At 35.2% G+C, this 241,495-nt stretch overlaps 1 protein-coding gene across 2 annotated transcripts; it reads left to right on the top strand.

Annotated features, from left to right (window-relative positions):
• The first annotated feature begins 64,970 nt into the window (after positions 1-64,970).
• LOC150102789 (synaptotagmin-1-like) lies at positions 64,971-220,367 on the top strand. 2 transcript variants are annotated; one of them, XM_090398690.1, is made up of 7 exons: positions 64,971-65,189; positions 162,939-163,085; positions 168,769-168,992; positions 170,248-170,376; positions 181,800-182,156; positions 188,149-188,263; positions 214,525-220,367. In XM_090398690.1, exons 2-7 carry the CDS (start codon positions 162,950-162,952, stop codon positions 214,872-214,874), a joined length of 1,311 nt encoding a protein of 436 aa, XP_090254816.1. In that variant the 5' UTR covers positions 64,971-65,189; positions 162,939-162,949; the 3' UTR covers positions 214,875-220,367. The 2 variants fall into 2 exon arrangements, with proteins under 2 accessions (XP_090254816.1, XP_090254814.1); XM_090398688.1 differs by lacking the exon at positions 64,971-65,189 and adding an exon at positions 123,325-123,688.
• The last annotated feature ends 21,128 nt before the right edge of the window (positions 220,368-241,495 follow it).

The raw sequence follows: 241,495 nt of genomic DNA, 5'->3' as shown, positions 1-241,495 counted from the left end.
GTAGTACTTTAATACATTTTGTAATAAAGGCAATACAAAACATCATACATCCCCTTCTTGGAGATGTGTTTTGGCATTAAGGGTAAATATTAAGATTAGTGATCGGAGCTTGTTCCACCTTTGCCACGAGTTGCCCAGGTACTGCACTACCTGTGGGATCAGTTAGACTTGCATCAATTGCAGGCGCAAACTTGACTTTTAGTCTGTTTGCTTACTTGGGAAATGGAGTAAAACCAGGTTTAAAATAGCTTGGCATCTCACACACACACACACACACACACACATATATATTTCTCCTTCATAAACGATAACTTTTGGTTATTTTGGAACACATGACTATTTTGTTCAAAAGTATACTACTATAGTTTGTTTACTGATAGCCGAGGCGTAAGCGAAACCACGTGGCATAACCCGTACACAAACAAAACATTCACCATAATAAATATACTAAAATTCTTATGATAAACGGTGGTAAAGGAAAAAGAAAATAAATATAACAACAGTACGATAACAACAAACAAGAATTAAATAAAAATCCTGTTACTACAAACTCACTTCAAGAAATTCAATTAATAAAAAAACATGAAAAAATATCCTGAAGCAACTTCAGAAAAAAATTGCACACACAGACACTACATTGCTTGAAAAGAAGTCAACAGACCTACCCATGGTAAGGTGCATCATGTCATGTACTGAGTCACGTGTTTGTAGCCGGTATAAATTAGAGGAATATGATGATCCCAAGTCAGTGCAACTGTGTCTGGGTGAAAAGGCTGCGAAAAGGACCTGTTGAAGTTTGAAAGAGGCGTTGTGTTAGGATGCCATGTTGCAGGATTATCTGGTCTGCAAATTGTTGACAAATTGGGACATCCCAGGTCACCAGTAAGTGATATCATACTGAGATGAAAGCACAGGGAGTTAACTGCAAGTGCCCCACAATGGATGACTCACCACATTCACCGAACGCAGTCGTAGGGCGCTATGAAGGATAATATATAAAATCCCCATTTTATATATTATCGTCAGTCGATGCATTGAATGCGGAGTTCTGGGCATCGATTGGAACTGGAATCTGCACAAAAACATTTAGAAGCGATGCTCACAACATGGGTTTCCATGGTAGGACTGCAATATGCAAGTTCTACATTACCCGAACCAACATACAGCGTCGTCTTCAATGGTGTAAAGAGCGTCTACAGTGGGACGGGGAAGCTTGGAAAGCTGTGGAACGACGAATCACGCTACACCCTCCGCGAGCAGATGAACGGGTGTGGGTGTGGTGGATGCCTGGTGAACTTCTCTTACCAAAGTGCGTAACCCCAGCTATGAAATTCAGAGGCAGCGGTGTGATCGTATGGTCCTGCTTTTCCTAGTTTGGCCTCGGACTTTTGTGTGTGGTGCCACGAACAGTGAATACTCCGTAAGGAATATTCAATGTTCTGATATGTTGAAATAGCAACATTCTGGACAGTGTTACATTGTAAGCAAAGTAACTTTCCTTACAATACTGTTTACTTACTTTGTGGCGTTTCTACGGAACTGACCATTGTTTCTTTCAGTATGACAATGCATCGTGTCATAAGACTGCCGCTGTAACTGCGTAGTTTGTGGACATGAACTCGGTTGGCTAACACAGATTTCAACCCTGTTGAACATCTGTGGGATGAACTGGAGCGTCGAGTGAGATCAAAGGACGTTCGCCCCACAACAGTCCTGGACCTCTTTATATGCCTGCAGGAAGAATGGTCCAAAATTCCCATTGATCGCTATCGTACGCTTGTGGAAAGTAAGTAAGATTGCTGCAGTCATCGCAGCGAAAGGAAGTTCTCCGTCTTATTAAAGTGGGTGTCATGGCTGTGTATATTTATACACAGCCAGTACAATTTGGGTGAAACAGAGCTGATATATGGTAGAGAAATGTAGCCTTTTATACTATTTGGTGTCTTCACTATGGCGTGGGAGAGGATTTAAAAGTAATTTATTAATTGTTTTCTTGGAATAACCATTCTGTTGGAAAGTAGTACGAAGAAATTGAAACTCTTTGTTAATCTCCTCCACTTCACAAAGAAGGGAGCGAGCACGATTTCCTAGCTTTGAGATGATTCCAAGTTTTTGAGGTAGATAATGGTGGGACTGGGCGTGGAGAATCTGTTCGTATGAGTAGGTTTCCTGTAAATCGACATTTTTACGTTTTCAGAGAAGCGAGTGAGTTTAACATCTAAAAAGGGAAGAGAATCATTAACTTCTAATTCAACAGTCAACATTATGTTCACTGTTGAATATTCAGGTGGTCAAGGAAGTTCTGAAGAGACTAACGGCCGTGGATCCAAATTAAAAAAATGTCACCAATAGAGAATAAAAGGTCATATTTCTCTACCATATATCAGCTCTGTTTCACCCAAATTGTCCAAAATTCTTAAGAAATACAACATGAAGACGTTATTCACTCCCCTTCCTAAACTCCGTTCCTTACTTAGCCGACCCAAACCAAGGATATTTAAAGAATGACAACCTTAAATATCCCGGCGTCGATCTGGTGTTACTGTGAAAAACCATATTTTGGCCAGACTGAGAAGTCCATTGAGTTACGTATTGAAGAACACAAGAGGGACATTACATACGACAGAACACGGGCTAGTGCTCTGTCAAACCACGTTCTGTTTTCTGCTAACACTAATGAAGAAAACCTCATCCATCCAGTTCTATAAGACAGATCAAGTAATATCTTTCGTTTCTACGACGAGCTAGAAAGAAGGATAATAAAATCTAAAGAAATCATCCTTAATCCTATACATCTTAATAACAACACCTCAGTTGTCGTTATTAAGATGTATCACTAAGATGATGTTATTAAGATTATAAGCAGACTGTTATTATGCTGCTATCCAACTTTGGCGTTCACGAGATTCTGAACGCATGCGCACGCCCAACAATGAGGTTATCCAGAGAACAGTTTTAAATGTCCAAACGCCAACGCTTTAATACTGAACTGTGTATGCTAACGCATTGTTGGGCGTGCGCATGCGTTCAGAATCTCGTGAATGCTAAAGTTGGATAGCAGCATAATGACAGTCTGGTTATGATCTGAATAACATCATCTTAGTGATACATCTTAATGACGACAAATTTATTAAATAACAATTAATAAATCAGTTAAATAATTTACCACACTGAACTCATTCGTTCGATCTTCCTCATGTGGGTCTGATATAAAAAAAAATAAGCTCATAAAGTTTAAATTATTTCTAAAGGCGTTCTTAAAGCCTTATTGCATTTCTAAAATCCTTAAAGTGATTCTGAATGTTCATTACTATTACAACGCTTTCCTCTTTCTTATTCTCTCTCTCAGTAAGAACGAATCTTCATAGTTTTATTGTGAAAAGTCTAACAAATTAAATACTTTTCCGATGTTAAAGAAAAGGAATATTTAGAAAACATGAGATTAAAAAAAAAAAGTGCTCTGCCGCTGCCTTTTCGGGTACTTCGCGCTTCTCGCTTCCTACGCATATCTAATGTACAGCATTAAGAAAGCTGCTGAAATCGATTTTAGTTCTTGGAAACAAGAATAACGGAAAACAATTCTGAAAACTTTATATTAAATTCAGGGAATTAGTTGAAACTGTAAAAGGATGGCAAATTTCTAAAATATAAGCGGATATCTGTGAATTAAAGTTTGATCCGTGTTTTCTGTTATTGAAGAATTGATTTAAATCTTTCTTTTATTATATCTGAATTCCCTATTTTCTGTCTTCATACAAATATAATTTTTGTTATTGGTATTAGGAACATAACGGAAAATGGATTATACAGAAAGTGGACCATCAGAAAAGTTAGAGGCATGGTAAATAATTCTAATATTTACTAGAATCGGTATTACTTTCTTTCTTTATATATTTATTTTATATTTTGTATTCATATAAATATTTCAAAAGGAAATGAGGTGCTCGTCGGATTTTTTTGTTTTTTTTTAGATCACTTCACAAGCGAAGTATCTATTAACTTCATTGTGTAAATGTTCCCATCCTTAAACATTAACTCTCATTCGAGAACAGATTTTGATGAAATTTAGTATTGGAGATTGATGAATAGTTCACGAGTCATTTTTAATTTCACTAAAATCTGACTATCACTTTAATTGAAGAGAAGGTACCTTTTTGGTTGATACTGAGCTCGATTAATTTATGTCTGGATATTACTAATTGTCCTTATAATTCTAAATTCTTGTCACAAAAAAGAAACAATGACAACTATATATATATATATATATATACTTTATAGTGGTAAAAAGATGTCTGCATTGGCCTACTAGGAGCTAGGACCTGAATTTTATCCACACAGCAAGGATGTCTAAATATAGCTATTGCTTTATTGGATTGGGGGGGGAGGCGGATTGAATGATCTATACGATTCAAATACAAATACCTTGTTGACTCTATGTACATCGCAGAAATGCTACACTCATCCATTGTCTGTTGCCTTTAATCTGTTAAAGCTGCTATTAATTTTTAATACTATTTTTCGCAGCCTTAACGCAAAAGGTTTAAAAATTACAGAACGCAAATTTCTTGGTTTATTAAAGAAATAGGAAACTTATTATTATTAGCATTAAATGTTGGGTTTTTGAGGTCATCTCAACGAAGAGAGAGAGAGAGTGCATGTTGAGAGTGTTTCAACATTACGGATAGAAGAAACAACCGAGTAGATAAAAACAGTCATATTTCAGAACAGGGATCCGATGCTTGACTTGGACTAATTTTTGCTTTTGTTTTAGCATATTTCAGGAAAGAGTAAGAATTCTTCTCCTTCTTCTTATTATTATTAAGAGGGATCTCCAAAAAGTCAGGGACTAATCAGGGAAGGACTTACTATCCACTGCAGCTATCATATCTATTCTTGAATTCATTCACACTACTTGCACACACAATTTCCAATGTCAGTCCATTTCAATCATACACCACTCTATGAAAGAAAAATCTAGCCCTCATTCCCTTCTTGACAGCGTTCATTATCAATACAACTTCCAAGGATGCCTTCGCGTCCTTTCCCCACCCTCCATATAATGAAAAACTTTGATCTGTTGAAATCCTCTATAACCCTTCCAGAAGTTGGTAAGTCTCAATGATATCAGCCTTCTTTCGCCTGTTTGCTAGTGTCTGCAGTCTGCAAATTCTCAATTTGTCTTTATTATCAGTAGTCCACTCTCCCGACATTATTCTTTACACTCCCCTTTGCTCGCTCTCTCCACTATATTAGAATCACAACAGAAACCAGGAGACCAGACCTGCGCACAATAGTCCAAGTGATGTCTTATCAGGGCCTTGTAAAGAGGCAAAATGATATCCTTATCTTTACATGTGAACGTTCGTTTCAGCATTGCTATTATCTTTTGAGTTGTATTTGCAATCTTTGATAGATAGCCCCTGAACTTCAGCTACGTATCTACTAACACTCCACGATCCCTAGCCTCATCAGTTTCTTCTAGAATGATCCCACCAATATAATACGACATTGGATATCTAATCATCAAAATCACACCTTACATTTATTAACTGAAATGACAACTGTTTTCACATGCCCACAATTCCAGCCTATTCAAATCATTCTGCACATCAGCAGCACTCCTGATCATCAGCAAATAGCTGTATGTCGAATGTCAAATCATTCCCAGTGGCATTAATATTTAGATTGAATAATAATGGACCAAGGACTGATCCTTTTGGCAAACCACTAGTTACTTTAAATTTTGCAGACTCACACCACTCATATACCACTTTTTTGATATGTGTCAATCAGCTATCCTTTTATCCATGTTAATAATTTATAATACGGTCCCGTATTCTCCAAATTATGCAAGTCTTTCATGTTGATGTATCCATTCCTCTTGTCTAATTCAACGGTAACATTATTATAGAATGCGAGCAAGTTGCTCAAACATGGCCTTCTGTTAGTAAATCCATGCTCTTCATTGCAAAGTATAGTTTCTCTGTCAACCCATTTCTGTATAGGCCGGCCTGGTTGGCTGAGTGATCAGCGTACCCGGAGCCTTTATCCTGCTAACTGTTTACAATATGTACAACTGTAACCTGTGTTCTGGCGCAGTATGACCTTTGATGTCTTTGCGCCATAAAAATGAAATCAAAATCAAAAACCATTTCTGCATGTGAGCTCTAAGCAACTTTTCCAAAATCTTCACCACCCCTCCAGACATACTGATAGATCGATAGTTGAATATATTCCTTTTTGTACCACCCTTATGCAATAGGATTACCATACATTCTTTCTGCTCCTGTGGAATTTTCCCTGTTCTGAGAGTCAAATTATATAGGAATAGCCAGTTCACTGAACACACATTTAGCATCCGTGCTGATTTCCCATCAGTCCCTAATGCAGAATTCTTATTCAGTTTGTGCAACTGCTCTAGTACTTCCTCCCTCATATACCTGATTTTCTCCATACAGTGAAGAGGTAGCAGTGAGCTGTATGTTGTGTACACCAAATTGACTTTTAGCTAAATGGCCACTCATTAGTTGAACAATCCCTTATGCCTCAGTCTTTAGCTTACAGAGCCAATTTCTTGTCATACTCAGACTTAGCTATCCGTACAACAGTTGTGATTGGACTGCAGCTTATAATTTTCATAACTGACATCTTCCTTATGCACACAGTATGTTCCTTTCACATCATCATTTTGATATTGCATCAGTTTAGTATTTTGTAAACGCTTCCTATGCATTATCGATATCTATCCCATCCAGCAACTGATACCACTGCACAGAACTCAAAATTCTTCTCAGTTCATCATAATTTCCTGTGTGTAGTTCAGCATGTAACCTTTTCTGAATGAAACAGTCATAAACTTAGTCACTTCCCAAGTGAGTACTATATAATCACTGTCATCATAGGGATTATATAGTACTCTTATTATATCAGAGTACTAATATATAGTACTCTTAAAAGAGTACTATTTATTAGTACTCTTCTAAGTGCTAATACACTCAGTACTTTTCCATAAGACCAGTTGCTTGCTTCACGTGTGCCATTGCAAAATGCCATATCATACAAAACACGCGATCTCGACCTTCATTATTATTATTACCTCACGTCTCCAAGAAGTCCAAAGACTCATCGAGGGAAGGCACGTACTCTACAACTCTCCGTCTCTACCACTCAATCCACCAACTCCAGCGAACCACATCATCTATACCAATGCCATCTACTGACCTCCACCACTACCGCTAGTATTTTCACAGACATTTATGCCATGGTGGGATTCGAACCCGCAGCCTTTTGGCTGGAGAGCGGATACACTAATCACTCGGCCAACCAGGCCGGCTTATGAAGTCTTATTTCGTGGAACGAAAACACCAGAAACAGAAAATGAGCACATAGAGCTTTCTCTCAGTCCGATTTATATCTGACATAAGGTGCAAATCATTACACATCCCACTTGCACGGTATGTGCTGTGTGGAGAGTATTTGAAATGACCATCGTATTCCGTGTTTCTATATTTTTACGGATCTTTAATCTTCTAACGCTTTTTTATTCTAAAAAAAGGACTAAGGCTGTTTAGCCCAAACTAACTTTTGAAAATGGGGAGAAGCTTAGGATACAGGCTGAGGATGGAGTTAGAAACGAACCATCTCCACCCTAGTTCAGTTACAGATAGCTGGCCAAACACTACCAACGATTTTTAAACGGCATCCGAGGAAGACAACTGCCTCCATCTCGTGGTCCCTAACACTATATATTATTATTATCTGAAATACTGTGAGCAGTAGGTCGATATTTTTGAGTGTTTATTTTCTAAGATTTGCAAAATCCGTTAATTTGTGTCTGATCTCAGCCAAAATTTTCTAATCAAATATTTTGACTTTTTGATGTAACGTTATTCTAGAAAATGCGTATGACATCATAAAAAATTAATTACAAAGGTATTTAGCAGAAAGATAGACTTGCATATACATTCTTACAAAAAGAATAATAATGAATAAAAAGCATACCTGCTCATGCATAACTTAAAGCTAAAATAATGAACTGCTACATTCTCGTTAGTTTGCTGCATTTGCAACCAAATGATAGACTTCTTTCTCCAACAGAAATGGCAAACTATACAATACTCTCTCCCCCCTCCTCTTATTTTTGAAACTACTCCGTTGATTTAGGAATAGAAATCACGTAAATAAATCACAACTAAAACTGGATAGGAAAGAATCATTTTTTTAAAAAAATTTCTCAGTTAACTTTACGAAATTAACTTAAGCCGATTACGATAATATTTGATGAGAAACCATCCTTAATACTGAAGTACATTATGGTAAGCCGATTACTAAACGAAAGAACAATAGGCAAATGAAGTTTATGCATAATTGAGTATCTTTGAAGGCATGCAAGATTGTTTTCAGTCCCAAAAAAGAATAAAAATGATTTTTTTTTACTGTTTTAATTTTTATATACAAGAACAAGAAGGTTTGCGCTTTTTTTTTTTAACTTATACGATAAAAGAAATTTTATGCATTGTCAGTAAGTAGACCTCAGCAAGGATTTTTATTTAAATGAATAAGATTAACATGGCTAAGATGATTACATATAAAAGAAATCTCATCGATTAAATATTCTGATTTGCATTTGAAAACTTTTTTTATGATAGAGAAATGAAGAGTGCAACAGATCACTTTTCTCGATTCTACCATTTTAAGAAATAATATTTTTCTGATTACAGCGAACCTTTTTGTAGATTTTCAATAATAAATATCAATAAATACATCGATAAATGTAATTTGCAGTGTTTACATTCCTGTGTTGCAAAAAAAAAGTTTTAAATGGATAATATATAAAATAAATCCACTAAGGTATTTCTTTCGCAAAGGGGCCTGAGCTGCTTTAGCGCTAACTTTTTTGAAGATCGTAGGACAGCTGGTCTCCGCTCTTCTACCATAACTAGGAAATCAATGAATGAAGGCCAAATGCCATCATATGGTGTTAGTTAGTTTCGTATGATGATGATACAACGGCCTCAAGTCCCTTTTACGGGAAGGTACGGCATCATTTCAATCCCCCAAATTTTATCCAGGCTCGGGACCGGAATAGCTGACGAATCAGGCCTATGGCTGAGTCAGTATTCCTGACTGTAATCCTTGTGTGTTCACGGGGCCGGTTTGCCTGCTTGCAGGATGAAAAACCCGAGATAAACTGGTGGGAAAAACCCTGCTGTCCAAGACCGGATAACTTGGCTATAGCTGAGGAAGGTCCACCACATACAATATAGTAAGTTAGAAAGAGTGTCAGCTCCATATTAAATTTTCTGATCTGTGTGGTTAAAAACCCGAGTTCTAGGAAGAAAATATCTTACTTAAATGTCCAAAGAACGCCTAACACACACACACACACACACACACACACACACACACACACACACACACACACACACACACACACACACACACACACACACACACACACACACACACACACACACACACACAATCTTTATTATCACCTTTTATCTGTCCACTACTTGACACAAGCCTTCCCCAGATTTTCTAGAGTGTCTCAATCTGATGTCACCTGTTTCATTTGGCATATCGATATACGTCTTGTTCTTTTGCACCATTCCTTGTTGTCTCTTCTCATTCCATTCATGCCCAATGTCTTTCTTTTATTTCATTTTTCTCCTGATTTCTTATCCAGTGATTTATTTCTCTATCTAGACTCGTAATTCTAATTTTCTTCATACAAATATACCTACAAAATGTAAGAAACTGTAGTACATTTAGAACCGTAGGTGCTCTAAGGGATGGATTATTCGGCAGCTTTGCTCTAGATATGCCAAACAAGATACTTTTTCAAGCTATTTCGGACCTTCATTAAGCTGGAGTAGCCACATCCAACCTCCAGTAAGAGGGTAGTGGTCTCACACCGAGCAATGACTAAAATAGTTCTAAAACTTCTGCGACTTTTGTATTCTTGTCTATAAATTTTATATACGGAATTTTAAAAGATTTTTTAAAAAATCTTTGTTAATACATGGTTGTATGTTAATACATGAACAAATCAGTATACACCAATTAAACACTTAAGAAAAATAAAGAGGTATAATACTCTTGTTTGTATTCATTTGTTAACATATTTTCTAGGAGTCATAGTATGTTTATTGTGCATTATGTTTGTTCCTTTTCATTCTGTGAGTCTTCCTTGCTTGGCGCTGTAAGTAGGTTTTGCCCACTTCATGCAGCAAGCTTTTTGAGTTACATATAGGCATTTGTTTCTTTCTGTGACTCCTTTTTAAATTTTCATTCTCTTCATCTAAGCTGCTGAAACTGCGTTGCGCGGTTTCGTGAGGCACTAGCAGTTAACTGTTGTTTATATTCAACTTAATCCGATGTACCACGGTTACTTCACCTAATACATCAAGTAATTATTTTTTTGCGAAGTGCAAGTTATTCAGATGCCCGTCATATATATATCATCGTAATTTTAAACTCAAATGAGATGTTTTCTTTTATATTCGATTGCGTAGAAAATAATTTTAGAGATAATTAGTCCTTTTTATTTTGTCTTCATCATTCTCGTATAGTTATATTTTCTGCTGCGTTGAAACTTATGCTTTTAATGCTTGATACGGTCACTAAAGTGAACTTATTAGAAGCATAAATTGCACTTTAAGTTTGTCACGGTGATATGTGTATGAAAATAGTTTAAAAAATAATTATCATTGACATCACTTGATATGTATGTCAGTATCATTCAGTGCATTTCTGTCTTGAGAACTCATAGAGTCTTCATTGAATATAAAATAAAAATGCTTTATATGAAAAATTAAAAGTTGATTTAGCAGGACTGCTATTACGAGTATAGGTTTACAAAACCTATCGTGGGTAGGAGACATAAAAAATGTAGATCTAGAACTGATAATAATAATAATAATAATAATAATAATAATAATAATGATAATAATAATAATAGAAAACAGCATTTTACGACCGCATCTAGTCTTCATTAAATATTCCTACGCCTTTGAATAAGGCCTGAATTGGATATACTGTCAGTCCAAGATTGTTTTTTTAATGTCTTCCACCCACATAGGTTGTCACCTTATATTAAATCAATGCCATGGATGAGACAAGCAATTTTATTATTTTTTTGTATCTTTCATTATTTGTTTCATATATTGAATACTGAAATAATAAAAACAAGGAATCTCAATATTGATATATGCAACACGCAGACTTTCATAGACAAAACTAGTGCTTCACACTAGGTTTGTCCAATTCAGGCTTTATTTAAAGGCGTAGGAATATTTTACTACGACTAGTACCATCTAAATAAAAAAAAGTGCATATTACACAACACCCGACATGTTTGTTCAAAAATGCCATTGTAATGTGCTTGATCTTAAACTTCCATAAATGCATCTATAAATACAAAATCTTCCGAGAGTTGGTATGATACTAAAAAAAAAAAAAAAAGAAAGAAATAAAGCTTTCTACTCAACACCAAGTCTTTAATTTCCCCGATTTTCAGTTTCTTATTTAGTTCATTTCTATGCATTATTAGCTCTGACAGCGAACATCTGATTCAAGTTGAAAAAATGTCTTTTGTGTATTAAATAAGCGAAAATATTACTATAGCATATATTGTACATGTTAAGCAGTTGTAGTAAGACCATTGCAAAAGTAATTTGTCCATACAATTCGCTGCAAATCAGCATATAAATCAGAAAGGAATGAAACACAAAAATGAATCGAATACACAATTAAAAGCATCACATGTCAGAAAGACAGACAGAGAGAGAGAGAGAGAGAGAGAGAGAGAGATTAGCAGGAGTTAAGAGAAAGAAAATCTTTCAGTGTTCTTTTTCAAAAACTGGAGGTTATAGTCCTTGGAGATCACTTTTCATGAGCAAGACTGTGATAGAGAATAGTGGAACATGGCACGAAAAGGAGTGGGAGAATCAGGTTTAGGGCTCAACTGTTGACTGCAAATAGATGTTGGGCATAGGTTGCATATGTTATTGTAAGCTTACCAGAAATAGGATTACAATGGATTTCAGTTTTATGGAACAATGCCTTAGCAAATACCTGTGGAAAGAGTAAAAAGAAGAAATAGACCGTCTTTGAAGGCTACTCGTGGGATAGTTATTGGAATGAGTTTATAAGTGAGAGAGAGAGAGAGAGAGAGAGAGAGAGAGAGAGAGAGAGAGAGAGAGAGAGAGAGAGAGATCATTGATTAGCCGAACAGCACAATAATTTTTAGGGAGATTTTTGGCAACCTTGAAGTATCACTCTCACTTTGCACGATTCCAAACATGAGAGCAGGTTAGGCGAATTTGGAACTTGAACAGTTAGTAATTGGGCATATGAAAAGTATAGTCTTGTGCGCAGAAAAAAAGAGAACAACTGTTTTGAAGGGTATGAATAAAATGTGTTCCGAACTCTGTAGGAGTAAGCGTAAGCCCAAGAGGAGAGATCTTTGTAAGAAAAAGTGAATTTATATACCTTTTTGCTTGAAGAAACACAGAACTGTGTTTTGGCAACTTGAAGATGGCAAGGGTATCCTCACTTCATCTGAGAATAGCATGAAAGTTAATGTTTAAGGTACCAGTTGAAGATCTTGATGCTTGGGACGCTCAAAGACTGTAAAGTTTTCAAATGAGCAGAGAAACGAAGGCGTAATATTATCAGAAAGGCTATGAAAAGCGTTTAAGGTCATTGAGAGATAGTAATTTATAAGAGAATGAGGGAGAAAACAGAGCCATGAAGTACTACTGCTTTGGTAGAGAAATCCGAAGAGAGAAAGCTGAGAACTATTACATAACTTTATTATTGACTATTAAATGCCTTGAAATATCAAATACAGTAACACGGATTTCTCTAAATCTTTTCTTGGTACGTATCCAGAGCTGGGTAATGTAAGTAAGGAAATCCACGTTAAATAGCAGACGCATCTCCAAGTGGTGTAGTTTGTAGTGCATGATCGTAACTTTTTAGTAAAGACAAAGGACTTACAATCGATAGACTAATGACGGCAAACTTTTATTTATTTATTATTTTTATTATTTATTTATTTATTTGTTATTATTTTTTTTAAAAGGCTGAATATGGGCTTGCTTCCATGGAATGGGGGAGGGGGTTAAATGTCCGCTGAGTATGAAAAAATGTAGAAATAATAATAAGGAAGTATTCGTTCTAAAATAAATCTTTTAAGTATAGATGGAGTGAAGCCAAGAACAGAAGAAGACGTTTTGATATTACAACATTCTTCTGATGCTTTCTGGAAAAAAAAAAAGAAAATGTAAAAAAGAAACAAGAGATATGTACTGTATTGCTTCTGTTATAGTTGGAGATGCTCTGCCTTAATCATCTGTGCAGGAGTTGGAGGAGAAAACTGATGCCAGTAATTCAGACTTGCTTTAGGCGTTTTTACAGTGCCATCTGGATGAGAGAGAGAGTGAATGAGATAGGGGCAAGAAGCATAAGGCGGAATGCACTTATGGCCTGCTGTAATCATAAGTTCCATTTTTGCAAGAAAAAAGAAAACTTTCTTTTTGCGAAAGATGAAAGAAAAGCTTTCTTGGCTCTTTCAACGTCGGACTTAGACTTGTTGATGGTTGTTTCTGCAATCGTTGCAATTGCATTTGTAATCGACTTCTACCTTGAAAGGATGTAAACCTAGAGTGCATTAGTATAGTAGGTGGGCTAAGAAGTTTTTTTTTTGTATATTTTATTTATTATTTTTATCTAGTCCGGAAATCCTGCTATAGAGACGACCGATGGAACTATTTAAACCACATCAGGCCTTCAATCCATATGGAGGTGGGATTCGAACCCGTAGTCAGTCGATTTGAGAGTGGATACGTTAACCACCACGTCAACTAAGCAGCCATTTTTTTTGTCCCATGCTATTTACGATATGCTGATTTTTTTAGGGGTAGGGATTGGGGAATTTGTTTTGTTAATAATTTAGAATAGCACATTTTAGTTTATATTGATGCAAGAGAACTTGGCCATTGGTCAGTTACAAATTATCCCACTTTTAAGAATGATAATATGTAGACTGTTCAGTTCTTCTAATAACAAAAAATATCTGGAATTGCGTTCTGTTTTAATTTAACGTGCAAACATACTTATATAAAATTTATTATATAAATTTTATTTATATAATAAAACATTCACAATTTTTATACACAAATCGTGAATGTTTTTCCCGTCAGGTATTTCACACTATCAGTACATATACGTTATTGGCAAGACCAGTCATTTTGTTTTTCTTGAAAATAGACTAAATGAGGTTAAAAATGTTCTCAACAGTTCTATGGTCTGGTGAAGCAGGATAGAATAACATGTTTTGTTTCTTCTCGTGAACAGCAGAAAAACGGCGATATTAGATATGTCGTCGGAATTTGCTACGAGATATTATGTTATTAGGAAATGTCAGAGTTAATGATTTCTTTGCCTTTTTAATTATGCGTACAATGATCAATAATTTGTAAGCTTTTTGCAATTTCTTAATTAGTGATCACTTCAAGGTTTTAAGCTATCCGAATTGGCAACTGAGGTTCAGGATGTTTTTTTCTTTCTTTCTTTCTTTTTTTGTTTGGTTTAAATATAATCATGTCTACTTACGAAGCTCACAGTCGGTTTATATTTCACTTTTTACGTACAGTCGTAAATGATTGTTATTTAGCAATACCTTCGCAAATAACACCCACAGCATTTAAATAATGAACACCTACGGAGTTTATGAATAGCTTTTACCTTCAGTACATGGCAAACCAAACGATGCTGTCATCATTATACTTCTTTCTCCTTGGTATTTGTTACTTTAAGTCCTTCGTCTTGTAATGAATTTGTAATATAATCCCATGTTTAAGAATGTACAAGAATACATTCTGTATTTTGTCATCAGTCTTCCAGTTTAAACCATGTCAAAGAGAAAAATTATTTATACTTAAAAGAAAAATTCTGAGCAAACAAGCATATCCAGTACTCTACTAACAATGCACTGATGAACGTTAATGAGTAAGGCACTGCTGCCTATCCATTTATAAAAGCAAATCCAATTTTTAATACTTCAGGCACATTTGAAATCTTGAGGAAGAAAAAGGGAAATAAGAAAAAGAAAGTGCAGGACTAAAAAAGCCAAAAATGTATCTAATTTTTCCTGCAAGGAATCTGAAATAAGTCTTTCAAACTACTGGTTATTAACCAAGTATATAACCAAGTAAATAACATGAACATTAATAGCTTAAAGTATTAAACATTAAGGGCTTATATAGTACTGATGAAAAGAAAAAGAACCGTATATATTTATCTCTTTTTATGTAACCTTCATCGACAAAAAGAAGCCAAGAATTTTCTTCAACACAGAGGAAAATGGAAATTGTTCGAAAGCGGTCTTGTTCAATCCCATTTTTCTACTTAAAATACGTAAACTAAATTGGCACTGAACAAAAAATCTACCCAACTATCGGGTAGTGATGACTCAGCACACATTTTGCTAAGATAATTTAATTTTGATTTAAGATAGTCTTTAAGTAATAAAGAATTAATCGGTATTTAATATTTATTTATTATCAAAAATTACTAATATTTTAATCTCAGTTAATATCCCTTTTATCTTCAGAGAAAGGGTTTGGTCATAAAAGACGTAAAAGAATACGTCTTTTATATTATGTTGAAATAAGCATTGAAACAACTCCCCGTTTTTAAACAAAACACCGACTGATATGTGTATTCTTATCATTAACAATATAAAGATTGAGAGATGGAAAAATAAAGTCATAGTACCAAAGATAAAGCAAGTCATAAACAGTAAAAAATGTTGTTGTTGTTGTTTTGCTTTGTTTATCTTAGCGAGTTTTTTCTTCCGCTAGCACACGTTATTTATTGCTAATAATCTATCCATGATTAGAGAATTTTACAGTTTCTCAGAAATTACAGTATTTTTGCTAATAATCTATCCATGATTAGAGAATTTTACAGTTTCTCAGAAATTACAGTATTTTTGCTAATAATCTTACAGAAATTACAGGGCATCTTTTTACTAGTAAGCTCTCCGATATTACAGGATTACAGGATATCCTTTTTATACCAATACCCTTCACACGATTTGATGTTTTCTTGATAATCTCATACAGATTACATGATTTGTACCAGCAGTAGAGAAGGAAACGCTGCGGCATTGGGACCAGTTGCCAAGGGCACCAGAGACAGGATATTTTTCTAATTATTGAAACTGTCGCACTGAAAAAGGCACGTAGCGAATTTGCCAAGGACACCAAAACTTAGCTACGATACTGTTTGCCAATATATCTCAGAGATTGCAACTTTTCGCTATTGCTACTAATTTAAATCAGAATGTCCTTTCTGACAATAATCTCTCAGCGATTGAATAATTTCCCCAAGAATTCGTAGTTCAACTTTAGTGCAGAATGCCAGGATTTTTTTATCCTCTAAAACACCGTCATATAATTATACAAATTAAGTGGACATTGAATCCAATATTATTTCAAAGCCGAAAAAATATATAGAAACTACAAAAGTTTCATGCCGAATATAGAAACTATAAAGTTTCGGCTGATACAAGCGTAAGAAACCTTTCAGGACAGGAGCAACTCGTGGTAAAGGTGGAGTAAGTGCTGATCACTTTCCTTAGTATTCTCCATAATGCAAAGCACATCTCTTTGCCGGTAGTGACTATTTCCCATAATGCATAGCATCATACATCCGCAGTTTGCATCAAGCATCATACTGCTTTACATTGTGGGAAATACTAAGGAAAGTGATCGGAGCTTACTCCACCTTTTCCACGAGTTGCCCCTGTCCTGAAAGATTGCTTACTCTTGTATCCGCCGAAACTTTATAGTTTCTGTATTCGGCACGAAACTCTTGTAGTTTCTATATATTCGGATTTGAAATAATGTTGGATTCAATATCCACTTAATTTGTATAATTTTGCGTCGCCGAAGCGAAGCCTTTGGGCTCTTTATTTCAGTAACCGACATATAATTTAAAAGTAGCTTAGCTACAGTATTTGCTGATAGTTTAGACGCCTCTACACCGATATTTTTGTTTCTGTCGTTCAGCTGAAAGTTTTTATTTATTTATTTTTCCTTTTTATACGCCGAGCATAAATAGAAAAAAAAAGGTTCTTATTCTCTCCCGGGAGATAGGAAGAACTTCTCTATTATCTACTATACGAATCGTAGACATAGCGAGATGATCAGATACACCGAAACGAGTCAAGTATCAAAAGTATTGAAAGATACTGTAGGCGCCGACACGATATTTTCCTTTATAGTCGTAAAGAACAATAAATTGATTCAAGAATTCTCGCTTAAAGGAAACATTATAACACCAGTAATGGGCCTCTCGAGAGTAGTTAGAAATCGAGAGATTTACTATAAAGTATTTATAGAGAAGAAAAAAGACGCAATTCACGTCTAAACTTTCTCGATTTGAGGGAGGAAGAAGATTGGTAAAATCATAAAATTTATTTTTATCGAAGACCCTAACTGGTATTCTGGTGAAGCAACTTTCACTGTGGATATGAAGACACCTTCCGCTACGTCAACGTTCAAAGTTCGAGAGTAATGGTGAACTATCCAGAGGTTCAAAGGCGGTGCCTCCGTTTTGGCTCTAATGCATCTTGGTGTATGACCGTCTTGTCCTAAAATAAATGCTTTAACTACATCGAAGTAGGCTACAACTCCAGTTAGTGTTCCAAACCATGTCCTAAATGCAAAAGTTCGGAACATCGAGGCACTATGAGTCTTTACGCAGAATTAGATTGAATCGAGTTGTTTCAGAATTGCGGCTAAACCATGGCTATGAAATCCCTGTATTACACCTGTTAATTGCTTTCTTCTGGTCAGTCTGCGTGTTTTGGGGGTTGGTTCCGGGTGAAAAAAAAATCTTTGGCTCTCTTAGGAACCCGGATAAATGACGTTCAATTGAAAATCCCTTTTGAGCGTTCTTTGTGTCTTATACGACATTTTGAACTTGAGTTTTCTGACCAAAGGGCAAATTTCCAATAGAGTCAATAATGGAAACAACTGAGTGTTTGCATGATGCAAATTCCAATTTTTACTAAAGAGCACTTCCTGGATCTCAAAACCGAATCAAACAAAGACGGAGCTCCTTTGAACAAAAAGTTCTAAGCAAAATTGCGAAGGAGCTCATGACAAAATGAACCTGAAATGTACTTGAAAACTTCAGAACAGTAGGACGCTTTTCCTATTTGGCCGCAGACAAATGAACCTTAGTAGAAAAATAGCCCAAATGAAGACAGTTCAACAATCGAGAAAATGAAAGAAGAAAAAAAAATGGTTCGAAGAATGAAAATCTAAGATGTGATTGAAAAGCAAAAACCAACACCATATAGAAACAAAATTATTCAAAAGGAAAAATGACCGTTCAAAAATATTGAAGACAAACAAACAAACAAACAAACAAACATTAAAAAAGAAGAGTAAAAGACGAGTTGAAGGAAAAATCTGACTCGAAATGTAGACAGAGAGATTATAATTGTTGAACATAAACTTTTTAAATTCAGCTGAATTCATGGACTTCGAGGAACCACACCACAGTATCAAGGAAAAAAGCAATCCAACAAAGACAAAAAAAAAAAAAAAGACTAAGACAGTCAAAAAATTGAACATAAACTTTTTAAATTCAGCTGAATTCATGGACTTCGAGGAACCACACCACAGTATCAAGGAAAAAAGCAATCCAACAAAGACAAAAAAAAAAAAAAAAAGACTAAGACAGTCAAAAAATAATAATAATTAGTTTTACTGAATATATGTGATAATTTTTGCATATCTTTTCCACATCCAAGGACTTAAATGCCAGAATTAATCATGCGTTTATAAGCTTCGACATTCGAATTTGTCAAAGCTTATAAAGCGTTGACATTCCTTCTTATCCCCAGTACATTCCGTAAAGCTGTATGTTGCCATATGATTTCATCCTGAAACCAAATAGGTTTCCCACTCTACAAAAGACTTTCTTCAAATAGGAATGAGATATATCATAATAAGCAAGTGTAAGATATTCAACATCGAGCAGTGGAGTTTAATCTGTTTCTACTTCGCGATCTTCTCCGTTTAATGAGCGCTGAAGATCAGTCAACGGATAGGAGCAATTTATTATTGAACCGATTTTTTTCAGAGCTTTCTTAGGAAGAGATGTCTTTTCGTTATTTCTACTGAGTCCCAATAACATCATTGCACTGTTGCAAGCAATGTTATGTATTGTAGAATCCATATGTTTGTTTTATTAGGTTATCTAAATCCAAGAAACATTTGCTTCTTTGATCCTGCCAAGTCTTCTTCAGTTTAAATAAAACAATCGATATTTTGCCAATCATCGCTCTGACTGCTGAAATATGATGAGCCAGCAATAAATGTGCAGCTCCAAATTTCTTTGTACGGTTGTTTGCTTCTATTTTTAAGGGTTAATATTCAGAATTATTTGTTTTGCTAAAGTTTTTTTTATGATCGTTCCTATATGACACTCTGCAATTTTTCTTCCTTTGAGAGAAATGATCACTTGAAAGATTAGGTTCGAATTTGATACTCAGTGAAACATTGCGAGAAAGCAGTTTTAATTGAAAAAAGAAAACCCTTTATTTTTATGGTCTTCAGACAAATGGTTTTGAATATTATATAAACGATAAATAACAAGACTACCCATCGTTCTTTTCGAGCTGTTTTCAAACTGTCACATCATTTACAGACATCACTATTCACGACGGTGTCTTATACTGATGGTGTGACTGGTTGGTCTTTCTACAGATGTTTTGTAATTGTGGTCGCAGATGTTCGTCTTCCCAGGAATCTGGTATTATGCAATAGTCAGAATAGGAAAGACCAACCAAGTCTCAGTACGCTATGAACGCTTTGCATTAGTCTGTTGTGGCTAAATAATGTAGAAGCTGTGGGGAACGTTGCAGGTAATTCTTAGTAACAACTTTGTATTTCAGAAATTATGCAACACAGATTGAATTATGTTCACTTTAGAAGCAATAATTAGCTGCTTGTGTCGTAGGGAGCAATCTAAAGCGTGTATGGAAATGATCTGAAGATAATCATAAAAGGTATGTAATGCTACAACATCCTTGTCTATATATAGCGTCATTCATTGTCACACAGCAAATTAACCTAGATCCATTTTTGGAATATGTATTAATCATATACATCCTCTGTCCAAAAAGAAACCGAACTTTAAGAAAATAGAAGAAACTAGTGGCGCCACGTGTTGTGTCTTTTTGTTGTCGAAAGCGGCAACTTTCGTTAGTGTTGTGTCAACAGTTTATGACATTTGTTTCATTTGAAGTCGAGTTATAGTGCAACGAGTGATAGTGTGTTTTGACGAACGGTCGGTAGTCACGATATTCATGCAGTACGCGACGAATTCTCGCTATCAATCGCTTCAAAACTTCGAGATAAAACTCACCATTAACCGTTTGGCCAGGCGGAACGAATTCTTTGTGGATAGTGCCCTTGGAATCGAATCGTAGAAACGAATCAGTCAAAAGGCTTTCCTTTTGACTTCTCCAAGTGAATTTTTTTCGGATGCCCCTCATCCGAAAAAAATTTCGGACTCTGCACTTTGGCGCTTTGTTTCGGGCTCATACTCAAAACACCACGTTTCGTCACCAGTAACAATCGTTTCAAGGAAGTTTGAGTCCTTACGAGCGGTTTTATTGAGATCCTTGCAGTGTTCAATTCGATACATTTTTAGGTCGTCGGTCAACTTGGGAACAAATCGCGAATTCAATTTACGAAGGCAAACTCTCGGTCAAAATGTTGTGTACAGTTGATTTTGGAATTCCCAATTCATCTTCAATCAATCTCACGGACGATTTCGGGTTTTCTTTGAAGAAACCACGCACTTTTTAGATGTTAACTTCACTCAGTCCAGTTTTTGGAAGGCCCAGCTTTTCGTCGTCTTCAAGCTTCTCACGACCATTTTGAAATCGCTTAAAACACTCGTATACCTGAGTACGGGATAAGCATTCATCACCGTATGCTTTTTGAAGCATTTGATGTGTTTCGGTAAAACGTTTACCAAGTTTAACACAAAAGTCAACGCAGCTCTCTGTTGAAACTCATTTTCCGACTGTTCGTGAAAACACAGTCACTCTTGGCACTATAACTCAGATTTTAATGAAACAAATGCCAAAACAAATGACAGAACACTAATGAAGTTGCTGCTTTCGTCGACAAAAAGATACAACAAGTGACACCACTAGTTTCTTCTATTTTGGAAAAGTTTGGTTTCTTTTTGGACAGAGGGTGTATGTATGAAATACAGTAGATGATCTGTCTGCAGTGCATATGCCAAAAATTGGTTTTTAAATCATTAATTGCTATACTGTTGACAGTTTATATATTGCTAATATAACATTATTTTATATGTCTAGAATGGGTTTTGCCTAATTTCGTCACTAAATATTGTCAGATTTAATCAAAATCGAAATTTCTCAACAAATTTCGATAGAGTTATTACTAAATACAGAATGTTATCAAATTCCTTACTGCCAGGGATGTTAGTACTATGACTAGGGACGAGCCGAATGAACTTAAAGAGTATTCGCATTTTGCAAAACAGCATCCCTAAACAGAAATTGAAACCACCCTGAGAAATTGAAAAAATTGCCTGACGGGTAATCTAAGCTTAAGTAATTTTATTTCAGTATATAAAAAGTTTTCTTAAAACTGAGTTTTTTTATGAAGTGTTCTTCACTACTACTACTACTACTGCGGTTTTTCATTAGGTTGTTACATTGTCAGTAAGCTGATCAATAAATTATAGGAAGTCCAGCACCGGAAGTAATGTCACATCGCATCTATAACCTCTCCTTTTATAAACTAATTGTCGTTTTATAATCCAGAAATTGCTTCTCTGCTGTACAAGTTTCAACACTGCTATCATCATCATCATCATCAATTTCTTGCTGTGTACCCTCAATGGGTGTTCAGGATACCCTGACAGCACTACATGATTAAGGTTAAATTATTATTAATCGCATATCAACAATTTTCTTCCAAATTAGTCTATTACTTGTCAGTCCTCCAAAATTGTCCCAACATTTCCGGCTCTTATATACTGTACATATAACGGGTCTTCTATATAGATCTAATACGCCTTACATATACAGGGTGTTCGGGATAAATTTGACAGTTTCGTAAGGAAAAAGAAAATCTTCTTTGTATCTATTAAATTTAATGAATTGACAAAAAAACATTACAGGCAGAGTTAATTACAATACTATCAACAAGATTTACTTAAAATAACCACCATTAGCATCGATCACAGCTTCAATTCTGCTTCGGAACCTCGAACAAGCTGATGCTACAGTCTCCCTGGGAAGGGCCGCAAAAACTGTTTTAATTTTATCCATTAACTGGGCTTTTGTATTACTGGAAGTGCGATTGGTGTCTTTTTCAACTGCGCCCCATACAAAATAATCCATGGGGTTAAGGTCTGGGGAGTTTGGAGGCCAAACATTTGGACTGGTGAAGTCGTAGAAATTTTCAGACAACCATTTTTGACTTTTCCCAGAGGTGTGGCAAGGGGCCGAATCCTGCTGCCATACATACGGCCTACCATTGGCTACCCTTGTTATCCAGGGCTTGACTACAGTTAGCAACTCCACGAACAAAGCCCGAATTCCAATGCCAGGGTTCTTCAACACCTGTTCCTGCAGATTTGCGAGGAATTCTGCTGTACGAACGCAATCAGATCGTCTGCTAGGGATCTTTCTTCTTGCTACATCCTCGTAGTCACCATTGCAAGTCTCTAGTTCATGCCTGATTGTTTTTACTGTATTCAGGGAGCATTGGGCAGCAGTCGTAATATCCTTATTTTGATGGCGGGCACGAATCATCATGATACAAGTTATTCTCTTCCATGATTCAGGTGGGTTCCAGCTATCCATCCTTTCTGACATCTTGTATGTGAATGAAGAAGGGTCCAAACTTTTAAATGAAGAGAAGTGTGTGTTAATACATGTAACTTACGGAAAAATATAATTAATTATAAATATGTCAAATTTATCCCGAACACCCTGTACATTTAATATTACACTACTATAGACATCTGAAGTCCATACTATCATAGATTATTGTCACACACATTTGGGGGATGGGGCACCTAAATCTAAACGGTGACTCATATTTCATAGAATCACTTTAATTGCTTTCTTACAGAAGTGATGTTTTCGCTTTTTGCCTCGTCTGGAGGTATTTTAATGGTACTGTTCAGATGAGCTGGATGCAACTATTCCTCCACTTAAGCCTGTAAAACACGTAAACAACTTCTGGTCAGCATCTGTTGACTCTATCTTCAAACATACCAAAAACCAACTTCTCGTATTCCGCTTTCATACCATCATTCCATGTGTGTGTGTGCGCGCACGCTGTGGAATAGTCTTCTCCATACAGTTTTCGTTAAGGACGACTACGTCCAATTATATATATATATATATATATATATATAAATTTTATTTTATTTTTCTCTCATATAAAAATTAGTCAGAGAGAAAATAAAAAGAGGGAAAGTAAGTAACAGGTGAAGCATGTTAAGAAAGAACTTAAAAAAAGACATTGGTGGCTATCCGCGTAGGAAGAAAGTATACAGAATATGAGCCGTTCCAGATTTTTAAGGAGAATAAGAACGGTATTTTCTCAATACGAAAACAAGTAAAGGACAGAATTCGTTCGCATTGCTTTGTTCAAAATGTTATTGTAAAGTCTAATAATCTTTGTTCGTTTTGGATGTAGTTCTTCATCTGAAAGAGTAATTTATGTGCGCCTTGCACTATAATGTTCAGTAAAAGTATAATCAAGCTGTTTTAGCGATGTTCATAAAATAGTAAGACCTTCCCATAAAAAAAGTAATGTATTTCCTTCCTTCTTATTCAAATGCACTGTAGCATCTGTATACGGTTAAATGAACACCCATCTTTTCTAATGAGACCCATAGAATAATGCACAGTCGAATGTGGCGACATGCTATCCAGCAGATGTCGAACAATAACATATTCAAAATATATAACTGGATCTACAACAGAACATTGTAAAAGAAGGAAGGCAAAACGAAGTAGTACTTTCCTTATTTCTCATGCATCCTGATGCATTTCTATGCAGTTAGAGAAAAAGCAGGATATTTAAAAGTGCGTTTGATATACTGCAACTTATAATCCAAAATGTATGGACATTTAAGTGCTTTTTGAATGGAAACTATTTTTGATAAGATTGTGAGGAAACTGGTTGTAACTGCTTCATTATATTGTCGCCTAATGTATAGTCGTTACAATGATGACATTTCATCAGACATGAGTACTTTACCTGCACAGCTAAGTGGTAATACGGTCGTTATTGCTTTTATACTTTATATATTCAAGTCAAGTTCTCCATAAAGATTTTTTTTCTGAAAATAAAATAACAAAAACGAGAGCAATGTCAGTGCTAGATGTCTGCTTGAAAAGATGATATTATTAAAAAAAAAAGGAAGATGACCTTTATCCACAATTAAATAGATTTCGAACCTCGTTATAACAATGAGATATTGCTATGATATCTTATAACAATATCTGTTTCAAATAATAGTAAAAGCGTTAATTCCTTCACTTTCTAAAAGCCTAACTTTTAATCAGCAGCCACCTATATGGATTCCGACATTCTCATTCAAGAGTGGACTCCCTTGCCAACGTTACCCATGCGAGATCGCTCTAGATATCTTACGGTCTACTGTCCACTCTTTGCAATTGAATTTCCGGTTTATTCTCGTGTTGGTGGATTTGTCGCTTCTTCATATTTCTCAAACCAATGCCCTAGTACTTGAGGGCTCTATTTTTTCCCACACTCTTTCATTTATTCATAAATGACCTGCTATCTCAAACTTCGGTTACATGAAAATTTATCGAAAAGGCAATTCAGCGAATGAACAATTGATCGAAAAAACAATTCACCGAAAATTTTAAATTTTCGATAATGTTATGATAAAAGTGATCCATTTAGAACAAAAACTTAACCGTGCAGACTACTTCTTGTACCGGCAACTTCTACTAATTCCGCTAAGTCAGAGAGTTTTTGTAATACAGTACATAATTTGGACACGTGATTTCTTTGTCACCCCGAATATAGCTGAACTGAAAACGGGTCGATATTTTCTTGTAAAAGTTTCAAATAGCGAATCTGAGTAAAATTCATCCCATAATAATTGCTGTATTGAAGTCGCATATTACTACTAGCAACAGTAATAATAATGGAGCCTGCGTAGTTCAGTCGGTATAAATGAAGCCGTTTAGTTAAAAAGACCTGGATAGTTGGAATTCCTTTTACGACGCGCATAATTTTCATCAGATCAGTCCTGTTCAGCTAAAGGTAAGTTCGCAGGCATAATACGGAGATGGCTTTTCCTCCCGGAAACAGGCAAATCAGTCCCATGAACAGACATGAAACAGTTATCGGACAAGAAAGACTATAATAAACCATATTGTTCTATAATCATTCCCTATTAAAGTAGCATCGCTTTCTAACTCTACACGGTTCAGTATTTTTCTAAATGGATCAATTTTCTCATAACATTTTCGAAAATTTAAAATTTTCGGTGAATTGCCTTTTCGACGAATTGTCGTTTACGAATAGTTCATTCATTGTATTGCCTTTTCGATGAATTGTCTTTCGATGAACTCTCCGGATACCCAAACTTCAAATCCTCTTTCATTAAACAAATCTTGCGCTGCCATATATTGCAAGCTACAAGATCTTTCATAATGAATGCCTTAAACACTGATCTCCTCGCTGTATTTCAAGGGGGAAGGTGGATAACTTGACAATTTCAGTGCTACCAAACACAGTCCTATCTTATTTCATGCAAGAAAGACTATACTCCATTTACTTCGATACTTATTTACTTAGACTATACTTTGATAATACCTAGATCTTCAGGAGAGAGAGAGAGAGAGATTGAGATTGAGATTAGATATCCCTTCTTGGACTGACTTGGTCAGTCACTACCTCACAGATCTGCCATTTCCATAACCTATCTCTTCTACATGTATCTTCATGGACGTTGTCTCTGTTGAATTGGTGGACATCATTCCATCGCTTTCTCTCAACACACGAACTGGTCAAAATCCGTTTACCTTCCAGATCCAAACGGATCAAATCAATTTCACTTTCTACTGTTTCCTATCTTCTCTACTCAGTTTCAGCTAAGGATTACTACCTTCAGTAGTTTAAAAAGCATATCAATCCCCCCCCCCCTCTTGTCCACTTTACTTTCGGCACTGACATGCTACATGTTGTCAAATATGTGGTCTGATTAACTGGTTTCCAAGAAGTCCCGCCAACACTAATCAAAAAGCAATGAACTTAAAATTAATTTCACCTGTCGCATGAGAATTTTCAACAACACAGGTGCTTGTTTTGAGTATTATGGACTGAGTGTTAAAAACATTTGTTTGCCTTGCATTTTCCATAGATTTCTAGATGTTAATTTTTATTCACCTTTATGGTGGACTACTCATGAAAGGTTTCTAACCCTATAGCATATTTTTTTCACAGTGGCTGAACTAAGGATTGAACAGTCCCTAAATCCCAGTCTAAAGACAAAAAATTGTAGTGTTTCGAGTGCTTCATCCTTCAATAATTTCTGTATTACAAACTGAGAGATAGAATTTATTTGCCACCTAATGATATTCAAAAACATCCATACTAGTGATATTTAAATCATCCAGATGGCTACAGAACGAAGATATCTTTTCCTCTTTTTGGGAAATTAATCTTGGAAAAGTTCACAACCCAACAACAAACCAAAATCGTGCAATTTTATTTTGAAAATCAGCATTCGATTGTTCTAACGCAAAGAGTGAATAATTTAGCGAAGATCTGCAATTAATTGGCCATCACGTTCTCCAGATATGACGGCTCTCCACTTCTATGGAGTTTATCTGAAGGAAAAAGTGTATGGAAACAATCCCCAGACAATCCAACACATTCGTGCAGAAATTAGGGTGCTGCAGTCAAAAACATTAACAACTGTCATGGAATATGACGTAGAAAGGGCCCGAAAATGAAGAATATTTACATGATGTGTTTTTCATAACTAATAAAAATATCTCCAGGTTTTATAGGTATATTTATCTGCGATAACAATTGACGATTGACATTTATTCTTTAGAGGTGAAGCAAGATGCTTTTCATATTCCCCGCTATCTGTTGTGGTTACAGTGAGGGTAAAATTTACGAGCAGTTTGCTCGCCCTGAATGGGCATGGAGATTATGCATCGTTATAGGAGGCTAATATAGTTTTTGGTCTTCTATATTTGAATATGTCCGTTGGCTCGTATGCTGCAGCTTGTTGAACCAAATCGTTGGGATGTGTGGACGTCTTTAGAAAAAACTTGGAAGCTAAGGATTGTAGATAAGAGAGAATATAGGGAATATTTGTGTCTCTGTGGAGCTGGCTTTTTCTAGCATACCACGGGGCGTTCAAAACCATTCTCAAGCACTTGTTCTGCACTCGCTGTATTTTGATAATGTTAGTATTAGAGGTGTGGCTCTAGGCCGGAGAGGCATAGGTGATTATAGGACGAATCATCATCTGGTATAGTTGCAATTTGATTCTGTTGCTGAGTTTGCTATTTCTATTAATTAGCGGGTAGATCTGAGCTATGGCTTTAGATGTTTTTGCGCATGCAGACTTGATATGTTGGTTGAAAGACAGTTTTTTGTCGAGAATCACACCCAGGTAATTTGTTTCTTTCTGCCAGGGAATTTTAGTATTGAATAGTAACACATCTCCTGCAGGAGACATTGGTCTTTTTGAGAAAAGAACCGCTGAGCTTTTTAGGGGGTTGACTTCCAATCTCCACTTGGAGAACCAACCCTCCAGCTTTAGAAGGTTTTCTTGAAGTTTTCTGGTAACGAAGTGGGGTCTGAGAGATCTGGTTAGTATTGCCGTATCGTCCGCATACAGAGCTAAAATGGAAGTCATCGGATTGTGTGGGATGTCTGACATGTATACAGAAAACAGCAATGGAGCGAGTAGAGATCCCCGCGGCACTCCAGCAAAGATATGGCGCTGGGACGATGTAGAACCGTTAATTTTAACTTGCATTGATCTATTCTGAAGATATGAACGGATTAAATGAACCATTTTTAGTGAGATACCGGCTGAGATAAGTTTGTGCAGGAGTCCAAAATGCCAGATTTTGTCAAATGCTTTGGATAGGTCTAGGAAAACAGCTCCTGTGCACTGGCGCCAGTTGTAGCTGGTGGTGATATATTCCACAATTCTGTGGATTTGCTGGGTAGTACTATGGTGTTGTCGAAAACCAAACTGTTCTTTAGAGAGGCTGTTTAGGTCGTTTACTGAGGTTTGGAGTCGTAAGAGGATGACCTTCTCGGCAACCTTACCCAGATTGGAGATGAGACTGATTGGACGATAATTCTGCGGTAAGTGGGGGTCTTTGCCTGGCTTATGTATAGGAATCACATCAGCCAGTTTCCAGGTGGAAGGAAAATAGTGAAGTCTTAAGATTGCATTTATTATACTGGTCAGGTGCACTATAGCTTTTCGAGGCAGCAGCTTGATCACCCTGTTTGAGATGCTGTCTGGTGCAGGAGCTTTATTGTTCTTAAGTTTTTTAATAATATCATATAATTCAACAGGTGATGCGGGTGCAATATGGTCAGTACTGGTATCAGGGAGGTTTAGTGCATGCCTAACCTGTCTGTGCATTTTGTACAGATGATTGAAATCAATTGTTATAAGAAGGTTTGCACTGATCCTCAAGATTTTTAAGTATGGCTTCTGCCTTATCTGCATCTGTGTGGACTAGGCCCTAGTTTGAGATTATAGGGGGGGAGGGATCTGTTTTTATTTTTGATGTTTCTCAGTAGGCCCCAGATAGAGTGATCAATAGGCGAGATAGAGGCTAACTTTTTATCCCAAACTTGGTTTCTATGTGTTTTAAGTGCATCTCTTACTGCTCCATTCAGTCTGTTAAGCACTGTCTTATCCTGAGGTGCGCGAGTGTTATGAAATCTCTTCCTAGCTCTGCTCTTCTCTCTGATCAGGTCCATAATGTCCTCAGGCAAACGATCAGGCTTGGGAACAGGTTTCTGAAAGGTTGCAACCATTATAGCGGACTTAATCTGTTGGATGAGGCTAGTCACTGCAGATTCCACATCTTCTGGTGTGCATATGTGAGGGACGGGTCCTATTTGATCCCTAAGTGCTTTAGACAATCTCTCCCACGATATGCCTGAATGAGAGGGAGGAGACAGGCATTCTTGTTCTCCCAATTGCAGTAGAATTGGGTTGTGATCCGACGACAGCTCGTTTAGTGATATAAGGCTATACTGTAGTTTAATGTCTTGCAGGATGGCTATATCCAGGATGTCAGCAGTGCCAGATGTACTGAGATGAGTTGGTTCGGTAGGTCCAGCCACAACAGCGTGGTTTGATCCTTTGTAGCTAGAAAGGATGCGACCATTTTTGTTAGTAGATTTACTGTTCCAAGCAGGATGCTTTGCATCGAGGTCTCCAGCAATGATGACCGGTCCTTTTACTCCAAGGATGGCATCCAGATCTGAGGTCAATAATGTCTTTAATGGAGGGTTGTATGCAGAAAAAATTTTAAGCTTTCCAATTGAGTTTGTGAGGACATTGACTCCTGTGATTTCGAGGTTGGTGGTAGTAGGGTTGGTTATTGAATGATGATTGATATAGTTTTTGATAAGGGTGGCTGTACCTCCACCTCTATACCCAAGCCTGTCGTTTCTGTATCTCTGATACCCTCTGATTTTCAGGGTGTCAGCAGGCCTTAGGTGAGTTTCATTAATTAGCAGTATATCTGGGTTGTATCTATTATTAAATTCCTGGATTTCTAACAGTTTATTTTTTATACCATTGGCATTCCAACCGATAATCCTAAGAGAGTTTGGGGCGATTTTTTTTCTATGCATCAGAGAGTGCTGATAATATGGATTGGGTTTGCTGTAGGAATCTTTTTGTGACACTTAAGGATGGATTTGAGTTGCTGAAATCCTGCAGCATGTTTGCAAGAGAAGAGGTGATAACAGCTGATAGATTTGAGTGTGGATTATTCCAGTTCTGGGTTTGTACTATCTGTTTGGAGCGGGCCACATCAGCATATGTTCTCGCTTGATGTTGAAGATTCTTTTTCTTAAGGGGCTCAGTTAATGATGGGCGAGCACCTGTTGTCATGTTCTCACTCTTGGAGAACTGAATAGCCTGAGTTTCAGGAACTCTCGCACTAGATGACGAGGTAGATTGATGATTTGGATCATTCCATCTGTTTTTGGGGTGATGTATACACCCTCTATAATTAGCAGGGTGAGGACCCCCACAATTAGCGCACTTAGCCGGGGTGGATTTTGGCTTGGCGCAGGTGTTTGTGGGGTGATTCTCGCCACATTTTAGGCATCTGAACTGAGCTTTGCATAGCTTCTGGGCATGGCCAAATTTTTGGCATCGGTGGCACTGCCCAGAAGATGATTTCTTTCTCAATGGCTCTGGGGTGATTTTGAGTCCACAGATTGATTTTAAATTATAGATGTCTTTGTAAATGTTATGAATTTCTACTAAAACTAAAGGCATATGTGTCTTATTTGATCTAAACATTCTAGTGACCTTTATGGGGGCGCAGTTCCTGTAGGTTAAGGTCAGTAACTATTTCATCTGTGTCAGTATCCTCGGAGACTCCTCGTAGGACTACTTTCAGATTTTTTTTCGGAGGCAAGTGAAAATGTGTGATATTGAGTTCCTCTTGTGTCCAGTTCCTTTGTCAGATTTCTATAGTCAGCCACCGTGGTGGGCTGAATTCGTATTCCTTCTTCTGCATTTTTAGCAGATGTGTAACTTATTTGTAAATTAGCCATGATGGTTCTGAGTGTTGTCCATCTCTGTTTTTTCCTTAGGATAATCGGTGGCACCTTTTCATTGGGGGAAACAGAGGGATCTGAAATGGGAACATCCTCGTCCATACCAACAACATTTGTTGACTCAGCAGCGAGAATTTTTCTCTTCTTACGTGCGTGGATTTCTTCTTGATCAGAAGGATTAGAGGTAGAGACAACTAGATTGAGTTTTTCCGCCATTTGAGGGTAGTCTTCATTTTCCTCAACGTCGACTTCAGGTGAAGAATACAAGTTTAAATTGCCGGGCCAATCCCGTTCAAACTTTTTGAGAAGTTTTTTAATAAAAGTGAATGCTAGCCTTTTATCGAGTGACTCGATAATGATGTCGGGGTCAATCATGCTAGTAGGCCATATCAGCTTGAACTTCTTTTGGAGTTTATCAATAAGTACAACAGCTGGCTCTTTATCGAGCAAATCAGTGAATACGTCTAGGTCAGGTACGCTCATATCGATTTGATTGCGTATGTGCGTTAATCAAATATCCCGCAGGTCTAAAGACCTGCCAGCAGAAATTTTTGTAAAATATCCCGCAGCCGCAAAGGACTGCCAGCAATATCAAGCGTAGGCTAAAGAAAGCGATAGCAATTAAATTGCATCTAAACAAAGTCTTACCTTGATATTTCACGACATGCCACGATCAATGCAAAATCAAAACAACGCAGTAAATATTTCCAAACAAGTGATCTTTTACCACTCAACTTACTCTAACAACTATCAAAATCACTGGTCATATAAATAAACATTTGGCAACCGCCATCACGCACCAGCGCCATCTCCTCTGCGATAACAAAATCATACAGGCTTATTTGACTGATTTGACTATTTGACTCCTGGAGGTGTTATGTAATAATAATAATAATAATAATAATAAATGGTTCCGAATTCCAGTTAAATCAAATAAAACTTTAACCTGAAAGACGATACATATATATATATATATATATATATATGCATTTACATTTTTATTGGGATGAATTTAAAGGCTTTTATATTCTTTGTGGTAGCATGCGAAATAATAATTTGCATCGAAATTAACTCACAACATTTCCCCTAAGATTTCTTTTATTTGTGCGCGACGTTTCAATATGGTGATTATGGGATAGAATAACTTCACGATAATACAGTGAAGATGTATTTTAAGAAATATCCCTAGAAAACTGTGTTTTCAGAAATGTTTTCATGAATATTTGAGTATTTTTATATGCTTTGCATGTTCTATTTAAGGCACTAAAATGACTGTGTGATGTGATGCGCGCGCGTGTGTGTGTGTGTGTGTGTGTGTGTGCGCGCGCGCGCGTGCATGCGAGATTTAAAGGAAGGGGAGGGAAGGAGGGTGAGCTTTCAGTACAAGAAGAATATGTTCTAGGGTAATAAAGATTATCAGATTATGTTATTGTCATGTGGCTTACCCAAGGTTATACGATTTTTACGAAATCGCAGACCGATAATAGGCTTTGGAGTGCAAAGCCATGTTCCATAACATTCTTTAGCAGAACAAACTAGCGATGGCCGTGAGACGTCAAACAGCTGCGTATAAGGGATGTGCTATAAATAGCTATTCACTATCTTAACACGTTGGTTGCCGAGCATCCACATTCGCCATCAGCATCACCTCCATGGCTGTATGGGAGAGCTAACAATTATGTTTTTCTTTCTTTTCTTCTTTCTTTCTGTCTCTGTCGCCATGCATTTTTATATTGGGTCTATAAATCTCGTACATTTACTTCTGAGAAAAAAAAATCAGTTTGTTTTACATGGGTCGATTTAGAATATTTTAAACGGTATTTTTTTTTTTTTCTTGTTATTTTCCAGAATCTAGAAATACAGAGTGAAGTTTTAGTCGGAAGCCTTTCAACAGACTTTGGGCCATTTATGAATGTGTACCAATAAAGTATATCACCGTATTTATTATTCAACATGTTTTTACAGCATGAAGGCTATAGAATGAGAAGTTGTTAAGTTTCGTTAATAAATAAAGTCTATAAGAACATAAACAAAAATCATAGTTTACTTAAATTATTTCAGGGTTTACGTTGCTTGTATGGCGATGCCAAATTCTTAACAGGATGCTAATATAGACCTTAGTTTAGATAGGAATGGAGATCAGAGAGTTAATTATATATATCAACTAAGATCAATTTAAAAAATCGGTTTAAACTTGCTTCGCTGTAGAATTCTTGACTCCGTTCATAACGAGACAACTTAATTGATATTAAGTTCTCTCGCATACAAGATGTCTTTCCAAAATTCTGAGTATTTATTGTACTTAAATATGTAAAATAACCTCATTCAAAATTCAGATTATCCAATAAACATATTCCATAGTTACAGTATCTTAAGTGCATAATATCAGCACACATTTTGCGATTATTATTATTATTATTATTATTATTATTATTATTATTATTATTATTATTATTATTATTATTATTATTATTATTAGACACCTCCAGGGAGTCCAAAGACTCATCGAGGGAGAGTGTGCCAACAGCATCGAACGATTGGTTCCCCTTCCAACTACTAACCGCGCTCAAAATTACTTAGCACAAGTTTTTTTTTTTTTTTTTTTTTTTTGAAATTAGGAAACGCACTAATGTTTTTCGAGACTTTTTTCCTTCTAGGAAAAATTGCGAAGATTGTTGTCGAGATTTATTTAAAAAATGTTTATTTAGTCTACAAACCATACTGCTGTTACCATTTGATGCTGTGCGTGTTCCGTAATGCTGTTAGATACATTAATATTGTTCAAATTAAGTGGATATTGAATCCAACATTATTTCATAGCCGAATATAGAAACTACAAGAGCTTCGCGCCGAATATAGAAACTACAAGAGCTTCGTGCCGAATATAGAGACTATAAAAGTTTCGGCGGATACAAGCGTACGCCAACCTTTCATGACAGGGCAACTCGTAGTAAAGGTGTAGAAAGATCCGATCACTGTCCTTAGTATTTTCCCATAATGTCATTTTGCATTGCCGAAGTGAAGCCTTTTGGCTCTCTCTTTCAGTAATTTTTGGTGCCTTTTGTAATGTGACACATTTTTTAGGAACTCGTATCGTAAAGTACAAGTTCTGCATCACCTCATCCTGACAAGACCTCAAAAAAAGGTCCAAACCGGTTTGGGTCCAAAAAAAGGTCCAAACCTCCCCCCATAATCTATAACATCATAAATCTCCTAGGAGATGTGTTTTATATTATGGGAAAATACTAAGGACAGTGATCGGATCTTTCTCCACCTTTACTACGAGTTGCCCTGTTATGAAAAGTTGGCGTACGCTTGTATCCACCGAAACTTTTATAGTCTCTATATTCGACATGAAACTCTTGTAGTTTCTCTGTTCGGCTTTGAAATAATGTTGGATTCAATATCCACTTAATTTGAATAATTTTGCATTGCCGAAGTGAAGCCTTTTGGCTCTCTTTATTAGTACATTAATATTGTTTTTTTATGTTTAAGCAACTCTAATTGAAAAATATACCTTTTTATATAAACTTTTTCTTGAATAAATGAATTCTTTCTTTGAACTCAGGGTCGACAGTCTAATAAATTTTAAAGATTTTAAATTTTAAAGAATTCGAAGGGAAAAGGAAGTTCTATTTCTCTCTCTCTCTCTCTCTCTCTCTCTCTCTCTCTTTCTCCCTCTCATTTATGAAGTTTTTTTTTAAGTTTGTTTTTTTCTAAGAATAAGAATATAGCTTTGTTCTTATGTTATTGCCGATAGTGGCACATCAGACAAAAAATTAGGCCCAACAAGGAAAAAAACTGAATAACAGAGCATCTTTTGAAAAGCAAACCATCTGCAGTTTCTCCTAGAGGGTTGATATTGAGCTTGCAACATCGAGGACAATAGCATGTTGTTTACCTAGCAGAAGGTTGTTGGTGCTAGCTAGCGGAATCCTTCTGGCAGTATGTCATAGTTTGGTGCGACAATAGAAAGTAAACATCCTTTTTTTAAACACCATTTAAACATGTCTTTGTACGATATCATTTCATTCACCTTTTGTAATATCATTTCTATACTTTGAAAATCTCGCAGAACACTGAATTCAAAGCATACCTCTGTACTTACCTTTGTGTTGGAGTTGGTTGTTGTGGACTACTCTCGATAACAAAGACTATGAAACCTTCTTTTGCTATTTTTTATTGATTACATATAATTGATTGTTTATTAGCGGAACAAGACCGCAACACTTATATGGATTACATATAAATCGCCTGTTAGATAACAAAAAAGTTCATTTTTTACACCATAAAATTGAGGTGTTTTCAAGCGACGAGAAGCGTGCTTCGTGTCGATCCTATGAAGACATGACGTCTGTAAACTACATATCCAGATATTTAGAGCTTAAAAAATAATGTTAGCGTTCAATTTAGCACCACCTGGTGCTGTCTTCTAGAACGTTTTTGTCTTTTACAAAAATCAGAAAAATCATTTCAATGAGCCGAAATATTCTGATAATGGATCTGTGAGTGCAGCTGTCTTCTAAAATTAAAACTAACCTTTCCCGAATCATGCATTTAAATTTATGGAGGTACGAATGTCTTCGTCAGTCGGTCTTACGTGGAAAGTGTACGTTTTTTTCCCTTATAGAAACTGAGATTTTTTTTTCATCCTTAAAAACAGAAAAACCAGCCAAACCACACGTAATTTGGATTATGACTGAAACATGTTGTTTCGGCCATAACCCAAATTATGTAAATTTGGATTATGGCCGAAATTTATCCAAACACAGCATAACAAGGTTTTTCAGAAGTAACTACACCATCTTGTTCTTTCCCTATATTGGAAAATGGAGACGTGGGATTAAGTTTCATCAGGTGGATTCATTATTAGCACTTCCACTCTTACTCGCAAGGTATGGGGGATGTCGACGGCAAAAACTTAATGTGCACCTTCCCGAATGGGCGTGGCTAACTTTGCTGGCCAGGTTGGCTGAGTAATTAACGTATTCGATCTCCAAGAAGATGGTGTTTAGAATCCGTCGTAGGCATGGATATGTCTGATTGTTCTTAGGTGATTAATTTCATCGTCCGTTGTGAGGCCACTGCACGTTTATTGGAGGCCTTAATTGGCTTGAAAAAAAATCAATGTTTTGTCTCTCTAACAGTAGGGCTTCCAGGAAGTAAAAATGAATTTAAAATACAATTAACTAGAAAAAATAATAAGCAAAATTTGAAAAATATCTTTAGTCCACTCACGCTATTAATGTATAGGGCGATAAAAATTAAAGTATCTCTGTTAGGCCTTGAGGAGCGCCACCCAGTGATCCAAATGCTACAAAACTTTGCAAGAATACATGCGGAGCGATATCTGAGGGAAAAAAAATCAGTTCCAAAATTCACTACCACGCCATACAGTGGAAAACGCACGGTAGGATACTTGGGCTTCCATGAAATATTCTCTTCGAGAACATTTCATGGAAGTGTGAACATGAAGTGAACATTTCATCGAACCATGAACATGACCGAATCCATGCGCAGGCGCTGCTGTAGCTGTGGTACAACAAAACTGTTTATCAATTAAAGATACCAAGAAATTATATACTTGGTTTAATCCATCATCCAAGTTTAAGCAAACAAACTTTGCGCCTGAAGTATCTTTCAGGACTGGGGCAACTTGTGGCAAAGGTGGTATAACTTTTCATTGCTTGCCTCAGTATCCCATAATGCAAAGCACATCTCCTTGCAGACATGTATAATTCTATGCATTAAGAGAAGTCACTACCCAGACGGGTTTCGACCTTTATTGAGGTCTCATCAGTAGGATCCAGACCTAGAGGTGGTGATACTGCTTCTGGCTCCCACTAATGAGACCTCAATAAAGGTCGAAACCGGTCTGGGTAGTGACTTCCCTTAATGCATAGAATTATACATGTCTGCAAGGAGATGTGCTTTGCATTATGGGATACTGAGGCAAGTGATGAAAAGTTATACCACCTTTGCCACAAGTTGCCCCAGTCCTGAAAGATACTTCAGGCGCAAAGTTTGTTTGCTTAAACTTGGATAATGGATTAAACCAAGTATATAATTTCTTGGTATCTTTAATTTATAATATAACCAAGTGAAAAACTTTTAACGAAACTGTTTATCGTATATCTCTCGGCAGTAACTGAACAGATCACAGCACCTGACTGGCGAATGTCCTCAATGAAGAACGATCCAATGATAAACCAAGCTGTAAATCCGCACCAGACAGTAACTTTGGATGAATGCAAAGGAGTTTGTTGGATTACATGCTGGTTTTTCGTAGCCCATACCTGGCAATTGTGGGTATTCACAGTTCCGTTCAGGGTGAAAGCAAGCCTCATTCCTCTACAAAATCATCCAGCTCTGCGCAGCGTTCAATCGAACAAGGAATGAAAAAGCGAATGTCAGTCGACTTTCAAAGGTCTGCGGGCGCAACTCCTGTGTGAGGATTTTCTTGAATGGGAAGAAATGCAGAATCTTCCGTAGAATTTTCCAAATAGTTGTGTAAGGTCCATGCACGTGTTTGGATACAACACGTGGGCTGCAGGAACCAACGTTGTTATTAATGGCCTGCTCCACAACGGCAGTGGCAACTTCGTTCACTTGCTGTGAACTGAGTGGTTTGCGACCTTTGTCAGGTCTAATTACCAACGATTCGTTTCTTTCAAACGATCAATAATTCGTCGCAGAGCACACGGAGAAAATGGACCTCGTCGACATTTGTTCAAGCGACGAAATTCGCCGAGTGCAACAACAGCATTGCAGTTGTTTAGGTAGTACAGCTTCACTACCAAAGCACGTTGGGGTAAGGTTAGTGCTATCACTGTGGATGGTATTAACAACCAGAATGAAGAGGAAAATTTCCGTGTCCATCATTTTGAATCCTCCTGGCACCTTCGGCTTGCATGATATGTAAATTCCATGCATTTGGTGTTAACAATGCAACAACGATTACTGACCATCAGCATTCTCAAATAGTTGCTTAGAATTATCTTCAGTTTTCATGTGATCTTTGATTCCTTTTACAGTACTCTTTCCTCCATTTCTAAGCTTTTTCAGTAATCTCCAGAACATTTTCACAATCCTGGTGTTTACCTTGTATGTTTTTACGGAACTGAATTCTTTTCATAACTTTTGTTTAGCTGCTTTTACACATCGCTAGTTTAATTCTCTTAAATATTTCTCTGTATTGTTTTATGGAATCTGCCGACTTATTTTCTAGTATGCTTTCTTTATGGTGCAGCATTGCCCATTACTACTATAATAATAATAATAATAATAATAATAATAATAATAATAATAATAATAATAATAATAATAATTAACGATCTGTTATGAGAGGTCTACCTAATAAATTTGCAATTCAAGTCATCTTTTGTCATACATTTTAATTCCTTTATATTTCCTGTTATATTCTGTTGCGTATGAAGGATCCGCTATTAAAACACTTAACAAATTGTTAGATTTGAATACAGCATTTACAGAATTATGTTTAGAACAATTAGAACAATTTTCTATCTTTTTTTTTAAACTAACGCGCAATTTATTACCGAAATTTATTAGCCGAATGTGCAGGTAAAGAAAATATTGCTTGGCTATCTACTTATTCAAAATAATTTAAAATTTTAAATTCTAGAATGTATTCAACGCTCGTGCTGTACTGTTTCATTTTCGTATAATGTTAATTTAATGCTCCCCTCCCCCATGGAGGTACAGTAGAGCCCACAAAATGTTGCAGTCTACAGCACAGTACCATATTTACTCGAATGTAACTCGCCCTCGCTTATATCTCGCACGCTTAATTTTACTTTATGAAAAAGTAAATTAAAACGTTTCGCATATTTAAAACTTTAAGAAACAGATAGTGAATGTTATTATTGCAGTTTCAAATATTTTGGGATTCGGTTGAAGAGAATCAGCATTTCAACTCAATAATCGTCGGCTTGCCTTTGTCTTCGGGTCTCGGAGTCTTTTGTTAACTACATCAATCATGTTCATAGAGATGAAAGCAACCAGTCGAGCCAGTAGGAAACCGTTCTCGAGACCGGAAGTAGTGATAGCAAATAGAAGATTCTTGGTAAGTCATACCCATTTCCATTGTTTATGAACTCACAGTGATCTTATGATTCCGAAATTATAAAAGCACAACAAGCGATAATGAAACTGTTTGTTTTAACTTATTGTCGCTAAAGATTCAAATATATCGCGTGATGAAGGTGAGTGGCCAACCTTAAATAACGTTGATAATTAAAATTTAAATTCATTCATTTTATAATGTGAGCAAATATAAATTATAAGGAATACTGAGGATTTAAATATAAGCGTCGATTTAATTTTTTTCCTGAAAAACTTTAGTTTCCGAAAATCCCTGCATATATCTTGCACCACGATTGTTTAACATTCATTTTTGGTAAAAAAAAAAAAAAAAAAAAAAAAAAAAAAAAAAGGTGCGAGTTATATTCAAGTAAATACGGTAATCGGCTTATAGGAGATTAAAAAAAATAGGGAAAATGGAATATTTTATACTGCTTATTCTACAAATACCGACATTGTTAGTTATAATAAATCTCTGAATTTTATTTCGGCACGGTACTGTACTCTTCAGGTATGTGGATTTTAAGAAAATAAATACACAGCGGAATAAACATGGTTGAGATTTAGAAAACTACTCGTTACCATGTAAATTGTGTGTGTGTGTGTGGGGGGGGGGGGAATATATTCGCACTTTAATACAGAGTTTAGCATAAAAAAGATTATTGAAATAAAATACGAATATACAACCGAAACATCAATCTCAGTGTTCAGAGAGAAATCTATATTAATATCAGTAGATACTTTATTATTATAATTATTATTATTTTGCGATGATATTTATATTTCATTTTCAGTCAGCACTTTTACAATATACTGGTTCGAAATGTCAAATTTGAACTCTTATGGAGAGACAATATGCACAATAAATAAACAACAAAAAAGGCAATTTTTCATTTAAATTTTTTAGACTAATATAATTAATACTTAAATATAAAGAGCCAATAGGTTTCATTTCGGCGATATAAACATTATTTAAATTAAGGGGATATTAAATCCCACATTGTTTTAAAACCGAATAAGAAACTCAAAGATTGGAATCAGAGAGTTTCATGCCGAATATAGTAAACTATAAAGTATCGGCGACACTAGCGTTAGCAAATGCAAGTGGTCTCAGTACGTAGTACAATCTCAGGCAACTCGTTGCAAAGATGGGGAAAGTTCTGATCGCTAATCTTGGTATTTTCCATAATGTAAAAACACATTTCCTAGGAAATGTATGTTGTTATTACGTTATGGAGGGAGGTCACTACCCAGACCGGTTACCGCCGACACTTTATAGTTTACTATATTCGGCATGAAACTCTCTGATTCCAATCTTTGAGTTTCTCATTCGGTTTTAAAACAATGTGGGATTTAATATCCCCTTAGTTTGAATAATAATTAAATACTTTGTTATGAAGTTTCAATCTACTTAACTCTACTTCCACAAGATCATATGTCTGTCATTTGCCAATGCTCTTTGTCAAGTAAGGAGGTCACGTTTTCAAGAGTATGGAACGCTTAAAAGCCAAATATAGTATAGAAGGTTACTGACCTCTTATTACCAGGTTCGAATCCCGCTGTAGGCATGAATGTTTATGATTTTGTGTGAAAATAAGTGGTGGTGGTGGTGGACGGTAGATGGCGTTGGTGTAGTTGCACAGTTCGTTGTAGTTGGTGGATTGAGTGATAGAGACAGAAAGTTGTAGAGCAGGCGCCCTCCCTCAATAAGTCGTTGGACTCCCTGGAGGTGTCACGTAATAATAATAATAATAATAATAATAATAAGGAGAAGAAGAAGAAGAAGACTCATTACGACTAAAATAAACCTACTGTAGCCCTCTTCTAAGATAACTATTACTGATTTTTCACTTTTACTTCACCAAAACACATCTTGTCAAATTGGAACGTTAAATCCGATTAATAAAAGAATTAGAAAACTTTGAAAATAGCAAAAAATATATCCAATCATAATTTTACTTCTTCTTTTCCTCCTCAACAGATACCTTTAATAGGTGCGATCCTTCAACTGATCGCCCAGTCGAACTAAAATGAAAGGTTATTGTGAGAATATTTCACAGGAAGGATAACTGTAGAGATATTATGATTTCAAGCATCACATTATTCAATCGTTTAATACCAAATTTAGGATATCATAGTTTTAGATTATGTGACACTCCTTGGCAAATATTATTTTTAATAATTAGTAGTACTGTTGTTGCTGATGAGAGAAAAATCAGAGAAGAATTTACATTCCTAACAATTAAAAGAATAATTTTGCTTTGGTGATAGCATTTATTTCTTTGAATGAAGTAGATGGAATACACTGTCGAAATCAATTGAGTTATGATATCTACAGAGGCATCAGCGAAGACTTTCTCCAGTTCCTCTTTATTTCTGTACCATTAGGCTGAATTTTTTAGTAGTTTAGCATATAAGTAATAACTACATTCCAAATTTGGTCAGCATCTGTAGAATGATGCGACTTTTAGACTTGTAGAAGTGATGGTTTTTTGTTTTCAGACACGGTCGAGTCTTATACATTTTTCAGAATTTTTGAGAGAGCCTTAAGTGTTCTTATCATTACTCCCCACCCATACACACACTTATCTATCCTGCCCCGCTGAAATTCGCATGGAAAAATAACGTAAACATTAACTATTCCAAAGTTTCGAAATCGGTTAAACGATGTGCTTGTAGAAGTGTCAACTGAAGAGAAGTAGAAGAAAATGAAAAAAAAAAAAAACCTTTCGAAGCATTTTTCGCTGTTTTCAAAATGCTTTACTTTCTAGGGATATTTTTGTTTGTTTGTTTGTTTATTAATAGAATTTAATACCTGAAATTTAGTTGTGTTCTGACGAATATCTTTACCGAATAAAGATCGATAATACTGAATTTAGAACCAAAGTTACAACAGGTCGAATTTTAGTTTATGATCCTTGTAATGAAGTAGTTAGGGATTTACTACCCTGAAGCAGTTTTCAATGGCAACATCCTTCTTTTGTAAACGTGTTGCTTTAGATTCTTAAGAACATTATATACATGGTTACTGCTGAAAAACGCTGGACTCATTACATAGCGTTACATGCGTTCTGATGGCATGAAACACTAGGGAATAATCAGTGGTCTTTGAGATCACTTTCAGCACCTGTGATTCGGTCTGGATCTATGAAAAAAATTCATCAGAGTCACGCTGTGCTAGAACTAGAAAACAAATGAGGTGTAGAACAGCCTTGGTGTTCTTTACCATAAGTTGCTGTACAAACGAAATGTGTGCCAGAGCATTGTCATGGTGAAGCAGCGAGTTTTGCGTTTGCCCCTGTATTGGTCGTTTTCTGCTGGCATCTTATTGGCATCATCTTAATTACATGCACATCAATTTGATCTTCGATGGGATCTTTTTTTTAAGTTTGCCTTTAAGGCAAACTCTTTCCCATTACTGCATTCTGAAATCGAAGAACACAGTAAACAGCCAAGCAGTTAAATTGCATAAAATCATTGCAAGCTTCTAGAATCGCTACGTTCAACAGACCAACTCATAATGAACCTATACAACAAAACCTGGAGTAGTGGTCATTCATCTTTGCAGTTAGACCAGATGAAACGCCACGCCATGATATTATTCAGCAATGATAATACCACAGGGGACGCTTTATTTGAGTCCACTATGAAGAATACCTGCGAAGAAGAAGAAATCTTATCTGCCGTGTTTAACTAATTCTTTATTTCCATAAATAAGTTAGGCATGCAAGGATTCTTCCTTCTTTTAAATTGAATATAAACGAAATTTCCAAAATGATTCATTAAGTCATATGACAGGGAAAACTCTTTTTTTTTTTTTTTTGAAATTCCACGAGGCTCAATACTTTCAATTTCTATTTACTTCCCGTCACTCTTATAACTATTCAGTGACTAAAAGCTGATAGGACATATATGTGACTTAAGTTTAACACGAAAGCACAATGCTTGAAAGTAGTTACGAGCATCTTATCATATGAGTGACGAACGCCATAAACTACTTCATTCTTGACAATGAAACTTAAGCCTACTATTTGGCCACGCCGTCTAAACAGATCCTGTTGAAACAGAAATACAGTACAGTAATTAGTGTCATGTTTCTATGGCTTCTACTGATTGCATCACATCTGCTTTAGTCAGTTAATTATACAGAGATGAGTAAAATATGTTACACTATTATTTCCGAGAGAAACAATAGCGATTTCATTGGTAAATGGTGCAAATGCTGTCACATTCACCTCTGACTCAAACTGTCAAAGAACTCTTCTGTGTGTGTGTGTGTGTGTGTGTGTGTGTGTGTGTGTGTGTGTGTGTGTGTGTGTGTGTGTGTGTGTGTGTGTGTGTGTGTGTGTGTGTGTGTGTGTGTGTGTGTGTGTGTGTGTGTGTGTGTGTGTGTGTGTGTGTGTATAGTATGCTAAATATTTTATATTTTAAATTTACTTTTCATAAAAATTCTTTCAGAAAAAATCATTCAGTTTTTTTCTTGGAAACAAGTAGGACAAATGCCATCGGCGAAATATTGACATTTTAAGATGGCTTAGAAGACTGCACTTCGTCGTTATTATTGTATAAGATGATAGCACTTAAATCGCGCGTGTAATCGCAATATACAGCCAGAAGGATTTTTATCTTTCTTGTATGAGTATCTAAACAAAGAAATGTTTGTATATTTTTTCAAGATATTGCACCGCTCGGAGTTATTACAGAGCACGTCACAAAGGATCATTATTTTGCAAGAATAACACACCCAAGTTTTTCTGTTTGTTAGATAAAACATTTTGTTGCCCAAGAGAATCTCAGAGAAGCGCTGGTAATAACTGATGGGGAGTCTAAAAGAATAAAGACGTAATGGCTGACATACAGGAGAAACAAAAGAAAGGATAAAAAAAAAATGAATCGACAGACACTTAACAGTCTGTGAAATCAGCCACTTGCGTGTATGGAGCACGGAAAAAGGTAATCATGGTACGCATGTGACGGCAAAGAAATCAAAGAAACGCTACCAGTAAACAGGAAATCTTAAAATTAAATTTCTGATTAGTTTTTTTTTTTTATTCTCTTTTATGTAAAATATTCCTTTTGTAACGGCTCTTGCAAGATGATATGATACATAACTTATAAAGGAATGTTTAATAGCAATAGAAAAGAATTTTAAAGTGTGTGTGTGTGTGTGTGTGTGTGTGTGTGTGTGTGTGTGTGTGTGTGTGTGTGTGTGTGTGTGTGTGTGTGTGTGTGTGTGTGTGTGTGTGTGTGTGTGTGTGTGTGTGTGTGTGTGTGTGTGTGTGTGTGTGTGTGTGTGTGTGTGTGTGCACGAAGAGAGAGAGGAGAATGTTTTCAAGCACAGTTTATATTCTCCAATTATTCTAGGATTTGTTACTTATTATTCCTTTTCACGAATACGAGATCACTGCATACATCTCCATATGCACATATATTTCTTTTAAGCACGTATGTTCGAATCTAGGAAGAAAAAGAAACTTTATAAAAGCTCGAATAATAAGTGAAGGTGATTTTACTACATTCGTTGTGGAGATCCACTACAAAACAGACAAAACTGTCCATAAGAATACCCACAACTAAACAGACAAAATTCATTATCCTCACAGTCTTGGTTTCAAGTAACACCGAAATACTTTCCTTAAGATAACTGTGACAAATGCATTCTACCTAAGAACTTGCCGAAGGCACGGATAATTAAAGAATTTAAGGGAGGTTTATGAAATGGGAAAAATAGTTTAAGGATGTGTTTAAGAACAATAAGGATAAATTTCTTTTTCAGAATTAGCAAGTAATACAGACAGATTAAATAATATCAACTAAATTTGTTTTACTGTTTTACCCAACCTTTTCTGATTTAATTTCCACGTGTTTCTCTTCCCCCTCATACTGTTCAGACATAGTGAGTTTTTTTTTAACATTTCCGTAAGAAAAAATATACTAAGAATATAAAGTTCCATGCGAACAGCGTTATAAATATGAATGTACAGTATATATATATTTTTTAACAACAGAGTGTGTTTCAAAGTTCAACTTTTATTTCTATTTCTTTGTTTGTAGTGTCCGTTTATTCAGTAACTTAAGTGATTTTTCGTTTTCAACTTTATAGCTATTTGCTATTTTTTGGAGTTGTTTGCTGTTTGCGTTGTACGTGCAAGTTATTTACCACAGAAGCTTACATTATTTACTTCAAGTTTTGCTCAGTAAGCGTGTTTTGGAAAAGGGTTTGTTATTAACACGCTCTGCTACCGAAATCCTCACGGTCGCCGCAGAAGAATTTGTATTCATTACTTTCACTAACTTGCTGCCATGTAACAGTTTCTCATTATGTGCTACTTTTGAAGAGGAAAAAAGCAAATGAAACTGCCAGGAAACACATTTTAAAGATAAGAGAAATATTACATTACCTATGTATGCTGCTACAGTTAAAACTTACGTAAAGTCCAATTTATAAGGAATGCGATTCAAAGTAATGGTAATAGTGTATCTGATTTCTTGTGATCATTGAAGACAACGAGTTACGAAGCTTCCATGGCAACAATAGGATGTGCTTGTATCTACTAAGTGGGCGCTTGGCACCGAAGTTGACAGTCGTCAAGAACAAAAAATGTAGCTCCAACATCCAAGTGGTGCAATGCTCGTCACTAATTCCAATTCCAACTTTTCAAGCTGAAAACTTGGAATAAGCTGCAAATATGTTCACAGCAATTCGGGTACACTGACACTCTCTTCCTGTGTTGAAAAGTTAAATTTAAAGAGTTGGAAGAATATCACGATGCTCATCCTGCAGTTAGATCTAATTATTGTAAAACATCACATCCCATATAAAAGTGTGTCTTTTTTCCTTTCTCACGGTTTATATTTTAATGTGATTCCCATCCGCTCTCAATCCACCTTTGGGTGGACTAAGGATGCATTATTATTTCTTAAATTTTGGTTTTTTAAATATTTTATGTAAATATTTAAAATACTTTCACGTGAATTGAAAACTCAGCTCTAAGATCAAACAGAATTTTTAAGTCACTTCAGGCCTTCAGTAAGAAGTGAGATGATCTCACACTAGACTAGAGGATAAAATTTCTCTCTCATCTAAAGACAATTAAACTTTTATTCCCATCGCGAGATTCGAACCTGCAGACTGTTGAGTGTTAACCACTCGGCCGACCAAGCTGGTAAATGTCAGTTTTATACATGGTCAAGCTCAAGTATAAATAGCATGTTACTGAAGATAGACTGAAATTTAGACAAAGCGGTACAAAATCGCTGAATAATTTACTTAATACGCTATCAGATCAAATCATCCACTCTTTCTAAACTTGGCTTTTACTGTTGTGTGGCTAATAATGGGTTCACGCCGTTGGCAAAGACCTGCGTATACTCATTTGTGGGTGCTAATACAAATAATGCTGCATTCAAGAATCCAGCACTTCGTCAAAGGCAATCGCATCTCCCCTTCTACACCATATAAAACAAATGCAGCATCCACCAGCCATACTGAGATACACAGCTTCTTCAACCTTCTGGTTCTGTCCACTGCTGGACGAAGGTCTCCCCCATGGTTTTCCAGATCACTCAGTTTCTTCCTCTCTCATCCATCTCACTCCTGAAATTTGTTCCAGTTCATCCCTCCACATTCTTCTCGGTCTTCCTCTTTGTCTTGCTCCATCCATTGGTCTCCACTCTGTTGTTTTTCTAGTCCATCTCCCGTCACTGCATCTCCCGTCGTGAACCCATTATGTGGCTAATAATGGGTTCACGCCGTTGGCAAAGACCTGCGTATACTCATTTGTGGGTGCTAATACAAATAATGCTGCATTCAAGAATCCAGCACTTCGTCAAAGGCAATCGCATCTCCCCTTCTACACCATATAAAACAAATGCAGCATCCACCAGCCATACTGAGATACACAGCTTCTTCAACCTTCTGGTTCTGTCCACTGCTGGACGAAGGTCTCCCCCATGGTTTTCCAGATCACTCAGTTTCTTCCTCTCTCATCCATCTCACTCCTGAAATTTGTTCCAGTTCATCCCTCCACATTCTTCTCGGTCTTCCTCTTTGTCTTGCTCCATCCATTGGTCTCCACTCTGTTGTTTTTCTAGTCCATCTCCCGTCACTGCATCTGGCAATATGGCCAGCCCATCTCCACTTAGACTGTTTAATGTATTTTACAATATACATGACACCTGTTTGAGATCTTATCTAGGTATTCCTATCTCTTAATGTTATTTTTAGCATTCTTATTTCCATGCGATGTTATGTTGTTCTCAGCTTTTTGTTTAGGGCTTCTGTTAAAGTCCATGTTTCTCCTCCGTATGTTAGGACAGGAAGTATGCACTAGTCGAAAGCTTTCCTTTTTAGACTCATAAGAATGTCATTCTGAATATGTCTCTCATTTTCCCATAAGCCATCCATCCAAGGTGATTCTTCGTTCAATCTCTTTTCTTTGGCACTTCTCAAAGGATAACAATTGGCCCAACTATACTTATGAAGTAACTTGTTCTTTTTCATGGTTTTCAACTTTGATAGTTCTATGGTTTATGTATTTATTCATCATTATTTTTGTTTTTTCTCTATTTATTTTTAATCCAATTTCTATTGAGGCTACATTTAGCTGATTTAGCCTTTCTTCCAGATCATCAAGATTATCTGCTATCAGGACAATATCATCTGCAAATTTCAGATGATGCAGCCTTTCTCCATTTATGTTCATTCCTTCTATTTCCCAATCAAGGCTTCTAAAGACTTCCTCTAGTGCAGCTGTAAATAATTTGCGAGATATGGTGTCGCCTTGCCGGATGCCTTTTTGTATTGGGAACTTTTCCCTGTTTTTATATAATTTAATTACAGAAGTTGCATTATTGTAAATATGTTTTAGTGTTTCAATATATGGTTTCTCAGTTCCCTGGGTTTCAAGTGATTTTAGTGTTGCAGATGTTTTAACTGGATCAAATGCTTTTTCGTAGTCTATATAGGCCAGACATAAGGGTTTATTGTATTCAATTGATTTTTCAATGAGCTGTCTTAATTTGTGAATATAGTCCAAAGTATTGTAATTCTTTCTAAATCCAGCTTGTTCACAGGATTGCATTCCCTCTAGTTTAGATTTTATTCTATTATTTATAATTTTTGTGAAGACTTTATATATGGTGGGAAGTAGGCTTATAGGTCTGTAGTTTTTAATTTATTCCTTATTGCCCTTTTTAAAAATTAATATTAGAAGTGAATTTTTCCAATTTTTCGGAATTTTTTTCTGTTTTAGGCATTTATTAAAGCGTTTAGTTAGCTGTTTGATAACAGGGCTTCCTCCCAGTTTTAAATAATTGTGCCAACAGTTGTGTGAGGTAAATTTAGCCTTCTGTCTTATCTCAGTGTTCAATACACCATCGTCGCTAAATTTAATAAACTTAATTCTTGGTATCTAGGGTTTCTGAGTCCTGGAACTCGAGTCGCTGAGATACATTCGAGACATTTTAACAAGTCTCAGGAATTCTCGCGACTGTACAATTTCGCTCATGAAAATTATTTTCAACTATATTTGCTATGTATTTCTTATTATATTTTTATGAATGTATTAATAACTGCTAAATAAATATCATGATTAAGAGAGAAAAATTTTCAATTGAGCCTCCACATCCAAATTTCAGCATCACGCTCGCTCCATCTGTCATTAATGAAATATGTTTTTTTTTCCCCAAAATTATATCAAATTATTGCATTAGTGAGTCAACAATATTTTGAATAATAACATTTTTCGGATATACTAAGCTGAACATTTTTGCGTCATATGAATGAACAATAATACTGAAATATTTTTTATATTCAATACTGTCCATCCAATGTATGACTAAAACGATGATCGATTTCTACTAATTCTTTAATTTTTGATATGGCACTTTTATTATTATTATTATTATTATTATACTGGTATCTCTCTGTAGTCAGAAGATTATACCCGTTATTCATACACTAGCCGTTATTCACATAATACCTACTATACAACTCCTTAAACTCATTCACCGACGAAGCACTCACAACCACTTCTGGCAACGCATTCCCTCCACCCATTCACTACCCTCCGAGGGTAGAAATCTAGTCCTAACACCCTTGCTAACTACACTCTTGCACATTTCTCACTGGTGACCCCTCGTTTTCTTCCTCCTGCCATGTATTGAATAGTTTTCAGTGTGAATTCTATAAAACATTTAATTCTATAATCTTTAATAACTTATGAATTCTATAAGTTATTAAAGATGTTTGAATAACTGATATGCTTCTTTCATGTCTCCTCTTTTTTCGCCTATCAGTTAGTTTTTGAAGCCCACACCCCTTCAATCTATTCTCATAGGGACCATTCCATAGACTTGCCACAATTTTTTGTCGCTCTCTTCTGGATCCTCTCCACCACTTCTTCATCCCCACGGAATCTAAGTGACCAGATCTACGTGCACTAGTCCAGATGCGGCCTTATTAAGCTTTACAAAGGGGAATAATAACCTCCCTTTCCCTTTCCCTGCTTGTGGTCTTCAACAACCACGTAATTTTATGTGTTGTTTTGTCTACCTTTGCAATATGCCCTCGAACTTCAATTCTCTGTCCTCAATCACCCCCACGTCTCTGACGTCATCAGTTTCATGCCATTCAGTTTCATCAATATAGTACACAGCATGTGATCTCTTATTCCCAAAGTTCATCACCTTCCACTTAGCCAGAAACTTAAACTGGCAGTCATTTATCGTTTCCCATACTGCCAGTCTATTTAATTCGTCCTGCAGGATCTCTACATCATCCTGATTTTCTGTGGCTCTTCTAGTTGTTTGCGTCATCAGTGAGTAAACTGAATATTTTCCATCAAATAATTTCCTATATCATTGATATACAAACTAAACAACCCAGGACCAAGTATTGAGCCCTGTGGAACATCAATAGTCACCTGCCTTCTCTTGGACTCAATTTCCCATGAATTACACTTTGATATCTGTTCATCGGCTAACCTCTGGTCAAACTCACCAGCTTTATATCCATCCACCCACACTTGCTCCGATTAGTGCAACATGATTCTATGTGGAATCCTGTCAAACGCCTTTGTAAAGTTTAGCATTACTGAGTAGCCGTTATGCAACTTCAGCGTCACTTTATTATAAAAAGTGAGCAAATTATTAAGGCAAGACCAACCCTTCACAAAACTGTTGCATGTGTTGTAAATGTCTCATCTTTCCACTACTGTTTGATCCCTTACATGAAATTTGGTTTAGAAAATAACTGAAATGAGTCGTTTCGTCAATTTATTTTAATTTGAAACTAAATGAAAATATTAAAATTATAAAATTAATAAACTTAAAATTATAAATAATTTTTACCTTATGAAGTTATCAAATGAGATCCAAATTTAAAAGTAAAACAACAACAACAACAACAACAACAAAAACATTAGTAACTTCAGCTGCAACATGAAAGTCCGTCATCTACTGGTAGTGGTCTTTTGTTTTCGTTTAACTAACGAACTGCCTGATAACAGGAGTAATTCTGTGAACAAACCGACCTCGAGCACTTAGGTGCAATAAAATATCTTCACATGTGATCATATTAGTCATGTAATGTATTATTTTATTATATTTATAAGATATACAAATAGATATGTAAAATAACAAATATCATTGCATTAATTTCAATCAATAAATATTTTAATGCGTAATAAAATTTTAACCAGATGGAAAGCCTTTAACCACGTAAAAGACACTATCACAAACCTTTTAACAATATTATTCTACCCGCTATGACCTACGGCAGCGAGACACGGAACACAACAAAAAAAAAGGAAGAACAAAGCCTAATAACAATACAAAGGGCAATCGAAAGACAAATCTGTAATATGAACAAGAAAGTTGACATGTGACACACTGAAATAAGAAAAAAATCGGTATGATTCAAAGATGGTAGAAGCTACATGCAAAAAAAAAAAAAAAAGGTGGGCGTCATAAGACGCAAGAAAGACAATAGATGGATTTCAAGAAGAATAGCCAACTGATATCCAAGACACATAAAAAGAAAACCTGGTAGATCACCTAGGCGATGGAAAGATCCTATATTAAAGTCTCTAATAGGGAAATGGAGATTATTGGCTCACGACAGAGAAAGTTGCCATTTTTGCTATCTGCAGTCATGGTGAAACCAAGACGCAGAATACAGGTCCATCGTGGAATGAATAAGCTGGCTTCTGATAAGCGCATATAACAAATTATTTCATCATCATCATAACACTAATTATGGGTATAGTTTTGGCTTATATTTTAGTATTTGTTTAGGATGTACAAATTACTTGACACTGAATAATGCAACAATCAAAAAAAAAAAAAATGGAAATGAAAAAGGAACCTACCCTTTGAAAAAATCGTTCGAAATTTCAATAGTACTACAGTTTTGTATTCAGTAATGCACCAATTATGCTTTATTTTAACAGAGAAGGCCTAGAACCAGCTTTGAAAAACTTCGTAATTGCAAACCAGGATGTTTTCTTTCTTCCTCCTTTTTTTATAATAATAAAAAGACAAGCATTATAATTTCCAGCCGGTACACTAGTTCGTCCAAAGAATGCTTTTACAAACAGGCAAGCCCACCGTGGGTTTCCTCCCAATAATGAAATAGTCGCTACTTCCCGTTTTTACTGAATATCTCAGTGACGTTTCCTGATCGCAGTACACTGTACTTAACAAATTTTACACTAAACCCCACCATACTACATACGCAATAGCTGGGATCAATTTAAGAAAAATGATAAATCAAAAGCAGTATCTGACTTTTGGTTTTGTTTTACATTTTTATGACCAAATGAAGAAGCAGAGAATTTTATGGTAAATCCTATACAGAAGAGTTTCTTCGACGTGTACCACATTAGTACTGCGGATGGACATAAATTCGAGGATAGAAAAAAAAAAAAAGAAAAGAAGAAAGAAACTTGTTAACATTACATTTCTACGCCTCTGTCGTGTACATTGTACTTTTTAGAAAAAGCTAAGAGAGGAAAAGTGTTCCAAAAGACAACAGTAGGAGGAGGAATGAATGAAAAGAGAGAGAGATTTTGAAGTATGTTCACTGGGCATCTAGAGCTGCTGTATGGTCACTCGGTGACGTGCCTCACTCCACACACACACACACACACACACACACACACCATCCATCCATCCATCCATCTCATTGATGGTCTACCCCTGCCTTTTTTTCCAGGAACTTTACCTTCTGTTACTGTTCTGAGAAGTCCTCCTTCCATCCTTTCAATGTGTCCAAAATATTTTCACTTTCTTCTGTCAATAATCCTTAAGGAGCCTTCAAGTTCTACTGATCCTTTCTAACACCCATTCATTTGTACGTCTTTCAGTATATGATATCCTCAACAGTCTTCTGTAACACCACAACTCAAAAGCAGCTATCCTTTTCTTATTTAACTTCTTTCGGTTCCAAGTCTCGCATCCATAATTCGCTTTTAGAAAAACAATTGCATCCAAAATCCTCAACTTTGTTCCCATGGAGAATGATCCATCCTTCCAGATTTTAGACACGTCTCTGACTCCTGTTTTTGCCATTCCTAATCTTCTTCTGACGTCTTCTGCACAGCAATCCTTCACATTAATAATGCATCCCACGTACTCAAACTTGCTGTATTATTGTTATTATTGTTGAACTATGAAGGAATGTCAAACAGTACCTACACGATTTAACAGATTTAGAAGAAAGTGGAGAAATTATGTATACAAATTCTGATTTAAGAGTGACTATGGAAATATTTGCAGAAAATGCAAGCATCTGTTTCCTGGACTCGAGATATTCTTTTTCCAAATCAAGGGAATTCTCGGAGCTATATATTTTCGTTGGTGAAAAATTTTTAAATATATTTATAAAATGTCCCTGCTAAATGGATGCCATGATTAAAGTAGAGTAAATTTTAACTGAGTTTTCACGTACAAATATCCGCAATCTCCCTTCGTCTGCCGTTCTAACAACAATATATTTTTGAATTGAATTTATTTTATTTTTAATTATTCCAAATTCTTGCATTTTGTGAGTCCACAATATTTTTTCTTTTTTATCTTTATCTGACTGATTCTTTGGTAATGCATAATCTTCCTTTTAAATTGATTCGGGTATAAGGAACTATTAGCATTTTTTCGAAATGAGATTCCATCTTCGGCGCCCAATATCTTCATTTTCTTTTTTTTCTTTTTAAGTTTAAAACTGACTGATCAGCTTTTTTTTTTTTTTTTTTTTTTTTTAAATTTGATTGATACATATGCGCTAAATGCCTCATCATTCCATTCTAATAATGTTCTGTATTCTATCTGATATGAAACTGTTTTTGATATCTAAATTTCGGATTGAATTATCATTTGGAAGCTAAAGTAAAAAAGAAAAAAAATTAAATTATAAAATTAAGAAAGATCAAAACTTGTCTATAATATTTAACTTATCAACGCGTTATAAAATATGATCCGAATTTAAAAATAAAAATGAATAAATAAACCCTTCACCATTCATACATGAAAATCTGTTCGTTATTGATAGATTTAAAAAAAAAAAAAAACCTCTTTAAACTGACAAACCACCTGCTAACAGGAGGTTATTCTGAGGACCAACCGACTCGAAGCGGTTAAGTGTAATAAAATATTTAAAATATCTATGAAAAGTCTCGGGCTGTTTTTCCTTGGGACCTGAGACAAGAAGGATTAGAAAAATTCCCGAGAATTTCGTCCAGGGTTTCCTGTGACTGTTTGTATCTAATGTAATAGGGTTGCAGGAGTCTTCTTCTTCTTTTCGCTGGTACCCTTACTTTGATTTACTTTGAGATCTATCTATCATTATTAACGATAAAACATTAAATAGTTATAAACTATTTATAATATATATAATAATGTTTATAATAAACTGTTTAAGCCGCTGGGGCGCAATTGGAAGAACAACCGAACATTGCACCCTTCGATTGAAAAAGACTTGGGTTCGATTCTCATCGTGACGAGGGGAATCTTAATGTGGGCTTTTTCAGTTGAAGGTGAGTTAGCCGATCTCACCTCATACGGTGGTAGCAGGTTTTTTTTCTCCTAGAAACTCGGGTTTTTCATCCTGCGTACAGACAAATCGGCCTTCAGAACACACGCAATTTACAGACAAAAAATACGATTGCTGATGGTGATGATGGGCGGTAGATGGCGTTATGGTAGTAGTGTCGTAGTTGGCGAATTAAATAGCAGTGGAGAGGATGAGATGTATTTAGCGAAGTAGAGTAGTGTGCCCTCCCACGATGAGTCCTTGAACTCCCTGGAGGTGTCACGTAGTAATAATAGTAATAGTAATAATACATAAACAAACAGTTCACGAAAACTGCACACGGCGGTCATTGCGCTAAAACCAAACTAACCTATGAGGTTAGTTTGGCTAGTGAAAAACTTACATCTAATAATGTGTATTTATTTCAAGCACTAAAAGTTATAGTAAAATACGAAACCTTATCGGAAATGTCAACAAGTATCATCAACACAATCCATCTATCCGAGATCCTGCAATCATTATAATTGTGAAAGCAATTTTTTCATTACTGCGAAAAAGCAATTTATTTTTCCCAAGAAAAGTTTATCTTTCTGTGGTGTCGTTCGCACTTTTCATAAGAAGCAATCAGGGTAATGTATTAAATGTCAATTATTTTGAATTAGGTTATCTTCAAACTAGAAAAATTAAAATTCTTTTAAATTTTGAACACACAAAGAGGCATATCATAGCCAACGAATTGATGCTAGGAAGCATTTAAGTATCTGATCTACAACTAATTAATGCGATATTTCATCGCAATACTTCGCTGATCACTCGGTAATTAAACAGAATTAGAACTCTTTCCCCGTTTAAAATTAGACTCAAGCACGAGGTATGAACGCGTAATAAAGATAATTATCTCGTATCATGTAGCTGTTTTCCATCTCTCGCACTCGATTCTTGCATGGGCGGATCAGCTCATTCAACTTGCATCATGTTATATTTGTGGAAGATGCGGGTTTTCATGGCGAGTCATTTGCATGACATTTTCCATTCTCTCGCTGTCTATGGATTTATATGGAGGATGAAAACCTAAGTATTCGCTATATTGGTATTGAAACGCTTAGCAGTTTCTTTGAATAAAGGAATTATTTTCAGTCATTGCTTAAACTCATTCTGTAATTACTGTAGAATTCCATAAATTTACAATCTTTAAATTACTACAGCACTTTTAATACGTGCCATATTTTGCATCCAGACAAAACAATGAAACTGCTCTTGCTCTTGCTCCAGATTAATTATAAAGGAAGCAGGTAACGAAGTCTTCTGCAAAAGTATAAAAATAAGCTTTCCACAGTGGACACATTTCAATATAGAAAAGCAGAAGGTGATCTTAAGATAATGCAGATGAATATGTTAGACAGTTAATTATACGTAAAAATGTCCAACAGAAAATCATGGAAATACTTTGTAAAGAATAGAAAAGATAAATATCATGAAGATAGTAAAACGTTTAGGAGGCCACTAAAACTAAGGAATGGAAGAAGAATGCTGCAATAAGAATTAGAGATGGTGATGACTGGAGATTGAATATTTTGGTAGCTGTTGTAATTACTTTAAAAGCTATTAATTAACTAATACTAAAATATAAAAAGGAAATTACACAAGAATGTGTTAAAAGACACATTTCAATATCGAGGCATAAAATTCCTCCGAAAATATGAAAAAAAAATAAATGTAACTGAAATACATCGTAATGTTTAAATACATGTGATATTCAATTGCGGAAGAATAAAGAAATGAACTGTATAGCGTTTATTCAACATAATTTAGAAGGGTCGTAGGGACAGTTAAGACTCGTGATGAGAAATTTTTCCAATAATACCCACATAGAATTTGCGCTGAAAAAAGATAGTGGAAATAAATTTAGTGGTTAGCAATAATTAAATTCAAACACTCGAAATTGGTCTAGATTAAAAATGTTGTCTGACATATTTACCATCTTTCGATCCTTAAACTCTCTTAAGTATTCTCGTATAAGACGAAATGCGTAGAAAGCACTACGAAATTCAACTTCAGTCAGTTTAAGTAAGAGGCTGTATGAAGTAAAACTTAATATATATATATATATAGAGAGAGAGAGAGAGAGGGCGCTACCTCGTTCCTTCTTCCTCTGGGTTCAAAGTTTTAACTTAGTAGCAAACGATTTCTACATATTTCATCGTAATTTAACTGTTATCGAAGTTGTGCACGAAGTTGAAAGATTTTGTTATCTGGAAAATATGTTATACAGTATGTACTAAACTTCCCTGAATTGCTCTTTTCTATATTTCTTGTACGTGCCCTATAAATCTTGCATATGACGTATTAATCGATTTTCCTTACTGGTAGAGGCAGCCATTTTAGTTGTTATAAACTTTGGAAAACGTGTTTGAAAGACTTATGGGAAAGCAATGGCTTTCACTCATCGTAATTCTGCGACTTCATATGCCACGGTCCACTTGACGCAATTTTCGATGCTCTGTAATGGCGTCTGACATTCCAGCGTTAGCAAGGCAAGCTTTTTTTTTTTTTTTTTTTTCAGAAATATTTTCAGGCAACTTAACCTCGAAACTGTGAAGTAAATTTAGAATTTTCTGATTGACTGCACAATGACAGCTACCTCAGTGAAAACTCTCCACTCCCCTGGGCTCATAGAAGGTGGCAGTTTGACATTCAGTCACTTCAAAACACGCTTACCGTATGGATATAACTGGTATCAAGTGTCATGGGTATAGTATTTTTAGGAAGGATAGAGTGGATAGGAGAGGAGGGGCATGCTGGTAATGATACTGGATAACTTAAAACCAGTTAGAGTTGAGACCTATGAATGTAGTAATACTACTAACAATATTTTATGTGGCAGTGAGTTTGAAGCCATCTGGTGTGAGGTGGAATCTAACAAGACAAATTGCATAGTGGGGTGTTGTTACAGACCTGGTGGATCGGTTGCTGGTGATGAAGAAATGCATCACCAAATAGAAAAGGTGAGCGCGAAAAGAGTAATCATAATGGGAGACTTTAATTATACAAATATTGATTGGGTAGAATCTCATGAGAGGAATGAAAATGCATTTATTGAGCTATTACGGGACAACTTCCTCAAGCAGCATGTGACAGAAGGAACTCGAGGTCAAAGAGTGTTAGATTTGATCATATGTTCAGAGAGCGTTTCAGTTAAAGATGTAACTATTCTGCCTCCCGTTGGTGACAATGATCATTACTTGGGAAGTGACTAGGTTTCTGAATGTTCCATTCAGAAAAGGTTGCATGTTGAACTACAAAGCAGGAAATTATGACCAACTGAGGAGTATACTGAGTTCAGTGGAATGGGATCGGTTGATGAATGGGAAGAATATCGGCCGTGCATGGGAGGCATTTAAACAACACTTAAATGATGCGATATCAGAATGTGTCACGAGAGTTCGAAGAATAAATAGAGTAGGAGTCAAATGGATGTAATCTTATCAAGCAAGAGATTCGTAAGAAAAGGACGATGTGGAAGGAATACCGTTTGCATAAGGATGATGTTCGTTATGAACAGCAGGCTAGAATAGTCACAACTGTTGTACGGAAAGCAAAGTCTGATTATGGAAAAAAACTGGCTCTGCGTGCTAAAGACAGCCCACATGAATTCTATCGATATGCTGCAAGTAAAAGAAAGAATGAATATGAAAGAATAACTCTTCTAAATCCTGATGGCGTGAGGGTTACAGATGCAGACGAGGTTGTTAAGTTAATGAGTGCCCATTTCGTTAAAAGCTATCAACCTGGTGAACGCAACATTGAGCTCACTGTTACCTCTTCACTAGATGAAGAAACGCAGGTGTGTGAGGCCGAGGTATTAGAGCTGTTGCACAAACTGAATAAGAATTCAGCAATAGGGACTGATGGAATATCAGCACGTGTGCTAAAAGAGTGTTCAGCTGAACTGGCCATTCCTTTGACCAGGATGTTTGATATGAGTCTCAGAACAGGGAAGATTCCGCAGGAATGGAAGGAATGCATGGTAATTCCATTGCACAAGGGTGGTGCAAACACCGACGTATCCAACTATCGACCAATTAGTATCTCAGGAGTGGTGGTGAAGATTTTGGAAAAAATGGTGAGGGCCCACATTCAGAAATGGGTTGACAGTAAATATCTACTTTGCAATGAACAACATGGGTTTACTAATAGAAGGTCATGTTTTAGCAACTTGCTCACCTTCTATGATGTTACCATTGAACTAGACAAGGGAAATGAGTACACCATGATACTTTTGGATTTTGCTAAGGTTTTTGACATAATACAGCATGGAGGACTGCTGTATAAATTGGAAAAAATGGGTTTGGGTTATACAATATTAGCATGGATAAGAGGATGGCTGACTGACAGATATCAAAAAGTGGTATACAGGGGATCTGAGTCTGCAAGGCTTAAGGTAACAAGTATTGTACCACAAGGATCAGTGCTTGGTTCATGTTATTCAATCTGTACATTAATGATATTGGGAAGGATTTGACAAGCGACATACAGTTATTTGCTGATGGTGCAAAGATAGGTAGGGTAACCAGAAATGCTGCTGATATACACTCTTTGCAGAATGATTTGAATCAGCTGGAATTGTGGGCATGGGAAAATGATGTCAGTTCAATGTCAGTAAATGTACAGTCATTCATTTCGGCATGATTAGATATCCAATGTCGTATTATATTGGTGGGATTAGGCTAGAAGAAACTGATGAGGCTAGGAATCATGGAGTGTTCTAAACTTCAACTTCCTATTAATAGATAGGAAGTTGAAGTTTAGGGGCCATGTAGCAAAGATTGCAAATACAACTCAAAAGATAATTGCAATGCTGAAACCAACGTTCACATGTAAATATAAGGATGTTATTTTGCCTCTTTACAAGGCCTTGATAAGACCACACTCGGACTATTGTGCGCAGGTCTGGTTTCTGTTGTGATTCTGATATATTGGAGAGAGTACAAAGGAGAGTGTTAAAAATGATATCAGGATTGTGGAATACTGATTATGAAGACAGATTGAGAATTTGTAGACTGCAGACACAAGCAAACAGGAGAAAGAGAGATGATATGATAGAGACTTACAAACTTCTGAAAGGTCATACAGGATTTCAATTGATGGAATTTTTCAATTTATGGAGGGTGGGAGGGTGGGGAAAGGACGAGAGGGCATCCTTGGAAGCTGAGAATGAAGACCATCAAGAAGGGTATGAGGGTTAGATTTTTTCTCTCAGAGGGCGGTGCGTGATTGGAGTGGATTGCCATTGGATGTTGTGAGTGCAAGCAGTGCGAATGAATTCAAGAATAAGTATGATAGCTGGTGTGTGCAGTATGTGGTCTTCCTCGACGAGTCTCTGACTCCTGGAGGTCTCTATTAATAATAATAATAATAATAATAATAATAATAATAATAATAATAATAATAATATACACGAGGATCTCTCTTTTCAAATTGATGCTTTTTTCTCATTATTATGCGCTAAAATTATATGCTTGAAATATGTGTAAACACTGTCCGATCTCATTTGTAGACAGCGTCTGCATTCATATATCTTGAAAATGAAGCGATAGTTGTTCTTGTGTTAGCAGCTTCAATATATCTTCACATATTTCTTTAAGTATCATCATGTTTTAGCATTTCATAGCAATGCCGAATAAGCTTTTATATTTGTGATTTCCAAATAGACATATAAACAACGAATAGTATGGTTTGCTTCCTTAGGTAATTGCTTGTCTATGTCTTTTCGAGATGGTACTTCATATCAACTTAATGTTCCCCCCCCCCCCAGCTATTTTTACACACATAATAGAACATACACAAGAAAAACCTGTTAAAACTTATATCTCATGTCGAGAATTAGATTTTTCTTTCTTTAATTTAAAACAGCCAGTCGGTAAGAAGGCACCCAGTATAATTATGTGTCAACAAAATTTTGAAAGGCTTTTTCAACCCAAATGATCATTACTCGTAGCTATTCTAATGGATCAGCAATAAAAAATAAAAGCATAGGTAATCTGGAACATTTATACCGAATGCTTAAAATTAATATTTGTCATTTTAATTTTCTTTTACAATACTCTTTCCATGTTGTAATGTGACTTCAAGAGGCCGAGCGACTTGAAGTCTCTCAAAGAGCAGTGAAAATTATTTACCACTTAAAATTATCAAAATTATTTATTTAATATTAAAAGATCTATATCATATCTCTGTCATTTTGTTCCGAATAAATAACTGTGTGGCTTAACGTTTCTCTCTTTCAAAATGTTAAAAAGGCATTTCAAATGGAATTTGAGCTATTAAGAAACAGGAAGGAAGGACATGGATAAATAAGGGAATGGATTGCCATTGGATGTTGTGTGTGCAAGTAGTGTAGTATGTGGCTTCCCTCGATGAGTCCCTGACTCCCTGGAGGTCGTCTCTCTTAAAAAAAAAAAAAGCTTGTCCAGAGCAGGCTTTAACAAATATCCACACTTTATGTCGGGTTTGAACCCACAACTTGTATAGCAAGCAAACGGTAGCTTTTACCGAATGAGGAAGCCTTTTTCTCATACAGAAATTCATTTTGTCGCCATATTTATAAAAGGAAAGCCATTAAAGAAGCCACTTCATGACATTTTAATGTCTCTAACCTGATCACAGTTTGAAAATTTAAGTTAAAATTAAAAATGAGTTCCACTCTGAAAATTCTCAATGCTAGAATTTTCATCACTCTCTTTACATTCGAAATTCGTACTGTATTGATTCGAAATATTGAAATATAAATTCTTTAGAGCTCGATTTATGCTCAGTACACAAAATAAATAAAATAACTTATTCAGGTACATTTGCACTGCCAATTTGTTTCGTATAAATAACTGTGTGTAGCCCGACGTTCCTCTCTCAGAAAGTTTAAAACTCAGTCGAAATGTAATCTGAATTATTATAAAACAGGAAGGAAGGAAGAAGCTTTGGAAAAATATTCTTACCCAAAATAGTTATTTTATTATTTTTATGTCAATCGCGCATATGAAAATAAAACCTAGTATTATACGTCAGTAGTACGCACAGGTGAAGAGAGAACAAACGTTCTGTGGCATAGATAACGTCACTTGAAGGAATTCTGAGTTTATTTCAACTCCATTACTCACTCATACTCTCGGTGCACGTTCGGGCTTGTAGCGTTGTGCAAAACGTGAGTGAAGCAATGGAAGCATTTCTCATTCTACGTGCAATAATTTCTCCGTAGATCTGTTCTACTGATAACAGTCATTGTATACAGCATGTGAATCAGATTAGAATATTACAGAAAATTAGGAATTATTCTCAGTTTAGTGATAAAACTCACGAAATAATATCCCCTTGATATTGTCCATTATTTACAGTCTAAAAGCCTCAAATTTATTATGTCATGGAAAAGAAACTTTATTCAGAGAAAATTAAATAATTTTACGAATAATTTATTCAATAGAAGCGTGCAGGTTAGAGAAATGACCTGGATGGTCATAAGACAGATGCGGGTGAAATACTTCTGAAATAATGAAGTTTATATTTATTGCATAATTGCCAGTAACTGACTGCTGAAGTATACGTTATTATTGACAGTGGAATCATCATTGAACTTGGTTAAGAGCAGATCTCAACCGACGAAAGTCTAAAAGCACTCAGTACTGTGTGTGTGTGTGTGTGTGTGCACGCGCGCGCTCATCCCTGATCATTACAAATACAGTAAAAAAAAAAAATTACAGTATAAAGTTTGTTGTCATGGTGAACACGAACCAAGCTCAAAGAAATATGATATTGTTGTCGAAGATTCATCAAGAGATTACGGGTTCAGAATTAACTTACTGAACGTTCAGTAAGTTAATTCAATATGTTCAATAAGTTAATTTTTGCACTCAGCAAGCCTTTGCGGTAATTAAATATTTTATATGAATGCTAGTATAGCCTTTCCAGACCATATCCGATTTGTGAAGATTTCTTTATAGTTTGCATTGCATTATAAGAATTAAATTGAATATAAACAAGTAGATCTAAAGGTTTGATATCACTTTTTAAAAGCGACTTCATGACAGTGGCATGAAGTGCATTTAAAAGTAATTAAGTACTTCTGCAGCTAAATCGGCACTGCTTGCATGCTATATTTAACGTTATGAGTTAAATGGCAAGATATGGCGATTGCGTAAAAAACGAAAAATCCAGGGGCGAATTCTCCATGCTGCTATGCAAGCTCATTAATTGAGAAGGAAGTAATATTTATTTGTTATCAATGCTTATGCATTCCATTTAAGCTCTTATTTTTGTAGCCAGAAGCTTGCGCGGCAATAATTGAGCTTTGCGTTGTGTATCGAAGGCCGATGCTTGCTCGTCTAGTCTACCTTGGTTTGCTCGGTTGTGGGAACTTCCAGGTCCTCGCAGCAGCAGTACTGTGATTTCATGCGCGCGCATAGCCATTTCATGTCGTCTCACTCTGTTGCTTAAACACAGGCCATACGCAGTCAACGTAACTCTAGCCAGTTGACTGCGTATAGCTCTCTAAGCATTGAGCTTCAGCCAGCCTTTACAAGTGTGCGTGTTGCTTTGGAAAATTAAGTTACAACCAACATTTTATGACGATGTTATTGACAAGTTCATAAAGAAGAACCGTAGGGTACAATTTGTATTCAAGTAGCTAAACTGAAAAAGTTAGAATATCATTTGTAAAATAAATGTCGTATTTGTATGATTAAATGTACATAAATTTCTAAATATATACATATACAGCAATCCCTCGATTAATGCGCCTAATGCATTCTTTAAAACAGGAGCATTAATCGAAAACGCACTAATCGAATACAATAACCTATGGGAAAAAGAAAGTATAATTCGTTCCTCAAATTTCTTTTTTGACTCCGAATTTTTTTATAAAAGAATTAGGATATATCTCAGGGCCTAAGGAAAACCATGAAGCTGAAATACAATAAAACATATTCAGAATATAAATTTATTATTCTACCTCTTAACAAAGAATTGAACTAACATAGTTTGGCGGGCATTCTGTTTCTTTTTTCATACAACTAACGGTATGGCCCTATTGCCTCTTCTGCAAATTTTACTGCTTCTCTCTTTATCAGGGTCAGCCTCTAAGCATTGCTGCTTAAGAACTTCGGTTGCACGAAAAACATTTTTAAATTGATTCTGAATCTCTTTGGGCTTGTAAGTGATTTAAATTTTCTTCATATTCTTCAGGATCTTCCCGCTTGGCATCTAAATTTAGCAGGTCGGAATCACTCCATTTCTCATAATGAGATTTAATTAACTTAGATTCATTTGAAAAGCCTCTAAAATCATTTGCACAATGTGGAAGAATGTGCTTCCAAACGGCTCGCATATTGCTAGCAGTAATTTCATTCGACTTTGCGACATTATAACCAGGCTGAGATTTCTCTGATTTGGCTAGAAAAGTCTTGGAAGGCATTCGCTTTCAAAAAAAAGGCCGATTTCATCGACATTAAATATTTGTTGGTCCCAATAGCCCCCTTCTTCCACAATTTTCTTCAAAATCTCTGGATAATTTGCTGCCACCTTTTCTGCACTCGCAGCATTAGAACTTTATGTAGGCTATTTCTCTTTTTGGAACATTCAAACCACCCACCACTAGCATGGAATTCTTCTCCTTCTTCCTTTCCATCATCGATAGCTCTTTCTTTCAAGGTTGCAAAGAGACTTAATGGTTTTGATTTAATATGGACAGTAGTTAGCGGGATCCGTTTTTGGTTACAGTCTTCGATCCATGTAGAAATCTCTCGAATTCAATCATTATAATACTTTGATTTCGAGTGCATGCAGGATGAACTTGAAGCAGCCTTACCTTTCTCTTTGTATTCAGTAGCTTTGCTTAAAATGGCTCTTATCGTTGATTCACCCATTTTTGTGTTCTTTTCCTATCTTTGCTCTGGACTCGGCTTGTTCATTTTTCTTTATTATTTGAAGTTTTTCTTCCAATCAGATTACTTTTCGAATCATTTTCACACTTCTATTTTTTTCTCACTAATTCTTTAACTCATGATTAATGGTTTGAAAAATACTTTAAAATAAAAAAAGTAAGGAAAACAATTACAAAGGAGACACGAGATATGAACATCAAGATACTATATAATGAGCAGATGACATAAATTTGGAACACAGTGTACATGGAAATAGTGTAGTGTAGTATGCCATTAAAAATAACTTGGTAAAATGTTTTAAATCGGTAACTAAATTATTTAATCCTGGTGAGTGGTTTTATAAAATAGTTAGCCATAAAAATGCATAGACAGAAACTGTTTAAAATCTGTAACATTTATTTTTAAGACGTATATAGGCGCACTAATCGAATTTTGGTATAGAAAAAAAAAAATGACGCACCAATCGGAGGCGCATTAATCGAGGGATTGCTGTAGTTTTAAATGGTCAGTAATTCATTATTCCGCTAATCAGACTTCAATCACATCTCTCATTCCCTGAATGATAACAAGAGCAAGCGTGAATTTCAAGACCAGCATTCGCCCCTTGAAAAAATCATGCATGTATATCACTTAAATGGCGTGAACTGAATAAATTCTAACTCGTGTAGCATCAATTATGGATAAAATGCATTAAAAGTTGTTTAATTATTCAGTCAGTAACTTTGATATTTTTATAGGCCTTTAGGGACCCAAATAAAGTTTCACTTATACTTGCACATATACACACATGGCCGCTACTGCGCATTCAAATGGCGCATTTTAGTAAAGACTCATCCGGTTTCCGTTCTACGTCAGCTGTTACCCGGTCTGTTTTAGCCAGTCAGTGCAACCTGTTGCAGTAAGGTTAGATAGTGGCGTGGAACTTGTGCGCTTCCGTTGCTACGACATTAGACGATAAGAACACGGGAGCGATCTGCAGCACGAGCACCCACAAGCATTATATAAGTATATGGAGAAATCAAACAAAGATGGACTCCGTTATCTGTCCAGAATGTCTGTACACAGGTGGTTTAGCAACAGGGCTAAACAAACTTCTTAGTACCGAAGCGACTACTCTTACATCCTTCCCATAAACATTTGTCAACAAGTTGTTCGACTCCGCTACCTTCCAATTCTAATCTTCCGTTTCATCCTCGTTGCCACAAGGTAAGCCTGTTTAGTTTGCTTTACATCTTTTCATTACCTTGCCTTCTTCACTGTGAGCGTTGATTCTTTCGAATTTGTTACGGCGAAAGTGTTTGTTTGTTTCTTGAAGTCGTAGTTGAGAGTTCATTGTTTCGTTTATTTGATGGTTGATGTCACACTTTCTTTTGAGAGCAGGGGTGTCATGGAAAAGCGTCGCATATGATACGGGGGGGGGGGGGGATGATGTAGGCTATGTAACAAAGAAAAAGTGTTTTCATAGAAAAAAAATTTATATTTCAGATTAGAAATATGTTTTTTTTCAAAATTTTAAAAAAATTCTAAAACCGTTAATAATATCAACAGAAACATGTTATTAATTTACTTTGTGGTTTCGAATTATGATAGTGTAGATATGATCCACAATGACTGAATTTATACCTATAAATGTATCCGAAATTCTAATAAGAAATGTTTGATATTAACAGAAACCGAAGGAACTTAACATTAAAAAGAAAAAAAGTGTGACATCAGACATAAATTATGCCAGAAGTGAAATGTGAAAGTTAACAGAAAGAAAGTCAGACTGTTCTGTAATAACTTGGATATAATTTAGAGATACCCTTAAATTAGAAATTAGAAATTAATCTTCGAGAATTGAGAATGCAGGTGGCTTGAAATTTTATGAAGTATCTTCTGCATTAAGTTGACGATAATATCGGTATGTGATGGCAACTTTTAACCTTGATCAAAAACTGCTACCATTAAATATAGAGTACTTAACACATCCGGAGCGGAAATAAGTTTTTACTGATTTCCTTTCATAAAAAGAAATCAATTATTTAAGTCAACCATATAAATCAAGTATGTGTGTGTGGATTGGGGGAATGCTATCATCCTCCCCTTGACTGCACCTAAAGAATTGAAGTCGTATCGCTGGAAGAGGTTCAGAATTTCTACTAGTTATTAACTTGATTCTCCCTGGAAATGAGCGTGTAACTGAATATATAATAATTCTCATCGCAAAAACATTATTCAGTCATCTTCCAAGCATGGATATAAGCAGCCTTGACATTGTTTAAATAGCTGAGTAACTATAGATGAGGAAAACTTTTGGGAGTTAACTTTCTTTCAGTTGAATGCAGTGGAGTAAATTTCTGTATAATGCCAGTTTTTGTTATTAATTTAGTTTTTTTTTCTTTCCATAAGTTTATACAGTTAAATCCGAAGAAGTAATTTTGTGATTACTATCAGCTGGAACAAGTGGAAACTTATTATAGTACAAAGTTCTCAGGGCCCGATAAAGAATACTTTCGCAGATTATAAATATATTTATTTATATATTTTCTGTATTACATTAAAATTATTAAAAAGAACATGTAACATTAAAGTTGCCTCTAGTAGATAAATTACTTTGTTTCGAAATATTCAAAATTCATTTTGATAAATCGTGGCGATTTTTAAAAAAGGAAAAAGCTATCTGTTATATTACTGGACTAATATCCTTTTGATATTAGTCCAGTTTAAATCATAAAAGATTCATCTGTTTGTCATCAAATTCAACAACAATTTATTTTATAGGTAAATATACTTTTCTTTGTAAACAATTTTGGGTTTTGTTATCACTGCCCATTCAATCCGATGAGCAATATTTTTGCTTTCCAAGAGAATGCGGACTCTAATTGCATTTTAACGGATATCTTTAGATGGAAGAATGAGACCAATAACCTGCTTATTGTAGGCCTGAAGTTGGTTGAAAAAGTTCCATGTCTTAAGGGTTGGATTTCCAGATTATATAACTCTTTACGAATCTACAGTATTAGTGAACTGGAGACCTAGAACTGTTCGTGTAGCAATGCGACAAATTTACATAACGAAATCATAGAAATGAGCTGTCTCAAAGAAAATGAATCATATTATACCTCACGTTAGGTGAATACAACTGATCTTAAACCATCTGGTAGATTTTCCTATCGTTCATGTTAGGAGTGTCTAGTTCAGTGCTCTTATACCCCCTCATCTAACTTTCCGACATCAATCAGATCCCCATTTCATGATTAGGCGCACCGTATCTAGGACACGAGAAGGAATTTTGTCATTATTAATACATTTATGAGTCTCAGTGGGAGAGCTGTCTACGGTATTCTGAAGCGACGCTTGTACTGTTCCGAAAATAATTCTAGACCTCATTAAATTTACAAGAACTGTATTAGGATAATCAACGTGTCAAGTTATTTTTCTCCCAAATAAATTTGTTTTCTACAGCGAAACTTAGCTATTAATGGAATTTTTCTTCTGTGCTAGTTACAGCTAGGGATTTCTCAGTTTCTCTAGTTGCTAGAGATATAAATACAGCTGTGTTACGAAGCAGTAATAAAAGCAATTAATAGTCTGTCTGTGTTCATAATCAGCTACTCTATATTATTCCATATTTAACTTAAATGCAGTTAAAAGAAAAATCATTAAGTTTTTAGTCTGCTCAAATATGCCACAATACTTCCGATTTGGGTATCATGTACGTGTCGTGAAGCATTATATCACATACAATAAAAACAATTTTATTGTTCGAAATAGCTGCAGACAACAATATTTCAATTTGCAGAACACTTCATATCAACATCAAGCATGGAAAAATAGAAAAATTCTGACGAGGATGGAGATTTTCGGGCAACAAGATTAAATAAATATTAAAACTGAATAAAATATGCGATTTTTAATTGTCATTAAAGCTATTAATTGGCGCTTCACTAAACGTCACTGAAGTTTTGTAATATAGCAAAACCATAGTGTTTTTAGCCGGCCTAGCTGGCCGAGTGGTTTTGTATATCCGCTTTTTAGCCAATAGGCTGTGGGTTCGAATCGCACGTAGGCATGGATGTTTATGTCCTTTCCCAAAATGGGACTGGGTCACTAAGGGAGCAGTAAACCCAAAACCTCCTACAATGGGAGAGGCCTTCATCCGGTAGTGGGTAAAAAAATAGGCTGAAATTTATTGTTTTTTTATAGTGTTTTTAAGTTCAGACAAATCATGGTTATCCGTTCTATCGAACTCATAGGAAGAAATTAAAGCGTATTGAGGTCTTTAATTATTACCAGACAGGAGTGATTCGGTGGTGTATATACCTTATGATGCATGGTCACGAATTTTAAATCCGTTATAGAAAATCGCATATATAAATAGTTTAACCTTCGGTGAAGTTGAATGTAGGGATGATCATCCATATGCATTAAACATTGCACTGCAGTTTAGTAGTTTAAGGGATGCTCTATTTCCTCTTATGCAAAACAATACAGCCTGAAAGATGAAGGACAGAAAAAGCGACTTATAACATGATCACACATCCTCAAAAAGCCTCCTTCAACTTCGCCAGTGGCTTAGCAAAAATTTAAATGGTTGACCAACGCTTTATATAAATGTAGCAGGTGTGAAAAGTTAATCCATCCACTAGCAGAATTAAGTCGTCTCCACTGGATTATCAGTGGATTACTCAATCAACTTTGCACTTTCAATAGATAAATCAGTTTTCAATAATCCAGTCGTAACTGTTTATGGCAAAATGATACGATATTTGGAAAATGTGTTGCACATTTCAGACAATGGGTTCAGTAGAAGTGTGCGTCTAGAATGCTTTCAAGATGGTTTGTTTCTGAGATTAAAAAAAAAAAAAAGTCTAACTCAGAAAATCATTCCACAATAAAAAAAATTCCCCCAATTTTTTTTTCGTAATGAAATGTGCTCTAAAGTCTTTAGTTAATCGAAGTATGTAAAACATCTAACCAATGCTAACAAATATTTTATTTTAAAAGTTTTTTGAAAACAAATAATAATTAAATTATATTTTTATGCATATAAAAGGATTTGAATTTTCCTCTCCCTATGAAGTTTGACATTTTATATGACAATTTGGAGCAGTTTATCGGAAAAAAGCTTTTCCCTAAAAACAAACAAAAAAATATTGCACAATGTTCATTCGCTTACATGCGAAAGCGTATGATCCATGAAATTTATTTTTATTCTCTACTGCAGAAATATCGAAAAGTAAATAAATAAATTTTATGAAAAAGTTTCAAGTTTTCTAAAATGAAATATTTTAGAAAAATATTTTACAGCTATATAATGCCGTTTTGTTGGTATGAACCTTGAGAAGTTAATATTTGATATGCTCATTTTGGAAGTACCACTGGAGTCTTTGGTCACTTCTGGCCTTCTATTACACGAGAGTGATCGTCAAGCATTGAACGATGAAAAAAATCTATTATTTAACGTTAACGATGTGCGATGGTTAATCTCTTTTCCAAATGAAATGTTGGGTTTCATTTTATTGTTTATTCTCTTGATCGAATTTCATTCTGTTCTTCTGGCAGTCGATTTCATACCTCAATTAGGAATTAAGAATTTAAAAAAATGAAACCAAAGTTGATTTTACTGATTGTCTGCAGGTTTAGCAAATCTGATGTTACCTTCTTTTTCCATCATGGAATTGAACTTTGTTTAAAGTTATTTAACTTTTGAATAGTGTTCCAATATCGTTGATGTCCTGACAGTAATTTCTACTTTCGAAATGGGTAAGTATGATCTGCTATTTAATTTGCAGAATATTAGAGAAGTCTGTTTGAACGCATGGGTCAGATAACTGTGAAAGTATAAAGTTGCACACTTTTCTGCACATCTTTATATAATTGGGTGAATGTTAGTATTGTAACCTCCTCTCTGCGATACGTTGCTTCTTTATGACAGCCTCCTAGAATCATAAGCAACAAGGCATCGCACCATACTTTTGTTTTTTTTTTTTTTGCGATTGGAGCTGATTTTTAACTACTGTTATATGGCACGCTGTATATGTATTAATCTCACCCAGGCCAGGTTTTAATTATATATACAGTATATTACACGGATAGGATAAAGGTTAGATTATCCTAAAATTCTTATTTCCAGATTAAAAAAAAAATAGAAACTTTAGGAGTACAAGCTACTTTCGACTTCCGATAAGCACCGGTGACCATCAGTGCTTATCGGAAGTTCATCCCCTCACGTGTGAATTAAATCCAAAAGTGTAAAAGCGATTAGCTCGGCCACCATCTTTGAAAACAATAGAGGTGGATTTGGGACAAAGCAGTTTTTGGTATTCAAAGTGTAGTAGAAGTTTCTGATCTCTCACCTACGAAATGACCCCCCCCACCTGATGTAGAGGGTCATTTTGTGTTGTAGGAACTACTAGGAATGGGAGCTTTTCCTTGCGCATACAATGTGAAATGAAATATGATATCTCGAGGTCAACTTTTCTTTTGTCGATGTTGTTGAAGAATGGTGTGGAAAGACCGCTGGGATTAGATGCAGTGCGACCAATGAATTTAATGGACAGACATACAAAAAAAAAAAAAAACAGCACGAGCTACTTTTGAACATCAAAAAGAATTTCTTCTCTTGATCTCTCCAAACTGAGTTTGGTTTTCTGAAGCTGCTTCTGGATCCGGCATAAGAGAAATAAAAACAAAATCAGACTATTCTGAGTCAACTGCGCTACGTTGTATTTTCATTGAGAACCGTCTTAACGCGCATTAAAATAAAGGATTCGATACAAGGAGAAAATTTGAATATAATTTCCAACAGCGTTATGAGGAATTTCGTTGAGTGCGTGTTTCGATGTGTAATAATTGCAGACAACAAATGCTTCGTCGTTTCCTGTAACTGAATGAGTAGAAATGAAGAAACTGACTCAGAGCTTATCTGCATAGTGAATCAATTCACATTGGGTTGGTTAGTAAATTATATTTTTGTTTTCAACCTTATGTTTCCGAAACATGAGCAAACAAATGCTTGCAAAGTGAAATTTCTTCACTACTAGGTTAAGTACATAGAATGAAATCACTTTATATTACCCATATTCTCGATCTATGCATTATGGTGTTGGGATTCCATATTTAAGGAAGAACCTGGTCTTATGGAGATCTCGACACGACTTCGACCCAGAAATAATGAGAGCCAGCTGAATGGCAGCAGCAATGTTTTTATGTGGAAGAAGTATACTATGTGGAAGTTGTGTATTACAGTATTATTACAAGTACTTTGGATTAGAATATATCAGATCTTCAACTGCTCCAAAAGAAACTGTCAGATCAACGCTTTTAATTTCTTATTATCAGGATGTCTATATTTCTTATATTTTTCCTTCTTTTTTTGCCAATATTGACCTAAAATTTTTCACTGTTTAAATTCTACGTATGTCTTTTGATTAATTTCGTGTCTCTGCTACATAAGACAAAAATGAACAAAAATTAAATCAAAAACGGACACTGGTCATGGACTCCACTATCCAAGACTATATGGACTGTTTACAAAGCTTTGGCTCAGTGAAATCAGCGACAAGGAGAACCTTGTAGACTTCAGTACCACTAAAATTTAGACCTGTCTTATCCCTCGCTAGAAATTAAGCGAATTAGCAGATTTTATGAGCAGAAGAATATTTAAAGATGATGATGTTAGAAAAAAACTTGCCATTGTTAGCATCGAAGTGTGTCTGAGCAGATATTCTAATATGTTATTTGTCACTTATACGAAATGGTAGAGCAAAGACTTAGAGTAACCGTTGATAAGAAGCTCTATATATCCCTTGAGAGTACACGTATATCCAGGATTAATGTTGATGACTTTGTGGCCTCCCCCCCCCCCCCCCAACATTCTCGTTTCTGCAATCTTTTTTGTCAATAGACTCAATCGCAGTAGGTAGCGGAGATTGCAAAGAAGATACTCCTTGCAATAAGGTATGTGGTATAATCTTTTTTTTTTTTTTTTTTGTACCATTGTATTTATAAAATTGGGACGTATGTTGTAACAATGAGTTTGGTAGACATAGTGTCCAAACTTGAATTTGTCCATCATCTTCTAAAATTTTAATGTCTTTATTGAAGAATTTGATTGACTGCTGCAGTGTCACATTTCGTATACAACCATAAACGGTTTCATAAGAAATATAAAAATTCAGTTCTGGCAGAATCTATTCTTCTTCTTCCTCTTGTGTATTTCGAAATGTTCGTAATTCTACGATGTCAAATGAAAATGTTCTCCGAGACGTTTTTTTTTTTTAAATATTATTATTTACCTGCTAATTTGGCGTAAGTAGACTAGCCATAGAAATCGTTATAGGCTGATTACAAATTTCATGAATGCTGTTGTTATTTAACTACTTCTCAAAATTGTCTAACGAGAAGACTGATAATCTGGAATGTGCTTCGGTGTAAGATAATTATACCTCCCTGGCAACGGCATTTTCCTATATTACTGATTGATCACGATATCAGTATAACATCTAGTTCAGGAATGCAATCACCGTAGGCTAAGTTCAGGTAAACAGATGAGTAGGCAGTTAACAAAGTATTTCCATCAGCTACCCCATTAATCAAGTGGACAGGAATGTAACCGATAATGTTAAGGATCGCTATTAATATTTCGCATCGGGATTTATGAATACTGAGTGTAGACAGGTCGGTAAACAAAAGAAAAGTTAAAATTATGGAGAAAATACCTGATCATTGGATAGTATTAATAGTTTTCTTGTCATCTCTTACTGAAAGAATTTTCAATCAACTCGGAAATGTCTGTGGTTTTGCAAAATATGTTTTCCTTCCTTCGAGTGATGGCGCTATTGTGCAAAGAGTTTTCAATTTATATCGAGCAGTTCATTAACACTGACGTGGAGGGAAGTTTTATTCAAAGCGATTTCCAGAGTTTAAAAAATAGGCTAAAATTAATGAAAAATATAAGGTTCAACGTTAGCTAAAAGGAAAAAAAAAACTTCTGTGAAGCTAAGAAATAATTGAAGATTTTCTGGGATGAATTCACTGGATGTATTTAAATCTTATTTCCATATGAATTGAATTTCAGAAATTCCTTAGCTCTTGAACACCACCAAAATATAAAAATATTCTTAAACAAATGAGTAGTTTCACAAAGAGAGAAGAATGTGAGGAGAGGGAGGAAGAAGAAATTGCCCTGGGAGGGTAATGGATGGCGATGCTGTAGCCAATGAAGTTCTAAACGAGGCTCGGCTATTGCTGTTACCCTCCTGCCATAATCAGAGCTTTAATAGTTCAATAACACCTTATCCCTACACTGTTCCGCTACAGATAACTGGGAAGATGAAAAGCATTCTTGCTTCGCCACTTTAAACCAGTCCTTATAAGGATTATAAGAGAATGTGAGTTTTTCCATAAGAATATGTAAGCAAGCTTTTTTTTATTTTATGGAGCGCCCTACTTTAGCCAACTAGTTCTGGCTACGATTGGTTTGTGATTTACAATGAAATATGGTTGAAACTGTATTTAGCGAAAAGAAGGCATCTTTGTCAATGATTAGTAAAAACGATAATATCGAAGACTTACTTTGGTTGTAACAATTTCTTCTAGCTATACGAAAGCAATGTGAAAACTTGGATTAGCTGTGGGATGTAAATTACCTCCAAAATGAAGAATAAATGGCTTGAGAAATAATAAGTAAAATAGAAATATCAAATAATAATGAACAAAATCCATGATAATGTGCATGAAAATGGACTTCGTTCTTAATCCTCCTCTTTTACCTTTTACAGTGTCGAGGTAAGGATTCTTGCAATCGCAACCATACTACTCGAGGATATGGTGGTTACCTTATGCCTCCCGGTGTGGCTTATGTCTGTAGATGTTTTTTTAATTTCGGGGCCAGTTTGCCTATTCTGGGGGACGAAAAAGCGTCGGAGTGGAAAAAACTTTACCTTCGTATGAGACCGGCTAACTCACCTTTAGTCGAAAGAGGCCAGATAAAGATTCCTCTCGTCATTGACGCGAATCGAACCCAGATCTTTCCGACTGAAAGGCTTCGTCGTCTAAACTAAGCTACGGAGGCTCGTAAAATGGCACTAATGCATGAGATCTAGAAGAGCTGGATAAAAAAAGAATGGTATAAAAGTTAATGAGTGAATCTCAAGATATAAAAATAATGAATTAAAAACCAAATGATCAAAATAAGAGATAAAATCAAAGATTGCAAAAGGTAAAGAATAAAACGCAAGATGTAAAGAAAATACTGACTAAAACTCAAGATAATGAATAAAATCCGAAATAGTAATAATACAGAAATTAGCAGAGAGGATCAGATCAGGTTTCTTCTTGGATCAGCATTTACCTTCACATTAGTTTTCATTTAGTACTTCTATATCTCGGTTTCTATGCATTACTCCTTCATCTTACTTTATATCTCGATTTTCTTCATTACTCTTTTGTAATATTATGAGGTTTTTTATTTTACCGGCAGATTGTTGTAAAATATTGCTTTCTTTATCCTTGGCTTCTATATTTTAATCGTTATGGCTTTAACTTTATCCTTTTCCTTTCGGGTACTCAGTTAATCATATTTCTCTTTCTCTACCTTTAGTATTCTTTCCTTATGCCGGAGATCTCTAGAAATTTATTTATTTATCACTAGCTGCGCCACTAAAGTTCTCCAAATGGCATAAGAAAATATTTATACTTTCAGTAAAGATCCTCCTCTATAATTATATACAGTCGTGGCTAACTCTTAACTCAAAATTCGTACCAATTCCAATCCCCCCCCCCTGCTCACAGGATCGTTTTTTTTTTTTTTTTTTTTTTTTTTTTTTTTGAGAACAGTGCAGTTGCGGAAAAGATCAGACGCCACTCCTTTTAACTATAACAAACACGTTTCTTTATACTAAACCAGTAATACAAGGTGTGCACTAAAAGGATGCTACTTTCCTCTCTAAGCTAAGCACAAAAAAAAACATCATATAGGACAAATTCTTAGGCATGCAACAAATACCAATGACGTAAATCATTAAGCAATTAAATTAGATAACTGTTAACTATCAGCCCATTTACAGTCTAGGAATTACCATGCTTTGATTAACTATAACCTCTGATTCCAACCTTCACATAAAATATAACTCTTTAAGCGAACTACTTCTCATAACATTATATTTCTTAATTCTATAATCTTGTCAGTTCTTCTGAAACAGTTCTTTACAATACAATGTAAGTCAAAATTTTCATTAATATCTTTTACAATTATTTTTTAAAAAACAGCTTCTCTCTCTCTCTCTATGCGAACAAGTTTTCAATCTACTGTATATAGCAGTTCTATAAATTCAGTCTTTCTAAACAGTCCTTCACATCATAAATAAAAAAAAGTTTGTAACAAAATTCAACTCACATGACTCCTCCATAGGTACAGTGCACTTAGTCGAATTTCCTTTACAGACTTTTTCTGGATCCCCTCAATGCTAGGGCTTGGTCTATCACTTTAGTGGTTTCATGGATACCGTGTTATCCTCTGGAATGACTGGTGCGGCTGGAGCGCGATCTTCTGGCATTGTAGGCACCGGGACGTAAGGTCTGACCGTGTGGGCTCTGTGAGGTTTCGCCTCCGGTTGCCCTCCACGACTTCATCCGGATCCGACGTAGGCCACGGATCGACTCCCTCCTCTTTTTCTCCTGGCGTCAGCTCTGCCGATGCTCGATAGTCGATTCTATGATCCTTTTATTTGGCTTCTCGCAGGACCCTGCGCGAAGATATTGGACCCCAGATATTCCCGCGCAAACTTTGAATTAAGGTCTGAGACCCCCCCCCTACCTTTCACGTGCAAACTCTTATCCTTCTAGAACGCGCAGACTTCTAAATCTCCCTGAAGTGTACGTTTAATTCCTTCTAGAGTATAGCGTAACAGCTTCTGATGTATACTGCCCTCTTTTGCTATTGACCTTGAAGGCGGTATCGGAACTGCTTTGGTTACAATATTCTTTTGCATCCTAAACTTAGTGAAGACATCAAATACATTTCCGAATTCTAAAGCATTTCCCCTGAACTTCTATTTTAAGACATCTGTTTACTCTATTTTAGCATGTTTAATTCTTCTGGGTCTCTATACATGAGCGTTTGGTATTACTTCCTCGATTTCCTTGATGGACCTGTGGTTTCAGTCAGGATTTCTCCATGAGTGCAGGTCGTAAAGAGTCCAGCTATTCCTGTCTTGGGCCTTTCTTCTCCATTTTCTTCCAACTTTCTTAATCGTTGGGTCTTCCCACCTTAAGGCTGGTCTTCCAGGTTTCCTTTTAGTATCTCTCGGATGCCAGTTTGTAACTCTGACTTGGTATTACTTACATAGATAAATTCTAATATATTTCTGATTTGTAGGGCATTTTCCCTTGAACTATATATTCATATATCTTCTATTTACACAGTATCATGCTAATTTTTCTGGGCTAATTTATATGGGCTGTTAGTATTATTTACGCACAAAATTCACAAAATACTTTTTGTGAATTTTGGATGTAACTCCAGTAAAAGTCGATGCAATAAAATTTTAGAAAAATTATGAGGCTGCATCGAATTTTACACTTTCATATTTCTAGTTTCATTTATTATTTCTTGCGCTATTTATCCTTAATTTTAAAGCTACTTTATATTATGCAGTTAATCTAGTGTTCATACTGCTTTCGTATACGTAGGAGTTTACACACCTAAAACTTATATAACTATAAAACTATATTCCTAGCTTACACAGCTAGGGATATAGTTTCGACTGAATTTCATGGAATAAATTAACCGTAGCCAACAATAGCTGGCTATAGTGGGGTGCTTCATAATATTATGTTTAAATTTAAGGAGCAACATAAACCTAAAGTTTCAGAATAACAGGTTGTAGGCATGTTTAGCACCGTACAATAAAGTAGATAAGAAAACAAAATTTCTGTAGTTTCGAAAACATTTTCGATTCAAGTCTAGTTTACTGTTTTAGCTTAGTGTTCATAGAAAGCTTTTAAAGCAGACTATATTAGTGTAATAAATGGCTTCATGATGCAAAGGATTTTGACGAAGGAAGCCTACTACAAAATAATAATCATTAATATATCATCTCGCACAGGAGAGGTAGCAAACCAATTTGTTGGGAAACGCTTCACGAGGAGAGCTAATTCCATCTGTGTTCCTGAAAACAGAGATGGAATAAAGACTAAACAGCAGAAGCAGGTTCGTTGAATGTATAGCAGTGTAAAAGGATGTTGGAAGCTGCTGCTCATCTTTTAACAAGCTCACTTTAAAGCAAATAGTGACCGGTGTGCCGATGTTACATTTCCAGGCGATAGAATTGCCTCAGAAGATACGGAACGTCTGTCAAATAATGGATAAATGAGGGAAGAATCATTTACATCCGATTTGCCCTCCTTTGGACAGCATCGATTTTTGGGGACGTTTTCGGTGCCCACTTCAACCGGGTGAATAGCATCCTAAGATTGGCTGTATTCGGGATTTGTATAGAATTAGTAGCTGAAAATGAAAAGTAGCGTCTTGAGGGAGAAAGGATGTTTAAAGATTTTTAAGAGGCTGACGAAGCTATTAATGTGTTGTGCACTACCAGAGAAGGCTGAAATTACATGCCAATCCAAGAAGAGATCTGTTTCTGTGAATAAATGAAGGAATAAGGTTTCAGTCTGGTGTTGAATCGATATCATTTGCGCAAAGGGATCATTCAATCTTTCCACAGAATTTGACGGTGAGTGGAAGGATGGTGTGCGGCTTTTATATTCTAACTGTTAGTCTAACGTATCTTTTACGAAGACCAATTAAAATAGAAATTCGGTTGAAAGGTGAATGCCCCAAATGGGACAATAAAATATGAAGTTTGAACTGAGCATGAAGGTGTGTGTTTCGAATAATTCAGATCTTATTTCAGTGGAGTGTCACCTTAATTAGAATCGAGTTTTCTAAAATTCAACGAACTCTGCTTCCAAGCTATTTCACATAGACATTGTTTCTTTATCTTCATTTCTGCAAATACTTTCATAGCCACTGTTCATTAGAACTTGCATTTGTAATTCTCATTCTCTTCTAAATCTGTGAAAACACGTTTAGCAGCTGTTCAGTATCCTCTACACTCACAAATCAGTTTTTCTTCCTCTTCATTTCTTCTAATATATTTCTTCTAATAATTTATGCATTTCCTGTAGAGTACAATTTACATGTCTTGCAAATCCAATGTTCATAAGTTCTCCTCAAATTTCTGTCAGTCTACACTATTAATGAACTATAGGTTAATAGCCTCTCGTGAATGGCTACTACCTTAAAAACATGATAGTCTTTACAGAACACTTTACAGGAAGAAGGTGATTAGAGAAAATATTTCGATTGTTAAAAGAGCCATAAATGTGACGCCTATAATAAGGAATATACTTTAGATTAAAAAATTGTCTGTGATCACATAAAGTTGGTTTCTTTCTTCATCTTGGAATAAATAGGATCTATTGCTACTTTTTATTAAATGGTACAAAGATTTAAAAAAATCATCTTAAGTCCATTTAAAAAATAAAAAGATCATATATTAGGCGTTTGTTAGGACGCTTTTATACCAATCAGCACATTTACTTTCGTTGGCGATAGCAATATATTTGCTCTCTCCTAATATTTGTACAGAGGTGCCGATATAAACAGGTATTACATCGCCCGAGTTTCAACGATAATTTTTTTTATTTATTTTTACTAATAAGCTGATCCATCGACTGATTTCTACTAAACATGATCAATCTGAGTGGAGGCTACTGTTAAAAAAGACGTCATTAAAGAAATATTTTTTTAAACAAATATTGAATGCATATGTAGTTTGATACAATGCAACATGTTTCGATATAAGTTTAAGGGAGATGGTAAATCCCGTATTATTTTACAGCCGGGTACGAAACCGGTCTGGGTAGTGACCTCTTCTCATAATGTAAAACAGTAATACATCTCTTAGGAGCTGCGTTTTACATTATGAGAGAATATTAAGGACAGTGACGGATCTTGCTCCACCTTTGCTCCGAGTTGCCCTGGTGTTGTACTACCCAAGTGATTACTTACACTTGGGCTCGCCGATAGTTTTTTCGGCATGAAACTCTAGGATTTCGATGGATTTCGATCCGAGTTTCGTACCCGGCTGTAGAATAATACGGGATTTACCATCTCCCTTAAACTTAACTTATGTCGCCGGTAAAATAGTTTTGGCTTGTTATATGTTTCGATATAATTATAAAAAAAAGTGAGTCGCAAAGTTATTCATATCAAAAGTTTACAGCTACAAGATGCAGAACTTTACTTGTTGGTTTAATTTAATAATATCGAAAATAAAACATCTGAACATTTTTAAAGATACTTCCAAACATCCATACATTTGATCCACATAATTATAACGACAATTATTTATTCAAAGTTTTTTTTTTTAAGATGCAGTTTTTAAGCACTCATGAATTTCAGTTATTTCAGTTTAAGTTATTAAAAAAAAATAAAATTTTGTTTTATATTTTATCTTACACGGGAGAAATATCACACCTGTAATGTGGAAATCATTTCTTATGCGAATACGTATTATATTGAGCGCTGATCACGCCATGGATTATTTCAGTTTTTTTTTTTTTTTTTTTTTTTTTCTCCAGGAACATCAAAGTCCACACCAGATGTTAGTTTTTACAAGCAACATTTCGGAATTAAACATGCTTTCGATTTTTCCAACCAATATTATTTTTTCCCTACTTTATTAGTTTGCCTTACACATATGGAATAGTTTACTGTTGAACTAAATATAGTACAGGTTGCAGATGTCAAAAGTTAGTCATTCTACATATGTTCATTGACCCGGGGAAAAATCAGTAAGATACGTTGAGTTGTCATTTCAAAACAGTAAAATTTATGTGGCGGGTTTCTTCGTCCAATTTACACGTGACTGATATTTTTCGAACTCATAATGAGAACATTGTATATTCAGCATAACACAAAGAACGCCCATTGTCACATAAAAAGCACCGGGTATTTTAATCTCTCGAATTTTAATTTGAAAAAAATAAAAATGCCGACTCTAACACCTATATTGTACATGTAGGGAACGTGCAATTTGGACTAAAACATGTACCTCGTGTGTCACTTCCTTGTATATGTATGCCACGAGGCCTGGTAACAAATGCAGGCTTACTGCACGACGGCCAGGTGGATCAACAATCGCTTTATACTTATAAAAGATGACGTTTATAGTAAAGAGACGTCATTCTTTATTATATAATGTCAGTGTTCGTAGTAAAACCTATAAAATAAACGACATTGTTAATAACAAAATTTAATCCAGATCAAAATGGCTTTCTCTAAATTTTATCATTCTAAGATCTGCAAATTGTTTTAGTGCATTTATAATTCAAAATTCTTCGTCTTGATACGATCTAATCAATCGTTATAATTGCGATTTTTATACTTTTAACTGCATTTATCAAAACTGACATTAAAATACTTTTAATGTCTTTTATCAAAATATATTTAAAGTAAACGAATTTATTTCAAAGTAGTACAGTATATGACGTTAAATTTGAAGGTTGCAACTACCAAGAATAAAACCAGCAATAAAATATACAAAAATGTCTTACGTGGTGTTAGCTAAAAAAAAAGGAAATTGAAAGCAGAGGGAATAGGAGCGAAAAGGCGAAGGTATATTACAAAATGATTAGAATCTCAGAGCGTCTAACATTATCCTAGTAAACCTACTTTGAATACGCATATATTAAACATTAAAAATGAGAGCATTTTATAAATTTGGAAGTCTCTGAAAAGTCTTAATTTTAGGATATTTTCAAGTAATTTGATATTGTAATGCGTAATCAGCTTTTGCATTCGCTATTTCTCAAATCTTTTGTATCTGTTTCATGCACATTGCCTTTGAGTTATTTCTAAAATCTCCATTTTTAGTGCATTGAAGCAAATACAGTTATCTCTGGTCGAATTTCTTTTTTTTTTCTTTTGTAAATGGCTATCTTGTAGTCATTCCTTTGTCATGGGGATTGTTCGTTTTTTATTTCTTCTCCTTTTTTCATTAACGATCAGATAATAATGGCCTCTATAGAAGACCTGATTGTATTGCTTTAGTTGCATCTCATATCAAGTTACTATTTCCTACGGACTTTTCAGTATGTTAGAGCAAGATTCAGCAAATGAAATGATGTTCTCGGTCGCCCAGAAGTAATTTGTGATTATACTCTTGTGTGTGTGTGTGTGTGTGTGTGTGTGTGTGTGTGTGTGTGTGTGTGTGTGTGTGTGTGTGTGTGTGTGTGTGTCTTCGTATACATGAGCTTCCGTAGGTCAGTCAGTATAGACGAAACCCTTTGGTGGGAAAGACCTGGGTTCAATTTCCGTCAGTGACGTGAGGAACCTTTATCTGGTCTCTTTCGACGAAAGGTGAGTTAACCTGTCTCATACGGAGGTAGGGTTTTTTTTTTTTACATTCAGAAACCCAGGTTTCTCATTCTCCAAAACAGGCAAACCGGCCCTGTGAACACACATGGATCACAGTCATGGATACGTCCCAGCCATATGCCAGTTCCGAGCGCGGATATAATTGGGGGAAGCAATGGTGAACTACCCTGTTAAATTCTCACCACGAACACTTTGTGAGCAATGCCTACAAAGTTACCTAGGGTCGAAAGCGACAGAAAGGAAAAACCACCATCCTTATCATTTTCGTATACATGAGTGAATAGACAAAATCATTCTACAGTATTACACTTAGAAATATTCTATAGAGACAATTAATTAAAAATTCACCACTGCTGATGTACTTCAAAGGAAAAAATAGAAACTCACTGGTGATGTACATGAAATTAAAAAAAAAAAAAATGAAACTACAGATTTTGAAGCTAAACTCTCAGCGCCCTCTCCGAGAAGATCTCGTTTTGTGCATGAAAAAGTAGGCCTTTTATATATGCAGATTTCTATTTATCAGTGCTATACTCTGGTGTTCTATGTGCAGTTATAAGGTTGGTGTCACTTTCTTGATTGTGCTTCAATTTTTAACATTCCATTTTCACAAAACTTCTGATCATATTCGAAAAAAAAATGTAATATTCGGAACAGAAGGGCAGATAAATTAAATTATTAAGATATGAAAAGATGGAGTGTAATACTTTCTAAAAAGTGATTTTTTTTTCGCTTCAAGGCTTTTCTTTTCATTTAGAAATTCACTATAAGACAAAGCTTAAGCACATCTCCATTCACTCAGCCTCACTCTCGAGCACGCGTAAAAGTTCCCAACTTGGTAGTTCAGAAATGCCGGAGAAGCGATTGTGGACTAGTCTAGGATTGGAGACGGTAATACAGAAAGGAAAAAAGATTCGTCGATCGTGACGGGAAGCAATTTGAAAATAATGCTGGAAAGAGGTGGGTAATAAAGTATCGTCGTGTGCATTCCAAGAGATGATGCACTGTTTATACTTCGCTCAGTGACGCTAAGGAACTTTATAACGGCATAATTAAGTTATGGATTTCAATCTGAGAGGGTGACAAGAAAAAGAAGTTGGGACTTGATTTAACATATCAAAATTTAATGTCGCTCCACACGAACACCAGTTGAAAGATTCTCAGTGATTCTGAAGGCGTGTCGAGAATGAAGCAAGTTAATGATAAAGTAAGGAAATAGTCGTAATCTTAATATTTGCATTGGAAAGCAGCTCTCCGGTACGTTTTGATACATTTTCTGCATAGGAAATGCATTACAATCATCCTATAAACCAGTGTTTCTCAGGGTGTGGTACGCGAAATGTCTTCAGGAAGGGGGTACGTAGCGATTTTCAGCTATGCATCCATGGAATCATTCTCAACAAATAGTGCAATTAGAGACAACTGGAATAAAAAAAAAAGGCACTAACTAATGAATCACATCTCCTCTCCAACAGAAACTGCTGTATAGACTCAAGCGAAACCATATGTTGCACCGGCAACATATGGTTTTGCTTGACACCACCCAGTCGTGAACGTGTTAAAACTAAGAAATATATAGTGAACGTGTTTCAGATATTATGGAATTCGGTTGAAGAAAATTAGCATTTCAACTCAACTGTTGAAATGCTAATTTGTCTTTGGTTCGCGCAATTTTTTGTTAATACCGCACCAATCATAAGCACTTCTTCATAGCTGCTCCGTATCTGAAGTCTTGTAAATTACTGGTAATTTTTGCTTGATTTCTTTGCTTTGGTTCGCGTTTGGTTAATGGGAAAGAAGATGAAGCTATTTGGGTAGATGACTTTGACGTTGCACACAAGGAAACTGTTTTCGATGCCTAAAGTAGCGATAACGAGTAGGAACTTCTTGGTAAGTCATATCATTTAAAGTTTTTTTTCTGAAAACTTTAGTTTTCAAAAATGGAAACTTTTTTGGGAAAAATGCGCGACTTATATTCGAGTAAATAGGGTAATTTTTTTAGCTTTCAAATTCTTAAGTATGGACCATTGGTTAAAGATTGGATTTATAAAACCTCCAAAAGAGAGCAATATAGCAAATACCAGTAGCTGTAAGCAACAAGAAAACGTCGATATTGCATCTGGATCAAATGAAATTGATAAGGGTGTGTCGTCTGACATCTCTAGAGAACCAACTGGGAAGAAGATGAAAAATCTTCGTAAGTATAATATGAATTACTTGAAATGTGGATTTTCATGGACAGGAAATGAAGAGGAACCTCTTCCAAATTTTGTTTTATTAAAAATAAATCATATTATTTGTTTACATGAACATATGCATGCAAATAAAATAGACATTTACAATGAAATATACTTTCTTTCTTTATTATTTGATAAGGGAGTACTTGTTAATAATGAAAATTTGAGAGGGGGTACGCGGATATCTGAAGTTTGAGAAACACTGCTGTAAACGAACGGAAAATAATATCAGTTTCATTACACCTAATCGAAAGTAGATCTACAAAGAAAACTTCAGAAATATCAATTAAGTTCCGCATCGCTGTCTACATACTTGCATGTACACGTGCATGAACATTTTTAGCAGTTTCGCTGATACCGGGCATAGTAATTAAGTTGAGTTCCTTAGAGGAAAAGCATTTCAGGCACTTTTCCAAACCACACTTGTGACCTTGCTATCGCTTTGTCTATTTGTAGGAATTAGTGTCTTTCTAACTGAACACACTTCGTGGTTTGCATAGAGTAGCTTCAATGAATTATTCCAATGCATCCAATTTTGGATCTCATTAAGCTAATTAACGATGACGTTATACTTAAAGACAATATCGCCTAATGTTACATTGCAGTTAACTGTTAGTAACCGTAGACAGGCAGCAGTAATTAAAATTTATTAAAGCATTGAATTTAATTACTAATATTTATGTTTGTAAAGTGACTTGTTTATGAAACCTTGATTGTGCTACTGGATATTAATTTGTTTTTTTAATACCTTAGTTTCTGTGTTTCATTTTAGTACATACTGGTGGATAGCTTTCAGCACCCAATTGCATTGCATATTCCATTTTATAAGTATTTTTATGACGGCCATTTGTTCTGCAGATTTTCGTAAGTTTAATATGTGACCTCAGCCAGTTTAGTCACGATGTCATAATAAAGTTTTTAGCTGCCAAGTCCTGATTGGCCGTAAAAAGCGTTTAGTTCGTAACATTCTCGTCGTTTTCCAGTTGCTGCTTTTAATAGTTTATTTCGGTTGTTCCATCTGCATTGCACGTTGACAAGTTCTACTGAAATTTCCTAGAGTACTTGGGATAACAACTCATGAAAAGCCATTAATTTTGGTACGAAGTCTTAAATAGACAAGTCTAACTTTCCTTAATACTAAAGAGAGACTATGAGAAGTTAGGCTTGTGAGATATCTCAAGCCCAGCTTGGGGGTTATCCGTTTAGATTATAATGTGTTCTGAGTGGATCTATATACATAGCCAATTTGTAGAGGGGGGGGATTTACATAGAAAAAGTAAGAAAAATAAATGTGCTTTAAGAACTATGTATCACTGCCTTGAAGAAAGAAGATGAAATCCCTCCAATATCTGGAAAAATAAGTTATAGCAACACCTTATACATTGCCATAATATTTTTTGTTATTTATTAAGCGTGATTTTTATTAGAACTGCACTATTTTATTGATGTAGGCAAAAGATTGGTTTCTTTTTTACATGTTTTAAAAACAAACAAGTTTGCAATCGGATTCAGTGAATTCACTGAATTCAGTGTATACACTGAAAATTCAGTGTATACACTGAAAATGCGTGGAAGGCGATCTTAAATACAATCTTCTTCATGGATGCGTAAATGAGTTGAAAACGCTTTCGAAATTTTGTTGACAGATTAAGTAAGTGGGATTGTTTAAAAATTGACTCCGCATTATAATTTAATTCTTTGTTACTTACTTGATGTTAGATAATAATAATAATAATAATAATTATATAATATTATTATATATAATATAATATTATTATAATCACCCCGGAACATGACAATTGCCACATTCTTAACTCGATTACAGAATGTAAACAAGTGACTACCCCCAAAAAAGGACTATCTATTCTTCATATCAACATCACGAGCATTCACAAGTACTGGCTCACCATGCAAGCTTATCTGTAGGAAGATATAGACAACATGGATATCCACAACAAACGAAGAGACAACCAACTACGAAATACCAAACTTTCAACAACACAAACTAAACGAAATGATGGATTAATAATATTTCGCAAACATAAATTATAGTGTATTTCTATAATGCATCGAAGTTAAAAATATCAAACAAGAGAACTCCTTGATATTAAACGCAATATACAGACCACCCAATTAAGCACCACAAAATTTCTAGATGAATTAAACAGATGGCTTTCTGCCACGGAAGAAGGCACTTCAGAATACATGATAATAATAGCTGACATGAATATAAACATTAGGAATATAACAACACAGCATAATACCTAAACCTTATCAGCATATAACATAACCCCCATCCAAACAGGCGTATACACGAGAAAGGATAGTCGAACATACAATCACCTCATCCTGTGTTGACCACATAAATATACCTGCCCTTCCAAACAGCTATACAGCAGCCGTCATAACGTGCAAACTGGCAGACCATTATGTCACTGCATTGCAATTATATACTGAACTAGAACTCTTAAAAGTCACTGAGACTGCAAAACAGTGTAATAGCATCATAAACGAAACTATAGGAAACGACGAAATTAGAAAAGCAGACTGGATGCAGATAGCATCTTTAGAGTCCGCTGATGATGTATATAGTAATCTTAAACTTACAGTTAATAAAATATATAGCAAAAGCACTAACAAAAATAAAAATACACTCCCAAACCACACGGAATCCATGGATAACGGACAACATATTAATAGACATACAAAGAAAAGGTGCCCAATGGAAACAACTGAAGAAGTCGCTAAACAAGTCGCTTTACAAGCTGAATACAAAAGAAAAGGGAATCTCTTAACGACACATATTAGAACTGGAAAAGAAACTATTATAGAAACAAATTAACAACAACTCAGAACGACATAAAGGAAACCTGGCACCTGATTAATGAAATGCTGGACAATATACACAGAACCACTGCCTCAGAAACAATAAAACACAGCTTTGCTTGTGACCCCAAATCCCTCAAAGAGTTGGCAAACAACTTTAATTAGCACTTCGCGAACTCTGTTCAAAAATTACAGGAAACATTCTCTCCTCACACAAAGAAATATTCTTCACTAGGACCACAAGCAACCATTCAATGTGGTTCCTCACAGTAACAAAAGAAGAATTGTCACATGCAATTCAACAAATTAACCCTAACAAAGACAATGATAGACGGAATCAGACCAAAAGACATCAAAAAACACTCAACTTACTTATGTCCAGTTATACTAAAACTGTTAAATAAAATCTCCGAAATAGAGCACATGAAAAATTAATATTATTATTATTATGGGTATCTCCATGGAGTCAGAAGACTCATCGCGGGAGACCCAAACTATCAAAACATTATCTATCATATCTCTTCTTGAATTCATTTACAGACGAAGAACTTACGACTGAGTCAGGCAACGCATTCCTTTCATTCACCACTCGCCAATCGAAAAATATAACCCTCACACCTTTGTTAACCATACTTCTATTTAATTTCCAGGGATGACCTCTTGTTCTTCCGTCACTAGCCCACTGCTGAAATTTTTCCACTGCATCAATCCTTTAACATGTTCATTGACAATCACGCGATATCGCGGGATGCGAGTTCTCACCAAACGGCCGATCACGCGTTATCGCGTTGACGTCGCTAACTAAATAAAAAAATTAAAAGAATTTGGCCACCACACGAAATTCCAATTTTCAGCTTGGCAATGAAAGTGTTAAAACCCTTTTAGTAATTTAAATGTTTCTATCATATCCTCTCTTCTCCACCTATCAACCAAACTTCTGCAATCCAGAAACTCTCAATCTATCAATGTAGGGAACATTCCTTACACCCCTCACCAACTTGCTCGCTCGCCTCTGAATCTTTTTTACCACTTCCTCTTCTACAATGAATTCAGGCGGCCATACCTGAGCACCGTAATCCAGATGTAGACGTATCAACGTCTTATAAAAAGGAATAATAGCTTCCTTATCTCTGCATGTTAGTGCATTCTTCAATAACGAAATAATCCAATGAGGTGTCTTATAATTAAAAAAAAAAAAACTTTGTATTTCCGCTTTGTAAAGAGAAATGCTTGCCACAAGAACTTTTCGATCCCGGTACTGGCACATAAAAATTGCTCAACTTTTGACTATAATCACTTATCATAGATACTTTATCTAGAATAGGTGAGGATCTTATTTCCAAGTTAAATTGTTTACTTTTTATAACTCCTTCGTTATTACAAAGAAGTTAATTTCTTGCTAAATAGAACATTGTCTTGGAAAGCTACATTTATAGCTATATTATATAACATGTATTATATACATGTTATATAATATGTATATAATGGGAACAATTTACTGTCTTGAATCTCATGAAATTAAAGGAAAATTTCTTGAAAAACTGCACCATGAATTATGGAACAAGCGATCACCAATGCACTGTGATATTACTGTCAGTTTCAGATTTAGGTATTCTGTATAAAAGAATCCCACCTTCCCTTGAACGTTAGCAACCCTGTTAAAATGTATAAATACCCAATGAAATGTATTCATTTATATGAATACATTTCATATGATAATATTAAAAATTATGCACCCTGTGGACCAAGCGAAAGTGGTCCGTCTACCTTCCTTCAACGATAAATTCGTCCACTAAAGACTCATCGTTCGTTGCAGCATTAAGACGATTAAAATGTAAAAATATGTGCAAATGACGTAAAAAAAGCCTTATTGTTTTTTTAAGAAAAATTATGTAAAACAAGCCTTAGCTCACCCGCTGTATTAATATACGTTTCACAACCTTTCGCCAGTAGGAGACATAAAAAAAAACAAGATATTCAAGGAAAATTGCAGGAAACTTTGCATTTTGATTCTTAATACATCTAGAGCTGAAAGTTCTGGAGAAATCGAAGGATAAGTCATTTTTAATCTTTTGGTTAGTCTGAGAGAATTAAAAAACATGTTCAAACATATTATTAGGAGACTTATGCTACCAATTAAGGCTACTATAAGCGTATCACATGATGCAATATTTGAGTTTTGCTTTGAGTACGATTAATCTTTTACATTAAATTCAATCAAGTTTTCATTTGTTAAACTTCATGCTGAACTCTATGGAAATCCCAATGCATTATCTGGTGATTTCAGTTACATTTTTGTATTGCTCAAGAATAGCAAAGCATCATTTTCCCAGCAAAATCTCTGCTTGGCGGGATAGAATTCTTCTATTTGTAAAGCAAGACGGATCGAGGTCATTGCCTTCTTTTGTAGTTGGAGAAGCTAATTTCTCCCTGGTGATCCATTAGCCTTTGACCAACTTGTGCACTTCAGTCTCAACGAGTAGTCAACGTCACATATTTCTCTTTTATTATCTTTTCCTCTTATGGTATGTCCACTTTCTTGTTTTATTAGCGTGGGCGGCTCGCTCAGGTATTTCATTCTCTTGTTCACTTAAGCGAGGTGGCTTTTATATTCTGAGAAAGTTTTCTGATGATATTAATAGTCCCATGATGTTTTTCTATTTCTCTTGGCCATGGTAGTCCATATGATTTGTTCGTCGTGTTTACTGCATCATAACCTTATTTTTTTTACAGGTTCCAATATTTTATTCCTCACACAGTAGCATTGATGAAATTAGGAGCAATCTTAGGAAATGATACGACTAGTTTGAAATCCAATTTAGCTGTGTCGCTTTCTTCACAAACATTGATGTGTCAACGTTACACCACTTGGAAGTAAACATTATAAGAGGATATTTTCCTTCCGAATCTTGAATCCGTTGTGCACTGCTACTTAAAGACATCTATGTCTTAACTTACGCATCTTACGAATGAAAGCCATATGTACTATAAGATGAGGTAATTTATGATTAAATACTAAGACATTTACCGTGGAAATGTTTTGCAGACATGATGTTCCCTCCATCGTAGGTTATACTACGAAGTTCTTGGCGCAGCATTTGAAGCTAGTTTCTCCAAGAGATCTGTCCTCTCCTATCCACTTATAGATTTTATCTAAGGGCCCTACTTGTTTTTCATGCTTCTAGAATTCTAGGGCTGTTTGAAGATGGTTTCGAATTTTTCATCAGGCTATGAGGAGAGCGGACTGTGTCTCTAAATGTTGTGTTCAACATCCAGCTTGTCTGTTTTTGTGAAGTAAAATATCTGACTCTGACATCTGCAACCAGAAGGGTTATTCGATGGTTAGGTCATCCGTTCTACAACCAGCTGGCTGTCAATTCGAATCCACAGTGGATATTGCATGCTTTGTGAATGTTTTTAGGCAGTAGATGAATTTCGTAATCGGACTGAAACCACCTTCCCTTGCTTACTTATTAGAAAAACATGATTTTTGTATTATTTTTACCCATCCACGGTACTAATTTGTGCTGTATGTTCATAGCATTTGGTTAGCTGAATCCATAAAAAGTGGATTCAGTTCTTTATTTCACAGAATGGAATTTACACTCTGCCCTTTCCAACCACGCGCTAACTGAATTTCTTTTGTTATCAATTCGATAGCAATTTTTGCCTTCATTTTCCTGTGTCATGTCCGAATTTGTGTTACGGCACTTTAAAATGTTGTAGGCATGGTAAACCTCTGTCCCCACATTAATCAGCATATTAAATATGAAATGAAAAAAAAATGTGCACTTAACAAAAACACTAAAACACTTGTTTTGTATCTTTTAGCACTTGAGAAAAATTTCTGCAACTTCCTCCACGTTTCACGAATACGTGCTACGTTTTTAATGCACACACAAAAGATTGCAACACGTAAAGTAAATCAGTGCTTATGGGGCATGAGATTTCTGCTTTGCTTGGAATTCTGAATACGTCTTAAAGAAATAAAAGTTTTTTTTTTTTAATATATGAATCAAACCCAGTGGTTTGTAAACTTATAGCACATTACTAGTGGGCGGACTAAGTGTTAGCTGATTGCTAAGACGTGCTCTATAGAGCAAGCACAGAACGTCTTTTTTTCAAGCCTCTTTAGATCTCCAGTAAGACGTGTAGTGGAATCACATCAGAGATGAAATTCATCTACCATCTAAAAACATTCGGAAACACACGCGCAGTAAGATTTCACCCTACCTGGTAGGAGAGAAGGTAAGCTATAAGGAAAATGAAGGCAAAAATTGCTATCGAATTGATAAGAAACGAACTTCAGTTCTAATCTGGTTGGATTTTGGAATCCCCATTCATCTTCAATCAATCTCACGGACGATTACGGGTTTTCTTTGATGAAATCACGCACTTTTTGGATGTTAACTTTGCTCAGTCCAGTTTTTGGAAGGCCCAGCTTTTCGTCGTCTTCAAACTTTTCGACTGCATTACCAACTTATACGAATTACTGTCATAGTGATATCGAACAGGATACTTTTTTTTGTAGATTACAGAATTGGTGTTATCCGAGGAGAAAAAGTAACTTAACACTGAAGATATAATTCAACGCATGATGTCAGGGACGTTTATATGGACCTCAAAACTCGAAATGAGTTATCCGATCTTAGCGTGCAGTTATTTGCTCTTCGGCGAGATTGGTGTTTTTCTTCTCAAAACAGAGAATACTCATCATTGACAGTCATAACAGACTATATAGACACAGTATGATGCGATGGATTTACCTCCATCGCAGCATTAATTAGATATTTGTATACGAACTAAGTTGGTTACTCTTTTACAGACTTTCTAGCTTAACATGTTAAGGGATGATGAAATTGTTCCCTAATGCGTGTCTTCAAAATATTAAACATGATACTAGTAAGATGTGTATTCAATGAAGTAATGGATTGTGCTTATGAAATATTTCTTGCATAATGTGTCTATCGGCTAGAATAAATAGTAATATATACAATACTTATTCTTTTAAGTGTATTGCCCACTCATTGATTACTATTTTTAAAAGGAAATATCACGAAAATATTTTGACACCTGCTTTCAGAAACTCATTAAACACGTAATGATTGTTTATCACACTTTTCCGTATTCTCTCTTCAATTTTTAATCTACTAAAATTTTAATTCTTGATTAGGTCATCATTTAATGGTAGTGCTAAGCGTGTTATCAGTGAATGATTGATTGCGTAGAGAACAGTAATGGATGAAGTATTATATAACGTCTTGGTTATTAGTTTGCACTGTTTATGCAATGTTTAAATGGCGTATATGTGGAATCAATACCGTTATCCTTTTCATGTGGTGAATAGCATGAAGAGATTGCAACGACACCAGCAGCCAAAGGTGTATCCTTGGTAACTTAGTCGTATTGTATGTTAGAAAGGTTATCCACTGCGGTCTTTCTAAAGAGAAGTCTTGAAAAATCGATGTGTTCTACTTTATTTCTTTGCCTATCAGCTGCCGGAGAGAGACAAAAAATAAGTTTTTGTCATCCAAATGAAAGAAAAAAAACCTTTCTCCAAAATATTATGTAACGCGTTATTGTTGCTTTTGAAACGAATTTTGCCCGTTGGTTAAATACCACCAGATGGGACTGCGGTTTTATCATCAGCAGCTGTTGTTAGACAGTCGGTTTTCTGTATGGGACACAGTGCCTATGTATTGACTCTCCCCACGTGCAGAAATTCTCTTGTTACACCAAATTAACGAAATGGTGAAATCAGTTTGCTTACTCAGTGAGAGTCCTCAGGAAGAGGAAAAAAATATGATTATACATTGAAGAGGTTGCTGTTGATCAAGCATGGTTGCTTTGAATACTTAGGTAGTATACTAGGTGTGTGGAGAAATATTTGAACAGATGAGTTCAAACAGATTATGGATGTGAAACATAATGAAATTGTCTTATCAGTGAAGAATTTGCTACAGGAGTACCCGAAATCATCTGAAGCTGCAAGTGAATGAAAACCAAAAAGAAACCGAATTTTTCGAAAATAGAAGAAACTAGTTGTATCTTTTTGTTGTCGAAAGCGGCAACCTTCATTAGTGTTGTGTCAACTGTTTATGACATTTGTTGCATTAGAAGCGCAGTTATAATGTCAAGAGTGACAGTGTGTTTTAACGAACGGACGGAAAATGAGTTTCAAACAGAGAGCTGCGATTGACTTTTGTGTCAAACTTGGTAAAAGTTTTACCGAAACGCATCAAATGCTTCAAAAAGCATACGGTGATGAATGCTTATTCCGTACTCACGTTTACGAGTGGTTTGAGCGATTTCAAAGTGGTCGTGAGACGCTTGAGGACGACGAAAAGCCGGGCCGTCCAAAAACTGGACTGAGCGAAGTTAACATCCAAAAAGTGCGTGATTTCATCAAAGAAAATCCGAAATCGTCCGTGCAATTGATTGAAGATGAATTGGGAATTCCAAAGACAACTGTGCACAACATTTTGACCGAGAGTTTGGGCCTTCGTAAATTGAATTCGTGATTTGTTCCCCACAAGTTGACCGACGACCAAAAAATGTATCGAATTGAAAACTGCAAGGACCTCATTTAAACCGCTTGGGACTCGAACTTCCCTGAAACGATCGTTACTGGTGACGAAACGTGGTGTCTTGAGTATGAGCCCGAAACAAAGCGCCAGAATGCTGAGTGGAGACCACCAGAAGAGGGGCATCCGAAAAAAAGTCGCTTGGAGAAGTCAAAAGTAAAGACAACTGATTTGTTTCTACGATTCCAAGAGCATTATCCACAAAGAATTCGATTCGTTCCGTCTGGCCAAACAGCCAATGGTGAGTTTTATCTCGAAGTTTTGAGGCGATTGATAGCGAGAATTCGTCGCGTAAGACATGAATATCGTGACGACCGACCGTTCGTGAAAACACACTGTCACTCTTGGCACTGTAACTCGGCTTGTAATGAAACAAATGGCATAAACAATTGACACAACACTAATGAAGGTTGATAATAAAAAGATATAATAGGTGGCGTTTGTAGTGTCTTCTATTTTCGAAAAGTTCGGTTTCTTTTTGAACAGAGGGTGTATATCTCATTAGGGATAAATACATGACACGTTTGAAGCAAATTATAATAATTTGTGGTAGTATACTTAGTATACGACATACCCAGATTAATTTTCGTAATCATAATTTAGGATAAGTCAGATTTAGTAAGATTTAGTATTTGTTATGTGTAAACTGCGTTAATTTTCATCCTGTTTCCAGTACGGGAAACTCTGCCACCTTCGTATCAAAGGGGCTAACTGAAAAGCCCTGATTGGACGCGAAGAAAAGAGATCTTTATAGCCTTCGTCGAAACCGACTATGCTTCCGAAATGCTGAAATATTTGAGAGAGAAGTCTTTAAAATGTTGTAGGCATGTTACTGTTTATAATTCTGTTTTCTTCCATTGTGACAGTATTTTATAGATCCGATTTAGAATAAGTCAAAATCGAAATAGTTCAACAAATATAGCAATGCTCCTAGATACCGAATTTCGGTATTTTTAAAAAAATCCAAGTCAGAGCAGAGTTAAGTACGTTTTAGATTGTTCGGAATTTTGTGAAACGCTTATAAAAATGAAGTTTATTTTAAAGAGGAGGGGGATAGTACCATTTGGTGCTGCGTATTACATGTACTCTTTTTGTTTATTTGTTTAAATGGAGTGTAAAGGAGGATTTGCAACCTTCTACAGCAAAAATTGGTGAACTGTATCTTAATCGCTCTATCTATTTACCAGTATCTCTTAAACTCGATTTCATTCACTCACCGTCTGCTATTTGACCTTGCCGGAATCTCCGAAAGGTTTGGCGGTCCACTATTTACTCTTCTGATGTTGATCGATACTTCGTTATCGTGCGTCAGTGACTCTAGTGAACATTTGTGGCATGCAGGTTTACCTTGGGTCCACTTTACAAGATGTTCATTTATCGAGCGCGAGCTTGCACACATACAACTCCTGACCGATAGTTTCGGCATTTGTCTAGGTGGTTTGGTCGCTATGCTTATAAAGTTAAAAAAATAAATAAAAATAAAACTCAACACTAAAGAATCTTTACTATTTTAGTTCACCTTAGTTTTATGATTTTCTTAAAATCATTAGTTAATGAATGATTACCCTATCGCATCGGTTCCCAACCGGGGGTACGTGCTGGGCCGTTCAGGGGTAAACGAAAAATAATCAGTAATGGCGGAAAAACAAGTAAAGTAAATAAAATGCAAAAAAAAAAAACGTTAGTTATGTACAATAAATGTTAAGTTTGAATCACCACTATTTTAAAAACAAGGGTACAATTTATACAAATGGGTTTAAAAGGAGGTACACTAGTGGAAAAAGGTTGGGAACCACTGCCTCATCTCAAAATCACAAAAGAAACGAAGAAGTTATGAACGAATTAAACCAAGAATCGATAATAGAAAAAATTAAAAAATATAAACATAAATAGATAGAGCACGTTCAAAGAATGAAAATAGAAAGATTATCAAAACAAGCATAGAAGTACACGCCATTAGGAAAAAGAAAACCAGGACGTCCTCTTAAACGATGACTTCTGAGGCCAGAACAGGCCACGCTAGGCCTGAATCTTAATATGCATGACGATGATGATGACCAAAGCAACTAGGTCTTATAGACTTAGTTGCTTTGGCAGTAATTCCAAAGAACATTAGCTCATGATTATTAGCCCATCTAAACTCTTGTCCCAGTGTGTGCAGTGATATACTCTTTTGCGTAGATGAATGTATTATCTCTAGTATTGTTTTTTGAGCGCCGAGTGACATTCATGAGAAAGTTTCTATGGTGATGATCGTATCTTTTCAGTTTCGGTGCCAGCCTTCACTCATAGTGGAATAAACATAGTTCTGCAGTTGATTCCTTAGCTTTTAACTTTTTGAGTTTAAAACTTGATACTCAAATGTTCTCAATAATCTGTTCAAGGTTGCCTCATTGGACACCTTCACGAATACATAGAGATGAACTGATCGTCATAATGCCTGGATATTTCAAACGTATTATGTTAACCATTATAAGTAAACACCACTTGAAGTATTTTGTCGAAAATCAACAATTAAAAATCATGCAAACCATCCTACAATCTGTTTTTAGATTACAACTGCATTTGATGTTAAATAATATGATAACTGGAATGAATTATGAGAATGTGTTGTCGATGCATATTGTTTTGCTTTGACACCAAGAGATGTGTTGCATTTTGACAGTCTGATAAACGTCTTTCCAATCATATTTCTTGTTAATAGCTAACCAAAGCATGTGCAAGGAACTCATCTACATTTTCACGGGCGGGAACACCAAATTAATTGCCACTCCACGCTTGTTCAGAATGTTTGTTTCTAGGTCATATGCCAGTAGCGTGCTGGAGATTGATTAGAAATGTTCCGGTTGCTAGCAAGGAAAGAGGCGGAGATAAAAGTGGGTGATAAGTAATGTAACGTCACATTCAGAAGCCTGACGATCGTCGAAGCCAGGCAACAGCATTTAGACAGAAGATAAAGTGGGGCGGGGGAGTGCAATATTTGCGAGGAATACTGAATTGATCAATTTCAGGTCATAGCGTTTGACTGAGATAATATTGTGGACAATACGCAGTTCACGATTAAATTACTGGTAACAAGATTGGAAGGAAAACACATCGGAAGTAAAAAAGTAATTTAGGTTTGGCGTGGGGGGATTGTTCGGCTTTCTATATTAGCTATGCTGGGCTTCAGAAAACGTTCTTTCTGTATATTTTCATTGCGAAAATGTAGAATATGCAAATAGGTTAGTTAGATATCATTTAATTTTTTTTTTTTTTTTTTTTTGAGGGTGGACGGTGTTATAGACCTTCCTTTGTCACAGAAGTCAGCATTTCAGATCCTTCCTCTCTATTCACTGTTATGTCATAAGTAACTTTTTTTTAAAAAAAAAAGTGTCGGGTATTTTTAAATTATTTATACACAGCAGTTTTTTTTTTTTTTTTTTAATATTTTTAAAGATGCTGCGATCTATGTTCATTACAGATACATCCTTTCTACACATCCGTATTTCATCTCTCCTGTTTTTTTTTAATACTAATAATAAAAAAGATTCCTAAGAAATGAACAAATTTATTTCATTGATGCATAGTGTTGAGCAGTTTTTAAGCAAAAAAAAAATCCTAAACCCGAATACAGATTTTCGTGAAAGTAAGATTTTATTTAAGCTGCATTCATCATTATGAATTTCTCAGCTGACGTTTCACAAAGCAAATATGTTTATGCGATATTCACCCTTCAAGCCTTCTAGCTTTCTTTGGTTAGTCATAGTCTACAGAGGGATGTTTAACGTGTGACTCATTCTTTTGTCTGGGCTCTCTTCCTGATACATATGGCAGAGTTAAATACCCACTGCGCATGTGCATGTTGTCAAATATACTAGGAGGAAGTATTCTCTTCTTTTGATTCTTTTAACTTAATCGGTTTAATCAGCAATTCCAGCTGATTAAACCAAAATTATCCATTCTCAATGTAGTTTCAAACATGTTGGGATACTCGCCGTTGAACCCAATCTCACTTTGTAACATGTGATGCGACAACACACCACAGGTTTTACAAACCTCTTGTACTAAACAAAATAAATCTCAAGCTTATGTGTTTGTGCTTTTAAATGCGTTTTCTCAAAATAAATATGCGAAATTAGCTTTTCTTCGTATATTAAACATTATTCCCCAATGCTACCGAGAAGGATCTCGTAATCTTTAAAGTGCTGCAGCAATTTTATATAAAAGACAATTCCGTACTAGATTTTTTTTTGTTTCATAATTTCTACCCTTTTAAATATGCCTACACTTCCCGCCTTACACTGGATCCTATTTGCCTACTGGCGAACAGGATCCAGTGTAAGGCGGAGGTTTTCCTGTTTGAAGTCCTGTTTGCTTACTGGTAAACAGGATCAGGTGCAGGGCTGGACGTGTAAGCAATAAGCGTCCTTGAAATGCAGGACGGAAAGAGTACTGCAGTTCCTTAAGTTTATACTCAGCGAAATGGAAATAAGTTTCCTTGTACATACATCAGTCACTGAGTTTATTTAAATTATTTTTAAGAATGAAATGTGAAGAACAACCATACCAGTAAACGAAAGCTAAGGAGTCGAAGTTGTATACTCTAATAATTTTTGCTGGAAAAAAGGCTTACTACTACTACTATTATTATTTTAGTAATGAATATAGGAGATGTAAAAAAGACTAACAATAATTTGAATGTATTTAGCTAGTGCAGCTACTAAGGATGTATTAAAAACACCAGCTAGTGTTTTACTTCTTTATTAGTAAATTCATTTACAACTGTATAATAAATAACACTTCCAAGGACGAAATTTAGTGTACTATATATAGTTGACAAGCATATTAAATCCAGTTCATGATCTGTCTATAACTGTTCCATGTTCCAATAACAAGGCATTGTGAAACAATGGTGAGGCATAATTAGTCATAGTAGTAGTAATAATGTCTTTATTTATTATACATTTCATTGTTGTCAGATATGCATCTCAGTACGTGCATAACAATTTCCACATCATTTTCTGAAAGGCACTTGCACACCGCAATCGTATGCAAGTTGACGTAATGCGATATTGGCTCCATCACTAGTTTTCAGAATTTCCCAGCTTGTTCTTTCATTACATCGTTCTGTATGATGACTCCAATGTTGGCGACATAGAAAGCATTCATTTTCTTAATGATGATGCTACTGTTAGTCATCTCATTTAGGTTTTTTTAAGAAAAAAAACTATGAAAAAAATGCTTGTCAGAGCGTTATTGAAAATCCTCGTACTGTTTTTCAGTATAATTGCGTCATTTTTTATCAAACAATGACAAGAATGAATCAGTTGCCACCTGGTGTTGACTGGAAAGTGAATAGCGATAAATAGCTTAGTTTTGTTTTGCATTCTTTTACAGTTAAAAAGCAATTCTTTAACTCTGGACTATGAAAGAACCATAAAAAAAAAGTTTTTGTGGTTTTGATTTCAGAGACATATTTGATATCAAAAATTTCCAAAAGAATGATCATTATATCGAACAGTGCATAGTGGATACTTAAGTTGTAAGTATTAAATTGAAGTAGTGGAATTTTGACGGTAAATTAGATCTGCGATAAAGGTTAACATTATCAACTAGCTATTTAGATAACTTTTAGTAAAGATGGTAGGGTGTCGACTAAATACATTTATATGAAATAATTGAGAAATTATCCAAAACATTAAACTATCCGTATACAAAACACCGTTCAAGCCAGTATTAATTGAAGGATTTAAGAACTGTTTTAGAAGTAAAAAAAATTATCAGGCAGAATCGCATTAAAAATGAAGACAGGTGGAAAGAACTTCACGTCGTTTAGCATTGAGGAATGTGTGAGAAAAGCTAATCTAAGATCATATGGTCACTTATACAGAATAGGAGAGGAAAGGTTAGCAAAAAACAAGTCCTTTAAAGGACATTAGCAAAACAATGTTTTGCTAATGTCCTTTAACCTTTGACATTAGCGAAACATTGGAATCCTTAAAGATAACAGGTTAATTTTTTAGGATAATTGTTGGTAATAATGTAAATTTTTCATTTGTAAGTACTGTCATAATATCGTGTACACGTTGAGATACAGAACTTTGTCAGTGATGATAATATGCGAAGTCATTCCAGTTTTGGTTAAAATTGAACAATTTAAAAGCAAATTAAGCACTAAACTTATTCAAAGTTAAGAATAGGGTCACTACACACACAGCTAAAACTTTGCTATTTTATGGTAATCTACGATCTTAAAATTAGCAGAACCGTATTTACAAATTTTTACCAGTAAGAAATTTATCGTGTCTTGTCTGTGTGATTTTCCCACATCGTACCTGATTGTCTTTTCTTATTTCGCGTATTTTCACAACAGTTCATTTTCTGAAGGTAAAAAAAAAGGCCAAATCGAAGATCGTTTTTATGTTTATGATCCGAAGCGCCATTTCTATATGATAAAGAAAAGTTCACTGGTTTCTATTATTGACACAAGAATTACGGCAGATAAATAGTAGTTGTTAGATATACAATATTACGAGAAAAGATATGTCACTTAAAACTTTTGTGCCCAACCATAAGTTAAGACTAGTCATGAAGATGCTTTTCGTGCAAAGCATCTTCACGCCTGGTCTACTTGTAAGAGACTATTGCCTTCACATCAGTATCCCTTAATGCACAGCCCCCTTTCTTTCAGACGTGTATTATGGAAGTATTCCTACCCAAACTGGTTTCAATTTTTTTTAGGTAATAATTTTTTTCAAGCGTAACCTTAGCTACAAAACTAATAGAGCTGAACAAAACGCTCTCTGATAAATCAAAAAATCTCTCTCTCTATCTCTCCTGGTTCTGTAGGAAGATCGATCTGCAGTGGGCTTTGGTTCTGCATAAGTTCACTTCCTGGGAGCGGAACCAGGACATATCTCTTTTGATTGCTGATACAGTTTCAATTTCTGAATAGAGATAATTCTATTGTGCTCAGTTTTAATAGCCGCGGTTGAGTTTAAACGAGCTTATTATCTTAATAAAAGACGAAACCAGTCGTGGATACTGATCCTTTCCATAACGCATAGTGGTATACACGTCCGAAAGCATATTTGCTATAAATGATGGTATACTGCGGCATTAGATACGAAATCAATGTACAAGTAATGTAGTCGTGAAGATACTTGACGTACATGCTTTTATAATGGAGTGAAACAAAAATACCATTTCATTACCAGTATAGTTCATTTTTTAAGCAGCGAAAACTTTACTGTAATAGTTAACCGATGCTTGTATACAGAGTTCAAGTATTCAAGAAAGAACTTCTTAGAATTTACAAATTTTATTGCATGGCGGTTTTTTTTTTTGTTTTTTTTTTTGGTTTTTAAACGTAAAGTGCAGTTTTTGTTAAAAAAATATCACAATAAATAAAAAAAAAAAAAAAGAAAAATCGAATCCACCGCTAGGTGTCCATAACCCCAAAATTTAAAAACTGCTATTACCTTAGTCACCGAGCGGCAGAATCGATGAGCTGAGGTCATCTGTTGGTGGTTGTTAAGGGATTTTTCCCATGTTCGCTTCTTGACGAAAAGCCAATAAGTCCTGACACGTAAGGATATTAGAAGAGATAAGCGAGAACCTCCCTTTGTTGTGGTAAGTTGAATTAGTTCTGTCCTGCTGAAAATCAAGGTAAGCAGAGACGAGTTATTTTTATTCTGATTAGACAGCGCTTATTTGCTTGTGGTTTGCAATTTTCTTTTCTATCGTTACTGCCAGCAAAAAAGCCGGAATTTGAGAACTTAAAATTTAGGAAGTCTCGTTCCTAATTTAAATATACGCATACAAGTATTACATAGTTTTTTAAAATTAATTAAAGTCACGCTTCATCCATATAGCAGAACATTTCTGGCCCCGTTTTTATTACGCTGTTTGGTAAGCTAATGTTTCTTGTCTCATTTTCTGATCAGGACTTCCATATGAAGGTAAGTTAATTACAAGAATGAGTTCGATAAAAAAGTATAAATTTTTAGGTACCTCCTTTGCGAATGCATTTTAAACAGCTAATTTTAGTTTTTTCCCCCTTATGCCTTTTTTAGGTCAATCTCAGGCATTGGCGAAAAGTTTCATTTTGAAACAAAACAAAATACGTTACTTTAATAGAGTTGCCATTTCTCGTGGTATTGGATGCATCATCGTTAATTATAGACAACTTACCTCTAATAAGAAATCTTTCTTTAAATATTGCTAATCATCAACTTTCTTAAAATTATTTTAAAATTTATTAATAAATAGAATGACTGCTCTTTCCTATAAAGAAAGCAAATTGATTTTTACTTATTCTTTCCGAGTAAGTATTCTCACGAAATATTTTAAGATTACAAAAGCAAATGAAAAGAATCATTGAATTTACACAGCGCTTGAAAAATATCCTCGAAAAGAAGCCAATTTTAGCATATTTCATAAACAGATTATTGTCGCCGTCTACTGTTCATGCAACTGCCAGACGAAAAATTCTTATTCCAACAATAGCTATTTTGAGCCTTGTGTTGCAATCATGTATTGTGTCGAGCAGGTTAACGAACTAGTTGCAGGAACTTTTATGGCATCAGTGCTTCGCATTTGATCTTTTCTTTCTTTCTTGCCAGTGAGGCTGTAGATCAGAGACTAACATACGCGAGGTCTGCAAAGGACTGGTTCCACTAATAGGAAGAAAACTGACAAAGTCAGAGCAAATATTAAGATTAAAAAAGTCATATGTAGTCCATTTTGAATAGTGTTTTACAGTGGATTTGGCAATAGCTCATCATGCAACTCACAAGAGTGCTTCGAATTTTGATTGTCGCTTGTAATTTGCTAAACTGAACAAATTACAAGCATCCCAACAATCAAAATTTTCAATACGCTTGAAAGACGCAACTGTGTGTGTGTGTGTGTGTGATTTTTGACACTCCCAGTAGGACTTGGTGTAAGTTGGCAAGGCGTCGGTGTGATGTTCACATTCCTGGTACTAAACACTACTTGATGGAAAATTAATTTTACCCCTGTTTATGAAGTGAATCATGTTCAGATTCCAAAGCAAAATCGCACGATACTTTATCTTCCATTACTTTTGCAACATACGAGTAGGTATAATTACTCTTGGAGGAGTAGTTTGTGTGAATAGTATGTCCCTTGGTATATTTCCTCCACAAATGTGTGGAGGAAATATACCAAGTATTTGCAAGAGGAAATACAGTATCGTGTGACTTAGCACGGGATATATTACTCGATATTTCATATCCCTTTAAAGGCTAATTTCTGTGAAATTAGCCTTTTATCATTTCACAAAATGTCTTTTGCTAAAACGTTTCTTTACCTCATTTGAATAAATTTATTTGCTATTTAATAGTTTCGTCGTAACCAACAGCTGGTGAGCTTGAGTCGCATTGTGGACGAGGGTCTTTGTAGAATCTTTCTCTGGACTAGCTTGTGTAACTTCTTGAATTTATAAGGCGCATCTTTTTTTTTTTTTTTAATTAAATCAAATTCAATTTATGTTGCACAAGAGAAACATAACTATTTATCAACTAAAGGTAAATTGGCCCGGTCTCATATGCAGATTGGAGTTTTTAACTCTCACAATTGGGGGAGGGGGGGGTCATCTTGCAACCACGCATTTCATAAGTATAATACATTCGCCTCATAGCGATGGTTATGGTGAACGTAATCTGAGTTACTGGTTAAACAAATGAAGTGAAAACTGCTGTTGAGTGAGAGATCGCCAGTATGAGTTCTGCCCCTGTAATCAAATGGAGTCATTTTGCTCTTGTATAAAAAAACATCGTGCTAAAAAAAATCAAGAAACCGAAGTGGCTGCCGTTAATATTTCTATTTCTAAAGCATTCAGTAGAGTTCGGTATACAAAAGCTTCTTAAGCAGACTTCGATCTTATTATCTGTTTTCTGTCTTCACTCGAAGGCTGAAAACAGACAATAAGAAAGAAAGGAATTTGATACGTATGTATTTAATTTCAGTGCGATCAAATTCATTCCTTTCATATTTCTTTATTTTTTTCTACATTGTGCATTTTTTTTAAATTGTTACTTCCGTCTACCCAAGGTTGTAAACCCGTAGGTCATTAGAGCTAATGGTTTTGATAAGCCGGAAACTCCCATACCACGGGACAGAAATTGGTCTACCATCTAAAGGTATTCACACAGATCTATATCTTAGGAAATTCGAAGATCGAGGACTGTATTTATTCGGCCAACCAGACTGGTAACTTATTTTCTCGAAGGGGAAAAAAATCACCTTTAATTTGACAGAACGCAGTTTTCTGCACGTGGCGCATTTTTTGTCCTAGGCATATCACGTGTTACCTCCTGAGCATCCACAGTAAGAATTAAATTTATTTTACTTCGGGCATTACATTAAACATCTGATATGCCTCAGAAATTGGCCCAACCAGTGAATACTGCTCTCACCTTTGGGACAGTTACCATAAAAACTTCTAGCTCGCTAAAACTTTGGGCACAGAATAGAAGACAATTAGGCTGATTAATCATTTATCTCTATTCATTCTATTTTTTAGAGATATACTTCATTTTTCGTAGTGCATTTTCTACATGTATTTCCATAGCCACTGTACATTAGAATTAACATCGGTAATGTACTCAGTTTGGTTTAAATCTAAATATAACAATCCACTATACATTTTGTTTTTTATTTTCCGTAAAAAATGAACAATAAAGAAACTGAACTAGTTAGCAGGAACATCACGGAACTCAACGTTAATTTAGCAGTAGCATTACTCAACTGCCAAAGTGCAATTTGATTTTCTAGCTTTTTTTTTTTTTTTTTTACTACTGACACAAGGAATTGGCATACAATTTGAATCTCTCCGAAGCTAGTACGGCAATCATAAACATCTATGTCAGGATTCGGCCCCATATCATTTTGATTGGAAAGTGGATATTCTAACCACTCTACCAACCAGGCCGGTCTAAATCTGTTCATACCACTAAATAAAATGTAAAAATAAACAATATCGAATTATCCCACCCACGGTATTAACAGGCTTCAAATCGAAGTGGTCCGTAATAATATCAATGGATTTTCGTAATAGTACTTAAAATATTAATTCGGTTTTCGTGTCATCTCTCAGTATATCAGAAGAAAGCGATGATGAAACCAGTTTCCAGATGTCTTGTAGTGCGAATTGTGAAAATCCGTGTGATCGTCATTGGCTTTACTAATATGTAACGGGAAAACATCTGCACAACCTGTCTATCTTCTTCCCATCCCCTGGACTTGTTTTACCTCTCGTCCGGAGGCGTGTCCATAAAAGCAACAGGTGGGACTGACTTCCTCCTTTTCATCATCGTTTCCGGTTCCATTATACACGCTCTCAGATGTACGTGTTATTCCATCCAGTTCAATGGAAGCGGTTGTTTTTTCAAACTATTAAACCCTCTAGTGGTCTCTAAATTATGAAATGTACTATTTGTTCAAAATAATTGTATTGTTTATATTGTCCTAACAAAAAAGCTATTAAATTACATTAACTAAGTCATTATTAATCCCTTTTAAAATAGTTTTATAGATTCTTACTATCTTCGCCCAGACACGCGCGATAGTTGGCAAAAAAGCATACAACATGAGAGTTCCGTGTATGAGCAAGGGGGTTAAGGAGACATGTTGCTATTCTTCTTGAACATGTGAAGGTTGTAGTGTTTTGTGGGAAAGCAACGTGAAGTCTGTTCCAAAGAATAGAAGTAGACGAAATGAAATACGAAAACAAAAATTGGTCCCATTGAAGCGAAAGATATAAAAATTGTGCGATAATTATTTAAAGCATAAACGACAGGAGTGAATTAAAGAAACTGCTTGTAGAGTTTGTTTGAACCAGCGACTATATTCGTTAGACATCTGTAGAATGGGTTGGAATCGGGGGACAGAATTATTAGCCACTGCTTGAGCTCTGTACTTTCGTAAGTATACTTTTGTACTTTATTTTCAAAATTCATCATCGGGAAGATAATTTTTGTCTTCGTTTTATGGTTGTAATCATTCACCTTCATTACTTAAATATGCCCGTTATGTAAACAATTAACTGGGATGGTTTAGCTGATGATAAGAGATAAGCAGAGGGTCAGTGCTATTCTGAAAATACATCACTGTCGTTAATTAGCTGCAGTGTTACTTCGCATGAATAGAAATTTTTACGAGAAAGCATCCCGAAGGTTACATGCCTTGTTCAGTGGTAATGAGGTTACTTATAATGATAATTAGTTTAACAAGGATGATATTATTTTAAAAACATGCGAAATTGATGAATGAATCAATACGAATAATGTGTTTTGGCAAATGTAAGTCTCTAATGATTGGTCGAATCTACGAAGGTCCAGAACTTGAAGTGAATCTACAAGATATGCTTCAAAAATGCGTATTCAAAGAAGTTTCACAAATTATTCAAAAAATTACACTGAGTAAAGCAATTATTCATGTTCCAATATTATTATTAATATTTTATTATAATCAGTATTTTGGTTGACGCCTTTAACGAAGTCTCCAGAGTCCGACGTCACCTTATGACGTTTGTGATTATAATATTTCGAATGTGTATAGAATTAATTCGCTGGAAGGTTCTCTATAGAAATGGGAGTATATAGGCTACTAGAATTGTCTAATACAAGAATTTATTACTACTCCAATTTGAACAATTTGATATATATTATAAATATAAAAATTTGCTGGCCGAGTAGTGAGCATGCCCTCTCTCAACAGGCTGCGGGTTCAAATCCAGCAAACGTGGGAGATGAACTTTATTTCCTATTGTGAGATTGCTGTTAGGTGGCTTGAAAAAAATCTGAGTCTGATCTCCAGAGCAGGGTTTCACGGTCGTATATAACAATGAACTTGCGTCTTCCAATACACACAAAAAATAAATCAAATTTTACGTTATTTTCTAGAATTAATCAAAGTATTAATCAAACATTGATGATCTGATAGAAAACTACTTGCTTCCTGTCCATATATTTATCCCTACTTTGCATCCTTGGCTATCTTTTCATGAGATGGCATGAAGGATAAAATGTACATCAAAAGCGACTTTGATGCAAGAGCCTAAGAGGACAAAGTTGAAAAAAAAAAGATGGTATAGTTGAGCTTGCCTTGGATATGCTAGGGAGCATAAGAGCAGGATTACTGCTTAGATATATGCTGAGCACATACTCTAAACCTTGTTCGGTCCTCCCTAATGCTTTTTCGAAGTTGAACCAAAGCAGACTTTGGGGGGAAAAAATCATATTGTTATAGATCAGCGTTGGCCAAATCTCAGCTCACGAGGTTATATATATATATATATATATAATATTTATGATATAATAAAAACAAATATATAAAAAACGAAGAAAATTTTAATCTACAATAAAATACGTCTTACATACGAGAGTTGTAAATAAAATAAAAAATAATAATTTTTAAGAATGAATGGGAGGAAAGAGCTTTGTCTTTACTTTAATGTAAGCATAATTCTACATATATGCATATATATTTAATAATCATATATTTTTAGAAAATATCTTGCGGCTCAAGAACATCTGAAAAACGTCTCATGTGAAAAACTTGGCGACCTGTTATAGATTATGGGAACACTTCACTTTGATTGGACATGATAATGAAGACTAAATATTGTCATGGCATCAATTTCATTACATTGTCTTTGTAATAGCTATTTTTAGCATATGACGTCATCTAGCAGTGAACACGAAGCTCGGAATGCTTTAATAATCACTTTGGGATAAATTATCTTCCACTAGATAAAATCTTTCCATAGTCTTCAGGGTTAATATTTATTAATTTATTTCTATCGTAATCTTTATAGATTAATTTCGCTGTTTCGTTTATCAGGGTAACTCATCTGTCCAAAGTTTCGTTTGAAAGATGAATTTGAAACATTCATCTTTCAAATTCGAGGCATCGACATGTTTTCAAGCCGAAGAAAAAGTTTTAATTATGCCGAAGAGATATTAATTAATTATTAATTCTTAGTATCTTCGAAATAATCGGAGCTTTCTTAATTATCATTATCTTAACTGTCTATAGTACAATAAATGTCCGGAGTCGCAAACTGTTGAGAAAAATTTAGATTTTGTATAACGTCGTACAAAATCTAAAATTCGTGAATTCATTTCCAATTAATTTTTTAAAATAATTAACTTGATTTTCTCCTGTTAGAAATCTTCGCTTAGAATTTATGCTTTATAACAAATACGAGCTCCATTTGAATTTTTCACGTAGCATTGGAATTAATTTATCATCCTATGTATGTGTAATAGTTAATCATGAATATTCATCGTGCTGTTCGAGTTATTATACAGTAAAGACACTGCGACGTGTCTCTACCTTGCTCGCGTTAACTACAAAAATGAAGTTGACAACACACAGCAACATTCGACTTCCCGAAATGAGCACGAATCTCCTTTTATTGTGCATCTGAGGTAAGTTAATATTTCAAGTAAAAGGAGCTTTAACTTCAATTAGCCCTCTTTCACTTTTAAAGTAAACAAAGTTAAACTTTGGAAGTCCATTAACAATATACCTTCATTTATTTCTTTGAGAAAGCAAGGAAATCGATATGCCTGTTCTCAGCGGTATGTGTACATCACGGTTGAAAGCTTTCTTCAAATGAGTTGAATCTTTCTTAAAGTAGACTTTGGATTTGCTAAAACCCAAATTAATTAACAAGAAGGATTATTCGAATTCAAGTTCTGTGGCGTGTAAGCTACTTACTTTTCTGACAATGAAAAAAAAAAGGGAAATCAACAATTAAATAAATAAAACACATTATTAATGCAGCAATGTACGAGCGATTTTCATTGTTACTTCTGATTTAATGCGACATGCAATGTACCGATATCTTGATTAAATAATGCCATGTTACTTACACACTGAACGACAATTGGAAACAAACTAGACCAACTTTCTTTTTTTCTTTTCCAAATTGGGAGTTTCTGAATATGAATCCTTGTAGATAAAGATCGTGATGACATTAAACCATTGCTTGAAATTTGGTTTCTGAGTGATCGAATGCTTGCGAGAATACATCTTCGACATGGAAGTTGCCTTGGTATTGCAATACAATACGATATATAAGACGATCATGGATATTCATTGTTGTTTGTTTTAAACTCACCTATTTCATAGTTTCCAGTATTAAAAAAAATGAACCTGAACACATCATTTGGAAATAAATATCTCACATCGTCCTACTGAAAAGCCAATATGTTGTCATGGAAACTTTGTCCTATCCATGAGAAGCAAACACGACTGTTTTGCTATGCAAAGAAACTAGAGTAAGCCATAAGTCACCATCTCCAAATACATTCTCATAGAAATATTTGATTTCACTTACAGTGAAATATGTGGAAATACGTGACAGTAAAATAATAAACTACACGCAACGTAAGTGCTTACAAAAATTTATTCCTAAAATGGAAACATGCGTATAAAACTCACTGACGTCATTGTAGAGAGGAATTCTGTTTTCATTTTGAGCCTGCATAAAAAAAAAAAAATCCCTTTTCCCATTAGAGTATGTGCACAAACGTAAAATGGAGACTCAACCACGCATGTGCGCTGTAGTTACATTCTACGCTATGAAAAACTGTTCAGACAATTCGAATGAAAATTCGGGAAGGATTCTCCCACTGCGAATTCGATTGGGAAGTGGCGGAACAATCTGTAAACACAGGAATGCGTTTTTTAAAAAAAAAAAAAGTTCAGGAAGGCTGAACACGACGTTTTCGGCAGGCTAATATGCGAAGTTAATATTGGGCTGGCTGTGATTTGAATGCGCAACTGCAAACATCGCGAAAAATTATTCTAGAAAAGTCTTGCCTATCAGCCCTTACAGATGGAAATTTTTGCAATACATAAAACCCAGAAGCCGAGTGGTAGGTTTAGAATTTTGTGTAATCATGTGGGCTGTATTGTTGAAACAAACGTTCGTGTCAGCCATCTGGTTCTACAATGAGGCAACATTGTGGAAAGTTTAAAGGATCACAATAACAATCTCACATCACGATTGAGCACGTAACGGATAACACGAAGATAAGCGTTTTTTTTTATGCGAAGACCTGATAACGTGTACAGCTATTAAAAAGAAAAAAATATCTGGTATTAACGTGGTGCTAAAAAGTGTTAAAAATATAGTTAACACCTTAGCCGCTTGAAAACAAGATTGTTTTTCAACATGACGTGCGTTCGCCACACACCATTAGTAATGTGAATGGTGTGTGGTTTGGTTCCAGATCTGAACCTTCTATCATCCTCAACGTTTTCTTCTGCAGGGTTCGTGAAAGATGTGTGTGTGTGTCAAAAAATAGGCTGTTCGTCATCATATATATATATATATATAACAGATGGAAGCACGTATTGAACTTTCACATAGTACGAAGAAATGAGTTGTTCCTTACAGCAGTGTTAGTTTAACCTTTGTACGTGCATCACTTTCTTAAAGAAATAAATTTTTATAATTGCTCACGTAATTTGTAGATGGCCTGTGTATGCGTGTGCATGGAGTAGGTTATGGAAAGGGTGAATTTCTGTAACTTAAATAATATATTATATCACATCGGAGGATATGTTACTGCCAATGGCGCACCCAGAGGGGGGGAAGGGCCCTGGGCCCCAAAGAAAAAGGAAAAAAAAACACTAGAAAAATTTCCAAAAATCTTTTCCTAATTAAAATTCATTTTTTTTATTTTATGTTGTGTCGTGTCTTCTATTTCTATACTACTTATGAATTAGTGATCATTTCAGATGCTCAGTCATTGGTCGTATGCGATGCGTAGTTTCTATTCTCAAATCGTCTACTCAACTCGGCCCCCCCCCCCCAAGATTAAACTCTGAGTGCGCTACTGGTTACTGCTGAACATCAGCTTGTTAAAAGGATGTTTGAGAATGGAGGATAAATAAAATATATGCATAACCCCACCAATACAGGAAGGGTGAATCCAGTGCAATGCATATTTCTCTGTAACAGTGGAGATTATTAAGCATGGAATTCATCTACTGCGTTTTTACTCGCAGTACTCATTTTGTCGCGTTGTGTGAAATTAGTTTCCTCTGAGGGCCTTGTATTTAGCACTAATTTCATGTATTATGAAGTTATAAAGTATTAATTCTAATAATTCGTGAAATTGTTGACATTCTGGATGGACTTTTAGGCTTCTGAAGAAAGCTGACAAGAATAACTTGGACACTAAAAAAATTGGAAGCGATAATTTGGAAGACCTTTAAGGGAGAAAAAAAACTTAATTCTTTCTCTCTAGTTGCCTTTTCAATGGTTAATAGAAGAGATGGAGAGTATTTTCCCTCAAAGTGGTTAAGAAAAACAATTTTTAAGAGAAAAAATGATAATAAAAAAATTAGAGACAGAGTAAACAAAAAGTAAAAAAAAAACATACATGTCTCTCCTTCAGGGGGAAAAAAAGATGAAGTTTAGAATGAACAGTCAATACATTTGAGGATTAGTTGATGATTTTAAAAAATGCAGACAACTTCAAAAGATCATGCTCACGAAAACTTCGGGTGAAAACAACTAAAATTTAATATAGAGGACTTACGAGTTGTTAAAAGTATACTATGAAAAAAGAACTTTGAAAAGCAAAAAATTAAAGATATCGTAGAAACACATAACAAAAAATAATATAGGAAACATCTTCAAAAAGTACCGAATAAGACTTCTGCTGTTTTCTTTTGGGTTAATTGCAATACGCAGCCATGTCTACTTAATGCGAAATACGCAGCCATGTCTACTTAACGTCAGATAGTAAGTTCTTGGAAAATTTAAAGATGGTAAGAAGATGGGCGGATTAGGCAATAAAAATAGACTTATACAGTCTAGAAATAACTGGTGGAAATCAGTTGAACGGTGCTATTCATAGTGATGGTTACAACATTTTCCTTTATTTTTCGTTCCTCAGGTCAACTTTCCTCCTTCATTTGTGTGGAAATTTTTAAGGGACTTCAGTAACAATATAATAAAGAACTATTTGGTTGAAATTCGACTACGAAGTTTATAAAAATATCCGAGAAGGAGGAGAAAAATGATTTATTATGATTATTCCTGATTATTTTCAAAAACTACTTTTGTTTTTCCGTTTATTGGATGCAGAGCTCAGATTTCGTAGGCTGTGGCCGTTAACGGCCTATCAGTACTAAGTGAACTAAGTGTGAACCTTAATTAATAATAAGGATTATTATTAGTTAAGGTTCACAACCTGCACAGATTGTCTTTAATAACCATACTTTTAGGATAAAGTGGTCAGTGTTATGTCTAAACATATTTCTGCGTGTAAAATGCGTATATTTTCCTGGCCAGTTGGTCTAGTTGGAGCAAATTTTATTTGCCTTCATTCAGTAAATCTGATGAAGGCAAATAATGATGGAAGTGATGAAAGAATAATAAAACATTCTTCGACCAACATCCAAAATTAACCTCTTAAGGAATATATTCAATCTGCAGTCGGTCCTCTAGACATTGCCATTCTTACGTGAAGGAGAAAACGGCAATGAAGTGTCGAAGAAAAATTCATTTTTTATTGGTACTTTAATAAAGTAACAGTTGTCATGGTGAGGAGGCCGAAATAAATAGCAGAAACAATCGAGACGCATCGCGTAACAATTTCACGCATTGTCTACTCGACTTTTCATTTAAAGCTTTTCTAGGGTCTGCAGGGAAATAAATTGCTGTAGGAAGACGTCGCACTCACTATTAATATATAGATCTTTCAAATGTTGAAGTACAATTTAAAAAGAATAAAAATCTCCTGTTGCAAATAAATTCTAATCTAATGTATTATCATCACTTAAAAGAAACATCTTGGCCAACGGGTTTTTATAAAAGGCATTTAATTGATCATACTTCCTTTGTTTCTTGCTCAAATACTTGTATATCGTTTCTTTAACTTTATCATCATGTCAGAAAAAAAAGATGCTTCAGGAGACTGATAGTACGATAGCTCTTGGGACGACTTTAACTTACTTGTTTCATCCAATGTATGTTAACATTCTTCCTTTCACGAACTTAGGGCCTGGTTGTCTGTTTCGGTCACAGTCCAATGTTTCATCAGGCTTCCTCTGTTTCCTCATCGTTTTGGTCTGTAATTCATCTTCTTGCGTGCTCATGCACAAGACATCGTTCGCTCTACGAGTTTCTTGGAGAAATAAGTGAATATTTTATTATATTATTGCTGTCTGATTTAGTTCTTTAATCTCGTTTATCCAGTCTTGTATATCCCATGCTATTCTTGTAATCGTAATTTCTATTGAAGAAGGGATTCTTCTCTTATTTCCCAAGCTTCAATTAAATACGATAATTTTGGTTTTCATAAACGATTATACATTCTTAGTCTGCTTTTCTGTGTGCCTACTTTTGGTTTTACTGTTTAATTATTCCATTTACTTAAGGTAATTTCTTTCCTTAGACAAGTCTAAATATTCATTGTAACCTGAATACTTTATTCTAAGTTCTTCTGAGATTTTAACTTCGCTTGGTAATTTTCTTTCAATATTTCATGTATTTCTTTTAATGTTTGGGAGAGTTAGCGATTACATTTAAAAAAAAAATCCTTTAAACGAGGATGTTTGCTTGACATATATCATGATAATAATTTATCCATTGTTGTCTTCTTTCATCAATATCGTTTCTTTTGTTCTTACAAAAGACAAAATATTTCTATGCAGATTGTGATTTATAAATTACTTTTCCTAATTTATCTTTCCAAACTCTTTCTGTGAAGGTTTCTTCTATCTTTTTGCTATTCACATAATTTGTTGACCACAGATAGTTGATATCTCTGATATGTTATTGCTCATGTACTCATATAGCTAACGTACTAACATATTTATGAGTTACTTGTCCGACGAGCACAGGCTTGTGTTACAATCAACAGTGATCAACTTAGCCATAACAATAGCCACTTCACTTTACTTTCGTTCTGACCTGCACTCAGAATACTATTTCAAAATTGAATACTAAACAAACAGGTTTAGTTTCCATAACGAAAGTTCAGTTTTTAATTGTTGAAAAAGCAAAACTAAGAATAGAAAAATGCGCTAATAAAAATAGTGACACAAAATGTGATCTTTCCTGGAGCAAGATAAACTTACATAGAGTAACAAAATTTGGCTGTGGCAGATGGCAACTTTATAGTCTTCTTCTTATTGTGCTATCTTCTATCGAAGGTCAGCGACCATCTTGGCGAACAAACTGCGGTCTTGTGCTAATCTGAGCAGTTGTGCACTGCTCTTTCCTGTCCACGTCTTGATGTTGTCAAACCATGATATTCTTTTTCTTCCTCTAGTTCCTTTGCCATCAATTCTTCCTACCAAAATAGTTTGTAGAAGTTGGTATTTGCTGTTTCTCATGATGTGGCCAAGATATGATGTTTTTCGTTTCTTGATTATTTGTACAAGATGTTTAGCTTTGCCAATGGATTTTAAGACATCTTCATTGGTAATTTTTTCTGTCCATGATATCTTTAGCACTCTTCTGTATAGCCACATCTCAAGCGCTTCGATTTTCTTGATGGTTGTCGCCTTCAATGTCCATGTTTCAACTCCATAGAGCAGAATAGACCACACGTAGCATTTCAGCATTCGGCATCTGACTTCCATGTTTAGGTCTTTATTGCAGAATAGTGTTCTCATTTTCATAAAGGACTGCCGTGCAACTTCAATCCTTGTCTTTATATCTATTTCTGGATCCCACCGTTCATTAAGCCAGCAACCAAGATATTTATATCTTGACACTTGATCAATATTTTTCCCATTGAGTGTCAGTTTCATTGATGAGGCTGGATGTTTGCTGATGATCATGTATTTTGTCTTATTGATGTTTATATTTATTCCCGTTCTTTGGCTTTCTATGTATACTCTGTCAATGAGTTTTTGGAGATCCATAATATTATCTGCAATTAGCACTGTGTCATCTGCATATCGTAGGTTGTTAACAATCTTTCCATTTATTGTGATTCCCTCTGGACATTCTTCCAATGCTTTTTTAAAGATTACCTCTGCATATATGTTGAACAGGAGTGGTGAGAGCACACATCCTTGTCTCGCTCCTCTTTTGATGTTAATATCACTGGTGGTAATGTTGTCTAATTGAACGGTAGCTGACTGATTCCAATACAGATTTGTTATTAGTCTTATGTCTTGTTCGTCTAGCCTTGTTTGTTGAAGGACTTCTATTAAGTTAGTGTGTCTGACTTTGTCGAATGCTTTTTCAAAATCTATGAAACACATAAAGACAGATTTCTGTTTTTCTATGCATTTTTGTATCAATATTTGGGTACAGAAAAGGGTCTCTGTAGTACCAAAACCATTCCGAAAGCCGAATTGTGTTTCACTTAGAGTTTCTTCACTTTTTCTATAAATGCGATTCTGAATTACTTTCAAAAATATTTTTAATGTTTGGCTCATTAGACTAATAAGTCGGAAGTCACCACAGGAATTCGCTTTGGGTTTCTTTGGGACAGTGATAAATGTAGATTTGAGCCAATCTGATGGAAATTCATCACTTTCATATATTTTATTAAATAGTTTTTCAAGAAGTTTGATGTTATCTGGTTCTATTAATTTTAAAAATTCTGTTTGCACACCATCTGGTCCACTGGCTTTTTCCTGCTTTACTTGTTCTTATAGCATTCTCTATTTCGCATTTCATGATTGCTGGTCCTTGAATGTTATCTTTTATATTTATAGGCTTCTGTCTAGTATCATTGAAAAGTTCTGTTACATATTTTATCCAAATCTGTGCTTTATTCTCTTCTTCTAGAATTATTTTTCTATTTTCGTCTCTTAGAGACGCTATTTGCTTATTCCTCAGTTTTCCGGAAATTTCGTTGATTTTCTTATATAGATTGAAATTATCATGTTTCTTCTGAAGCAGTTCAATTTCAGTACATAAATTTTTCATCCAATTTTCCTTGGCTTATTTTATTTTTTTCTTAATGATGTTATGTGTTTCTGTATACCTGGCTAGGTCTTTGTTTTTGTACATTCTTCTTGTATCACTAAGAGAAAGAATCTCATCTGTCATCCATTCCTGTTGTTTTATATTATTCACATAACCTACTTCTTCAATACTTGTTGTTACGATGGCATTCTTTAAGCTATTCCAAAGAGATTCCACACTTTTATTTTCTTCTATGTTAATCTGTTGTAATCGCAGGTTAAGCTGTGTCTTGGCATTTTTATTTATGTTCGGGTCTTTCAGTTTTTCTACATCAATTTTCTTTTTCTTCTTTTGTGATTTTTTAGCTGATTTTAATCTAAGACGTACTTCTGCAACTATGGGATTGTGGTCTGATGAGATATCTGCTCCAGGATAAGTCTTTGCACTCTTTATACTACTGTGGAATCTTTTATTTATCAGTATATAATCAATTTGATTTCTGGCAATGTTATGTTGGTTATCTTGAGGCGATGATGGTTTTGAGGGAGAGTTTCTGTATTATTCCAGATACATGAACACTACGTTTTGCTTTTTTGATGCCTTCGTATAATAATGCAGATATAAACATCATATAATGTTATGTTCCTTTGGATATAAAGAAACGAATAGCAACTGAGGATGACCCGTATAATTTCCTAAATTGTTTTTAAGTTTAAATTCGGAAATTTAAAGCGCCAAGTAAAGGTAATAACAGTAATAATGAGATGATAATACGTACATTTAATATTGCAAAGATTTTTCAACGAATTAGAAGATGGCAAGGAGATTGAGTGATCGAATATGTCATCAGAAGGGGCAGAGAGAGAAAGAGAGAGAGATGAAATCGACGGAAAGTAAAAGGTCACATCCTTATGGATTGGATTGGGTTAACAATGGAAGCCTATTTTAAAATACAAATCAAGTAAAGGACACCTTCCAAAGTTCTCTGTCTTTTATTTAGGGAAGACATGTCAGTTCCTCCCTGTGGACTTCATTTGCTAAGAAAAATGGTTTCCGAGGCTTGGGCATAAAGAAAGAAGCCACTCTTTATTTTCTCAACTGCCTTGAACGCTGCACCATTCTCCCTCCAGTGGGAACGAGAGCGTAAATGAAAAGCGTACTCCAAGATGGGTATGCGCGAAGCACTGATAGCGAAGCATTTTTCCCTCCAGGTGTTCTTACTCGCGACAGTCGGCTTATGTAAAACAAGCGCCTTAGTTGTTTAAAATTCACACCACAACGACATTGAATATATAGTTTATTATTAGCATTTTCTTTCCATTTTTTACACAAAAGAAAAGACGAATTAATGTGCATTTTTTTATATTTTCATGATTATTTGTCATTATTAAAATAACTTGGACCGCGTTTATGACGTGTCCAATAAAGTGGTTTTCCGAGCGTGAAAATGGAGGTGCATAAATAAGAAAATGGTATTACTGAGCAAGCAGCTTTGAAAATTGCGTCATAATTTGCCATGACGTCATCACAAAAGAGAAAAAGCAGACCAGAAACCCGAGGAATTCGCTTTATTGCTCCATCTTGAAATGTAAATAGGGGATTAAAATGAAAAAAATATTTTTCAAAATCACTAAACGTATTAATATATACGATAATGTTTCCAAGTACCGCCTTAATAGCGGTATTTAGCCGTGGCCAAAAATAGCGACGTAATCCTTTGTAGGAGTACAATAAGAGCAGACGGAAAATCGGAGCTGTGGTCCATTAGGATCTTGGATTAATTCTGGTTGTTGAACATTCAAGTGCGCATTTTTCTCATCTAAAAGAAGATGAAGCGGTCGCATTTTCTGCGCAGTTAGTATTTTTGCCCACCTAACTGGATTCCTTTTATTGGCGTTCTTTGCGACTACAGACAAACATTTCATTTTTATAACCTCCATGGTTGTCTCTCTTGCTCTGTTTGTTACCACCGTTTTCTCTGAAGCATCACGACATTTGCAGTTGCTCTAAGTTTTGGATTATGCGGCACATTTTTGTGCAGCACTGCATTTAATAATAATAAAAAAAAGCTGGAAACATAACGACAACTTGTCGCTTATTTTAAATACCTAATGGGGAAAGAATGTGAATTACATGCCAGCTTATCTAAATAGTGAGCACAAAACTATCTGTAAAAGAGAAGCATAATAGAAAACCAATATCACTTTATATAGAAAGTCGAATAAGAGAAGGAAATGAGATAATCAATCTGATAGCTCTTCAACTCGTATCGATTTTATAGGGAAGTTAATTAAAGTCCTACTTATAAACAGCTTTCCATTTTACATAGTTGAAAAATCCTCTTTTCTTTTTGTCAATAGAAAAGTTAAATGCTTGAGATGTAGTATGAAATCTGTCAAACTAACAATCAGATTTAATCAATAAAAAAATGAAAAATAATTAATTAAAATGATTGTAGATAATCAGAAATGTGAGTTTTGCTAGTGCACTCTTCATTATCGCAATTGCACTTTCTTGTGTACTGTCGAAATGTTTTGTCGAGCAGTTTCGTTTGACTGGGATCGACAGTTTAATAGCGACCGATTTAAATTTCATTAAGCCAAGGAGGAATTATTACAACATCGTTTTATTAATAAAACGATCCTCTGACGATCTAAAAATGATGTCAAATTGTATTGCAATTTTTTTGTACATTTGTACCGTGGGTGTGCTTAGGATTTTTTTTTTCATACCATTAAAATTGAATTATAAAAAATCATCAGTCATTCTGTTTGGTTGTCCTCTTGTTATAAATTTACCAATAGTCGACAAAGTTCTATGAATAATGTTTATCATATACATCCTAACATTCTTCGCAAAATCCACGGAAATATTGACAATCAAAAATCCAACTACTGACAGTTTCTACATACACTGCAACTTGCATTAACCCTGGAACAGTCACAAGTCAAAAGTGATTAATGACCTTTTTTTATTAGTGATAAAACAATTGGAAATGATAACATGAACCGTTTCTAGTTCAGTGATGTATTACAGCCTCCATCGTGAACTTTATTTTGCTATCTCGTTTATTTCTAAGAATTTTGTAAGGAAATTTGTCTGACAAATCTAAGTATCCTACTGTTCGTATGAACAGGCAGACAGTTAACAAAATGTATTCTTCTTTAGGTTCACCCCCCCTATCCCGCCCAATTTATGCCCACACGTAGACCCCAACTTCACCGTTCATGAGTTCGAAACCCTATTTGATGGAATAGGTTGGTTATTTTAATAATGACAAATAATCATGTAAACATAAAAAATGCACATTAATTCATGTTTCTTTTGTGTAAAAAGGGAAAGAAAATGCTAATAATAATCCTTATTCCCGAAGTTTCTTATGTCTTATATCGCGTTTGTTCTTCCTGCTGCTTTGAGGGACGAAAAACCGAGGTTCCAGGAGAAAAAATCCTCCACCTCCTTATGAGACAGGATACCTTACCATTTCATTGAAAACACGTGATAAAGATTCTTCACATAATAGACCGGATTCGAACCCGGATCCTTCCAAGCATAGGGCTTATCTAAACCAACCAGCTCTAGGTTCTACTATAATGTAATAATTAAGGAAAAATGCATTTTACGTTAACTGTCTGCTTGTTATTATTTTTAATGCAGCAACTTGCGTTCTTTAATATACGCTATTCAAAGCCAGGACTATTAATATCTGGAATCACATTTCCAGGTAGTCCTCAAGATAATTGACTTCCCTATTGGACGCTACTCTCTTTGCTTCAAAACAGTCAGCACAGAGAACCAAGAGAACTACCTGCATTCATTCACATCTTGGAGTAAACAGCGTTTTACTAGCATCGTTTTGTTTCATTTTCAGCTTTTCTTACTTGAAAAATAACTCGAGGCAAAAATGAGAATTTTCTGTTCAACAAAGCATTGCGATGTTAATTCTGATTTGAACTTTCATCAGTTTAATAGGAACATTCTGCGTATACCCTTCGTGCAAATTACAAGCAGGCTAATAGAATAGTTGAAAAAATCGTATTAAAATGAAATTGTCAAAATGGGTGAATCCATCATCTCATTCCACTTCTGTGTGTAACGTAGTACATTCTATGAGCGAGTGTTGGGGGTTGGGCTCAATATACTGTTTTATCTTGTATCCTAAATGTGGTTGTGAGTGAAATTAAGAAGCTACAGAATTGGGAAATTAATTTTTATTTATATAAAATCTGAGTTTAATTCATCAAATGTAAAATACTTTTTTTTTGTATTAACCAGTTAGATAGCTTTAGTTTTTTTGGGGGAATATATATATATATACTGGGTTTATCTTGTAGTAGTGCCAAATTTGCATTTGAAACATTAGTATTGTTGTCGATATCAGTGACTGTACTCTGACATTCTCGACATGCGATTGTGTGTGAATGTACCATTCATTTGCAATGCGGCGGAACTACTGCACGTGAAGGTGAGCACGACCGGATGCGAGAATGTAAAATGAAGGGTGTGACTTTAAAAGTTTAAGCATTTGCTAAAATTGTTGTTAAGAACTTTCCCTTTAAAAATAAGTCCTGATGTACTGTACTTAAAAACATCATCGTATGAGACGTGATTTGGCTCGACAGATTTGACAAGAACGCCACTCACACCCGATTAATAGACAAAAATCCTATTGATGGACGGTAGATGGCGTACTGTGAATGAGGAATTGTCCAGTAGTGCCGTCTGGACTTTTTGTTGATGGTACCCGAGCAAAAAAGTTTGCTTATGCGATGATGCCTTATTTATGATATTCTTTGATATTCGTGGAGTCATAACCACCAATGTTCGAACTCATCACTTGTGAATAAAATTTAAACAGTACTTAACAGCGTGAGTTTCAATGTCTTTTACGTTTTTGATAATAAACATTTTAAAATACAAAAATAATTTATTATAATATTGTGCTTTGTCTTGAGATGTCAGTAAAAAAAAAAACGTTCTGCCCTTAAATCAATTTTTAATGAATCACTAAGGCGATTCATTAAAAATACCCCTAAAATTTTATCGTTCTGTTACATTGCTGTTTTTATTGTATTATAATAGAGTAAAACAGCAATATAACACACTTACAGAATTTTAATTAATGCTGTATTGTGATGCAGTTTTCCGGTATTTAAACTTCATATAGATTTGTGGACCAGCATTTGTATCTTTGACACGCTTGCTAATAAGAGTTTTTATCATGTTCTAAAAGATTTTCAGACTCAATTATTGAAATAAAATGTCTCGAAACTGTTCTGCAAACCGAAGTCTTTTAAAACTTCGAAGTGAAGTTAGTTTCAGATTGAATTTTACTAACATTTGCATTTCATAACGCAAAGTCTAAGCCTGGGGATAAGTGATGTCTTTGGATACATGTTTACGAGAAAGTTCCCTTTTTGTTGTGCGAGCAGGGAATTAAATCTGTAAGCCCAGAGGATTTGGAATACATGCAGAATGACATTTGGTTATACTTGAAAAGACGATTGAGTTTTTCTTTTTCGCTGCTATTTCTTCTCATTCTACGACGGTAGCGAAGTTCCTATTACAGATGAGTAGGCAGTCTGTAATATTTCTCACTTAATGTAAAATTCGTAAGTCCTGCGCAATAAATGGATTTCCTTTTTCTGTATACTATAAACGTACTTAGGACATGGAAGATACTTGTGTTTTTTTTCCTCTTATTTCCACTGTATTCTTAAGTGAATTCTTTCTTGTTCAAGGTTTGTCTTCGAAGCTTTTATTACGAGTTTGATAATGGGTGGCATTAGAAAGAGCACTCAAAGTATTCTTCTAATTGCTTCTTACTTCTGTCGATCTAATTTAGTTTCTCGTATTTGATTAGCCACCTTCAACTCGTGCATCTCTCGGAATACGTGTTTGCTACTTTAAGCTGTAGGGGTGGCAGTTTTCTTCAGAAAATTTAGTTAGCGAAATGGATACAGGAAATGAATGTTTTAGATAGCAGTGCATTTGCTGCATCGTTAAATTGTGATGGCGTAGGGTAAGGCTATGAATAACTGAGATTTTATGGTCCCAATATGAAGGCGGCAGAAACACAATTCTGTGCAATTGTGTTTCGAAATAAACTAGTTATTCTTTAAAGAAACGAATAAACACAAATTACAGGTCTCCCATATTTGTTTCAGATAGTTTTAATACTGCAGATTTCTTTCAAATAAGAGTCGAAGCCATTCCCATAATTTGAGATGCGTTTCTGTGTATAAAAGTATTTTGAACTACTGCCAAACGCATCTGGAGCGGTGATCTTGAACTTGTCTTGTAAAATCTGTACGCCACTTTTTACATACATCTATCATTTCGACGAGACTTCTAATATCTCGTTTCCATTTGCAGAATAACACACTCAATAGAAGAACTTCTTTCCCGCTAACATTTTAATATTCACATACGATCTGTTTCTTTAACTAATACTAATGCAAATAGTATTAGTTAAAGTATCAGAGAATATCTGATATTCTCTGATACTGTCCATTGCTCTAAAAGTTACTTTTATACATCTAAACTCCTTAAATAAATTTTACTTTCCTGGAATATTTCACTATAACGTCTTTCGGTTTGCATTTAATTACAGTTACCTTTGTGATTCTTTTTTTTTTTGCTCTTCGGTTTCACAGTCTCAATAAATATTTTATTTAATATTCTTTTCAAGTAAACTCCATTTCACCTAATCCACGCATGTTTCTTTTTATTTAAACCTCGCTTTGCATTTATATGCAAATCAGTTGCTTCGTTTTATCGCATTTATTATTACTGCCACGAGCACTAAGTCCATTTCTTCCGCTCCGTTAAAATCCATCTTCTACGACGAGGGTGTTTAATTTTTAATTTTAGCTGCAGTAATCTTTCCTTTCTAAATATTTTTTCTTTCTTTCATTCATTTTTTTCTCTATCTTATATTACTTCGTATCTTCTGTTTTTATTTGCATTCGCAATTTATCACAGAAACTTGTTTTTATCTGGTATAAATTTTAAAGAATCTATAACGAACTGCTTCATTAAATCATCCAAAATATGATTTGTCACTTCATATATCCGTGGCAATTCAAAGATTTCTAATATTTTACTTATTATAGATAAAACATATTCTCATCATTTGTAGCCTCTTTAGATCCTCATATTAATACACTAAGTTGTGAGTATTTGTCTTTGAGTGGACAAGTCCTTTATCTTACGAGGCCACAGGTGACTCTTGTGTGTTTACGTCTGGTCAATGGATAAAAATGACGAATCTATTTTGACCGTCGGTGATATGACTTTGAGTGTTTAATTCTTTTGAGCAGTTGAAATAATATTTCATAAACAATCCATGTGAATATCTGAATATTAGATGAACGTTTTTAGTGTTTATTTATTTTATTTTATTTTTTAACTTGCGATCTTTGAATGGGCGAATTTCAATTTGCATGAACAATTACATGCAAAATATTTTAATCCAAAAACATTAAAAAAACTCATGTTGCTAAAAAAAAAATTGAAATTGTGCTGTGTACTCATATTGATAGTAAAATTTAATCGATAATTACAGTAACATCAACTTCGCCTTCACTTCGTCGTAATAATTGGTGAGTCATGTCCCCCTAACGACGATTAAGGTAATCTTCGCCCACTCATACAGTCTCGCTAGATAGTAGTACTCTCCTCATTCACATAAGGATATTTTCCAAATTACATCTAATACAAGTTATAAATATCTTCTCCATGCTCTGGGAATCCTTACAAGTTTTCGCGGGACTTTATGGGTTTCGTGGAACACAGTTTCTTAAACTATATTCCGTGATTCTAAGAGTATAACCATTTAAGTTTTCTTCTAGGATTTATGAAATTATCAATTTATTTCTCAAAAAACTGGAGTATAATTGAAATAGTTTCTTTTGCGAAACAACTGTACGGTAGACTGATATCACATGTAATAATGTTATTGTAGTATTAAGATAATTTTAGATGATAAAATACAATGTTCCTGTGCCTACAATCCCTTGATACGGATATGTATGGTTACTAATTAAATGTTATATCTTTTTCATAGTTTGTTATGATTCATGAATGGATTCTGCGACTCATTACACATGACAACGAGGCTCACATAAACCACGTACATCGTCCAAAACACAAAGCCTAATCTACTGGCAGAAGCTTTACCATTCTGCTCCCTTAGTCCAAAGCAGCGCGTGACCATTCTCTCTCTCTCTCTCTCTCTCGCACTCCTCTTAGCCAATCCGGAAACTTCGATCAGCTCTCGTTGGCTGTGAGCCCAGTTACAAAGTATAAATCGATACGGCTCCCCACTTTTTCAAGAACGGCGAAACTAGGCGAACGCTGATTACCATTAGGGCGTTCGTGACCCTAAGAAGGTGCTCCTAAAACTGGTGACTAAGTGTCTGCCGCCGTAAGTCGAGTTTTTCGTAGTGTTGTTTTGCTGCATGTTGTGCGGTACTGCCATGGAGGAGGAGGAGGAGGCCAGAGACAACGTATAGTCTGCGTTTGTGTACGGTGGTTTCGTCAATTTGATGTCCTTCTGACGTTGCGAAGGGCACTCTCTCTCTCTCATTGTCGGGTAGATGCACGGGATCTGTTCTGAAGATGGTTTCATTGCCTGCATGACTTGCATACTAAGTTAATTGGCGTTAAAGCGACAAAAAGAATTCGTAACGCAAGTTATCGCCAAGCCAAGATGAAAGGTGAGTTCTCATAGGGTCTGTTTATCAACATAAACCTAGCAACTAGAGTACGGGTTTCAACCATGTATTTATGCTGCAGGTAAAGTACGTTTTAATCGCTGAGTTAGTTAATTTGCTTGTTTGCTAAGTGTCTTTATAGTAGAAAGATTAACCTAATTATTTAAGTAATTCTCTGTGGAACACAATTAGATTATTAAAGAGGTTATTCTCGTTGATTTACGACCGTTACGTGTAGAGTAATTTAAACAGAGAAATTAATTCATACCTTTTTATATATCTTTATGGAAAACATTATTTGAATTAGTCTGCTGCAATTGTCTGCTTGGAAAATGTTTGTTTATTTGAATTAAATTGTTCGGATAAGAGAGACAGAGACTTGATATTCTTCATTTCAGATTTATCACAAATAATTGGATTCAACAATGAGAACATTAATTTTATTTATAAATGCGTAGTAGAGCTTTCTATATCATATGTTAAACATTATAGTAAATAAATATGTATGTTCTACACGCACACAAATTCCATTATAGCTTCGGTGATTGATATGTTTGATATGAATGAAGGCTACGCGTAGTCTTTTGTGTTTCTTCACATATAAACAATTCATTTGTTTGTGTCTATTTCATTCCATCCAAAATTAGGAAAGCTCGTGTACATGTACACGTACTCAGATTAACTCTTTATTTATTTTATCACGGTAGCTAAAAGCAGGCGAAAAATGTAATCTGCGTCTTACTGACTGGCTGCCTGAAGCCTTCGATATAAGCTACTGTGGAATGCTGGGTATGTCAAATGAAAGTTATCCGTAGAGATGTTGACTTTTAGGACTAAGAAGAAGCGACGTATAAATCTATGCTTATCAGCAAGATGCCAGACTGTATTCTATTGCTATAGCGTTTGTGTATTGCGGAACTACTCTAAGTTCTGAGATACCTGTCGTACCAATTTATACAAAACGTATTTTACAGACGGGTAAGGATCGTGACGTCATTTTCACTCGTGAGTTTTCTTTGTATAGAGATACGTTTGTTTTTTACTTGCTTACACATGTATGAAAGAAGATACGAGTTTGTTTTTCACATGCACACTCATATTGATCCCTTCCTTTGTTATTATAAGTAACAAATAACTCAAATGATGCACGAGTTTGATCTTTAAAGCAGTGCTGGTAAAGGCATCGCATACTCTGCGATCACAAAACTTTTATTTTTATCATTATAATTAATATACGCACGTAATTTTATGGTGGTTCTTAAACTAGTTGACAAGGACATATAATTTAATACTTAAATAAGTAATCTCATTCAGCGAATAAGATTCGTGTTATTTATAAAAAAAATTATAACACATAACATGTAAAGTTTGTTTGTACGTATTATTATATCTGCTTGTACTCGTTTTCAACCAGTGGTTGTTTTAACAGTATTTAATTGTAAACATTCCTTTAAGCTCTTCTAGAGGTTCAAGAACGTAATTTCGGAAGAAACAAGACTAAATATTTATCAACAGCAGAACTATTCGGTTTTCTAGACACGACCTCCTAACTGTGTATTCTTCTTTAATGTTATCAATACTCAAGTATACGCCAGGAAAAGGTTAAAAAACAAAGAAAATCGGCTCTCTGCGAAATCTCACATGGGAATCTAGTCTTAAATCTACGTTTCTCGCGACATTTACTTCTGCACCGGACACATTGTAAAGATAAGCGACTTCTTTCCTGTTTCTTTAGCCTACATCTCGCTACTTTCCTCTCCTTGACTTATCAAGGACACTCACAGAGAGCCTTAAGCCCAAACCACTGATCTAATACTTGTGATTTATTTACTTAATCTTTCTCTGAAGATTAAGATATTGAAGGCGACAAATAAGAATTTAACGATATATTACTTTTCTTTCTTTATCTGAATCTTTTCGGAGCAGTAGAGCCCGGCAGAAAATTGCAAATTTTTTCCATCTTCACTGTTAGCATCGAAACCATGAGGGAATATAAGAGAATATCATTCTCGGTCATTGTCGCATCAATTACATTTACAACACCCATTTTTGTTGTAACAAATAGGATGGATTCGACTGACGGTGTTTAAAAAAGTCACTTAATTTGAATATTAAAAATATTTCAGATGACTTATTTTGAGATGATTTCAAAGTGTTGGCTTATTATCACAACTTGAACTGTCCTTCACGATTACACTCGAACAGAACGATTTCGGCTTAAATTGCCGTACGTTGGATGTTTGCTATGTCGTAGCAATCCACATTAATGGTTTCTTGAGAAATTAGTCGATGGTATCTTTCTTAATGAGGATATAATTGTAATATTACTTATAAAAAGAGGATTAACTAATATTATATTGTCAAACATTTTGTCCGCGCGGTTAGCCTAGTGGCTTTGCGCTTCGCAACCACATGCCTGGGGAAGGAGTGTCCCAGGTTCGAATCCCGTCGAAGACGTGAGGAACTTGAGGATCTTCCTCAGGCATAGCCAAGTTAGCCGGTCTTGGGTGCGGGCAGTAGGGTTTTTTTCCCGCCAGTTTATTTGGCGTTTTTCATCCCGCAAGCAGGCAAACCGGTTTCGTGAACACACGCCTCTACAGCCAAAAATATATCCCCCCCACCCAGCGGCAGACTAGGCGACAGGTCGGTTGGGAGTGGTACTAACAAGTAGTCGCATCTAAGTAACACGCGGACCCTGCATAGGAAGCGGGAATAGCGCGTAGTGAAAGAGAAAGATAATGTCAAACATTTTCTTCATCTGAAACTACAATTTCTCTGTGAAAAATAACAAAGGACACTAAAACGGCTCCCTACTTTCTCTGAAAATCAAGAACAGAAGATAGTGGCTCTGGTTTTCTCTAAGATAGCATTCAACACTTGAAGATTGTACAGAATAGCGATTGCATGTGTATGCGTACTTGCCACAAGGCTTAGTGTTTCAAAGAGTATATGTAGTACGCGCTTTCGATTAGATTTTGATTTAAGAGTTTTAATAGTTATTTATTTATCAGGGATGCATTAACTCCTTTAATCTGGAATTTTATTCTGAGAATTACAAAGCGCCCTTTGCAATACCAAATTTGCAAATTTTAGAGCATTTTGATTTTTTTTTTTAAATCATGAGTTGTAAATATTTGTTAATATAATTAACTTGTGCAATTGACTGTATCAGCAGTCTTATGACAAAATCGGTACATTCTAGGTTTAATTATAAATGAGAATGATCACTGATGCCTTCTCAGATTCATTCTATGAGTGGAATACTTGAGAGGTGTAGTTTAGTGAAATACTCAACACACAATGAATTTCGTTGTCAGTGCTAATGAAAAGTTCGATCTGACTTCTCTCAGCAGTGAAGTAGACCCTTTCTGCGTCCTGACCAAGAAAAGTTTCCCACTATTTATTTAAGTTATTTCATATTATTGTCCAACAAGCAATTTTTGAGTACTCGGAAATGTATTCTTATATTTTCTTACTGTCTTTTCTCTACCAACATGATTTCGACCAGTCATCTGTCTTATGTGACAAACTATTTTGGAAATCTACTTGGATACGCCTCTACTTGGTGCAACTTATAATCACCGTGAACCAAATTAAACAGGGAAGATTAAAGCTAGGAACGATCCGATACTGACTTCTTGATCATACACACAACATAAATTATCTTGGTTGTTAAGATCTACCCGATAAGCCTTCACTTTTGAGTAGATATTTTTAACTGATAAGTTGTTCCGACCCTAGAATTCTGTTAATAAAGAAAACTGGCTTGCATCAAGAATTATGATGGTAACTTTCCCCAGCATTTAAAATAATAAACGAGATCATTGACTTGTAGCGCTGATAACTCGTATGTGGTTATTTTATGACTGTATTTATTTGGCAGATGGTATAAATTGTGGATTATGTTTAGCAGGTCACCCGATCATTCATTCAGGTATATCATCTGTCAAAAGTGGACGACACTTTTCGGGTTAAGATGAATTAGCACGTATAACTTTTTTTCCCCATCCTGTAGACAGGCAGACCACTGGCCTGAAGACAAACGAAAAAAGGACGATTAAGAATCTTAAAGCAGATTTGACGAGTGAGGAGTGGATAAAGACGAAATCTGAATTGCAGATTGATTAAGTAGGAACTTCCTTAGCAGATTAACTTGGGTTGGGGCTTAATGAATGCATCGTTAAATTTTCTTCCCTTAGAAAGGAACTAATTTTTTTTTAGCTGTGTCAGTATTTTTATTTTTGTTGAATATAAGAGGACACGATTATAATCGTAAAAATCTATTCAATTCGGAATTGGAAAAACGACTAAGACTTTTGCGCTGATGTATTTATGTCTTAACTTCGACTGCTCTTTAAGTTAGTTTATTTTTAGAAGATAAAACACTTGAGTTTCTAAAAAGAAATCTGGTTCACCTTCATCTGAAACTGGCTCACTTGAAACAGTGTTAAATGTTCTGCTTATAAAAGACAGGATTTGAACCAAGTTTTCCCTAACCAAAGGGAAAACCCTAACCCATAATCTGCATTATATTGTATAGAATAATCATGAATCACGTATTGTTTGCGGTTTTGCAGCATGATTTTGCCGGTAAACATCACTTAAGAGTTAATCTGTCTCGACAACTGCATTCCTAATCGAAATGCAATGCTATAAATGAAAGGTTTATTTTACTTTCAACATTCTAATAATCGTGCTATGCCCACCGCAATGTTGAAACAATAATTGCAATTCTAATGAGCAGCAAATACTGAATAAAGCCTACTCAGATTTTCTTTTACCGCCTGGCTTACATTAATAAGTGTCTTCTGTTGACTTACGGCAGTTGGTAAAATGATGCCTTTTCATACATAGTAATTGCAGAATTTGTAACTGTTGATTGCTAATAATTATGTCACGTGAAAATGAAACCGACGAAGTGTAAATACCAGTTTAACTCAAGGGCTATATTGACGAAACGAAAGGCAAACTAGAATTCACTGCCTTTATCAAAGAACGTGGACCACGAGACATCTGTTGAATAATAATAATACCTAAACATTGTTATGACGTGTGGAACAAAATATTAACACAGGATTCACGTTTCTGCAATAAATAAAAACTAATAAAAAAACAAAACCAAATAACATGCATGGAGAATTAACCCATAAATTGCAACAATACGTTGCAATTTATGCGTTTCTGGCTGTGTGTGTGTGTGTGTGCGAGTGCGTGCGTGCAGAATGGTATAATATCAAATGGAAAAATGAAAATACAGTCATCGTAAGAAGTAAAACAGTAATGAATTAAATAATTTGAACAAAATAGTACGCGATGTCTTAAAATACTTGAGATAAATGGCAATAATGAATAATAAAAACTATAATTAGTATAAAATTTATATTATGTCATGTTCAATTCAATTCATTCTTGCTTCATGGAAGTGAAACATTACATTTATTTATTATTTTTTTTATGGTCATTTAAAGAGCAGATAAACGAAATACCTTAGGGAAAAAAAAGTGGCTAGATGTATCCTGTGGGAACAAAAGAGGAAATTCTATCGTTCCGTCATACAAATTAAATAAACAGCTATATAATTGAAAATGGAATGACAAAACACGTGGATAACGGTGGATTGTCAGAATAAGTGCAAAAGCATGAACTAGATGGGAAGAGAACTGGAAGCCAAAGAAAAACTATCATAAGCCTACACTGCCAATTAACCTAAATCAGATTTAGGAAGAAGATAGTTTACTTATAATTAAAAATCGCCATTATTTCTGCATTCCAGAAAAATATTCACAACCATAGGAAATTTGTTGTTGAAAAAAAAAAAAAAAAAAAACAGTATGGCTCTGATCTCAGCATCAAGTTGATAAGCATATTTCAGGCTTGGGCTAATATTCGTGACATTCACTTCTTGTTCAGCAGTTTAGTTAATACTACACATATACTATCATAAAAATATCAGCTAATTCAGGAATGTATTTGAGAGTTAAATCAAAAACCATCCACGAACTCTTGGATTAGGCAGCATAAATTTGTGGCATGTACTCAATCAGTGCATCGTTTTCCAGTGAATATTCTCGAGTGGAAATGCCTTGCGTGCCAGCATAAATTTCCTGCTGGATCACGTCCTTAAAATGGTATTTTTTTACAACACGCTAATTAAATCACGTTTTCTGAGTTTCTGTCATAGTAAATGATTTCCATAAAAAAAAAGCTTATACTTAAGATAATTCAATTCATGTCGAGATAAACCTTTATTCAATATCAAAATACTAACTTCGTGTTAAAATCACGAATTAAAAATGCTAGTAGCATCAAAGAATTACATTAAAGAAATATCAACACCCCACCCATCAAAGGGTGTAAACATATCGCACATCAGTACTGTGGGTGGAGTAAGAGTTAGATCATCTAAAGACACAGAAGAATGGATGTCTATCTAGAACTGATGAGAATTTCCTTAATCCTAGTTTCTTTTTGGTGCATTAAAACAGATTAAAACCAATGATGTGTTCTAACAAATACCGCCAATTTATTTATTTTACTTTCTATTGTTCAATTGCTTTTTTATTCTCTGAATAGCCCAGATTTCAGTTGTAATCGTAGAAAAGTCGGCGCGGTTAGCCTAGTGGCTGTGCGCTTCGCAACCATCTACCTGGGGAAGGAGTGTCCTAGGTTCGATTCTCGTCGGTGACGTCAGGAGCTTAAGGATCCTTTCTCAGCCATAGCTAAGTTAGCCGATCTTGGGCGTGGACAGTAGGGTTATTTCCCCAGTTTATCCTGGGATTTTTCATCCCGAAAAGCAGGCAAACTGACCTTAAGAAATCAACGCTACAGGACATTGGATACACCGGGGCATAGGGCTGGTTACCTTATCCTGTGAATGGTTTGAGGTCCGATGATTAATAAACCCTCGACACCTCAAGGTAAAAGAGAGAAAGGAAGATGAGATGAGATCGAAGAAAAACAAGTGTTAGTTATCTCGTCAGTTGTTTCTTAGGAGCAAGAAAAATTACATTTTTCTTGCTCCTTTGGACAAGAAAAATATAATTTTTTGTTTTAGTAAATTCTATTTTTATTTTTATTAACATTTAAAACAAAATTAGTTCAATCTTTCGTATCTATCTTATGCAGGACAACTTACTTTTGCGCAAGTGTTAAAAAGCAGGAATTAAAAGTTTTTAATAGGGAGTTGATACGGGGGAAATGATTCATGATGTTCATTTACATCTTAGTGTGAGTAATGTTATATAAAAACCTTTATTGATATCTGTGTTGATTGTACCTAACAAAAAGCTCTAAACTTTTTCCGTTTAAAAGCAGAAGTAGTGGTTTTCATTCAACAGATTGCTGAAATCTTTATTATCGTTATACATTGCATTAATAACATTCCATTACGGTGAATGTTATCTCTGAAACAATTTCAAAAATAAATTTATACCCGAAACACACACACACACACACAGAGAGAAGATATTACATTTTCTCTAAAGTCAACAATGTTTGGAATATCAGCCTAACGTATGACTCTTGATATTGCATAAATAAGTTGTCTTTTTTGTTTTTTTTAAGGCTATAAAGTTGATCAGTGCCCTTTTACGACATTTGTTGTGTGGACGTAAGCATTCTTAAAGAAACTTTATTATTAAAAAAAAATCTGATACTGTTTTTGTAGCTGAGACGCCTCTGGCAAATTCTTCAATCAATGCATTACCAACAGTTTGTAATACCTTGATTGAACAATTTAATTTTAAAGGCAAAATATCTCAATTAAAAAACTGTAATAGTTTCACTGCTTATTACAGCTGATATCTCTGAAACGGTTTAACATTAAATTTATACCCGAATATACAGGCAAATGTCACAGAAATTTTCTAAATTTGAAACTATTCCGCACTTTTTAAATTTAGATTTTTATTCACGAAACTAATATGTTAAGTCAATCTGATGATTCTCACTAATTTTTGAGATATTGGATCTGACATTTTGAGATTCTTGTAGGTGCCTTATATTCTGTTTGTATACCAACTCTCTACAGCATCTGAAACAAAGAATCATACTTTATTATTTTTTTGAGTGACGTAGTGACGACATTTTGCAAAGGGTTACTTTTAGTGATGGCACTTTATCTGCTGGCAGATAAAGCATTTAAAACATTTCTAATGAGAGAAAACCATCGATTTGCATAAGAAAATGAAAAATTCTTTTTTTTTTTAAGTGAAAGGCAAATTTTCATCACTCTGTGTTGATGCCACGACTGATTACTTAGAACTCCATTAAGCTGAACATTTAAAATTGGTTATTGATAATTCCTATCAGCAATAATTTTTTCATTATTGAATGAATAAGAAACTTATCTTGCTGACTTTGAGTATATATCCCCTTTTACGCCCCAGTTCTTCATTGAGGAAGTTGTAAATAATATGGCACGCTAATAGGAATAACAGTAATTGAGCTAAATGACACGATGCGTTTCTGTCCATCCATTATTATGTTGGGTATTTCTTGCATGAACAGTCGGCATTAGTTAATGCACTTAAGGCGTGGTGAAATAGCCTTTTTTACCAGGAAGAAAGATGGAAGGAAAACTAATTGCGCCTGCATTGTCTATAAATAAAGCACGAAATACAGCTGTAATTAAAGAAAGCACTTTCATAAAAAGAGAATAAAGATAATACGGCGAAGAATATGGAAAATTATCTTCGAATTTCGTACTACTTAGCTGAGTTTCATAATCTCAGGTTTTTCAAGCATTTATCGTGAAGATGCATCGAAATTACAAAGGTATCTGATTAACAGCGAAACTGTAGAATTTGACAGATGTTTTACTTTCCCAGTTGGTCTGTAGTTGTGGAAGTTGTTCAGATAATGAAGCGGTTTGTTCTCCTGGTGCTGGTATGATAAGAGGAGTTTTCTGTTCGCCGATTACAGTGAGAATATAGCATGTGGTGGGTTCGATTAATTGAACATGGTTCTAACATGATTCATTTCCTGGGAACGCTGTACAAGGTACAACTTCGTCACGTGAACAGAAACATTTAACATAAATAATTGAAAAGCATTTTCTTCCTTTTACCGATACTTAATTTCAGTTTAATTGCCTGACGAAGTTCTAATTTTTCCATATCGCAATCATGGCGAATGTTTCATTCAATTCCATGATAAAATTTTGATGACAAGAACGGAAAAAGCGAGATTCTTCATTGTAAGGAAGAGAAGCAGATGTTTCCACTTCCTTACGTAATCACACAGGAAGTCAGAAACTTGATGTTTTCTTGTGATAGTAGTTTTCTTAGATAGTGGAAAGACGGAACCTGTAGGAGATAAAATGGCGGCATTGATGTGATAGTTATGAAGAAAACACAGAAACAACGAGTGGTACTCTGCCATTCGTTGAGGAGGTAACTTTCTACGCTGGATTTTTTTAATATTAATGGGAATTTAAAAAATAACTGTAGCCATAAAAGAAATAAACCAGATTGCTTCATTGTTGAATGCTTGAACTGAAGTATTTCAAAAAGGTATAAGTAAAATTGTAGTTTCCGTATTTTCACTCAAAACTGCAAATTTTCCACTAAATTTTACTTTCCAGTTTCTTTACTTTTTTTTTTTTCATCAGTGGCACGTGCGAATGATACTCTAAGTTACATATCGTAGTGAAAAAAACCAATGACTTTAAATCAGTTTTCAAAGACTGGATAACAAAAGTTGGTGCATGTTCAATAGGACCGTTTAAAAAACCTAAAATTTCTTGGGCTTTTCCTTGAGAGATTAAGCTTACTTAATTTTACATAAGGTAACGTTTAGGTAAAATCTTCAGTCGGATATTAATATTTTTCAGTTACATTTCAACTGTTTTATTCTGTCAATTATATAATAAATTTTGGTAATGTGTGGTGAGCATCGAAGAGCTCTTTTTCATTTAGTAAATCTGAGGAACGGCAACTCACAACAGGAAGAGTATAGATCAGTTTCTCATCACGGTAAAGATGAAAAATATTAATTTAATTCCAAAGTTATTTTTTTTTATTCTTGTGAGGATTCAATCAAAAGCTGGCATGAATAATTTGGAGGAAATTGGCTTTCGCAGCCTTTGTAACAAACATTTTAAACTGCTGCTCACAGTTTTAACAGCCGAATTCACTCGAGATAAACAACAACTATCCAATACTTTTGACTGAAATTTCAAACCGAGAGGTTAGCTTTCTAAGATCGTCCTTTCTCGCTTGTATACAACTGACATTTTCTCAGAGCGAATGTTAAAGAAATCGAGATCATAAATTTAATGCCTTTCACTTAAGCCATCTGGCTATACAAGGCTGACTCACTATCGAAATCTGCTCTTTATCAAATACTGGCAAGTCAGACGACGTTATCCTCCGAGTATATTTGTAACAGATATATTTACTTCTCATCATGGCGAAACACTTTATTTCTTCCCCCAACCTACAGCATATATAAAATATTCCGGCATTACACACACATAACTTCGATCCAGAAATTAAAAAAAAAAAATGAATATCAACTATTTTTCAAATGTTTTTATTACGAAATTTCAAATAGGATTCTCTGAGTACTGTTTGCAAGCCAACAGAAAAGATCCTTCACTTTTATTTCAAACTTGCACCATCAGATGCATTATTCCTTTTTTCTTTCCATCTTCCAATTTTTTTTCTCCAGTACTTCACTTAAAAATGAATCATCATTTTAACAGCAAAAACGTACACAAAGTAGTGAATAAAACTTATGCTACCATTAATAACCAGAACCTGTAAAATTTCGAAAAGTTAGTAAAACTTTTTTCCAGTTTTCTTCAAGTATGCAGCAATTGAACTATGCTAATATTATTAATGTTGTCTCCTATAACCATTAATCCAGCTGTTCCATTTCCCATGATTCAATGCATTGCCTGCGATTCTTTTTCTTTAATGGTCGCAATTTTGGCACTGGGATAGCTAAAGATTGTAATACACGCCAATTGAACTTAAATTTGCATGGTTATTCATCTTCGTTGACACTTCATCGATACTTTCTGAAACATATTCGATGTACATCATGAAGTAAGGAATCGATAAGTGATAAGAACTTTTGTCCAACTTTTTTACATTCCAAAGAAGCACCTGCTAGGAACAGAGTTGCATGTAAAATCCATAATTGTCCAAGACAAATAAATCTTCGAAATTTGTTTTGCTTTTCCTTTATTTTTAAATTCTTTCTCTCACACCTTTTGGAAACGAGTCTTCATTTCTGCACAAAATAAAATTGGAAAACAAGAATTTTCAATGTGATTCTGAAAAACACATTAAAAAGTAGAAAGCAAAATTACATGTTGCTATTAAATTAAATTCGCCATAATTGTGTATTGACATGTTTTACTAGATGTAATCTCTTTGGTGAAACAGCACCTTTGAAACATAATGGAAAAAGTATTAATCGATTAGTATCACAGCTGTTACTTCATATGACGAATTTTCAAAAATTCTGTGGAAAAAAGGAAAAAAAAAGCCCTTACCAAAGATAAGGTTTTAACTGATGAGCATTACTCTTCATTTAAAAAATAATAATGAAACCATTAGATATTATTTCTGGGAAAATTCTCATGTTACACCTCTAAAAATAAACTATTATTTTAATGACTAATATAGCCTACTTTCGTTTAGGAGTGCCCCTTTTTTACTACGTCATTGGCTCTTTACCCAAAATTCTAGGGTATTACCGAAGTGTTATAAAACTAATATATGAAGAATACAATAAAATAGGAGAAAATTTGGATGTTGTTTTTTTGGCAATGTTAAGCTGTTAAAGGAAGGGGTTGGGGGGGAGGAAGTGGGGGTAATGTAGTGTGGGGATTTTATTTGAAAAAAAACCGGGATTTTTAATATATGTATAATAATAATAATAATAATATTATTATTATTATTATTATTATTATTATTATTAAGGATGGGTAGAGAGCATTTTGGGAGGGGAGTGTGAGAGAAGGATCTGAAGATAGAAATGATTGGGGGGGGGATTTAAATCCCTCCTTTTCGTATTTTCGTATTTTTTAAGTTAAATCTTTTGTAAATATAATTTTTTTTTTGCTAGTTAAATTGCTTAAGGAGTGATGTTGTAGTGGCCGCCATTCATTAACGACTTTTAATATAGGACCTCTTCAAATTTTCCGAGTTTTTAGTCTTAAGAGGATGGTAATGTTTTTTTTTTTTTTTAAACCTGCTTCATTGACAAAATGCATTAATTTTCAAATAAATTGATCAAAATACAGAAACTGAGATGTCACTTAATTGAATAAATTAGTTCGAAGATAACTCAATCTTATCATTTATTTAAGTTTTTTCAGATGGAGTGAAGTTTAATCCGAAAAAAAAAAAGTTACATTTCTTCTTAACACTGAACGAATTTTTGAAATAAGATTTATTGCTTCTGAAGTTAAAACATTTTAATTGCATTTTTTCCTCTCTCAGATCTGATCTTTTTAAAAAAAAAAAATCGCATAAAAACATCCTCCGGCGTAATGTACCAGCAGGGTCAACCTTGTGAAGAGCGAGAGTAAATGGGGACATCTGCTCGAGGCGCTTAATTAAAGTCACTGAGTCGCAAAAATTCAATTTCAAAAAACATCCAGCTTTTTCCGGGGCATCTAAAAGCTTAATGGCATCCCGATACCTGAGATAAGCGTTTATGTGGGAAATACTGCGGTGTAGGAGTATGAAAATAAGCTTAAATAAGTTTACCAGCGTATTTATTCAATAGGTGCATGTTTTAATGAGAAGTTCTCTTTTCTAACTATTTATAGCAATGATGGGATGAAAGTGTCTGATTGTCTTCAGATATAATCCTCATTTTTATCAAATTAGTGGCAAATCATGAGTACACATGTAAGCAAGTAGGCATTGTTTATACAGGGTGGTTCAAAATTTCACGTACAAACTTTGAGGGGAGGTAGAGAACATCAAAATCAATCCTATTCACATAGGAAAGCATGACCGGAAAGTCTCACCTGGTGGCGCTGTTCGCCAGCGCTCCAGGTGAGCAATTGGGACTTCCTCATTCAAGCTTTCGACGTCGTACGAAGAACATGCGTCGTTTTACGAACGCTGAGATGGCAGACGTGCACCTCGTTTACCATATTATGTATCCAACTACTATTGAACTGTTCAGTTACGCCTAATAAAGTTCTTTACACTACTTACTGCCTTGTGTTATTTCTGTGTCTTTGTGTCCCTGTTAGTACCTTCCGATGGCGTTTCCGATCATGCTTTCTATTGTGAATAGGGTTGATTTTGATGTTCTCTACCTCCCCTCAAAGTTTGTATGTGGAATTTTGAACCACCCTGTATATTTCAACTAAGTAACAATTTTTATTTCAAAAATATAGATTCTTCACTCTAAAATCCTCCATAAAGTAGCACATTTGCAAGGAGTAAAATGATGCGCATTTGCCATTTAGTTGTAAAGCCCTCGGTTAGAATCTTGTCCATGGTGAGAGGAAGGTTCTCTTGAGGAAAATTTTCATTCCCGGTATGCAGGGTGGTCTAAAGACAATCACCGACATTAATGTCGGTGATTGTCTTTAGATTCCCAATGAATTTCATCGCGCTCTGAATTCATCAACCCACTTACAAAATCAATTTTTTTACTTCGTTGATTTTGAAGAATGGGTAAAAAAAAAAAAAAAATTAACTCTTCGAAACCTTTATAACTCATATGTTAAAGTCACATTGCTGAGATACTTAAAGCGAACTGTAATAAGTTGGTATTTTACAGTACAGTAACTTAATCTTCAAGTATAAAGTCTTTGGAGCTCTAAGATTCAGTTATTGAGGTATCTTTAAGTCACTCGGATATTTTAAGCAGCATCGGATTTAGGTGTATCTCATATTCATGACCCAAGAAGGAAAAAATGTTTGGTTGGAAAGAACTTCGGTTCGAGACGTGGTTCGAACTTGTCTCAAACCCAAGCGACAGCGTTTTTACCAGTAGCGTTGTATACTTTCCTGTAACGCTTATCAACAAAAATTACATTTTACTTTAACTCGCAGTGACCGAGATTCCTGTCTGTGAGCACAAATAATGAACTGCCGACGTTATTAACGAAGATAGTTCGTAAACAATTCCACCTGTGAACTTTCAGCCCTTGCTGTTAAGCTGCAGGTTCAGCAGTAGGCGGTACTACTGAAGTGATAACGTGTGTGTGTTGTACACCTTCCTTTGTTACACTCAGCGAGAACGGTGACGGAAGGGTCTTTTAATATTTAAGGGCCTCTTACTTTATTTAGATGCCCAGGCGCATAGATTTACACTGTAATGTTTTTCAGCACGTAAGGGTGAAATACGTCTGCTTGTGTCTGCACTCAGAATAGATGGAACGTGAACAATGTAATACAAGACAAGCTTCTAGATTAGCTGCGACGCGAACTGAACTATTCTGTCACAGAAAAGGAAATACGCTGGGAATGGGAAAGCACGTTCAGATAACACCAAAGAAAGAAAACTCCTCAGGGAAGTATAAATTTGTATTATTTTTAAGCAGGTGATATTCATGGTTTATACTTTGTTATTGAATATTTAATTGTGGTTATTAAGTTCATTTTTAGTTATTTTTCTCGCTAGAATGTTATCGAGAAACGCCTTTATTATGAGATCATTTCTTGTTATTCCCATACTTATTTTCTGTGTTGTAGAAACGTATTATTTCTCGTTTATATTATATATATGTACTCTCTATATAAAAAAGATACGCCAAAATTCGAAAGGTTTTATGCCATGTTTTTTTGTCTCTTCATTGTTTTGAGCCGATTAATCTGATAAGCCGAAATTTGAAACGTTTTTATGTCACGTTTTTTGTCTCTTCATTGTTTTGAAACGTCCAACAATGTGTTTGCCTTCATGAGACAAACACATTGTTGGACGTTTCTAAACAATGGAGAACCGGCTTACCAGCCCGGAACTCGGGGAGTTGGGCCCCAGAAGGGGCAGGGTCCCTTCTGGGGCCCAATACATATATATATATATATATACATATATATATATATATATATATATATATGTATGTATATATATGTATATACACACACACGCACACACAGGTATCCCTTGATTAACGCGATTAATTAATCCCTCGGCGTTACCGCGTATATCAAAATCGCGTTAATCAAATATAATAATCAATAGTAAAAATTACAATTCGTCCATGATCGATTACTGTATTAATAATTCGTTTTATATGGTACTCTTTTAGGAAAGATTAAAAAATGAATGCAAAGTGAATGTTTAATAAATGCTCGTACGTACATTAGTTACTGCAATTTATTATCAAAAAAAGTTATCAAGAGTCGTTTGAGCAGTTTTAGTTTTTTTCCTATAAATATTTATAGGAAATATTCTGCGGCAAATGTTCAACAGTAATAAGCAAAATGGCTCTCTAGACCTCGGCAAACAAGCATTCTTCGATTAACATCTGGATCCATATCCATTACTTGCTGCTTAAGCGATTCTAAACTGCGAAATATTCCATCCAGTTCTTTGCTTGTTATCTCCTTTGGAAGCTCATCTTCACATTCCATTTGTTTGTCTTTATATGCGCGTTGTTGTACAATTTCAAGACGATCGTTGTCACTGAAATCTTTTCAATTTGAATCTAATAATTCTTTAACATCTTCTGCATCAACACCATCAAAACCAAGGTCTTCACCAATTGTAACAATTTCTTCAACCACGTTGTTTTCACAGGATTTTGAAACTCACCTAAGTCATTAGCGCATTTTGGCAGAAGATTTTTCCAAACAGCTCGCATGCAGCTAGAAGACACTTGCTCCCACGAGTCACGAATGTTTTCAATTGCGTGTTTAATGTTAAAATTTTCCCAAAATTCTTGGAGCGTAATCGCGTTTTCTCCATTTGTTGTTTCTACCCTTTGAGAATGTCTTTTTAAGAAAATAGGCTTCGAAAGTTGCAATGACGTCCATGTCCATTTGTTGTAGCAATGATGTCGTATTTGGTGGAATTTTGGTACATTTAAAGGAGCGTTAATTAAAACTCTTGCCTCGCAATTAATTTCGCCGCGTTAATCAAATCTCGCGTTAAGTAAGGTATACCTGGTATTTATGTAAGGTGTGTATATATATATATATATATATATATATATATATATATATATAATGTGTGTGTGTAGAAAGATTTTTTTACCTTGGGTGTACTATACGTTAAAGATACCAAGAAATTTTATAAAATTGGTTTTAATTCTTTTTTTTTTTCCAAAGTAAGCAAACAAGCAAGAATGCTTCAGGCGCAAACTTGGCTTACTTGCTTGGGAAAAGGATTAAAACCAAGTATAAAATTTCTTGGTATCTTTAACATATATATTTACAGACAGATCATGAACTGTATTTTATTATTTAATAATTGTATTCAGATAATGCATGTAGTTGTTTGCATTATCAAACCCTGTATGTTATTCGTTTTTTGAGTTCTCGAAACACTGTCTGTTTAATGAAGGAATAAACATGTCCAGGTGACTATATAATATCTAATCGTTTTATAAGGTCAAGTTGTGTGGAATTATTATTCCTGATTTGCATATAAATACTGTTTTGTGCCCTTTTCTTTTTCATAGAATTGCTTGCTAAGTGTACTGGTTTTATCTAGTACTTTGATGAGTTCAGCAGTATTACTAGATGCAAAGCTGTCTATGGTTAAATATACACGAACTGTCCTGAAACTTATGCACGTCAGTGGCTAATGTATGCGATACTTAAGAGCTGATATTGCCTGTTATGTACGGAACAACCTCACAGCACCCGAATTAAGTTTCACAAATGTTTTGCTTCAGTATTAAGAAAGATTGGCAGCTTTGCGGTATTTGAAAGATCAGTCTAGTGAACCAATCTTATTTTCCAGCGGGATAGCTTAGTTCGGTGTTAGTTCGCTCTGTAAATGTCATGAAAAGTTTGTTATGACATTTACAGAGCGAACTAACACTGATCAGTTTTCCATGATCAAGTTTTCTTACGCGAGGAAGGTAAATTGAAACTTGAGTTGAAGTGAAAACATACAAAAAAGCTTCTCTTGCGTGCGTATGGGGTATTCGATGGTGCATAAAGCCCGAGTAGTGCTAATAAACCATCATCCCTCTCCTATAAGTTAACCAGAGCGAGCCAGCTGTGTCTATTTGATCAGCATTACTTGTCAAAATCTTCCGTCGTTACGGGCTAATAGCTCCCTCATCCATCAAGTAAGGTAAGAGAGTGTTGCGGGCTGTTCTAAAAACACCTGCGCTCAATAATAGCATCGGATCAACGACCCCTGTGACCTCTGTTAGTAGATAATGGCGAACTTAAGAGGATTTGATTAATCCTTCTATCAGATTAAATTGAACTATGAAATTTAATACATGCTTCCGATTAGCTTTGATTTATTTTAGCGTGAAGCAATGATGGTAGATTAAAAAAAAATACAACGTGTAACGAAGTAAATTTTAAATCATAATGAACTTAATACACCATCACGAACTATTAATTACAGCTTCTCTTTTTACCGCGAAATATCCAGTGCTTCATTAAGTTGTGGACCTCTTGTTTACTAGTCATCTTCCCCTCCTACCCCCCATTGTAATATAATACGGTGTTCAACGCTAGAAACTCGCTCGGTCACAAGAGTTATTAGTATTACATGCAGATGCTTCATTAAACCCGTTGTCCAAACTACTTTATTCGATCAAATTACAATTAAGATCACTTTCCTGGAGATAATTTTTACTTTTCACTCACGACCACCCGTTGCGGGGAACGAATGTTATTCGCAGCATAAATCTCAGACACACGTTGATCGAGAAAAATGAATAAAGGAATAACCTACGGGAATCTTTTGTGCTGGTTGCTTCATGGAATAATGGCAACCCATTTAATAGTAATGGAGATAAAGCAGCGAATTTGTTATCCTCTTCGCCATGTCTCTTGAAAATCAGTTGTAAGGAATGTGCAATAAAAAAAAATATTAACACAAAATTCGTACTAGCGTAACAAAAAAAAAAAAAAACTCATTTGTAGGAAAATCGCTTATATGACGTTTTATACCCAAATTCGAGTTAAATGTTTGTTAAAAGCTTAATTTTGGTGTTAAAAACACCAGCAACAGGGGGGGGTCCTGTAATAAAAGATCCTCATTAATTCCCAATCGAAAAGATATTTTTATTCAAAGCAAAGCAAAGCAGGGTCGCGATGTGTTCTTTCCAAATAAAATCGTACATTTCAGACTGTTAATAAAAAAAATTAACTTAGTCCAAGTGTTTGATTGTCATTCACCCCTATTTTTAAATTCGTTTCATAAGAAGTGCATTTAAAGAATAACAGACTGCGATCTGTTATTCATTTTGCTAGACGAATTTAACTGAAATTTGGAAACTTCATAAAAATATAACGTTGAACTAGTTGAATTTTCGCTTATTCCGATTCTTGGTAGGGGAAAAGAGTTTAAAAATAAAGCAGTAAGCCTACTCCGACTGGATGGAATTTAATATATTTGGCCATTTAAGATATGTGCGGTTCAATTTTAATTTCAGTAAGACCATTTTGGGCAATTTGGAAAAGTGATTCAAAATGATAGTAATAATTTCACTCTCTTTGATTGAAATTTCATATTCAGTATCTGGCGTTAATTCCGTATTTCGGCTCGAATGTTCTCCTTGAGCTGCTCTGTGATTCTGGGTTCATTCACATACACCCTCTCCTTAAGATGACCCCAAAGGAAAAAATCAGGGCGTTAAATCTGGCCAACGAGCGGGCCAATTGAATGCACAATTTCTTGAAATTAGACGTTCGCAGACGATCTTGGCAGATCTCGCACTGCACCTTGCTGCCGGAAGCGTCCTACCAAGCGTCGGATCATCGATTCAGAGGATGCATTTCACGCATTAAAACGACGGCGATAGGCTCGTTGGATCTGGATTCTTGAACGATGATGTTCGAAATAAAGCTCTACGATCTTGGTTCGTTGCATAATGGTGTAACATCCCATACTGAATCTCCCAGATGTACTTCACAAGCTTTGAAAAGAAAAATTAGAACATCGAATTTCAAAAAGTTATGATTTTTTTCAACCCCTTCGCTACTTTTGCGCCACCCTGTATTTTAATTCAAATTTATTATGAGAATACAGTAAAGCATCTTACTTTGTAATGTATCGATCCTACAAGTTAAGCCGCAGGGTGTGGCAATAAACTTAGTTTGGACAGGTTTTCCAATTGACCTTTAAACTGAACTCGTGCTCTTTGACTATATCGGGTTGGTACTAATTATAACTATTTAACTTGACTAGTCCACAACTGGCTGATGTGCAAGTGTAGTTTGAAACATTAATCTGGAACGGCCCAAACTGCGCAAATGGCATTTATTTTCAATGAAGACAGAACTAATGACCACTAATTCACCACGATGACTTATTCCTACTGGCAGATGGCTCCTGATACTGGAGTAACTTCTTAATAAATTCCAGGAGCGATGTACACAGACGTGGTGGAGTAGAGTACATCGCAATGTTCTTTAATCCTGTCCACCAAAAGTTGTAAATTTGTAAAATTTTTTATTTGGGATGGTCTAAGGATTAGTTGAAGCTAATCCTTAATTCTTCTAGAGTCCAAAGACCTCTTAGATTTCAGCTGGTTGAGGAGAATAGTATAGCATTCCCTAAAAGAGAGAACCTATGAATGAATTTCGTAATTCGTGTTACGTCTTTCATTTAAAATCATTATTGCTGGATATTTCAACTCATATTGCTGCAATAATTTACTTTCCTTTCTTTTCAAGGGTTGCTGAGGATTACAAAATTTGAATTGGAAAGGGTCAATTTGTTATGAAGAATTTTATATAAAACACAATTAAGTTTTATGCAAAAGCTTCTTGCACACGAAAGCATTTGCTGTCCTAAGTGACTCGATCGTTTTATTCAAATAATTGCAATGAAGCTTTCACGTGTAGAAAAACTAACTGGAAGCACTGCATCCGATTGATTTAAGTGAACATCGGATAACCTTTCTTTTAATGAGAATTTTTCCAAATGGGATCATTTGTAAGAGATTTTTTTTCTACATTTTTTTTTCTTTCTGCGTAATTGTACAAGTGTAGCAAGACAGCTTGACACGCCCATGTGCCAAGATAGAGATGAATCCCCTAAAAACAACCATCTTTTCTTTCTCCCCAAAAAAACAACATGACATTTACATTTGATATCCAATCCGATAACTTCCACCCTTCCTAAGGAAATCAACAAAGTCATTGTTTCTGTCCTGCTGCTACAGTTATGATCATCCTTCCCACCACCGCCATCCCTGTTTCCATCAGATGCGCACACACGTATTATAGGAGGTTACTATACACGAGCAGTTCCGAAATTATAGTCTTCGTATTCGCACCAGTCAGAAAGCAAAGTTTTCTTCAAGTAAATAAATGGGTTTCAGCGAATCTGATGGATCATTGCCCAATTCGTTTAATGCCCTTTCAGTAAATAAACTAAAATCGATTGTATTTTCTACGAAAACGGAAGACTTCTTGACTCCAATTTTGAATCCGATAAATCGTTTACCACTTAAATAAAATGACGAACACGATCCCCGTCGGAATCGAAGTGTAGTAAGCGGACATAAAACAGTTTGAGAAGAAGAAGAGACATTCGTCATCCTCCCTTGAGAGAGATTTTGTTCTCGACAGTTCCAACTAAAGTATCTCCGCTGCACACCCAGAACGAGCAGCAACGCATGAAATGGCGATAAATATTCCAAGATATTTCCAAAGGAGCATTGCGGTAAGTGACTAGCACAGAACAACTGAGAAACATTTTGGATCACACAATCCTCTTATCTTAAATCTAGTGTGAAACCTGAAGGAGGCGAATGTTGACCACACAGTAACGTCTTAAGCAAGGAGACTTAAGAACCGAAGTGAATTTTTAATTAAAATTCACCACTCGAGACTACTTATTAGAATTTCTGTTTTGTTTATGATAATTCTCTTTAAGAAAAATGCGTTTGGGAATCTTTTGGTTCTCAAAGTGTTTTTTATTTATTTATTTATTTTTGACGTTTTCTTGAAATATGCAACTACTTTTCATTACCAGACCTTTGCAGGCTAACTGCATGTCATTAACAATTCACAGAAAAGAAAATCTGGATGGATTTCAGCTATAAAAGAAAGAAACTGATAAAATTCAGAAGAAAATATAATTATTCTTTATATATATATATATATATATATATATATATATATATATATATATATATTCGGGAGGATACTCCCCCCACTGGCGCCTACGGCGCCCCCGATTTCCGGCTGGTAGGTCATGACTGATTATATGCGGTTGCCTTTGTGTTGCACTACATTTAGGAGAGAGCTACTTACCCAATGGTAGGGCAACACAAGGGCGACTCGCAGCAAAGGTGGAGGAAGCATCACGCATTTCGTCGCCTTCCAAAAGTCATGACCTACCAAGCTGACGTCACATCCGTTTCGAATTTTATGTCACATCCGTGACATAAAAACGTTTCAAATTTCGTCTTATCTTAAATTCGTGGAAACCTCTAATTAAAGGAACTTTAATGGAAGAAAGATAAATAAATTAAGAAAAAAATAGTACAAGAAAAATAAATGAAGAAAAAATAATTTCATGAATATGTAAAGTAGATATTTATAATCCTGCATAATCATAAATATACTAAATAAATCTTCTAACACCTTTTTATTTTATATAGAATACATAACAAATAATGTGACATATAAAAGCATTTCGAATTTTCGTCTTATCTTTTTATAGATATCTATAAAATTCATATAATCGCTTCTCGTAGTATATCTTTTTATAGATATAAAATATCTATATCTATAAAATCGCTTCTCGTAGTATAGTATATCTATATAGATATCTATAAAATTCATATAATCGCTTCTCGTAGTATATCTATATCTATATAGATATCTATAAAATTCATATAATCGCTTCTCGTAGTATATCTATATCTATATAGATATCTATAAAATTCATATAATCGCTTCTCGTAGTATATCTTTTTATAGATATAAAATATCTATATCTATAAAATCGCTTCTCGTAGTATATCTATATAGATATAAAATATCTATATCTATAAAATCGCTTCTCGTAGTATATCTATATAGATATAAAATATCTATATCTATAAAATCGCTTCTCGTAGTATATCTATATAGATATCTATAAAATTCATATAATCGCTTCTCGTAGTATATCTATATCTATATAGATATCTATAAAATTCATATAATCGCTTCTCGTAGTATATCTTTTTATAGATATAAAATATCTATATCTATAAAATCGCTTCTCGTAGTATATCTATATAGATATCTATAAAATTCATATAATCGCTTCTCGTAGTATATCTATATCTATATAGATATCTATAAAATTCATATAATCGCTTCTCGTAGTATATCTTTTTATAGATATAAAATATCTATATCTATAAAATCGCTTCTCGTAGTATCTGTGTCGCGGTGGTTCTCAATAAGGAATGGGGAAGAAGAGTAATCAACTCAGTAAAATGTAGTAGCAGATTGATAATAAAACTAGAAGCAAAACCAACAAATATTACAATAATACAAGCTTACATGCCTACTAGCGACCACAGTGATGATGAAGTTGAGAGAGTATATGTAGATATTGAGAATCTAATCAAACTGACCAAGAAGGAAGATAATCTTATTGTCATAGGGATTGGAATGCAGTCATTGGTAAAGCAAAGATGGTAGAGAGGTGGGAAAGTATGGACTTGGATGCCGAAATGAAAGAGGAGATAGATTTTTGGTGTTCTGCTACTAATTCAATCTGATCATTACTAATACCTGGTATGAGGTACCAAAAAGAAGAAGGTATACTTGGAAAATGCCAGGGGATGTAGGAAGGTACCAAATAGATTATATTATGACAAGAAATAGATTTAAAAAATCAAGTAAAATCATTCAAAAGTTACCCGGGAGCTGATGTTGATAGTGACCACAATTTGGTTTTATTGAAATGTAATCTGAAATTTAAAAAGTTGTCACAACCAAGGAAAAGGCCCAAATGGAACATAAGTAACCTGAAAACAGAGGAAAACCATAGAAACTATAAACAGCAAACTGATAAAAGCATTAAAACTGGAGAGAGGGAAAAGAAAAACACAGAGGAAAAATGGACTCATTTGAAGGACAATCATCAGGGCCGCCAATGACTGCATAGGATTAAGGAAGAAGCAAATAATAAAACCATAGATCACCCAGGACATTCTAGATCAAATAGATGAAAGAAGAAAATACAAAACCCCCCTAAAGGAAGAAAGCAAAGACAAATATAAACATATAAAAAATATGATAAATAGAAAGTGTAAAGAAGCAAAAGAACACTGGTATACAGAGAAATGTAAAGAAATAGAAGATTTAACAAAGACTGGAAGAATCGATAAAGCTTATAACATTATAAAAGGAATAAGCCAGCAAAACAAGACAAGAAGTACAATTATCTAAAATTGGTCCAACTATATTAAAAGATGAATTTGAATGGGCACTGAATGAATTGTCAGCCAACAAGGCACCAGGCACTGATAACATCCCCTCAGGAAACATAACTAAGTCATACCTTTTCAAGATCATAAAGGATATTTATGAAACAAGGATCATCCCCAAAGATTTTACACAGTGCTCTATCATACCCATTCCTAAAGTAAATAATGCAAACAAGTGTGAAAATCATCGAACAATAAGCTTAATATCACATGCTTCGAAAATACTACTCAAAATTATACAAAAAAGACTAACAAAGAAGGTTGAAGAATAGGTTGGCAATGACCAGTTTGGATTCAGGAAACAGCAGGAGACAAGAGAAGCAATCAGCTCTAAGAACAGTTATTGAAAGAAGATTGGAGAAGAATCAAAATACTCTGATAGCCTTTCTTGACTTGGAGAAAGCCTTCGATAGTATTGACTGGAATCAAATGTTTCACCTCCTAAAAACAATAAAGGTAGATTGGAGAGATAGAAGGCTCATATTTAATCTTTACAAGCATCAGGAAGCCCTAATAGAAGCAGCCAGCAATACAACAAAAACCGCAATAGCAAAAATACGAAGAGGTGTAAGACAGGGGTGCTCTCTTTCACCCATATTGTTTAATCTGTACATTGAAGATGCAATAAATAAACTGAAAGAACTAATAGAAATCGGAACTAAGATAAATGGAATTGATATTAACTGGCTACGGTTTACGGATGATATAGCAGTTTTAGCTGATAACGAAAACAAACTGAAAGCCACCCTAACAAAGATGGAAGAAATCTTCACACAGTACAGCCTAAAAATTAGTTATAAGAAAACAAAATTATTAATTACAAGTAAAGCAAATCCAATGAAAATAAACCTGGAAATAAATAATAACCTACTACAACAGGTATCCTCTTTTAAATATCTTGGAAGTCTTATCACAGAAGATGGAAGAAACCAATCATATATTAAAGCACGAATAATCCTAGCCAAAAAAGCATTCTATAACAGAAGAAACAGTTTTACCAGTAAAGGACTTAGCATCCAGCTCAAAAATAGGCTAGTGAAAACATACATATGGAGTATTGCATTATATGGTTGTGAGGCCTGGACTCTAATAAAACAAGACACGAAAAAGTTGGAGGTATTTGAAATTTGGTGCTGGAGAAAGATGATGAAACTTAGTTGGACAGAAAAGAAAAGTAATGAAGTTCTGAATATAGTTCACGAAGAGCGGTCATTAATGAAACACATCAATAAGAGAAGAAAAAGCCTAATTGGACACCATATAAAGGACATTTGAGGCATGGGGGACTTGATTACAGAAATAATGGAGAGGACTGTAGAAGGAAAGAGGCCACGAGGCAGACCAAGAATTTCATATATAAATAACATATTGATGATAACTGGCACTAAGAGTTATGAAGAGATAAAAAGGAAGCCACAAGACAGGATGTTGTGATGTCCTGCTATATTTACCAATTTTCGGATTGATGCACCAAAGAAGAATGTTCTTAAAGTTTAGCTAATGGACTGAGGCATAGTGTAGTATCTGTTCTGAGCAGTTAATAATATTGGAGACGGGTCTCAACGAGGCTCGCGATATTCAACAAAACAGTGACAGATAGAGTAAACCCCGGACTGGGGCAAGAATAAACACTTGGTGGTGGTAGGGATCACCTTACCGGCCATTATGGATGAAATACGGATCCTCGTATGCTTCGTATCCATCATATCATATATATTTCAATGTAATATCAATGGTATTACAATTTTAAGGTAACCCTCCAGTCAACTATGACATCTTTCCTTCCACGCGTCCAGATCCTCGGCATTGAGGTGGATGCTACCGTACCAGCAAGGACGTTGGCGAAAGCCCTTATGGATTGCGTAGGTGCAGAGAATATTTTTAGTTTTATCCCTTATGGGGGAGGCAGATATCAGGTTGTAACGAAAAATATATCTGTCCTTCCACGCGTCCGGATCCTCGGCATTGAGGTGGATGCTACCGTACCAGCAAGGACATTGGCGAAAGCCCTTATGGATTGTATAGGTGCAGAGAATATTTTTAGTTTTATCCCTTATGGGGGAGGCAGATATCAGGTTGTGACGAAAAATATAGAGACCAGGAATAAGTTACTCGAAGGATTTGAATGCGGGGAAAAAAAAGTATCTCCCTTCATGGTGAGGAGCATTTCAAAAATGCTAAAAATCCCCAGATTTCCTCTAGAATATGCAGAAAATGAAGATATATCATCCGGAACGTGTTCTCCAAATGGGGCGTCGTATGGGAAATTCAAATTCTGAGCGACGTCGGCAACCCTGAGTGGAAATCAGGAGAAGTAATCATCTCTCTGGAGATGAAAACTGAAGTACCAAACTTCGTCCTCATAGGTTCTGCCAGGGTAATGGTAAATTACCCCGGCGTTAAAAAGTAATGCTTCAGGTGTCGTGCCTTCACCCATCTTGGAGCAGACTGCCCTAAACTTAAATGCAGGAATTGCCTCAAATGCAGGCCATGCATTAAAGAAATGCCTGTCAGCCTGCCTTAAATGCCGCGCCGTCGAACATAAAGTAGACACCTGCCCATCCAAAATCCATGCAGAAAGGATGGGAGCTACCATAATGCCAACAACAGTCACGCCAGAAGGAGAATCGGAAAACCGAGCACAATAATTTACATCTCTAAAGGAGGCACACGGCCGAAGAAGATAAGGCAGCTGCCACAGAAACCTCGGCATCCAAAAATAAGAAGAAGAAGAAGCGAGGCACACGACATGAAAATGTTGTGAAGGAAGTGAACGAACACACAGAGGAGGAAGAAATGGAGACGAACAACGCCACAAAGAAATTCCCAGGAAAAACAGAGGAGGAAGAAGCGCAGTCCAACAACAACACCAGTAAACGACCTATAAGCCCAGAAACGGGGGACAAGAAAAAATCAAAACCAGGCAACATCTCAGAATCAGAGACTGAAAAAACCACCAACGTCACAGCAAAACAGGACGAAATAGTGGAATCTTCTGTAAAAAAAAAAAAACAACAAACAAATATGGCATTAATACATATAAAGCTTTTGCAATATTAAGGAGATGGAGCGGACCCATCTAATCCGCAGACAAATTATTCAAGATAATGTACAACGGAGATGAACCAGACTTCATCCTTCGAGAAGGAAGTATCAGTTTTCACTGGAAAAACCTTCTCATAGAGGACATTGCCATGACTGTGCCCGACCAGTTAATAGTTCGTGTGGATCTAAATGAAGACGAGAGAACACCTATGCAACACTCTGCATAAAATAACAGACGTCACGGAACAGGCAGATTGGGTGATACGCAATTTTTACAGAAGGTTAAAGACCTCTGGACAGTTGTTTTAGTCCACACTGGAGGAGGCTGACCTGAACAAACCCGAGCTAGAAAGGCCTACATTGAGGCGGTGCAGCTTCCTGTGAGCTGCATCACTCGGGCCAGGCTCTTCTCCCATCTCTTGGTTCCTTCGCATGATTTCTTTTTTCTTCCAGGAAATGTTATTTTAAGAGACGCAAAGAAACCTAGAGATGACACGGCAACACCCCCCAAAAAGCTATAATTTTTAAAGTTAGCAATGGAAGCGCAATATTAAGAAGATTCAGAGGACCAGTGAAAACGGCAGAAAAACTATTTAGAATAATGAGCACAGCAGGACAACCACAATTTATAAAGATGACTGAAAGTAAACGTACTTTCAGTATGAACTGGGCTAACGTATTCATCCGCGACATAAACACAGTTGTGCCGGACGATATAAAGGGACTCATAGACCTAAATGAGGAGGAGCTAGCACAGCTATGCAACACCTTAAATGTGCTAACAGACTCAAATCTCAAAGAGGACTGATAAGCTGGGGGAATAATAATCCTTCTGTTTCTTTTTCCAACTTTAATGGTTTTGTTCACAGAGCAGTGGGTCGGTCTGAACAAACCCGAGCAGCGAAGGCTTACAGCAAGGCTGTGCAGCTCCTTGTGGGTTGCATCACTCGGGCCAGGTCCCCCCCCACTTCTAAATTCACTTGTCTCATTTAACAGCTATCTAAATTCTCCTTCAAGATGTTCTGCAGTTTCTCTAGTTTCCTACATGTTTCCTTTTCACTATTTTTCCTTTTTTTTTTTAAGTGAAAAATCAACGACCGTTTTAGAAGCACCCCTTGGGGGATCAACAGCTAAAACAGGTCAGCTGAGGCCTCTTTCTCTACTCTAAAAACTATAATACCTCTAACTTTTTATCTCCCTCTTCTGCTATCCGCTGATTCTCAGCACCTGTCATACTCCATAGGCCGATGATGAGATATGTTGAACTAACAAAATATATATATTAATCTTCGTTCAATTACTGTCATTACTAGAATAGCTTGTATAACAAAATACTGCAAAATAAGTATGGAAATGATGGTTTAGTTTGATTCGAATTAGGTTGAGACAACTACTGTAAGGACAGTATACACTGGTGACAATAACATACTTGAAACTAGCGCCGTTTTTATCAATAATAATTTTATTATCTGCTTAATGTTACCATTAAAATGAATGAAATGATCAGACTAAACTCGAGATGACCAGAGCATTTTAGAGGACATCTCAAATTACCCACTTCGACTCTCTCTTCAGCCAGAGTGGAATTATTATTACCGTTTTTGATCGCTCCCCCCCCCCCCCCCCCCCCAGTTAAACAATGGACCAATCTGAAACGAGAATTGAGATGATTCGAAAAATTTTGGTGTGGACCGAACTTTGGTTAAATACTCCTAATAAAGCCGAGAGCATGAATACTTAAAAAAAAAAAAAAAAAGTCAAGAATTTTTGATGAATTTTAATATTGGTAATTCGAGTCACAAATGTCTGCAAATATATGTAATTCGTCGTAAAAATACGCAGAAATACGTTAAATTATGAATATAATTTGATTTTTATTTCAAAAATTACTATCTTTGATGTTTACTCATATAAAAGTTAACGTCTCTTTCAAAAAATGAAATTATTTGTTTATATGTGGTGAATGTGAAAAAGAAAAGTTGGACACCGCTGCTCTAAATATGGAGTTTTATTTTTTACTGTTTAATAAATCGGAAATTTCAAGGAGCTTTTGTAAATTTTTACAATTTCCATGATTTCCACTCACCGTTACAATGTACCCAAGGGGTGATAACAGATATTTGAAAGCAATTTGAATATCCAGTAAAAAAAGTGCTCTCTCTGCATGTTTCTAAACAGTATTTGAATCAAGAGTATTGGAGAGTAATGTATTTTACTAGTGAGCTATGCATTATTCGCCTATTTCAGTCTTGACAAGTAGTATTTTTGACATAAAACTTAGTTACGTCTGCTTATAAACAAACAAACAAAAAATTAATTTATTTTCTAAGGATATCAGGAGAATCTTTGTAATACAAAAAACTTCATGTAATTCGCAGTTAATGAAGCCGTAAACTGAAGAAAAAAAACCGGATTGATTGCTCTAAGTATTATTAATTAGATTTCGACTTGTTACTTTTAGAACGTGTACTTTTAGATGGCGCTGCTCACTCAACTGATGAGCTTCTTCGATGGTCTTTTCTTATAAGCGGACTTAACAATCCCATAAATTTATTTTCCTTAATAACATTACCACTGATCTTTTCCTCTTTAAGAGAGGAAAAAAACTTGGGTAATTGCACCGTTTGGTCAGCTCAAGTTAAAGGAATGAAGTAAGCTTACAGACTGGATCTTGCTGTCCAACTAAAGTGATTTGTTGTCACTTACACGCAGCCCAAGGATAATTGGATACGCTGTACGAAGAATAGAAGGAAAAAAACTGAAAACAAACAATTCGATACCATGTTCATGTTCTCGCGTGATTCACAAAAGCGGATTGTAGCGAGGCTGAATATCGACTTGCTATTAGTAACCATGAATACGTTACGACAAACAATATTTACTGCACAACACATATAACGAATATTTGACGGGGATAGATTTGCAGGGGAATTATAATCATCTGAGTTACTAGTAAGATCACAGGTAAATAGATATTTCGCGCAATTTCGTATTATTAATGTGAGTGAGACCAATAATAATTCACGATAAAAATTGAAGTGACTGTTTTTTTATGCCTGTTAGCATAGCGTATTTCATTCATAGTGGTTCTATACATGAGCATTATTTACTAGTATTATTAATATTCATTACTATATACTATTCATTGTTATTCTGTTGAGAATTCAATAATAGTATAGTAAACATCTTTTGACTGTATCAGTCCTCACGATGTTTTCTGGCTTCTTCAATATGTCTATTATTTTGGGGCGATTTTTAATTTTCAGAACGTATGATCGTACAAAAGATAAATAAAACATGTCAATCTAAAATGAATTTAAGAAATTAAAATTTTAGACGAAATTAGATTGACACGATCACATAGAAATGCAAAAATATGAAGTCTGATAATATCATAATCAACTACAGGTATCCCTTGCTTAACGCGGGATTTGATTAACGCAGCGAAATTAATTGCGACAATCCCTTTATATACGCGGCAAGAGTTTTAATCAACGCGCCTTCAAATTTACCACGCAAAAACATGCAAGCCTCGAGGAGTGTTTTCTGGCTGAGAGGAAAAAAAATCGTGAGCATGACGCATTAAGAGTGGGTGTAATACAAGCTCCAATTGTTCTGTTGTATTTTCAAATTACGTTCTTCGTAAATTTTTTCATTCAAAAAAAGAATTTCATCCAAATTCTCTTAATGATCTGTGTGAAAATGTGAAAGTTTTATTTTTTTTTTCTACCAAATATGACGTCATTACTACAACCCATGGATATGGGCGTCATTGTCAGTTTCAAAGCCTATTTTCTTAAAAAGACATTCTTAAAGGCAGTAGAAAGAACAACGGGAGAAAACGCGATTACGCTCCAAGAATTTTGGGAAAATTTTAACATTAAACACGCAATTGAAAACATTCATGACTCGTGGGGGCAAGTGTCTTCTAGCTGCATGAAAGCTGTTTGGAAAAACCTTTTGCCAGAATGCGTGGTTTTCAAAATCTTGTGAACAACGTGGTTTGGAGAAATCGTTGTAATTGGTAGCCTTGGTTTTTGATGGTGTTGATGCAGAAGATGTTAAAGAATGAATTATTGGATTCAAACTAAAAGATTTCAGCGACATCGATCTTCTTGAACTTGATCAACAACGCGCATATGAAGATAACCAACAAATGGAATGTGAAGATGAAGTTCCAAAGGAGATAACAAGCGAAGAACTGGATGGAATATTTCGCAGTTTAGAATCGCTTAAGCAGCAAGTAATGGATATGAATCCAGATGTTAATCGAAGAATGCTTGTTTTTGCCGAGGTCTAGAGAGTCATTTTGCTTGTTATCGTAGAATTTATGCTGATAAGAAAAAACTAAAACTGTTCAAACGACTCTTAATAACTTTTTGGATAAAAAAATTGCAGTAACTAACGTACGTACAAGCTTTGCGTTCATTTTTTATCTTTCCTAAAAGAATTCCACATAAAACGAGTTCTTAATACAGTAATCAATCATGGACGAATTGTAATTTTTACCATTGATTATTATATTTGATTAACGCGATTTTGATATACGCGGTAAACACCGAGGATTAATTAATCGTGTTAATCAAGGGATACCTGTACAGCAAAAAAAAAAAAATTATAGGAACCAACATAAAATGCAAAACAAGAGGGAGGTAAAGGATGAGATGGTTTACACAAGTTCTCATATTTAAATTCCCGAAATGATCTGTAATGCTAATCAGGCAATACAATTTGAATAGTACAAACGTCATGTTTGGACATGTCTATGCGATTGCTTTGTATTCTTTACCGAAATGACAATGCAGCCTTGTGATAACAGTGATACAGTGGAAAAGGTAAGACTCTCTGCTCTTACGTAAAGTCTGTTTTTATTGAACTAATTAGAGATATGATTTCTTGAAGGCAAAAGAGCCAATGATTTCAATGTCAGCTCAGTTGTTATGCATACATTTCTTCAAACGAACAAATCAGTTTTATTTCAAATATCTCGCGACTGTTGTAATTTTTATTCGAATTTGTAGTCTTAAGTGAATGAAACCATCCAATAAAATGCACAAATCTTTAGGATGATAAGCTACTTTTACTGTGTTCGCCCATCGACCAGGCTTGAGTAACAATGAGTGTGTTTATTTGTGTTGGGTGGGTCCGGTTTTCACCACCGTACATTAAAATCACATTTACAGTAGATGTAAGGCAAAATATCATTTCTTTTCAAGATGAATATACTGATATTAAAAATTTCAAAATAAACAAAGCTTGTGCCTGAGAGAAATGTCTGCAGGAAAACTTCTTCCACTTGCATCTGCGCTTTGAATTATCGTTGTGTACTTCTGGTGCCGCATGACTTCAGTTCATGATATTCTGTTCAAGATAATTAACGACCTACTAGAGAAAAGTATGGTTTAGATCTTTCTGTGATTATATTTATAACTTAGCATGGTGATGTAATGAAAACTTACTTTTGATATATCAAGCGTCTGGTAAGATTATGATCTCCTCGTAACGGAATAAACTAATTACGTCACTTGTTCTCGGACTTTGTTAACTTCTCCGTAAAGTACTTTGAGCGTTTTAATCGAAGTTGACTAAAATGCATACGCGAACAGTCTATCGCGATGATGTAAATATAATTAATTGGGAAGCGTATATATTAAGCTGATTACCTACTTTTAGGAAATTATTTAAAGTTTAAGACCTTGAATATGAGAACTTTAATGTATAAGAATTACAGTAGAAGTACTCTTTTAGGTGGCGAAATCACTAACTTAAATATTTCAAATTATTTCACAATGTTATGTCTTTCTCAGTCCTCTCCACTTCGTTTGCTATAACTTATATATATTAACTCCTTTTATTTGTATTCTTGTTTTCATCCAATTAAATAAATAAATATTAAACAAACATGCATCCTTCTGGTATTAAACAAATACAGATAGATTAGCTGCTTTCAAATTTAGCAACTAGAATAAATGCCACAGTTGTTTTCCAGTAGCGCCATCTCACTTCAATTTTTGATTTTTTTTTATTATTATTATTTCATATGATGTGCATGCCAACAGAAACAATTATCAAAACTTGTATTTTAAATAATCACTGTTATTTTAAAGAGCGAAAGGGACTGGTAGTTGTCTTCTTATAAAGACAGCATAAGATATAGAGAGTTTATGTGAGGAAAAAAAAAATCAGCCAAATCAGTCGCTTTAACTCACAAAAAAAAAAGTAATAAAAAACCTCTAAGAATAAAGTTCAGAGATTTTCCTTCAGAATTTTATGTCTTTGGAGACAATCCATAAGCGCAATGGGTCTATATAAAAGAAAAATGCACGTTTATAGGTACTTTATCACAGTCACGTAGTTCATCCTCGTCGCATTTTATGGACTACGCCTCTGTTTTGCTGTTATGTGATAAACTGGTCCAGTTTGCTCCAACTTTTGGCTGTAAAAACCGATATTCGTTGTCAAGTAAAACTATCACTGTGCATTTTTGGTCGTTTAACGTGCTGTGGTTTGACGCAACTGTCTTACATCTGCGTGATCATGCGGCTTCCTCTTGTTGACAAAATTCGTGTTATGAACGAAGCGACAGTTCGATGTGACCTGCTTTCAACTGCGACCATCGTGCCTCCTGTGGCTGTTCAGGTAATGTTAGGCAGCTGACGGAAAGATAGAAGTGTCTGGCATTGACGTATGCGGGTCTGTTGAAATTTCCGCAGTTCTGACTGCTTTACACAAAAGGCTTTCAGATGATAATGAGAAGTCTGATGCAGGATTATTGGGACTGTCAGCTTGGTAATTCTGAGGCAGTTGCGAGACAGCGCGACATTCTCTCTGCATTAAACAAGTAAAACAATGGAGTCACACAGTTCAACTGGGAATGACTTTAATGCACGTCTGTTATCAGATGACACTTGAGAAATGATGAAGCCAGTATAATTTTCTTTTACGTTAATGCTAAGATGGAAAGATATTTCAGTTGTTAATAAGACAGTGGCTAGGTTACAGGAGGAAAGCGAAAATTTCATTCTACTTGTATTCGCGAGCGACATCGCTATTTCCGATAATACAAGTTAATAGAAGTGCTAATTAACTTTAACATAAGCGGTGCATAATGCACAGATCATTATCTGAACAGTTTTGTGGAAATAAGTCATGCAGATGTTTGCTAGCTTTCTAGTATACGTATGGAAGCTGTTTCACTAATAACTCTTATGACCTCAGAAAATTAAATTGCAAAAATCCAATTGTTTTTAAGCATTTAGTTAATCTTTTAATGCTGAATTTGTTCTTGATTTCAAAATTACATAACAATGAGGTTTTCTTAGATTTAAGTAATTCCAGACTTCACTGTTAGTAATACATTACTACATTTTCTGAGATTTTAAAAAGTCTGTTAATGATAGTTTCCACGGTTTATACAGTAATTTTAATTATGCTGTTCTTACTGGAAATCTGTGCTTGCCCTTGATAGAATGATATATTACACCTTGAAAATTTATTTAATTATTTAATAAAACTTCTTCACATCTTTTATGCAAAATAATTCTATAAATCACCTAATGAGAGTCTCAAACACACCGTCATTCGTAGAGCTGTTATAGTGCGTTTATTGAAGAAGTTAGTACTTGGTTAAAGACAATTGTGAATTTGTATGCATGCATTGTTATGTACACAGGCACTCGTTTTTTGTGATCTCAATATAATGTTTATAAACGTGCCAATGAGAAACAGTCATTGGACAGTTTTCATTAATATGCTGTGCAGCATTTTATGAATACCGAGTAGGATGATTTCACGATTCTATTGCTTGGTTTTCTTGGATGGATTGTTTCCTGTAGACAGGAAACAATCCATCCAAAAGCAAAAAGGTTATCTAAGGCTGTTGAAGAGAAGAATCAAACAGTTTAAACTGCTATCTCGAAGAGAGATATCAATTTCGTTTTTTTTTTTTTTTTTTCCCCAGCCAGTTATGAGCATCGCCTTCCTATTTATTATTTGGCAAACTTTGAACGACATGAATTTCTAAAACTAGATGTGTAAGGCTATGTACGTCCTTAATGCTATATCTAAACCATTCTTGGATTGGGATTATATAATCTCATTGGGTTCAATGTCAGAAAACCTCACTCCTGTTATTGCCAAAAAGAACATTCTCTTCCAATCTTATTTTTGACAGCATTCAAATAGCATGACAATATAATTTCGTTGGTAACTATGATATCCAGTTATTTCCTGCTTAAACATATAATTATCGCATCTTCGTTAAATAAATGCTTTTACAATAATTTTTTTCTCTCTAAAAATCCTAGAGTGAGTATATAAACAGAACAGTTAAGTTGACTTCTCTCTTTCATACAAACTGAGTTTCTGCAAAAGTGTGTATTTTCTACAGAAAACGTATATTGTACAGTGAAAAAAGTACATTTTCTACAGATATTTCCATGGTCACTCCTTATCGGTTAGGCATTACTAATTCCTCCATTCGTCTAGCAACTTTTTAAAGCACGTGGATGGGCTGCACGATATCCTTTCAGAGTTCAAAGCCAAACTCACAAAATCAAACTAGCATTTTCTTTCTCTTCATCATTTCACTTCACTGATTTCTTCTCGAAATGCTTCCATCTATTCTTTTCCATTTGCTTCCCCACATACTAAAAGGTGATAACCTCTCAAGTGTACGATTATCACAAAAACTTGTTATGCCTTGAATAGTTGAACCATAGAAATCAGATTTTCTTATTTTACGTTCCCGGTCCCTACCACGTTGAATTACCCAAGGATGTTACCCCCAACATTTTTCCGACACCATAAAAAAGCAGCTTATGACATCAGCATAAGCTGCTGTTCCATATTCATAAGTAACATGGCGTCATACATTTGAAAAAACTCCAATGTAAAGTCAAGAGGATTACTCCACGCGATATCAACTTCGTTCTTTAAATTAAGCACTCAAAAGCTGAAATTATATTAGTGTATTTGTTAAAATACAGCACCGGTAATATAATTAGAACCATATTCATTATCATAACACTAATCAAGGACATAAAGTCAATTGTTATGCGAGCAAATGATAGTCTGGAGAAGATGACGATGCTTGCTAAAGTTGATGGAAGCGCAGGAGAAAAGGATAACCAAGAATTACATGGGTGGGTGGAGTTAAAGAAGCAACTGGACTGCGCTTCGAAATTCTGAAAGACATGGTCAGGGACAGATCTGAATGGAGAATGTATATTCATAGGATCACCAGGAGTCGAAAACGACTCGATGGAACATAACAACAACAAACTGCTGTGTTGATTTTACTTTTAATTTTTTTAATATATCCTTACTTTCTTTCTAGTTAAAATGTATTTTTAAAAGACTTTTGCACTAAATTAGAATTGGCGTAATGGATAGCGTAATCCCATCCGAAAACCGACATTCACCGACAACCATTCCCATGATTGAATGATATAATCACGTAATCACAAGAAAGATATTTATTTAACCAAATATTTCGGTCTGGAAATAGCAGACCATCGTCGGTGGTATTACAAGAACAGTTTAAAAAATATACAAGCTAGAATACTAACAATAGATCGTTGAAATTATATCATTCAGTCTTATGTCGCAAGTATCCTTAAAACAACAAATTCCCATGATTGCCTTTAGGTGGTAAATGATCTTCATTCTCTGTTTTATGGAAGCAGATTGAGAAGTTACATGTTTGATCTCTTTTGGAGAAGGATTTCTGAATTATTTAACCCATTGTCCACAAGGATTACAATAATGTACTAAGGGATTTAATATGAATCCAACCTTTCATGGCTTGGATTCACATTAATATATAGATAGACAGAAGTGTATGCGTGATATCATTTTCCATATTCGTGTGATATTCACATCCAAAGTAAATAAATTATTTGTTCCATAATTACTTTTGAAAGAATAAGAAAATATTATTAGAATAATAATTATTATGAAATAATGGAATAATTATTTTAAATTCCACAATTATATTTATTTTACTTATGACTTATTGAATAGTTTGGCCAGATTGGCAACGATGAATACATTTTACACCTTGGTATATGTTATTTTTCAGATGTTTTTTTATTAATTTAATTTTTCTTTTATATATATTATATAATTCAATATGTTTAACGTTAGAGCACACTGGTTCTGATAAATATTTCTTTTTCATATAAAGAAAGGCCATAGATTTTATTTTCGTAATAACATTAGACATTAAATAACATTAAATATTATTTTGGCTTTTTAGACATAATTATAAAAATAATAACGATGACAATATATCAAACATGTCTTTAGTTTTATCAAATACTTTTTCCCTAGTTCATGAACTTAATTTCTAAATTAAGTTCTTAAATTACTCCACAGGGTTCTCGGTTGTTTTTAAGATATATTAAATAAAATGCACAAAATATACAGTTCTAAATAAATTCCCTTTTCCTATCATATTTTTTTCGCTATATTCTTTCAAGCCGATTAGAGGAACTGTTTCTAGATCATTTTAGCTTGTCTTCGCGTTAGTTGATTTCTGGGACAGGATAATTGGGTTTGCTTTCCCTGAAACTTTGGTTTTCAACTCTGCAACTCAGAGAGATTGACCATAAAGTGCTCACTTATCTCAGACAAATAATACAAGTTAGGGTTAGGAGCACGAAACAGCAGTAGTTACTAACGTACACTCCTCACTACTAAAGTCTAGAAAACATCGGTAACCATGAACTCAACTACCTGGTGAGAATTGAAGACAAATTCTGCTTATCGATTTCAAAATAATGGGGGAGAGTGTAAAATGCGTTTTGTCGACTCCCTTTGTGGAAGTAAAGACTTTAGTTTATATAGGTATATTCGTTTCATATTTCGGTTAATATTCTGCTATATTCTACTTAATATTCAAATATTAAAACAATAAATCATAAAGATGTTTAATCGACTTACATTTCGCTGATTTCAAACCAGCCTCGTCAGAGCATAACCACTTGCTACAGTGCGCTATCGCCAACGAGTATAGGAAATAATTAATCTGTGATGGACCAAAATACCTAAAACTAATTTTGCCCCTTCTAATATTGATGAACAGCAATTTTTGCAATTGTTGGGTCAAAGATGATCTTAAATTACTGTCTCCTGAATTTTTGACAGCTTAATGTCAAATTAATAAAGCGAATTGATAAAGATGAATATTGTACTGAAGAAGTTAGTAGAAGATTATTACTCGGAGAGAAAGCAATGACAAATTTAAGCAAGGTCTTTAAAGATAAAGATATTAGCCTCGCAACAAAAATCGGAATCGTGAAAGCAATGGTGTTCCCTGTGGTGGTGTATGGATGTGAAAGTTGGACCCTGAGAAGAGTGAAAGGATGCGTTTGAATTATGGGTTTGGAGACGCTTACTAAGAATACCATGGACTGCAAAGCAAACCAATAAATCAATGATAGACAGAATAAAGCCAGATTGCTCCCTCGAAGCTATGATCATCAAGCAAAAATGGTCATACTTCGGACATATTATGCGAGCAAATGACAGTCTGGAGAAAATGATGATGCTTGCTAAAGTTGATTGAAGAAGGAGAAGAGGAAGATCAAGAATTAGATGGGTGGATGGAGTTAAAGAAGCAACTGTAATGCGCTTGGAAATTCTGAAAGATATGGCCAGGAACAGATCTGAATGGAGAATGTATGTTTATGGAGTCACCAGGAGTCGAAACGACTCGATGGAACATAACATAATAACATAATGAAGCTATGCAATACATTGTCATAATGGCATAAATAGCAGCATTGACCAATTCCTGGTTCAGATCCTCTGCAATGTCTAAAATACTCAATAACATCTTAAATGATTATAATTTCTTTTTTTTATTATTATTAAATGAATGGATATAATCGCGTGTGTGCGATGAGAGAGAGAGAGAGAGAGAGAGAGAGAGGTCATAAATCCACCATTCCTTGTATTTTAGAAAAATGATATACATTCTTGTGACCCAACCTTTACGAAATCAGTGAATCAATAAATTAATTTTTATAGGAATCCATTCAAAAATAACTTTTTTGGAATATTTTTTCATATTTGACTTCTTTTTTACTTATATAAAACTTATTTTATGATTTTGTTGATGATTTTTATTATTAATAATACAGTATTCGCTATTTGTATCTGTTCCGAAAAACGCAAGCACATCTGTAAACGAATGGGTGTGCAATCGTATTTCATTTCCATAGAATAAAGAAAGTATATGTGATAACTCACGACTTCCTAAGAAGAAATTCTGCCAGACATTAATATCTGCTTTTATTGTTGCTATATCTTGTTGCAAAAATTGTTCTAAGAACTTTGTGTGCAGTAAAATACTGTTTACAAAATATTACCTAAAAATTAATTACTGCTAAACAAGACAGTGAAATCCAAAGATAATAGAAGACGAATATATGGACGCCTGGACCTCTATGTTAGGTAGTGCCATACCAAAGTAACTCAAGCCAAGAGTTGAAGGTTTAAGCCATCGGTCATTTTCGAAACTTTAAAGTTTCAAAGTCAAGACTTAGGTTTGAATTTAAGATGAATTTAAATTTTATGATTTTTTTTCTCCATTATATATTAACATATTTCAACTAATAAACAACTCATTGCATTTTATTCAAACAGGTACCGACACTATGCTGCATTTGACTGAAGGGCAAAAGCTTCTGATCTTGGCCGTGTGCATCGGTCTGTTAGCATTTACCATTGTCCTCACTGTGTGTGTCGTAACTCCGTTCTGCTGGCTACATTCATGTCTCTCGACTACCATCCGTAAGTGTTTTGGTTTTTATGTTTTTAATAAGCACTGAAAGTAGATCAATAGTTTAGAAGATGAAAAAAAAAGAAGTATTTCAGAAATGTTCAGTATGATATCAAAAAACTGCCCGAGGATTGTGAAACGGCCTCCACTGAAAGATCTTGCGATTTTCCAGCACAATAACTGACTTATCCTGAGGCTACGGTTTCTTAGATGCAGCAACATATGAACTACTGTTACGCGAAAAGCTGTTGTAGTCAAGCTGGTGCGAGAGCAGCGACACCAAACGAAGTTCTTTACAATTCTTTGAAAAATATCAGTTTAAAGGAAGTTTTAATGTATAAGAGTATTTATTTATTTATTAGACAAGATGGAATAGATTTCTCCATTATTGTGTGAGTAAATGAAGGCAGTGTCTAAAGAAATTTTTTCCCCTCCAAATTAAAAAAAAAAAAGTTATATCTCACTTCTGGGTACATTTTATACGCAATATTAATTCATATAGATAGTAGCGGACTCATTTGTTAATTCAAATGAGTCCGCTACAGATTTATTGAAAACTAACTATTTGACCATACATTCATTAAAATTAATCGCATAAACTATTTCTTGGGCTCTTACTCGTGATAAAAATATTACTTTACTTAATTATCGGAAATGACTTCATTTACATTTATTTTTCTTCAGAGATTTCAGATTTGAATTTCGAATTTATTCAATAGATTAATATAATAATATATTAATTTTTCAAATAAATGCTGATAGGTGGCGTACCCTACCATTTTGATTTTCATGATTTCGCATTGTTCCGTGTTTGAAATGATTCTTAACATCTTTTATTTTATTTATTTATTTTCGAATATGCAGATTTTGATTGCGACTCTCTTCTTTCCAGAGGGCGGGCCAGTTCATTACAAACAAACCAATAGCTAAGAGAGCGATTTCTTTTATTAGCATTAATAGTGGTTCTAATACTTTATTATTCGAGAATATTTTTACCAACATATTCTTGTGAATTAATATTTTTAATATGAAATAATAAAATTCTTACTGCTTCGTAAATAAAATTGCTCTCCTAAATAATTTATTTATTTTCTCACTGTTGTTTTAGTTTGGCAGATCACTGTCGTTTGTATATGTGAACGACGTTGCTAAGAAATATAAACCTATTCTTTTAAAACTTTTAGCCAACCTTCAGTAGTATAATTCATAGTTATTGACAGAAATTAAGACGTGTTGTATATTATACTTGAGGAGAAAGTGTTTTCATTCACATTTAACTTTCTACAAACAGCCAGTAGGATGAACTGCAGTGACCCTTGTTATATCTCTAAATCCAAAAACGGGTTAATTTTCTACAAACTTCTGAACTTATCATGTTAAACATATAAAAATACTTGTAAAATTCACCTCTTCAACACATTTAGTGTTTCTGTAATGAAGGATAACTAATAATACGCGAAACTACAGAGAAACCAAGCGAACCATAAAAACCATCCAGTGCCACCGAAGTGCAAATATTTTGCTGCGCGAGCGATGAGTTATTGCCGACAACTTTATTCAGTGGCAAGATCCACAAAATAAATTTAAAATGTTGTTGCTTCTCAAACTCCGTGTAGGGACTCACTCAATAAGTAGAGAATCGTTAAATCCTATTCACTTGAGAGTAATTATATTTTTTTAAGTTTAATTAGAATACATGCAACGACTAGTACTGGTTTCATGTATCATCATTAAATGTAAAAAAAAAAAATCCTGTCAAGTATCTGAAGCCTCTTTTGTTATCAAGTATTTGAAGTCTCCATATTATCTGGCAGTGCATTATATTTTCTATTTTATTCTAGTTTCAAAAGCATGTAACCTTTTAAGTGGCCCATAATTGGTATCCGGCATTTGCAATATTTTAGGCGTTTCAATATGATCGTTAAAATGTTTTTCGATGTTCGCAAAAAAAAATAATTTAATTTTCGTAATAGGTTGTACTGATGTTTAATGTAAGTTGACCTGCAACAGGATTATTCATGAACTTACGCATAAAGTACTCTGGATTGGTGAGAATATTAAACCTATACTAGTGCGACAAAAGTAAAGACGCTAAATAATTAAACATTGCATTATGCTGGATGATTTTTTAAAGAAATGTATCGAGACGTTCGGAATTTAGAAATCGTAATATTTAAAAAAATCGCCATGATTTGAAATAAAAAGTAAAAAAAAAAAAAGATTTAATTAGATATACATGAACTGTATTTGTATTCTTTAGGCATAAGATCAAAAGGAAAAAAAATATGGGAAATGAAGATGTAGAAATAGTAGGACAGAAGATTGGTTTGGAAATCTAAGCGATGGTGACAAATGAAGGCTGCAGTTGTGAACAGAATAAAATATGTCAAGTTTGGCGCATATGATCAATGATGTTACTCAAGATTGTATTCATTCGGTGTATCTGCGACAAGAGGTATCTACGACAACACTACTACTCTTTGAAATGTATTATTTATCTTTACTTCCTCCATCAATTCACGTGCAGAAATTTGCGGCGGACGTAGTTTGTTTGAAGAGGAATAGAAGTCCATGAAAAATTGTTTTCAAAAATATTTTCAATTTTGGAACGTAGAGTGGAAAAAAAGAATGCAGTTCCAAGTTGGGAGGAGAGAATATTCTTATATTTCATAGTTCATTTTTTTTGAAAAAAATCCCTGTTTCTAATCGTTTGTTTTCTTTTCTTACTTTCCGTGATCTTTATTTACTTTGGGAATACTGTTTTGTTTTTCTTTTTCATTATAATATGTATGCATTGCAATGTATGAAAAAAATAAACCTTGCAGCGTATATTTTCAGTGAAATCAAATGCTAACTGAATAGAAAGAACTTTGTTCGTGCGATCTAACAGCATTATCTAAATACGACTTTACCTCTTCAATAACTGGTTGTGACTAATGCAATTGTTTTTTTTCTTAATTGCAATCCGAAAGTTCCTGGACTTTTCTGCCCATGAAAACAAGCTAGTTATACGACTCCAACTAAGTGAATTAACCACCAATTAATTGCAAGACAAGCATTCAGTAGTAGAGTGATATCACTTTGGAAATTCTTCAGATGCCAAAGCTATTTTTACATTCGTGTGTAAACATCGCCACAAATGTAACTTCTGACGATATTTATGCTTGGAAATGAGATATATAAAACCGTTATATTAGTTAAGGGAATTTTAAATTTCTTTATAACATATTTTTTTCACTGAATCCGAGTTTTCAGAAATTAATATACATTCCAAGCTTTATTTTTATGGAACACCCGTCGATCAGAACATGCTTTTTGACTGCAGCTCTCTGAATTTAGAAATACTAAAAAATAATTCAGTATATTGCCTACCTTTTCTGTATTTGGCAAATAATATATATATAATATATCTATGTGTATGTGTGTGTGTTGTGAATCTTCACTGTTGACTCGCTAGTCGTTATGAAAAAAAAATAAAACGAATTAATTAAATAAATTAATAAAAATATTAAATTATGACTTCGAAGTGTGTATTTCGTTACTTTTAAGGTTTTTATAATGTTATTTTGGTTTTTTGTTTGAACGTTTATAAATTACAGGATGTATAACTAAACTTGTTCTCAAGAATCGCATTGGAATAAGTTCTTCTTTGTGAATGAAATTACGCTAAATGAAAGTAAAAAAAAATCACTGCTGAAAATTTTGTTTCTCTAGAATGAAATTTTGGATCATTTTAAAAGGGGGGGGGGAATATCTTACGTAGAAAACAAGTTTGAATTTAAATGAACAATCCGAACCATAAAGAAAAATGAACAAAAAATTAGAACACTTTTGCTCCAGGATCTTCAATTTCCGCAAATATGACAGCTCGGTCCCGAGCGACAATAATTGAGAAAATGGAAAATCACTCAGTATTTGGATTGACGATAGAAATAATAATAAAAAAAAAACTGTTTAAAAAACGGATTTCTAATTTTTTTTAAAGGCACTAAAATGTATAATATTTAAAAGAAAATGGTGAATCTTCTGTTAACCCGATCTCTCTTTGGTTCTCTCTCTCTCTCTTGTAATTTGTTATCTTCAAGGATATTGTTTCATATAAATCCTTTCTAGATGATAATTTCTGTTTTTATTATTCTTAGTGTTTGATTTAGTTCTTCCGGTATATTTTCATTTAATTTGTTTAGTTATAATCTGTTTTTTTTTTCTTGTTTTATTTCGGCTGTAATGTTTTTTTTTTCTTCACTCCTCATTGCTATGCGACACTTTTTTAGTATTAATTTTCACTCTCTCAGATCTCCTTTGTCCACTAATCCTACGGACCAGTCCGTCAGCTTTCTATTTGGCGTCTTTGCAGAAAATCTTTTCTACCACTAACACCATCCTCGCTGTGTTAGAAGCACCGGAGTATGTTGTCTGTGATATTTCCTGTGCAATTAGTGGAGCTCTGCTTTCTAAAATTTCTTCGTTTATTTATTTATGTATTTTTTGCGATAGCTTGGAATGTTATTTACAAAATTTTTAACTTTCTTATGTCTTTTTTCCCCCTAACCCGATAGAACAGAACTTTTATAGCTGTTCTAAACGAAACTCTTGGATTTTAAAATCATGTGATGAGCTATCAAAGATAATAACAGAGTAAAATTTAAGGCTAGATCTCAAAAAAAAAAAAAATCTCAGACGACATGGGACCATTATATAACTACCCTACCGGTATATTATGGTACTACTTTGTTTGATAAATCAGATAACAAGGAAATAAACATTTAGTTCTTAACATAACAGACTAAAGTGCACTAAAACAAGGTAGTAAGAGGAGCAGGAGAATAGGTTATTTCTAGTGACGCTTAGACTTTAAAATATTCGTTTAAAAATGAACTAAGACTTACCAGAAGTGAAATTTAACACGATCAAGAACTGCGTTTCTAACGTAAAGCGAGAATTGACATAATTCTAAACTTATTCCGTCAATCAGAAGCCCATAAAGTGTCTGTCACTATGATGGTAATTCAAAGGAGAAAACAAATGGTTTTGTTTCTCATAATTCCTGACATAAGCAATTTAGTGAGTACGTTACTTATGCAAAGATGGAAGTCTCTACCAACTTTCGGTAACCGAAAACTGTCAAAACAGCGAGTTTATTATTCCTCGGTCTAATGGGTAGTCGTGTTTACGGCCCACTGTTGCCAGCCAAACTTGATAAACTAAGAAAAATAACATGACTAGTTATGTGGCATAAAATATGGAAAACATAGAAAAACGCACTTAGCGTTACGAATATAAGTACAGTGACAAGTAACGCAGGCATTTATTATCTACTGCAACGGAGTTTGCTTCGTTAGGAATTTTTGTTGTTCTCTGACAGCATATTAGTAGTACAAATGTTTAATGAGAAAATTACTTCTCCTTAAGAATATCATATCTTTATCCTCCCCGTTTAAAATACTCCTGAACATTTCCTGTTTCACTAAAACTCCACCTAAGAGCTCCACCATGTGAGTATTACCATATTTTGTTTACTAATAAGCAAAAGAGTGTACCGCCATAATAATTTCATAAAATGACTCATTAAAGAATGCAGCGATCTTAAACCATCAAAACATAGCCAAATTCGCTGATTAAATTCACGAACTCCCAGTTATAAAATTTTAGTGTGTTTAAATATTGATAATAATTAATTATTTATTTTTTCAGAAAAGAAGCGCAAATCAAAATATGGAAGTGCAGAATATCCAGAAGAAGAAACTTACATCCAGTTGAAAGGAAACCCACAGTACACTGTCGAATCTGGACCTCCCCTTAAGCCATTATGTAAGACAGCATCTCACGGATCGCATTTCGGTAACAAGCACCGAGAAGATTCAACTTACAGTAGTATGTCTTCAAGCAGTCGTGGAGACGCCTCTGTATCGACCTATGTAAGTTCGTGACTGGCAGAATTATGCATTGTTTATGGCTAAGATATTCTGAATGTCTTTTTGAAAAGTGTGAGAGAATCAAATACCCATTCGTTTCGAAACTTCTCAAAATACGATTAACTGTATGTGAAAAACAAATCCCACACACGAAGGCATCGATACCTTCGAGGTTTAGTTTTATTGTTGACAGTCGTCTGCGTTGGAAATAATACAGCAGAACAAAATAAACGTATTCTGTCTACTCTAAGTGGTCAGAGAATAAGCAATAATTGCATGCACAAAAAGGCAAAAAGTGAAATAAACATGAAATATTATTTTTTCTTATATTTCATGTTTATGAAGAAATATTTTTGTTTGTTGCTGAATTCTCATTTGATGCAGGTCACAAATAATAAGAATATATTGTTCATTTTATCACAAATGCATACATAACAATAAAAGTAACAGCAAAAATAAAAAACCGATAAAATGAACAATAAAGGGAAGAGACCTAATTTACGTTGTTTTGATGTATGTTGACGTTTCTAGAACAGAGTGTTTGTATTTTCGAAAATTAATTTCAATATTAATTTAGTTATTGATTTTAATAGTAGACTTGCAAATATCTTTCAGGTGAGTGTTCTATTGTTCGTTTGTAATATACGGTATTGGCGATCGTTACAAACTCATGTTTTCGCATGACAAATTCTATGCAATAGGTAGCCAGGATAAATTGAAGCATAATCTCGTCGCTTGCTTCTATTGCTTAAATTGTCCAAATGAAGAAAATGCGAAATGCTGCACAATTTTCTTAAGAAAAACACTGCTTTGCGGTATAAACAGTTTTAAGTTTTTAAAGCATGACACCATATTGTGAAATATTTTTTTTATTATTTAAACTTTTAAAATAATTCAGAAAACATGATTTCAATAGCCCTTATTTCTTCCCTCATGGTATCATATAGTGATGCGTCTTGTAACTCAGGTTTACTCTGATTTCGATTCTCTTCCATCCAGTCAGAATTAGACTTAAAAAAGTCACTGGATAATATTTTAAGAAATGTTTTTCGCTATCGAAAGCTCGAGTATATATAAAATAGAAACATTTTTAATTGTGAGTGTTAAAGCTTACTTCGTTTAGAACGCGAGGCCGATTAGATTCTTCAAGTTTATACAAAGTGGTAGATGATCTTAAATTGATCACACTATATTAAACATGCAAATTAATCTGTTTCATTTTTGTATGGAATTAATTTTCTCTCTCTATTTCTCTCAGAGTGAGACATCTCTGGACGCTCCAATACCCAATGGTGATGTTGAGACAAACTATGGTCAGGTGACTTTTGGAGTTCGGTACAGAATTGAAGATGACCATAACGTTGGCCAATTAATTATTGTTTTAAGGGTAAGTTCATCTCACACGTTGTATCCTAATTATATATATATATATATATATGTATATGTATTGTAAATACTGGTAAGTGAAATCCTACATTCATCTGAAAATCGTAAATTCTGGCTGAGAGTGTAATCACCTCTCTTTTAGGAAGTACATCAAAAACCCATCACTGCATATGATAAGTTTGTAATAAATTATAAGCACTCTTACAATGATTACGTAGACGACGAATTACCGAATAAAGTGACCGAAAATGTACGTCCAGCGCAATTCCTTATCGAATTGTGATATATAAACTGGAGAAATGTGAATACTGTAGAAAACATCAGAATCAATAGATTTCCACCAGAATTGGAATACAGTCGTCTTTAGGTTGCCTAAGGTCTTCCCTAATAATTTTCACACAATCGGCAAAGTAGAAGGTTGAAGCTGTAGGCGAATTCGACCCTTTATTTCTCTCTTTACGTACTTCATCTAAAAATAAGTAATATCCAGGAGCCCCTCGTGCATAGGCGCTGCGGAACTGCAGCACCCCCACTTTTTCTCGATATATAAATATATTTATTAATTTATTTATATTTGCTTGTAATATTTAATTTTATCATCAACAATTCTATACAATTCTCTTATTTTGTATAAAAAACAATAAAAATCCATCTTGTAGCACTTAGGAGGGATAAGGACGCTAGCAGCACTGTGTTTACCACAGTGTCATATTGCTACGCGCGCAAGCATATGCACGTCACAGTGAGATGCGAGCTATTAGCGTAATGCGGCACTGTCCGTCGCGCAGTTCCACTGTTGTTTATATGCAGTTTTCGCCAGTAGTAGAGTGTTCGTAGTGCTTACCGTGTTTTTACTCCGGCTCTTTAAATATTTGGACATTACAATTAAAGACATAACATTTGTTATAGTTTTTATTTTAGAACATTATTGGGGTTATGATAATGGATTTTATTTCTAAGTTATTTTGAATTATACAAACTGTATAATTTTATCGATAATAAACAATATTTTTTCATGTTTAATTTTTTTTTTAATTTTTTACCATAATTTTGATATTTTATCCAAACACATATACACTGTATTTACAGTGTGTATGTATATTTAGAAAGTTGCAGCATCCCCACGATTTCAGGCCACGAGCCGCCACTGGTTATAACAATCTGGACTAGCTTTGTTTGATGCACAAATCTTTCCAGCGCGCTTCTATCCCTTTTTGTCAGCTTCTCTTCTGATATTGACGAATTCCTTGTCACATTCCCTGTTTCCATCTTTCATGATGTCAGGCAGATTCGGATCTCGGGATGCCCTAATTGTGTTTTCTGTCGCACAAACTGATCGATGGCTAATATGAACACCCCCCTCCCCTTGATAGAAAAACTCTCGGGAAAGTCGGTTAACTCGAAACCGCTTTCCCCGTACCAATATCCTACATAAATACAGTAATGATTCAGCAGCAATTCAGTGTGCTGATATGTCGCTGCGGATATTTTTCACTAGCATGGAGTATTTGGAAAAAATCCTGTGTTGTAACAAGGTTCATATTACAGCTATACATATTTATTGACTAACACGGTTGCACAATATCTCGTAGTTTGGTACCTCAAAGTCTATTCATAAATGATGCAGGCAGTACATTCACCTGTTTTGCAAGAATAGTTTTTATCTGTGTCAACAATATGCAATGTTATTAATGAGATAATGCGATTTTTTCCATATAATCATCACTGAAATTCGTAGGATTGTGCCTGCCGGGAAAAAACCTGATACTCGCTCTCGACATGCGGATATTTATATCTCGTCAAAGTTGGAACGGAAATTTCATTGGTTTCTTCATGGTATCCTTTGACCTCTTCGTGGTATCCACAGGAAGCAGTCCTAACGTTCTTTTCAAGGACGTGATACGTGCCAAGGAATTTTGACTCTGTTTACGCGTGACACATTTAAGTTCGAAATATTCTTGTGTTGGTATTTGTTTAGAGTTTGTCAAAGTGAATTTAAGATTAGATTGGAGTTACTAATTTAAAAATGCAAAAAGAAAAAAGATTGCATTTTGATTTATTATGTGGTTGGAGCAAGTGACATCACATGCCATAACTATTACGTAATTATATGTTTTATAGATGCAACGCTATTTTATTTATTTATTTATTTATTATTATTATTATTATTATTATTATTATTAACTGCATATTTGATATCAATGAAATGCTATTTTTACTTCTCCACGAAATAAATCCGTACAGCTAAAAAAATAAAAAAATCCCTAATTCTAAGCAAGATGTGAATTCTGCATAAAAAGTGCTTTCCACAGCTCGCTGTAAAAATTGTTTAACAGAGAGATATGGGGAAATGGAGAAGGAGAAAACATGGAGCAGAACATCGTGGTATGTTTTTACATTTTGACATATTCGTCTTTGTTGTTTTGTAAACAGAAAGTTCACTATACTGATCTCATTTTAAGTGTACTGAAAACATTCGGTACTGTTGCAGCTACACTTGTTTTTTGCTCACTAAAAGGTTTTTTTTACGCGTCCCTATTTTCTATTCATCACATGCTCTCTGTATGTGGGAAGTCAACATTAGATGAATATGGTTATTTATTAATAGAGACTCTACTTCTTCGGCAGCCAAATCACTGCTGAGTGCATGTGCCATGAGGCGTGCCCCTACTTGGAAGTGAACATTCTGAAAACGGCGCAATAAACTGCAGTAGTCTGGATGTTTATAAACTCGAAATTATCCACTTAACGTAATCGATATGAATCACTTTTATTCCTTTTGTTCAGTAGTAAAGACATTGACTTAAGTGATGTGATGTATTTTTATGCGTATATTCTAATAAGATACTGTGTATAATTTTAAAGAAAAAAAACTGTCCATACATGCATTATATTTGTCTGTTCGAATTCACTTTTATTGAAAATTATAAAGATAAAACTGATGTAAGCAGAAGTTCTTTGAATTTTGAAAAAATATATTTCTATGGTACCAGATGAATTCATGGCAGTTGACAATATAGATGAACGAGTATTCCAAATAATTAGGGTGGGTGTTATCAAGGGTAAGGAAAATCGGCATTAAACTGTATCTTGAATGGCATCACTTTTTAATGTACTAAAGCAGGGCTGTCCAACCTTAGATAATCCGAGAGCCGCATTAAAAAAAAAAAAAAAAAAAAAAAGATTTATCTGAGGGCCGCATCCAATGTGTATATAGTAATTTGGTAAGCAGCAGCGACACAACTTCGAAAGGTGAACAAACGAACAACACTAATTGCGCACTAATCGCGCGCTCACGTTCCCCGTAAGCGCTCGGAGCATGCGCGTTGGAACAAAACAGTGTAAGAACTCTTCTTTGACACATCTAATATTTGAAAAACACGTGGGTATATAGTGATGTAAAAACACCAAATAAAATTACCAACATCGAGATGATCGATTAGTGATAGAATTAAAATATCTAATACGCATTCGATTCAAATTGTTATTTTATTTTTTCGCTCGTGAAAATCAAAACCCACAGGCGGGCCGCACAAAATCGCACCGCGGGCAGTGCTTTGGACAGCCCTGCACTAAAGCTCATGTAATTTTAAATTGCTTACTAGAGAAATTAACGAATACTGTGAATTTTTCTGAGTTTTGGCTTAACGAATGACGTTTGATGTTCATGATATCTGACATTATAATTTCCATTATTCGAAAATGGAAATTATTATGTTGTCAGACGAGACCAAAAAGATAAAAGAGGAAGGAGGGATGGTATTGCTTATTGGTGAAAATTTAAGCTATTACAACCACGATATATTGAATTACTGTTCGGAATATGAATTTGAGATAGAGTGGTGCATAACAGGCACGCAGTATGTTACCATAGTGGAGGTAGTAGTGATAATATTCTGTGCCAGTTACTCAAAGCGATATGGAACGGCAAATTCTTATTAATGGGGGATTTTATTATGAAATTTATTGATTAGAAGAAGAGCTGATATACACTGGATAGTAAATTTCAGGAGGAACTTCGTGAAAATATGAAAATGTACGCGAACTTACCAGAAGGAATAGAATCTTAGATTTCATACCATTTCAGGAAGTAATAAATTACTAAGAATTTTGCTTAGGTTATTTAGAGTGAATTACATATACATACTTGTAACACAAAATATCAATGGTGGATAAAAATATCAATAACGTTGAACGGAGTATTGAATTGTACGTATGACTTCTTTATTTCTTACAAGATGGCCTAAAAATATTGAAAGAGTAGAGAGGGAAGTAGGATTTAAAATTTACCATGATTAAATGCATGCATATCCGATTCGGTAAGAGATAATATTAGATGAATGTAAGTTGAATGGATGACTTTATAAAAAGCTAATAAATACAATGATTTGGATATTTTACTTAATAGACAATTTAACTTGAGAAATTCTTTGGTGCGGCAGCAGTAAACGTTGGAGAGAAGGTTCGGACGGCAAGCTAGGGGGTGAAGGATTAATAAACAAGCAATTCAAATGTAAGCGATCTTATAAAGAATGGTAATCGTTAGTAGAAGAAACCGGTGAATCTTGTATTGCAGAAGATATTCACACGAGGGAGAAAGGTTGCAACTTTAGTGGATAAAAGATTCTACAAATAGTTAGCTGAACATTATAAGTAGCTGGAGAGTTTGAAGAAAAATTGCTGCAAAACGAGATAATATTACACTCAGTTTCATCCTTCAAAATAATCAATGTATTTTCTTTAATTTAACGGAATTACATGGATTTTAAAAACGATGTAAATAAGACATCACAGCAGACTACACCATTACACTCATGTTGATTCAATGGCACAGGTAGGCGGAAACGTGTGAAGTTAAATCGCCGATAAAAATTGCTGGAGAATGTTTATCTGATGCGAAAATTGAAGATCTGATGTATGCTAATATTAAAAAAGACGTGAAAGAAATTCAGAGGTATTCGTATTAATTGGAATAAATGATTTAAGACGATTACTGAAGAAATTGGAGAATTTTTAGTTTTCATTTTGGCTGCTAAATTAACCGTTAATAAAGTTGAATTCATTAGTATTATACTTAGATTCGACGATAGTGAAGAATGCATGGTCCGAAAACAGCAGCAAACTGATTTACTGATAGAAGGCATGCCAGGCGTGACTGGATTCCTCAATGTACGAGATCATTTTTATCAATAATAGGAGCTGGTTTCATAAAGATGGATGAATCCTCGTGTTGATTCCACTGAGTCGTGCAAGGCCATAGCTGCCTTGACATATCTGTATGAAAAATCAAACTCCTACCAACAGGAATCGAGAAAAAAAAATAAGCGATTATCAAAGTCTATGACATAAGGGGGGGGGAAACAGCCAGGAGATTATCTTCGAAGTATCATTTGAAGAGTTTAAAGTTTCTAATAATAAGTGAAGTTTAAAAAATATCTTCAATGATTTTAATTAATAGCTGAATATACTAAGCCGCTTGTAATAGTAGTTGCAGGAACTTGGCTTAACAAGGAAGTTCTGAACCTGAGCTAGGTGGAAATGACTTTCACCTCCCGGTGAAGCACTCTACTTATTGGAGGCATGAAGTAGCTATCGCCAAATTTTGTCTCTGATTTCTGTCCTCTCACTTTATATACATGCGAGTGCTAGCCTTGCTGGGCATGCTCTTTGCACCACAATTATCGAACTAGAGAGCTAGTACTTCCTTCATTCGAAGGTACAACAATAAAGCAGTTTCCGCAGGGATTGGACCTGCTGATAGCATGGGAGGCTTGCCGATCAGCTGGTGAAACTCGTTATTGCTTACTCTACCAAATTATGCTTGGAGGAAGCTCGAGTATAGCAGCTTACAGGGAAATTGTCAAACCATTCTTGGACGGATGCCCTGGCACTCTGTGTGTGTGGGAGTCACATTCACAAGTCCTTCATCCTTACTTCATGCCCGTACAATTTGAATATGAAAAACATTAGCTCCAGTCTTATATGACCATAGGAAATATGACCATAATCTTTTCCATTATACAGACTGATCTTCCTCCCAGTCCCTATTAGCCTCGTATCCTGGGTGTCCCCCTTGACAATTGCCATTAACTTCGGAATTTCTATGCTTCTCTTCCATAGTGCAATCATTGTTTCCGCTCTCCTGATCCCATGACTTGTTCTGATGTAATAACCGAAATTCACCTTTTTGAGATGAGTGAGTGTCTTTATTCTCCAGAATTTCACTCAGCTTACATTACAGACGTTACGAATGCAAAAAATTCATCACCAAATATAAGACAAACTTTGTAAGGACGAAATTCACTAAGCATGCCTTCTTAAATTGCAGTCGAGCATTGTAGTCAGTTGCCAAAGCTGTTGGGTAAGACTTCTGAACTACTATTTTTCTACCTCACTCTTAGGAAAATTACAATTAAGTCTGTCTTTCTAACCATTCTGAAACATTGACAACTAGATGGTGTCCTTCCAGTTGTACTAAGGGCTTGTAATCCAGAATCAACACACATCCTGTATCACCTTTAAAGTTATCCTCCTCATCTGGAACCTATCCAGGTGCATGGAAGTAAGCTTTTATCCTGCTCTTCTTTAAAAAGGAAGCTAAATTATCCATCAGGTTATCGTTCCATTGGCCTCACCTCAATACCCCATTACTCTCAGTCACGAATATGGATTCTAGTTTTCCTCTTTCTACGGCAAACTCTCTCACTTAACCGTACTCATCTTTAGACACAGTCCATGGAATGATTGGGAGAATCTCATGTGTTTGCTATGATATTTCTAAAGCACCTGATAGAGTCGGGCACCATAGCTTTCTTTTCAAGCCACCATCTTATGGTCTGCCCCCCCCCCTAGTTAATGGTCGTTCATTGCGTGTAAGGGCAGTTTGTTCCTTATCTAATTTTCCCATCAATACAAAGGTTCTATGCTTCGTTTAACACATCAATAATCCTCTCTCACTAAAAGCCAATCACAGTCATAGCGTGCTGATGTCAGTACACACTGTTCTTTGCCATTCAGAAAACCTTGTACTACTCATGTGACTCAAACTTCAATATCTTCTATAACTAGTGCCTTAAACAACCTATCTTCTAACCGTTCTCAAGTGAGATAAAGATAACGAATTTTAATGCTACCAAAACGGAATCATGTCTTATTTCTCAGAAGAAAACCCATGTCCTCACTTTCCTTACTTTTAATAAAACTCCACTCGCCAACTTTAATCAGTTTTTTTTCTTATTTGGTTAATTTTCGCATTTAGCCTATCATTGCAAAGCAAAAGTACATCACTTTCAAATCCTCTTTGGCCTTCAAAAAACTCTTTTTCTTCCATTACTTCTTTTCTGATCAACTCCTAACACTTTTCCAAATCCGTCCAGCCTTTACTTGGATTGGAACGTTAAGACCAGTTAAAAGATTTTTATAGATAAACAAAAAGTGAGTAAGTCAAATATAATGGATGTTAGCGCTATCAGCTTACATTATCAGGTAGGATTTTGGGAGACCTATTGAGAAAGAAGTATTTTATAATTACTTCGAGTTTATGTTAAAGAAGTGATAATGAAGATGAGATGATGCAAATTAAGAAGGCAGATGCAGTGATAGATCTTATACCATATAAGGAACTTTATTGATATTTTAAAATGTTTGACAACCGACAAAGACGTTAGAGATGACATTTTGCCTTTGATATTAATGTCGGGATTAATTAATTGAGTTACGATTATTTTCAATGAATAATTACAATTAGGAATCATGGTCTGTTGATTGGAAGTTTCCATTGGAAGATACTGATTCATAAGACACTTCTTAAAATGGGGAAACTAAGCCAGTTAGTCTCATAGATAAATTGTCTCAATGACAAATTAATGGAAAAAAATAATTTGTAACTACATCTAGTACGTTTTTGAGCCTATTCATTGAGCAACGCACATACGGTTTTGTTTTGACGATCATTACAAATCTTAACTTTTCATGAAGAGATTACGAGTGTGACTGCTAGCGACAATGGGCATGATGGTGCAGATTTCCGTAAAGGTTTTAATAGTGTACCACATATGAATTTACTAATAAAGGTGTGTCAATTAGGTATCGATGATCATTTAGTTAAACAGATATGCAATTTGTTGACAGATAGGCATTAGGAATTAATGTTTAAAGGAAAGACTTCTAAGAATCATCTTCAGGAGTGGACTCTCACCTGGTTCAGTTTTCGGGCCTTTAACGATTATTTAAGTGTGCGTATTAACAACGAAATTTCAATCTTTAGTAGTGAAGTTGAATTAGGTTACATTAGTACATTGTTTAAATGACTTCAAGTCTCTTTAGAATGTCTTAAAAGAGTAGAAAAACAGAGGTAAATGGAGATTAAAATTCGATTTGGAAAAATGTAAATATATTCGGTTTGATAATAAAGTGACATTGGATGATATAATGTCATTTAATGTAAATGCATCTAAACTGAATCAGAAGAATCTAAAGAGAGTTACTGAATAAAAAGATTTGGATATTATAATGGAGAAAGAACGTAAGCTCAGGAATCATATTGACAAGATAGCTAGTTAAGCACTATAGTGTTTCATGTATAAAAAATGAAGAAGTTTTATACGAGTTTCTGGTTAAGTCAGTCTTATTATGGTTCTCAGCTTTGGGTCACCCAGATTTCTAATGAACGTTAGAAGAACTAAATTATAGAACGGAAGTCCACTAAGTATGTTGGAGGATTAAATCAGGAAGTTATGAGAGTGGATGGGTACACTGCCATTTGCAGGGCTTAACTACCAGAAGGGAGACTTAATTGAAGTTTATAAATTAGTTCATAAAAAAATAGCTATCCCATCTCTCTTTCTCTCTCTCTCTCTCTCTCTCTCTCTCGCACTTGGCTGTGCATGGGCGTACTCGATGGCATAATAAAAAGATAATGAAAAAAAAAAGTAATATTAGGAAAACTCATTTTTTCCAGAAGAGAAAAATTTATGGAATGGTCTTCCTCTAAATCTTGAGGTTGCATTCACTGTGAACATCTTTAAGAATATAATGAATATTACTGGTGGATGGTAGGTTAAAAATATAAAATTAATAGAATAAGAAAAATGAAATGTGTTGTACGTATTGGTTGGTATAGACCACTAGTTTATAGACTTGGGATTAAGGTTTTAATTATTTTGGGATTAAAGAGAATTATTGTAGCATAATTATCTCTTTTTGTGTTACTGAATAACTTACTGTGTGACGTAAGATATATCCATAAAGTTCAGATATATTAACTAATTAACTAGTAATTAGATAATAACTAGTAAGGGTAATTAGCTAGTAATAAATTTTGAATGATACTTATTTTACTCTACTGCATACTTCGTATGGACATTTAAGAAATTGATTTACTAAAAACTGTGCGTGTAGATTAGTTGCTTTTACAACATTGGTCGTTATTCTAATCAGATTTAACATTTTAATCTTAAAATTTTAAATCTGATTCAACAGGCCGCGAATTAGAATGGCATCTTGAACACGGATGCTTTTGATTGTTTTTTAGGTGAGAGATGAATTTCATCCAGTGTGAGACAGCTTTCCTGCTTATTGGAGGCCTGAAGTGGCTTTAAAAAGTTTCATGTTTGGTCTCTAGAGCAGGATTTCTGGATTATGTAAAAATAAATAAAAATACAAAAAATATAAAATTAACTTTTTTAAAAAGTAAAATCGTTAGCGCACCCACAGTACCGCTGTACTATGGGTTCTCCTGAGTGGGAATCACATTAAAAATATTAGGTCTAAGGAGAATTGTCACCCAGTTGAATAACTGGTATTGGTATTTGAGACTTTAGTGCGTTTTTGGTCATCATGTAGGCCAGGGCTGTCCAACCTTAGGTGATCCGAGGGCAGCATTAAAAAAAAAAAAAAAAAGATTTATCCGAGGGCCGCATCACAGTGCGTATCTAGTAATTTGGTGAGCAGCAGCCACACAACCTCGATAGCTGAACAAGCTAATTGCGCGCTGACGTTCCCTGTGAGCGCCCGGAGCATGCGCATTGAAACAAAACAGTGTAAGAACGCTTCTTTGACACATCTAATATTTGAAACACACGTGGGTATATAGTGATGTAAAAACACCAAATAAAATTACCAACATCGAGATTATCGATTAGTGATAGAATTAAAATATCTAATACGCATTCGATTCAAACTGTTATTTTATTTTTTCGCTCGTGAAAATCAAACCCCACAGGCGGGCCGCACAAAATCGTATCGAGGACCGCATGCCGGCCGTGTTTTGGACAGCCCTGATGTAGGTGATTAATAAATTAGTAGGATCTAGGGAGGATATTATGGATATTGTTAATCATCATTATTAATAAATTTTATTTAGTTCACATGGGCAATAAAGAAAGTAATTAATGAGATGTGTGATAATTTGTAATTAGTACTTTTGGACATCTTGTTTTTTGTTGTATATAAATACATTTATGCCTGAGGTGACACAGTATATGCCCAAAGGTTGGTATATATATATTTTTTCGGTTACTCCTGTTTTCTCCTCAAAATCATAAACATGAATGTAACCTAGAACACTCTTAATGGACTTTAAGTCCTGGTAAATCGAAAATATTTAATATATAATGCTTCAATTATGATTCAAATAAGTGCTTGGTTTATGTAGTTTTTAAGATAAGATCCAGTCACTTTATTTGAATTCGTGTATAGTAAACGTGTATGAAGACATGTACTTCAGTAATGAAACTGTTTATAATTCAGGCTGAGTGTTTCGCAGGATTTCGCATGAAGTATGACACACTTTCACCAGGTTGATTCTCATGTATTTGCAACTGGTCAATCAACGTAGTTGCATTTAGTTATTATTCATAGAAGTGAGTATTTAGTTTGGTTTTACACATTATTGACGATTATCCTATTTGGGTATTGTCATTAGACAAATAATGTTCTATCTAGTGGTCTGTGATGCTTATTCTGCACTGCAAAAATAGTTTTATGCTAATTTTTTACGTGTGCCAGCAAAAGGAAATTGCCATATCGCATATCTTGATACATTGTGCACTAGTTTCCCAGTTTAAGTTTATTTGTCGTTTATGCTACGCAAACATAAATATAAAATAGTTTCATTCTATGGGTGTCTGTTTGGTCTCATAAGTTTCGTTACTGAAGAATTGCATTAAAAACACTGTTAGAGGTTTGAGTCTAGTCACCAACTAGAGAAATTTTATTTTTAGTCAACCTCAATTTTATTTTTAGACAATTATGTACAGCAAAATGTTTTTGTAATAATATGAAGCAATTATATGTAGGCCTCGTATTTTTTTTTAATAATGACTTTGAATGACTAATGAATATCTTTAAAATGAGATACAAATTCATACAAAACCTTTTAAAAACCGTGTCTAATTTTTTTTTTATTTGCTCTATTTTCTATAGGAAGCTCAGTACCTCCCTCCGAAACAATATGGTGGAACTGGAGATCCTTACCTTACTTTACAAATGTTTAAGGAAAAGGGGCGGAAACGATGGTCCAAGAATAATGTTCCTTATCTGTACGAGTTCAAAACAGGCACCAAAAAGAAAACACAACATCCTTTGTTTAAAGAGACTTTTGTTATGGATTTAACAAGACACGATTTAAAGGAGTGCGTCGTTAGGATAGCCGCTTTTGATGAAGAAAAATATAGCAATGACAGCGAACTGGGGCAGGTGACCTTCTCATTAAAAGAGCTACAGATAGTTCCCAATGCTGAGGAGCAGCTCCATACGCTTGACTTCACGGAGCCCAGACAGGTAAATTTATATTATTTACTCTTCCGTAAATCAGACTTTACAAAAATGAATAAATCTAGTCTCATTTTGGCTAGTGTTATGATTATCATTTCTCTGAAGGAGAACATTCAATGCTGCATCTTGAATGCATTGAATTTTTAAAGGAATTCCATTTCTTTTAAAAATCACTCACTAATAATTTTACGTATACATCTCTCTCTCTCTCTCTGGCAATTATTTCTTCGCTTCTCATAATCTTCATTAAGTTTTGTCTTTCTCTATTGAAAGTATTCGCTTTCATTTATAATTCGGTAAATTTTAGCACTTCAAAATTAATGGCTGCTTCATTTCATTTTCTTCCCGATGGCTTCCGACCTTGTTAGGAAGAAAACCAGATTCAAACTCAAAAAAGAATTTCATTTCTCTCTACGATTTTTTTCGTTATGGTGCAAAAACATCAAAGGTCATGCTGCGCTAGGACATAGCAGTAGTAAACGGTTAGTTGGACAATCACAAACATCCATGCCCTTGGCCAGGACCGTACTTATGCACAGGGCCACGAGACTCTAGCTGGGACCCCGAAAAAGTAGGGCAATATAAGGGTCCCAAACAATAAGATAGTGGCCTCGAAGCGCACTAGCGCTTCCGAAAAAGTATAAGGACGGCCCTGCCCTTGGCGGGAGTATGCTGACCAACCAGACTGGCTTCCTTTAAGACAGAGGTGTCAAACTGGCAGCCCCCAAAGCAATTTCGTGTGGTCCCCGACGCCTCAAGGAAAGATTTTTAAAAAAGGATGATTGCTTTTTATAATAAAACAGAAATACCGTATTTACTCGAATATAACTCGCCCTCGCATATGACGCACACCCCTGTACCCTGATTTTACTTTATGAAAAAAGAAATTAAAAAGTTTTGCATGTACTGTATATCGCACACGAAAATAAAGTTTAATCGCTTTCACGTCGGAACAATAACTCGCTCCTCGCGGTAAACAACATGCCTTCCCCAACTGCAATTAGAGACAACTGGTATAAAAACGGCACTAACTAATGAATCACATGTCCCCTCCCACATTAACCACGCTGTTTAAACTTAAGCAAAACCATATGTTTCACCGGCAAACAAAGTATCTAACAAAAATCTATTGTTTTTAGTTAGATGTGTGTGAGTGCCCCACTAACTCAAACACAAAGCTGCAATAAAATTCGTAAACGTGTTAAAACTAAGACATATAGAGTGAATGTTGTTAAGACAGTTTCAGATGTTATGGAATTTGGTTGAAGAGAATTAGCGTTTCAGCTCAAAAATGTCGGTTTGACTTTGTGTTTTGGTAACGCGATCTTTTGTTAATACCGCACCAATCATATCCACATCTTCATAGCTGTTCTCTCTCTATTAGCCTACCATTGCTGCCGATTTTACGTTCTGCTTTCACTTCTCAGACATTCGTGAAGGGTGTTCATTACGTATCTAAAATCTTGTAAATTACTTGTAATTTTTACTTGTGCTGCAAAATGTTGGAAATAAGCAGCGTACTTAAGCCTGTGATAAATAGCGTGAACTTCATCCGATCCAGAGGCCTCAATCAACGCCAGTTTGCACAATTTCTAAAAGACTTGGAGAGTGAATTTTTAAGGGATACCTTATTACACAGAGATTCGTTGGTTATCTTGCCATAAGGTTCTAAAAAGGTGTTTTTTTTTTTTACTTTTAGAGGAGATCAAATTGTTCCTAGAAATGAAAAATCATGATGTTGCATTTCTTAATGATCGGACATAGGTACAAGATCTGGCATTCTTAGTTGATATTATAGGACATTTGAATGATTTAAATGTCAAACTTCAAGGGAAAGATCAGTTAATAACACACATGTATGATGCACCGGCAAGTTTTAGATGTAAGTTAGTTTTGTTTCAAAATCATTTAAAAGAGAATATTCTAAATTGCTTTCCTATGTGTGAACAGTTGAACAATAAGAATCAAAGTTTTACCTTTTCTCAATATTGTCCCAAACTAGAAAAGATAAAAGACGAATTTGATAGGCGATTTAAAGATTTCAAGGAGCAGGAAGAAGTTTTTTCGCATTTTACGGATCCTTTTTCCTTTAATTTCGAAAAAGCTCCAATTTGTATTCAAATGGAACTTATTGATTTCCAAAATGATTCCATTCTAAAAGCGAAATACCAAGAAGATTGTGTACCAAAAATATACAGTTATTTAGGTCAAAAATATCCGGAAATAAAAAAGTTTGCAGCAAATATTCTGTGTTATTTTGGAAGCACCTATTTATGTGAACAATTATTCTCATGTATTAAAGGTAACAAAAGAGCCCACAGATCAAGATTAACCGACGTCAACCTTTCTGCCATAAAGAAGGTCGTATGCTCACAATCTTTGAGTCGAGTCCAAATTTTGATAGGCTGGTTAATAATAAACGTTGCCAAGTGTCGGGAAAAAAATAAAATACTGAAATTAAATTATTATAATTATATTATGCAAGTATATATATATATATTTTTTTTTTTTTTAACCCGAAAATATTATAATTTTTCCCCGAAATATTTTTAGTAACATTTAAAAATTCCTTTAAAAATTCAAAACATAGGCCCCCCTCCCAAAAAAAAAAAAAAAAAAAATAGGAGTATTTTATTTCAACGCAAACACAAAAAATTTGAAACTAACAGGACGCTCTGTAAATTTTTGTGATGGTTATTAATGAGAGTTTATACTTTTTTTTTAGAATGTACAAATATATAAATATTTGATTTATTTAAATAAAATTTAATTTCGGTTTAATTTGGATTAAATGCTATCAAAAATCAAAAAAAAATCAGCTAACGCCTTTTTATTCCCGTATATACGGGAGTAGGCGAGGCCATTTAGCCCTATCTAACTTTTGGAGACTGAGTGGGCAGTTCAATCTCCACTGGTACCCAATCAGAGACAGATGGCCCAAGGCTATCACTAATTAAGCGGTACGCAGTGAAGAGAGACGGCTCAAATGTGCCGCCATCTCGTGGTCTCTAACCCTAACACAATATATGCTATCTATTGTAAATATTAATATAATAAAAATATTCTTTATATTATTTTTTTTTTGAGTTGTCATAATCGTTATACTATTATTTTATAAGTCTTGTAATCACTTAGAATAAATAAAATTTTTGTTATTAATTTTCCAATTTATTTATATTCATTTTTTCACTTCCCTTCAATTCTAATTAATGCAGGTTTTTTTAGTCGAAAAGTCATCTGGCAGAAGCCACTTATTGAGAATTCAGATTATAATATAATAAGAAATATAAGCAATTTTTACATTAATAGCATTATTGCAATGGAAAACTTAATTCATTGGTAGAAAATGGCTATCGAATTTGAGTAGCTATTACCTTGCATTTGCTCATCTGAACAAATGCAAGGAGTAAAATGAACAGCCGTGAAGAATGACTGATCGCAACTTAGGAACGATATAGTATTACACTATTCCAAGACTGATTTAATTATTAGTAAGCAGTGATGACCAACTGTCATGACCATAGGTGAGGATGGGGACATAGACTGTATTTGAAGACATCCAGCTTTACCTTCTGGCTTAACTCCTGCTTCAATACTACCAAACGGCCAAGCTCCCGTAATATTGCGCTTGTTGAAGTTGCTAAAAAACTTAAATGGTCGATCACTGCTTTTTATTATTTTTTTTTCTATATGTCTTTAAAATTTCTCCCTTTCGTCATGGTTTATTCATCAAAAACCAAATGAAACATGAAATGAGTCTGTTGTTGTACATACATACATCTTCAAGACCACCTTTCCTAATTGGGTTGTGGGGGCAACAGCTGCAAGAGGAACTTCCAATGGTCACGATCCTCCGCCACCAAGCTCAGGTGTTCTGGTGCGATTCCCAAACGTGTTCACCCAAGGTTTTGGATATAATCTGTCCAGCGAGTCCTTGGCCTTCCACGTGGCCTCCCAACCTCTGGCTTGGCAAACAGGGCCTGCTGGGTGAGCCTTTCTTGTGGCATTCTGACCAGATGCCCGTACCAACGTAACTGTGATCTCTCAACACGGAGAAGCAACGGTTGAGTATTGAGGGTTTCCCGAATTGCAGAGCTTCTGACTCTGCAATTTGGAGCAACCCCTCGAATGAACCTCATTTCAGCCGCTTGGATTCGTGTCCGCATTTTTTCAGTTATTACCCAACTCTCATGACTATAGGTGAAGATGGGGACATAGACTGTTATTGAAGACAGCCAGCTTTGCCTTCTGGCTTAACTCCCGCTTCAATACTACCGAACGGCCAAGCTCCCTCAATATTGCGCTTGCTGAGCCAATCCGGGTATCTAGCTCTACGTCCCATTTTCCATCACTTGTGAATATGGACCCAAGGTATTTAAACTTCTCCACCTGCCTTAGTGAGACTCCAATCACATGTAGAATGCACTGGAATGGTTGTCTTGAGACCACAAATGTTTCAGTTTTGGCCACACTGATCTTCATTCCAGCTTCTGCACAAACAGCTACAAACCTATCCAGGGTCCGCTGGAGGTCATCTGTGGAAGAGCTAAGCAGAACTACGTCATCTGCAAAAAGCAGACGTCCAATGCTACATCTTCCAATTCTGACACACACTCACTGCCTCGGCTGTGTCTATCAATCCAGTCCATAAATATTATGAAAAGGAGGGGTGACAGAACACATCCTTGGAGGAGGCCAAGGGAGACTGTGAAAGGTTCAGACTTTGTGCTGTTTATCCTGACACAAAACTCCGAGCATTCATACAGGGACTTGATGGCAGCTAATAGTTGGCCATCCACTCCATACTCCTGCTGTAATTGTTGTAATATGTTGTTGTGATTATTACTAATTATTACTCATCATTAACTACCACAAATAATATAGCGGGACAAGGGTACTGCCTTTATTTTAAAGATATAACGAGTACACAAATTTATTAAATCTCTTATTCATCCGAGATTGTTTTGTTAGCAAAAAAAAAAAAAAACAGCCTGTTCAAAAGAGTTAATAAGATGGCCTGTCTTTTTTTTAGGTTAACGATAAAGGTATAGTGATTTAAAAGAAAACCGTTTATGATTTTCCAGTTCTAACAGCGATTTAGATGCCTGTGTAGCTCAGCGGATGTGGCGTTTGCATACTGCTGCGCTTGGCCGCATGAAGGAAGACTTGGTTTCGAGTCTAGTCGGCGACTAGAGGAAATTTTTCTAAGCCTTTTTTCGACCGGTTCCCGAGTTAGTCGATCTCTGGCACGGGCAAGCAGGTTTTTCCTCCCGGAAACTCGGGTTTTTCGTCCTGTAAACTCAAGAAAATCGACCGTAGAACCCACATTATTTCAGACATTAAATATATTGTGTTAGGGTTAGGGACCACGAGATGGCGGCACATCTCTCTTCACTGCGTACCGCTTGATTAGTGATAGCCTTGGGCCATCTGTCTCTGATTGGGTACCAGTGGAGATTGAACTGCCCACTCAGTCTCCAAAAATTAGATAGGGCTAAATGGCCTCGCCTACTCCCGTATACGGGAATAAAAAGGCGTTAGCTGATTTTTTTTTTTTTAACAGCGATTTATATTTATACTTGTTGCAATAATAATTTATTAACTTCTAAAGAAAGATTCGCCTTTTGTTTTAAAAGCATTCTCATAGTGAATTCCAGGTTGATTTACTTTGTTAGAAAAGAAAGTTAATAAATTCTTCACAAAGTGGGGAGATGTGTCAGTACATAACGTGCCAATTATTTCATGTAAAGTGACTTTTTCCCTCAATATTAGTGCTTTTAATAATTTTGTAACTGTAAACAGTAATGTATGATGTAAGGTTGGCTGTAGTATGATGTCAACACGTATTTTCCTGAAGAACAAAATGGATTTTAATTAATCGGATAAAATCAGTACTTTGTATTTGTTTTTATGATTATCATTCATGTATTTCCCGAATTTAAAAATCCTAATATCAGTTTCAGAAGCTCATAATTAATACGCGGTTGTATATTTCCAGGACAATGGTGAATTGTTGTTTGGACTCAGCTATCTTCCAACCGCTGAAAGGCTGACAATCAATATCCTCAAAGCTAACAATCTCCGATTCCCCACAGATGATCCAGAAACATTCAGTAAGTTTACAAATGTTAATTACGATCGTTGGCCTTCTCTCATAACAAATTGTTATTCTGTGTTATTCTGTGCTATAACAAATTGTTATCCTCTCATATTAACTATTTACAATAAAGTCGTTAATCGAGAGCTGCCTCATGTCAAATCAGTAATTCTTCTTGAGATTTGTCAGCTGATCCTTTTGATATGTTATCTCTACATTACGCATGTTTCTAAATTTGCTTGCTACTATTGCGTCATGCGAGAGCAGCTTGAGTAAAATGAAAATTTATAAATGGTTTAAAAAGTTTATCTTAAGCATGCATGCGAATTAAGAATTCACTGTGATAAAAATTATGATGATCTTTTATATTTGATCCCTGATACAAGGAAAAAACTTTTTGAACCTTGATTTCGCATGTGATTACACCCCCATTGAAACCTCCAAGGGCTCTAAAAAACCTATACAAGAATTCAGAAGTACTTCGAGTCTAAATCACACTCTCGACATTGACGTTTGTCCTTAGGCGGTAAATTTTTATTGCCTTGTGCAAGACAAAAATTGTCCTGCTTGTTGCTAAGCGGCTAGAGTACATTTGCACTGTTAAAATTCTGTCCTAGATTTCCCAGGTGGAATTAGCATAAGAAACTAATCTTAAGTGCAGAAGATCCCATTGAAAACTTGTTACGATGAAGCGAAAAATCCCAGTTATTACGTCCTTCCTTCTTTCTTTTCTGGATGTTGGTGACAAGTCTGATTGAAGAGGTATGGATTGAGTATGAAGTGCTAAATGGCAAAAGCGTGATACTAAGAAGTCAATCTTTAGGATGGAATCATTGAAAATATGATGGTAATAAAAGCATAATAAGCTTCAGTAGAAACTAGTGAAACAAGCAGTGGCAGCTCGTGGCTTGAAATCGTGGGAGTGCTGCAACTTTCAAAATATACATACACACTGTAAGTACAGTGTATACGTGTTTGAATAAAATATCAAAATTATGGTAAAAATTTTAAAAAAAATTAACATGAAACAATATTATTTATTATGGATAAAATTATACAGTTTGGTATAATTCAAAATTACTTAAAAATAAAATCCATTATCGTAACCCCAATAATGTTCTAAAATAAAAACTACAACATATGTTATGTCTTTAATTGTAATGTCCAAATATTTAAAGAGACTGAGTAAACACAGTAAGCACTACGAACAGTGGAACTGCGCGACGGACAGTGCTGCATTACGCTAATAGATCGCATCTCACTGTGACGTGCATATGCTTGGGCGCGTAGCAATATGACATTGTGGTAAACACAGTGCTGCTAGCGTCCTTCGCCCTCCTAAGTGCTACAAGATGGATTTTTATTATTTTTTTTATACAAAATAAGAGAATTGTATAGGATTGTTGATGATAAAATTAAATAATATTATAAACAAATATAAATCAATTAATAAATTTATTTTATGTATCGAGAAAAATTGGGTATGCTGGTTCCGCAGTGTCTATGCATGAGTCGCCCCTGGAAACAAGACATGGCTTTAGAAACTTGCAGAGAGAGAGAGAGATTATGTTAACGACCATGGATTGAGTAAATGGATTGAGCAGAATCAAAATTGCACATTTGGCTGACTGCAGTCTTTGTGATATTTCTCTCCTTACTTTGAATCTGATATTTATACTTATAAATCTCTGTACGTTATGCCCCTTTCCCCCCCACTCCTTCATGATGTAAAGCCTACATAGCCTAAGATAAAAAAATACAGCTCACGTTTTACAATTTTTACAACATATTTAGCTTAAATATGTCAGCAATATATTTGAGTGCGCAAAGTGGATATGACAACTCAAGAGGCCAATCGGAAGGTTATTCGATATATCCAAAATTTATCTTCTCCCCGAAGAGAAAAAGGCAAAATTATAATCGATAATTTAGCATACTTAACGGAAGGGGAGGGTATTTAAAAATTGTAGCACTTTTTGGTGGTCTTTTGGATACCTCTCCTCACCCTGCGAATGTTGGTATAAGATTCCCCCCCCCCCCCCTGTCTTCCTCCATGGCACGCAAATAAATGAACACATAAAGTTAAAATTTGCAAATAAATTTTTCTATTCTTGGAATCATAACTTCCCCCACTAGCTAGTTATGTATTTTAATATATGTTAATATAAGGGTTTCCACCTTGTTCAGAATGTCCATGAAATTGTCCCTTCTCGCTAACTATAGCTCAATTGGTGCTACTAAAACCTGGTTCGATTCCCATCATAGCAGCACAGGGGGCACATTGATAAAAGCATTTCAGTTAATGTGAGTTACTTGATCCTATACATAAGAAACTGTTTTATCTCCTACACGACGGCCTAACTGCACACTCGCTATTTACAGAAGTAATACGCTCATTCCATAATGTTAGTTTCTTTGATAAATCAACAAACCAACCAGTTTGTGGTACTCTCTAAAACAACAAAGCTGTATCGCATAGAATTCGCTTTCGTGAAGTTTCCATCAACGTTTTGCAAAAGTATTCTTTTCGTAGTTCTGCAAAACATGTAATGTCTGATAAATAAGCATTTTATCCGAAGTCAGTCTCGAGCTATCCATAAAGTAACCAAAGTTTTCAGGTGAATGTGAAATAGGAGATATCAGTTATTTGCAAGTAGGTTGTTCATTGATATAAAATGCTTCGCTTCCCAATCGTACTATATCCTTCGACAATTCCATGGTAATACAATTTCCTGCACATAATAAGTTCACATGTTATATCAATATAGCATACTGTGATATAATAGTTCTTCAGGATGTTTAAATATATTTTGAAATATTGACTAAAGGTCATGATTGTGTATGAGTACAAGTAAGCAATAGAATGTGATACGCTTTGGTTTATCAGAAATGGCCTGCTTATTTCTTTCTCAGTATTTTCGTTTTTGTTCGCAGTTTTCATTCTTGGAAGAACGACATAACATCGGATTTAAAACACAATGTGCATTGTACTATTTGGAGTTTGGAGAGACGAGAATGGTCGCAGCATTTGTTGCATGGCAATAAAATGTCTTGCACACTTATTAGAGGTTGAAAACATAGTGGAGAAATGAGCCAAAAAGACATGAATCTGCTGGACATTAAGAAACAAACTTTGCCCACTCCAGTACATGAATTTATACTCGACGAGGAGCTAATCTCTGTGCGGCTCCAGATTCGCTGCTTCGTCATGCCCTCATCTTTAATATGGTCACCATAGACACATCACAAAGCTGAATACGAAAAACGCGCATTTCTTTATTACAATTCATGATTTTCTAGCAGTAATTTTCTTCTCTCTTAACCCGACAACAAAACCTACCGTAGAATAAGAACCGGTGTATACAATAAATACTAGTTAGGATCAAGAACGCCACTTTCGTCTATCACACCACTGCAGAAATGCACTGAAATGCAAACGATAATGAAGATTAACTTCTGCTTGTTTCCAAACACATGGGACTAGGTAAGTTCTCTGTGTTGTTTAGATAGTGAGAAAGATATTAGAGAAAGATTTCTAGTAAAAAAAAAAAGAAGAAGAAGATGCAGTTCATGAGGATATTTCATGTATCTGTGAATGATATTCATAAATATGAACAATATCGTATATGTTCAGTGATGGCGCGCTATAACTACATCCTATGTCCAAAAAGAAACCGAACTTTTCGAAAATATAAGAAACTAGTGGCGCCACCTCTTGTATCTTTTTGTTGTCGAAAGCTTCAACCTTCATTAGTGTTCTGTCAATGTTTATGACGTTTGTTTCATTAGAAGCCGAGTTATCGTGCCAAGAGTGACAGTGTGTTTTGACGAACGATCGGAAAATGAGTTTCGAACAGAGAGCCGCGATTGACTTTTGTGTTAAACTTGGTAAACGTTTTACCGAAACGGATCAAATGCTTCAAAAAGCACACGGTGATGAATGCTTATCCCGGACTCAAATTTTGAAGGATTCATTTGTTGTTTTTAGTGCTCTCGAAATTCTGAACTATTTTGACCTCTCTGATTATTTATTAGTGAAATTTGATTAATGTTCACAACTCCAACTGGCCTTCTCTTTTCCCGATCAAGCTAGAAGGCAGGTCGATGTATTTTCTGTTACTAGTGAATCTAACATACATTGTCCATCTACACAAAAGAATACCAAATCATCCTCAGTATCCTTCGAAATTTCTTCATCTTTTTTGTAGATAGTTCTCCATCCAAATACACTGTTTGGAAAGAAATCAACGGTCACCATGATGTGAGGAACAAATGGCCATGGCCCCCATCTTATACAGGACCTCCTTTCGCTGCGATGACTTCAGCTGTCCTATGGAGCACACTTTCCACCAGCGTACGATAGCAATTAATGGTAATTTTGGACCATTCTTCCTGTAGGCATGTAATGAGATCTGGGACTATTGTGGGGCAGACGTTCTTTGACCTCTCCCTACACTCCAGCTCTTCTCACAGATATTGAATAGCGTTGAGATCAGGGTTCTGTGTAGACCAGTCAAGTGTGGTGATGTTCATATCCACAAACCATGCAGTTAAAGCAACAGCCTTATGACACACACAGTGTGTTGTCTTGTTGAAAGAGACAATGGTCTGTTCCGTAGAAACGCCAAAAAAGTAGGACGTATTGCATTGTCTAGAATGTTCAGATAATACCACTCGGAAATCAAAGTTTGTGGCACCACAAACACAGGTCCGAGGCCAACCGGAAAAAACAGAACCATACATCACACCACTGCCTCGGAATTTCATAGTTGGGATTACGCACTTTGGTAAGAGACATTCACCGAGCATCCGCCATTCCCACACCGGTCCATCTGCTCGGTAGAGGGTATAGCGTGATTCGTGGCTCCATAACACAGCTTTCCAAGTTCCACTGTACACGTTCTTTGCACCACCGAAGACGATGCTGCTTGGTAGTTCGGGTAATGTGGGGCTTGCATATTGCAAGCCCATGTAGTGTGCCTCGCCTCTGAATGTTTTGTGCAGATTGGTGTTCCAGTCGATGCCCTGAACTCCGCCTTAATCGTGTCGGCCGACAAATGGCGGTTTTTACATATTATCGATCATAGCATGCTACCGTCATGTTCAGTTAGTGTGGTGGGTAATCCACTGTGGACAGCACTTGTATTTGCATAGCACCTGCGCTTCTATCTCAGTATGGCAGCCCTTGTCGACAATTTGCAGAACAGATAGGCCTGCGACATGGCATCCTATCACAACACCTCTTTCAAACTCCTTCAGTTTCCTTCTCACAGTCGGTACACAGTTGCACTGACTTGAGTGCATCATATTTTTCCGATTTATACCTATTACGAACACGTGACTCGTTACATAGCACGATGAACCTTGCCTATGGGGGTTGTTAATTTCTTTCCAAGCAGTGTATACTCTATAGTGCACTTTTCTTCTTTAACTCGTACCATAACCTTCTCTAAATCTTGTTTACTGCAGAATGTCTTTCACGTATTATATAATGAAATATGAAGGCCTCTGTAGACTCTTCCTTTAAATGCTGTAATAACTATTTCTAGTCCGATGGAATACCAGAATTACTTCTAACTGGAATGAAGATCTCCGTTTAATTTCCCTTTCCACTTAAAATCCTCAAACGCTATACAAGCCTTAGTTTTTCGAGTGTGAAACGGTGGTCCCTTCTCCCCCCCCCCCCCCCCCAAATCCAAATATCGATTTGGTCAAATGTAATGGAATTTTTTTTTTATTCCTTCCGGTCAAACTTCCATCTCGCATACAGATGGAGGTACCATTTAAATGATTCCAAGATAAAGCTGAACTCATGAAATTATTTACTTCCAAGTATATTTAGCTATATTTAACTAATTCCAAAAAGAATCATATTGTCGTGTTGTTGCCTTCCCTCGCTTCGGTTTTCTTCAAAATAATGAAGAATGTGGTTAATCAACGGCATCGGATAGAAGCCTTAGACTTCAGTCATGAAAAAAAACTCGGTGTATGTTTACGACACTACATCTCTCCTAAAATTCTCCTAAAAATGCTAACTAGAACAGGATAAACCAGAAAATTAATGATCCCTCTCTCGCAGTTTCATTCCAATCACTTATTCCCATGCATTTGGATTTTCCTCTTTTGCCGGTATTTATTGGACGATATTCCAGTGTTTTCTGCCACGGTTGTTGCTTCACTTGCCTTTAAGCTTGCAAGAACGCAAGCAGTTACTGATTAACATCCATTTACTGTCTAGCTTCAAACGTACCGAATCAACTTCTCTTCTTCCCTTTTCATCTATCTTTCGAATAGACATTCTTACACTTTCGCCAAATATTATAACTGGTATTAATTATGCTTTGTTGATATTAAGAAATGAAATAAAATGAACAAGCTAACCTGAATTCAAAGCACGATGCTTGCAACTTACGCAATAGTTTACATGTTTTATAATATCGCCGCTTAGTCGGTACTGGCGATGCCCTTTGGTTGGAAATATCTGGGTTCAAAACCCGTCTAGGACGCGAATAAATGAAGGACTTTTCATGTGAAGGTGGGTTAGCCTGTCTCATACGGATGTGATAGTTTTTGCTACTGAAAACTCGGATTTTTCATCCCACAAAACAGGCAAACCGCTAGAAGAACACACGCAATTTATAGCCGAGCTTCCTTTACCCAAGGAAGACGTTTCTTGCTTTGCTCTGTTCATTCGTATAGAATTAATGAAGGTGGATTAATCAATCATAGTATTAATTCACTTCGTAGAATAATAGTATTAAAAAAAACAATGCAATGGATTTTTGTTGTTATTGGAAACCTACTCACATCCACGCGATTTCATTTTTACGCTTAGATAATATGCTAAGAACATTAATATCATGACGAGGGCGAACTAAAACACTGTGCACTTTTATTCTTATTATTCACACATACCATCATATTACTAGTTACTCCCCCCCCTCGCCCCCTCTAAATTTGCATTCATGTTTACATTGGAAATACTTTCGAAATAAGAAGCCTGAATCACTACTGCAACTATTCTCGGAGCGAAGCCTTATTACGCAAAGCTTGTCACATGATAAATTCGAGTTAGAAACAAATGAAGAAGAGAATAATCAAGAAAGTTTAACTTGTCTGGTTTCTTTTTTTTTTTTTTTTTTTCTTTAGTTGTGAAATCCCATGAGATCGGTGTAGTCCAGGAGGCGAGCTTTACTTAATTATTGTAGTTTCTTAATTAAACCTTCAACTTGGATACTCGTTTTCTAACATTGAAATATTGCGACAGTAGACAGTTGCCTACTCTGGATTTTGAGTAATAACTTGTGACCTTTTCAGATGTGAAACTTTACGTCGCGCGTGCCAGACTATTTCATGCGACACAGAGTAAAAATTGTGAAAAGATCATTTATTATTATTATTATTATTATTATTATTATTTTAAATAATAAATACGCGCAGTAATGAAATGAATATAATATACTTTCAGTATTTCAAGCGGCACAGAAGTGTCATATTTGAATTGTAATATTATGATATTAAAATTCAAATATAACACACTTATGTGAATTATAATATTATGATATCGAGCGTTTCGAGGTATACGCGATGATTTTAGAATTTTAGAAAATATTCTACAGATTACAAGTAAAATAAAGGTGGCGCTACGTTAGATTCGGCCATTGGTAATCATAATAATAATGACGTCGCTTTTGTGTTTAAACTATCAAACAGCTTCGTATATTTACACGGGCTGATCAGGTTTCGAAAATACTGAAGGTCTGACACACATGAAAATTTTCTTTACGAACATTTATCGATAAAGGAATGCCAATAATTTGCTTACAGAATTTTCGTAATTTGTATACAGAATTCTCGTAAAAAAATGTAATAATAATGTTTTTAATTGTATATAATTAAGATGCTGTATAATAATAAACTATGATATTGATATACAAAAAATTCTTATTATTATTATTATTATTATTACTGTGCGGTTTATGTAAAAAAAAAAAAAATAGCAGTCCATTGCTTATGCCAAGAAAATTTCAACTTCTATGACTGGGAACACTGCTCAAAAACAGTTTTGAATTCTTGCGATGTAAAGGATAGTAAATGCAATCAAATATTTTGCAGAAATTTGTTCTAATTTAGTGACTTTTTTTTGAGTTTCCAAAATTATTGCTGAGCATTAAAAAATGGTGATAGGGATTATATTAAATTATGGTAAGAATGTGCTCGTTTTCTCTTTGATGGTTTTTCAAAAACGAAACAAATATATTCAATGCGTTAACGATTTTACACACAATATTTTTTCATTAACCTACCAGTAATTTTGGCATTTGGCACATATTCGCACTCAAAAAGGCTTGCAACCCAAGTATACACACAGAGAGATTTGTTATTTAATTAGTTTTCCAAAAATTATTTCGTAAAAGTGCAAAAATATGTACATTTTACTCATTTGTAATTAAACGTAAAGCTGTATATTTTTCACTTTGAAGCTAAGTTATAATTATATCAATAAACATTTTCTATTACATAACGGATTTTTTTTTTAGTTTAAAACAGTGGTGTTTATCTGATATGATATTTATTAATATGCAATTGCAATGTTTTATTGGCAGTAATAAACCAAGTTTTATTCATTGCATACTTTTTCTATTTGAAACTGCCATATAAAAAAGATTCGCCACTATTATTTATGAACTACTTTATTAGAGTATTGCAATAGCATTCTCAGACTAAACAGATTTCAAACCATGTGTATTTAACTTAAAATATCCTAAGACAACACTTCCTTTTGATTGCTGTCAAATTTTCATCACTGGTCTTCAGTTTCCAGATGATCTAATCTTTAGCTTACCTCCTGGGTTACGAGTAAATGTGCTATATGTCTGCAGACCTTCATGGGGGGCTCACAAAAAATATCTGCTGTAAACATTGGTATATGCAAGTGTACTGCAAATACAGAAAAATCAGGATTGTAAATATTGGAAAATTCAGCAGTCTTAAAGATATGCATACACCACATGCTAGGCCAGTGGGATGATATAACAGTTTCCACTTTCACGCCAGTTGTAAATCAGATTCTGATGAAAGAACGTCCCATACTCGTTTTATGTTTCCAAGAGTGGTTTTCCAAAATAGCTTCAAATGAGGAAAATTCTGACTCCGATCTGATATCGTGCATTTCATATGACAATATGATGTCACATATTTCACGTGAAGTATCTGATCTTATTGGAAAAGTATGAATAGAAAGTGCTTTACCCTCTCCTCCCCACATCAGTATAAATATGGAGCTCCAGACTTCGATGAATTCTCTAAGTTGAACAAACTACTCCATAGGAAACAACACTTCATTACCATTGACGAGGTTTCTACTGAAGTGATCTGACTTATCAAACACATCACAATGACGATTTGCTTATAGGAATGGAAGACTTACCCAAACGTAGAACAGCAGTGATAAGACAGAGTGGAGATTATATTGAACACCAGTAAATGAATTTCATTAGGCAAATGTTTGGTTCAACAACAAGAGTGCAGTGTTCAGCATATTTAAAACGATTCTCATTGACTCTAGATAATTAGAAAAAAACAGAAAAGAAGGTTGAGATCTTTGGAGACTTGAAGCAAAGTACCGGTTTTCCTTCCCCGCTTCTTCCAATAGTATGATGAACATCAGCGAGAGCCTTACAGTTCTTCTCTAAGGCACAGCTTTAAAACTACTGTTTCTCAGAAGGCTCACTATATACAAGTGAGTATACTCGTACGGTATACTCGTATACTGGAACGTAATGGTGAGGATTAAAGGTCAACTAGTCAATATCTAGTGGCTCTATTCTGTTAAGAGTTACGTGCAGGGAGTAATCGATGCACAGCCGACGCATAGGTTCAGTTGAGTTTTTATGTATGTCTTATTAAAAATGTTAATCCTCCATATTCCATATTCAGTTTCAACTTAGCTTAAAACCACTGCAACATAAGCAAAGAGAAATAGATGACACGAGGAGAAAAAAGGTTCCAAATCTGTTCTAAACGTACTTTTTTTTTTCTAATAGAAAGCTAACTTTTCGCTTCCTTGATCATTACCCCTCACTTTTATCAATTACACACTCTCTTTGGCTAATTTTGTTTCAAACTAACTCTTGTGCATTTGCCCGTTTTTATATTCCATGTTGCAGAGCGGCCTACTTCGAATTTTTTTTTTACTCTTCTTTGGCAAAATCTCCTTAAATAATTCTATTAAGATTTGTTTATTGTTTATAAACAAATCTGGTGTCACTAGTTATTTATTTATTCTGAATAGTTTTGGTTTTCTTTCTCTAAAACTGATTTTTCTCCATCTCCACACCAACTTACCTAATAGTAACATCGCCTTCCTAGAAAATTGCACTGATCGAGAAGGCATAATTTATTTATTTATTCTTATGGCTACATGAAACTGGTAAGTGAAAAATACAATCACAATTTCCAGAAACAAATGATGAAAATCTTAACATATAGAAGTTCATTACATAAAAGGCACAACCTGATATATATATATATATATGGTTCGTCCATGGACCAGAGAGGCTTTCTAGATTTTAGGCGAAGACTAGGTGGATTTATGAGAGTCTAGTGTAGGGGTAGGAGTGGGTTGCTCATTGCTTTATTAAATTCCTTAATCAAGGCTTGTCTTCCCCGTATGTGTGGTGGAGCAATGTTAGATACAGGCAGCCAGGAGAGAGGGGTGCTTCTCACTGTCCCACTAATTGTGCGCATGGTAGAGTTCAACTGGGTGTCGATAATGTTAGTGTGTGTACTTCTTTCCCAGACAGGGGCACAATATTCTGCTGCAGAGAATTCGAAGGCTAGTGCAGACGACCTTAGGACTTCTGCACCACAACCCCAGGTTGTTCCAGCAAGCCTTGAAATGATGTTATTTCTGGTTTTAATTTTATTGGAGAGGTTGATGATGTGTCTTTTATAAGTTAGGCTTCTGTCCAGGCTCACTCCAAGGTATTTTGGGTGAGGCTCGTTCTACCATTTTTCCACAGAAAGAAAGGTTGAGTTGTCGATTCGCCTCTGCATTGTACAGGTGAAATACTGAGGACACTGTTTTCGTTGGATTTGGCTTCAAGTACCACTGCTTGAAGTACTCTTCCAGAGTGCTTAGGTCTGTATTCAAGGTTGATTCTAAGTTGGTAAAGGAGGTGGATTAATGTAAGATCGCTAGGTCATCGGCGTACATAAACTTGATCTGGTATGAGGTAGATCATACACATAGATGTTAAAAAGTATAGAGGATAACACAGAGCCATGAGGAAGACCGTTGTGAAGGAATCTGGGCCTGCTCTTTTTTCCGCCAATATGGACCCGGATCTTTCTGTTGGAGAGAATAGATTCAAAAAGTTGTAGAGTTTTTTTACATTTTATAATATTTTATAATATTCAACAATTATGCCTTAATATTTTTATTAAGGCATAATTGTTGAGGCATTTTTATTACCTGCGATCTGACACAAATTATTCACATGCTTATCAGGAAACCAGACAATTCTCATCACGCTTCAAACATTCTTTCTCAATAATGACACTTGTGGATAGTGTTTGCTCTCTAAGCAATTCAGATCACATCTTGCTGTTGATTTATTCTACTAAGGAGCAATATATGCATATCCGAAGCTCACCACATGTCTGAAATTATCACAGGCTACTTAGTATGAAGTAAGTAATTTCCATTTTTCATTTCTTGATGTAACTGTTTCCAACTTCCGATTCAAAGATTGAACAGAACACTTCACGGAAATGGTTATTTCCTTCTTTCTAAGCTTAAGTTATCCAAGTGGCGTGCCAGGAATGTTTAAGATTATAATTAAAGGCACTTGCAATTGTTTTAACTGCACAATCCTTTTACTGCCTGAACTAACGTCTGAAAAGTAACAAACTAACTCTGGAAGCAGGGAAGGGCAACCCTATGGCCACTGGCCACACGTGGCCAGTGGACTGCACAATTGCGGCCAACGGTGTTTTTCGAAAAAGTTAAAATTAAATTGAATGTTTCCGTTTTTATTTTATTTTATTTTTTATTTTTTGCATAATGTTACCAACGTTTCTTTCATCTGGCACAATTGTGGCCACTATGAAAAATAAGTTGCCCATTCCTATCTCAAAGCAGCAAACTGATTTTTGAAACGCCCAAAAGTGAGTAACGTGTCATGTCTACAAGGCAGTATGCTTTCTAGTATCCTGCATGTAGCTTTGAATTCTGTGACCTCTCTATTCAACAGTAATCCCATAGCTCCTGCATACCTACAAAGTTGCATTCCACTTAAATGCATGCAATAGCACATTTTTGATGAATCATCTCATTCACACCTACGTCATCACATCTACGTCATCGTGACAACCTACTTCATCGTTCTTTATCAAACTATTATAGATAATTTCCGGTACAATCTGGTCTAAATGTTTTGAGGAAAGCGAGACTTGATTTTTTATTGACACAGATCTTGTTTTCTCCTCTCCTCTTCTCAAACATCTTCTGAGTACCATTTTGCAATATCGAACGATACTACCCATCTTAATAAATACCCATCGACATACGTAATACGTGAATTGGTGCCAAAATTTATGAGTTACCGAATAAAATTTTATAATTTTGAAATTTGAAATTTTAATTATAAAAAGTTTTCCATTTTTCTAGAATTTTTGAAAAATGAAAGTACCGCTTAAAGAGGATAAAAAGAAGCTACGGAAACTAGATCGTACATATTCTGAGAGGGAATGGAATCATCAGAGATGCCATCGAAGGAAAAATAGACGGAAAAAGACCCAGAGGAAGAGTAAGGAAAACAATGCTAGATGACATGCTCAATGGAGACAGGTACACAACCTTGAAAGAGAAGAACCTTCTCAATTGCAGAATACTAAAGAGGAAGAAGATATATATATATATTACTAAACCATATGCAAAAATCCCAGAGAATTTTCGATATGTGGCTAGTAGAAGAAAGAATGATTATAGAAGGATGGCACTGATCGCTGAAAATAGAAGAATGATAACCGCTGCAGAGGATATAATTGAAGTATTTATTGAGCAATTTATAAAAGTTTTTCGTTCTTGTGAATATTCCATCATGTAGAACTTGAACTTGGACGTGGGAAAGGATTTAAATGAGCAGAAGGTATATTAGGAATTGAATAAAATTGATGCTAATAAGGCTGAAAGGCTTGATACTATTTCACCATATGCTTTGAGTCAGTGGAGTTAACAACAGCATTTACATATCTTTTGAACATAAGTCTTGTACTGGGCCAAGTTACAAAGGAGTGGAAAGAAGGTAAAATTGTTCCGATTCATAAGAGAGATGATAAGACTAAGGCTTTGAATTATAGGTCAGTCTGTGTGTCTGGAATTGTGGTTAAAGTGTTAGAGATATCAGGATCAACATTCAGAACTGGATTGACAATAGAAACATACTATTTGATGGCTAGAAGGGACTTGTTAAAGAAAGATCGTGATATAGCAATCTGCTTACTTTTTATAACATGATGACAAATACATTAGATAAAGATGATGCATAAACAGTGGTATATTTAGATTTTAAAAAGGCCTTTGATAAATTGTCATGTGACAATCTGGTAATTAAATTGGAACGGATGGGACTAAACAGTAGATTAGTGCGCTGGATTGGAGATTGGTTGCCCGATAGGTATCAGCGAGTTGTCTATGGAGGAGCGATATCCCAGAAGAGGAAAGAAACAAGTGGTGTATCCCAAGGGTCTGTTTTGGGTCAATTCCTTAATTTGTATGTGAATGATATCGGGAGTTGTTGCAAAGTTGGGGAGTGATGATCTCGTGGCTTTGCAAGAAGACGTGAATGCACTGGCTGAATGGGTAAATAGTGGAGATATCATTTCAATGTTGTTAAGTGCGAGGTTTTGAAATTTGGGAAACAAGGATGGGATGTAGAGTACACAATCGGTGGAAATATCTTGGAAGAGGTAGAGATGAGAAATCTGGGAGTGATTTGTGGACAAGGACCTAAATTTCGGAGACATATTGTTGAAATGGTGAGGACAGCACTGGGAATGATGTGGAGGCCACTGACTTGTAGATGTAAGGATGTTATGGTTCCCTTATATAAGGCTTTGATCAGGCCACATATGGATTACTGTGAACATATTTGGTCATCTGGTTTTCAAAAAGATGAAGATGTATTGGAAAAGATCCAGAGACGATTAACCAAGAAGGTGGTTTCTGGTCTCTGAAATTTTGAGTGTGAAGACAAATGCACTGGATAAAGATGATGCATAAACAGTGGTATATTTAGATTTTAAAAAGGCCTTTGATACATTGTCATGTGACAATCTGGTAATTAAATTGGAACTGATGGGATATCGAGGTATTCTTTTCTTAATCAAAGAATGAAGTAAAACTGACGATAACCATGAAAAGCAAAGTAATTGTTTCTTTTTTTATCAGGAATGTTCTGTTTTAGGTTTAGATTTCTTTTAAAGAAAAAATCTTTGCGTTACTATGGATTTCCTTTCTTGAAGAAGTTTTATGTTTAGAATCTTCCGTTGCTTCTCGATTTATGGAATTAATTTATTTAGAATAAATAAATATAAAATTTAATTTTAACTTAATAAAATTAAATTGAAGAAAACAAACTAAATAAATAACATATAATAACTAAAATAAAATTTATTTGTTATTTAGAAAATATGAGTTTTATATATATAATTTCATTTATTATTAGTGTGAAATATAACACTTTTGAGCCTAATAACTAATTCCTTGTTATGATTAATTGGCAGTGGTCTGCAATGTAAACAATTCCTCATTAATTGTGTCAAGATTGTGTAAAAGCTTCTGCATAATAAACTGAATATTCATTTTATGAATGTCTGGGATGAGTTTGATAAAAGGAAGGAGTATTTTAAGAGAGATGGTTTGCACTTAAATGGATTGGGCGCTTGGCATTTAGAACATTTATTGATAAAGGATAGAGTAAATGGTCAAAAACTGGGAAACGGGATTTGCTAGGGAGACAGGTGATAGAGTCAACTGTAAGTAGTGCTGAGGTTATTAATCGCTGTGAATTTGGGATTAATTTAATCCCAAATCTGTTGCCGTTGTATGATAGAAAAGAGTTAAGAAGGAGGGCCATAATTGCAAATGATCTTATGCGCAGGTTATGCAGCAGGAGTGGTGTGGAGTTTGTGGACGTATGGAGTGAGTTTGATGGGCGAGAGGACTTGCATAAGATGGATGGATTGCATCTGAATGGATTTGGTGTGCGGAGACTGGAAAAAGTGTTGCTGAATGAAGTGAAAGTGGATGTGACAGAATCAGGGAAACTAGAGCTATTAAGGGGGGGGGGGGGAGTGCCATGGCATGTAAAACTGCAAGGGCTGGAGGTTGATAGTACATGGGAAGCGATAAAGGAGCGTTTGAAGGAGGTAATGGCTGATGTATACCTAGCGTCCGGATAGTAAATCGAGTAGGGGTTAAATGGATGAATAACACCATTAAGCTTGAGCTGCAAAAAAAGAAACAACTGTGGAGGGAATTTAAGCAGAAAGATGCCCATGAACAGTATAAAGCACAGGCCAGAAAGGTAACGAGTGTGGTAAGAAAAGCAAAAGCGGATTATGAAAGATGGATGTTTCCATGCAAGCTAAAGAGAATCCCAAACAGTTTTTTCGATATGCTGCAAGTAAAAGAAAAATGTATACGGCAGAATGATTTTAAGGAATGCCGATGGTAGGGAGGTAACTGAATCAGTTGATATAGTGGAATTACTGAGCGACCACTTTGCAAGTGTATATCATCCAGGTGGAGATATTGCAGGAATGAAGGAACCAATAGCTTATATGGGAATTGAGGTGAATGAAATGGAGGTGAATAGTAGATTACAAAACCTTAATGTGAATACATCTGTGGGGTTGGAAGGTATACCAGCTCGGGTCTTACTTTAAGCGGCTAAAGAATTGTCAGTGCCCTTGACCATTTTGTTTAATTTGAGTCTCGAGTCTGGGTTCGAGGGGGGTGGAAAGAGGGGAAAATAGTTCCACTGCATAAAGGAGGTTCCAAGACTGCTGTTGTAAATTAGCGACCGATCAGCATATCAGGAGTCGTTGTCAAGGTTTTGGAGAAAGTAGTCAAGAGAAAAATACAGGAACAGATAGGTGAAAATGGGATACTGTATGGGGGACAGCATGGTTTTATGATGGGTAGATCATGCCTCACTAACTTGCTTACGTTTTATAACACAGTGACGGCTGAACTGGATAAAGGTAATGGGTATACAGTGATACTGCTGGACCTTGCTAAGGCCTTTGACAGGATACCACATGGAATTCTAATAAGTAAACTGCACCATATGGGGATGGATAGGAGGGTGGTTGATGGAGAGATATCAGAGAATAGTTTATTCAGGGGTAGAGTCAAAAAGACAACCTGTGACTAGTGGTGTGCCACAGGGTTCTGTTCTTGGACCACTACTATTTAATTTGTTCATTAACGATATAGGAAAGGATCTGAGAGGAACTGTTCATTTGTTTGCTGATGGTGCAAAGTTGGGTAGAGCAAGTGAATGCACATGATGTCAAATTTTGCAGGATGATTTGGATAGATTGGAGGACTGGGCTAAGGAGAATGGATGTCGATTTAATGTGCCAAAGTGTAAGGTTATGCATTTTGGGGTGAAAAGATTAGCAGCAGTATACCACATTGGTGGAACTGTACTCCAGGAGATTGACGAGGCTAGGGATTTGGGAGTGTTGGTGGATAGGGAGTTGAAGTTTAGGGGGAACATTACAAAAGTGGCTAAATCAGCTCATCAAATCACTTGGTTACCGAAAAATACTTTGACAAGCAAAGACAAAAAAGTTATTGTTCCTCTGTATCGAGCCTTGATAAGACCCCATCTTGACTACCGTGCTCAGATCTGGGCGCCAGGGTTTCTTCTTGATGGGGAGGAGGAGGTGGAAGGGATCCAGGGGAGAGTGACCAAGATGATAGCAGGTCTATGCAATCAACCTTATGAGAACAGGTTGAAGATTTGTGGGTTGCAGAAATTGGTTGATAGGCGGAAAAGGGGTGATGTGATTGAGACATTCAAATTACTGAAGGGTTTCTATAAGATTAATTCAGAGGATATTTTTCAGAACAGGACTGGTGTTGGAGGACTAGGGGCCATCCATGGAAACTGGGCAAGAGTGTGGTTAGCAAGGGTGTTAGAACTATGTTTTTTACTTGGAGAGTGGTGAATGAGTGGAATAAGCTGCCAGAATCTGTTGTGGGTGCTGTGACAATGAATGAGTTTAAGAGAAAGTATGATAGATACTGTGTGGATGTTGAGTAGTTGTTTAGAGCCTCCCTCGATGAGTCTAAGGACTCCTTGGAGTTGCCTTAATAAAAATAAAAATAATAATAATAATAATATTAATAATAATAATAATTACTTGCAATTTTTAACAGCTTCAGTAGCAGATGCTAATAAAATGAAACAAAGGGTACTTTATTTTCTCCTTTTCTATTCTAATACTTCTGTTTTCTAGTGTCGCTAGATAACAGACATACTGAGAGTGTTTAGGCATACAAGAAGCTATTTTCAAATTAAACATAGCATTATTCCGGTACAAAAGTTTTCAAAACAGCGTGTTGTATTATAATACTCAGCCTTAAATATATAATGCGACTACATCAATCAGACACAAGGTGTTTTCTCTACCAACTGATCTGACAGAATTTGTTGATGAATTTGCAGTATTGATTTTTATGAACCTTGAAGCTTTCCAAAAGTAACATAATCGATAGACGCCCAATTGACCTTACTGGCTGTTATCTTATTGGATATTTTATTCATGTGGAAATAAGCACGGTTTTTTAAAAAAAAAATAATCGTGAACGTTTTAACAAATCATAAATACGTCATTCACAGTGAATGGATTAAAAGTGAAATAACCCATAAATTATGAAGTATTTATTTAGGGATGACATTACACACGAACGGTATTTATATGAGCATCATACGAAGTGAAATGGCACTTGTTTCTCGCTTGGTTTAGCAACATTGCCATGGCAGCCAGTACTCACCCGTGGTCTGTCTCCATGACAACACAAATGGAACACGTGTTCCCTCCCTAACGAGATGTGTGCTTCTTGGCATTACATATCGCTCGATGAAGTTCCAATTATTTCTACAAGAAAAATTATCTTTAATCTGTAAGGGGCAATAACAAAAAAAACTATTCTATGAATGTTAGTTACACAACTCTTTAGCACTAATCTATAATTATATGAAAAAAAAACATAAATCGGAAGGCAGAATAACAAAACCATAAAGCAGCAAGTTAATGGTTTATCTGGCAAGAATTATTTTAATTGTATTATCACAGAAATAAATTGCAAGAAATGGTCAAATGCTCTGCCGTAAATCGTGCGCTTATATATTACTGGAGCGTGCGATTAGGGGGAGGATTCAATTGGCCTAGAAAATTAATTGAAATTAGGTACTTTGTAATATTACTTTGAGCAGCTGGAACATCAATCCTACCGACACATTTATTTATTTCATTAAACTAATGACTAGGGGAAAATGATAACTAGTGGATGACGAATTGGATACAAACCACATAATGACTGCTACCATGATATAAAATTATATGGAAAATAATTCGCACTCTTTGCTAATTCCTAATTTACGGGAACTCATGTGGACACTGTGGACACAGTTGAAAATATTTAATTGCCATGGATTAATTACAGATGTTTTGATTCGTCAGTTAGAATTTTTTTTTAAAAAAAAAGTAAACAACAATGAAGATAAAATGGAGAATCAAATTTCTTCTTATATGCAGTCTCGAGACAGCCAGAGAAAAAAACGATACGATTAGGATCGGTAGAAGTGTGCGTGCGTGTGATTATAAAATAACTAAATAAATAAATTGAAGTGAATGTGTTACATGTAATAAAAACTTACAAGAACTAAAAATATATGTTCTTAAAAACATTTAATATGTTTGTTTATTTATTTTTCATAATCTCATGCAGCACACTTCAACTATTCTATTCTCGGTTACCTTCTGATAAAGGTTTATCGCTTCATTCTATTCACGAAAGACCGAACCGTAAGATAAGTAGACATTATATCAATAATAGAAAAGCGATTGATTCAAAGTCAGGTATTTCCAATCGATGATCAAATAGCGATTTGATCTCTTGCCTGCATTATGGAGGCGCTGTTAATATACCAGGATGGTCTGAAAAGTTCTCGGCCTCGACCATAGATGGCAACACTGTCGGCAAGAGATTTTTTCTAAGTTGGCGCATCTGTCATAAGCATCCATGTGGAATTGCAAGTCATTCCATCAAGTAGTTTGTTTTATACAGCTGTTTGAAACAAAAGTGTTGTCTGTATCCTTTGAAATGGATAAAATTGAGTATCGTGCGGTTATAAAATTCTTTGTAAAAGAAGGTTTAACGCCAAAAGAAATTCATTCGAAGTTCATAAAACTTTATGAGCACTCTTCTCCTTCGTTTTCGACAATTAAGAAATGGACTGCCGAGTTTAAATGTGGCCGTACCAGCCTTGATCCACGTGAAGGACATCCAAAAAGTGTAACAACATTAGAAATCACTGATCAAGTGCACGATATGGTATTGGATGACCGGCGAGTCAAAGCGCGTGAAATAGCTGAAACTATAGGCATTTCATTCTTTGACTCGCACTGTGAGCAAAAAAGCACTTTTCATGCGAATGCATTTTTTATCACAGCAGATCAAAAACGCACTCAAATGAAAATTTCTGAACAGTGCTTGGCGCTTTTTAACAAGAATAAAACTGATTTTGTACTTCGATTTATTATTCTGGATGAGACTTGGATTCACCATTACACCAAACAGCAGTCAAAACAATGGACAGAAGCCGGTTGTTCAGCGCCAAAGAAGACAAAGTCGGTTCCATCAGCTGGAAAGGTCATGGCATCAGTGTTTTGGGAAGCTAAAGGCATTTTGTTTATTAATTATCTTGAGAAGGGTAAAACAATAACCGGGGAATATTATTCCTATCTTTTAACCAGACTAGACGAAAAAATTCGTGAGAAAAAATCCGGTTTGCAGAAGAAAAAAATCATCTTTCATCAGGACAATGCACCTGTCCACAAAGGTGTTTTGGCAATGGGAAAATTAAGGGATCTGCACTGTGAAGTGTTGGAACATCCACCCTATCCCAGATTTGGCTCCCTCTAACGATAATTCTATCTCTTCCCAAAACTAAAACTCTTCCTCGCTGGTCAGCATTTTTCTTCGAATCAAGAGGTGATTGCAGCTGTAGAGGGGGTAATTTGTAGATCTTACTGAGAACCACTACAGGGACGGGATAATTGCGCCGGAGCATCGCTGGAATAAATGTATTAGTCTTGAGGGAGAATATGTTGAAAAAAAATATAATTTTGAAATTATAAATTCGTTTTTTCATTGTTAGGCCGAGAACTGTTCAGACCACCCTCGTAATATATTCGTTTATACTAATAGCTTCAAATATCAGCAGCAGCAAAACCGAATGGAAATACGTACCATTTTTGATAAGCAGTCGAATATACATTTGATCTATTCCTTTTGATGTCAGTGATAATGATGATAATACAGTTCCATAGTGGGATTCAAATTCATACCCGAATATGGATTTATATTCCAATGTGATATGGATATTTATAGAAGTCGCCGAAAACAACCTTACCACTTTTTAAACGACCAGGAGAGTACAAAAGAGTGTTCAAATTCTTCTCACAACGTCTGTTCATCGATAATTTGTTACGTTGAACAGACGGATCGATCTGGAGAAATCATTAAAAAGAACATCGATGCGGAGAAAAAACGGTCACATAAATCAGGACTGCATTCCACACCACCCAAGAAAAACACCAAATAAATTGGCAACTCACAAAACTGCTGTACATAGAATTCAACAGTTATGTACATGTATTTTTAAAGAAGCTAGCGAAAGATACGATAAACCAAGGTCTCATTTTAAATCAACTATGGACAGCATAAGCATATACAAAATCCTGCATATTAACGATCAGGCCATGAGAGAAATTATCTTGTTCAAGTTTAATTTTTGAATGACCGTTGTTAATTCAGAAATCTCTCTGTGAATACTTTTTTATTATTATTTTTTTTTAATATGAAGTACGCGAATATTTTGTACGAAACTAGCAATTAAATAAAGTAATTTTTTACTAAAAAAGTATGTGGTACTCGCTAGACATGAAAACATGGATGATTTTAATCTTCTGGTGTGAAAGTATAGCCGGAAAAGATAGATGATGGTTATACCAAGGGGATCCAACCACTGCCTTGCTTACTGAAGCTTTAGCAGTTAAAAATGTTTGGTCCCAAAATAAAAATAAAAAAAAATTCTGGATTATCTTTCCCATATCTATCCTAATGTGTTCAAGGTTTCCAACCTTTCATGGTAAGGACTGCCATAAAAAACAAACAAACAAATAAATAATAAAATTCTCTTCTCTCTCTCTCTGGTGAACGGTTGAGTGGCTTTCCAGACTTGCTGGAGGTTGCGTCGTTTTCCCCGTTATTCTGAAATACATCTGCGAAATAAGTTTTTTCTTCAATATGTTCTTTCGCATGTTACATGTGCAGGTACAACTGAAATGGGAAATATATCAGTAGCAGGCTGTTTATTCCGGTGCTTTTTTTTTGTTGCTATCCACTATTTGCATATTTAATAGAGTGGAACAACTCTTCAAAGAATGTCATTCAACAATGCTGGCCAATTTTGATTCGATGTTTGTGTGGTGTCCAAATCTTTCTTCGTGTATATAGAAGATGATGAATTTTCGAAAGATAAGAGCCACTCTTTTAGCCGTATGGAAATCGATAGACTGCCAGTATCCACTATTTACTATTGCAGCTGCCCAAAGCATTACTGGTTGCGTAGTGGACGAAAGGGAACGAGAAGAACTGTCGCTCTTGTTCCTAATATTGTTTTAGCGATCTCGCTAAGTATCCTGTGAATGTTGTTTTTACTTCAGGCATTTTAACCAGAATTCTAGTTGGGAGATGAATTTCATCGACCGGTGGGTACCCGCCCCTCTTACTGGAGGCTTGAAGTGGCTTGATAAAGTTTGGTGTTTGGTTTCTTGAGCAAGGTTTCCAGATTATATAAAAACATACATAAAAATATAAAATATTAATAAAAAAATACTTAATTCATCTATCTTTGGCAAATCTATAGTACATTCGTGCCGTTGACGGCACGAATGTACTATAGATTTGCCATAAAACAATCTACTACTCACTTCTTTTCCTTGGATCAACACAAGCAGTCACTCTCCTCGTTATCATCATAAAGAGAATTGGGATGATCTTTGTAAGATCTATATTTCACTTCTTCTTCGGTTGGATTAATATTTTCACTCTTCTGATCCAAACATATCACCGAAACAGATTTTATGGGTATGATAATATTCTGCATTTCATACTAAATTATAAATCTTTATTTAAGCTTGCTTCTTTCTTCAAGATTAAATAATCTTCAATTCAGCTCTCCTATCTCGAAATCATCACATCTAGAAATACTTTCAAGAAAAATTATCAGCACATCAATAAGTGAATTTCAAAGGACCAAAACTGGGAATCTTTTGTCATGTCCTAACGGCCATTATGTTTTCTGATCCCATGCCAAAGCTATTAGCCGTGACCTTAGTCCAACCCTACTTGCACCTGTTGTGTACTTGAATGGTTCTGCTGCATCGCTACGTACAGAAAAACTTTATCTTTCCCCAATTTCTGTGCTGAAGATTGAAATTTTTTCTCTTACCATTCCAAATTCGCAATATTTAATGTTCATTTCGATTTTTTGCCAAAACGAAATATCAGAAGAATCTCATTCAAACTGGATACCAAAAATCTCTTTCCTGGTTCCATGGTATTTCTATAATTGTTTTTGAAGGCTTGTACTTCATACTTCAGAGAACGCGTACTTTGTATCGTCTTTTTATTCTTCCCTATTCCCCTACAGCTTGGAAATCAGAAGAGCAGCAAAACTTTATCATTATAGTACCCTAATATTTCTCTATTTCAATTCTGCCTAAGGCAACAGAGATAACTTCTCAAGTAATAAACGTCAGTAGTGTAGATTCCGCCTTGTCGATCAACAAGGCAGAACTTATGTCATCTACCGCCGGACACATTGTGTGGGTAATTTGAGATAACCTCAACTGGTTGGTTCTTTATCTCTGCGGCATCTAATTATGCTTAGCTTAAAATTCTATTATGTAAGCGCTCATCTTATGGTCTCTTCTTCTTTAACTCGATTCCCTGCTTTCTCTTCTTCAGAAAGTGGATGGATCTTTACTCCCCCCCCCCAGTAACTTGCCCCAGTTGATTTCACATCGAAATCACTTTTACTAATAACAGTTTTACCGAGATCTGGAAACTCGCAGAACATCTACATTTACTGCCTTAAATTCTGATGTATTGATACAACCCGCTCTTTAATAGATTTCTAATAACCTTGTTAATTCAATGCTATTGGAAATGATTTCTCTCAAAAAAAGAATCTTTAGCATTCAGAAAATATTTAAATTACTGTACGAAAAGGATATAGTTCTTGTTAGGATCCAATCTCCAGTCTTTCTTGGCATATCCATACATATTATAAATCATACTTCCCAATATTCAAGAAATCCGGTTTTTCCCGTTCACTTCAGGTATTATTAACAACGGGTAACTTTATACAAGGCACAGATCAGAACTGGCATTCTGATGATGATGAAAATAAATCTGTTATAACACGAGCAGTGGACACGGAATACTTGAATTCAACTCTCTAATCTAACTGAACAATTTTTCTTTTTCTTTATTCATTCTGTATATTGTTGTTCTTTAGAACAACCGCACCGCTATGTATTTACCGAATAGTATATAACCTGGCCGGACATTACGTTCATTGTCATAATGCCATTTTAAGTGTCTTAAAAAATACTACGATTTCTAGACAGGCATAGAAACGAAATGTACCAATTCATCAATTATTGAATAGGGATATATCATTTAATTAAATCCTTTTACGTTTATACATAGACAATCGAAAACTCGTGATGTCCTTCTTCGAGCTAAGACGTCAACAAAGCTTACGGCATTTCAAATCAGCTCTTCCAAAAAAAAAAGGGGGGGGGGAGGATGAAACTCTGAGCGAAAGGGATTAATTTGTTAGATAAATGCCGCAGAACACGGTGGAAATTAAGCCATGAAGCCTTTGTTGAATTGCCGAACAAATATTCGAGTTACGCTCTAAATAAAAGTGCTTCTTCTCCTTTACGACTTGGCTAATTTAGGTTTAGCGGAAATGCTTTTACCACTGTTCGTCGTGTTCTAGACGAGAGACGAATATAAATTTAACCAGGAAAGTTTTTTTTTCCCTGTTTGGAATTAAGGCCAAAGCAAGCAAGGCTATGAGAATAATGTTATGTCTGTTTAGTGCGTTTTTCCATCCTGTTTTGCCATATGAGACTGGCTAACTTACTTTTAAATGAAAAATTGCATAAAGTGCTTCGCCTGCTAGACGAAATGCATCGTCTATACCAACTCAATTATGGAAATTCCCGACCAACGGGGGTATGCCATTCTTCCAAGTTGAGACGTCAAACAAAGCAATAATTCAATGATAACGGCAATCAAACCGAGTTGAATTCAGAATATACCAGGGTTGTACAACGTCAAATCTATGAGCTTATGCATTAAAATCCATTTATAGGAATTAGAACTAGTGTCATATGACCTAGATTGATGATTATGAGCTTGTTTAAGTGCCAGGGCAAAATCAAACTGAGTCAGCAATGAAGAAAGAAAAAAAAAGAAAGAAAGAAAGAAAAGAAAATGCAATTTGCACTTGCAAAATGTCGTGATAAGTAACACAAACAACTTGCTTCAAGGCAGCGAATAGTAGAAAGTATTGTGTACAATGTAGAAAACTGACATACGTACATTGAAATGAACAAACATTGTTGTATGTTTTTTTTTTGATTTCCCAAAATGAATATATATATATATATATATATATTCTTCCAAGATGAGACGTCAAACAAAGCAGTAATTCAATGATAACAGCAATCAAACCGAGTTGAATTCAGAATATACCAGGGTTGTACAACGTCAATATATGAGCTTATGCATTAAAATCCATTTATAGGAATTAGAACTAGTATGATATCAAAAATATTTACAATACAACTAGAAATATAGTTTATTAATTTTTTAATAAAAAAATTACCTTATTTCCAAATTCTGATTCTTATGATTTGCAACTCAAACACCACAGATATTTACGGTCATTATGGATTCTCCGTTTATTTTTTGATTTTCTGTATTTTCTTCATAACTGTGTGTTAGTGGTAGATAGATTTGAACATGCAAAGATGTACCCTTAAATTATCTTGGTTTGTCTTGTCTTTTCATGCTATGCTATAAGGACTTAAGAATGAAAAGTAGGAAGTTTGTGAATGGAAATCAGTGAAATGGCTTCTGTATTCTTCAGATTGTTGAAATTCAATCAGCGCCTCTATTCTGTCTATCCCCTAAAACAAGTAGATTCCCCTGATTAGGGGTCACGGCATTTTTAATGCGTCCGATATGCTACTCCTCTACGGTATTCCCCTGAAGGAGAGTATTTTTATGCCTGCAGATATGGGTATTCTCGGGGCCGATTTGTCTGTTTTGAGGAATGAAAAAACCAAGTTTCTGGGTGAAATCCGCAACCTCCTTATGAGACTGGATAACTCACCTTTATTTGAAAAGCCCCAATGAAGGTTCTTCGCTTCATAGATGTAGATTCGAACCAGGTATTTCCAACTAAAGAGCTTTATTGAAACCAGCTGAGCTAGATTCCATTCTGTCTATAGCAAGCGAAATAAGGACATATTTTTATTTATTTCTATTTTAATTAACGAGTTTCTTTATATTGAATCAAATAAAATAAGTTTTGTAATAAGCACGAATTATTCATGAACAATAAGCATATCTTCCCTGATCCTCAATGAAACATATAGCCATTCCATTTGTAACTGAGGAAGAATATTCCTTCTCCTTTCTGCAAATCTATCACCCCTATATTTTGAAACCATTATATAATTCAGAATTTATTTATAAAATGAATTATATACATGGACTTTCTTCCGACTAAGTTTATTCTTAAAATATGCCTAATCAAAATCAAAATGTTTGAGTATATTTACCGTAAACTGTTGTATTAATTTTTCGATTTCTTTTAATAGTTCCATTTGTTCGTGTATTGTTGATGCACAGCGGCAAAGTCTTGAAAAAGAAAAAGACTTCTCATCGTCAAGGAACGGCAAGTCCAGTATTTAATGAGTCGCTAACCTTTGATGTTCCTCCATCTCAACTTGATCATGTAATTTTTCTTGTTGTTGCTAGTCAAAAAGATCCTGATGATTGTACCTTATCCTCTCCAGACAGTCCAACTTCACCAGGATCGACAAAACGAGGTCGCCATATCGGTAAAGTCATGATTGGGTCGTGCTCAAGAGCAAGTGCATTAAATCACTGGAATGCCATGAAGCAGAGTCCGAGGAAACAGGTCACACAGTGGCACACCCTGCGATGAATAGTCCCACCCTTCCATGACTAGCGAATCAATGTGATCTATATAAATAAGATGAATCATGCGAACTACTGTAAATCTCAAAAAAGTGTTTCCAGAAAAAGACATAACATTATTTAATTCAATGGATACTTTTCAGTGATAAAAAAAATGAAAAGAAATATCTTAGGGCTGCTATTAGATTTATTTCTTGATGAAGTCGCCTCTAATACATATACAGTCATGTTTTTGCTTGTCATTCTACAAGCTTCAAGCATGCTAAGTTGAATGTTGCCTTAGTGGTTAGTGAAATCGTAAAGCATATGTATACTTGGACAACTGATAGGAAACACATCGTGCTGTTCTCTATTTCTAGTCAAAATGTATATTTAAAAATGTTCAGTTACTGTAAAATTGTTATGAAGAAAGAATACGTAAATTATATATTTATATATAGTTTTCGATTAATATTTGTAATGTTTCCATAAATATGTACAAAGTAACGAAGTATTATGTAAATGTATTACAAGAATTGCAAAATTAGGATTATTTTTTGGAGGGATATGACAATATATAAATCCTATTACCATATTTAACTTTTAGGAAATGTTTTAGAAACGAGTATAATGGCTATGGTGTGAGAAGCCTCATTTATCTAACAGTTGTGAACATTATTTATTGCGTTTTAAGCATCCAGGAAAACTTCCTAGCATGAGCATTATGGATATGTCTTTTACATAAATTCCATTATATGAAAATTCTCTAATGAAACATACAAATCGTTTAGCACGCGCCAAATATTTCATTATCAACTATGGGTGAAAAGTTTCGTCTTTATAAACTATATGTTTAATATCAAATTTGGGATTCATATAAATTCGCTGCATTTGATTAACGTATTGAGCTTGGTTTAATACAATTATTGTAAATATATTTGCTCTTCGTCATAATTAGCGTTAATAAAATCCTCAAAGTCAAGAAAACATAAAACAGAAAGTAATGTAATCATCTCAACGTTGATGGCGCGAATTTTAGGGATAAAAATTACAACCTAATACCTCCAATTTAAAGTCTTCGGGCTACAATATAATCATGTAAATTTATTTTCTTAACGTTCTAGTCAGTATGTCCAAAGGCTTCAATGTCCGACGCCATATAAGTAAAGCCTGACAAATATCAATATTCCATTATATTTGGGAAGGCATATATATATAATAAGATTTTTATATAAAAAAATCTATATATAAATGGTAGTAGCAGACATTAATTCTTACGTAATCGATCAGTTGGTGATATACAGACTCCATTTTATAGCATTTAATTGTTTTATGACTTCACGAGTACATTCCGCTATATCAATATTGCAGCAAAACTTCATCATGCAAAGAACCCCCAGATTGAGTATTATAATGCTTTTGGTTGGTTGGATATGGAAAATAACAGTAGGAAGGCTCAATAGAAAGAGAGAGAGAGAATGTGTGTGATGTCATCATTCTTACATGATGAACAATTTGCAGAAAACAAAATTTTAATGTGTGTGCATTTCACTAAACGCTCTTCCACTTCAAATATTCTCAGATAAAAGAATCTTCTGTGTATTTTAGTTCCAAGTACATTCGGTAGGTACAAGCCGATGTTTACTTGATAAGACTGTAGGTTCGGATCTCATGTAAGACATAAATGTCTTGGATGATGTATAATGCTACTGATCTGCAAAGGGCTGTATTTTTCCTTGAGTTTAACAATGTTTAAAATAAAATTGAAGAAACCTAACGTCACTGGATTCCTGAAATACATCTCTACATCAAATTCATAAAGAATACGAATATGATTTCCTTGGACCGGAATGCTGCGGATTCGAATGGGAGCATGAATGTTTGTGAATGTCTTTGGTCAATTTTTATCTCCTGGAGTGATTTATTTTCCCTCTTGTTTTGCACCAAAGACTTCTGGAGGGTTTCATACTCTCCAAGATGAACTTTGGAAAGAAAACGAAAGCCTGTTGGTTGCATTTTTATCAGTTATTATAGTACACTATTTCTGTGATTTCAAAGTTCCTTGGATTGTTTTAAGAAAGTCGTCGCATTTGTGGAAAACTAACATAATCACCGAATGACAAATACGGAAACAGCAGAGATTTTAAAATGAAACACGCACACATTCTGCAAAGTATAAGGAAAACATTCATAAAGAGCCCCAAAACGTGTTAATTCCATAGTAACTGCATCAAAATGGACACTGTCGATATCACCAAAGAAGAAAAGCTTGAGAGAAAATTTTCTGCGTAGGTAAAGCTAGAAGGCTTAGTAAATGGCTGGTTAGTTTTAGAAAAACGGACTTACGTTGTTTCTTTGGCCATTTTAATGTTTTTTTTTTTTTTGTGGGTTATGTGGAAGCATATTTAAAGCAAAAGTAAATTAATATATGAACATTTTTTGTTGAATATAGGTTGTGAATGTAATGTTGAGTAGTGCACCACTTTGCCATTTTTTTAAATTTTACATTTTTATTTGTTGCAGTGAAAGTTATCTACTAGCGTTAGTTGAAGTATCACAATCGTCATTTTTTGTGCTTGTCTTCTGCAATATTGTATTCGAATTATCCAGAAGCTTTATATGTATCCATATAAGCCATATATATACAATATATAGATACGGTATATATGTATGCATGTAATGAGATTGTGTTGTATTACGTATTGTTTCTGCGGCTCAGGTTCCTTGAATATATATACTGTATGAATGTGTAATTGTACATAAATATGTATATTTACTTTTATAATATATTTCTAAATTATTCAGTAATGTAGAGAACTGCGTTAACACACCAGCAGTATAGAATTATAATTAAAATATTCTCAATGTGTATATATAATTATCAGAACATATCGACATATGCCGATCCAGCAGTCACTTAGCTATCTGCCAGTGAACTTCACCTTTCTTTCATATCATAAGAGCACGCCATGTTTTCCAGTGGGCGTTATTTTCTTATTTTCTAAAATATTAATTATACATATTTGAGTTCAAAGTATTTAAAATTATATTATATTCCAGTTATAAACAAATTATATATCTGAAAATAAATTACCTTTCTTGGTCTCATAAAATTCAATTTCTGAAAGTCACATTACGAAACTAAACCAGACTATGTAAAATAAATGTGTTAAGATTACTTGCAAACAAGCACTCAAATTGAATGTTGAAAAAAATCGATGTCGATTGTATTTTTTCAGTTATAACTTCAGCACGTTCCACAGATGGTATTTGAAAGCATTTTATTTAAAATTAAATTGAAACTGAATTGAAATTGAAAAGTAATAAATATTTTTAGATCGCAATCAGTTTAAAAAAACATTTTAATAATCATATTAACTCAAAAAAAAATTATGAAAATCTCAAAAGAAAACAGATCCCAGCCAGAAATATTCATAAACAATATGAAAATTGAACATACAACAGAATACAAATATTTAGGCACTTATTTTACTGCAGCTGGATAGCAAGATAAAGAAATAAAAATAAGAACAGCTATAGCTAAAGATGCATTCTGGAAAAATAAAAATATGCTCAGAAGTTCGGTGAGTATCGAGACAAAGAAAAGAATGATAAGAACATTAGTGTGGCCAGTTTTCACATTTGGAAGTGAGACCTGGATATTCAAGAAGAGAGTAAGGCAACAGATAATGGTCTTTGAAATGTGGTGCTATAGGAGAGCTCTGAAAATCCCATGGACAGAACATGTGACAAATACAGATGTCCTACAGAGAAGGACAACACAGAGATCTTTATTACAGGAAATGATCCAAATAAAGATGAGATTGGCAGGACATGTACTGAGAGGTTCAGCAGGGCAGAGGATATTAACAGTTTTAGAAGGAAAAATTATGGAAAGGATCAAGAGGCAAAAAACGAAGGACATGGCTTGAAGATATGAGATCCTGGACAGGATCACATGGCTATGCAGAAACAAAAAAGAAAGCCACCAGCAGAGAGAACTGGAAGGACATGGTGCTGCACCCTCTCACTGAGGAAGCCACATGAAGAAGAAATTCAAAATACAACAATAAAAACAATAAACGTAATATGAATTAATGTTTCTGGCTTCATCATTGCCTGTTCTGCACGATAATCACTTTCTTTAAAATAAAGCAGTTGTGACTACACCTACATATTTCCCTATGCTTTCTGTTAACATGTATCAGAACATGGGTTATAGCAAGGGGGGGGGGGGGTTGATCGACATAGAACTTCAATAACTACAGAAATTCCTTGGGATTTGCAGTCAACAGGATGTTTCATTTTTTTTTTAAATTTTTTTTTTAAACTTCTGTTTTTGTACTAACGATCATTATTAATCCATATGGATTGAAAGATTGTTTCAAAAATACGTTCTTGTTGACATGATTGATTTTGTAAATGTGGAGTTTTATCAAAAATAATCCAATTTTATTTGCAAGATGCTGAGTTTAATGCTTAAGTACTCATTTAAGTACGCATTTTAGGCTTTATTTCATACATGAAATGACTTCAGCATTTGATGTTCAAGTATTCACATTTGCACGCCTCTGTTAACTTTGTCTCCAGTTATCGCCTAAAATGTATTTCAAATGAATATACAAATCCTAACAAATCATATTAGAAATGTCATTTCTACATTTTTGTTAATTATTTACAAAATAATTAACAAAAGTATATAATTTACAAAATTATATACTTGTTCACTACAATCACTATTTCATACATTATACCCTCCCTGTTCCAAATTGTTTAATATCGATGATAGTCATAATTTTATATACTGGAATAAGTAATATTTGCGAAAATATTCAAATTAATCACATAATTTTCAAAGTGACTTAAGAAATATTGTACCATATTCATTGTTTAATGAGTGTGGTACAATACTTCTTAAGCCACTTTGGCGTATTATTCGCCAGAATTGCAATACATACACATTACTTCTAAACGCAATCTGAAGTCAGCAAACATAGAAAAAAAAAACTTGCCCATTAACAAATACAAATTATTGAAACAAATTTATTTATCCGCTAGAATATTTTTAGATAATTTATGAGAACTCAAAAATTTCTGGAGTAGTTAGATTTATGCGTGAGTGGCCTTCAGACATTAATTTGTCTGCATACCAACATATTTTGCCATTTATAAAGTACTGTTGCCTGGTGTTGAGTGCAGTTATCTAATTTAATTTTGCATTTCTATAATAATAAAAGAAATCGTATTTTAATGTTATTTGAAAATAGTTATTTAATTATTAATTAGCCCATCAGAAAAACCGAACCTCTGTATTTTGAATTTTGTTTAATTTATCCCAAATGTGAGATCGCTTTTAAAGAGCTATAATTTCATTATTTTATTTAAATGAATTTTTTTTCTTCATAGGCCAAAAATTAAAAATACAATTTAAGTGATTTCATTAACTGAAAATGTTAGTATGAGCAATTTAAATTATTGATTGGTGTTCTGGTTTTGTAAATATAATTAATGAATACTTTTATGTTGCAAATAAAATTATTTCAAACGCTTTTTTATGTCTGAATTCTTAAAATAATATATTTAAAGTAAAAACATTAAACACCCTCACTGATCTGTGAAGTCAATTGGATGATCCTTAAAACATATTACTCCTGCACGAGAGTTTGCAAAACATATAGCGCATTGATGCCGTTCTTGAACAAGTGGCTAAGAAATAGGACGTCTACTGAAGTTTCTTGAAAGATTGAAACTCGTTGCCCTTCGGGAAAACAGTGTGAACGAATGCTGTTCCAATGGACAGAGGTAGATGAAAGGAATGAGAAGAACCAGCAATCGTGTGTTCACAGAAGAGCTGCGAACTGTGAGAAAATTCCACCCATAACAGCAAGCATAAACCAAAAACAGAACGTTTGTGAGAAAGTGGTTGTGATGTGCTTAGAACTCGTAAATAAGTAATGGATTCCAAATCACATTGGCGTTAACGGCGTCAGGGGTGAAAATCATTCTGTCTCTAGAACGTAGTTTTTCTGTTTTCTTATTATCCAATCTTTAACTTCCATTAAAGAGGACAACAATAAAAGTACTAAAATTTGCTTACGTAAATTCAGTAACAAACCATATAAGTAAATATTTTTCTTCTGTGGAGCATAAAATTGAAACATATATAATAAATTATATGATACTTAAACCATTCCTATGAATAGTTTAAAGAAAGAAACTAATGCAAATATATTTTATCCATTTATCAAAATTAGTATCCTGTTCTATTTTACTAGTAAACTAAGTCTATCAGCATCAACACTATGCTATTAAAATGAACTTCGGTGTGAAAAAAGATAAAAAATCCCACATAAACCCGTTCTTTCTCCTGCTGCTGTATTCATGATTATTATTCCCAAAAGAGTGAGGGAAGGAATAAAATTGATTTATAGCAAGCACTCAAAATCTAAAAATTGTATTAATAGATTGTATATGCAGCATTACGTAACTGACGAAGTGGAGAAAAATTTATTGTGGAGATTTACAGTTAGAATAATAAATTACTTGCACAACATAGAACACGCAAAGAACGTTATTTTTTCAATCCCCCCCAACGCTTCACAAGTTTTCTGCAGACTTGCTACAGTAACAGAAAAGAAGTTGAAGGAATTAAGCACGTGTGGAAGGAATGGGAAGAATCAGAAATATTAAGGTGACACGAATTTCTCCATTTCACCTAAGAGGTATGTATACTTATCCTTCATATATATATCTCTTGATTGATTATTAAAGTATATTTGGGTTTCAAATTTTCTTCTGAATAACACAAATGGTACTGCGCCATTTTGTTGAAAGTAAAATAATAATTAATGGAGTGTAAAGAAAGGGTAAATATTTTATTCATTTTTTTATTTCGCTAAAATTAAATATTTTATATCTTATTGCTTTTATCAAGAAAAAAATTGAACTCGGCTCTTGAATTTTATTTTGATCTCATTTATTTTACGCATGATTGGAAGATTTAGTCAAAATGAATTCTAATGCATTAAAAAAATGCACTAGACTTGAAACTATTAAAATGAGAACTTACGGTTTAAGAAGTGTTTCATCTCAGTCGTAAACTTTTCGTTTGGAAATGATAATTAAAAGATAGGGGAAAACGATATAAACAGGAATTATGGATGGATAAATTTTTTTCTGGCGAAAAAGAAATCCATTAGATGTACATCGCTAAGTTAGAACAAGATTCAAACTAGAATGAAAATAAAATTTCTGCAGAAAAACTTTTTAGTTAGCAATAATACTCTAAGCCCGGTCCTATTGTGATAAAGAATTTCACGAGTAGTAGTATTCATTCAAAATTTAAATATTCCTGTTATCAAGAGGAATTCCAGGGTAGGATTTACAAGCAATAGCTTAGGGCCTCGGCTTCAGTATAGACAGCTTAAAATTTACTGAGTAGAGGGGTGGGTCTCTTAAATGCTGTAATTTAGGGGCCTTAAATCTGGCCCTGCCAAGTACCATAGTAGACAAATGACTACTCTTAGTACAACCATCGTTAAGGCTAAAATTTAACCTTTGTAATTTCGGACTAAGTTATTAACGCTCTATCATTGAGTACATAACCATCGAACTTCCGTTCGACGCTTATACTCAATAGAACATACCCTACGATTTTAACAGTTATTCCAATTATTAAATCAAAATCACTTTGAAAATGGGGGGGGCGCCCAAAAGGCGTAGTAGTTTTTTTTTTTTTTTTGTTCTATTTTACAGAACACGTCTACGGGTCAACCGATGTTATATTCATACCCGTCTAATAATTTCGACCCAACTAAACAAAAAGAAAGGTTGTAATGGAATGATCTGTCCTTTGAAAGGGAAATCTCACTTTCTTCAGAGAACTTTTCTGTAAGTTACGTCGTTTAACTACTCGTATTTTCAAACAAATTCGGAATAATCTAGTTTCTTACATTGATAAGTCTCCTAAAAATTAAAAAAGATTAAAATGAAGAGAAGCTTCTTGTGGGATATTCCTCAGGTAACTGTATATGCCACGTCTTTAAGCAGTTTTTGAAAACATTTGGAATGTAGCTATTCCTAACGTTGTTCGAAGTTTCAAGACATATACCTAGGCTAATATGGACGGCGAGGATTCTAAGGAGGGAAAAAATATAGCAGATACAACTACAATAACGTTGGCTGTGTTGTTGCTACTTCTAAACGACAGTCTCTCTTGCTTCCCAAGTATTTGAATCAGTGTTTTACATTCGAGATGTTTTTATGAGCAAAGAATAATCATATACATGTTTTGTATAACAATTAAAATATCGCCCCTGATGGATTACAAATATATAAGAAAATATCCAATTACTATTTTGTTTTTATTACAAGAGAAACACTAATGCAAAACGATTACATAATAATATTAATTAAATGTTTGCTCTACGGGGATATCGCACAATAAAACTGTTTATAAGCTCTTCTAAATTTAAATTCTAAGCTATGTCCGCCTCTATCGATATAGTTGCTAGACCAACCAATCTTTCTTGGGTCATTGCTGTTCGCAAATAATTTTTAATCAGTTTAAACTTGGAAAAACTTCTTTCCACACTTGCAACGCTAACGATTCATGTTAGCGTAGCGACGGCGCCTACCGCAATATGGTTGAACGAGCGCCCTTATTAAGCCGCGCCGTGAGGCTACCTCTGTGCTACACCCTATCGAAGGTACTGAAGTGAACGATAGTTCAGATGCAAGGAATTAAATTTGAAAAGAAGGATGACTACATGGCAGTACATGCTTCCAGCATCTAAATAATGCATATTAAAGCAAATATATCAATCAGCGGATTGTAAGATTGTAATAAACTGCGTAATAAAGTGATTCATGTTGTTCAACTTAATAAATTAAAGATTCAAGGAAGGGTTAGATAATATTTAAGAAAAAGAATAAGCGAAACAGAAACACCATTGTATTTCAACCTAATATGAAATTAACCAACGTCTTAGTACAGATTTTTTTTGTCTTAATTAGACTTGATTATGTATTCTATAATATAATAGTTACGGAGGGGGGAGGGGAGAATTCTCTGAGAATAATTGGGGATCTTGATTATTATTCCTACGTAAGTTTTCACCATTATTGCTCTATTTAGGCATTATCATTTTCCCCCCCTATATCTCTACTTATGTGTACTCAACTTAACTGTGAGATAAATCAAGTTCTTCATCATTTTTAACTGTGATAGAAGATGCGCGCATGCTCATTGCTATACTTGATAATTCCGCGATAACTTCCTTTGGAATGTCATTTTCCGTATCGATATACATTTTATGGCCAAAATTTTATGTTTAACATCGTATTAAGGATCGAAAGGAATGAATAGAGAAATTTCTGGCTGGACTACGTATGTGGTGAGTGTACATTTCGGGTAACTGTCCATAATATTGATATTTACATACTGAGTTACCTGTATTTAAGTAGTTCGGATAAATGCACTTGTTATGCTGGTGAAAGTAATGGTTTTTTTTGTTTTTTTTTTTGTTTACCCAAAGAGATTTCTTTACAAAAATGAAAATACAGTCCTTACCTTTATTTAAAGTACGAATTTTGTATTAGAAGCCTATTTACGCTTTATTTTTAAGTACGCTATTCAGTGTTGATTCCCAACTTTCTGAGATTTTTCCCTTTTGTCAATGACAATCTTTTCAAGCTAGGAAACAACATTTAACAGCCATTAAAATTTAAAAAAAAAAAAAAAAAAAAAAACAGGCATTCTAGTAGCCAACTCGAAAGAAAGGGCACTGTAATAGAACTCAGTCAGAAAAACAGAACCCTTGTTGAATATATGCATGGAATTGCAGGTTAAATATATTTAGCCTATTGATATATAGGTTAAATCAGTTGAATTGGGAAGGGAGGGAGGGATAATCTTAGTCCCAAAGTCAAAATCTTCATTCCTAACACTGCGTCTGGGAACTAATTTTGGGAAATATCGCCTGCAGGATTATTATATATACACTGAGATTACATCAATCCAAAATATGCAATACATCTAAGCGAAAAATCAAGTACCAATCAAAACGTGGAGTATGGAACAGGATTTTGTTCTTAGCGAAATTCTATTTCATGATGCACCATTTCCAAATTTTAGAATCGTAAAAATAGAAAACTATAGAAAACATACATAATTCTAGAGAAAATTACAAAAAATTAATAAATGGAAAACTACTGTGTATCACAAAATGATCGTTTTATATAATGAGGTTCTTCAAATGTGCCTGCTATTGATATTAATTTATTTATAATCATTGCACTATCTAAGTGTGGACGCATATCAGCATGCAGTTAATACAGTTTGTAGAAGTACTCTGAATTTTGGAGATACGTTTCAATAAGTGTCCAGATGTTTGTTACTTGCCTGGTGGCTCATGTGAAGAAAAAGAAAAACTACGAGAAGCTCTTAAACACCTGCTAATATATCAGCCACGAACACAAGTTATCCCGCGATCGGCGTTATACACTAAATCTTAATGACAGCACATATTCCTGTTGTCATTCATGTATTGCTTGGAAGGTTATGACGAGCTCTCAGTTGAGGCTTTCGCTAGTTTGTCTGCGTTAGGGAAGCAGACGTACGTCGTTCGAACTAAATCACTGATGATAGGCAAACTACTGGAGTGATGATAATTTGTGTGTGTTGGTGAACTTACTAGCTAATCAAAAGTATAAGAAGACACTTGAGCAATCGTAGGGCTATAATAAATGAAACTATCAACAATAATAATAATAGATAATAATTATCTTTATTTGTGAATATAATCATTGTAGAATGTTATGAAAGATATATTTGAAGGAATACTGAAATATATAGATACAATTAAAATCACTTCTATTTAGAATACGTTCTAAAAACATATAAATACATAAATAATAAGCAAAGAAAAATTCAAATAAAAGATTAGGCTTCAACTTTGTAAAAAATGCATGAGCTATTTAAACAAACAAAAAAAAAACAAACAAACACAATTTTTAAATGATGGACAACAAGTGCAATTGTTAAGTAAAGGGGGATAAAAATCCCTTATTGTTTTTCATCCAGTATGCGAAACTAAGATCGAAAACTACGATCTAAACGTTTCATTGTGACGAACTGTCGGCGGATCCAAGCGTAAGTGACCACTTGGTAGTGCCACACCAAGGCAACTCGATGCAAAGGTGGAGCAAGCTCCCTCACTATCCTTGATATTTTCTCATAATTTTAAAACACACAGCTCCTAGGAGTTGTAGAACTGCTTTACATTATGAGGAGAGGTCACTACCCAGACCGGTTTCAACCTTTTTTGAGGTCTCATCAGTGAGTAGCTAGACCTAGATAATATCAAAGTTTAAGTGAAATGAACTTACATGCCTTCGCTATACGAATGCCAGAAAGGTGTACCACTATATTATATTATAACATATTATAACTAAGATGAAAAGCCAAAAACAATAAGGGATTTTTACCCCCCTTTACTTATCAACCTCGTGAGAAAAAATAGCCGTTTGTCTTTTCATCTTAGTTATAATATGTTATAATATAATATAGTGGGACACCTTTCTGGCATTCGTATAACGAAGGTATGTAAGTTCTTTTCACTTAAACTTCGATATTATCTATCTAGGTCTAGCTACTCACTGATGAGACCTCAAAAAAGGTTGAAACCGGTCTGGGTAGTGACCTCTCTTCATAATGTAAAGCAGTTCTACAACTCCTAGGAGCTGTGTGTTTTTACATTATGAGAAAATATCAAGGATAGTGAGGGATCTTGCTCCACCTTTGCATCGAGTTGCCTTGGTGTGGCGCTACCAAGTGGTCACTTACGCTTGGATCCGCCGACAGTTCGTCGGCATGAAACGTTTAGATCGTAGTTTTCGATCTTAGTTTCGCATACTGGCTGAAAAACAATAAGGGATTTTTATCCCCCTTTACTTATCAACCTCGCCAGAAAAAATAGCCGTTTGGCTTTTCATCTTAGTGCAATTGTTGTACCAACAAATTTTTGGTACTTCGTAAAGAAATCTTAGCAGTTGATATCTTGAAAACTTTAAATCTCTACTGGCAATTTTTTTTCTTCTTGGAATGAGAGTTTCCTTGCTTCTCATGCAACTGATGTTAATATAATATTTAAATGAAAATATATCCTGTTCAGTTTCTTTTGTTAAAGAATAAAAAATAGTCTTTTCGAACGAAAAACTAATCTCTGGCTGAGATTGATCTATTTTGTCCTATCGTGCCTCTGTAACCCATGTCTAAGGACATTTTTACCGTTGGCGTTTGGTTGGAAAGATCTACATTTGAATCTTCACCAAGACGCAAGAAACCTTCAGAACGAGTTTCCAGAGCCGATATTAGATTAGACGGACATGGCAGTTTTGTAATACCGGAAACTTAGTTCTTTGTTGCAAAGAACTAAGTTTCCGGTTCAAGGGGTAAAAAAACTAGAGCCGAAGAACATACGTAAAAGACACGATATACCGCTCTTATAGCCTGAGATGCTTCAGTCATAGAACCAGTGACTTCTCGTGATGCTTGAGCTAGGCGAATGCATAATGAATTGCAAAGCGACTGCGAAAGAAGTGAAGAGACATGTTTTTCTGAGCATCTATCTCATATAATGTTGAAGAGTGGTAGTCCCACTCTCAGACGCCATGAGTGAGAGAAAGAATAGCTACATCTCTTCTCTCGCAACTTAAGTTGTATTTAAGAACTAAGAGGCATACATTTGGTCAGCCTCGAGAGATGAACAAACTTGTAATTGCGCGTTGAAGTTCCCAATGAGCACCCAGAGAATGCGCGTTGGAACTAAACAGTGTAAGAACGCTTGTTTGACACGTAATATTTGAAAAACACGTGGGTATTTAGTGATGTAAAAACACCAAATAAAATTACCAACATCGAGATTATCGATTAGTGATAGAATTAAAATATCTAATACGCATTCGATTCAAACTGTTATTTTATTTTTTCGCTCGTGAAAATCAAAACCCACAGGCACAGTGCTTTGAACAGCCCTGGGCTATACAATTAATGTTGTAACATGATTTAGAATTATTAAAATAGTTACATTTATCGCAAATAAAAACGCTAACTGCCGTTCTTAGATCAGTTTAAATAGAGTTTTTTCACATTCATTATGATTTATCATATTTTTCAATCCAATCTGAAATTGTAAACGTGTTTTAACCTTTTCAGTATGCCTACACACACACAAATCATGTGTTTGAGCTGTTGTATCTCCTTTAATATTAATGTTAACTGAGGCAAATGCTGTCTGAAATACAAGTAGTATCTAATGTTTAATGTAACGTCAGAAACATTTTATCACTTGTTCATAAATATTTTTATTTAATGGATTATACAAAGCTCACGCTTAATGCATTTTTACCATCACTTATATACTAATTAACTAGAAAACTTGGTACTACAGATGCATTATATTTATATCACGCAGTGTAGACCACGGGGAAATTGTACAGTTCCAATCCGGTTTTCACCATGGAGAAGATTACATATGCCTGGACCTAGGTGTCCTTTGCCTGTTCGGTTAGAAGGCATTTTAAGGTACAATCGAGTAAGTGTTTTAATATTTATTATTGTTTAACATTTATAATCCTTACTACAAGCAGTCCCAATATGGTTTTGTCTTAAATGTTTTACCTGTTCTATGGTAAGTCCAGCATTCTCTTCCGCAAACTATATCCATTTTCTCTGTTACCTGCAGATTTTTCGTAAATGTCAGTTTTAATATCAGTTTCGCTTATTGATCGATGTAGAAGTTTTAGAGTTTCCATCACAATTAGTAATTTATCTACATGAATTCTGATTGCACTTACGCTCACGTCTGAGTGTTTCAGCATGTTGAATTTAAAACTGCAACGTTTATGCACTAATTTTTGTGTAAAACGTGATATCGCTGCTATATAGGCAAGAAATGCTCTAAAGGGAACTTATAAAAATCCCCAACTCCTGTATAATAACGTCCAACGCAACATTTTATATTCTAGAAACCTCAAATTCCTTTCTTAGCCCACAGTCTGGTTATAAAAATTTATGCTTTTGTGTGAATGGGACAGCAGGGCACATCGACATTGGACACCGCAGCCAAGAAGAGTCATCCTGACAAGGTTGCAAACATGTGAAGCTTGGTTAACACCGGAACGGTGTTATGACTTTCATTTTACATAAAACGGAGCATAATATCAAATTCTTATACAAACATCGCCATTTCCTTCCAAACTTTAAATAACATTACTTCTTTTGTAATGAACTTGCACCCGGTCCTTCATAAAATAATTAACATAAATATTTATTAAGCATTTTATCGTTTATGATAGCACAAGAGTAATGTTCAAAATCTGGAAATCTCAATGAATTTCTTCTATTGTACAGATAGTATTTTTCGAATTGCTCTAATTTTTCAACTGCGACTTAATCGAACAATATTTATGGATTTTTTAAAAGAATTATTTAATATTGTTTTGAGCACAACACTCTTTCGAAACCTAGAGATTAGAGGATAATAACAATGTTGAAAAAAAAAAAGATATAATAATTGGTTTTAATGAGGTTTTAACATCACTTGATCGTATATAAGTCGCAGTAAAAATTCCACCACTTAGTACTGCCTCTCTGATCTCAGTTTCTTTTTTTTTTTTTTTTGATTCTGTATCGTTCGGTACTATCAAACATGTATCCTATGGCCGCATCTGTGAGTCCTTCTCAACATTTATTTATAATCCTCACTATATCATTCAATCATCACTTTCTTTGCCATTTTAGCTTTTATCTCACTAGATGCAAGTCGTTTAGAACCCATGGGTATTCCCATAAGCACAGTAATATTTCAAGCACAAATAGTCTAAGACAGGCACGCGAAGGGCACAAGCCATCCTACCTTGATGGTGCACACTGCAATACTGAAGAGGCACTATTTCGTGATCATCAACGCGAATCTACGAAATATTCTTTCATATTTATTTTTTCTTTTACTTGCAGCATATCGATAGAATTCTTATGGATTGTCTTTAGCACACATATCCAGTTTCTTTTCATGCTCAGACTTTGCTTTCCGTACAACAGTTGTAACTATTTAGCCTGCTGCTTATAATTTTCATAATGCACTTCATCCTTATGCACACGGTATTCCTTCTAAATCATCTTTTTTTTTAAATTTTTTATGACTCTCTTGCTTAATAAGATTAAATGTCCATTTGAATCCTACCCTATTTAGTCTTAGAACTCTCGGGACACACTCTGATATTATATCATTTAATTATTGTTTAAGTGCTTCCCATCCATCAACCGATCCCATTCCACTGAACTAATTTCAACATGTATTTCAACATGTAATCTTTTCTGAATGGAACATTCATAAACATATTCAGTTCCCAAGTGAGTACCTCATGATTATTGTCACCATCCAGAGGCAGAATAGTTACATCTTTAACTGAAATGTCTCTGACACTATAATCAAATCTAACACTCTTTCATCTCGAGTTCCTTCTGTCACATGCTGCTTGAGGAAGTTGTCCCGCAACAGCTCAATAAATGCATTTTCATAATTCTCATGAGATTCTATTGCTACCCAATCAATATTTGGATAATTAAATTCTCCCATTATGATTAATATTTTCGTGCTCATCTTGTCTATTTGCTGATGCATTTCTTCATCACTGGCAATCGATCTCCACCAAGTCTGTAACAACACCCCACTCTGTAATTGATCTTGTTAGATTCCATCTCACGCCAAATGGCTTCAAACTCACTGCCACATGAAATACTGTTAGTAGTAGTAGTACAATCATAGCTCTCAACTGTAACTTGATTCAAGTCATCCGATATCATTAGCAGCACGCCCCCATCCTCTCCTCTCCTCACTAAAAATAGTGCACCGTTTACACTCGATACCCGTTAGTATGACCGATTCTGATAGCCAGTTTCCACTAAATGGCTACAATCTGAGGCCCTAACATATTGACTAAGGCAACAAACTCTACCCCTTTGTTTCTGATACCCCTAGCATTTGTGTACAGACATAATAAGCTACCTGCATGTTCTTTTGTGTACTCCTGTCTGAAGTCTACATGACACAGCTGGAAACTTGCAGATCTATATTCTTCTCTAGTGCCTTATACATGTAGACATCTTTGAACACGTTTGATCGATCCTAACCGGACGAACACAAAGTCGAAATCGTTCTCTCTCGTCAACATTTCCACGACAAAGCCCATTCCCGTCATTAACATAGCTATATAAGATTGTCGTTCTTACACTCACATTCTCACCATTCTTCCCTTTATAATCTAGTTTTCCTGACTGTCTGTTAGATCTCATATCAGTTATTAGTTTTTCTAGACTTCTGATGCCAAAGGCATTCAGGTGTGGACCGTCCTTCCGCTTATACAAATCCAATCTTCCTTCAAACTCACTCCGCACAACCAAAAACTCGCATCCATTCCTTCTACACTACCTACGCATCGAACCATTTGTCATCATAGCCCATCTTCTTAATTCATTTTTATCATATCAAGGTAAAATACTAGCGATTTTCACTTTCTCAATCTTCACTCTCGCCTCTTCCAACAACCTTTTCATATCCTCTCTCATACTGAAGTTATTACTAGTTAAGTCGTCAGTACCTATTACGATTTCGTTTACTTTTCTTTTCTGTTTTTGAATTGCTTCGTTTATATTCATTATTTTCGCTCCAGGAAAACTCGAAGTTATAACTTGCTCATCAATAGCATATGTAAGTGTAAAAATGCGTTTCACTGTAAAACTGTAAACAAAGTAAAGGGGCAAGTTATGTTTAAGAATACATTATCTCCCCAGGACCGTCAAGAGCTAAACAGGACAACCAATTTAATTCGTTATGCACTCAAAGATCACAGGAACCAACAGTGGGAAAGGAAGCTGTGTTCCCTAAAAGCCGATAATTCGCTGTGGAAATTGGCTAAAGCTCTCCGCACGGATCGTTCCAACATATGGCCCATTCCTGGAGAAAGAACGCAGAACATTACTGGTTTGATGGGTGAAGCATATATGCTTTTCTCATTCCCTCCTTTGTCTAAGAGGGAAGTTCTTTGAGTGGAGCGTTATTGAGCTTTAAGCTCTCCCTTGAAGGGCAGTGAGATTAGTTGTCTTTAGCTGAGCAGAATTGACTTGGGTCGTTTGTATTTGTAGAATTCTGCTTCATTGTAATCTGAAGCTTGCTTAATCAGCGGGTTTGGATGATTGCTTGTCTTGGTGAAGAACTTTTCTGTTAAATCATGAAGGAGGGATGTGATGTAGGCAATGTTGACTTCTCTGTGAATCTGGGAGTTTCTAAGGAACCATGGGGCATCCTGAATCATTCTCAGAAATTTATTCTGTATCCTTTACAGTTTTTGAATGTTTGTATCCGAGGTATGGTTCCATGCAGGAGATGTGTAAGTGATGACTGGGCGTATTACCATCCTGTATATGAGTAGTTCGTTCCGAGTATCCAGTTTGCTTCTTCTGTTGATCATGAGGTAGAGTTGCGCTATTACTTTGGATGTCTTCGGGCTTATGTGTTTTATATGACTGGTGAATTGGAGTTTTTTGTCTAGCATCACACAGAGATATTTGACTTCAGTCTGCCATGGAATCTTGACTCCTAGCAGGTGTATGTCCTCCTCGGGTCCTATCTGGACCTGCGTTTTGGTCCTCAGGTTCTATCTGGACCTTCGTTTTGGAGAACAGTATGGCTGAACTCTTCTGGGGATTTGCTTGGATCCTCCAGTCCATCAGCCACTTCTCCAGTGGCTGATGGACTGGATATTCATGCAATACAAAGCAGTATTGTATGAATACTGCTTTGGAGTTTCTGATAGCCAGTTTGGGGGCTGAGAGATCTTGCTAATAAAGCAGTATCATCTGCATATAATGCAGTGATTGTTGAACTTGGGTTTTGAGGGATAGCAGCGATGTAGATAGAAAATAGCAGGGGGGGGGAGAAGTGAGCCCCGCACCTGCTAGGATCTTGCATCTGGTTGATACAGTTTCATTTATCTTGACTTGCATATATCGGTCTTTGAGGTATGTGTGAATTATTTATACTAGATTAATTGGTATATTGAATTTGATGAGTTTGTAGAGAAGACCCTAATGCCACACCTTATCAAAAGCCTTCGCAGCATCTATAAAGACCACAGCTGTGTGGAGATTACAGTTGAAACCTTTTGTGATATATTCGACCAGTTGGTGTATTTGTTGTACAGTACTATGGTTTTTTCTAAATCTGAACTGCTCGTTTGGAATAATTCCTAATTTAAAAGTTGCTGTTTGAAGCCTTGTAAGGATGACTTTCTCTGCAACCTTTCCAAGGCTGGATAAAAGACTGATAGGTCTGTAGCTTTTGGGGAGTTGAGAGTTCTTTCCAATCATTTTGATTTGCGTGATATCCGCCATCTTCCAAGTTATGGGAAAATGCTTGAATCTGAGGATGGCATTGATTATGTTGACTAGATGCGCAATTGCATTTCTGTGGAGTAGATTGATTAATCTGTTTGGGATTCCGTCTTGACCCGGAGCCTTGTTGTTGTTCAAATGGGTTATGATATTTGTAACTTCTTCTGGAGAAGTGTGATAGGTTCTGAGTTATCCTTTTGTTGTTTTAAGACCTGCTTGACTGGACGGTGAATTTTGTAGTTGTTCAAGTTGTCAAGTTGTAGTTGACAGCTTGTAAACTCAATGTAACCCCTCTTATGAAAATCTGAACTAGAGCTTCTAGCTCAATGTGGGCTACTCCCTTCTTGTTCTGAATTAGGGTTATAAATTAACTTTTAGTACAGAGGGTTCTCAAGAATTTCCGGATGGAGTTGTCCTCTGGGTTTAGGTTAGTCAGTTTGGTTTCCCAATCTTGGTTTCGATGTTTTTGCAGAGCTTCACTGACTTGTCTATTTAAATTATTCAGAGTTGTTTTATCTTGGGGCTCTTGTATTATGGTACCTCTTTCAGGCTTTGATTTTTAATCTGATTAGATCCATGATTTCCTATGGGATCCGACTGGTCAGGTGAAAGACTGTAGTTTGGGTGACTATTGATTTGACTGGTTAGGTTGTTTACAGCAAAGTCTATCTCCTCTTTATTGTGAATAACAGGGGCTGGTACGATGTTCTCTGGGAGAATTCTAGAGAGTTTGTCCCAAGGTTTACATAAGTGCGGTGGAGTGTGTTGCTCGGGCATACCATGCTTAAGAAGGATGGAGTTGTGGTCGGAAGACAGTTGATTTAGTGTTTCCAGCTGATACTGGTATGTAATTTTTCTGAGGATGACTATGTCAAGTACATCTGAGCTTCCACCTGGGCTGTGATGAGCAGGCTCTGTAGGTCTGGCTATAACTATTGAGTTTTGGGTTGAGTAATGGTATTGAATACGATCTTTGTCATTGATTGTGGAGCTAAACCAAGCTGTATGCTTGGCATTAAGGTCTTCAGCCATAATAATGGTGTCAGTAGAGCCGAGAATGGAATCCAAATCAGCTGCCAACAGTGGGATGCCAGGTGAGTTGTATGCGGTGTAGATTTTGATACCGCCGGTATTGTTAGTATGAACTTCAATACCTGTTGTCTCAAGGTTCTTGGTTTGTGGGTTGGTCAGGACGCTGTGGCTTAAATAATTTTTGATGTATATGTCTGTGCCTCCTCCACCGGTGGTGAGTCTCTCTGTTTTATACATCGTAAAGCCCCGTGATTTAGGGCTGTTAGTTGGCCTAAGGTGCGTTTCGTTAACTAAGACTATATCAGGATTATATCTGTGAGTGAACTCTTGCAGTTCAAGGATTTTGTTTAGCAGACCATTATCATTCCATGCTATTATCAAAACCCGATCCATACTGACAGCACATTGTATAGTGCTGTCAGTATGGATTGGGTTTCTAGATAGAATCTCTTTCTGGAAGATGGTGAGGAGCTTGCTTTGCTGAATTCCTGCAGCATAGCGGCAAGAGATGTTAAGTTGGAGCTTACTTGCTCATGTGATGAAGGAATCTGAGTTCGAGCCACCTCTGCATATGCTTTCGTCATGGATGAAGATCGCGTGCCTTCCTGTGCTGCTGAAGGTGAGGTATTTCGAACAGGAAGGCAACATGCATGGTTGCTTATAGTGTCAGTATGTGGAGGAACATGGCTCACTCTTGCTGACCCACGACTTTTTGGGTGGAAAAGGCACCCCTTGTAGTTTTTGGGGTGAGATCTACTGCAATTGGCACAACAGGCAGTTGTAGTCCTTGGCTTGATGCTGGAGTTGGTCTGGAGTTCTCCACATTTTAGGTATCTGTAGGCTGCTCTGCACAAATTTTGGGAATGCTCAAATTTTAAGCATCTATGACATTGGCCTGCATATACCCTTTTCCTTAGAGGCTCAGTAGTAATTTTGAGCCTGCAGATATCAGTAGTCACTTTGTATATCCTTTTCTGGGTGTTGCTGATTTCTACTAGTACTAAAGGCAGTGGCCTATTGTCAGATCTCAGCATTCTGCTAACTTTGATTGGGGTAAGTCCTTGAATGATGCGGTCGGCAGTGACTTCATCTGTTGTGATGCCTTCAGAAACAAATCCCTCTGAGGACCACTTTAAGATTTTTCTCGCTTGCTAGTGTGAAGGTGTGGAAGGGAAATTTGAAATTGTACAGCATTTTTGTCATTTTGCGATAATATGAGACAGTAGCGGGATGAATCTTAACTCCCTCATCTGTGTTTTTGGCCCTGGAGATGTTGATGTTTTGTTCACCAAGGGTCCTTGAAACTGATGTCCAATTTTCTTTGTCTGGGATAATCACTGGTGGGACTTTTTCTTTTTTGTCTTCTGAAGCTTGTGGTGTTAGATCTTCTTCCATAAGATCTTCAGAGGTCCTCCGTCTTTTGGTTGCCTGCGCATCCTGGAGTCGAGGGTTTATGGGCGATGAGACCGTTGTGAATGAGGCCATCATACCGCATGCATTTTTCATGCAGAGGGGAAGACAGTAGGAATGACCTGGGCGTATATGTTTATAAATCCTGGGAAATCTGTATCAAACCTTTTTAATAAGTTCTTGAACAGGTCAAGCAACTGCTCTTTGCTAAAGGCTTGAACAATATCGTCCGTGATGTCCATACTGGGATAAACATCTCCTTGGTAGATACACCTCTTGTTCAGTTATGCCTTTTTGGCAAGCCTATAGGCATATAGCCTACTATTATGTCCTGCCTACTAAAAGGGGATATGAGTGTTAAGAACTCACTTGGCCGCAGAGTGAAACCTATCTGCCTAAAATATCATAAATCCACCACTAGTCCTCGTTTCGGGTGAGACCTACAGGCCATCATACCGCGTGCATTTTTTATGCAGCGGGGGGAGGACAGTAGGAATCACACTGTGTCAGGACCAGTGCAGTATGAAATTCCTGAAAAACCGTGTATGAAATCTAATCAGGCTCAATCTAAAATAATACGTTCTGTTCTCCTCAAAAGTCCAAGCAGAAAAAACTCAATGGAGAAAGAGGCATAACTTACAGAGATTATGAAAAAGGCAAAAGCTTTCGCGCACGCCTTGGAGCTACAGTGTAGTCCGAACTATACGCATGGATTTGCCGGAATTGGAATTGAATGAATTGAAAATGAAGAATGGATTCTGGTAAGATTGTGAATAGAAATTGGACGTGTTATTTTTAGATTGAGCCTGATTAGATTTTATACAAGGTTTTTTGGGAAGCTCAAATTGCACTGGAGTTAACACAGTCTGAAACCTACTGTCTCCTCCTCTGCATAAAAATGCATGAGGTCTGATGGCCGCGTAGGCCCCACCCACAACGAGGAACAGTGGTGGATGAATGGTACTTTAGGGAGGTAGGTTTCTGCACTGTGGTCAAGTGAGTTCTTGACACTACTTTTCCCTGCTTTTAAGGTATTTTAAACTATTTATTTATTCGTATGGAGTTTCCCCCTTTTTTCTTCCCCGTCCCTATTGGGGCGAGTTGGGCCCCCTCATGGGGGTTTATTATTTATGGATGTAGATCCGTGTGTGTTCACGGGGCCGGTTTGCCTGCTTGCAGGATGAAAAAACCCTGCTGTCCAAGCCCAAGACCGGCTAACTTGGCTATGGCTGAGGAAGATCCTTAAGTTCCTCACGTCGGCGATGGGAATCGAACTGAGGACATTCCTTCCCCAGGCATATGGTTGTGAAGCGCACAGCCACTAGGCTAACCGCGCGGACATTTTCGAACTATAATATACTGTTTTGCTGGTAGACACCTGTGTGTGTCTAAGCAATTTACCAGTGGACCCTGAAAAGTCCACAGGATTATCTGTAATTTTTTCGGGACACCTGAGTAATCTTTATTCTTTCTCTATCTGTGTCTTTACACATTTTTCACTTATTACTATCATGGCAAAACCTCTGAATGAGGCCATAATTGAAGAGGTATATAAGGAATTCCTAAGGCTAGGAAAACTGCTGAGTGACAACTGGAAAAAGTTAAGCTTTTTTATACATTCCCACCTCAGCAGCAGTCATAGAAGACGAAATGGATGACATAAGTGACGAATTCATTATACAGATGCAATCAAACTTTGTACACTCCCCAAATCTAGAAGAGGCTAAATCCCAAGACAGCATCTATCAGACCTTGGAAACAGATACAGAATTCCAAACGGTCAAAAAGAAGAGAGAAATCTTACCACAGAAGAACCCAAAACAACAGAGATGGAATCAGTCAGTGTACCTAAAGAAAAGGTACCACCAGTCATCTTAAGGGATAAAGAAAAATGGATTCCTGTGTCAGAAGGCCTCAGGGAACATAAAGCACATTCTCATGGGCCAAAATCTCAAATGAAGGAGTTAAAATTCAACCTGCCACAGAAACGTACTATAGATAGATGACTAGATTTATGGTCAATGCAAATCTCCCATACCACACCTTTGCTTTACCCAGCGAAAAGAAACTGAAGGTGGTTCTTCGTGGGGTTGCCGAAGGTATCACCCCTGATGATGTGATCACCGACTTCTTCATACAGGACCTGTTCCCCAGTTAAAGTGAGCAGGATGCACCGGTCAGATAAAAGACAAATGCCTTTGGTTCTGGTAGAAATCAACAATACACAAAGGCAAATATGAACCGACAGTTCTATGTGGACTCAAAATATCAACTGAGTGCTCAGGAAGAAAGCATCAGCAGGACAGTGTCATAGCTGCCTTACATAATTTTCGGGCATGCCCAAAAATTATGTAAGGCAGCCTACAGGTGCTTGAAGTGCGGCGAAGGACACCAGACCAACACCTGCACCAAGCCACAATCTACTCCTGCGTGGTGTGCTAACTGCAGAGGACCTCACCCTGACAACTACAAGGGATGCCTTTTCAATCCAAAAAATCGAGGGTCAGCAAGAGTCAATCTTGCTCCTCCTCGCAACGACACCATAAGCAACCAAGTAGGTTGCCCCAGTCCGAAACACCTCACCTTCAACCACACAGGATGGAACACGATTCACAGCAACGACCAAAACATATGCTGATGCTGCACGAACTAAGATTCATACATCTCTCGAGCGAGCAAGCAACCTGACATCAGTTTTAATTGCTTCGCTTGCCACCATGCTATAGGAATTCAGCAAAACAAGCTCTTCACTATCTTCCAGAAAGAGATTCCTGCAAGACAATCAAACCATTATAACAGCTACCTGTCATCAGTAAAAAATTCAAACCAAAGTCACTCATGATAGTAGCATGGAATGCAAATGGATTGATTAACAAGGTCCTAGAACTTCAAGAAATTGCGACTCGTCTCAGTGCTGATATAATCTTGATTGGTTAAATACATCTAAGACCAATTAATAACCCTAGAATGCGTGGCTACACAATGTATAGAAATTATAGACTTGGCACAAGAGGTGTAGGCAGAGCCATATATATCAAGTTACCTAAATCATAATACAATACTCAACCCCAAACAGTAAACCTGGAAGTGACCAGCGTGGATGTGCATACCAGCAACGCTGGCAGTCTCAAGATCTATGCTGCCTATAATCCTCCGAGTATTCTTCTCCTGACAGCAGATCTGGACTGCATACTCGGTTCAAATGACTCCATAATAATAGCAGGAGACTTCAAATCAAAACACACAGCTTAGTACAGCTCTTCAATTAACACCAAAGGCTAAACGCTATTCAACTACGCAATGCTCAACTCTGCTGTTGTGGCCGGACCTACCGAGCACACCGACTTCAGCCCATCAGGCAGCTCGGATGGGCTAGGCATCGTTATTTTTAAAAATATAAGATACCAATACAAATTGGAAACAGTTAATGAATTATCTTCTGACCAAGCCCCATAGTGCTTAATCTAGGTTCATCAGATCGGTTCTCTCCACCCGCACACATTCATACCATGGGACAAGTTAGCCAAGGTTCTTCCGGATTATATTGTTCTGGTGCCCAACATCAGTAAAAATGAAAAGATAGACTCTGCAGTAAATAACTTAACCATCCAAATTCAGAAAGCAATGGAATCAGTCAGGCAAACCACTGTCTTCCACCCAACCAATCGTATCCCAGAGGAAATCATGGACCTAATTAGAGCAAAAAACAGAGCCAGAAAGATATTCCATAATACAAGAACCCCACAAGACAAAACAGTACTGAACAACCTAAACAGACAAGTTCGTGAAGCTCTTCAAAAACATAGAAACTATCAATGGGAAGCCAGATTAGCTAACATCAATGCTGAAGATCACTCCGTATGGAAATTCTTAAGAGCCATCCGCACCAAAAAGCAACTCATACCACATATACAAACCAAGAAAGGGATCGTTCATACAGCTAAAGAGAAAGCTGAAACACTAATAGACAACCTTGAATTACACTGCAATCCATCTTATGCAAATCTAAATATTAACCTTGTATACAAAATTCACCGTCATGTTAGGACAACTTTACGACAGAATATTGATAATTCAGAACATATTACTCCCGCCACTCCGGCAGAAATAATAAATATCTCAACTCACCTAAACTGTAAAAAGGCTCCAGGCCAAGATGGCATAACTAACCGAATAATAAAACTACTTCCAAGAAAGGCCATAGTCCATCTCGTCTACATTACCAATGCCATTTTTAGATACCAGCATTTTCCCACTGCTTCGAAGACAGCCACCATCATGCCATTGAAGAAGCCCGGAAAAAACCCTGAACTCCCCAAAAACTACAGACCTATCAGACTATTGTCCAGCCTCAGAAAGGTGACAAGGTGACAGAGAAAATGATCCTCACAAGGCTTCAAGTAGAAACAGATAAGTTAGGAATTTTGCCCAAAGAGCAGTTTGGCTTCTACAAGGCCCATAGAAGTTTAACAAATACACCTGATAGTGGAGATCATTACAAAAGGCTATAATTGGAAACTCCATACAGCTGCCATCTTCATCGATGCTGAGAAGGCGTTTGACAAAGTATGGCATCAAGGCCTTCTTTACAAACTCATAAAATTTAACTTGCCAATGAAATTAACAAAAAATAATCCACTCATACCTGAAAGACAGATATATGCAGGTCAGGATCGACGAAACGGTTTTGTTCAGATGCAGGGTCTTGGTAGGCGTACTTCAGGGCACTCTTCTGGCCCCCCTCTCCTGTTCTCAATCTACGTAGTAGAACATCCGAGGACAACATTCACTTCATTATATGCAGCTGCATTAATGGCAAGATCTCTGAGCCCAAAACTGGCAACTAGAAGACTTCAAAGCAGTACACATATATTAGAAAAATGGCTAGCATACTGATGGATCCAAGTAAATCCCAAAAGAGCTCAGTCATACTGTTTTCTAGAAAGAAAATCCATAGTATTTGGAGAACATTCATCTTTTGGGAGTTAAGATTCCATGGCAGACTGAAGTCAAATATTTTGGAGTGATACTTGATAAAAAAAAAAAACTCAAATTCACCAGTTATATAAGATACATTGCCTCGAAGACATCCAAAGTAATTGCACAGCTCTATCCTGTGATCAGTAGAAAAGCAAACTGGATACACAAACAAAGTTAATAATTTACAAGATAGTAATAAGACCGGTCATCACTTACGCATCCCCCGATTGGAGTCACACCGCGAATACAAATATTCAAAAACTACAGAGATTACAGAACAAGTGCCTGAGGATGATTCTAGATGCCCCTTGGTTTATTAGAAACTCTCAATTACATAGAGAGGTCAATGCTCTTTACATCTCTTCCCCTCTCCTAGATCTAGTTGAGAAGTTCTTTACCAAGCAAGCAACCACCCAAATTCGTTGATCAAGGAAGCTTCTGAATATAATGAAGGGAAAGCTACAAATATAAAAGGTCCAAGTCAATCTTATGCCCAGCTGAACACAACTAATTTCACTGCCCTCACTGGGCGAGCTTATAGCTCATAAACACTCCATTCAAAGTTATTCCTTTACAGACAAAAGGGAATACGAAAAGCATTTTTGCTTCACCCAACTCGGTGGAAACGTTATTCGTTATTCGTTGCGGAATTGCTTTTCATCGAAAAAATCCACCGGCATGTTCGTTGAGCGCTTATCAGTCAGCCCTGCAGTCGTGAAAATATTTATCATACTTCGCCTAGGGAAGTTTATTCTATCATCAAAAATCTCAAC

Source organism: Typopeltis vanoorti, chromosome 10, assembly GCF_054136105.1.
Source record: "Typopeltis vanoorti isolate ZY-2024b chromosome 10, IOZ_Tvanoo_1.0, whole genome shotgun sequence".
Lineage (NCBI taxonomy): Eukaryota > Metazoa > Arthropoda > Arachnida > Uropygi > Thelyphonidae > Typopeltis > Typopeltis vanoorti.
Note: the sequence above shows the minus strand (reverse complement) of the source record. Positions and strands in the feature narration are given on the sequence as shown.

Coding starts and splice junctions, on each gene's coding strand:
- LOC150102789 (XM_090398688.1), top strand. Junction 182,157..188,148: donor ACTTCACGGAGCCCAGACAG/GTAAATTTATAT, acceptor GTATATTTCCAG/GACAATGGTGAATTGTTGTT. Junction 188,264..214,524: donor AGATGATCCAGAAACATTCA/GTAAGTTTACAA, acceptor TTCTTTTAATAG/TTCCATTTGTTCGTGTATTG.